This window comes from Aquila chrysaetos, chromosome 13 (genome assembly GCF_900496995.4).
Source record: "Aquila chrysaetos chrysaetos chromosome 13, bAquChr1.4, whole genome shotgun sequence".
NCBI lineage: Eukaryota > Metazoa > Chordata > Aves > Accipitriformes > Accipitridae > Aquila > Aquila chrysaetos.
Genome location: NC_044016.1, coordinates 27,395,022 through 27,683,379, shown reverse-complemented (window position 1 = coordinate 27,683,379; position 288,358 = coordinate 27,395,022). Strand labels below are relative to the sequence as shown.

The 288,358-nt window shown below is 39.2% G+C and overlaps 1 protein-coding gene and 2 long non-coding RNA genes across 8 annotated transcripts; 2 read left to right on the top strand and 1 right to left on the bottom strand.

Annotated features, from left to right (window-relative positions):
- Positions 1-46,073: 46,073 nt before the first annotated feature.
- On the top strand, positions 46,074-74,167 carry LOC115350217. 2 transcript variants are annotated; one of them, XR_003926350.2, is made up of 7 exons: positions 46,074-46,533; positions 46,627-46,722; positions 46,933-47,078; positions 51,090-51,264; positions 51,664-51,760; positions 51,857-52,020; positions 73,850-74,167. It is a non-coding gene; the product is annotated as an uncharacterized LOC115350217 (long non-coding RNA). The 2 variants fall into 2 exon arrangements; XR_003926349.2 differs by lacking the exon at positions 73,850-74,167 and having other exon boundaries at positions 51,857-57,095.
- On the bottom strand, positions 58,152-250,027 carry PLD5 (phospholipase D family member 5). 5 transcript variants are annotated; one of them, XM_030035622.1, is made up of 10 exons: positions 249,464-250,027; positions 172,079-172,215; positions 128,653-128,821; positions 120,390-120,504; positions 95,334-95,461; positions 73,251-73,448; positions 69,116-69,255; positions 66,825-66,990; positions 61,009-61,123; positions 58,152-58,894 (listed from the first exon to the last, which is right to left on the bottom strand). In XM_030035622.1, the coding sequence occupies exons 1-10, from the start codon at positions 249,647-249,649 to the stop codon at positions 58,659-58,661; spliced, it is 1,590 nt and encodes a 529-aa protein (XP_029891482.1). In that variant the 5' UTR covers positions 249,650-250,027; the 3' UTR covers positions 58,152-58,658. The 5 variants fall into 5 exon arrangements, with proteins under 5 accessions (XP_029891482.1, XP_029891484.1, XP_029891486.1 ...); XM_030035623.1 differs by lacking the exon at positions 58,152-58,894 and adding an exon at positions 58,923-59,367; XM_030035624.1 differs by lacking the exon at positions 249,464-250,027 and having other exon boundaries at positions 172,072-172,218.
- On the top strand, positions 75,898-76,968 carry LOC115350218. The gene is made up of 3 exons (XR_003926351.1): positions 75,898-75,954; positions 76,157-76,296; positions 76,523-76,968. It is a non-coding gene; the product is annotated as an uncharacterized LOC115350218 (long non-coding RNA).
- Positions 250,028-288,358: the final 38,331 nt, after the last annotated feature.

Below are 288,358 nucleotides of genomic sequence, written 5' to 3'. Positions count from 1 at the left end.
GAATATTGTAATCCTGAAATACAAATACTGAAGTGTATTTACATATATCACTAAGTGCTTATTGGGAAACCAAGTTAGCTTTGTAACAGCTGAGGCATTCATTTGCATCATCTTTTCACTGTGGACAATCAAAACAAAATTAGTCAGACTCACTCTTGCTAATTGTCCCTGTCCCTTACATAGCATTAGGTCCATGCCACTGTTAAGTGCAAAAGCTGAAAAGAAATGTTTCATTAATGAACTTTTCTTGCCATTGAAATTTCAGTGTCCCCAGTGAACTGAGTTAAAAAATTCTGTTCTTGTATTTTCTTTATTGTAAGATGAGATGCTGTAATCACATCAGACACTGCAGGTTTTTGTGTATAGACTAATATATTTAAGTATATATTAGTATATATAATTCTAAGTATATACTTATACACAGAGAGACATGTATATATGTATATTATTTCTTCTTTTTCACTGAAGGTTTGTAGTCAGATATACACAGTGGATTAAATAAGTTGCTATGAATGTAAATGATACCAAATGATTAAGCAGCCCAGCTGCCTGTGGTCAAATGCAGCATCTCACCAAATGCTACTCCAAAATAAAAATTCTTCCAAGGAATGATTTATAATTTAGACCTGTAAAAAGTTTTCCTGGATAGCATTTCTTTCCCATGTGTAATGTGGTTTGAAATCTACTTTCTGATCCAAATTTCTGCAGTTGTCTCTGAAATGGGCTTGGTGAGGGATGGTGGCAAACTGCCTAAAGATGACTAGATATTTTGCCTCTCTAACATATGTCTCCAGAGTGGTGAGTTAGTGTCTAGCATCATGTTAATGTCACAAAGTAAAGGAAGTGGGGCGAGAGAATCACTAATCAAAAATTACTTGAGCTGGACTCACAGAAGAAGAGCTAGGGAGCCACCTGCCCAGTCTGGATCCTCTTCTTCCGTGAAGCCTTAAATCTCTTCTCAGAAGAGATCTTGATCAAGCAGAACAACCTTTGAGATTTTTTTTCCTGAACAGAGGCAGAATCAAAATGTGTTGAAAGCTTTGATGAAAACAGATGTGTGTTGAGAAAATCAAAATGTCAGGGTGGGACACAGTGAGATAGACTGTCAGTGTGGTGGTGGGACACTTGGTCTAGGATATAGAAGGTGCTGGAGCAAGCCTTTGCCCAGAGGAACAAAAGCAGAAGGTTTTCATCCTTTATTATTTTCAGTGTCTCTTTTTGAGACCCTCAGCGTCCTATGCATAGTTAAGTCCCACTCATCAGGATACAGATAAGTGAAACCTCCTCTCCTCTCTCATGCCAACACAACTTCCAGTGCAGTGCAGTTTGGTAACTCCTCGTGAAAACATTCTTACCATTAAACCCCAGGGAGCTAGGCATCTTGCCACTTTTGTGTGGCTTTTTTTTTAGCTTCCCATAACTGAAAGTACAGGTAACTCACCCGGGGCAGCCCCAGTCCACTGTCTGTCAGCTGGCTATAGCACTCTGGCACCAAGCAGTGATCATTATAAAATCATACTTTTTCTACCAATGGAGAATTACTCCAGGAAAGGTTTGCCTTGTGTGAAGGCTCAATTCTGAGACTCTGGATTAATTTCCTAGTGTGCTACAGCCTTCCTGGGTGCCTTCAGAGCCTCTTTTTCTTCTGGTGGGATTTTCAACCCATCTACAGGAGAGAGGTGCCAAATTCCTCATTTGTACTTTGTGCAGTGATTAGCACAGTACTACTTTGTCCTCATTTGGAATATGCTTGGTATCTTGAAATCCAGAGAGAAAGAAGTAGATACTATTACTTACTATGCTTAGAATAGGGGATAGTCTATGAATATTCTCTATAGAAAACTGATTTTGAGAAGGCTGTTTTTCCCTTAAAAACCAGAATTGCGCACTGTGACTTGCACATGTACTTTTACATTATAGACTAGGTAATTTTTGTCAGATTGCTTTGAATAATGAATAAATTCAAGGAGACTGAAATCTGTTCAGACACCTAGCAAAGGCACAAGGGCAAAATTCATCAAGTTAAAGGTTTACAATGCATTGCTTTTTGTGGTTCAACCCATCCCTGGTGGTCAGAGGGTCTTCCACTCTGATATGAGAACTGTGTGAATCGTGCACACATCAGTGATGCTCCTGGCTGACCTACAGTCAGTTCAGTGCAGCTGGCAGCTTCGTGTCTCTCTCCCTCCTCTCCCTCACGTGTGCTGCAGCAGTAGCCTTCATGCAGCAAGGCCTGAGTCTCAGTCCAGCCGCCCTGTTCTGTTTCTAGTTGTGGCCAGTATAAATGGCCATATGTAGCTAGTATAAATGCACTGTATTTAAACTATGCATCCCCTACCTTTGGTCTGACCCATACTTTTTTTGTCCTAAAATTGCTAAAATATCTAAGGAAGAATATGAGAACATGAAATGATACTTGTCCATCCTCTGCCATTTGAAGTGCAATAATGTCCCAAGTTGGGGATAGTACTTAATATCCTCAGGTGTAGTTTCTTCCATGAAGCTGTCCAGTAGCCTTTTGAATTCATATATATATATGAATATATATATGTATATATAAACTTAAGTATAAACTTAAGTACATGCAACAACATGCTAGCAATGATTCCTACAATTTAGATACATGTGGTGTGAGGAACCACCTCCACTTGTTTATTCTGAACCTTCTGGCTGTTAGTAGTTTCATCCAATGATCCTCCATTCTGGTACTGAAGGAAAGGACAATCATCCCCTGTTCACACAGTCTGACATACCAATCATCTTTATAAATGTTCCTGTAGTGTGAAAACAAAACACTGATTTTATTCTTAGGTATAACAGATTAAAACCAATATTTTCTACCTTGAATGATCAAATTAAGCAACAAGAAGTGGCCTGCCTTTTCACAGCATGCCCTGCTATTCTGCAGCTTCCAGATAAGACTGTTGATTTAGGTACAAGGTACTGCCTCTGTTTTCTAAATTTGAGTGCCCAAGTTAAAAGATTTTTGTGCACTCTTCGACTGGCCTTTCAGGGTTATTTAAAAAAAAAGGGGGGTTGGTGTCTCCATAACATTGGCAGCACTGACTCAGACACACAAGGAGCATGTCTGCAGAGGAAGAAGGTGTAGTTTTTCCTATAATCTGTTTTCTCACTATAACCCCACTGTGACAGACTGAAATGAAACCTCCAAAAACTTCAGACAGCCTCTGGCTCTGTGTAGAAAGTCTTGCCCTGTGAAACCTACAGGGGACATTTGTTTGTTTGCCTTATAGGCAGAAGACCATTTAGAGGCTGGGAGTTTATTCCCTGAGCTCACTGCACCTCCAGAAAGATATGAACAGAATGCGAATGTGCTCCAGACTGATTTGGGCTCCAAACATGCAATGAGTAATATTTTTTTTTCTACCAGCTGACAGTAGAAAGTAGAGCCGTAAAAGGTCTGCCTAGCAGATGATTATATGAAGTTCTTTAAGAGACGTAGCACAAAACAATTTTTGCACAATACAGCATGTCAGATGCAAGTTGAAATAATCCAGGATGAATGTGCTGCAGCCTAAGGTTCAGGCATGGTTTATTTAGGATAATTGCCCAGCAGTGTAGTTGTCCCTTTCCAGAGCACACTGGAAAGTCCAAAAGCACTAGAAGTATCATCTTGCAATATTTCTGAGTACCTCTATCAAGGTAATGAGTACCTTCAATTTTCCCTGGCTTCATTTCTGTGTTAGGAGAAATCAACAATCTGCAGGACCTCATTCTCATACTAAAGGGTAATATTCTTACTGCAGAGCAGCTGGACTGCTAATTAAACAAAAAATCTTTTACATCTCCAAAAATAATATAGCTGAAAAATCACCTGTTAGAGAATTATATGTTTTAATAATGGTTTTAAGGGGGGGAGTGGTGTGTGTATTATTTGTATTTTCTTGTTTGCATCAGCTGAGTGCTAGAGAGCCCTCTTGTGCTGGGTGGTATACACACACTATACAAAAGGAGCATCTTGCCATAGTTTCCAGCCTGAGCAGTGGAGAAGACACTTGTGTTTGTAAGGGGGCAAAAGAAACAGTAAGATGTCTCTGGGCAGTATGGGGAACAGTGGTTTTGGAGTGCAGCCAGCTGAAGCTCAGCCACTCTCTCTAGACATCACAGTTGAAGAGAGACCAGAAAAAGATTCCTGATACTTAGGTATGTTATGGGAGTTTCTGTAAATTGAAACTTCAATGCCCATTGTTGTTAGTGCTATTGTGTGATCCTGTATCCACCACCTTTCTCCTTTGTGTTGTGAAAACTGGTGCCTTAGACAGAGCTTCCGGATGAAGAGAGTAGGTTTAAAGTTTTCTCACAGAATAAATTTTATTCGATAGATTCCACATTTTAGAGACTAACATTTCTTGCACTCAGTGAACTTTTGAGAATGTCCAGAGTCCTGAGGTAACCCTGTCTCCCTCTCCACAGATGTCTGCCCACAGCTGTCCCCTGGGAGACTGTCCAGGGAGTCTGGGAAGCCCCAGCCTTCAGTGACACTGATAACCTGGCTTTGCTGTTGGTATTAGGATGGAGGCAGCTCAGCTGAGCTGTTCCAGCGTCTAAGCAGCTTCCTGCTGACTGGAGGACTGGGAAGAAAAAAAGATTTCATCTGATTCAAAGTGAAACCCAATTCTGAAAAAGATAAAGTTTCCGTTAGCAGGAAACCCCCTTTCCTGGCTGTCCTCAGTTCTAACTTGGATCCTTGGGTCCTCTCATCTGAACTCAGGATGCTTGTGCTTCTTGAATTCTGTAGTTTCAGTACACAAGGGAGATGTATAAAGACAGTTGATTATGATTGTTGTTAACGGGAAGTGCAGAAGGGAATTACCTGCATTTAAATTACTAATGTGTCTCCTAACACTGTTTCTCTCTAAATCACTGGGAAAGTCAGACTGGATATTAACAGATGGTGTTACATAGTTCCAGAAACAAATAATCTGACCCCTGTGGTTGAAAGGGAATTTACTCCGCCAAAGCCTAGATAGGTTTTTAAGTCAACAAAATATATGTGGCAATTTCATAGATTTATACAATGTGTAGGCCAGAAGCAAAGGTTAGGCCTTTCACATCACATGTAACACAGACAATGGATTTTTACCTGGTTTCTCCTGTCTTAAGCCTCTTCTTACATGACAATAGATTCTACCATATTATCAGCTAGCTCTTCAGGTCTGTCTTCGCCCCCACCAAACTTTCAGGTCTTCTTGTTTATTATACACTATGCATGTTTCAAATGTCATCACCATAGAGAATGCAGTATAATATTAGATAGTGCAAGTTTCAAGGAAATAACTCACTCATTCTTCCCAGCACTGCTAATGAGGGCACTAAAGGAGTTTCTCTTCCACCTCTGAACTTCAGACTGGCTGTCAACTGTTGTACTGTGCTTAGTTTGGTTTGAAAAAGTAATTGAGTTAGATTTTTGTAACTGTAGCTTACAACTCTGTTCTGTTGGGCCTATTAAATGAGGGATGAAGCAGTGTCTTTAGTATGCTTTTCCATTAACACTTTAGCACTTGTACATTTGAGAATAAAATTTGTAAATTGGTATCAATAATATTTGTTATGTAGCTTTTAACTGCCTGGGTGCTACTAATTCTCACTCACTTGGACTTTTGTGCCCTAAGTCCCAGGATCATCACACAGGACAACCCAGAGGAGAGTTGTCCCCCCAGTACCCTCCCTACACCAAGCAGAAGACCCCAGACAGGGTTTTACCCAGCGACACTTCTTAAGCCCACTGTCTACTGTGGCCGGTGTCAATGGCTCCCTGTGCCAGCACTCCTGATCCCCAGCTCAGGTAAGCATTCTGTGTTTTCACACCTGTCTTTGGGGTGGGATCTGAGAGGGATGAGTGAGCCTTCTGGTGGAATTAGGGTTCTTTATACAACCAGTCTGACTGCAAGGTATGACAAGGCTTTAAAGTGAATTGCCTTTGAGCTGTGAGTTGCAGAAGAAATCTTCCTCACAACATCTAGTTGCATCAGAAACTGTACTCCCAGTCCCCCCTTCAATGCACATAAACCCATGACCAAAGTTGTGGTCCAAAGATGCTCCTTCAAGATGCTCAGCGGGTCAGATAGTAGATCTTGGCTTTCTTTGATGCCACATCAGCAATTCTTAGAGCAGGAGGCTCCTGCAAAATGGTGAGGGTGGTAGTTCCTGTGGGAGAGGACAGAGGGCTTCCACACAGCAGGGCAGGAGGAACTGGAGGAGGAGGAAGCAGCTTGGCCCCAAGCCAGAAGGGAAACTCAGAAGCTGCAATGGCTGCTATGCCCCCAACAGGCTGGGAGGAGGAGGTGGGGCAGCTAGCTCCAGGTATCAGTGTCTAGGCTTGCAGACATTGTGCTTGCCAGTCATGTTGACCAGATTTTCTGCATTTTGACCCCCAGGTGGCATTTTTGCCCCATAGTACAAAGTTCATCTTATTGGTTATATTGAATCTTCCCCATTCCTAACATCTTTCTATTCCACTGTTCCTGATTTGAAAAGTTTTTGATTGGCCCCTCAGATCCTATCCCTGTTTATGTTCTTACAAATTATCAACCATCTTATCCTCATCAAGTAAGAAAATTGTGTTGTCTCAACACTTCTGCTGATCCATGATATGCTGTTCAGCTGGGGGCATTCCTGCCATTCAAACTCAAAGCCTTTGCTTAAAGCAACACACCCCCTCGTGTATGTCTTTTTTATGGGGGAGAAAAGCACTGGTGTGTTGAGGGGTTGATGGCCCATCAGGAAAGTGGGAAGAGCACCAGTCATTCTGAATTGTTTTCAGTCTTCCCATAGGTGATAGCCATGTAGTGAACTTGGCTTTTAAGTGCTTTGCAAGTGGAGAGCAAAGACATTTTCTGGGACAGGAAAGGTCTAGCTGCAAGCACTATCTGGTGAAGGGGCCATGGGGTGCTGATGGCCCATAATGAGGCAGGAATTTGGCAGACCTCACCAAATAGTTTCAGCCAGAGCTGAAAAGAGGTGTGAGGGGGATGGTACACAAGCTCTCACTTCACTTAAAGAGAGCAGAAGGCACCTTTCAATCTTCCATGGCCAAATCAGCCTCTTCCTAGCCCTTGTCAAACTTCCCACCCCCAGTGTGGATGTTGTCAGCTTCCAAGGCAAGGACTCTTCCCTCGCCCTCTCCCCCTTCTGTGCTGCACTCCTCACCTTTGGCATCCTCCCAAGCATGGTCAAGATTTCTCAGGTTTCCTGAAGGAGGTCATCATCATGGGCACACAGCAGTATACATGAGTGCCAAAAAAGGCACAAAGGGCCAGAGAAGAGATTCAGAATAACCATGCTTGCTTAAAGGACAATAGGCTGAATGACACATATGGGGAGTGAGTGAAGCAGACAAGTATTAAGGGTACAGAAGGGCATCCCTCAACCCATCTTCTAAAGTAAGGGAGAGATGACACAGAGAAATTTTGGAGATTGGTTCCCCTTTAGTAAAGCCCTTACATTCACCCAATGGAAAAGGCATTGCTGTTTAAGTGCATTCTCCTTCGGGCAACTTCTGGATCTGAATGCAAAGCATGTTTGAACCTCCATTTGTGAGGAGACATAGCACCTCAGGCACAGGTGCCATCCTGGACACTCGTATGGGGGTAAATGGCAGTTTTCACAGTGCAAACAGACATGAAAACCCCAAGAATGGTTGTTTCTGTTTTGAAAGAAGATATTAGCATCCTCATCAAGTCTGAGGCTACAGCTGCAGGATACATGGGCATTAAGTATCATTCTGGTGAAGCTTGCTAAGATGAATAATGATAATAAAATCAATAATGATAAATCAACCATGTTCTAAAACAAGCACGGCAGTGGAGAAGTAGCCCTTGTTGTCATAGCTGCCCCGAGACGGGTACTGGGCACGTGGATACCAACCATCACTGACTCCACTATAGTTTGGGTATCCATAGAACTCAAAGGCTTGGATGACTTTGTGAATGACTCCCACGTGCTGTTTGAATGAAAACAGTTTGGAGAATGGCCATGGACACCTAACATACTACTCTGCGTATGAGAGATTTGACCACCCCAAACTGGTTAGTAGCCAGTCGGGCTTCACATGGCACCTCAAGGTGAAAGCTGCTGTCTGACTGTAATAATGGCAAAGTCCTGACAACAGCTCATGGCAGAAGACAGTAATGGTGTCCCTTCACATCTCAAAAATTTGCATCCAGTGCTGTTCATGACAGATCCTGATGACAATGTGGTCGTTCAAATCCAAAAGTCATCTCCGGCAGCCAAGGCCACCCATTGCCCTTGGGCAAAGTAGTCCCAGTGGGAAGAACACCCAGGCACATGCAGATGCAGAGGTCCTGCACTGTGCCAGAGGAGAGGCAGGGTGCAGAGTACTGACCTGTTGCGGCAACAACTAAATGTGAGCAAGTTAGCATTGAGAGGTGATAATCATCAGCTCAGAGGTAACAGTTTACGTGGAAGAACTTACTTAATGTCTCATTTTGAACCACTGGTAACTCCCCGAATGTGGAGGTCTTGGGAGTGATTCACATGCTTTTTGCCTTGGGGGATATTTGTGACTGGATTCATAAACACAGGCGAATAAATGAAAGCAGGTACATGAGACATTACTGCGGCACATTACAAATTTTTGGTTTAATGACATTTTGATTTAAGAAACCCACAGAGTTAATCTTGATTTTATGCAGTGTAAATGCTTCATTTATTATGTACTTTCCTGGAAACATAAGTTGTCAACATAAAAAAAGCTTCCTTCACTTTTGTTCCTCCTACTCTTGTAATTCTGTCTTTTATTTATAAAGCCTTCCACTGATGTATACACCATCTTATTTGGAAGCTTAACAACAGAGACAGCACAGTGGAAAAGGCTCTTTACCTAGAGGCTTCTGAGAGGCAGAAGAGAGGAACAGAAGGATGAGTGTTGGTCTTTGTTTACTGGAAGCAAATAAAACCCTGGTGATGGTCCCCCTGCCACTGCTCTGCCACTCCTGGAAGCAAGGAGAATAGTTCTTAGCAAAGTACACATTTCCTTTGAAAATGTAAAAGGCCAAATACTGAGCAGAGTACATAAGATGTCAGTGATTCACCTTCCTCTGTCATGTATGTGATTTTTTTTTTCCACACTGCTCCCCTCCTCCCCCCCCGCCATTACTCATTAGGCTTTGAACTCTCTTGTTTTCCCAAGCTGGCAAGCTCCTAGCATTTTTCTGGATACAAATTATCTCAGAATTGTGGTGTCAGGATAATCAGCACAATATTTCAAACCTCTCTAACAGAAGAAAATACTTCGCAGTCTTAAACGCTTCTTTTTCCCAATTATTTTTTCTGTCAGTATTTTCAGCTTTATCATCATGTGAATAGAAATGAAGGACTCCTGCCCCCAGGATGCTTGTTAGAACTCCCAACAAAAGTACATGACTACATTTGCCATCGGCTCCTATGTATTTTGGCAATGGGACTGAGCCTAAGGATTTTGATGAAACACACTACCAGCCACTAAAATTAATAATTATACTGGATACCAAAAACAGGTAAACAATTTAGGTATTGTTTTTGTGTTACATTATAATTTCTGGATCATCATTTGTGTGTGCCATTAATGATACCTTGTAATTCTCAGTCCCCAATCTCCACCTTCCACAGTCTTCCAATATCTGTCATTCTCTTTCCCTCTGGAAATAACCTACTTACCATGTTTCTCTTGCACCAGCAACCCCTTTGCTCTTTGAAAACTAACTATTTTTTAAATATTGAATTGTGTAGGTAATATGTATTTAATTATATCCTTACCAATTGTTCTTACTTTGCATTCAACTTTGGAATATGATGCTTGTCTATTTTTCTAGATATGCTTGTTACTCTGATAACAGCTATTACCCTTCTTGTAAATCTTGTCTTCCATATAAAACAAAACATTTTGCAGAGGTGTTCGCTTTAGCAAGGGGCATTTGCATTGAAGGGTCCTTCAGCAAGACTCAACAATTGTAGGTTAATCCCACTGTCATAACCTCTACATAAACTTAATTTTCATGAAAGGAACACAAAGCAGAGAAAGACAGAAATAAGGAACAAAAATTTAAAGAAGATATAGCGTCTTTTTATTACTTGAATAACTCCAACTGTAAAGAACACAAAGTCTGCATAAAATGACAGGATGTAACAAAGTGAATGTAATCTGCAAAGAAAAAGACATAGCAGCAGAAAATATTGAAGAGGCAATCACAATAACAATTAAAGTTAATGAGAACTACTAATAACACTGTTGGTAACTGAAAGTTCTCAATAGTGGTCTAGCAAGTGGAAGTATCTGTGTAGAACAGCTGTAAAATAAATCCAAACATTAAATATTTCATTAGGTATTTGATCCTATTTGATTTTGGGGACACATGTTGAGAAATTATAATGTGGATAGATGGAGAAACACCATCAAAATTTGATTATCCTAAGAATCTGCCTTGGTATATTTACTGCGAAAGAAATGTTAGGAAAAATGACAGCCAACACTGATTTTCTTACAATGGATGTTTCATTTGGGTACTGGCAGAAAGAAAAAAAAGAAGTTTGTACCCGTGCTCTTTCAACATATTCTTTGGCAAGTTTTGCTTTACCTGGCCTTGAAATATTTCTCAAAAAGATATAGTCTATTTTCATGGATCTGAGGGTAGACCAATGGTGTTCCCGTTCAGAGACAACAAAAGCAGACCATTCTCAGAGATCTTGGGAAGCTTGAGTGATGCTGGTTTAAAATTCAGTTGACAGAAATGGAAGTTTAATGCTACAGGCTGAACAAGAGATAATAGTTCTAGGAGAAATACTAATTTATTATTGATTACTAATTTATCTGCAGAATAGGAACTTGAACAAAGGTATATTGAAATTATATAGTGGTTTGGAAATCCTATGTCCAGTCTGGCTGCTGAAACAATCTTAAGAGCTTTATCGTAGAAAAATACAAAATAGACACGAGGCCAGTTGCAACCAAGAATTTGAAAAATCTCAGGGATCAGAGAAAGCCAACACCTGTTCTGAAAGCCTCTGATAACACCAGGCAAAACTGCCAAATGATACTTCTAAGCAAGGCCATAGGGCAAGACTTCTGAAAAAGTAGGTCAATCACTAAAAATATGTAGCTTGTGCTCCTAGCACCTTAATAAAAAGTGAATAGCAATATGCCCAAATCAAAAAGAGCCTCGCACAGGTATGAAGAGCATCCTGTTTCTGCCTATGAGACATACATTGGCACAGACAGACTGCAAACCATCACTAGCAGTAAGAGGTCAGCAGGCACTTTTTCTACTTTCAGTTGCAGTTGTATGAGTGGCAACCAGAATACAGACCTGGAAAAGACTTCAGCAGTAGCTGGCATTCTGTCTGTAGTTTTTGCCAGAACTGAAAGAAAAGACAGATCCTGGCATTGTAGAAGTAATTGTGGTGAGGAAAACTTCACTGGTCTTGAAAGGCATGGGTCACTATGCTATGTAGCGAGCACATATTGATAGAATAGAGAGGTTTCAGAGTATCTTATGCAAGGCTTCTATTTTGAACTGGCCTTTGGTGCAGCCTCTCTCTGAACTTGACTAGAGAGAAACTTGTCACTGACAGGATGTCCCTCTTTACTCCATATCCTGTGTCTAGCAGTTTTGTAGGGAATAAAATCGGAGTTGTGAAAAGAATGTTTTAAAAGCTGAAAAATCAAACTCAAGTCCTTATTTGGTTGTAGTGATTTACATGACCACACTCTTCGAATTTAACTGTCCTGTGCAGAAATATCACTGATAACACGGGACTATCAACAGAGTCAGAGTTTCCTGACTCTACCAATAGCCCTGATATAAAAAATATGAACATTGTAATTCTTTATAAACTTTGCAAGGTTCTCAAATAGAGAATGTTTTATGACGGGGGCTTAAACACTCAGAAATTCTGAAAAGTGTATTAATGATGTGTAATGAACATTTCAAGGCAATGCATACTTTATATTTGTATATGGACAGTTACATACCTTTGGCACTTTTTCCCATTTCTTTGTCCTGGTGGTTACCTTCAATGTAAGCGCAGAAACTTTGCCAGAATCCTCTATAAGTTCAGGGAGACTTATCCGGTTGAGATGGACTCTTACATCTTTAACAATACCAAACTTCTTTCTTAGTTCATTGTCCTTCTCCCGACGTGCTTCTTTCTCATTTTTTTGCAAGCCTTCTTTGGATGGGAACACACTCTTGCTGAGGAGCTGAAACATGAAAGAGTAGAACTTGACTATCTGAAAGTGAGTGTTGAATAGCCGTTTTCCTCCCACCCCAGTTTATCTTCACAGCTTTGCATGAAGGAATTTTTCTAAATATTCTTGTTATTCTGGTGACAGCTATTATCCCTGCTTATAAATCTTGTCTTGCATATGAAAAGAAAACATTTTGCAAGGTGTTCTCTTTAGCAAGGGATACATGCACATGAAGGGTGCTTCAAAAACATTGTAGCCTCTACATAAACTTTATTTTCAATGAAAGGAACTTGAACTGGAGAAAGACAGAAATAAGGAACAGGAATTTAATGAAGTTATAGAATCTTTGTATTTCTTGAATAATTCTAACTGCAAAGAGTAAAATTTCAAGAACTGTCTGAAATATGAACACTGAAGCATAATTCAGAGCTCTTCCTGTCTCTTCAAGGGCTTAAAAATAAGGATCAGGGTTTCTACCTCAAAAATTGATTGGGGAAAGTGTTTCTATCAGAGATTACTACAATAAAATGGCAAGAAATTATGGAAATAATAAAGCAAAGCAGGACTATTTAACTGAAAGTTGTCAAATGTTAAAACCTTGCCATTCTTTCCAGATAGGTCATTGTTATTGGTGGCTGTTTTGGCAATTTCAGATGGATTTGAATTAGACTCGAAACAAATTTATAAAAATATTGCTAGCTAGAAGGAAGAGTGAAAACAGGGTTAGGCCTAACTTTTTAAAAGATGTGACTATTTATGTTGTGTTGGTTTTGGCGCAGTGCTGGAAACCTTACATTTGAGGGATGCTTCTAGAAATGAATAATGGGAGAGAAATGGCTGTTTTGTTTGTACTACATAGCTTGTATGATATCTGCCAGAATTAAAACAGTGGAGTGTTTGTGGGAAAATTACAGATGGGAATCAGCTTTGCAAAGACAAATGGGGGCTGTGAGGCCCATTTGTGCAGACTCTTGCCTGGACCAAGGTCGCACTGAGGGCTACCCGTGGTAGAAAGCAATATACACTGTTGGAAGGACAGTGGGATATGGCTCATACTTTACATGTTGCTTTAGTTTGCACTGCACATTAAAAATGTGAAGGATTTGTTTTATGTATGAGCAGGAGGCCACACCTTCACTACAGGGCATTTGCTGTTAGGAATGATAAAAATGACCTGATGGGCAGAAGAAGCTGTGAGGTGGTAAATGGTATCTGGTTTTCTGTCCTTTGACTAAAATATTCTCTTTTTGCCTTTAAATAAAGAACAACAACCCAAAACATTCAAGACCTTTTCCAGAATATGCTGGTAAATTAGCTAATAAAAACAGGGACAGTTTGTCAACTTTATTATACTACCCAAAAGAGATAACAAATGGAATCAGAAATAACAAGCATCAAGCAATGGAACGATTTATACTCACTGGATAGAATACCCTAGTACTCTACTCAGTTAAGTTTGTGTCATATGCAATCTTCCCATTTATTTTACTTGCAGGAAATTAGAACATACCGATGGGATGTATCTACATCTGTGCACAGTTAGCAGCTGCGTAGCCCTTCGCTTTTAGTAGGCACATATAGAATATAGAGCATGTCCTATTCATGTACTCTAGTTCCATAAGGCAACCAAAACCACTACAAACAACATTCCAGGTTAAGTGAAAAAGGTATAAATCCTAGGATTTCTATCTTATGCTTGGGCCATAGGTCAACAAGCTTCTATTGACTTTCACAGTATTAGCTGTTTAAAGTAAAATTAAGGATGGAACTAATTTGAGTTGTGTTGTTGGTTTACTGAGTTAAAGGATCCATACAGTTCTCACGAATACCATATCCTGCCTTGTTGCATTTTGTCAGGTGGTGTGAAGAGGAAATAACCTCCTTTTCCAGCTCATTTTCAGGCTACTCAGCCCAGCTCTGGGCCTGTCTGCCTGCAGCCTACTTGTCCAGGAAGAGCTCTCAAACCAGAGAATGTATTTAAGTTCAGTACCTGATGAAGGAATTCAGATAGAAATGGTGGAGCACATTTCATAAGAGAACAGACATCTCCCCCTTTATCAAAGAAGGAGTGTGAAATAATCTTTAACTGCCAGGGTTCCATGTACCAAGAACATCAGCTTCAAGGAAGTAGCACAGTATGGGGTAGACAGACAGGCCAGGTGAATGCTAAAGTCAGTACTAACTAAAGTCAGTACTACGTCCCAAGACTCTGACATGGCCTGTCTGGATTTATGCATTGTATGCTTCCACATGATATTGCTGCTCTTAGAGGATTTCTGTTGGCTTAAATTGATGTTGGATGTAGTTAAGGTCCCCCCACTCTTTAAAGGGACACGAGATTGTGACTCTTCCATATTATGTTATATAACAATACTTATTTGAGCCTTAAAGCAAATGTTAGGACACCTCTGTCTCTAAGGACATCTGATATATTACTAGCAGCAAACAATCTGGGGCAGTAGCCAAGTAGGAAAGAAACTCAGAATAATGCATTAGCAACTGCATATTTTGCAACCCCAGCATTCAAGCAAAATAATTTCTTTTTAGTGAGTAGCCCTGACTCAGTGCTCTTGGCAGTCTTTTGCAGGTAGATTGGTGTTAGTTGAAATCTATTTCAATCCCAGATTGAGACTGTCCAGTCAGATGGCAAGCTGTACCCAAGACAGAGAAGAGCTCTGTCTTTAATCTCTGCTGTTATTTTCCTACTGTGGTGGTCCTCACAGCCTCCCAGTGGGGAAACTCCCACCGAAGGAGGGCTGTTCCTTTGACCATTGATGTTATAGTCTCTTAGGCAACTGTCTGTATGTCAGATTTTAATGATATAACACTTAAAGATTTATGTTAGAAAGATTGTTGCCAATTTCTTCATTGTGCCACAAGATTTGAATACTGGAGGCAAAGCCCTTGATGAAGAATAAACTAGTAGGTTTAGGTCTTTATTATATTGGGATTTTACTAGCAGCAGTAAAAATAAAAAAGAAAGTTTAGTAAAATGACTGCCATTTAAACATCAACTTTCTGAAATTACAATATCGCACATAACAAGCTATAGTGTTAATTCCGTAAGTAATCCAGAGGCATCTATGTAAAGACTTCTGGTTACTGGTCTTCTCTAAACATCAAACAGCTGTGAGTACTGGGGTCCTGTTTCTTTGTATGTGTGTAATGGTCCACCCACAACTGTGGAAGCCTGTTAACTCCATCACTTTTCCACTACTGGAGGAGAGAACACATTCAGGCTGTAATAATGAACCCACTCAATAGAATAGATTCTGAGAGAAGAAATGGTCAGTGTTTTCAAGATATTAAATGCAAAACTAAAGACTGAAATGATTTTTTTTTAATTAAATGAACAGGAGCAAAATAGAAAGCACAACAAACAACCGCCCCATACTGATTTGAAGTTTTGTAATTTAAGAGCAGTGAGAACCATTTTTCACTTCTGCTGCTTGTTTTTATATATTGCTTCTACTGCTGTTTCTCATTCTTTAAGAATTTTAAAAGCTTGTTTACATTCCTTTTTCCTCTTGATGTTTCATTTACAACTGGTGTATTTGCAGAGAAAGTATCCTTTCACTAACCAGAAAGTAAAGTTTTACTCTGGGAAAAGTCATCTGGGTCATCTTGAATGCACAGGGTTTGTTCAGTGCTCTTCCATAAACAAGGTCTGGCCACTCGTGTGGTGTTCTTTACTTTCACACTGACTGCACAGAATAATTTTTTCCCCCTTTTTCATGGACTCTGCAGTGCTGCATCTCTGGTTTGAATGCACATCCTTCTTCTCCTTTGAGATTACTCCCATTGCTCTAGTTACTCTTCTTCTCTTTGGCACAACTGGTTCAAGTGGCACAGTTTGCTGTTAAACAAAAAGGATCCAATGTGTGATGATTAATGCCTACACTCTCAGCCAATTACCACTTAATCCATAATTTATTTGCTTTCCAAAAGAATTATCTAGGTTAGACAGTGTAGGAGAAAAACAAAAACCTGCTTTATATCAAGACTGTCCACAAGGAGATTCTGGTGCTCTTCATGCAATGGACTCACATCTGCCACTTGGTAGGCAAATATATTGCACCAAATGGTACTAAGATCTTAAAAAGGACCCATCATGCTTGATATCAATACAAACACAAGCTCATTACATTACTGAATTGGAGTTTTTAAGATAAACTCCAAAATTAGGGTCTTTGCCAAACCAGTAGATTAACTAAATATAACATTATTTAAAACAGGTCTGGGCTGGGTTCCTGTGGTTTGACTACTTTCACATCTGAGGAAAATGTGAATGTATATATTTGTTTCTTTTCTCACCTCCACTTCAACTGTGATGACTCTGTGTGCTGTTGATAGGGACATAACTGTATCTAAGAGATACATAGAGATTCTGATGTGCTATTATATTTATTTAGGATGCCATGAGTTAAATGTGTGTTATTTCAGAGCATTTAGGCATAATTTTATACAATTTTAGTGAACAGTTATCAGGAATAATTTTAAACATACGTATTAAAAAAATGCACTTCATTAGGGCATGCTGCAACTAGAAAGATGGGATTTATAGATGAAGAGAGCAGAGATCTCACTCTTCCTGTATGAAGAAGTGCTTTCCCATTTGAAATCTTACTTATTATGGTAAAAACTACATTTAACAAGATCTGCTATTCCTGTCAGAAGGTTTAGTTAAAGCCTGCAGAAAATAACAGAATGTACCAGAGCAAGTGTTGACTGCAAAGAGAGAGTCAGTTTCCTGATCCTATCAATAGCCCTGATATAAAAAATATGAACATTGTAATTCTTTATAAACTTTGCAAGGTTCTCAAATAGAGAATGTTTTATGACGGGGGCTTAAACACTCAGAAATTCTGAAAAGTGTATTAATGATGTGTAATGAACATTTCAAGGCAATGCATACTTTATATTTGTATATGGACAGTTACATACCTTTGGCACTTTTTCCCATTTCTTTGTCCTGGTGGTTACCTTCAATGTAAGCGCAGAAACTTTGCCAGAATCCTCTATAAGTTCAGGGAGACTTATCCGGTTGAGATGGACTCTTACATCTTTAACAATACCAAACTTCTTTCTTAGTTCATTGTCCTTCTCCCGACGTGCTTCTTTCTCATTTCTTTTTTGCAAGCCTTCTTTGGATGGGAACACACTCTTGCTGAGGAGCTGAAACATGAAAGAGTAGAACTTGACTATCTGAAAGTGAGTGTTGAATAGCCGTTTTCCTCCCACCCCAGTTTATCTTCACAGCTTGTTTCTACAGTCTCCCCTACTTCAAGGATGTAGCTTTGCAAGAAGAATTTAATTCAGGAGGGACCTTGCAAGCCAGCCCTTCTCTGTTCTTTCACTGTTAATTTAAAATGTGATCATGATGGTGCTCATCACCTGTTTTCAGAACCCCCACCTTCTCCCTTGGGAAATATCTTGCCATTATACTAAATTCAGCCCTATTATTCTCTAAATAGCAACAGGCTGCTCCCTTTAAGTGCAGTGCTTTTGTCCTGGTCAAATACTAAAAAAATTTTGATATATCTCAAGATGGATTTTTTTCTCAACATTGTTTAATTACATTTTCTTTTTAAATGCTAAAGTCTTAAAGACCTGCAAGCCTTACTTTGATTTACTCTACAGTGATTGTGTCCACTGGAGTTGTGTTTGGCTTCTCCACAAAAATGAAATCAAAACCAGGTCACTCATCTTTCACAGTGCTTGTCCTGTTATAAATATGCTAAATAATGCACTTTGCATTCTGCTATATCTAAGAGGAAAGTAGTTTACTGTCCATACATAGACATTCAACTGATTATCATAGGTTACTACCTGTTGTCTTTTCCCAGTAGAAGGGGAGCACTGCTTGGGTTGAGAGATGGTAGTCATCCTGTGTGAAGAGAAATGTGTTGCATTTGAAGTTTTATCTTGGTGGCGGCAGGTAGCAAAGGTGGTAAGACATTTTATGTTCTGTTTTACAACATACTGTCTTGACAGCAGTGGATGTGGAACTTTGGCCATTACATCATGGATAGCACTACATGTAATGAGCCAAACTGTGGTCTTCCTAAGCAACATATCATGGCCATATATTTCCATTTCTGGTAACAGAGCTTCATGCCTCATTACATACAGAAGGTAGACTTGCTCATTATATATCACTACAGCATTTCCCTTTAAGAAAGGAATTTCCAGTTGCTCTCCAACAGGACTGATAGATGAAAGTGGTAACATATTCTTGTAATCCTTATTCTTTATATTGGCCAGTGATTTTAAAATTCCTGAAACAACACTGTTAGATGACTTTACAATAAGAGGATATGATCTTGCTGTCTTTCTGTCTAGCTCTCCTTGTGCAAGCTGTTTCACTGGGGTTATTTGGGAACATTTCACATCTTCAATTACTACATCAGGGCTAGAAGACTGTCCTGTTAAGTTTGGGCTGGTTGGTATTAAAGACCTTGGAAAATTGTCCCAAAGGGGGCTGGAAGCCTCTTCCATCTTTATTACTGGCCATACATAAGTTACAGTTGGTATTTCTGTAGCTTGCCTTACTTCAGAGACATTTTTAGTTCTGGCTGACATTAGTTGCTGTATTTTAGGTGGAAAAGAAGAAAGTGGTATTGATGTGATTTTGGCTTGACATGGTATCTCTAGATCATGTTTTAAAATCTGTGCTTGAGGTTCTTCAGTAGCCTTAAGAAGTTCAGAGATTCCCGAAACTGATGCTGTGTCTTCTTGGTCAGCATGAGTTAGTGAGAGGCATCTTTGCAGAGAGTGCTTTTCAACTGAGGTTTCATTACTCTGAGCATTAAAAACTGTTGATAACTTTCCTCTCTCAGCAGAGGTCATACTAACATTTTCCAGTGTGTTGAAACTTCCGGTAGAAAAATCTTCTTCGCTGTTCAATTGCTGATACTCTAGCGTCAGGGCAGATGTAGTACTGGCTTCTGTCTTCAGAAAAGCATTATGGTTTGACTTAATATATTCTGTTTAGGCAGTTGAGCTACTATGATCAGGCAGATGTATACATTGGCAAGGCTTCCAGAGGAAAGAGAATGCAGAAAGAGTTTCAGTAGGTCTCATCTATCTTCATCTCTTTCCCAAAGGGCTTAATTTATGCAGCCTGACACACTTCAAATAACAGTTGCTATAAATTAAAATGTGATTATATATTTGTAAATGCACAGAAAGAGTGATTTTTTTTCAAGTTAACTCAAAATAAATAAATTAAAAACCAGAAATATATTTGTGGTTTAAGTATTAACTGAAGCTCATCCAGCCAGTAAGATTTTTCTGCAATAATTTGTTGTGAGATACTTCCAATCTTGAATTAAATTGGCAGTAAGTTTCTGCTTGCTTCAGTAGGAATTTGCCCAACAGTGCTAACTGCTTGTGGACAGGATCTATTTTGTTTAGATGTAGTAATCCCTCATGTAAGAAGATGCGGTCTTAGATATAATGCCATTAAAATCAGTGTATATTTCTAATAAAAATGGGCTTGATCAAAGACTTTTATAACCAACTTTGTACTTTGCTTGCAGAATTATTTGACTTCAGTAATCACTCCTAGCTTACACTACTCTCAGTTGTAGCAGAATCAGACCCAGTAGCTTTGTCATGGCTTTTAATAAAGATGTACAAAAAATCAAGTTCAGATGCTTATTCGATACATATCAAGACCTTCTAAGCACAGGTGTAATTGTAAAATGTTAAACAACTATAAGTACATAGTTGAACTTAGAGTAGAAGGAAACACGAAATTTAAATTTGTATCATGAGTAAGGCAAAGACTCTGAGATGGATTAAAAACGAATTAATTTTGAATTAACTGATCCTATTCCGATGGTTATGTTCTCCTAGGAATAACCTACTTATCTTAGCACTACAGACTTGATTTTGTAGAAAGTAAACATAAACACTCACATTACTTGCATGTCAATCACACAACTCTAAGGTGTTTCTTAGCCTTCCTGAATATCAAAGACCACAGTGAATTCTTGCCTCCATAACTGAAGAGGTTCTACTACTTAACTTACAATAAAATGTAATAAAGACGAGTTCAGTGGGCCTCTGTTTAGGATCGTTTAATTAACCTTCCTGAGTCCTTTCAACTAGTAAAAATGAATACATTGAAAAATAAAATGACATTTCCTCCTCATCTAGGCTGTATCTCCTGCACTTATGACGCATACATCCAGATGTAATCACCTAATTCCAGGAGTCCAATCAAGAATAATTAGAAATAATTATATCAATTGTCAACAAATTATTTGAATAATTGATTGCACATATAGGATGAATGAGACCTTCTGTAAAAGCAGAACATAAATCTGATTTTTTCCTTTGCTTTCTTTCATGAGTGTTTTTTTGATTTTTCACTTCTGGTTTTAGGAATTCTATCTACAACCAGCATTGTGATGTAATAAAGCTAGGACAGGTATCCTGCCCCAGAAAGTCTCTTACTGGCCTCTGCATTGGCCTTTGCACTCTCTTCATTACCCTTAGCACTGGTCCATTAAATATTCATCTTCTGCTGTGCAACCAAAGGAATGGTTCCTCCAGAGGGATTGCTGAGTAATAAGGAATTTACTAGTACCTTTCCAGCAGTAGGAGACTTTCCACAATATCCCTAAACAAAAACAAAAACAAGAATCTCAATGACATGAATTGTTGACACATATCTTAAAAACCAGAAAGCCTTAGAAACACAAAGACACAGCAATTAAACTGAAATAAAAAAGGGAAGAAGAAAGGTTTGTGGTTTTGAGGCAGAGAAAACCTGGTTAACTGTGAAACCAGCTGAAAAAGAGACAAACATGGCTGCAGAAGAGAAAGCCTCCTTGATTCTCAGAAGCTGTAACTCTCTACTGTGAAGGCTTTGAACTGATTGATGTAGTGATAGGGCTCATTGCCATAGTCTCAAATTTTGCTCTCTAGAGTCCCATGTGCCATTTAAAGACTCCTAGCTAGCTATGATTGCCAAACAAACCCCACCAAAAGCACAAAAAAGCAAAAAAAATTTGCTTTACGAATCTGAACTATTGTGTCACTGTTGTAGGCAAGTTTCCTGAGTTCACAGACTGTCAAGGTGGCTCAGAGAGGTGCAAGCTGCCCCATTCTTGCAGGTGCCCAAAAGCTTTGTGAGTATCAGCACTGTTATAGCACTTTAGTTGCTCTTGCCAGCAGACACAGATGAGCACACTTTGGCCACTACCACTGAATAGTGCAGAGGAGATATTTTTTGCTATGTTCATCATAGAGATGCCAAGACCCCTTTCCAGACTACAACTGGGAGAGCAGGGAATGTAACCTAGATCTCTGACAAATTTTCACTGTACTGATGGTGCTAAACTTGTGGTCTGTGAGCTTGGTATGACTCACTGGAACAATTATTTTGGCCTATAACCTGCTCCTGGTACCTTCATTCCTGGGAACCATGAAGGAGCCAGTGGCAGTCTAGCAAAGTATTTGTTAGTGGCAGCATGCTCCCAGCCACCATCTTCCCAGGGCAATTCAGGAGCACTCCAGGACATGGTGTACGTATATGCAGTACACACTGCACGTGACTTAAGCCTTGTAGTCCTAGGACTCTGATGCAGCCATGTCTGCATGCACCAATTTTTCAGTCATCTTGGACACATTCATCTCCTCCTTTGCCTTTGGAAGACATTCTGTTTCTTGTTTGGCCAGAAAATTTGGGCATCAGGTCTCTACGCTGTCCCTCAGAATTAAAAAAAGCAAAAGCTTAGGTGCTTGACTGTGGTGAATCTAAAATAAGACCACTCCAACAATCCCACACATGACTGTGTTAATGCAAGTATTACATAAATTAATAATGTCTTCAGTCCTAACTCTTTGCCATAAGCAGCAACCAGTAGACTGACCTTATCCATCAGCACTGGAAGAACTAAGGAGTCTCAGTTCCAGCATTTTGTTAACTGTAAATAGCAGCAAATCACACTGATGAAAAATATATTGTACCTTACAGTTCTGGCAGTGCACATCTTGTTGTACAGCAGTGACTACAGTGGTGTAATTTTGTTAGTCCTTCAGTTTAAGAGATAAACACTTATGTCATGGATCTCAAGGTCCCCAGTGCAATTTAAAAAAGAATGACTATATTCACATACCTTAAAATGTTCTTGTTCACACATACACACAAAAAATCTATAAAAAAATCCTCCTTTCTTCTTCCACCTTAAAACTAACTGACTGCAAAGCAGAGCCTCAGACTTAGGAAATAAGCAGCCCAGATTCCCTTATTACTTCTGGTTTATGTATACAAATCTTTTCCATCTGAAGTGATCTTACAATCTAAATTTTATGATTGTGAAGAAAACTGAAAAAATACTAAAATTCAAATATTTTTCCTTGGTTTTGATAAAAATGTGCATATGAATATTGCAACCATGAATTTATAGGAACATTTATGTTCTAATTAGTTTTTTCACTTGTAAAACTTTGGCTTGGCATCTTAGTTTGGTTATGTTTCTTAATCATATAGCAACAATTTGGGGGGATTCCAAGGCTACCCCTGAGAAAAATCCTGAAATACAGGCATGACTGCTGCTACTGTGGCATAGACTATTTTTGCCTGGACTCAATCTAATGTATAGCCAAAGTGCCTTTCAGTTGTTACAGCAGAAGTCTCTTAAGACACAGCATCTGCTGGGTTAAGTACCCTTATTTCAACACTAGTTCTACATGGAAGGGTCACACAGGTCCGTAAAGTGTCCAGGACACTGTGGTGTATGCTACAGGTATGACACAGGTCACTAGATCTGCTATATGGTTTAACATACCTAGTTCCTTCCCTTTTGCAACAGGTGGCCTGCACTTAGGCTATCAAAAATGCTGTAATGTTCAGGGAGAGAGCAGTCTGGAGAGCTATTAAAATGGAAAAATACTTTGGTGTTAGTACACTGTTGTAACAGTTCTCTCACTTAGTTTCTGAAATTATGGGCAAACTGTTTGGGTGAAGTGCTGTTTTCTGAGAAGCAAGTGTTAGTGTTCAGGTTAGCAGTCTCTAAAGGGACCATGTTCTGCTGATAGCAATCCCTCCTCCAGGAACTGAACGTGAATGGTGTATGTAAACCATAATGGAAAGCACCCTGTGAGTCAAAGCCTGAACTGGCCTTCTGCCCTACCTCCAAAGGCTATGAGGACTCTCTTTCATAGTTTTTGTATCTCCCACAACCCTGCTGCCCTCTTGTAGCTGAGGTTCCTCTCACTGTCTTTTTAAGCAAGGTTATGACTCCAGCACAGAAATTTGTATTAATCTTCACAGCAGAAGTGTCTGGGCTGGAGGAGGGAGGGCATCAAACATAATTTACTTACGGCTCAGTGGTGCTTGTGAATGTTTACAAGATCTGAATTATCACCTCATCAAATGCACCATTCTACTGCATGCAGTTCACTGCCTTGCACCATTCATGCTGTAGAGGACTGATTACATACATGTGCTAAAGGTCCTTCTAGCCCAGTCCCTGTCTTCGACCGTGGCCAAAAGCAGAGGCCCAGCAATAATTCGAGAAGAGGCCATGCACATGGTGATACTTTCTTGAACACCCCCCAGCCTCCAATAGTGGGAGGCACAGGGCCTTCCTGAGCCAGGGATGATTTCTCAGTGGATTTTCTGCTAGCACCATGCGCTCCTGTGTAACACCACCCACATCCATGGCAGCTTCTACCCCACAGCGATGCCTGGCTGGGTCACAGACAGCCGCAAAACTTCCTCAAGCCCACAGTTTTGGGGACAAATGCTGGCCTTCCCAGTAAGGCTGGTGTGGGCTGCATCACGCTAGGAATGGTAGGAGGGTGTGCAGGTTAGTTACCATTACAGTCGGAGCGCAGGTGCCGTGCTAGAGGAGTAACCATCAACTGCTGTGACAACTGCCAACTACGGAGAACTTTCCAGACCCGAGAGGCTACGAGTGCCTGTGCCGGACACCAGCTGCCGTTAGGCACCATGGAGTTTCAACGGCCACTCCAGCACCGGGTTCTCTTGGCCCCAAACGATGCAGCTGCTGCCCGCAGGCACTCAGACTGTGCCCCGCGCAGCTGTACCTGCCTCACCAACCCGACCACCTTTCCTTCCGTGCCCACTGTCTGCCATGGGGCAGGGCCTTTTTTGCGATCTGCACTGTGGCAGAGACACTTGTGTCCTGGTACCTGGGTCCATTTGGCCTCTGCAGGGCTGTGGCACAGGGGTCCCCACCTCCCGGGGCTGGCGGCTTCCCCTGTGGCTCACTGGAGCCGCACACCGGGTCCCTACCCTGCCTGTGGGAGGAGGGCTCCCCTGGCCCCCCAGGGGCCCTCCTCCACCCTGCCTCGGGGCACAGCCAGGCTGGGTTTCCCCTCAGGCCCAGGGCAGCTCACCGCCCCCTTGAGAGGCCCTCGTTCTGCAGCCAGGCCCTCACCGGGTGCGGAGGGGAGACATGACCCGGCCCAAACCTCCTTCCTGACCTTTCCTCAGTACTGTTTTCCCCCTATTGCCAGGCTGTGTTCAGGAGACAGAGCAAAGGCAAACCTACCTGCTGTGGCAGAGGCGAGCACTGAGGCCTGCAGCTGGCCCTCCCTCCATCCTGGGACGCCCGGGCTGCAGAGGGGCAGCCGGCAGCCCACCGCCACCCCAGCCAGTGCCAACCCTCCCTGCGTTGAGGAAGGGCTCGAGGCAGCAGGAGCTGCTCACCCGAGCCCCAGCCATTTCTCCTCAGTTGCCAGGCCCTGGGCAAGGAGCCGCTCCTGCTGAGGGGCTACGACATACGACGGCCATGCACCAGGGCCTCCCCCGAGGGCCAGCCAGGCATGCCGTGGGGCAACTCCCCCAGCCCACCGGGGAGAGGGGGCTGTGCTCTCCGCTGCTCTGCTACGCTGGGAACAGTGCCACACAGTATTTAAGTAAGCAGCCAATTTAATTTGAAACGCTTTAATCACATATTCACAGACTTACAGAATCATTTGTGTCCTTGCCATCATCTCGTCCCACCCTGCTACGGCTCAAGGTTTATGCAATGAGTTGTGGCCTGGTTCACTCGCAGCACGATGGGCTTTGAAATGGCCTACAGTTTCAGAAAGTGCTGGAAATAAGCAAGCTGCTTTATTATTGCCATCCAGTTGGCAGCTCCTCTTAGAAAACTCTGCTCAGAGCAGTCAGACATTTTATTTTGCTCTAATGAGTGAAATAAAGCTAGAGAGATATCAAACAGAGATATAAAGTGCCTGGTGAGATGCATCATGAAGATAACCACCTGGTGGTCCAAGTTTGAAAGTCTTACCACCTTCACTGAATTTCTTCAGCAGTCATTAGGTTAAATTCAACCTGAAACATGACTCTCCTGGGATTTTTCACTGTCAGCCACCTCCTGCTAAGGATTTTTACATTTAGTCAGAGGACATGTTTCATACCGGTCATGTGAGGTGAACACCTCCTGCCTCTGGCTGCCCACAGCTGCAAGGTCACCGACATTCAGTATTTGCTCTTTCTTAGTGTCTAAGAATGCCTGAGAAATCAAGGCCACTTCCTCCCAGTCAGGTAATAAAAAAGATGGTCCTTGCCCCAGAGAGCTTATGAAGCAGGCACTTCACAGAGATAATAAGGACTTTTTTCCCTGTTCCTGCTGACCTACAGAGTTTTGCTGAAATGATATCCTGCTGTGATACAGGCAGGAGCAAGGAGCATAAAGCAACATATGTGGCTCTAGCACAGGTAACTGCTTTATTGTGGGCAACCCCAGGAATGACCCTGACCTTCAGCACTGTCTCTGAGTATGACAGGACATTCAACATTAGCCACTTATGTGCTTATCACTAGCAGATGGGGGTGAGAAACAGAAGATGGAAAGGAAGGCAAGAGATGAGCTGAAGAACTAGGTAAAGAACAAAGTGAATTGATGACAATTTCGCTCTTCCCTTGCAACTTCTCTTTGCCACCAGCTTTTTTGTGTGAGCTGAGAGACAGCAAAAGTAGAGAAACAAACACTTCGGCTGACTGCCATCTCCCCACCTACAGCTTTCAAAGGCTAAGAATTATTTTAGGGACAATGAGAACTGTGGTGTAGCCCAACAGGGGAGAGAACGATGCACAGATGTTAACCCTAGCTAGTGACATCTAACTGGGACCAAAAGGGCAGTGGGTGTTCAGATTATGTGTGTGTGTGTAGGAGGGAGGAATGTAATGTGGGGCAAAATTATCTGTACATAATTCCTTCTTAAAAAAAAGAGCAGCTTACCCCTTCACTATACCAGAACTTCTGCTACCTCTCAGCTGGAGCATATTCCTTTAATTTAAGTAGAAACCTGGTACCTTTTCTCTGGCATTGCCTGTTCTTACATCCTGCAAAGCTGCATTTTGTCTTTTGGTGCTACTCAAAGCTCAGTCTAGTCAGTCACAAATCAGAAAGGGAGACATGGCAGGACGTTGTCTGAGGATTTTTGAAAACCATTTTGCTATAACCCTTGGAAAGGCTATTTGGTGCAATCCTGGCTCATCGATCCTCTCTCCTCACCCGCAGCACTTCATACCTATCCCCTTGTAATCACTCATGACCTTATGTCTTTGCCATAAAATTACTTTAAGAAGAAGGATGAGGCAAAGAAATGTCAGAGTTTTCTCTGTCAAGTTCTTAGGACTCTGTCCTTCTGGTAAGAGGTCTCCAGACCAGAAGGCTGTGTTCCTTATTGGCTCATAGCTTGGATAGGGGGCAGAAGGTTTCAATAGCAACCCTCTATCTACCTTTTTCACTTTGATTTGGGAACTTGGTAATCAGTTAGGAAATAGTTCATTGATAGAGCATGTCACAGGCACTGAATAGATGTTAGACTTAATCTTGATGATTTTTTTTTTTTTGGTCTGCACAACTGTTTTCTTTAAATGCCTAGGGAAAAATTTCAATTTCAGTGGGTTCTGGACCAAGTCCTAGCATATCAAGCACTTGCTAATAATACACCCTTGTTTATTTATCTGTTTCAGATGCTGATCTGTGACATTTAAATACGATATACTGCACAGATTTTGAAAAGAGGTGGCCTCCTTCAGCTTGTGATAAATCCTGGCTGGGAGCGATGCATAGCCTCAAAGGGGAAACTTGAAAAATGGGAAAGGCAAGCACCTCTCCACAGCCTGTACAGCCCAAGAGAGTAAGCCCTGACCCCTTGCAGCACTAGAACGAAGAACACCACACAGACATGATTGTGGGCCTGCAAGGAATCAGCCAAAGTCTGCACAGGCCCCACAAAAATATAAGTTTTGTAGTGTTTCATATGAGCAACTAAATCCTGCCAGCACGCTGCAGAGCACAGCGCTGACGCTGGAGTGCATAAGCTCTGTCGGATGTAAGCTCTGCTGGATGCAAGCTGCCCTGCACAGCTCGGTGTGTCAGCACATCGTTCCGTACCTCTGCTGTCAGGATTCTTCCATTACCCTGGGCACCTGAGCTCCACGTTCCAGGCGACACAGTCCCTGTTCTTGGGAAGCTGTAATTTGCGGTACTTGCCAGCAGGTGGCATAAGAGACTTAATGGTCTGCCCGTACTGCCTAGCATAAAATGGACTTCTTTCTTAAAATGTCTGACTAGCATCTGCTTAGTCCATATTCCTAATATTACCGTCAAGTGTATACTGCATAATGAACGAAGGTTCTCCAGATTTCTTATAGCACAGTAGTAATGCTTCTTTACACACACACAAAAAATGATTACATACAGATCAGACTGTGACTGGGTAATAGAAGGCGCAAAGAAAAAGGTATTGACAGCTCTTTTGAGAGTGATAGAGTGATAGAGAAACTCCTGCTCATGTCAGAAAGAGTAATTACCAAAAGCCAGGATCTCATGCACAGAATAGGCACCCTTCCAGCAATTAAACACAGAACAGTTAGTGACATATCGAATAAGGGCTCTTAAACATATAAATGCCTTAATACAGCTGTGCATACAACCTAGCAGGGTACCAAGCAAAGCAGAGGCTGAAGAAGCTCTATCTAGTGAACCAGAATTAACTCGATCTCATTGCTTCTATCCATCTTCCACAGTTGAACAGATTGATTACACTCAAATATCTTCCTTTTTAAGTGGTTCTGCTTATTCCAGTTCTTCACTCATGCCTGCTCCTCTTTGATTTTACCTGGCTATAGTCACTGGGGAGCTAGATGGTTCATGGTCAGCGGCTCTGAAATATAGATAAGGGAATTACATCTCAGACTAGCAGACCCTTGGGTCTGTGTATGGCCCTGAACTACTGGGTCACAGGAGTTATCACCAGCTTTTCATAGTAGTAAGTCCAGCTTCTTGTGCTTGGGCACAACAGTACAGCATGACTCAGTAGCATACAAGAGCAGGGACTGAGCTAAGGACTGCTGTTGTAACCTCCCCTGTAGCCTGGGACACAGCTGGGCTTTGCAACATCTACATGATATGATTTCTAATCTTAGGAGCAAAGCCAGCCATGCAGAAGTCCTGAAGACAAGACCTGGAAAAGCAGGGAATTGGGAAAACGGAGGGAGGGGCAGCTGAGGATGGACTGAGTACTAGTGCTAGCAGTTGCAACAGTTCGGTGGGGCTGCTGTACCTGCACCCCCCACTCTCATTATCTGACAGGTCTGGAAACCCCAGGGGTCTGGGTCTGCCGTTCTGGATTATTTCTCACTGAGCTATAGACAACTGCATTCACATACCTGTGCTTAAACCTTTTATTTCTCACTGGCATCTGAATTCAGAGGTATTTAAGCACTAAATTTACTATTGCCCTAGTGTCTGGCTCCTAGAAAAGACAGACTACAGCATATCAGAAGAGACAACAATTATTATCAGCCTGTTGTATACAGTGTCAGTGCTGACATCAAGATTATTCTGGCCTCAGGGAGCACAGGGAGGTAAGGGATTTAGAGCTACAAAAATGAAGATAAAAGTCACATAAAGCTTTGTTATCTCTTTCTGGCTTTGTTCCTCCATACTTCTACCCAGCTGAAATGTAATGACTGTATGCTGGGCTTGGAAAAACCACAGGAGCAAGAAGAAGGTAAGGTTATGCCCAAGCATAGAGAAGTTAAAGACTCCCCTCTGAACTTGTAGAGCTGAGGGGAAGGCAACTGACACCAGGGTAATGTTTCCTGGTAACATAATGCCATCTGCTGGGACTTGCTATTAGCAGATGAGGTAGTTCAAATGAACTTGGGATAAATGAGTCCAATAGGGCTAGAAAACACATGCTGCCTCACAGCCATGTTAGCACAGACTGAATGTGATCACATTTTCAGTTAGCAACAATGTGTGGTTTAATAGAAGCAGTTTTTAGAGATTTTTCATTCCTTATTGCCTAATACATTGCCATGGAGTATGACAGTGTATATACATCCTATGCTACAGTCAGACCAGCTATTACTGCTGTAAGCTTTTCCCTCTGGAGTGAAAAAACTAAGTTGTTGTGTCATGACAGAGCAAATGCAACTTGCATGGTGCTGCTGCATGAAGTACTACAGGTTGCCTAACAACATGCTTCCCCAAGGACTAACAGAAACAAAAATAGAGACCACAGCACCTGCATTCAAGATTGTTTCTTGAATGCAAAGGCTGCCTGTAGCACAGGGACACGAATGGACACATGGCTTTGTCATTGCTAATGCTGTCCCAGAACAGGGACACTGACACATTGCTTTGGTTCCTCCACACTTCTAGTGATGTAGGGAGAGCAGCGCAGACTCTTCAGAGCTGGCTGTCTACCTTGTCAGAGCACCTGAAATGCTCAAAAGAAGCTAGGCAGTATCAGAGAGCGCACCCACTACAAAGGAGCTAGCTCAAGCCATCTTCGGGTTAGCTTGCATGTTCTAACAGTAGGGACTAGTGTAAGATTTTGACTTAATTGGGGGATCCCTACACTGTTTTCATACAAATTGGCATACCTGGGAGAAAAGTGTAGATCCATTCTTGTCTCACAGGTTGGAAGTGGCACTTGCCACTGAAACTGTCTTGGTTTCGGCTGGGATACAGTTGATTTTCTTTCTAGTAGCTAGTATAGTGTTATGCTTTGGATTCAGTATGAGAATAATATTGATAACACACTGATGTTTTCAGTTGTTGCTAAGTAGTGTTTAGATTAAGTCAAGGACACAGCCAAGACAGCTGACCCAAACTGGCCAAAGGGGTACTCCGTACCATGTGATGTCATGCCTAGTATATAAACTGGGGGGACTTGGCCAGGGGGGCAGATCGCTTCTCAGGAACTAACTGGGCATCGGTTGGTGAGTGGTGAGCAATTGCATTGTGCATCACTTGTTTTGTATATTCCAATCCTTTTATTATTATAATTGTCATTTTATTATTGTTATTATTGGGAGTGTAAGATGCTGGTGCCAGTCTTGTCTGAGTTCAAATCCTATCCTAACACACAACTGCCGTGTAGCTTGAGGACAGATATGGAGCTGGGAATTTCCCTGAGCTGTTCCTGAGAGAGGTTTGTTCATACAGATTGTGTTTGATGACAACAAAGTGGGAAGAAACTACCCTGAATGCAGGTGTTGTGGCTTTTTTCTATTTTTAGTTCTTTTGGTTCCTTGTGGAGGCATGGTTTTAGGCAACCTGGATGTTTGGGGGGTTTTTTGAGTGTCAAGTGTTTCAGGTTGGCTAACTGGTTTATACCACTGTGTAGGTTGCTGCTGAGGCTTGGTTTGTGCCCCATTCCTCATGTGTGATACTTACACAGTGATGTATGGGCTGGAAATCTCTCTGCAATGGGCACATTATGCTGGATCTTGTTTGATAACAGCCCTCTGGGAGGCTGAGCCTTAACTGTCTCACCAGCATCTTTCCTGCTTTTGAATGCATGTGTGTTGGCTGTAGACTTAAATTGTTTCATGTGTTGAGGTAGCAGGCACCTTTGCAGATACACGTTTGAGTCCTACTTCTCTCATTTCAGTACCTGCTGTAGCAAGGTGCACAAATGGAAACTGTAATGGACACGCTGAGATAAATGTTTTTTGACAATGGTCCTTGGTGAAGGAATTGTCTTGCTGTGAATACCTATACGATATGTTCTTTTTACTATTTTGGAATATCCTTTCCCATTGGCGTGCCCCATGAGATTCCTATCAGTGGTGACCTGAGTGATGCTGAGTGCCTCAAAGGCATTAACTTGATTGTGAGAGGGTGACTGAATAGTCTAATACACTCTGCAGAGGTTTCAGTCTCTTTCAAAAATAGGGCTTTGAATCCTATTCCTGCCATGTGATACCTACCATATCGAGATACACATAACCTTTACAGGCAGTATGTGCTAGAAAAAATTTGTTTCAGTCCTGTAATGGATGCATTAATATTGACTGTGAAGATGACAGTTCTTTAAAAGGAAACTTGGGATGACTGTGCATCTTTCTTGTTTTGAAATATCTTTGTACTCTGCAAATCCCATGGGAAGCATATGCTTTAGTGACTTGTCATGCTGAATGTTTCAAGTTGATTAGATTTGTTGTTTCAAGATGGCTAATAGGTTGCTTGATGATAGCCTCAGTGAGGTTGAAATCATTAAAAAAGAAAATACTCCTATAGCATCTGGTCTGGACCATCTACATTTCTGTGGCATGGTTACAGTGTCCCTACAGGTGTGCATTTGAATTTCTCCATCCTCACAAATGCTAAATTAAGAGACTTGCTGAATTTATTTATGGAGATTTGATGTTGAACTGATTCAAAATACTGTTTAACCCATAACAGCATTCAGTGTAAGAATATTATTGGAGGCGTGACTACATCGGGCTTATGAGTGAAGACAATGTACTTTAGTGAATTAAACTGAGATTTTTGCTCTGGAGCATTTATTCCCCAAGAATGCTGATATCTACCATACACCTTGGTTCTGCCTAGACAAGTATGTTTTGAGCATGCTAAGACACAGACAGAGCAGTTTATTTGTTTGGAATACTCATCATTTTTTTGGTCAAGGTGCATGGTGAATATATACCTTGCTTACTTCTGTTTTGTGGCCACGCAGGGACAAAGCAATTAATAAATGACATTTACTTGGCCTAGCAGCTAACAGTCAGTGTTAACATATGACAGTGTGTGAGACTGCATTCATTAGACTGCCAGTTTGTTTAAGATTTCCGAGCTCTAGGTAAGGTTTCTGAGTCATAGCAAAGAATCTCAAAGATTTTTCTTTAAACAATGCTGTTTTAATCCTACTGTCAAGTATGGCGAGTAGCAGCAAAAAGCAGGGCCTAATATACAGTTGTTCCCCTCCAAACAAACATATTTCTCTGGTATTTGGCCTCATTATTATTTTCCTTAGGTCCTTATGAAAGGCACCTCTTCCCCACTTCATTTAGGTGGTACTAGCAAGTAGTGGGATAATATCTACCAAAGGACATAGGTGGCAAAAAGTTGGCTTCTTGTACAAATTGTGTGCAGTCAGAAGTAACTGTAGAAGCTTACGAGTAAGCCATACCCTTCAGCTATTTCTTCCTGTCCCTCAACTATTAAATCAGCAGGGATTAAGCTCTGAAACAGTTCGCACAGAGCCAGCAGGGCACTGTCAGGTGCTGAAGGCACAGCAGTTTTAAAAACCATATGATTTTTTGGTTGTAGGAACAGTTTGCTCCAAGAATGTGATCCTCAATGTCTGGCACGCCCACTCTGAAAAGACCTATGAAGTTTTCTTGGATTATAAATTCATGCTTTTTGTTGCCTCAAGCTGCCTGAGTTTTGTTAGACAGGAATAGTTTAGTCATTACTGCACACCTGCAAACATCTCAAACTAGGTGCTCTTTCTCTTCAGAGGTCTGACCTAGAAAGGATGCTCAGATCACAGCGAGCACACATGGCTTCATGCAGAACACAGCTCCCGCTGCTTCTGTTAAAAACTGCTGGAAGGGTAATGCTGCCTTCCTCCTCACATTGTAATTCAATAGCCTGTTGTCCAGAGTGGTAGCTGCGGAGAAGATCTGGCTGAGGTTCTTGCCCTTGCTTGCGAGAATTCAAATCACAGCTCCTACCTCCCAGCTACAGCTGGCCTTCCAAGCTGATATATTATGAAGGTAAATCAGCATTGTGTTCATTCCTCACCAGGAAGGGAAAGGAGGCAACCCCCAGCAGCCCACAGACTTGACTTGCAACAAAAGCAAAAAGGTGCAATGTTTGTCCACCTGCAGCAGAAGCTTCCTGTGGCCACGGGAAATGTGGGAAGTGATTATGGGCAGCATGGTGCATATGGTTTAGGGACTGTCACTCTAGAGGTTCCAGCCATGGCGATTATATTGGGTCTGAAACGGCACATGGCATGCTACCTTAGTTGTATTGGGCCTGCCTGTGCTAGAAATTCTCCACGAGATCTTTTTGGGTCCTTACTGTGATGCATTTGCTACCTTCTTAGTAACAGCCATACCTGTCATTAGGAGACAGTTTCCAAAAAATACCAACCTTCGATTGTGTGATACTTTAGGTATGATATGCAAATTGCTCAGATAAAGGGCAGGTAGTCAGCCTTACTTAACTGCAGTATCTGTTACTTTTGGCTTTTATTTCCTGCAGTTAACTGTTAAACAACAGCTGTCTCACTTTAATGAGCTTTAAAAAAATGTACAACAGCTCATTATTTTTGTCTTTCCTAACAGGCCCATTTTAGAGGCCCTCACTTAGCAGCTCTTGTGATTCATGCCAAATGGAACTCATTTCCATGACTATTAGGATCATTTGCAGAGTGTTACACATAACACAGCACAGGTTTGCAGTGAACCCTCTCTGAAAGCTCGTTTTTCTGCTGGCGATGGTCTGTATCACAGCAGCACCGTGACCATCTGTGGATCTCCCTGCATCTGTGTGAACAGAAGCACTGTATAAAACCAAAAAGGTTAAATGAAAAGATCTACTGCCAAGAGAAACCTTATTTCTTGTGAGCAGCTTTCTTCTTTTTAATGTGTCAACTCCAACTCAAAATTGCATAATGGTAGGAGCCTTTGTTTTGCCCCTTATAGGACATGCATATGTACATCCCAAATAGAAAACAGAAATAGATGCATCAGAGGAGGATGAAATATGAGTCTGCTGGGTGAGTCGGAGAGAGTTTTGCTCTGAAATTTAAAAATGGCACAATCTCAAGTTTAATTCTCCAAATACCCTAACATGTAGCTATTTTCAAGGCAGGACAAGGCACATACAACAGAAAGAAAAGCATTCAGGGCTTCTGGGCCTCCCTCTTAGGATAGCAAGGAGGGCATTCAGCTCAGTGTACATTCTTGCATAGGGCAGAGCTGCCATCTAGACTCTTATCCTGTAACTGTCCTCAGACAGCTGGGATGAATGTGACAGAAAGGTTGCACCTAATCAGTAGTGATGTGTGAGGATTCATAATTTTTGCAGCACTCATTCTTTGGTTTGAGGCATGCACTGTGCAGACTTTTGACTTCACCTAGAGGCAAGGCACTCTGTGCATTTAAATAATAAGCAAAGCCAGGATTGCAAGTCAACACAGACAGCAATAAGGAGGTGATTAGCATCATTAAAAGGGTTTACAAACTCAGGCTGAACATTTTGCAATTACTTAATGAAACAAATTCACTCCAGTTTCTGTTAAATCTTTCAGATTGTCTCAATCAAGACTCTGAGGGGTGTGAATAAGCAGGGATTAGTTTGGTCACTGTTGTGGTAGAAGAAGGGGTAGTGAGCTCTGACCCTGCACATGAGAATTACAGAGACTTTTAATCCTGCAAAGAAGAAGGATGCCCTAGATAACCTGTTGAGTTCCCTTCCAGACTGACTATGATATTATCCCCCGTGGCATCGGCACTGAATAGAGGCCACAGATTTACAGGTGCAAATTACATATGCTATTATCTTGGCCAACAAAGGATTTTTCCCTTCGGTGTTTTTCCTGTGCTTTGCTTGCCTTTTGCTGTGTTCCTCCAGAGCCTCTTGCTTGTTGTAACAGCCCTCACCAATGCCAGCTTTTCATTACACTCTTTCCCATAGACGAATCTGTTGCCCAGAGCAATAGCCTGAGCAAGTCTGGGGACTGAAAAGAGATCTAAAATTGAATCCCTGCGGAGAAACTGCCTTTGTTCTTTCCCAGAGAAATGAAATACAAGTATATCTTTGCCAGAAACAAAGGAACCTGTCCCACAGAGAAATTACAATGCTGATGTCCCTTGCCAAGGGGACACGAGAGGACCAAATCCTGCTCCAGACTGCGAGGGACCCTCGTATGAAAAGCAAAGTGACCGTGCCTTCGTCTGCTTCCTTGCCGGGCACTGAAGGGAGCACGAGAGCCAAGCAGTCATTACCCTTATCCTCAGGACATCAAGCAGCAAGCACTGCTGCCATTTTGAAGCTCAGGTTTATTTAGGTTTCTCCTTGCTTTACATTTCTAAGTCACATCCCAAGCTTTTCCATAGCATGGACTTCTTTAGTACAGTGATGTGTGTACCCAGGCTGGTGGGCTGCACAGGCCACCCTTCTGCATGGCAAATACCCGTGCTGTGAGAACCGTTCATTTTCCACACAACATTTCTGCTAGAAAAGCCATTTTTCAGCAGCTTGGCAGGGGAAAGAAAGGGCCAGTGGAAGAGTGAGACCAGCCCCTTTTTTCCTCTAGCTTGAGAGCTACCTCTCAGAAGACCTGCATTCTTTGACAGGAAATAACAGAGAAGCCACGCAAGACATCCCCCGTCTCCCTCCCACAGCTCTGTAACCGTGACCGAAAAGCACCCGCGTACAAGGACACCTCCACTGGCCTCCCCCGCCGCCATTTCAGGGGCTCTGCTCGGGGGAATGCCGGGGTGGGCCGCTCAACATGGCGGCCGGCGGTGCGGGGAGGCGGAGCCTGCCTGCCTCCTGGCCCCGCCCTCGCCCCCCCCTCAGCCCGGCGCGGCTGCGGAATCTTCCAGAGGCCGGCGCGGAGCCGAGCGGAGCGGAGCGGCTCAGCTCAGGTGAGTTGGTCCGCTCCGTGTGCCGGTAACCGGGAGCGGAGCCGGGCAGGGCCTGGCGTCTGTCGGCGGTGTTCGCTTGGGCTGTCTGGCAGGGCGAGCGGGCAGGAGCAGACGCCTCGGGAGGGCTCCTGGCTGTCCTCGGCGGTGCCTCGTGTGGGTGAGGGGATGCTAGTGGGGCTGGGGCTTTTACTTGCTCGCTTGGGGCGTTGGCGGTTTGTGCTTATTTTGCACAGCTGTGGGTAGCAAAGCGTACGCTAGGAGAGGGGTTGCTTGCCTCCTAAATCTGTGGGTTTAATATTCTGAATGTGTTTGTTGTGGTAGAGCGGATGCACTGGAAGATTGTTCAGGGCAGAAGATACCTCCAGGTGTATTGCAGACTTTTATGAGTCTAACTTGGACTAATCTGTGCAAAAAAAATGAGCGTTGCTTTAACTAAAAATATTGAATCCCTTGAACTGGGCCATGCAGGCTTCTGTAGCTAAGTTGACTTCTGATGTCGCCGACTTTGCTTCCTTCCTTTTGCCAAGGAAGTGGCTTTCAGCAGGGTAAAACTTCTATTTTAGAAGCAAGAAACTGGATTGGTCTTTGTATTTGAACCAGTAACTGACCTCTGCACAAGAATAAGTCTAGTCTTCTACTGCTGAACTTCAGCTTGGTGCATGGAATTATTTCCTCAGTTCACAGTGGTTATGGACTGAGTGCAGCAGCAGTGCCGAAAAATGTGCAAGTCTGAGAGGCATCTTCAGGTAAGAATTTGTGCAGCTCACTGCAGAGGCAGTACTGGGATTTAGTGGTACTGATCTGGTCAGTGCCTAAACTGTAGGCTTTGATCCTAGCTTGGCAATATTGCAGGTGATTTGATAGTCTTTTGTCATTTTCCAGAAGCAACATCACTTGGCCTTTTGCCCTTATGGTTGCTTCAGAAGAATTAGGAATGTATTGCTGATGTCTAGGAAGCAGTGCATTGCAAATGAAAACAGAACAGGGTTGCGTGTCCCATTCATTTTCTCCCTCCACGCCCAAGTTTCTGCATAATGTTTGACAACTTAAATTATGTAGGAGAACCAGGTGTCTCTGAATCTGAAGTGAGTAAACAGTTGTGAATATCGGTTATATTTCCTGCAAAGATGCCAGTGTGGTTGCTTTCTTAATAGCACAAATTACCTTCCTGGAACTCACCTGGTGATAGGAATGTGGCTGCCATGCAGTGGAGATACTGTCAGGTGGTGGGAAATGGAAAAATCCCTTTTTTTTTTTTTTTTTTTCTCATTTGGCTTTATTGCTTTACTTCTGGAGTCTTCTGCTACCTCTGATTCCAGGTTAGTTCTCTGCTGCCCTTGATGATTGTTACACATTAGAAAATAGGGGAGAACCTTAACTAATCTGTGCAAGGACAGGCTGCAGTGCAAATTAAAAGCTGACATGTTTTGCACAATGTTTAGAGAGCTGTGAGACCTGGATATTAGCCTTTGTTTCGAAAAGGGTCATAATTCCATTATTTCAGGCTGCTACTTTGCAAGAGTAGCTCCTCTTCCAGAGTTTTTTTTAAATTGTTGGGGTTTTTTTTTTGTTTTTAAAATGGGTTTGAAATCAAATGAAATTATGAAGCCTTTTAATGGAGACAGGCAAAAGCCCAGAGACTGATGCCACATGGACTGCCTTCCAGCCACCTTTGTTTTGTAAGCACATTCTGCCTGGTAGCCTTCTGTCACATGGTAAATGTGATCAGAAAACATCTTGAATGAGAACAGCTCTTCATTGCCTTATTGGTATTTCCCCTTGTCTTGGGAGCTAACAGGTGTAAAATTTTGAGGGAGAGCACTTAGGAAGACTGTTTCTTTTTGATACTGGCCCTAGCCCTTATGGCAGGCCTGTGGAGGTGTGCTGACAGATAGGCTGCTCAGTGTAGCAGCTGAAAAGTACTGTACAATGCTGACGAGTAGATTTTTTTTTTTCTTCATTTAAGCTTGGACATTGCATAAGATGAAGCAGTGTGAAAATACGTGGTGCCAGGCTTAGTTGTAGTGTCATCCTTCTCAAACAGGCAGGTTTCTTTGTGTCAAATTCCCCATAATTTCCTACTGTTGTTCTGGGGAGGGGGAAAACATGTTGGAGCAGGACAATCAAAAAAATGTTTTTGCAACCTGTAAGTGTCTTAGCAGATCTTGCGGGTTTTGAATTGGAGCTCTGATGAAGAGGGAGGTAGTCATTCTCTCCTGCGGAGCAAAGCAAAAGACCTGTTGAAAGCTACGTGACACATTAGGTGATTTATACTTAATGGATTTGTTGGCTTTGTACCTTTTTTGCTTGTCACCCATGATGCTGCTGGTACAAAGTAATTCTGGTTAGCTGTAGCTTTGCTCCTGCTGGGAACAGCAGTAAATTTGAGGAAAAGAGTTTTACTAGCTATATATAAGTCTAGAACAGCTGGCAGAAAATTGGTACCTCCTGCTGTGGGAAAATCAGGAGAGACTGAAATGAGATGAACCTCTTCATGTAGTTTCAGGGTAAAGCAAAGTCTGTAAGAATATCTTTGTGCTACCTGGGAGTACCTGAATACTTTAGCATGCTAGACTGCTCCGTTTGTACTGGACATGACATCTTGGTAATTCTTATATGCGCTACTGCTACAGCAAAAGTTGTTTCTTTTGCTGATGATACCATTTTACAATTCCTTTTTCACAGTGTACAAGCATTTCTTTTTATTATTTGAAAGAAGAGACAACTTCTTGAAGTACTCTTGAGAGAGCTGAAACAAGCAGTAAAAGATTGCTCTCTGCTTCCATCTGTCTAATTACAGTTAGATCTCTAATGACTGGTACCATGAGATTTAGTCATTTTGTTTGGGCTCTGATCTCATGCTTTTTATGACCTACTGTAGCCCAGAACTGGCACAGATATATAAATTAAAGGATGTGCTACGAATTTATTCAGACTTTTGTCACTGAGTGCTCTTGTGATGGCAAACCAACCTACAAATTCCTGATGTGAGTTGTTGCTCCTTTGAGCTATGACAGTACTGATATTTGGCAATCTCTCAAGTGTTACTCTTCATGATAAAATTCCTAATCTAGCAGGATGGTATACAGTCTCACTGGGGCTTGGAGTTACTGTGCTCATTGTCTAGGTCATTTGGGCAACTGGGACTTGTTTTTGATTGGCTGATACTCCAAAAATCTTTGGCTTGACATCAGAGCTGGGCTAAAATGTTAAAATGGTTATTTTTGATAATAAATTACTAGCCATGAGATCAGAGTGGCCTACTTATCTGCATACTTGTGAAGTCAGGAAGCCTGTATGCAGTTCTGAGGAAACATGTCACTAATTGAGACAGATAGAGGGATATTAAGTTTATGTGGAATATACCACTTGTTTCAGGCTATGTTACTGGGCGCTTTTGCTGCAGGAGGATAGGGTTTTGCCTCTGGAGGGGGGCATTCCTGACTTGTACTTGTCTTCTGGCCACTGCCTCTAACCTAATGTGTCTAATGGGGCTCTGACCACTTAACACTACAAATGAATCTTTTGGCCATTGGCCAGACTGCAACCCATATCTCATGGCTCCCTTTGCCACAATATGTGGTTACTCTTAAGCACCCATCCAGAACTGCACTGTGATATCTGACTCTAGCAAGTGAAACCTTTCTGGTCCTTGCAGAGAATTGCCTTTGTTGCTTGTAAGCATTTATGGGTCCTGTGGAAATGCTAATTACTGTCAGGCCTAATTGCGCACTTCCTTCCTCAGGTCTTGGCTTTGTTAGAGGATCTGCTTTATTCTGAAGGAGACTTTTGTGTATAACGTGGCCAGTATCAGGTGGGGAGAAGACCAAGAGTGATTGCTTGGGCAGTATCTTTATATTAATGCTTCTCACTTCCAGAGGGAAGCTCCTGATTCATTAATTTCTTCGCTATTAATATCATTCCTGTTCAATTCCTGTACACATTCCAGAAGCCATAATGATAGTAAACCACACTTCCACATTATTCATCTAACCAAATGCAAAACAGGCTAGCAAAACTTGGTGGAATTGCAAATAAGCAGTTTTATAGGGTATATAAATAAAACTTGTGAGAACGGACTTTTCTGTTTCTTCCTTATAAAAATGGCAATGGAACAAGTTCCATCTTGTTTGAACTTCTGGTCCTGGCATTTATTATTAATGTGATATGTCTGGCCCCAGTGTGCTAAAGGCAGCAATGTGCATTCCTGACAATATGGACTTTAAGTACTAAAGGTCATAATTTTACCATTTTGTTCCTTGTTATGTTTTATTTTTAGATTATTCTAATATATTTTTTACTGTCGGTTCCATAGTTTTTAGTGGCTGTTCTGATCCTTTCATTTGATTATTTAAATGTAAATAAGCCAATATCATGAAAGTGTTTCATCCTTATCAAAATTTTAAGTCTCTACTTCATCTTTTGCTGTATTGCAGATACGGTTGTAGTCAAAATAGAAAGGTAACTGCCTTTTGTAGCCTGTTTCTTACTTGGCTTACTCCATCAAACAGTTTAGGGAAAGAGCTTTCAGGAAGCTTAGAGAGGGTTTGGGACTCCAAGCATGTTGGGACTTAAACCTGCTGGTGGAGTGAATACCGAGACGTGTTTGCTGAAGTCTGCCAAAGAAGCATTACCAGGGTTGGAGCTGCTGCTGTCAGTTCACTAGGCAAAATGTTACTGCTTCTGTTCTGTGGTTGTGGGCGTCATCTTGTGGTGTTTAGTCTCGTGCCGCTCTCTGCTGTCAGAATCCCAGTATGGGAATTCACCAAGAAGAGGGCTTGAAGAAACCCCTGTTATTCTAAAACTTGCCAGGAGATCAGACAGACTGGGGCTAGCAATTTTAATGATTCAGCTTTTTCCTCCGAGTTCATTATTTTTTCCACTTTCCTGTTTATGCTAGCCTGCCATACCATTTGCACTTACAATGCAGTTTAGGATTCAGCTTATTTTCTTGGATTGTTCTCTCACTAGTGTAACACGTTTGCCCTATAACATGCAGGTTTTTCACTTGTCATGTGTGAGTGACTTTCATCAAGTCAGCACAAAGAAAAATGCGTATCAAGCAGCTCCTTCTATAACATATGTAGAAAACATTGTGGAGGCATTGCAACAGCAAAAAATGTGAGAAGTGGAGATAAATTTCACCCTTCGGTGTGAAAACTGACTTCTGCTGTATGGACTTAGGTCAGAGTATAGATCAGTGATGGGGTACAGGCTTTTACTTTTTTGCACCATTTCCTTGCAAGCACTGAAATACAGATCTAAAGAGGTCAGGTTGCCGCATCTGGCTGTTTTGGGGGTCCCATGACATGGCTGAATACATTGTATCGCTTTAGAACAACCTTTTTCTCCAAGTTAGGTGATGAAGAAAATGATGTTTTTAAAAGATGATTCTGCTGACAGTTTGATGCTTTAAAGTTGGGGACCAGATTTTACAGGGTATTATGGTAGCCACAGCTTGCAATGCTGTTTTGGTTGCCTGTCTAATTTTATTTTGTTTTGTAAGCTGGTGCCATAGCCTTACCCATCTCAGTTTTCTGTGCTTGTAGAACAAAAGACATTTTTGTAAAACTGAAGCGGTTCAGAAGTGTATTCTTGGACTGAAAATCACTGGATGTAGACTTTGCTGCTTTACTTGTCTATAAATTATTTGCTGTACTGCTAATACAACCACTGTCCATTTTGAAAGGTCTGTCCCTAAAGTTTTGAGTATTTGCGCCTCTCTAAATACTGTATCAACATGAACAGAAATGAATGTGGTGATCCTTTGGTGCTCCCTGGAGTTATCCCATTAATTTAAATGGCTCTTTTGGTTAGAAATGAGTTTGTACGACCAGGTCTGTAACTTTTAAGCATGGCCCTGCAGATATTCTTGGACTGTACTGTTATGACAGTTCTACATGAGCTGAGATGCTTTAAGCATTTATAAGCCCTTAAAATGAGCTCGTTAAGCTGGTTCTGCTATAGAAGATGTGACCTTTCTGGTAGCTCATAAACCCCTTGGAGATGTTGTGTTACCATTTTGTTGGCAGGCTGAACATAGTCTTTGGGAGTATTATATTACAGCAGCAGTAAAATCCATCTAAGAACTTACTGCCGTACTGGTTTGATACTGGCCCTAAAAAGGATATAGAGTAGTGACTGGAACATGACTATTTGGTACTGAACTGTGATTTGTGGTTTCATCTTTGCATTATCTAGTGTATATATCTTGAAAGCATTTTAAACTGCAGGTTGAACAAGGCTATGCGAGGGTTGAAGAAGGCTATCCCTCCTCTGTCTTCAAGTAGTACTTTGTTCAGAGGAAAAAGTTGAGATGTGGCAGCCCTGTGAAGTGGGTTATTGCTGTTCAATGATTTCTTTGCACTCTTTCAAACTTGCTGTGCATCGTATTGGGGGCACTGTTTCACCATTGGTTGTGAGACTGTAGGAATGAAGTGATTTGGAAGATTTATTGTAATAAGCCAAATGCCTGTTCTAAGTATTTTTCTGGCTCTCCTGTTGAAGTTTATAATACAGTTCCATTGACCTGGATTACTTAAGCCTGAAGAAGCAGCTTAAAACCTGGGCGACATTTAGCATAGTTCTGAAAGTGGACCAGAGTTTTGTGTTGGGGCAACAGGTATATGCAGTTCAGGAGTCATTTAAACAGGGACAGACTGTCTCAGCACATTATTAGCATGTTATGCCCTTCAGCTACTTTAAAGAGTGTACTTTTAAGAAACCAGTATGTGAAAGAAAATGGCTTTTTTTTTTTTATGTTACTTAATGCCAAAGGTGTTAGCAAAGTCCAAGAGCATACCATAGCCAATTTGTTGTTCCTGTTGCTCTTACTCAGTTACGTGTGCTGTCACTTGCTGGGTTCTTTCAGTGCAGCGTATTGCTTGAATACATGTGGCACTTTGTGAGAAATGAGTTTTGGTACTCAAAAATTAATCAGAGGTTAGCAAAAGGCTCTCTTTCTGGAGGGAACTGCAAAATTCTGAGTTGGAGATGTAAACACCTTTGGGGATCAGTGCCATACTTTAATTGATAAAAGGTATGCACTGTTTTGCAGATGGAGGTCAAGTCTGAAAAGGATGTATCCTTTTAAACACATTATAATATGTTAAGTAAGCATCACGTGTTATACTTGAAATGTGGCCTGTTTAGCACTAGGCAGTCTCATAAAAAGCCGTTGTTTATTATATCCAATTACATATGATTCTGAGTGGAGAGGGGACCCATCCATGTCACCAGTGTCATCTCATTCCACTGGAGCACAAAGCCTGTTGGATGCTATCAAAGGCAGGGAATGGGATAAAATCCGTTCCTGCTCAGTAAATCAGTCCAGTGGTAGTGGTCTTTACTGTAGCTGGGACACTGCAACTGGTTTCTTTTCAGCTACTGGGATTGAAATATTTTTGGTCTTCTCATGGAATGCATCTGAACATTTCCATGTACATCTCTTTAGAGAGAATGCGTATTTGGAAAGGAAATTTAAGATGAAAATAGATGTCACCAGCTGAATTTAAATCTTGTGTATTTTGCAAACTACCTTCTTTGTGATACAGTGCACAGTAAGCAATTAAAGTTGCTCATTGCAAACAGGACTAAGATTTGTTTCCTACTTCATATGATTGTTATGAAGCTGCATATGTGAAAAGAATATTGAGTTCCTAGATGCAGATTTTTGGTATTAAGTGTATACTTCATTTTCTGTGAAAATGGGCACTAAAATAAGAAATAGAATAATTGTCTTGCAAAAAAACATTAGAAATGTGAAAGTGAGGTGCTCTGATACTTGTCAGAATAAAATGGGCATGTAAGTAGCTTTGGAATTAAGGTAAAGCTTCTCTGTGTGGGAATGTGTTCTTTCTCCTTGTTCTGAACTCATCACTCCTGTTGCATTTAGTGAAGAAATCTGTTCAAGTGTTGTATGTGAAACAGTATGGGTTAAAGTCTGGCCAGCTATTGCTTACCTCGATGCAACCTGTGCAGTCAAAAGCTGCCTTTCTGGTAAAACATAAACCAGCTCTTACAAAAGTACATGCTACTGAGAGCAATGGTTATCTTGGGAGTTTCTGCTTTCTCTCATCTCCTGCCAGTCTTTACCTTTTCTGTTTAAATGTTATCTGCTGGTTAGTGTTCTCATTTTCAAACTACAGGGAACATGAGTCTCTCTCCATAGAGCTAATTACTTAGCAGTAGGCCTGGTTAGAAGTTTTTTAGATGGAAAGTGGAGGCGGGATTTGTGTTCTTTTGTTTAGGACTCCTATAGTCTTAAGAGAATGTGAAAGCAGTCCCTGCAACAGAAAATCCCAGTGACTGTGGCAGTCTTCTGGGAAATGAGAAATCCAGGGTAGTGCCTGCTTTCCTAGATTTAAACTAGGATCCCAATTTGAATCTACTAGAAAAGAGGATCATGTTGTACAAGTCGTAGTGGTCTGAGTAAGTATTGGTTGTTGATCATTCTTCTTAGGAGAATGGGGAGTTGCAGCCTTCCGATAGTGAAAAGGGTGTCTACTGGAAATAGAGATAGTGTAATAAGCTATAGACATCTTAGAATTTATTTACAGGATCCTCCAAATAGCATAATGCTTATCTGAACTATTGAAATATTTGGAGTTAGCTTCCTTGCTGTTTTTTTTCAGTCCCTGTTTCATTTTTTTCCATAGTCTCTGTAGTCCACAGTTTGGTGGAAGGCAGACTAGGCTGTTGCACAACACCCGTTTCCATAGCCAACATTTTTCCACCTCTATGCATATATCCCTTCTGTCCTTCAGGGTAGACTGCTTTGTGCATGACATCAGGTCTTTGTGAAAGAGGGTTTCCCCTCTTAAGCATCAGAGTCTTATGCAGAGATTTGTTAGTATCGTTATTTTTGTAACTCAGTACTTGGGACACATGAGGGGATGTGGGCTATCGTATGTTACGGAACTTTTCCCTTTTGTACGTCAAGTTTTCAAAGTCTGTACTGCAATTCAGATCTGGTGGGATCAATACTCTATATTGAGTTAGAACAGCAAATAAAATTCTGGGTCCTATAGCTACTTGTGGATTGCACACACACACACACACACACACGAAACTGCTCTTCCTTTTAAATAATTTTATGTAAATGTCCAAGTATGAAAATATTATGTATATTTTTACACTTAAATATTTCTTGCCTGTGTCACATGTCGGTCTAGGCATACCTTCTTTTCTAGGCTTGGAATTATCCTGTACAAGAATAAATACTTGTTAATATAGAAACTGTATCACTGCTATGTTACAGAAGCAGCTACTTTCAGGTGAGTTGTATAGTGTACAAGAAATAAATCAGAAGACTCTAAGCCATGTGAATGTCTCCTTTATTGATATCAACTGATAATTGAGCTACTCAAGTAACTTACTGCAGCATCTTAGAATCACAGAATCCTAGAATAGTTTGGAAGAGACCTTTAAAGATCATTTAGACCAACCCACTTGCCATGGGCAGGGACATCTTTCACTAGATCAGGTTGCTCAAAGCCCTGTCCAACCTGACCTTGAACACTTCTTGCCATCCACAGCTTCTCTGGGCAACCTGTTCCAGTGTCTTGCTACCCTCATAATAGAAAATTTCTTTTTATGCAGTCCAGGATACGATTAGCTTTCTGGGCTGCAAGAGCACATTGCCAGCTAATGCCCAATTTTTCATCCACTGGTATCCCCAAGTCCTTCTCAGCAGGACTACTCTCAATCCATTCATCCTCCAGTCTGCTTTGGTCTTGGGGATCGCCCCGGCCCAGGTGCAGTGCCTTGCACTTGGCCTTGTTGAACTTCATGAGGTTTGCATGGGCCCACTCCTCAAGCCTGCCAGGGTACCTCTGGATGTGGCCTCCCTTCCCTCAAGCAAATCACCTGCACCTCTCAGCTTGGTGTCATCTGCAAACTTGCTGAGGGTGCACTCAATCCTACTGTCTATGTCGATGAAGATATTAAATAGTACTGGTCCCAGTACAGACCCTTGAGTGACATCACTCATTACTGGTTTCCACTTGGATATGGAGTTGGATTATTAACTCTTTGGACATAACCATCCAGCAATTCCTTATCCATCTAACAGTCATCCATCAAACCCGTATCTCTCCAGTTTAGTGGCAAGAATGTTGTGGAGGACCATATCAAGGGCCTTACAGAAGTCCAGGTAGATGACATCCTGTAGTTCCTCCTGTGTCCACTGATGCAGACATTCCATTGCAGAAGGCCACCGGATTAGTCAGGTCTCAGGTGCTTCAATTTTATTACCGTACATAAAATGTTCTTTTCTTCCACATTTCTACTTTGCCTCCTGCCTACAACCTCAAGAAAAGGTTGGAGCTTGAAGTGCAGAGTGAAGCTTTATGGCCTTGATTTTGGAAGAGCTCAGATTAGACAGTTTTCAATTATTTCTTCTAGAACTGAACAGACACTGGTAAGCTCTCTGTCTTTTATTTTCTTTTAGCTTTTTTTCTAATATTACAGGATCTACTGTGATAAATACTGTTTTTTCTGGTCTGAATAATAGGACAGCGTTTCCAATAGCGATTGGTCCTGTTCAGTCAGAGAAGAATTGGAAATGCAGAGATGGATGGAGTTCCCTGCTGGGTTTGAGTGTTCACAGGTAAACGGTATCTTGGAGAATGCTGTGCTTTTGTCTGACACCAAGACTTGCTGCTAAGGTTCAGATTTGGAGTGTGACAATTTTAGGGGTGTGAGTAGTTGCATCTAAACAACAAAAGAAACCAGGAGCAGTTCCTTGGCTGTACAGCTAAGTGACACAGCGTGATTGACATCCAAGTGCCTAACCTGTCCTTTTCGTCTTTTTCCACAGGGTAGCTGTGGCCAGACTGTACCGAAGAGAGTTACTAAGATAAATTGCTCCATAGTTCTGCACCTGGGCACTGTCTGTGAGAGTGCTAGTTGTTGTGGGCCAGTGTGAAGGACAACTATGCTAACAAATAATTCGGATGATACTAGGTACTGTTCAAGCTTGTACCATGTCCCCGTTTTATTTATTTCTATAGTCAGCAAGACTGCTTTATAGCCTGAGAGTCTGTTTAATGTGAATGTGCAGGATGGATACAGCCTGAGCAATGTAGAGACTGATGTACCTAAAAGTTGGATTTAAGCTTAATGTGTCTGAAGCCTAAAACAGGGGTACAGAAGACCCATGTTCCAATAGCTGTGAAGTTTGCTAGATGCTCACAGTAACTCAGTGCCAGTGCCGCTCAGACTTTGCAGAGCCTTAGTTGGAGGCACCAGGTAGTCTGTGTTGCCGGATATGCCTTCGGTTTGTGTATGTACAGAAGACTGGGAGCTAGGGGCTAATATCTATGATTCATTGCTCATAGAAACAAACACTGACAGAGACAGACTAGAAAGAGTAAGAAAAGCATTATGTACTGAAACAAGATTCTTTTATTTCAGTGCAGTACAAAGAAATAGGAGTTACTTTGCTTTGAATGAAAGTACTGAAACTAAAAAATGAAGCAGATGAAATACATTCGTGTAGTACTAGGAATCCTTGGATATCAAAGCAGTGAAAAGTGATAGTTATGATGCTGCAGCATTAAAATAAATATTTACATAGCTTTAAACTAATGCATTACTTCCTTGACTTAGTGTTATAGCATTGGTGACTTAGTTTCCAGCAGTATAAGATACTACCACTGACAATGTTGTCTTAGCCATCAGTCTTACGGCCAGTGATTTCCTTACATTTAAAATGCACTGGTACAGCGGCAACACTCTGTACCAAGCCACCTCTCCAAAACCGCAGTAAACCCAAAGTCAGCCTCTTTTTTCTTTTTTCTTCCAAAAGAATGAATCTGCTCAATTCTGTTAATACGTTGAACTTTGGTTACGTATAGTAACACTGTAAAACAGTGGGCCCAGTTCACAAGTAACATGAACTCATTGTATTAAGGTGATGAGAAATTATTGTTTAAAGAAAAAAAAAAAGATTGCTACATTGTCATCCTGCAGCACCAAACACAATAGCTGCTCAGTTTTGGACTTTTTCAATTAGAGCACTATTTTTCAACTTGAATTAGAACAGGCCATCTGTTTTCCTAGTAAATGTAGATGAGTTGTATTTTCAAAGGTATCAAAACACACTGACATACATAGTGGTTTGCAGTAGAGTCAATAGCCCCATTTACAGACTCAGTGATTTTATTTTTTTTTTTTTTTTTTTTTTTTTAGTAAGTAAACATTAATTACACAGGTATTGCTGTGAACCAAGCCCATGGTCTAAAGGAAGCACGTTTCTTGCCAAATTAAAGTCTTTACATAAGAACATGTTTATATAATGGATTTGAATAGCTGCTGTGTAAGTTACTAAAATCATGTGTCTTCCTGCTTGCGCTTTGTACCAACACAAAAAATGGATAAACATGCAGTAAAATGTAGCATCATTTAGAAAATAATGTGTAAAAAAACAAAAACAAAAACAAAAAACCAAAAACAAACAAAAAAAACCCAACACAAAAACCCCCAAACCAAACAAAACAAAAAACCAACCCCCCCTCCAAAAAAAACCCCAAAACATTCAGTATCTTATATTAAAGCATTTACACTGCATAGGCATTCATATAAGGATATAGTATAATAAAACTCATCAAATATACAAGCATGCAGCAGTTGCCTTATATTCACAGTTCTAGAAATGACCACACATTGATTTCCTCAAATATAAATTGGATTATCCAAAATAGATTTTGCAGCCACTTGCTTTTGCAGTGGCAAACTACGTTCTTGTGTGCATTGCAGATACTGACCTATATAACAGGCCTAAGCTATGCTGCTGTATTGTACACATCTGTGATAAATACTGTGTTTTGAAATAGGAAGGATAATGAGAAGTTATCCATACTTCTCATAGTAGAACTTGGAGACTACGCAGTGCTTGAATTGAACAAAATATATAAGCATATTTATTATATTCTCCTTAGAGAGTAACACTGCAACCTTGCCACATATCTAGCTACTGCATAAGCTGGCCATGCAGTTTTCAAAATAAGTTTAGACAGATTTTGCTATTTGATACTTTATTCCATCAGAAGAGGTATAGTAGTAAACTTACATAGTACATATCCTTTTTGCTCTGCAAACTTTACAAAGGACTCCTGCTACTTTTAGACTGTGTAGGGAAATACAATGCAGTGATAAAGTCACACTCGGAAATTTAAAACATGTTTGCAGAGATGTCTTCTTTCTTCATTTACTCTTTGAAGGTGGTGGTGTTATATACGATGGTGAGCTTGGACCATCTTAACTGTCACAGGATGACAGTACCCAGATTAGACCCCCTCTGTGGCCGAATGCCACCTGGAGGGTAAAATTGAGGTCATGTGGCTTGAAGTTGTCTGTGGTTTTGACTTGCTCATTATTGCCTAGCTTGGCAGGTTAACCTGGCATGTGATTCCAGGACAACAGCAGACAAAATACCTGGAGGCAAGGCTTGTGTTAGTTGTGCAAGGTTTGCAAAATTGGGCTCTAGATCCTGATACAGGTTTTGCGTGTGCCAAGGCGAAATCGGATTGAGGAGTATGACTTAAAACCCTTTCCCCGTCCAGGTATTTTTCCAGTAGTGCCTGCATTCTGCTTTTGCCCTGACTCCCCTTATCTTCATACATAGTAATTTGTATGTCTTTAAACAACATGTGCGTGTACGTCCTTCTTCTGAGCACTTCAGGGAAAGCTAGTGGAAGTAACCTTGTAGGATGTTACAGCACCAACAATGCAAGTTGCAGGGATTCATCCCTGTGTACAAAGCAGCAAGGGATTCAGAAACAGCATGTAGGAAGTAGCTTTAAAAGGAAAAAGACAAGAGGCAGAGGGGGAGATAATGGAAACATTTGCCAATGAAAAAGGGGAGTGAGGAAAGGGAAGAGAGAATTGGGGCAGTGGTTGCTGTTCTCTCTGTTTTTAAAAAAAAAAAAAAAAGTATAATCCTCTCTGGAATGTTTAGTTCAGAGCGAAGCATTGCCCTTTGTTTTTTTAAAAAGCGAGCTTTGGCACACATGTAATGTGGGACTGAAAAGGCAAGTAGATGGCTTTGGTATATGTGCTATCAGAAACTGTTACATTAATGTACTTCTGTGCTGTGGCCAGGAGTTTACTTTTGTAGTTTGTTATTCTGAGTCTCTTTAATGTGTGCATGTTCCTATTTTCTAGTAAAGGATATGTGGCCCTTTCCAGAAAGAGCTGTACTATTTCCTGTCCTACTCTTAAGTAAGACTGACAACAGTGGAACAAGTCATTGTACTAGAGATGTCCTAAGCTCCTGTGGCACAGATACTCATTTTCCTTTGAGGATGTGTCTCTGTGCGTGTGTGTGTGGGGAGCCTCAGCTCTGCATTTAGAGTCCACATGTCCTTTTATCAGATTCCGAGATGGATATGGGGGCATCTGAATGCTTTTCTTGTATCAACTGGCACTTGGAAAGTGGGCTTACAGTTTATTTTAGTTGGCTTGCTTGCTGCCACAGATGTTGCTTTTCTGCCACTAAGATCTCTGTGGTGACATCTGAAGACATAAATGCTGTGAGAAGTGACTATTTTTTAATGATTATTTGGCAGTAGGGTCTGTATAAATATACACAGAACCCCATTTTCTTGCCTACCTTTTAAGTGGTATACATCCGTAGATGGACATAAGACTTTGAATGCTGAAACCTTTGTACAGCATATCAAAGCTACTAGTTCACAGATTCTTCACTGCATCTCTGTCATATTAAGAGCAGCAGTTTAGATGTGGGGACAGTCCACAAATGTAACAGCGTTTTGATTTATAAATTTCAACTTCATTAATCTGAGGTACTGCATTAGCCTCTCATTCTTCTTCCAATTCTCATTTATTTTTTTAAATGTTGGCAAAAATGAGAATGCGTTCTGGTTTTGATCCTGATTTCTTATGCATTTTAATACTTGTACTGGGTTCTTTGGGTTCCTCACTGAATCTGCAATTCATCTTTTCTTTCCACAGGGAAAACTCTTAAAATCTAGTTTGGAAGAGTCTTTGAAGAATCTAGAGATTGTTAAAAGCAGATGTCACAGCTGTCTTGAGTATAGCGAGAAGGAGGAAGAGGAACTCTCCTGAGAAGCCTGACAGTTTGCAAGAAAGAAGTTGGTACTAAGCTGTGAGCCCCAAGTTCCCACAGGTATGCACCACCTTCTGAGAATTAATAGAAGTTGGATGTGTAAGATCTTTGCTTTTTTTAGAGACCTTATCAGCTCTATTTCTAGTAGCAAACTGGACTATTCCTTGAACAGAGGAGGCAGTGCATTTTCCATTTTTACCTGCCTTCTCCACCCCTCTTACAAAGTGAAGAAATTAATTCAACTCCTAAAGACAAGGGGCATTTGACCTCTCACCTTTTCATGCTAAATAAAGTTAGCTGCACATTTCGGTCATTACAAATCTGGTTGTATGGTAAAGAATGGTTTACATTAGAATAAAATGAGGCCACCATAAGAGGTATTTATATCACCAGAAGAACCTCTACCTCGTTTAAAGTTTGCCAAACATTCTTCCCCTGCCCCTCAATCTCTTCTTCCAGATTTTGCATGTGTGTCTCTCCAGGTGAAGAATTATGTGAGGCACTTGGAATTACGTGTTTGACCTCCTTTATTATGTTTTCTCTAGTATCGCATTAGGTGAGTGATCTCTCAAAGGGCAGAAGGATGTTGAGCAGCCAGCAGTTTTCAGAAGCAGCAGGTAACTAAAAATATTTTGTTTCCTTTGCTCCTCAGGCAATGACAAGTAAAAACCTGGACTGGGTTGCTGAAGACGTATTAGACACTGAGAGGACAAGTGAGATTAGGAGAATAGCCCTCTGACCTTTAGAAAGAAACAGCTGTCACTTCCAGAAGCATCCTGCTTTGCTGTCAAGTTTCAAGAAAAACATTGAATACAGGTACAGCGTCATTTGAAGAAATACAAATAAGGAATAATGTGGAGTAATTGAACACTGAGCAAATCCACTTGAAAACACTTGTTAGCAAGTCAGTCAATAAAATGTTCCACACACTTCCATTTGAGGAGCTTCTTACTTTATGTGTTATATGCTGTCTTGCTTAGACAATGCTATGTAATGGTGCATGCCTTTAATCTTTAACATAAAGATTCCTTCCCCAGTAAAATCCACATTAAGTACCTCAAAGTTACTTTTGGAAATAATTCCAGCTTCTAAGTAATTTATGAACTTTATGTAGTTAGCACTTTTGGGGGGGCATACTTTTTTTCACTTGAGTGTGATTAATTTGTTAAAGTTGATTGCCTGATACTTGTGCTTGGTTTTCACCAGTTTATTAGTAGTTAAGAATGGTATCTGACTTGACTGTATTTGTATATTGAGAGAACACATGCAAATGCTGCATATGATGTGAAATTTTCAGGTGTGTGCTATGTTGTAAATCCTTGCTTATATAGCACTAGAAACTTCTAATGTGCAAGGAAGAGCCCCATTTCAAATACTGCTTTACTATTCAGTACCTACTACGTAGAAATTGATGAGCTTTTATTCATGCTGATTTCTTTCTGTTAAGCATAAGTTTGTAATTGTTAGAGGTTCCCTCCTCATTCTGAAAACAATCACGGGAGTTCACTCATATGAAGAAGAGAAATACAGGATTTTGCAGGGAAAGGAACAAAATGAGAACATAGCCCAGAGCTTTTAGGCCAGCACCCAGTCCTTTAACTCGGTCTGATTCAAGTTGGTTTGCCTCTGTAGCTATTTTCGCCCCTTCCTCTCTACTCTAATTTTATGCTGTTGCAGGAGGGACAGATATTACTGTGTGAGACGCAGTGCCCACTATGTGTTCATGCAACACCATCATGATACATGTAATTTGTATTATTCACGTTTGTGGCCATGCAACATGAAGGAGCGCAAAATAATCCTCTGGAGTGCTACAGTTGTCAGCCATTTTGTTATATTTTGTTCTGTTCTGTAGCCTGAATCCAGCCATCAACTTTATTTCTGTTCTTAAAGGGAAAATTATCATGTTCATTTTACAGGATTAAAAAGATTTATTGGGTCTTCCTGTAAAACTGCAGTGTAGAATTTGTTGTGAACAAAATAGAGCTGACTCCATTGACTATAGCAGAATAATTTGCAGCCAGAATTGAATTGTGCTCTTAAAATCTAATTTTAACAAGGTTTTCAGAAATAGGCCGCAGTAGCTTGATTTTTGTTCTACCTGTATTTTGAATTTTAGGGAAAACCTAACCTTAGAGTGTTAATGCAGTTGTAGCATACGGATATGGAATAGAAATGTGTTTTCATGGAAACCCAATTTAAGTTACTGTGTTGAACCACTCAACACAGCTGGATTCTTCATTCAGATTCTCTGTAAATTCCTGATCTCAACATAATTCAAACACACAATTCTCGCAGACTTTTTCTTTGAAGCCCTTGCAGGACTAATCCAAATAGGAGGTGCAATAGAAAGCTCCACTGTATTATAAGACTGGAGTTTATCTAATGACTTCAGCATCCACAGAGTGTAAATCACATGAGTTCTTTTCTTGTCTAAACTATTTTGAACAAGGTCTCTTTTACATGCTAGTTTGGCAAGCTTCTAAGGCATTTGTGCAAAGTGATGATGCAAGAGCAACCTGATTCAACACTGAGAAATTCATAAATAACATCCAGCAGTAATTAAAGAGAAAAACTACAGCTAAGAAAAGCAATCACCCTACAGTATCAGTTGAGCTACTATACTCTGCAGTGTCAAAAGTGGAATATGTTTACTGGTGCCTTCAACTCAGGAGGTATCGTTGTGAATTTTAAATATACCAAGGATTCATTCTGATTTTTACATAGATCGAATTGGATTAACAGTGATTAAAAACCCATGAATATATATGTAGAGAAAGGATAAGAGTGGAAGAAAAACCACAGTGCCAGAAATTACCATCTGGAAACATACTATACATGTAGCCAGTATTTTTGTATTAAAATGAAGTTAACCTTGAAGTCCAAAATGGTTTTAAGATAACTTAGCATGCTCTATAAGGCCATTCTCAGGAGTCAAGTGCATGATATTCAAGATGGGGATATTTATAAAGGACTTCAGTTTGAAGAACTGGAATAGCCAGCTGATGTCTTTACCATCTTGATGAGAAAGTCTGTGCTATTTTCAGTAAGTACACACTAAAGTCACAAAAAAACCCTATAAATTCTTTGTCTGGATTTCTCCTTAGATTAGGGTTAAATGGCAGGTAACGTTCACACAGAGCTTAGTTGTTCAGTTTTTATGTATGCAAAACTCAACAAAGTAGCAGAATTTAGGTAGCTGGTAGTATAGCAAATAATGGGTATGTCTTAAAAGTAGCATTCTGAGGCTTTTTTACTAGTTTAGCAAGCTCTCCTCTGAACGACCTGCAGAGCCTGGATTTACCAGAAGGAACACTTGGCCCTGTATTGTGTAAAACTTTGTTCAGCACAGCCTCAAAAGTCAGTTCAAAGATGCTTTTTTTTTGAAAAAGGTGAGCAGGAAAAAACTGGACAAAAATTTAGTTCCTATCAGGGTACAGCTGTGGTTGTTCTGCTGTGGCACACAATCCATGCTTTTCTGGTCTTCAAAGAGAAGGTGAGAGTAGTTGTGGATACTAGTTCATGCTTCAGGCAGAAAAAAGTGGTAGCTGGCCCAAAGCAGCTTGAGACTTACATGTGAGATTTGTAAAGTGGCCACTGTGTTGTGTTCTTCACCCTGTGGCTACAGGAATTTTTGTGGTTATGCTTTTGATATCAGCCAGATGTTGGGGGAATTCACATTTTATTTATTTTTACACCTTGGCAGGACACAATAATTCAGCTGTGTTGTGGATTAGTTGATAATGAAGACAGGAATAATTTGTGAAATTTAGTTCTAGAACAGGGCTTGGCTAAAAATGCTCAGGATTAGATGTGCTTTTGGTTTGGACCAACATCTTTCACTCATTTTTTGTCTTTTTGTGACTCTAGTTTTAGGTACTAACCTGTAAACATCACAATATGTAGTCTTACTTAGGAAGTTCGCTGTATGCCTCAGTAGTAGATACAAGATCTTTAGCAGGACTTCACATGAGGAACAGTTAAACAAAAGCTTGTATGAATAAGGCACTAGTAAATGTTTGCAGCAAACAACAATTACAGTCTATACTTTAAGAATAAAGCCGTTCTGTTTAGGAAATTGCCTTTAATATGACAGAGTTACCAATGCCAGTTAGAAGGGGCTTAGATAAAGTGCATCTTTTGGATTATGTCTGTGAGGTCTGTGAGAAACCACTGAATGCAAATCCCTCTTAAGTTTGGAAATAGCCTGTGCAATGGTGATACTCAGGAGAGCTAAAGGAAGATGAAACTGGTCTAGATTCTGATCCCTGCTAAACCAACGTGAAATCACTGTAATGGATTTGCTCCAGATTTATTTACGTTGGTAGAAGGATCTGAAGCCAGAATTGAGGCTGCTGTGGCAAATCTAGTTAAACAGGAACAGTGCAAACCCAAAACAAATAATTGGGTATAATTGCCTTAAACAGCCTCAAAGAAGAATCTGGTATTTTTAATTTCCTGCTTGCTGAAGTCCAAGGATGCACTTTGTCTTTTTGTGAATGTAACAGACCAAAGCCTTCTGTACTACTTTGGAGCTGCTGCCATTCTAAACAGTTACTAAAATATCAATCCATACTTTATACCAAATGAAACTCGAGTCTGCCAGTCTGTTTGTAGGATGGCTGGTTACTATTTTGCATTAAAAGTTGTTCAAAAAACCCCAAACTCTTCCATTCATAAAACCAGAACATACTGCCACTTTTAAAATGTACTTTTACGTATCAGCTCTTTTGGGGGGGGTCACTGAAGCACCAGAATTTGTTTATCAAGTCAGTAAGAATGCATCTGTAAACTAATGGATCTGGTTAATATTCATGATTGTATTTCCCTAGGATTTGTCCAGTAAAACTACTACGTCTGAATCATTCATTTGGTATACTAAATGGAAGGTCAGTGGTAACTCCACAGTCTGATTTAATCACTAAGTCCTGCTTTGTAAACAGACAGCTTAGCTCTATCATCTGACAAATTTCTGTTCCACTCAGATCCTCCATTATTTGTACAAGATGTCATTTAAAAAACTTTTCACGTGTTTCTAGTATTCAGAGGGAAAAAAAATCACATTGATTCATTCTTGTATATTATTGCCATCAGGTGCTACAACAATTAACAACTCTGGACAGTGGGGTTTTTTTGTTTGCTTGGGGTTTTTGTATCTTATGTAAGGACTTGATATTAAGTTTATCTCAAGCTTTAAGATCACCCATCTGTGGGGACCTCAGAAGCTTTACAAATATCTCAATCAGCTTTTAAAAATGTGGGGTTTTTGTTTGTTTGGTTTGGGTTTTTTTTAGCTTTGATTCATAAGACTAAATTCATTGGTGGTATAACTTGGCTGAATTTTTCACCAGAAATTAATCTGGGCTAGTATTTATTTCTTAAACAAAACAAAAAAACCCAACAAGTAAATTAAGTGCTGGGGATCTCTCTCCCATACTTGCTATACATATTCTAAATTATATACAGAAGGAAGAAAATACAGAAAATTCTCTTCACAAAGATCTTTTTCCTTCATAGCAACTCAGGAAACTCTATTTAGATATGTTTCCTGTATGAATGTCAGAATATATGCTTTTCTCTGTGTGTGGAGGCTAATAAATGGCATGTATTTATCTGAATAATAGAAAATGTTAATAAGCATTAGAGCTGTGCAGAATCCTTTCTGTAAAAGTTGATAACTTTAAAAATTTGTTATGTCATTTTCAGTAAGATGATGTAAATCTTGGCAATTGCAAAAGAAACAAACATTCTTTGTCAAAAGTGTGCCTTTTGTGGTCATAACTAGTTTTGTGGTGTCTCTCTAGCTGGCAATTTGAAGTTGTGCATATGTTACCTTATTAGAATTTCCTCAGCTGTGCTTACTTTAAAATAAATTTGAACTTTTTTTTTAACCTTCTGAATGAAACCTGTGTTTTGAAAGTCAAGGTGGGTTTTTAACTTGTTCTTAAGATTAAAATAGTACATTGGGACATGACTGGTTTTCCTTCCCTTTTTGTCCACTGCTTTCAAAGTGTGCCTTCAGTAACATACAGCCAGGTGAGAAAAGTCTACATTTTGGAAAAAGTTCTGTGAATATTTAACAAAATGCAGAGCACAGTTTGCTTTCATGGCTGTATTTCTTCAACAGAAGCAGAGGGATAGTAATGAAATATTTTTATTATGAAACTAAGCTATTACAGCTCTGGAGAAAAAATCTGTCATCAAATACTTATATGTATTTTTTTAAAGAGCAAAGTCACACTTTTACAGAACAGTTGCTTCTTGGTGCAACTGAGTTGTGTTTTTAGAGGCACGCTATTAACACCAACTGAAACTGTGGCCTAAATGAAGGCATTCATGTTTCTGTTTGTGCTGATGTAGTCGCCTATATGGATGACATTTTAACAAAAAATGCCATTTCACAATTTTTTTTTTAAGTGAAAGTTAGGAAAGAAAACACTTCCAGGTGTAAAATCAAACAAAATGACTATATGATCATTTAACAATTATTGCATGATTTTGCATGACCCTTGACCTTCCTAAAAAGCAGTATTTGATTTTTATGTATGTATTGGTTTGATAGTGAGTCATCATGCAACTGCTGACTTGCACTTGATAAATATTTAACTTGGGGAAGAAATTTTCTTGAGATTACAAAAAAAAAAAGAAGAAAAATAAGTCCTAGGCCTTTGCTATTAATCCAAAGATTTTCATTGTTAGATGAAACATGTATAATTGGAAATAACTCTTATGTTGAAAGGAATCCACATTATTTTGATAAAAAAATCCATTTATCTGAGAGGCTTTAAGGATTATGACAAATTTGAGGTCCACCCCAATCCCTCAAAACCTTCTCATACTTTTAGGAGATGAATGAATTATCAGTCATGTAACTCTGATGTATTTTAAGGCTAGTTAGAAGACATGGAAGAGTGATACTCAAACTGAATGCTCAAAACTAGGAAGTATTTGCATGACTGGGTATTTATTTATTTAAAGGGAAGGATTTATATGTGTGAAAGTTTGTTTATTCCTTTATGTTTTCTAATACAGTAAACCTACCATCTACCTGTATGTCAATAATAACTGATCTTAGAATGCCATTTCATAGCTTGAATCTTGGTTTTGCCTCAAGGTTCGTTCTAGCCAGGATGGCAATTAGGGGAAGTCCTAAAACTGAAACAGAAAAATTGACACATGCTGTTAAATTCAAACACAGAACATTAAAATTAACATGGAAGCAGAAATGACATTCAGTGTCAGAAGTAGCAAACTTGAAAGTCTTAAATAATTCAATATAGAGAATATAGTTTAGACAGTTTTTATATAAGTGTGCTTTTTCCTAAAAACACCCCCCCCAAACCAAACGGTTTTTTTTGCTTTTTCTTTAAGTAAGTCTTTTGTCTATAAATATGAAAGAGAGCTACACCCCAACGTAATTCTTCATTGCCATACTAAACAGTAAAATAGTCTTTCTAATTCACATTGCTCATGGCAGTCTTATTTGATGTTGCTTTATTAAGTTTGTGATTAAAGCAGTTTGGGATTTTTGTTGGCTGTAAACTTTTGGCATAATGTGAATACCAGTCCCTTTCAAAAACAGCCTTGAGTTGCTTAATGATGCTTGTGCTGTTCCCCGCGTCTGCTTGGTTGATAACAAGGCCAGCTCCAGCATTCTGCGTAAAAGCATTTCCTACCCAATCAAAATTACCTACAAGTAAAGGCAGGAATATACAATGAGTTTCTAACATTAGAAAAAAAAAAAAAAACCCACCCCAAAACCAAACAAAAAGGCAATCTCCCTACAGGCAATCCAGTGTGATAGAGTATCGTTTTCCCCAGTGCCTACCTGGGCAGAGACAGAAATAAGTTTTCTATACTAGTGGGAAGGAAAAAACTCCCATTACATACCAGTGTGTAGTGCAGATAATTTCTGGAAGTTCAGCAGCTCTAATCCTTCATAAGTGAAAACAGGTTCTTTTATTTATTCAAAACTAACTTGCTCTTCCTTTTGCATATATTGTATTATTACTCCATTTACTTTCCTCATCAGCCTTCTCAGTGCCCAGAATGAAAATATTTTTTGGCTGTATAAACAATTTAAAGTAGATGGGATGGAGAGTGGTTGCTCCATAGTGCTGAGCCAAACCAATGGATCTTTTACAGGTTACCCATTGATAGATACTATTTCAGGAAAGAAAAACAGGTTTTACTGCTTTATGCCAGTTATTACTACCTTTGTTGAAATCTAAGATAATGAATGAGCATTTCAAATCCTGCTGATCGCAAGGCAAAGAGGGTAATTGGATTAATGGAAAACAGGTAAACCAAGTGTTTCAGTTATTTATTTTTATTTCACTAGAACTAGTAACTATTTAAGTTAAGTTGTACATTCATAACACATGCAGTATTTTGGAGAAAAAATGCTCTTACTAGAGGTCATCTTTTAAAACAACATATGAACATAGAAAAAACAGGAAGGTATCCAAGAAATGTATACCCTTTCTTTCAGCGTCATTTCAGCAGGAAGTGTTAAGAATTCTAAAATTGTCAAGGATGGTAAATTGAAGCCTCATCATAAGGGACGTTTCTTCCTGTGCTTTCAAGTAAAAGATAATTGGGTCCTTAACATGCATTTGTGTTACTTTCACACAGCTTTGATTATTTCTTTTTTTGATTTATATATGTCTAAGGATGTAAGGACAATAGGAAAGAAAAAAACCAACTTGTGTACACAGCATGGATTTTTAGCCAAGTTACATGTTACTGAAATTTGAACTGGCTGGTGGAAGAAATTTAAAATGGAGTAAAAAAATTATTGGGGGGCAGGGGACTCATAAAACATTTGGGAGACAAGAGAAGAATAAGCTACACTATTTGAAGTGAAAAATAAGATTTGGATAGGTTAAGGGAGGTGTCTGTGTTCAGAGCCCATCAAGGTGAGCTTTTCAGAGTAGCTCGTGGTTGTATGTCTACACTGCTTGTGATTTTCCATTCTTCATGTGTGCATGTGCATGCTTCTGAGTTGCAGCCTCTGCCCTCCCTCACTGCCTCTGCAATCACTGGCTTTAAGCCCTTTGCAGTAAGTCAGGGTGAGGAAGTAAGCAACTAAAGCATCAAGCTGCAGCATATTAGAATGCATGTTTTCTCTCTTTATAAAATCTGATGAGTTACTTTTTAATTCAGTAGCAGTTTCTTGATCCTGCAGCTTGCACAGCTCAAGCAGCTAGATTTTTTTTTTTTTTTAAAAGGTAGTTTTTAGACTGCATTCAGTGAGCATTTGACTGATAATGAACTTTTGCTAGGAGCCATATAGTGAATTTACTTAAATGCACCTTCAACCCAAAATACCAATTAGATATGTACCTAATGTTAGGAAGGTGTCTGAAATGTCATTAGAGTAAATGGAATAAGACTTCAGAAGATGAAGATGAAAGGCATTTATACAGTTTTTACCAGGATTGACCACAGCTTTAGTAATAACATGGGAGGAAATGGAGAATAGTCCATCTTCATTGGATTGCAGAAACAAGAGCTTATGTTAATAATCCAATTTATTCCTACTTCATAACATGTGCTGTATTTGTGTTTTCAGTCTGTTTTTAAATACTGAAAGAATGTTGCTTTTGCAAAACTGATTCATAGATTTAAAAAAAAAAGTTTTTAAATGAGAAGAGGCTCAAAGCTCAGTTTTCATCTAGGTTCCCAAAGAAATGAACAATTATTTTAACTTAAGCATATCAGCTGTAGATTCCTTGTTTACAAATCGGTGTTATTTCAGGCTTTTGGCTAGAAACTAGAGTTTCTTGAGATGTGGTTACTTACCAATGTATGCAGCTCCATCAGTCACCATATATTTGTTACGATTTAATTTGGGAAGGGAAGTATTCTTCTGTTCTTTAAGAAAGCATGCACTCTCTTCCTCAAGGTCAAAGAATTTCTGCCATAAAATAGAATGGAGTGCAGATTAATGAGAACTGTTCTATAATGGACAGAAAAAATATGGTCTGTTCTTTATTGAAAATGAGTTAGTGCTACAGAAAAGAGAACTTGAGTTTTTATAGCCAAGCATTAATTTTAATAAAACACAGCACATTGTATTTCTTACTAAATTCTCATAGTTTGTGATACTATGCCTTGGCATTCTGAACTGTACCAACTATATGGCTACTGCATACTAAAAGCAATACAGTGCCAAGTAGTAAAGGCTATGAAATGAACATTCTTCCCCCCCCCCCCCCCCCCCCCCAATCTTCATGTGCTGCATGGTAAGAGCCAGGAATTTTTCTTCAGATAATTTCCTCATTCATCAAGGGACATTGGGGTTTGAAGTCTGCTTCAGGATCCGGATTGGCAAGCATATCAACAGCTGAATTAATATCTTTGTATTACACATTGCATAGTTTCCAACAGGAAACTTGCTGATTTCAGAAACTTAGAAACTTCTCAGGATTAAATCTGATCTGGAGAGGTCAAATTTACCAGACAACAACAGGAAAGTGCTTCTGTTTCACCCTAAAGGTGAAGTCTAAGTTAGATTTTTTTGGGTTTTTTTTGTTTTTTGTTTTTTTTTTTTTTTTTTAATTTATTTTGGAGCCACATGAATTCCTTGTCTGCATTGGTGCAAGACAAAAATGAGATTTTCAGTACAAATCTGAACATTGTTTGTTTCATCAAGGAAACTAATAGCTAGACACACATTCCAAAACCAGAAGTAGAGAATAAGATGATGGAGAAGTTAAATATTTACTGCACGACTGGGAAACTTTGATTGAGGTGATGGTGTAGATCCTCAGAACAAACCTAATTCACAGTATATTACTGGTGAAAGTAGCTGGCTATACATTGCACCCACTTAAGACATTGAAAAATAGTATTTAAAAAAACCCACCCCAAAACTCCTTGATCGTTTTTGCGGGTCTGTTTTCCGTAATGCAAAATTCATCTCTTGAACTAGTGATCTTTTTGATACAAACCTTGAATGAATCCTTTTAGGTTAGGGAGACGTCTTTCAGAATAACCTTACAACTTTGAAAACTCAACTGTAAAATACTATATTTGTTATTGAGATGTAGTGATCTCTGTGGTAGACTACATCATCAGTTTGCTTAAATCAAATCAGGGTGTACACATAGCACACAGGCAGTTAGTTTTATAAAGCATTCTTTACCCAGCTGATGATGTAGGTAGGTTTCAAGCTGGTTTGCAGTAAACTGCTTGACTATTGCAAAATGTGTTGTTACTGATTACCAAGAACGCCAGCTTTAGGTTTTATACCACTGGTTTCTTCAGAACTGCATATAAATACTCATTCAAAAAATCTCTCTTCTTAATCATCAGTCTTGATCATTACAGTTTGGTTTTCCTTGGAGAACTCAAGTTCTGAACAGGCTTATCTGCAATTGGTATTACCAAACCTAATGGAAATTATTTATTTGCAGACAGAAAGGCAGAGTAGCCCAGAGACTGCTGTTTATCTAACACTTTATGCTGTGGACTCTGTCAGAATCTCTCTCTTCCCCACTGGAAAATATACTGGGGTAAATTTTATGTTGTCAGAGGTTGTACCAAAACTGCTTGGAAGAACTCTGTAAAATACAAGGCTAATTCAGGGTCCTGCTGATTCAAGCATTGAGGAGACTCTCTGTTCTTGGACTGACGCACCCCCTCCCCACAATGATGAAAGTTTATTAGAACTGAAGCAGGTTTTTAGTGCATTAGAAACAAAATTCAAAGAGTTTGCGTATTTTCAGTGCCCAAATACTGGATGGTACTGTGGCACAGTTTTACGATCAATAACTATCACAAAGTTGTTTCCTTAAACAGTCTCTGAATTTCGTATGTTGCTGCATGCTTACTTACCTGTATGTGCCATTGTTATCTTCCACAGCTTAATTTTTGCAATGAGTTCAAATACTAGCAAAATTCCAAAGATAGTTTTTTTTTAATTTAAAACCAAGCACAACTACCCAAACTGTTTGAGTGATTGCTTTATAAAGGGCATTAAAAAAGATTATTCTGTGTAAAACTGTAGTATCTGTCCTTTAAATGAGATTCATGTTGTATATTCACATCTAACTAAGCTGCATGGAGAAATCATACTTTCAATTACAGATTTTTAACATCACTAACAATTACAGCATTACACTTTTAAAAAATTAGAACAAACCATCTTAGCAGCTATAAAGGAAAGTTTACTAGATATTAGGGGTTAGTTCTTAGCCAACATCAAGACTGCAAGCGTGTGCCTGAGGAGCTGCTCCACAAGCACGCACCCACACAGAGAGTATGTACTTAACAAGCTAGAGATGGATCTGAATCTTTCTGAACAGGTCTTGAATTTTTGGATAAAGCCAGAAGAAAATGGTCATGTTTTCCCTGGTGCAACAAAACAGGAACAGAGACAGTTAGCAGCCGGAGGATGCCCATCAAGGGTACTGGCAGTAACTTTTCACAGGGATGTGGAAGATACTGTGTGACTAACACTAATATTGTAGGGAATAGTCTAAAACTGGCAAATGGGTAAAGTATTGAATGCTAGGAAACAAAACATAACACCCTATCTTCTTCCTAATGTTATGAGATGAAGCAAAAAGTTACATACCTTGATGTAAAAATAGCCAAGCACAGTAATCGTGTAAGCTTAGAGTTGTCAAATTGAGATAGATTCAGCAGATATGCTGAATTGAAAAAATCATACATAGTGTTCTGTTTGTATAATAACTTTGTAAGAGAGAAAATTTCAGATTCAGGCAGGAAAAGATAGAAGGCTTGAAAATGTAATGTGTTCTCCAGCAACAGCAGAGAAGCCATTAAGTCCTTGACAATACAGATACCAGCAGGAAAACCCATCTGCCCTCACAAACAGAATACACGAATGGCGCTTACATGAGCAAGTGAACCAGCACTGGCATTAAGTAGCACCGCCTAACGTTCTCCAACGTGTGCCTTCAGCAGAAGTACTGTGTTAATAATACACCACCTTCTGCTAACATTTCATTAATCTTTTCCATCCTTATTTTAGGAGTTTAGAGCTTTAAAATTAAGTTAGTGCTTAGGAGCAAAGGTTTCATAGTCAATTCATGTAACACTCTGTTTACTTGTAGGGCATTTCTGGCTTTCTGAGAATTAGTGAAAGGTTCAGTTTTTCCTTCCTCTTACCTTAGCAGGAATATACCTGCACAACTCAAAAATAGATTCAGGTGGAGGCTCAAGAACAACTTGTGCTGTAGGTACACATCTGTCCCATGCCACTCATTCCTGGTCTGCAGTTGTCTAAAGATACTTTGTTCTAGTTCATGCTTTCTGTGGGCCCTTCAAAAACCTGCACCTTTCTCTGTTCAGCACTGCACCCAGCAGAGCTGGGCCCTTTTTACTGCTCCTTTGAGAGTTAGACTGAGCATTCTTGCACAGAAGACATATTTACATGGTCAAGCACACAAAACTTAAGGAGTACTGGAATTAAGGTCCCAAGAAGCACAATGGTGAGCTCTTCACCTTGACTTTACCCTTTATGATTCAAGCTTCAGTTTCATGACCACATGTGGTTCAGTGCATAGGACAGAGCTCCCTAAATGAGCAGTTTGGTATGCAGTTTCCTCCTTGACATTTGGCTGTGTGCTTACAGCATTTATTTAGTCCTCAAACAAAGCTTTTTCCACGTGACTTCTTCCCAGTGATCATTTCTTCAGAGTCCTTGTATTGAGTTTGAACTCTCAAAGCAGTTTCAGTTGAATGCAATAATTATTAATGCTGATCTGAACTGGACTCAGTGAAATGCTGAGGAATGCATAATGAGGGACTGACTAAGTGTTTTCTGACTGCATTGGTGATGTTAATTGCCCAGTATTATCAAAGTTTTATGGCAGAAAAGGAAAAAACCCTGCTTCTAGATAGAGCACACTTACAATTCAGTGTTCGCAACTAGGAAATCATGTCTTGCAGGCTCTGCCTTCCTGACCTCAATAGCAGAGTGAAAAATTACATGCACAGTGGTTGGTGGCTGGTTTTGATCAGGACACTGCTAGGCATAACAGGTTTGCAGTGCCTTGTTTCTAACTATATACTTGCAGTTAGGCAGCAATTTTCCAATAATTCAAAAGGTTTAAGTTTAATTTTTACCTTGTTAGCCTATTCCTTCTACCCCATACACACACGTAGTTCTGTTTCATTTTGATCCTGGCTAGAGCAGATGAATACAAAAGAAATGCAGTTTTAAAAAAAACAGTGCTCATCTGACATGATTTGTGAAGTAAAGGAGTGTTGTGGCGGAGCCTGTGGCACAGTTTCAGCCAAAATCAAGTAGATACTGGTATTACCCGTACCAAGGCTTATTTAAGGCAGTGACTTACCCGGTATGTGGAACACGTGATGACCAGCACAGAGGTAACTGAGGTGTGTTGTACCTTTACAACTATTTAAATCTGGGCCAGTCTCAGTTTTTTACTGGAAGTTGTATTTGTGTTTTCTAACTGCAGATATTCTAGCTAGACTATCTACCTAGAATAGATGTCTAGAAATATTTTTTTTTTTTCCTTTTAACATTTAGTTCTTGACAAGATGAATTCTGTACTAAAGATTTTACCTGTTGTAAATAGATGGAAGTGGATATCAGTATGTAGAGCATTAGATGCCACTTAAATAAAAAATAATTTTGAAGAAATAAACAGGATTTTGATGATAAATATGGAACAAGCTCGAAGATACTCAAAAATGAAGTGGCTTAAGCAGTGTCAGCCATGCATGGGGTTTTTGACTTAAAAAAACACACTTTATGCTGCTTCTTACCTAGGAAACTTGTAATAGCAGTGTACGTTACAACAAAAATCCCTATTTCTATATATGCATAAATAGCACTTAGTGTGCATAACACAAATAGTACTTGTTTCTACAATTGTTGTCAATTTTACGATTTTAAAAAGCCAAAGTGATTCAGTGGATTATCGATTCAAGTAGTCAAAATAATTTAGCAGATTATTTAAGACAGTTATCTGCAAAAAAAAACCCAAAAGAAATTGATCCAGCATGCCTCAATTTCATAAAAATTAAGTTTATCAAATTGAAAGTAGTACTTACCATGTACTCTGTTCTGTAATACAAATAACATATTTCTCACTTTCCTGTATTGCATGTCTAATGCAGTCACATAATGCTTGTTCTAGTCTTCACAATTCTGAATTTGTAGCCTGAATTTAATGTAAAATCTTCATTATTTTTTCTTGTACTTTGTACTTGACTAAAGTAAAAATAGATACTTACGCAGCTGAACACTAAGGTTACATGATTCCAGACTAAAACACATTTTAGTGCTGTCATATTTACCCCTACCAGCCAGTATAAACACGACATATGACTATGCTTCACTCCGTTAGCTTTGCTGTGAAAGACCAGATGTAGTGTTTTACACGGGCTGTCCACCACACAGACTGCCTTTTGGCATCAATCTATTTTTCTGTCTTAATTTCGACGTGTATTACTACTAGGAATACACTCAGTTCGTTATATTACATTTCCTATGTTATTTAATGAAATATAAAGGCTTTGATACTAAAACCACTTCTCAGTTGTGAAGCTTTCTTGATTTTTGGGGGGTGGGGGTGGGGAAATATCTTAGATTTCAAAGCAATATGGATTATACTTACAACTTTCAAGCTACAGCTTGGAACTTCAGTGCAAATAGCTTTCAGAGACGAAACAAAGTTAAAAGTAAGGGGATCTGTGTCTCTTGAGAAACTTATGAGAAGTCGTACTTTAATACTTCGTAAAACTAACGCTTCTCTGATCTTCCCGTCTAAATATGGCCAGTACCTGTGGAGAAAGAATACAATATATTCAGAGAACTTAAAAAAATTTCAGATTTTTATGCAGCCAAGTCTAGACATCATAGAGAAAACTAAACACATGTGAATTTCATGTTCTGTCTGTTGAAGGAATGCCGTTCGTATTCAAAGGGATTCTCACTAAACAGATCTGCCAGCAGATCCTCTTTTGTGTCATTCTCCCCTGCACCAAAACTGTCACTGTGAAGACAGTGATGTTGTGGATGGTTGAGCACATCTTCCATCTGTGTAGGTGCACCGAGAGCTGCCAAAACATTTGCACAAAATACAGGTACCTGCTCCGCCCATAGCTGGGAGAGTTACTCCTGTGTCAGTGCCTGTGGTGAGAGCAGTGGAGCTCTTGTGGTGCCAGGGAACCAGCAGAATGAGGTACAGCTAGAGGGTGCTTCTTACCCAGCCCAGAGGGAGGGACAAGAAGGATTTTCTGTTGGTTACGCAAGTAAGGAAACAGGAACACGGGATCTCTCCCTGACTGCCATCCTTTTTTTCCTCTGTACTGGGACCATACAGGCTGGGGACTGGAATGCCTTCTGTAATTTCTTGCTTGGGAAAACAAGAGCTGCAGCTCTGCAGGGTGCCTGCATCCTTCAGCAGCAGATGAATGATGGGTCATTCAAGGAGGATGCTACATTTTTTCCTGATAACGATTGCAGAAATTCTGCCATGAATGGGATGGTGGCTTCCATGGTACTATTCTCACAATCGCTAGTTAAGCTTTGTGTTTCTGACCTTTGGTGGGAGCAGGTCAGGACAGGGAGAATTAGGCAAAGAAAAATGCATGTTTTCTTTATTCCAGCAGCATCAAGGCATTTGGCCTAATGAAATCTGAGCTCTACAATGCCAGAAAATAACTTGCAAGCGAGAACTGGGAGCTGACAAGGTAGAGAAGCTGTGGCAGTGCCTTAAAAAAAGCCATGCCATAGGAAAAATGTTGAAGAATTCACACAGGTAGCTTCCCTGGATCTCTCTAATCCAGTAGATTTCTGAATTCTTCAGGCACGAGAACAAAGTAAGGAGGAGTATAGGAGATAGCATGAGCTGCAACACTGTAATGATTCTACATACTAAGATTCTTTCCAGCATAAACGAGAAAGGCGAGGGATGCATATTGTGAAACTGAGGTTCCTACAGCATTACCCATGATTCTTTCACTGATAGAGGCTGTACATAGTAAGTTTGTTGGAAAAACCCTCTTGTAGACTTGAAACAGCTTATGCTTGATATCAGTCAAATGATAGTTACTTTTTGAAAGATCTGAATAAAACAACTTTAATTATGCAAAACTGGAAAAAAGGACATAACCACATGTTTAGTTTGGCTTAACTGTGTTCAAATAAAGTGCATGGATGGAATGGCAAACTTTGCTAGATTCTCAGTTCATTATGAGTGTTATCAAGAGTCGGAGGGACCACTGGATACTTGCCTTGTGAGTTGGATGGTTTTATTACACTGTGGCTCCAGTTTTGGGTCATGCGTGCTTTTTAATGGCCCATACAAACAGGGTGTTTAAAAATTACTTGGTTTTGTTTGTTTTTAGAAACTCCCAGTTAACCAAAATGTAATATAATTCAAAGGTAATCCATGCTGAATTTGAAATTTTCATGTATATGTACATTTCAATAAAATAATAACATCTCCCACATTCTATATGAGAACTCATAACATATTATTTCTCTCTTAACACACACACACACACACACACTCTCATGTTGAATATCTATATGATACTTGTAAAATGCCAGTAGCTGTGGTATCAGTATAGTGAATATAATAGTGTAAGAAATAGGATTCATGTGTAAGCAGATTCTTGTATTCCTGGGTCCCAGTGACTTACAGATGGTCAGATTAGACAATTTCTGATCTCCTTCGATAGGCAGATCCAAAGCTTAGGACCCAGAACTGGAAATGTCTTCTTAGGTCCCAATTCTGCTCCCATTTAAGTCAATGGCAGAACTCTCACTGATTTCAATAAGAGCAGAATTGGGCCCCAAGAAATTGGTCCACAGTAGTAACTAATCTCCTGTGGGTTCATTTTCTCCAGCAAACCTTATTGGCATTATGATAACCTGCTAGTCCTGGACATGGACACTCACCGTTTAGCGTTGGTGTCAATGACGATCGGCAAGTAGTCCATGACAGCTATGTATACAAACTGTTTCGCATCATCAATAACACTGTATATAGCTTCAATATCCAGGACTCTGTCCTTTGGGCAGAAGAGTTTAGGTGAATTCTGTGAAAGGAAAAGTTCAAATATGGCATTTAAAATATGTGATTTATTTTCTCTTCCTCTCATTCTTCTTGAGATGGCAAGTAGTTTATTTTAGTAGAGAATATTAACTGATACCTTCAACTGTCCTGCTAGAATACTCAAATGTACAAAGGAGAGGTATTTGCTTAATTTCCCCTTGAAAGCCTCACCATTTAGATGTAACTGTAGGTAAAATGCAGAAGACACAAACTTCAAAACATCCACTGTCATCACAGAAGCTCTAGTTGAAGTTACATTTCAGAGAATTTTGTTCCAAAGAGTGCCAGGACTGGTTACTATTAGATGGAGTAATATCTGTGTTCTTGCCACATGAGCCTGATCCATCACTTGTGACCAGGAATTAAGTCTATTATGTCAGTTCTGTTTAAAGTTCCACACAAAGTCACCATTTGCTCAGTCACTGTCGCAGGGAGATGCTGCAGTTTTGCAAGAAACTTATCTCTAAAACCTAGCTTTAGGTATAAATGAACTCTGCCTGGTACTGAGCCGGTAAGCAGTAAGCCCAGATTTCAGCTTTTCTGCCTTGTATCTAGGGCTGTTGAATGTGTCAGTCAGCAAGGTGAAGCCAGCAGGAATCACCCATCTGTGGCAGAGGCCCAGGACTTTCTGCTCTCCTGCCTGAGCAGGGAGAGAGAAGTGGAGCCACCTGCCAGGTTGCTCGCAGGCAACACCAGAGTTCCTGGGAGCAGAGGTTGTTAAAGGCACTTCATGGAGCTGGAGCAGGTGCCTCTTGGCCTTAACAGCTGGCCCTGACAGACCCCTGCCTTCCTGCTGCTGTATCACCTTCTCACCTTTGTTACCTGCTTGGGATGCAGCTGACATCTAGATTAGTATGTTTTCTTTAGGGACAGACCCTGGGGGGTTGATTAGGTTTTTTTCCTTTCAATACAATGCCTATCACAGTGGTTTCTTAATCATTGGCTGGTGTTCTTAAGGACTTACTACAACTAAGTTCAGAAAATACTAGAAAATTAACTGTGGCAGGATTTCGAGACCAATATTCCAGATCCATTCCTGAACACTAAGAAAAACAACGGAAACCTCTTACATTTTATCATCCAGTCTGGAAGTTGATGTTGTTGCTAAGCAACACTAAGCCATGACTCCTGAGTTTAACAAAAAATTTCAATGACTGTGTGTTATGCTTGTTTTATACAGCACAAACATTGAAAGTGAAATACGTTTTCAAAGAACAAGTTTCAACTCAAGAAAAAGTGTAAAGTGATTGTTACATATAATTTATGTCTGTTATCTGAAACTTATAGGAGGCTATTGCACTGAGATTTTATTCTTACACTCTTACTATTTTCTTGAATAGAAGTTATACGTTACAGGGCAGCTAAAGAAAGGAATTCTTATGGATTATATTGCATGCATCTGAAAAAGACAAGGACCAGAAAGTGAAAGACATTTAGAAGATAATTAGAAGAAAAACGTCTGTTAAAGCTCTCACTGTAACACTTGTGTTTGGACATTGCACTTGTTACCCTGTGGCACGGCTGACCCCACTCCATGGTCATAGAATATTTTAGTACTTTTCTCCATATTAGTTGTATAGTACTTGCTGTTCTGACCAAATACACATTTGATACTTCTCTTCACCTTTGTGAAAGAAACAGGCCTTTGTTCTCCCTGGGCACCAGTACCTTGCCGTGCCCCGGCTCAGGGGCTGTGCTGTCCCAGACCGAAAGGGAGGCAGCACAGGGCTGGCGGAGGGACCGGCGCAGCACTGGGCAGGGGCGGCACCAGCACCCCTGGCACAGACAGCTGCCTGGCCTGCGGAGACTTTCTTCTTATCATTATTAGTTCAGGAACAGACAGCGATGTTAACACTTGGTCCACCAAACCAGTCCAGTGCAACTCCAGGACCGCCTTTCAGAGGGGCATGCTAGCAAACACAGAGAATTTGCTAGTGGGTGAGAAATTTGTTGAAGAGCGTGTTTTCAGGAAGGATGAACCAGCCCAACTGGCTGTGGCTGCAAATTCAGGTAGCTCTTGGGAGTTGGACTTCCCTGACCTGAGCTTCTGAGTACCTGTGACTCCTTCCTTTCGTTTTCTGAAGTGGAATTTTCAAGAGGAGAGGCTTTTGTTGCCCACACAAAAGGAAATACAAATCACGGGAAGTGAGGAAGTGAGCGTTCTGCAAACTGCAGAAGAGCAGTTTTTGTAGAGACTTTCTCCACATCTCTTTGTCTCAGATCCCAGATTCCTTCAAGTTGGCCTTACCCAGCTTTCCTTACTGTGTGTCCCTTCAGGACTGGCTTTCATCAGGATTTCTCCATTTCTTACAGATTGCTTAGAAGGGAGTTGGAGTTCATTTCACAGCTCCTTAGCTAACTGTCCGAAAGGCAGTCTCTAATTTAAGCTAGTCCTTAAGACTCTCCAGAATCAATGGAAGCGTATGTCTCTTCAGATAGCTATTAATTCTGGCTGTCTTAGGCATTTCCAGATTTTCACTCCAAAATAGCTCTCTGTCTCTCCAGTGATTGTAGGGGTGTGAAAAATTCTGGACACCTGAATGTCACCTGGCTCCCAGCAGGGGAAGGTAAACCCTGCCCTGTATAACCAACCACTCATCTGCACCAACATCCTGTGCTAGTGGCTGTACAACTTAATAGCGTGGTACATGCCTTGTGTTGTCTTAGACATGGTTATAAAGCAATGAGGTTTTGCCCCTTGTTTTATACAGAATGGTAAATAACTCTTAGCAACTTCATTATATTCCTGATTTTGAAGGGGTTGGGTTTACTCATGTAATTACTTCCAAAATGAAAGACGCTCCACATCTTTCATCATCTCTATTGCTCTGTGTACTTTTTTCCAGTTTTGCTACATCACTGGTGAGATGGAGGACTGCTCCGTTTCTTCCCATTAAAAATACACACACCAGATAGTCCTTCCACGGGGGTTGCTGCTTGAATTTTAGAAGTTTTAAAAAGTTGTTTAAAGCTAAAGTAGATAATATTCTACAGAACTATGAATGCTTTCAATGGAACAGGGTGAAAAGGATCCGTATACATTACATTGATAAAAATGCAAGCTCTGATCTCAAGCTTATTCTGTATCATTTTAGATGTCTGATTAACAGATCATTTACTCCCAAAGTCATTCACCTTCTATCTGCTCGTGTAAATAAATAACCTAATTTGAAGGGTCTCCCTACTATTTGTTGAACACAAGAGGAAAAGCAGTGAACATTACAGAGAAAGGGAAAAAGAATAATGCTCAAATGAAATCCTTCAGCATCTTCAGTCCTGGCAAATTGCATGTAGGAACAATATCACAGAAATCAGAATGAAGAAAAAATATATTGTGATTTGTCTGTTCTGGACCACAGAAAAAGGCAAATAACTTTATTTAAACACCTTTCAATTACAGACTCCCCCACAAAAGTATACCTATTGGAATAACCGTTTTCCCAGACAATGGAATGATTTGGTTTTCCGGAATTATGAGACTATCCAACAAGTTCTGTCTTGTGTAGGTGATGCTGCAGTGGTCTTATCTCTATAGTTGAGTTTCCAGTCACTTGCATGAATCTCAATTTTAGTAGCTGCTTTTGGTTAAGGACATAGCGGTAATGTGCATCTTCTTCAGTTAGGGCCAATTTAGAGAAATACTTAAGTATAGGCTTAATTGACACCATATATGTTCCTATTCATGGAAATCACTTTCCATGGTAACTTCTTCCTGACAGTATCTGTCAGGGAGAACACAGCGTTATGATGGACTTACTGCAGGGAACTGTGAACATCTCTATATCAGTGAAAAGACACTTGAGATTCTTTCATAGATGCTACTAACACCTACCTAACCTGGTTTCACTACTCTGTAGTTCATAAAGGACAATATTAGGCAAATAAGCAGATGTTCAATTTCCCAGTCTTCCAAAAATCTGGTGGGTTAAATAAGTTTCTTCCCTTCCCTCCCTCTCTGCAACTCATTTCAGAACTTACCGACACAAAAGCTTCTGATTTTGTCTCATTCAGCTGCAGTGTCAGTTTGTTCTGAGTATCGTACACTCCATATAGTCTCTTAGACCAACTCGGAGGTATTTTATTCTTGTATCTTAATGAGCTATACAGGGCAAATATCCTTTGTAAATCCAGGACCAGGCAGCTACAGTTGTATACGATGACGCCAAGTTCCTTCATCTGTGAAATTAAAAGTTCATATCATTAGTGATATTTTGGCTGATGGATCTGTGGCAGTATGCAGCAAGAACGTAAGAGTGTCTGAGGGGTGTCTTCCAGTTGCCTGCCTCGAGCTCCGCGGTAGTACTGTCGACTACAAGATCATTATTTTAAAGGCAAACACATTAGCTACATCTTCAAAGTCAAGAGCAGGCAAAAGCTATAACAGGGTTTGCATGTTCAGTGTATGTCAGAGCTACATGTCCCGATAGAATACAACACACCTTACGGACAGACCCAGCTTAGGCGTGATACCCATTTGTCATAGGCACTGATTTTGTCATAGGTGTTGCCCAAGGTTTACTGCTCTTGGCTAGAGTGGTTTTTATTTATTTATTATTTTTATATTCTTTTGTTTACAGGAAAAGCATCCTTTCTGCTGGATGATGTAGGAGCACACACTGCTACCAGTGACAGTTTCTTACTTCAGAAACGATTTTTTTCTCTGAGTTCTGGAGAAGGTGAAAGAAATGGACTTAAGTTATTTTTCTGCTGGAGAAGGAATATGATGCTCCAGCTTCAAATAAAAGGATGACAAAAGAGGTGTTTAATACTATTAGTATCTAAATTTACTGTGCTATTAAATCCAGCATGATCCAGTATATAGTATACCCAACTAAGACACAGAAAGGTTGGGTTCTTAACTCCCCCATTGCTATGGTATTGTACCTCACCTAGGGTACTCCAAATTTCTGGGTGTCCGTTTATTCACATATAAAAATGGAGATAATGATACCCTTCTCTCATGAAAAGTACTCTGTAAGCATCAACATTCTCACATTCAAAGTATGAGGAAAAATAACCCAAGTAAATATAGACATCATAGTACAATTAAATGCTTTAACCTTCTATGGACACAGTCTCACTTCTCCATTTAAGTAAAGGCATGTCTCCTGGTCATCATAAATCTTGGTTTGGCAGAGATTTTGTTAATTGCACATCCCTAGTACTTAAGTTGTTGGCAGACTTTAATTTATAAATGTATTGCCTGGCTTCTGTAATCAAAGTGTAACCACACACACACTCTCTCCCTTCCTTTGCTTTATAACAGCTCAGGAGAGCACTGCTGTGGGCACGGACCTCTCATTATCTGCATTTCACACTAGTGCAGCCGTCTCCAAAAATAAAGCGAGAAGAAAACCTGCATGTATCTGTTGGAAAACAGTATGTAGGATAAATATTTAAAAGATCCATGCTGGTTTTCTGCAAGCAAACTGTCTTGGTAGCATGTCTCTGAAGTCTGCCTGGCATGATGAAGGAAATAAGGGGAGTACGAACTCTCCAGCATGCTCATCCTTTGACACCAAAAAAATCCCCTCTGGTTTCACTCCCTTAGATGAGATCTCCACAGTCACATGGAGTAGTTTCTGGTAGGAGTGTATTTTTTTGTAAAGCCTGTGGGAACTCTGAACCCCACACTAAATGTTATCTCAGGGCTTGTTCCTGCGCAATTCTCCCTGACTGCAGATGAGAACTGCTCTGCAAGAGTGGGCAGAGGAAGGGAAGCGAAGGGTAGAATTGAACCTCCACTCTCTTTCTATGGTGGGTGAGAGGAAACAACAGATCCCAATACTCCGATGAGAAAGGAACTTGATGGGTGACACCTTCTTCAGGTCCCCAACCTGGAAATACCACATACATAAGAATATACAACACCGAGCAATCTTATTACCAAATATTTACTGAATAGTTGCAACCACAGGAACATTACCTAATATTCTTACTGCCTAAATCAGAATATTTCTGGAAGCTGCCATTAATTCAGGAAAAAAAAGGGAATTCCTGCATTAGCCTGCTCAACCTGAAATTTGTGGACGGTTGGAAAATACAGACTACTTGCTGCACTGCAGCCTTTCATTTATGGATAAGCCAGTAAATTAATTTTGATGATAAATATAATTTACTCCAAGCTATGCCCAACATCCTAGTCAAACTGTCTATTTGGAATAACATCTTTGGTTCTTCCCGTGGGTGCTGGTATCTTTGAGGACATTCCTGTATTCAGTTCTAGGCTGTCCCTGTACTCTATGCACTGTTTGTCTCCAAACATTTTTAACTATACATTATCACTGTTTTCACTGTGTGCTGCCAATACTGCTCCCTTAATTGCCAGGCGTGCCATTGCAAAGGACTTACTAATAGTATTCTGTTACATGTATCTGCATAATGTGGTTTAATCGGCTTTTCATGGCTGTTAGTTGATTCTGACATAATTATGTGGTTACAGTTTTCCTTTCATTTATCAGTCCCATTATTACTATTCTACTTTATCCCTTCCATTAAAAGTAAAGATAAAATAGTGTCCTCACAGCACACCAGAAGCTGCCAGGATTGCATCAGCATGAGCAGCTCTCCTCAGAGCAGGAGTGCTTGCAGTGTGTCCTTTCCCTATGATTTAAAGGACTGCCCTTCTGCCTAAGTGCTTCTTCATGTACAGAGATAGGGAGGAAGCCGGCGCCACTAATCAGTTAAGTGCAATTTTTACAGATCACCACCTCGCCTGGCTGTGAGACAAGCATTAGCCGTGCCTTACCGCCAGCCTCTCCCCATGAGCAGAAGCAGGCAGGGACCAGCCCGTTGTGCACAGGAGCCTGACCCTGCCGTGGGAGCGGGCGTCTGCAGGAGCCGAGGTGGTGTGCTGGCTGAGGCCCTGCCGCTCACCCGCTCAGATCGCCGAATGGAACGAAGCCAAATCAGAGATGTGTTTACAGTGCAGTAATGAACCCTGCCTTCCCACGGCGTTGCGTCTTGCAGCTGGCTTCTCTGGAGGCAAGCACTGATCAAAGATTTTCCTGCTTCTGAAGCTGTGGTAAGAGCTCTCCCCCACGTGGATTCCCTGGTACGTGATACAGAGTGGGCTCCTCCTTTCCCTCTCCGGGAACACACAGTTATCCTCTTTACCCAGCTGCCTGTTTTCATTAAGCTTTTATGAACTTCAGTTCAAATTTGCCTGAACCTGGAAAGTAGATTCAAAGTTACTGGAAGAGGGCAGAACAGCGACTCCCGTGCTTATTGTGCAGACCTCGTTTCCTTAGGAAACCAGGTTAGATGTCCGCCTGTCACCTCATGACCATCTTGGTTTACGTATGATACATCACCTTGAAATGGAAACAATACCAACAGTGCACACGTGTATGCAGGAAAACCCCAGCTCTCTCCTTTCTTGCAGAACAGCCCCAATAATTTTGGAGACCAAAAAACCACTCTGTTTCAGAGGCGTCTTCCACACTGAGCCTATTTTTACTCCCATACTCTGAGGTGAGGAGAGACTGCTCTTTTTCCGATTAATCACAAAGCGTATCATCCTGGAGGCATTGCAGAGACGGCGCAGCAAGGATGTGCTAGTGACAGATACAGTATGATGTGGTATGTCATCTAGGTAAGGGAAAAGACTTTCTCTTTGGTTTGAGAGCTGCTGTTATTACAGACTTTTTTTTTTTTTAAATAGTCTCAGAGGAGAAGCAGAAAAAAACATTTATACTGAAAGAATCAAAATCTGAGTGTTGCTCCCTGGATTGTAGTGACTGAAACCTGCAGCTAAGCAGCATCTGGGGTATCTGTTAAGGTAAAATCCTTCAGGGCAAGAGCTTTTAAGGCAAGGGAAGCATTTCTTCATCCTGAGTTTTAAAAGCAACTCACACAGTAATGAAAACATCAGTGAAAAATTAAAGTGAAGATGATCTCAAAAAATCAAAATCTTAATAAAACTAAGTAAGATAAATCTGAAATGAAAATAGTCACAAATTTGATTACCTCAAAATGGAACTGAAATATTTGGACGTTAAAGTTGCAGAGTTGCTTCTGAGTGACGTTTTCAGGACATGTGCTGGGGGCTGGGGACAGGAATGGTTTTCTGGATGGAAAATTTTGTGTCCTCTCATGAGCAGGTTTTTTCCCTTCTTTGTTAAGAACCACCATGAGCGCTCTTCTCAATGAAAAACATGGGAGCTGGTTTTCCTTGTTCTTCCCCATGCCATTTACATTTGTGTGGAGCAACTATTAAAGGCTACCAAACCACCGTTTGTCCTTCTTGCCAATAATGGCTTTCTTAAAACACCAGAGAAGTGAATGGCTACACGAGACTGAAGAAATGGTGGCTTAAACCCACTGTACAATGATGCTCTAACTACAGAAATCAGTTAGCTACAAAAAATAATACATACAGCCTATCTAGAAAAATAGTGATTTTTATGACAAGAGGAGGAATTCCTTACTAGACTGGACAAAGAGCAGGATTTCACAGACAGGAATTTTTGCTTATTCTTTTTTTCCCTTGTACATTTGTAGGCATCATATACAAAATGAAAAAAAAACCATGGGAAAAGAACCTAAACAATACAGGTTGTGGACCCATAACACTGTAAGCTTCCTAAACTGAGAAACAGTGTTAGCAAGACTTTTCAAATACATTTGGATCAGGGGTTAGACAGGGAGTATGATAGTGTCCTTATCCTGCACTGTGCAGACTAGACAGTGCGTTTTATATTTACCTTGAGCTACACCCTAGAGACAACCCCACTGTGTAGGCAAGGTCCTACTATTGGACCTATGTAAGAGTAGCACAATCTGGTTCACAACTTGCAATATCTGACTTGTGGCAAACGTAGCAGGAGGCTTTAGAAAACTTCTTGTTAATTTTTTTTAAAGGAAAAGTTTTTAGTAATTGCTCACACTGGAGCCTGATCCTGAAAATGATAGGCAGCCCTCCTCAGACATTAACCACCATTTGCCCACCAAAAGCTCTGGCCACCAACAGGTACCGTGCATCCCTTGCCTGCACTACAGAAACTCTGGATTAACTACAGGTAGTCTATTACACACTAAATTTACTAAGTAGACTTTTTATACACAGGACTGTGTGTGCATCTCCCATTTGCCTGTGTTTGAAACTGTATTTAATTATCCTTTCAAGCCTGTGACTTTTTTAATGACCACTTTCCAAATGAATGACTAAGCAAAACCAGATTCACAACAGGGGCGAGTAATGGAGTAACAAAAAGCATGCTATACTGATAAATCAATTACTAAGGCCTAAAAGGACCTATGATTTTCAATAGCTTCTAAAGAAAAATAATATGCAATGTATTAATCATCACTTAGAGCTGACCACGGATATTTACAGTGGTAAACTCATTATCTTTTCATAAAAGGTGCTCTAATTGGTTAGCCTGCAGTCCAAACATACGGTTCTTTTTCACTTGGTTATCAGTCTTACCTGACCCCTACGGCAAACCTCCCTTGTGTTTTCATCTGGTATCATTTAAGGCTCAGCGAATCTTTTCCAGTCATACATAGCATCATCTGAAGGCTGTCTGAGTGCAGCTGTTCTTTACCTCTCACCAAAACCTGCCGAGCAGGTATGTGTGCCAGTCCTGTGCCAGGCACAGGTAACAGCCGAGCGGTGCCCTGTGGTGGTGGCGCAGGAGGGGAAGGGTGTTCTGATGGGAGCGACCGTCGCCAACGGAGAGAGAGAGACAAAGAGATTGAGAAAGGTGAAAGTGTTTCTTTATGTAGTATTGATGATGTGGCTGTTGTAGCAGACTGCTATAACAGGATTACAGGAGCAGTGCCCATCACAAATTCATTAAGTGTAACAGACCCCATTCAGATAGTTGTCATACTGATGTAAACCAAAAATGCAACCTGATGCTGAAGAGGCCGAGAAGGCTGCAACACTGCCTGGCTCTTCTCTCACAAAACCTGTGCCAGTATTAGAGTCCACCAAAACAGCAAAAGCATGTACCTCAGCTAACACTTCACTAGAAATTACAACCTACCCTTGTGCATCCTGAGCCAAAATCCTCCCTCCATGCTTGGCTAGTAATACAGTGCAGAGGCTTCACAGCTTTGTTTTGTTAAAAGTAATTCAGTAAAATCCAAATCCACACAGTCCTGCTTCTGCTCCGAGTTTCCCTTTTTCCTTCCATGTTGGTAAGAACATGGGAGCTACACTACTGTTGGGAAATACTAAATAGAGAAGATTAATACAAATGGTAAAGCACTGTATTCTCAGGAAGTTAGCAAAACTGTCTAGCTTAAACAAATATCTGAGTGAATAAATGCGAAATTTAAATTAACAGCATCTCTAGATGTCAGAAATCATCTAGGGCACAATAAATGTTCTTACTTGAATTCCCTGTTATTTTGAAAACTGCAAACTGCTTTTGAAGATTTCTGAAAGAATTCAAACAGATTAAATTTTGAGATAAACTGTTTCATTGTAACTATTGTTCCTATTTTCTATAGACACTTCATTGAATTAATGTTATTTTGAAATTCCTAGATTCAACTCTTAACTATTCTCCAGTGAATCACTTTGTGAATCTTGCACATGGATATCTTTTGTGCCTGGCCCACAGCTGTGGGGGTTTTACCTTGCTGTCATCTAAGGCAAAAGGTTAATTTTCTGTTATCTTGGTTTTAAGTGATTTGAAAATAATCAGCAAGCAGAATTTCTACTGAACTAGGAAAAAAGTCTCTTCCACTTGACATAAGAATGCAGTCTCAACCTGAGCTGGGAACTTGATCCCATCACTGAAAATGGGAAACTGTCATTCAAGCCACTGTGCTGGAAATAAATCTGAGCATGTGACCAAGAAGGGGCGATGCATTCAATAGAGAGTGCACCCAGCATTGGCACTGAATGTCAGTGTAGAGCCGTGACATGCTCTCACTAAAAGAAAGGAAGGGACATAAGTGGACTGACTGTACTCCATTGGAACTGATAAAGTACATTTGAATTGGCAGCCACCAGCAGTCCAAGGTCTTTAATTCTTACCTTTAGAAAGTCCATTTGATAGATTTGGGTCTGTGGTTCTTGCAGAATAAAAGTCCCAGGGAAGTTACAACTTCATACATTATTTTTACTTCTATTACCTAATGGCAAAAAGCTGCCATGATAAGGCAGATGAGATATTTTAGGAGCTGATAATTGTTGCATCCTATTCCTTTTTCTCAAGAAAAGAACACAAGATCACAAAACTGCACAGTGATGATCTACTAATTTCCACTTCAGCTTACATTAAGTAGATAGTCCCACCATTATTTTGCATAGCACCCTGATATTCAGAAAACCATGCTGAAAAAAAAATTAGGTTCAGCATTTCATTTCTGCTGAAAGGAACTGCCACTGACATGCAAAGCAAGCTAGACAACCAGGCAGAGGGGGGGGCTTATTTTAAAATGGTGTGGTTTAAAAAGAACTTTGTGAGGAAGAGGTAGCAATGCATCTTCAAAGCAGAAAAACAGAAATCCCCTGTGTCCTTGTCACATTAGAAAAAAAACCCATCATGGTTTTTCTTTTTCAGCCATCTGCTCTATTGATACGGAAAACTCAGCAAAAAAAAATTTGTTTGTACAAACAATACAAATACAATTTGTTTAAACCACAGACCGCTCTGTGATGATGTTCATGTAGAACCTAACACAGAACTGAGAACGCAAGTTTGGGCTTTCTTACTGCTGTTAATGAAGCTCACAAAGAAAGCAAGCCTAGCACACTGGTACTTGTCAGAGCAAACCAGAAGGCAGAACTGAATCAGTTAAAAATTCCTTGCTATATAGTCTATCAGCATAATTAATATCACTTGGCATAATCACAGCCTAATTTATCATTTTCAAATGACTTTCCAGTTTACAGTTTCATTACCCCCTCAAAGCAAGCACAAGCATCTCTTCAGGGAAAAAGCAAGCTTGCAACTGCAAGAAACCATTTTTCCAGGATCATGTTTGATTTATTTCTTGTTTTACTGCAGGAAATCTAATTAATGTGAATTCTAATTTGATTCTGTTTCTCTTTTGAAACACAGTTTTTGTTCCTTATACCAAAGAAAAGTGCAGGCTAGGAAGAAAAGGACCACGTTGTGCTGGCCTCCATCTCACTGCTGGCAAGCTGCATCACATTTCAGTACTGGTGTCATTCACATGACGTTAAACAATTCACTACCTCACTGGATCCATAAAAAAATTAAAAGGTGTAGTGAAAGATCCTGCTAGCTTCTGGAAAGGCCTGGACTCTCCTTTGCCATGCACACACGCATACCTCCCGCTGCCTCTTTCCATCTTTCCTGCATCGGAGCCTGTCCTGTCAGCCCTTCTCTTGCGTCTTCCTCATGCAGGTGGAACTCGCAGCACAAGCTCTTAGTATTTGTTCTCATCCTCTGTAATGCTGCAAGGGGCAACCTCTGTACGCCTTCTGTACAACACAGAGAGGAGAGTACAAAGGACTGACCTCAAAATAAGGGCAATATTTATGCCTAAATATTTCTCTCAAAGTGCACAGTTTCTTTGGGGCTTTCAGATTCGTGAGCTTCAGGGAAATGCAAGAGCACGTAGTTGACTTAATTGGATACATTATTTATAACGTCACTGACACACACTGTGGGTTTTCCTTTTGCAAACTGAATAGGGATTGGTGGCAGGCGTGCTGTGGACACAAACTGGGACAATGACATTGCATATGAATTGCTGTAACTGTTGAGCCTTGCCAGACTACCTGATCAGAATTAGAAACTTCTTCTCTTGATGTAAGCAGAAAGCCAAAGGCTCTAATTAATTTTTGACTGAGCCTTGATTAAATTCAGTGTACAGGACCTCGAGCTAAGTTAGGAATCCAAGCAGTTTAGATAGGTAAGGTAATTTAGAAAACAGTACACAGGCAGCCCCAGGACAATGGCTAGCCTATATGAAAATCTGTTTCAGAAATCCATAATTGCTCTTTGTCCTATTCTTCTGAGTAGCCACCTTAGATATTTGCGGGGTTTCTGGCTGCTTCAACATGGAAGCAATGTCTCCTGTAAAGATGTGGTCCTGGTACATGCTCCTAGGAAGGAAACTTAGAATTAAATTAATACATCATATTCATGCCTCTTGACCCCAACAGTAAAATTGGGAACACATTGATTCATGCTTTCTTAATTCCCTCTTTCTGCTAAAGCACTATGTTGCACGTACAGGTAAAGGTCATTTGGGTCATCTGAAAAGCCTTTTTGGACTTGGTGAAGTAGTGCATTCACCTGAGGTGTTAGCGGGCTGCTACTACGTGAACAAATAGTAATAATGCATGCTATGGCTATATCATCATGAGAAAGAGGAACATTATTAATCTCTTTATTGCATAAGGTCATGACCTGAGTGTTTTCTCCTATCTCAAATCACAGCAGATGCCGCCCCTGTGGTTGTAAAAAATTGTTTATTTCTAAATAATGTGTAACACGCCTTGTGCAAGAAGCAGAAGCATTATGTGCCAAAGATGTCAGAGATTTAATATGCTAATAAAAGTCAGCACAGCTCCTACATAAGTTAGCCCTGAACAGAACAAAGAGAAAAAAACCCACATAAAACAAGTGTGAGACAACTTTAAGGCTTGATGCCATTTCCATCTGCAATATTGGGTAATAATCACTTTAACTTTATAGGAGAAGGAAAGAAATATCTGAAAAGATACCCGAGAACATGTTATTCCAATTCACCTTTAACACTAACTTCCAGTCTTAAAACTAGATAAAATTTATTTCTCAATTTCTGTTTAAACTGAGTTCTTTGTTACTGCACATACAGAGTTGAAGGTAATAAAATGTAAGTCACAAAGATGATAAAAGGTGTTTTCTATACATTTCAGAGAACACACATCATGAAACTGTAGTATATGTTCATGGTGTGTATATATATGTGGCATATGTAGGTTCTGTACCTACGCTGCAGATCTACTTAGAAGATGATTTGCTACCCCATCATAGAAATCTACCATACCATTAAATTTGGAAGAAATACCTAATAAGTCATTATACTGATTAGAAAAACTTGACTGTCCAATACAGGGATTCTCATGACTTCTGCATTTTTCTGAAGATATACCTCACATTTCTGTTTGCATGTGCTGCCTGCCTAATACACCTCCCTCAAGCAAGGATTAATAGCTTGCCACTGAGCAGTTCCAGGCAAACATCAGTGATTTCACTGTTTTGGTGACTGCCAAAAGTCACTACTACTTAGCAAAGTTAAGAAAGGTGACTGCATGATGACTCTCAAACTAGGCCTTGATGCTTATGATGACAATATCAAAATCTGAAAAGGTTTAGCGATGCCATTAATTCTGCACATTCATACGGAAGGAATGCTTTGTCAGAATCTGTTTTGTTCTGCTTGATGACTTATGGATATAGAAAGATGAGATTTTACACTGAACTGCAGAACCATTATTCTTTTCGTAGAACGACTGAAATGATTGTCCTTCCTTGCCCTGACTCATGGAGATTTATGGCACGATATTTCAGCCTGATTTACTGTGTGTCTTTTTCACAGGACCATACTAAATCCAGTTTTCCATGAAAGGATTCAACTGTTAAAAGTGGGAAGTGACTGGGCTGCTGCATTTGGGAACCTTTTGGAGTTGAGGCAGTTCTGAATGAAGGTATTTATCTGGAAGGAAACTCTCGTCTGTGCAGTATCAAAGTGTGTGTGTGGGGGTGGAACCACATATTGGGAATACGCTTTCATGATTATTTTAATGTTGTTATTTTAATTGTTTAGTTGAACAAGGCTGATCTGATGGGGTATGCTAATAACTAAATCCTTCTGAGAGGAATCTGCCTCCATTCATTAACATCACTGACCAAGATTAGTTGCCAGCAAGTTCTTGTGGGAGATGACAGAATAGACTGTGGTGCATTAGCTCCCCCTCAGAGATTCAGCTGGGTTTTAATGAACAAGTTGTCTTTCAGCACAACATAAATCACATTTTTGGGGAAGTGGTGGATTTACTGCCTTTCTTACATCCATGTAAGTTTACTGATTATTTAAGACTCTACCACCAGCTGCTGAGCCAGTTGCTGGAACCTCTGGATCAGACTATATGGCCTGTATTGTTGTCTAGGACAAACAAAATGATTAACGGTTGGACTCATGATCTTAAGAGTCTTTTTCAACCTAAATGATTCTATGATTGCAAAAGGCCACACTGGTCGTAAGAGCTCTGACTCTACAGGCACGCCTATCCCTTAGCTGCTGAACTCAGCAGTAGGCTCTGGCACAGAAGTGCAGCACAAACACTTTTGCCCCGTCCATGCAATCTGGCTTGGACTTGAGAACAGCAGTGGGCAGGTCAGATGGGTGCAAACAGGTCAAGTTCTGCTGCCTCCACTTTGTGCAGGCTGTCTGCAAGCTGGCTCCGGTGAAGAAACCATAAAACCATTCTAGTGCAGCCCCTGCATTAATACACATTGCTGTCTCAGCATGTCTTACTATTTCAGGGTTTCTTAATGAACACGACAAAAATGAAACTACAGGACTTAAAAGTGCAACTGGTTGGAGGATCTATAAATCCAAATCAAGTCCTTCTGCTTTACTGATCACTGCAGACAGGCCTTACAGAGGTGTGCCTGGAAACCATTCTCATGACTGTGACCAATGCCTTTTTTTTTTAATTTTTTTTTTTTTTTTTAAGGCAGGACAGCTGCCTGGTACACTATTTGTGATGCAGTTTCTGGGAGATCATCTCAAACAGTTTTTACAAATTTCAATAACTTAACTGTTAGGCTACTAAGTCTTATCTCTAGGCCATGGACTCATGCAAGCACATCTCACCAGTGCTGCCTATTCACCACAGTGCCTGCCTGTTTGCTTCAAGATAGCAGTAGGGGTCTTTAAAGCTGTCTCTGGTTTTGCACACACTTGTATGGATGATTTTCTATCCTCTGTGCAGTGGTGTACAGTGTGTGTTCTGCCACCAAATTCCTGTGTGCCTCCAGTTCCCTAAACACTTCCAGAACCCACCCAAAACTCTCGAGTCTGATAATCTGAATGCACTGATATTTGTCAGGTATCTGAGGGACCACTCATAAACCAGAACCAGACACACTACACTCTCTTTGCAACATCTTCTATGACTCTTAATTATTTAAGATGTAGTGATGGCATAGCAAGTATTAAAAAGCAGGCAAAGGGTTGAGAGGTTAGTTTTACTGGAGAAAGAACTTTCTCCTTTCCTTTGGATTGTGGAGATCCAACTACCTGAATATCCCATGCTACTTTGGAAAGAAGTGGGTTTATCTGTTCAAACCAGATATTCCATCATTTTGCTCTGCAGGCTTATTATTTATTGATTTACAATTTATTACTGATTACTCCAGTGGTAGGTAAACCTGTTCTACAGAACTTTCACAGCAACTGAAAAAAAAAATGATGAGACGAAAATAGATCTGTAATTTCAGAGGTCAGAGTAATGAGCACATTCCTACAGCCAACAGAAATCAAATAAAAATATGCAGCAAGCTGTATTTTTCCCTCTCTTACTCTAAATACAAACACACAGTGCAGATGATGCATGTGAGAATGGAGCACAACAGTGGGAGAAGTATGATAAACAGGAATAGCTTCCTAGCACCTCGGAGCTGGGAATTGGCTCTGCATCTAGAGGAACTAGCCAAGCTGGGGAGGCATGAGAAGTCTTTTTGGCTCCAAGTGCAAGGTGAATATACAGCCCCATGCTGTTTTCAATCATGAGATCACAAAACCAGAAGCCCACAGGAGTAAGGAGGAACCAAGAGGCAGTAACAGAAGTACATGCAGAACACAAGCGGAGCAGCCACGATACCCCTGTTCCCATCCGGCTTCAACCAACCCTCTGTTAGCAGTGCACAGCAATGCTAGCGAGAGACAAACAGCCCATTTGCTTCACTGAGATTCATTTGTAAATACTAGATGGTCAGATAATAAATTTCAAGCAGAGTAAGCCTAATGGACAATACTGACTGTCCTGATTTACTGGATGTGCCTGTCTGTTAAAGAATAAAACAAAACATCAGACTTCCAAAAATACGAACTTTACACCTGCTGTTTTGGAGATAGGTAACAATCATCAAACTGCTCTAGATTTGGTCAAAGATGGAGACCCTAGCCAAAAGCTCTTAGTGAAAATAATAAATATATTTTCAGCCTGTCTTTTAAAGGACAAGCTGTAATAGCATCACAGCAGAGTTTTAACAATACAACTACCTTTCTGCGCAGCAAGAAATAAAACCACAAAAAAAGGTATTTAATTGTCAACACGGCTCTGTAATATCTACTTAGACCTGTTTTCTTCACATCTTGACTCATTTGCCTATGCTTGAAGATCTGGGTTGCACTTTCATGTTATCTTTATAATATTAGCTAGTTCTGGAAGTAATCCCATTGAAATAAATCAGATTAGCAGCATGAGTTTTTTTAACGATTGGATCACACGGCTAACAATATATCACAGCTTTTTAGAAGCAGATGTTTTCTGTTGTATATGAGAGATTACTTAAGACAGAAATATGAATTCAGATAGAATATACTGGTATTATGTTGTGTGTATTTTCAGTCTAACATTTAACCTTCTGAGCTTGATTGAACCTTGGCAGATGACAAAGTTGAAAGAGCCTTGTTTCATGTTATAGGACACTTGAGACTGCTCAGTTTACTAATGGCGATATGATACTGAACACCACTGGGACAGTAAGAAAATTAAGCAAATTATTATAAGAAGCTGGCAAGGATTGGCAATGGTCTAAAGTGCACATTAGGGACATAACTGTAGTTCATACTAGAACAACATTATATCAAATGGAAACTCTAAATACAACTTTTGCTTGAGCGAAAAGATGTAATTCCACTAACTGTCAAAGTATCTTATCTCAAAAGGACCAGACATGCCATTACATAACTTCAAGAGACTCATTTAGATAAAAGTTCAAAAAAATGACTGATTATAGAGTGCTTTTTGCTCTATGCAGTTCTGTAAAGATAGGATGCAACTGTCATTAACAGAATTTGCAAATGTGCCGATCCTGTCTCAGTGATCAGTTTGAAGAAGTGGCTCCACTATAGCAAGATTTTGGGAAACTGGAAACAAATGAGATCATCATGATGTAGTTTGAGGTATATAGAAGTCCTGTATTTATTACATATTGGTTTTATGGGAAGACAATTTTGATCACACAAATAAATAGAAACTACAGTGTTCAAGGGTATACTTTGAGGAAATTATCATTCCCCTTTCCCTGAGAGAGATACATAAAAAGAAGCATGGGTTGCATTTGCTCCTGGCAGCATTCCAGGGCTTCCTGAATTTTGGGAAAGTTTTGATTTGGATCTGTGTCCCCAGAAGTGGAGACCAAGAGAAGAAGGAATAATCCCAGGATGAGTTTTGTCACTTTCCAAGTGCGGCCTTCGAGCTGTGACTCCTCCACATGCATCTCCTCAATATAATTGGGGTGAGACTTTTGAGTAAAGAACCACATGGATTCCTTCCAATTGCTTTTACTCCCCACAAGCAATCAAAGGGTTGCTCCTCCAATATTCCCATAATCCCAAATTTCCCCCAGACTGCCCTTTTAGATGCAGCTCTCAATACCTGAGATACCACATTCATCTCCCAACTCTTGTTATCTCAGAATAGGAAGAAAAACAGGTTAGCTTTTATCAGTCTGTTTGTCACAGGAGACCAAGAGGAGGAGAAGGTGGTAGAGAAGAATTCTAACTGCTGCTTTTGTCATCTTTTTTCTATGCTGTAAGGAGGAGAGCCTGAGCAACTAAATTGAAACCCCCGGTATCTCTCAATCCAGTTCTGTCCTGTCTGGTGGTAACAGGCAAGACACGCAGCAACATTCCAAGCGCTCCTGAAGCTGTCCTGCTGCAAGCCTTCCTGTAGCTAAGTCCAAAAAACTAACTCATACTAAAACAAATAAAATACTGGCTCATCAGTTTTTACTTAGAATTGACACATGCAATAAGTATATCTTTTGACCAACTGGGTTTTTTGGTTGGGGTTTCCCCCCCCCTTTTTTTCTAATGTCTGTAGGTTCTTAATTTCAGAAAATCCAGAATCCAATATACTTTCACTGTAAGTAAGCACTAGATTATTCATATTTATAATAAAAAGCGTAACTTTATCTACTGTATCTACAGATGCTTAATAAACCTTTTTTGAATAATCCTCATAGCTCTCTTAACATCTCACATAGCTAATTTGACTGTTGATTCAACTGAATTATTAAGAGAGTAAATGAATTGGGCAACTTATTTCTTATTCTTCAAATGTAATTGATAATTCATAATTGCTACAACTTTCATGTACTGTAGGAGTCAATCCTAAAGAGACAAGTATGTTTTACATAATAATAATCATAATGAAAAAGTAGTCCACAGAGAGTTTCTCATTCATGCACTGTCACACGTCTCACCTTCTACAGTATTTTGGCACTCTTGCACATTTATTTAACATCTTAGTGCATCAATTAAAAACCTAACTCCTCAGATAAAACAGGTCGCTGTTTCCAAACTGATAAACAGTGTTGGGACAGTTTATCTAATTTTCTAATTACCTTAAATTATGTAGATACAATCAGCAGTTTTTAACTTGTAACTTACAACAAGAGAGTAAGAGGAGGATGGAGAGGAAACTGCCTGGAAAGGAAACACTGTTGTTTAGTAGTCCTGTCAGATAGCCAGCCATCACATGGGACACTTCAGACAGTGCTCTGAGGCACTACCGAGAGTCAGCAAGAACAAATCATCGATCCTTTGCAACACAGATGATTATATAAACTTCTACTATTCAAAAGACTGCCCAAATATATTTCATGAATGAAGCAAGGTCAAAAAATTCTACTTATAAGACCAAGCCTAATTTACCAAAAATTAGTATGTATTCATAAATAAATACATAGGTGAAGACATCAGGTATTATTTTTACAGTCCTCCAGCTGATGGATTTTTAAGAAGAGAAATCAAATGCCTTTCTGAAGTCTTACTTTGTATTGATGAAACAGATCACACAAAGAATCCAACAGACATGTAAAATAAATGGGAAAATGAGAGCAAGTTCACATGGTTGGGTTTTTGTCCTTAAAAAATAACATCTTACAGCCATTCAGCTTAAACTGGTCTGAATTTAAAAAAAAAATCAGAAGAATGAACAATCCAGAAAATATGTGGACTTGAGAGGCATCTTAAAAAGAAAAATCCTCTGCTAGCAGTTTTTACACAGCTAACTAAGAGAGAAAATCATGGGTCTGCTTAGGAACTTTTCCTCGACATCAGCTGAGCCAAAATTTAAGTAGGACTTTTTGAGATAATTCTTTTAAGATGTCACAGGCAAGATAGAGTAAATGACTACCCATAGTGGATCTGGATATTGGGGTTTGTTTAAGAACGAACAAGATGAGGGCTTTTGCAACTACTTGATTATCTTTCACATGTTCCATCCATACCTTCCACCCCTGCAAGGAGGTGGCTGCTGGCCCAGGATGCTCGGGCAGAAAGTCAGGTCCGTCCCTGCTGCGTGGCTGCTCACCGTTACCTGTCTCGGGCATCACCAGCCAGTGTCCTTGGTGCATTCCCTGGCTTCCATCTCCTCACAGTTCCCTGATCTCCAGGATCTCCTCCACTTCCAGGATCTTTCCTCCAGCCAGGAACTTCACCTTCTGTTCGGGTCCCCTTCCTTTTTCCAAGACCGCTTCTTTGCGGCACCCCTAATTTTCTGGCACGCCAAGACTCACTATTCCCTCAGTCTAAACAGTTTCCATGCATAAGCACAAGGCATGAGCAGCCTCCTAAACTGGTGGTTCTGTCTCATGTCTCTTCAGTAACTGGAGGACTCCAGACATGCCACTTTCATTTAGTCCAGGTGTTTACAGTCAGGCTCCACCAATTAAAGGGAGGAAGCAGCAGTCTCCTGCCTGAGACCTTGAACGTTCAAATTTGGCCACTAACCCCCCCACATGCGCCCAACTACCTGCTACCTGTTAGTATTCATTATTTAAGCTATTTTTTTTGCCTACAAGAGTATTTAATATTAGCCTGATTCCACTTCCAGTGAAGACAATCGGATTAGTTTTAGTTGTTTCAATAATTTTCAGTAATAGAATTTCCCAAGGGCTGATTATTTGTTGCACATAAATGTATTTTTCTGAAGTGGTTCAACTAATCCATTACAGTTGTTTGCCCACTGAATTCAATTATTCATGTCTGAAGAAAACTTTTCCAAAAATGTTAGTATGAAGAGCTCCAGAATTGTGTCTTGAGCTGATTAAAGGTTCTGTCTGTACTACAAACCTCACGCTTCTTAACAGAATTAAGGAGCTAAATGCATTTTCAGGCTTTGCTGGAACTATTGGAGGGAGTCATGGAACAAAAGAAATATATGACACTTTTTGTTAGCTCTGGCTCTGCATTAATGTTATGAATTATAACAGTTTTATATAACTGATTTATTTTATTTAAGGACATTAATAAGCTACCTGGCCAAGGAACTAGAAACTAGAATACACCATGGTCACCTCGATTGTTATTAGTTCAAAACACAGGCAAAAATTAATCAGTATATGTACCTAATTTTAGGCCTTTTTGAGCGAATTCTTTTTCAGCCAAACATTTTAACATAGATGCACGTATTTTGCTGAATAAAAACAGACTTCAACATGTCATTATCTTAAGTACGTACCGAAGTAGGTTGCACAGCTATGGCCCACAGATGTTGCTTGGGTTGTTCAATGGTTACAAGACTAACTTCTTAGTATGTGAGAGCCTGGGAACATACTTTATCAATTGCACCCATTACCGAATGCATGTCAGTGAAGTGGAAGATGGAAGTTACACAGCTGATCACATAGATCTTCTATATGAAATAAAAAATTTAAAATGTGATTTAAAATCTTATCTTCATAGTTTTCCTTTTCTAGTACCCCCCCAAAATGACATTTTGAAGGCAGAATGGCACTACAAAGAACAAGAGACCATCTCTCCAAATGTCTTTCATCAAGCTGGTAAACCTATAAGACTTGTTTATACAGTTTTGGCACCATTTTATCAGTTTATAAAAATTTACCAGAAAGAAATTAGATCAGTAGAAAGATTATTTCACTGATAAAATTGTACACAGCTTACTATATCTAAGAAAGCAGTACCTGTCTAAGAAAGTGGTAAAAACTCTGGCTGTTCATAACCCAGAATTTTCAATAGGTTATGTAATTGGGCAATATTTGCCATATATTGGTAACAACAGAAAAAGATGCATCCCTGACACAAAATCTAGACCAAAAGATCAAAATATTTCACTATGAATGAAAAAACATCTAATTTTTTACAAAGCGTTTTACAGAGTCTAAACAGTATTTTTCATTTGCCTGTGGGGTTTGATTTCAGACTGAAGCAGATAGCTGGCATAGATGATTTCAGCCAAAACTATTAGAGTTTTGGCAAACTTGCAACCTAACTGAAACACAGTTTTCCTTGAAAAGTAATGAAGTGCTGTCAGCCTTGCCCGTAATTTCAAAGCTGAGACTCTGGCAAGTATTAAAACTTTGACAGCGAAGGCACAAGGATATATGCAACTTTAAAGGTTATTCCCTAAGTAATATATGCAGCATACAAAAATCTCTCCTTGATGCAGAAAATTTACTTTTAAAGGAAATACTTGTATTGCTTCTTGTCAGTGTTGGCAAGTCAAGAAAATGGCAACAAAACTCAGTAAGCCTCATATGAGATTGATTTCTAGTGTCCAGCTTATAAAAGTAGAGAAGAATTCTCCACAAAGATTGTAAAAACAAAGCTGACACCTTTGGACACATAAGTCCTGATATTGTTTTCTAAGGAGCTGTTAAAAGTTAAATTACTGTTTCTGCTTTAGACTCGGGTTTCCAAGAGAAGATTTATGCTAACACACTTTCTTTTTTTTTTATCCCCCTGCAAAGGGACAAAATAGCAATAAAATCCAGTTATATCTTCCACAGTAACCTTGCATAAATATTCTCTAGTATGCTGAGCTGCTGTATGTTAAATGCTCTGTACTGCTATGTCACAGAAGTGTTTCTACATCTTTAGGCCCCCAGCATGCAAGAGGTAGGAAGGCTCTGGGACTATAGCCCAGGGTGAAATACTGTAGAGACCTGCTGCATCTCTAGTGCAACTGCCACACTAGTGAGGCAGGTAGGTACTCCTGTATGAATTATGCAGTGTACTGGCCTGAACGTATGCAAAGGTTCAGTACAGAGGAAGCAATAAACATGCACGTAGAAAAGACACGGGAAGGCATGTGAAAAGATATGACAGTGATGCACAGTTAAAATCTTAAGCTTTTCATTGCATTTTAGGTATTATTAGATGCGTAACTAGATGCACTTACATAATTTACACTGGAACTGTGCTGCTGAATAACGAGACATTGTTAGCTACAAGGTGACTGACTCATACTGGATGTTTTGTTTAAGTGAGAAGACAACTGCTGTGCTTGATAGGCCAAAGTACCATATGTTTCTAGAATACCATAGACCTACTTTATTCTGTGATTTGCTGTCAAGATCTAGTAATACTGGCCAAAGTGGTTTGCTGATTCAATAACCACACGTTCTGTTACTCTAAAAGTTGCATGAGCTTTTAAAGAGACCATATGTGACTAATCAACAACCCAGTCTGCCTTTTCACAGTCCTTTCCCTGCAGGTAAACCAGGATGCAACAGGAAACACGCAGTGGCATCTGCAGCGAGCTCCCTGCCTCCCGCTGCAAAACTGCAGAAGCCTTACCCCGCTGCTGCAGGCAGTGCAAGTGCAAGGGCATGGGTCTGGACAGGCCTGGCACCAGCTGCTCCGCTATTTCCCAGTTAAACTCAGTCCTTACTCATTTAGGGGAAGGGGAAGGGGGACCTGATCCCTCATTTGCAGCTACACTGGGACTCTGATAATGAGAACCCGTGGGAGATGTGTTTCCCCAGTGAGGGTTTGGCTCACCGTGCGTTTTAAGATTAGGTCCCATGTGTGTGCAAGGCATTGTCCTTGAGGAAAACACTCAGAATAAAATGACAAGAGTTCTGTGCATATTTTGCCTCTTACGTGCAAAGAAAAGTTCAAGACAGATTATTATTTCAGGACTGCATATCAGATCTCTTTGACAGTTGCCCTGATTTATTAACCTGTAACTCTGGGGTAAGGGAACTGGATACTCATATCTGATGTCAACAGGAGCCAGGAATCTAATTTCCTTTGGCTCTTCTGAAACCCCAGTGTACATTTCTCAACTAATTGAAAGCAGATTCTCTTTAACTGCAATTCAGAAAGATTTCTTTTTGCTCTGTACAAATATTCTTCTGAGCTTCATTTTGTCACTACATATAAAAATATACTGTTACATGACAATAAGATGAAAAAAAGTCCAAATGCATGCAGAAAAGACAATGATAAAATTAACAGTGAGGAATCACATTTGAAACACTGGCACACAAAGAACTGGCATCAAAGTTTAACATAGGTAGGTTACAAGAGTTAAGATTTACTTCAGTATGAGAAGACCAAATCTATAAGGAGTTGTAGCATCTGTGATGAAGATCACAAACACAAACTTTAAATATAATAATAGAATAATTTGTATGGTAGATGTGCTTCTTTCCTCTGCATTTATTATTTTCACCAGTACTCAAACCCCAATTAGAAGAGGCTTCAAAGCTAAACTATTTATAAGCTCAAAAGTTCTGCGAAGAGCTATTTTGTTATGACATGCAAGCAGCTTAGCTCATGAGGCGCAGACAAGGTATAAACATTTAATTCCTAAACTGCCCAAAAGCCCAAACTGTATGTTCTTACATTGACTAAAAATACAACATCCTCTTGGCCAAGACTTTCTCTGGTTTGCTAGCAACATCCTCTTTTCTACCAGTTTTCCATATTCCTTTGTAAACATTCAAAGTTTCCTTTTAAATAAATGAATACACATAGGAACAGCAAAAATGTATTTATTCACTCTTTCTTTACTAAAATGGTTGCTTTGTTTTTATTCAGACTTTCAGTTTCTTTGCTCGAAAGAAACCTTGAAACTTCAACACAACCAACACACGCCACCTTCTTTACAAAATCATTAGAACCTATATTCAAAATTATTCATGTGTTTCTGAGATTCTGCTCATATTTAGAATGGAAGCTTTTTTACTGCAACTGATAACTACCCAGGACTGCTTCTTTTTCACCCCTATTGTGCATTTCAGTTACCAAGATCTAAAAGCAGAGGTTCCACTCTGTAAGTATGACCAACAGCAGCCTCACACAGTCAGTGGTATGAAACAAAAGTGAACGTGACATCCGTTAATAATCCTGAGACTGTTGCCGAAAGAAAAAAGCTACAGATACCTACAAGAAGCTTCATTACTGATGAATTACTTCTTAAAAACCGTCACAGACTGTGGAGAGTCCTCAATACTGGTTGTTGGCAGAGGCCTTAGCCTCTCAACTCTCATGTTCATGAGGAATCAAAATACGTAATTCTCTCTAATACGTACAGCCTTCAAAAACATTATGCTATTTGACTTTCTGTACCCATAAATCTCTCCCTCCCCAAAGATAGTGGGTATTTCAGGATAATAACTACTATCCATTTGCAAGTCTTTTCCAAAGTTTGCTTTTCCTTATTTAGATGGCAGATGAGAGGGACTAGGTCATGCTTATGACATTACCACAGAGTTTCCATAGTACTTTTTTTTCCAACAGGTTTGCTCACTTTTTTTTTTTTTTTTAAATAAGTAAACTACAACTTACAATCTTCAAACAACAAAATCATCACAGAAATCAGTAAAGGCAATCAAATTTTTAAAATTTAACCCAAAGAATAACTGTTGAGGAAAGCTTTTCCAATGAAAAGAAGTAAAATTTATAGTAATATACTTTTTGCCAACACAGAAGAGTCATCAAAACCGTGACAGCACAGTTTTTGATGCTGGCACTTTTGCCAGCAAACTATCAGAAGAAGAAAGCTATCCATCTCCACTTGCTGGCCTCAAAACATTATTTTTTTTCCTCATTATACCCTCAAAGGCTATAGCATTACTTTTTCAATTAAATTACCTGTCCCAGTGATCTCCAGTCTAGGCTGGCACTTCCAATGTACACGTGCTGTTTATCAACAATCCAGAAAGATGACTGAAGCCGACCTTCATTATATGCTGACATGTTCATATACAACACTTCAGCACCTAGAGATTTAAGGATAAAATAATAAATAGCACTGTTGAAATAACATAATTTACATTATTGAAAAAAGAAACTACTTCACATTTCAGGGCCTCAGCTTCCAAAACTGGTGAGGGATGTGATTAAATATACCATTAAGGTTTAAAATCAATGATAAACAGTGTTACTGTCCCACTATTTAAGACCGTAATTATCATAGAGTCCAGAAAAGCAGGTATAGGGAACATTCCCATGTATTATACTGTTTACTTAATTTTCTTCCATTTTAGAACCAAATAGTTGCTATTTTCTTCCAGCACTGTATGTTCCTCAAAATAATTTATTTTAAAGGTCTATTCTATAACTCAAACCTGCTTCATATTATAATAATGACCTTTAAAGTATGAACCCAGTGAAAACCCCTTCCTGAAAAGCAGCCTCTGTTCCTTTGCCCTGTGCAATGGTTCGAGCAGGTAGCCTACGGTGGGCTGTCGCATGGAGCAGACCCCAACAAGAGGAACACAGGTAGAGAATTAAGGAGTGAGGAAGTAAGCAAAGGCCTAAAGTATGCTGAAACTGCTCTTAATCCTGCTAATCTGTGACATTCGACCTAGCACTTTGAACTGCACGGTTTTAATAAGGATTATAGGCCACTGAAATCAAAGGAGCTACTTGTCGGGTAAAAGCACATTGGCTCCATCCCATCACCAGGAATGTCTGAATTGGCCCCATCAGTATGTTTGCAGGACTAAATCCAGAATATACTTAATATTAGGTGAGTTTAGGGGATTTCTCACATCATTATTGTTCTTTCAGTGCTCCAGTGTTTGTAAGGTTAGGTGATTAATCTGAATTAATCATTGCTGAAGGTAGTTTAAAGTAACCCACTCATCTTCAAATTTTAGTTATGACAGTAACTGGGGAAGAGAAGCGACAGTAAACAGCAGCCTGGAGGGCAGTAACGGTACCAGCCATCTCCCATTAAACATTCATGGGATATTCAGTACCTTGAGTTCCAGTAATGGTTGGATAGGAGTCACAACTTCAAAAGAATTCCAGGATACCTGGAGAACTAAAATACATTTCTTTTCATCTAACTTCCTATTTCTGACCTCCTAAGAAACACTTGACTGGCAATTTTAAGCAACAGTTAGCAGTGCTAAATATTTCTTTTTTATTATGAAAACCGTATTTCTTACTTGTACAAATGATTCTAGAAGTTCAGACATCGAGAAAAGAAGAAAAATCAGGTAAGGTACCACTTTTCATGAAGCACCAAACATGTGACATAGGATTTTGAGCAAATTACAGAACTTGGTTCGTTGTACAATTATATTTGCTGCAACCCAGTTACCTTTCCAATTTTTTTCTAGATATCACCTATCCACATTCATCTATGCTTAGAAACAATGGTATTTTCCAATTTTCCTTGGAACGTGTTGCTGCTGACTTTCAATGCATGCATTAATGAGCAGAACTGTGCTAATTAATGAGATAATGTGTGTGAAATGGAAAAGAAATCAGAAAACACTAGAGCAGGTGTTAAATGGTTTAAATTGTTTTCTGATGAATAAACAAAACAAAAGCAACTCCTACTAGCTAAGGAAAACAATTCTGTAAGGCGCTAAACTTCTAGCTGCTTATCTGAAAACTGTGTTTAAAATCAAGTTTAACATAGCAGTTTGCCTTGACCATATTTTCTTTCCATACATTCCAAACAACATTAAATAGCAGTATGAATTTAACACCCACAACACACCTACATCAAATAGCTTATAAATGAAATGTTAGGATTTTTGTGTAGGAAAGGTAAAACAGTTGGAAGCAACAATGACCTTCCTTCTCATAACTGAGAGCCTAAAATAAACACTGTTTAAAAACATTTTTGAAATTTCCAATGCTGAGCAAAAAAGCTGATTGCCAAAGTTATTGCAGGAGACTATTTAACCAGAAATACTAACATTAAAAATAGCAGACGTCGTCACTAACCTGACACAAAGTTCAAAAGTTGTAAAACACCAGGATTTGCGGGCGCGGGCAGTTTAGACATGGGCATAAGCAGTGGGATGGGACTATCACTCTAAAATACAGTCTAGGCTTCAATTACCAAAATAGTGAATATAGCAGTACAGGAGATACTGCTCTCACACATACCATTAAAATCAAAACCTGGAACCCAATTTCTTTTCTTTCTGGAAACAGCTAACTCATAAGGCTGAGGAAACAGTATCTCCAAGTCAATTTAAAAAAGTCATGTGTTGCGAACAGCAGCTGCTGTGCAGCCTGTTAATGAGCCCTTACCTTTTGATGAAAGGAAACATGCATCAGTATTGATAATTGCCTCTGTTCCAGAAGCCCTTGAGATGTTTTGTTAAAATAGGCTTATCTGGCCTTCAACACAATCCATCAGCCCTAGTGTGGTCCAGGTCCCATGAGGAAATTAAATTGGATGGATCAATACGTGAAGCCATAACAGAACTCTTTATCATGCTGCAGTCTCAATTACACAAAGCTGTGGGTCTACCGAGTTCAACCACAAGGCACAATTTGTAAGCTTGATTGCTAATACAGATGCCAGATTCTTAAAAAATAAATCTAACAATTTTGTTTCAGTGAAGATTAAACTGCAGGGTGAGATCTTAGAGAAAACCAGCGCTGTCACTTAAAACTCAAGTAGATTTTTCTGTCCCATAAAATTGTGCATTCTAAAGGTTGGGCCAGATTGCCCTCTTTCTGCAGGAAAAAAAGACCACGTAGGGATCAAAGCATGCTTTAAGTAACAGACTTTTCTCCGAGTACTTTTTCTTCTAGGTGAAGAGGTTTTGCACTCTGTATAAGGGAGATGACTGATGCAGTGTGGGAAGCACAGAGGGGACCCAGCCGTTGAGAGCCTGGGCCTTCTCCGTGTGGTGGGAACACAGCCCCCAGGAGGTGCCAGGCAGCCACGTAGCCTCTTGCTTTGTCTCATAATGGAGGAAGAAAACAGGAGATGTCAGCAGTATTGCAAAAAGACTGACTTTTCATCCCTTTCTAAAAGAAATCCAGTTCCCAAAGTAATCCCAAAGAAGGATGGCACAAGCAAGTGGCATTTACCATTTCTAGCCTTGCAACATCCTGTTCGGCCTAGCTGCCCGCTCTCAGATACTCCACTAACAGTGTCATGAAGGCTACAGGGCAAGCTTGTCTTCAAGAACAGGAGCTTAAGGCTAGGACCTTTTCTACATGTTTGAGTCAAAGCACTGCGCTGTTAGCAGGAAACTTTAATCAAGAGCTCATCACATGTACGCTGTATCATGAAAAGCTGTACGCCATCGAGAAGCGCATCTTGGCACACCTGTGTTGCAGCATATGCTAGCTGTGGATTTTACCGCTGCTCAGGCAAGGTCACCAGGCAGCTACACAAACGGGGAGACTCTTCTCCATGGGGGACTGCAGGAGGCCAGGGCTCACAGGGCTGCCGCTCGGCCTCCAGATCCAGGTTTATGCAACAGTCTGCAGAAGGTGCACCCGGAGGCGTTGGATCCAAAGCCTGCAAGCAGACTAGGATATTACCAGGTTGCCCTGGTACAGAAGCAACATCACTGAGCCAAATCACCTCTTTAGTGGATACGGTAAATCATTTTTGTAAAGACGACCCAGAAAGAGCAACTGTTTAGGCTGCTATTATCACAGCTGCCTTGAAAGCAAACATGCACATTCTGCCTGCAACAGTTTTCAACAGCACCAGTTACAGGCTAAACTCACTCTGGAGTTAGCAAACATAACGCCCAAGAAACAGAAGCTGCATTTGCTTGTACCACGGCTAAAATTGGCCTTCTGTCTTCACAACTTTCTTACTTTCACTATAGTGTTTTTAAAACCAGAGAGAAAGAAAAATGGGAAAGGGGAAGGATTTAAGGATTGAGAGCCACAAAGAGGTATCTGGGAAACTGCAGCAAGAGTGACGGGTGATTCACAACAGGCAGAGCAAGGATCAGAAAAGCACCAAGAGCCCTGGCCTCATTAGCCCTGGCAGTAGGAAACAGTGCTGCAGCAGCAAAGAGGATGGAGACAAATGGAGATACATGGTCTGATGGCACGTGTTGGGACTGTGCATCGTGCAGAGCCCTGGGGAGAAAGGGTCATGGAGCCAGGCTGGGCTCTGCTACCCTCTGCTAGGCACGGGAGAGTTGTAAGGGTGGAGGAGATGAACAGGGGCTTTTCAATGCCTCTCGTTCCCCATTCTGGGAGCACAGAGCTTGTCAAGTGCAGGCTGCAGAGGCACTGCAGGCGATGGAGGGGGGAGCACATTGGGGCAGGGGGAGCTACACAGGGCTGTTCGGAGGATGAGGGAGTGGGGAGGTTGTAGAGGGATCGCAAAGAAGATGGGACCCCAGGATACAAGGAAGCACTAGTATATGAAATGAGTTTGGCCAGTGAAAGCAACAGTGCTTACAGCTCTCTTGTATATTTGCAGTTTGAACCTGAGAAATGCTCCTGCACCACATCCAATCCCCATCTTCCAGCCACCGTTCCCCACGTCACCACCAAGCTGGCCACAGTAGGAACAGGCGCCCTTCTCTGCTTACCCCATTCTTGCCATCCCTTCACTCTCCTCATCACCATGTCCATATGCTTTGCCTACAGCGCTGGTTTTTTTCCCATCTCCTAATTCTGTGTATTCCCAAGCAAATACTCCCAGTAATGAGACCTTTAAAAAGGAGTCTGAGACTGTGAGCTGTGGCCTCTTTGCTTCACCCCACTGCTGACAGTCATTTGGCACACAAAGATACACGTTTTGATCTATACCTTTTGGAGGGTGGCCTCAAGCCAGAGTCAAGAGCAGACTTAACTAGTCCATACCATGAACCTAGAGCTCAGAAGCACATGCACACTTGAGCCCAGCTGGTGCTGGAGCAGCCTGCATGGCACCTTGCACGGCCTCTCTGGGGGGCTACCACACAGGTGGGAGGCAGCACGTGGCACTTGCCATTGTGCCGTAGACCTGCTGTATTCTTTCAGCTAAACTGAGTTTTCAGATCAATACAGATGCGGTTAATATCATGTGCTAACCCAGAAAGATCAACAAAAGGTCCTTTATTAACCCTAGGTCCCAATCTTATTTTTTAAAATACAATTTGCTCACTAGGATATGAATGTGTACACGTATAGATATATAAAGTGGATGTCTCCTTCCCTACATTTTGCAATACACACTTTCGCTTTATTTGTTTTCAATTACAAACCTTAGCACAAAGTACACCCATGAATAAAAATAATTTTTATTCCACTGAGACAAAAATCCAGTTTTCCATACTCTGCTCACAAGTGGCGGAGTAGCTGTCTCATATTGGACAGACACAAGTGACCCAGGCAGAGGATCATCTCCCCAGGAATTTTCATGCTTTTTTCTTGCCTGATTGCAAAAACTCTGGAGTTGCTCCAGAAGCCCCATTAGTGTGACCTGTCAGCACTCAGAGGAGGACAAGCACAAAAGCAGAGGAATGCACAACTTGACAACGAAGTTATTTTTACTATGTCTCTGAATGATTAAAAGACAAACTAGACCATTTACTATTTCTGTGCTCTTTATGGAGTATTGCCTTTGAAATGCAGTTTAAAAGTCTGCCTGGCCCCAGAAGGATTAATGATACAGACTTATTTTAAAGAGAGAACACTCAAGGACTTTTAGGGAAATCTCTGATGGTAATACCTTAACTTTGAATCGGTTGTTTTGTTTACATTGCCCTACGCTCCTCACACACACACCTCTCCTTTTTAAAAAATACCAGGTCTGAGTCCTGCCACTCTGGGATTATGTACTATTCATCAATCTAAGCCCATAGTAATTTTTTAAAAAAACAGTGTACAATAAAATCTTGCTGCCTTTTCTTTTAGCAGCTCCATATGCAACTGCCACACACACAAAAAATGAAATCATAGTTACTCAAAGAAATTATGTTCTAGTACAAGATCAAGCAATCCCCAGAAGGCCTTTGCAATACAACTTGTGTTCACACCACCTTGGCCTGCCTTAAACTGTAGCACTCAAACTACCTGCATGACAAACATGTCTTCTTTCTGGAATTCCGGCTCACTCCCAATTTACAATCAGCCATAAACTATGTGCACACGCAGTTTCTTGAAACAACACCAGCCCCCAAAGTTAATGCTGCCTATAGTAAAATTAGGCTGTTTCTGATGTAGATATTTTTCATGAAAAATGACTGTAATGCTTACTGCCTTATTTTACAGCATCTGAGGTCACCGACACAAAGATAATTTGGAGGAAATAAGTGCACAGGAGAAGAATCTGTGACTGCAGCTCCATGGGCCCCCTCTGCTCTGTGTCTGGAAAGACACGGGTGACTGCAGCACCCACTGGACTTGCAATGGATGGGCTCATGCGCTTGGGGCTGTGGCATGGGTGGTTCAGGGAAAACGCACACAAAACACCCTCTGCCCCCTGCGTGCTGCCACTGCTCATTGCCACTGGCACGCTCCTCAGCCGGCTCACGCATCCATGCCTGGCTGGAGCTGGAAGAAAGACTGCTATGAGAAAGCTTCCCTGAGCAGACGGGCTGCAGTCAGGGATCTCCCTGCAGCGTTGCAGGTGTGAGAAGAGAGAGGTCTCCGTTGCTGGCGGCTGGCTTCCCAGCCCCCTCTCCAGGCACTGAGCCAGCTTCTCGCCTGGTTCCCTTCCCTCCCCAGCAGACTGTAACATGCTGTCGGGCTCTGTCCTGCACGATTAGGGAAAACAAATATCCTCTACACTCACCACTGGTTTTTTGCTTTGTTCTTTACTCATTCAGTGGATTAAAATAATTTCTGTGAGCCAGCACAGCCCCAGAAACTGCTCTATCCACACAGCTGAGGAAGCCAAGAGCCGAGTGTGGGAACAGGAGAGAGCAGGAAGAAAAAGAAATAGTGAGAAATGAGCATTACAAAACCCAGCCCTCTGGCTGAAAACAAAGTATTACAGAATTATAACTGGCATAATTAAAAAAAACACCACACCACCCCCCCCAATAGTGGCATGAACAGATCTCATTTTCAGCGATGCTTCTTCCCTCCACCACCTCCTCAGCTGTGCCCAAGTAGCTTTTTCAGGGTCCAAGGAATGAGCTGGATCAGAAAATGGATCCAGGTTAAAAATAAATAAAAATAAAATGGTCGTTTCATATGTAGAACAATTCACTAGTCCAGCTCACCACGTGGCGGTAAAGAATTTTTCCGACACAGCTGAAGGCACAGCACAAGTGTGGGAACGAGTGGCTTGTGGCTGGGTGCAGCAAGATGCAGGAACTGCTTATGCCAGTGCTGCCATTTAAAGGTACGCCCACATAATCGCAGCCTCTGTTCCTCTCAAAATCAGGCCCCTGAGAAATTCCAGGTGGCAAGCCCCAGTATTTGTTTGCCTTTTATCTTGCGTAACCATTTGCCTCATGCAAACAAAGCAGACAGGAGGGCAATGCTGGCATTTGCTTGGGATGACATTTCCCATGTGCTCACATGGGTGCACAGTGACACAGAAGATCCAGAAAAGACCCGTCAGGGGATCCTCATATGTGTGCAGAGTTTGCTCGCTGGATGCAGGATGGCACATTCTTGAGAACAAAGGAAAGGTCAGAATTAATTTCTTTCAATTGCTTGTTTAACTTCAGTGATATCTTGGGAGCTAGTTAGTTCCCAAGGTAACATTTATCTAAATACGCCCTTACAGTGGCTTTGAAGATGTCAGATGTTGGCCTTTGTTGCTAGTCCAAGTAATCAAAATACTGATTTCTCAGCTAAGTACACTGCTGTAGACAATGTTCAGCACAGGAGTGTCACAGCTGTCATTCACAGGAACGCATTTTGCGTTGCCTACTGAGCCCTTTTGATTTACTTAGCAGAAAAAAATCGACATATAACCAAAATGTTTCCCACCCCATGTCACAGCAGAGATGAAAGACAGGCCTGACAATATTTCTTTGTAATACTTACCCACCCAGCTACACATAATTTCTGATTCACTGACAAAAAACCAAAGGTCCATCTTAATTTCAGGGTGGGCAAACCATGACAAATACTACAGCGTAGAGATAAAAGGTCTCCCTTTTACCCACAGAATAGATAGAGCACAGGCATGCTCTGCTTGAGCTTCCCTGCGAATAGCAGGTAGCTCAGTTGATTAATCATGCATCGGCATGTTTAATTAACCTATGCAGAGAATTTTGGACCACAAACAAGGAAGAAACTCATATGGCTACAGACCTCCGGTTCTTCCAAACATAGAAATCCAGTTTCCAGAGCAAACTCGTAGCTTCCTCATTTCCACCCACAAGACAGAGGGCTTCCATAAATCCATAAAGCACTGAAATTCTGTAAGGAAGACCAGAAAATGCAGTGCAGCCCATGTTAACCCCCCCCAGTATTTAGAAACAGGATTTGAAGCCTAATACCCCTTTCTCTAACACAGAATATATCACAACATGATTTTTAAAAGTAAATTAACCTTGTTAACCCCGTGGGTTTTTATTATTTGCACTGTAATAGTTCTCTCCTTTCTCTCCACTTCTTTTTCTTAAACCCTGTGGTGTGTATTTGACTTTTTATTTAAGATTTTTAATTGTTACTGTAGAATTTTACATTCTGCATTTTCTACGGGAAAATGTCTATTCTATTCTTAACAAAGACATATCCTTGTTACCATGTCCTTGGGAGGCACACGCTGCCACCCAGGAGATATTTGATAAGCAAGTACCCCACAAATGCAAGCAGCCAACACTACAGTTCATTACATGAAACAAGTCAGGAAAGCAGACATGCTTCAACTCTACGCTTTCTCACCTGGATTTGGCCTCTGAAGTCAGTGATTTCTGTACTGTATTTGCTATAGAAACACTTACTGTTTGGGACAAAGTTTAGGAGTCCCATTTCAAACTATCTTTAAAACCAAAAAAATTAAATTGAGTCTGTGCATAAGAACTTAGTGTAACTTAAAAAGGTCCAAACAGCTTTTCCTTTCCCTCTAATCATTTTATTGAAAGTAGCAAACATTTCGTGCCTCTTTTAACAGGTTTTGCTGCCTGATGCAGCAAATGAGAGAAATCCTCATTTTGCACTGACTTGACTCTGACATCAGTATTCTTCAATCAAGTTTTTACTTCTTTTTGAGCTATTTAAGGTATTTCATATCTATATTCATAGATTTTGAATAAAACTTTGAATAATGAGAGTACTGATGATCAGTTCAATTCTTTCCCCTTAGCAGAACTCAGCATTCCTCTAAATAGCATTTTCTGTGTATAAATCTGTTTTGTGAGTCTGATGATTCAGTAGAGTCTGTAAGATAACTAGTGTACAACAAAGTTTGATAGAATATTTTAAAAAAATTTCCACATTTTTTTCGCCCTTCATTATTGGAGAGTAGGCTGCTCATTTACTAGATGAAGCTATAAAAGTGATTGCTTTAGAGATTGGGAAAAGTAATTTTCTTTCTTAGTTGATTCAGGTGTCAAAGCATATTACCGCTTAAAGGAAAACTATAATACTATCAGTAAAAGCATTACTAAAGTTGGATTGTGGCTTGCTTTCTTTGTGTAATCATAATTGCATACTTTTTAACTATAAAAGAAAGCTATTTTAAATATAATTGAGAGATTAGTAAACTCACCCACTGCTTACCCCACCTCCCTTTAAAGACTCTTTTCTTTTCTTGGATTAGCATTATGAAGCACTAGGTTTGTTTATATACTTCCTAGATGAAACATCCAAAAATTCAGGGACAATTTTTCATCTTAACACATGAGGAATTAGAATCACAATCTTCTATGAATGAACAAGGCTAAATCCCTACCAAAAAATGCCGTGACTATTTATCCCTATCTCCCTTTTTAACTTGTCAACTTGATTTCCTTCTGGTATTTATATATTCTAAAACCATTAGTATTGGCAACAGGCACTTCTAAATGCGCTGACTAGCAATAACAACATTTGTGCAATCATTCCCAAAATGTGGTCCTCAGACATTCATAGCTCTGCTTTGGGTTCTGTTGGTTCCTTCCCATGAAGGAGAAATCTCAGTTCTGGAAAGTGAGAAAGCATACTGCCAGGCAGGCAAAGACGTGAGGACAGAGCATGCCTCCTCAGAGGGCAGTATTATTTGGTCCTAAGCTACTGCTTTTTATTTTTACAATACCTCCATAATAGAATCGATTTTTTTTCTCCCCTTTCATTAACTGATTCTCTGAGCAGCCCTAGAGTATTATCTCCAGGCTACCAAAAGCCAAGAGCACTAGCTGACCTGGCCACGGCCATACAAGCAAAGCAGAGGCACAGCCAGAACTAACCTGAGTCTGCCAGCAGCACAGTCATTTCCTTTTACTACTTCTTCTCACTTGTCTCTCAGCATCTTTCCCTACTTCTTTCCTTTGATCCTGTCCTATTCTCCTGCCAAGTCAGGCTTTAACTTTTCTATTTTTTTTTTTCAAATCATTACTATCTCAATTCCAATTATTTTTCTCTCCTTTCATCTATGTTGCCATAAGCCCACCAAGAACATGCTTTGCCTTTTGCCAGCATTCTTTTCTTATCTTTTCCTAAATGAATTACTCAGTTTTCTGTGTCTCTCCTTCTCCTTCATCTGATTCATTCCTCCCTTTTATTTCATTTTCCTTACTACTTTCCCCCCACATCATTCTTCCTCCCTCTCCTCCACTTCATCCTCCATTCATCATTTCACTCTTGTCCTTGCCCACTCATTCATTGTTTTATTTATCACATATATTCATTCAGTTATTCATTCACTCCCCCACTCTCCCATTACTTGAGGAACATGCTTTATTCTCTAACTACATAGGCAGCATGATATATTCTCCAAGCCTTTACAAATAATTTGTGGAAAGGAAAAAAATGGTTTTTTCTTAGGATTTTTAAGGCTAACCACAATTTTGGAGTGCCCAGTTTGGTCCTAATTTTATTTTATTTAGCATGTGTTAGAACTCCTGTAGGTGTTAACTCATGATATACAACCCAAAGGTAGATAGATTGCTGATGGTTGTTGCAGATTGGGACTCTGGGAATTTCTTCTTGCTTTCTTAGCCCAAACAACAACTGATGCTGAGCTTTTGTTTCTTACCATGGTTCTAAGGTTCTTAAAAGAACAAGGCACATTTACAGTCTCTTATAAAAGTAAGCATGTAGAATAGACACTGCAGCTCTGCTGTAGCAGACTGAAGAGTCTCACGCTTGATTTGTTATTGTTCTGACCAGCCTGTCGGATGCATTTTTGAGGGCTTCAGCACTCTGGTTTGGTCACCCAGATACTTCATACATTAAAATGGAGACATTTTAAAGAGACAAATGGACATGCCCCAATGTCAAAAGCAGAAAAATCCACACAGTGCACTGAGGAAAAACAAAAAGCACGTAAGGAAAAAATGCTTTGGCTTTGAGGAGATACATAGGGGATACAAATCAATAGCTTGTCAGTTAGCAGCTTTTTAACACAGATAGACTTTCATCCAAACAGCCTATATGAAACGTAGAAAGCAAGATAAAGGAAACCACAACTCCACAGATTCTATGTTATTAGCTGGGTGAAGGACACGTGCAATATACAGTCAATAGAAGTGACAGCACACTGAAGTCACGGAGGATTTTAGTGTCCCTGAGGGACTAGACCACAAGTATCATCTCATTTCTCTAGTGCAAATATCAGCAACTGTCTCTGAAGGACAGGAATAGAGCTATGTTACTCCTCTGTGACATTTTGAACTGGTGGAGAACCAGGTCTGTAGGACTTCTCTTTCTTCTCCAAACCACACAGGACAGACAGAATTAGCTCAAGGACACTGAGAGAGAGAGGTGGACCAGTTCAGAGCCATCTGGGATGGCAGCAGGGTACAGGCCAGGGGCTGCGTAACTGGACTGCTTGCACCTGCACACTGGGATCCCTACGAAAGCAAGGCCAGAAGGCAGCATGTGCACTTCTAGTCCCAATAACCACATCGTGGACTTCGTGCCAATCCCTTCAAGACACTCACTCTAAGCTGCAGGAGAAAGTGCTACCATTACTTCAGAAGCCCATCTGAAGCAGCTAGCTGGATGCACTCCCAGGAAAGCCTGAGGGATGAGAGTGTAGGGCAGCAAGACAAGAGACAGAAAGGGAAATCGATCAGATTCGTACTGTAAAACACACGTAAACTGGAAATGACAAAGATTTGATGGTGAACATGGCTGCGTATTGGTATGAAGTATAGTGAATGCACAGGCAAGCAGGTAACTCCTGCATGAAAACAATGAAACATCAAACTGAAAGCAGTACTTAGACATTAACAGGGTCATATGAAGCACAGGAGACAGTTCTGCTGGGGGGGAGGATCAGGTCCTTGGAATAAAGACTGCTGCTGTTGGACCTCTCTCTTCTGCATTACAAAAGACAAAATGAATGGAGCAAATAAGGCTAGGATTCAAGAGAAAAAGGATAGTCTCATATTTATTTTAAGTTGCTTGAAACTACCCAGAATATTTGGATCCCACAGCTGATGTTCCACAAAGTCACTCTGCATGAGAGAGGGTAGGGCAGGCCTGGCACATAGGTCATTTTCTGAGGACTTAGTTTGAGCCCTTGGGGTCTAATCTTATTCACAATGACACTGATACTTATTAAGTGCTACACAGTGATAAATACCTTTAAAAAAAACAACGAAAACAACAAGATTGTGTGCCACAAACTAACATCAAAATAAGTGAATGTCTGGGCTCTTACCTGTGTCTTATTTCTTCATCTATAAAATGGAAACTAAGCTATTCCTCCATTTCCTGTGAGCATCATGAACATTTATTCTTGAATATTCACGAAGCACTCTTATTTCAGTATTAATACCACAGGAAAAAAAAAGGAAAAAAGTTTTTCCCCAGATAAGGTCTTGACCAGCGTTCAGTAAGCAAAAGAAGAGACAACACAATGAAAATGATCGTGAAATAAAATATCCTACACATGCTTACATAAGAATCCATGTGCATTGAATTTGATAGTCCAGTGGGAAGAAGATTATGTCATATTCAACTAAAGTCTGTATCATAACTACAAACTGCTTGATGGTACAAAAAGACGTGATACAGAGAATACATTTTTACGTACCATAAATGATAGTTTCATGGACCAACTAGAGAACGCACAAGCTGAGAAGCTACTCTTGATTTATTTTGAGCAATTCATAGTACTGATTCAAGCTGCAACTATCAAAAAGCCCCTGTAAGGATGACCACACTGTACTCCAGCTCACTATCTTTGTAACAACATCATCTGCATCCCACAAGACCATTCTGGTCATGTTTAATTTGAGAAAGAAGACCTTCATGAGGATGTATGCTAAGAGAAAATCAAAAGCCAAAGAGAAAAAAATCTTTACTGGTTTCCTGGCAATACTAGAAAACATTTTAGTAGAGGCTCAGCATAAACGTATATGATTAGAAAAACCAAATGCCCCTCTCCCAAGACACGATGCAAGGAGAGTTAAAAGAGAAGCTAAAGAAGAATGTTAGAGATAAAACGGTATCCTTCAATAAGTAGAGAAAAGGCAAGAGAGGGAAGGAACAAAAGAAAAGTAAAATTTAGCTTAGGAGAGCTAAATGTAAAACTACATAAATCGAATCAAAAATATTTTGAGGAAATATGGATACTGAAGTTGCAGAATACATTGCTACTGTGCGTAGTGTTTTGTGGATGACAAAAATACAAATAGATTAAAAAACGATTGCACAAATTAAAGGAAAAAAAATCATCCAAACACCAAAACAGATTGCTGAACTCCATGGCAAGGCAGTTCCTAACCTGCAAATTGCTAAAAGGATATACAGAGTAAGGGGAATGTCATCCTCCAGTTGTTTCAGTTGTTATACTCCTTCTGTAAGTGTGCAGTTCTGCTGACCCCAGCAGTGCAGAAGACTGACCTTCAGTCTGTTGCCATTGTCTTAATGGCTGAGAACAGTTCCTGTGACCCTTTCCTTAGGAACTGTTGTTTTTTTAAAAGCTTGACATCTCAACCATCATAACGTTCTTTTGACATGATTTTGAAGCTTAGTATAGATATTATGTAGTCCTATAACTGCTGGTATTTTTCCCATCACTTTATGCAAACGTGACTACTAAGATTAAAAGCAGGAAGAGCAGAGATCTGTTTTGAGTCACTGAAGTGACTGTCAATTTCTGCACTACATAACTACTAATATTTGCACACTATATATAGTTAATATTCTGTCTGAAGGAAGGAAAAGATGCTGAATGCACTCTGTTCTCAAGCGTAAGCATTAGAGACAATCACTCTGTAAGAGCGTGTAATAAGAGATGGAAAGGATGGAGAGTAACGCAGACATACCATTCTGGGAGCTTTTCTTCCAGTTGAATTACTTTAGAACAAGCTTAATGTCATTTACTTTCCAACCATTAGGCTGTGTAAAAATTCATAACATTTAGAGATCCAAGTGTCTCTGTCATGTCTCTTCAGACGATGGTCTTCTCAGAGCTGCCCAGGTTTGTAGTTGCATTTCAGTCTAGATGACATAAAAAACACTTGAACAAGGTGAGACACCATCACTGGGAAGGCTGAAGCCTGCTCGCAAACAGTAGCAATCAAAAATATACCAAATAATACCAGCAAGACTGCTGTGACTGACCAAGGCACAGTTCTAGGAAGACAGCCAGGCTTCAAGTGGATATGAAACATGTGGGAACCACATGAATGGACAAGACAAAATTCACCGACAATAAATTAACCTGCTTTCTTTGGACCCCTATGTAGGACCATTAGCCTTCATCTCTTTTCAGGATAAGATAGTGTTAGTGCTTTTGCATACAAGAGAAAGCATGGGGTGCCAAAATTTCTGCAAAGGGAGTACAGCTACCTAACAAATGTTTTCTGAGCTCAGATGGCCCTGGCAGCTCTTACCAGCTCTTCCAGTAACTGTAGGTAGGAACTTGCATGCTATCCATATGTTTTAAAAATGTCACAACTAATTTCTGCTAATGCCATCCGTTATTGGTTCCTCTGTACTAAAAAGCATCAGTGACTCAAACAAACTACTGCCATACAGGAAGAATCCATTCCAGCATGTAAACTATCAAGCAAGATTTGGAGATGATCCGTGTGGTACGAACCTGCTATGTTGGACTAGACGAAAGCAATTTGGCTGTTCACAAGATGGCTGGATTACCAACAGTCATAGTTGTTCTGGAGCTTATGAAATATGAAAGTGCCCATTTCTGCCAAATCCACAAATACACAGGCATTAGTAACAGACTCAAATGCAAAGACATTTGCAAACTGAAATTATGTACTAAAATACTGATCAACCTACCATGAAAGACTTTTTCAATTACAAATTTCAAAGCAGAAGAATTATGATATTGTTTCTACTAAACACCTAACATCTTAAAAGTGCCTTACAGGACATCTGGCCTTAATTCATCAAGAAAAAAATGTAATATTATTTACCTATGGGTCTTTGAAACAATGACTACAGATATTGGAAAGCATGTGACTGATATTTTATAATGCAGAAGTACACATTACCAATGGGAGGGTACTGTCCCTGGGAACACATCCATTCCTCTCAGTGAAGGTATTCACTTCTAAGTAAAGTCTACAGACAGATGCTGCAGAGCTTAGAATTAGAATTTATTGCTTGCATATCTGGCTCTGATGGGCACAGTGGTTTTGGCTTAAGTGAACCTTTTTTCCTCTCCCTCTTTGCAAAACAAGCCAGTACAACCCAAAGCCCTGGTTGCCTCCACAATTTAAATTATAGTGAGGTTTTGGTTTTTGTTTTGTTTTGGTTTTTTTTTTTCCTCTACTGGTTGTGGATGTGACAGCCTCACACTGCTAATTCTCTCATGCTAGAGAACTCTGTAAGGCAGGCCATGCCTAAATCTTCTTAAAGTTGGTGCGCTTCACAATCATAAGAGAAAATAAGCTGTTTCACATTGTGCCTAATTTGGGGATATTTGTGTGTCCAGTGGAAGTTTTATTCCCAGATTAGGCATCTAGATTCCTACAGAACCTGTAATAAAAACTGGACTATCAGTAGCTTAATTTTTTTGAGCTAAAAGATATCTAAACTAGGTAAGCAGGCAATACCAATGGAAGGTATGTTGTTTACCCCAGCCCCTCATTTGGAATCGCACAGAAGGATCGATTCTCCAATGAAGTTTCAAAATCCTGTCTTACAATCAGAAGCTTAAAATAATTCTTTCACAAATAAGGGCAAGACATTTCTTTCAAAATATATCTGGTGGCAGTAGAAGGAGCAGAAGCAGAGCAGGAACTGGAAGCCAGGTTTCTTCCATCCCAAATGAATATGTGACTACTACAGAGTCATCTTTAAACGCAGACAGAGATTAGAAGATTTTCTGCAAACTGTTAGAGCTCAAATGGGAGGGACCGAGGGAGTACCACTACAGAATACCCTCTGCACTTCCCAATCCTTTGTGATTGCAAACTCTGTTTTACGAAGTTTAAGATTTTCAATACTAGCTTAAACAATTTGCTTTCTGTCAGGTGCCTTGTAAGGTAGACAGCTTTTCTTCAAGTTGACAATTTAGAAACCTTCAGACAGAGCAGGATTTTTTAACCTAAACTTCTGCAACTCAGACGGATGTTCTGTGTCAAAGACATTCTGTGTATATGTGTGTCTAAGATGTAACAAAAATGCTACCCACCTGCTCTTTTGAGCCATGTTTCATAAGGTTGGACATGGCTTACCTTACATTGCAGGATCCAGCTCTCCAACGGAAACAAGTGAGAAACATTGCATATGAGTTCTCATGGGGTTTAGGCATAAAACCAATGGTGAACATTTCCTTGCTATCAAGATGTTAGTGGATGTGTGCACACCTAGCAACGTAAACCGAGGTAAGAGAGTTTAGGTGCCTAAACAGAAAGATGTTTACCCAAAAACCAACCAAGCAGGAGTTTCTGCACATTAGTGTTGCCTAGATGTTAGGTAGATACTCGAATGCTTGAATCTCTGATGCAAAACTGATACCTGCTTCTTTATTTTAAGATGGTTGCAACTAGTTTCAGAAATTCTGCTTGGTGTTTCTCATTATGCAGAACTCTGTCAAACTTATTATGCAGTTCTAAGAGGTAAAGAACATAATGAGATCTTTCATCTTGGAATTGGCTTTAAGATTGCTTGTCACAGGCCGAAAGTTGTTGAGAAAATATCAGGTAACACTCTCCAGCAGCAACTAATAAAATCTAAATCAAAGCATGCATCTACTCTGTTGCAGGTACCCAGGGAATATAAAAAAATAATAAAAAAGGGAAAAAGCATGATTCATAATAAATCAAAATAAAAAAATTAATTTAAAATCAGATGTCAAAGGCCTTGCCAGTACAATTTTCATTAGCTGCCTTCTGAACACTGTCATATTTTAAGGTATGGCTCAGGCAGGGTTTTAGAAAAATGTCAATGTTTAAAATCTGAAAGGAAAGGAAGAGGGAATTTCTCCCCCTCTGTTCACATCCACCTTTGTTTAACTCTGTAAAACTCAGATCCAAATTACTTGCTTCCTTCAGGAGGATTCACCCCTAGTATACTGGTCCTCTCAAAGTATCCTGCTTACTTGTTCCTGAAAAATCAGAGGGAAAAATTAGTCTATTTTTGATACTGCTGAATTTTGAAAGAGCAGGAGCTTATCCTATCTTCAACACTGTTCCCTCTCACACAGTTTTGGAGAATCCAGCCTAGGAAAGACTGATGAAGAAAGCAATGGAGCTACAACTCAATTCAATGCCTTACATAAAACCATCAACTGAACTTCAGCTCTGAAGAGCACTCTTTACACTCCTATGGAGCATGCATCAGATTATATCATTTTTATGGCACATTGTGCAAAAACTGGCCATCTGGACAGGCAGAAATCTCTTCAAGATGCAGCTTGAGCATTCCAGCCTCCCATTGTATGAATAGAGTGTCTTTTCTTTTTAGTCTTTGCAGTGTTTTTACATTGATTCTCAATGTTATCTTCACATGAAGAGGAATTAAAGGCTTACTTAGAATCATAGAAATGCCAGATTAGAAGGGTCCTCAGAAGATCATCCAGCCCAATCTTTTGTGGGAAAGGGAGCCTGTATGAGATCATCTAGCAACCTGTCCAGTCACATCTTGAAAACCTCCAGCAACAGGGACTCTACCACATCCCTGGGGAGGTTGTTCCAGCAAATGATTGTTGTTACTGTAAAAAAATTCTTTCTTTCTTATGTTGATATGAATGTACTTAAACACATAAGTTTATGTTCTCCTTCCAAATCATTATGGAACTATTAAAACCAGCTTTGAAACCAATCTAGACCTTTTCCCATGCACCAGAGGCAAATACTCACAAAGCCACTCCTCACAGGGGCTTGTCTGCTTTCTTCTTAAAATTGCCAGTGATAGCTCTTTCATAATCTGCTCACAGTCCACTGTCCCCATATTTGGAACATTTTTTTCTAATACTGAAACCAAATATTCTGTGCAGAATGTAAATCAATGTCATCAAGGCTTACCCTACCAGTGGCTTTCAAAAAAACCCAAGTCGCCCACAACCCAAAACATCTTTTAGGCACAGAGAAACTTATCAGGAAATGCCCTCTCTCACTCAGCTTTATCTTTTCCAGAGAAAATGGCAGTTTCTCCCAAAGGGTGAACTCCACATTCCTAGGTCTTGCAGCACACAAAGGCTCTAGGTTACAAAAAATGCTTAACTCACAGTTTGTTTCATAAGGAGAAACTGGACTGATGTTCCCAGGTGATCTCAATTTTTTCTATGATGTAACATAAGTTTTTCAGTTCTTCTATAATATGTTAAAAATATGACATCATCTTCCCATTCCCCCCCAACTAGGTAGGGAAAGGGAACATAATTGTGGTCAAAGGTAAGAAGAACTCATGTCCCACAAGCATCACAGCTCTAAAACTATGCAGCACCTCAAGTGTGCCAACAGAAGCAGACAGAATATGGGACTAAACACATTTCATCTGATATATAAATCATATTCATTATTGCTGTCCATTGTGCAACAATTTCATTAAAACAGAAGTACAGGAAAACCCTAAACCACTAAAAGTCCCTAGACGTTACATGAACCCTGAGCTTTCTGGTACTATGGCAGATTAATCCTATCCAAACCAGGTTCCAGTGGTCCTACCTCCCTTGCCCACCCCAGCTACGTGTTTCCTATCTCTGTGTTGTACCCAGCATTTAGGCCTGTGAGATCATACACCGAGTAATGCAGAAATTTAATGCAAATGACAATTAAGGCAGCCAAAAAAAAAAAGCAGCCTGTAGCCAAAACAGCACCCTGAGCTGTCTTACCACACAACCACTGGTGCAAGGAAGAAGGCAGAGCCAACACATGGTAGGGAAGGCAAAGAGGAGGCCTGGGATCATGGAGCTGCCCAGACATAAACTGATTTAATTTGTCATGGAATCGTATCTGCTAGTGTTTGCAATCTAAAGTGCACAAATAAAAGCACAAAAAGCTTCTGAAGCTCCACTTTCTACTAATTTGTTTGTCTCCCTGCAACAATATAACTTCTTAGTTTCTCGGTTTTGGTTGTATCTGCTTGAGAGAGTGTAATCCTGGGCAAATGTGCACAAATTGCTCAGTGAGTAACAGCTGCACATGTGATCTCGTGATTAGATCCTGCCCTAGCACAATGACTTTATATTATTCTCCAGTTTCATTGGTAACATTCAATAGCTATTAGTTGAGTTAGCTGATTTGGGGTTTTTTTTAAATCACATTGTGACATGGACAGACTCCTCTTTTCATATCTGCCTTAGCCAGCACTGACAAAACAAAAAACATTCCTTGCAAATATATGAAAAATGATTCATGAAAAGGGAGTATTGGGAAAAAACAAATAGAAAGGGAATGAAGCAATGCAAATTGAAGAAAGGAAATCCATCGGCGTGTCTTAAAAACATTAACGCTGTCAGCTAAAATAAGATTGTAATTAGTAAGGGATTTAGATTCTGTACACGTAAGAAATGATACAACAACCTGCTAATGGGAGACGATACTATTCAAATGTTACTGAAGAACAAAGACTGGTACATAATTATGTGCAAGGAGTGGGAGGGTTACAAGAAATGTTTCAACCTAGTAAACTGAACCACAGCTGAGAAAAGGCTAAAACAATAACCTTGAAAACAAGCATTAATAAGCTACTGTCACAGCACAAGGAGGATAAAAAAAGAACATGTTTGTTTACACAGTGAGCCAAATTTTGCCTACAGGCAGACCTACCTTTCACAAGAGAGTCATATACGTATATGCATAGTATTTGTATACATACGTGAAAGTGAAATATAGCTTTAACATTAACTATAGAGAAGTAAGACTTCACACCTGAGGACTGCATATTACAAAAGGTCCTATAAAAATAACATCATAGTTTATAGTCTATTTAGTAATAATTTTGACAACATGAGCTGGGAGAACTTACATGTGGTTGATTTTTTTAAATTACTAATATACATTTTTTTAAATTATGCCTATAGAAAACAAATGCTCAGGTCGGGCTTCTGGTGCCTGTGCTGCCATTAATAATCACTAGTTGTCCCCAGGAGACAGAAACAACAAGCGACCTCACCTAACAGTGATGTTGTAAAAAGAAATTCATTAATACTGTATTTGCAGAACACTCGGATACCACAGTAAGAAGCAGCACGGAAAAGCCTATGTGGAAATTAATCATTCTGCATTCAGTGCAGGATCTGGCAGATGTGCAATAAAGAAAGCCTGGAGACATACATTAAATATGAAGATAAAAAAAGATTCTAGCCATTACCAGCAGAAATAATATCCCCTGAATGAGCATCATCTGCCTTAGGCATTAAATGTTTGACATATTCTCATTCAATACGAAGGAAAAACTTCTGATTAATGTGGTAAGATTATAGCAAGTACCAGACAGGTATTCCATGCAAAATATAGACTCTGATAATGTAATTAAAGCCTGTCATAAATATACGTTCTGGGACTAGTATTTCCTCATTTCCGCATACTTAATTTCGCAACTAAATAACACTCCCAAAATGCAGCAATTATTAGCAAATGTACATTATCTCAGCACTCAGAGGCTCCTGTCACCACAGCTCTAGGTGTGTTATGTGTTGGCACAGTAAATCAATTCATGTTTCATGCTGCAGCTGCTAGACTGCTTCTGTAATCAAGCTACCCTGTTTTACAGCTAGCTCAAGAGAGTCAGGGTAGCGAAGACATGCCAAAAAAAGGCTTAACAGTGGCGACAAACCTGCAGATTCACAGCTAGCTCAGATATCTGTACTAATGTTGCAACTGCAAATTACTAATTTTATTTTACTCTACATCAGTTCCACTCTCCTGTCCACATAAATTATGATTTATCTTACCCCATCAGCTCAAATCTGAAGTCAGATTTCAACTTTCTCCTCTGTTAATCAGTAGGGACGGCTGCTGGAGAGGAAGGATGTGTAGGGAGGACTCTAGGATTCACCCCTGGGTTGAAAAAGGTCTACCAAAGCTGCTTTCTACAGTACTTCAGAAATGGGGAGAAGAGGCAATGGGGGTCCATGCATGCCGGTCTAGAAAAATGAAAGATGTGCTAGAATAATCTGGCTGGCAGAAATAGTCTCAACAACTGTGCTGAGATGCAGCAGAGCTGTAACATATCATGGTTCCTAGTACAAAAAAAAAAACCCCAAACCCACTGCATGAGACCATATGGATGACCAAGTATAGTTCTTCAAGAAACCACATATAAACCCATGCCACTGTGTCGAGACTAAGACAGTTAACTGGGCTGCTTAAGTCAGAAAGGGCACACTCCCTGAAGATGCAGCGTAAGGTAGACAACCATGGGCTGAGGAACTGCAGCATCCTTAAAGGTTCCCGGGCAGTATATCAACAGGTACATCCTGGGGCTGACACCCAAATTATCCCTCGCCCTGACCCCAGGAACCAGCCCGCATAGCATGGGGACACAGCTCAGGGGTTCTGAGCACTCAGTCTGCTGAAAAGAAAGGCAAGGCTCTTCCACCTTCTCTGTGCAATAGCAACTGCCTCTCACGTTTAGTAGGACAGCCCACAGCCTGGAGACAGTCTGACTCTCGCATACTATCTGCCTTGGAAAGAAGAGGCTAGCCTATGCTTACCTTGCAAGGTGAAGGCAGGCATAGGAACTCATGAAGCTCCAGAGCCCCACAGGCTATATATGTGCTTTCTCTCCATGCTACTACTGCCCGTGGCTCGGGCTCCAAGCATATTTGCTGCTTAGGAACAATCAGCTCAGTTTATTAGCTGGTGAACCACAGAGCAGAGCTTGGACCCTCCTCTGCCTAATTCAGACAGACACCACAAGTGGGAGTTTGGGTCTGTCCAGCCAAATGTATTCTGGTTCTCCATCTTAAGAAGCTTCAAAACTTGGCTGAGCTATTCATGTATTTCCTGCTTGCTTTCCCACAAGAGGAACATTTCTATTAAAAAAGGTGCATGGCATACTTTCTAAGACAAATCTGACCAGTTGCAGGGAAAAAAGAATTAGTTATCTTCATGAATATACATGTCCAAATGATGATGCCCAGTTCCCTTTCAAGAATCAATTCTGACTGATTTCTGAGGATGCAGGTGGCCAGTGCCTCATGAACAAAGACATTAATGGTTTTAGTAGACAGATCTTCCAGGATAGCATAGCAAAGCTTAATGATACATTTGTCCTCAGCTAAGACAATGGTAGTAGGTAACAGTAATTTTTTTTCTCTAGCAGACACGAAAAAGGCTAATATAGATATGTTTTCCATTTACTGTGTTATTAATATTATTGAACTAATGGAAATTGGAGTAGTCTTTTTTTTAAAGCTAGCCTACCAGTTACCTTCTATTTGACACAAGCAGGACATACCATGAATCTGCTGTTCATATAAGGTCTGCTCATTTCAACATAAAATTAAGACAACTAAATTTGATTGAATGTTAAAATTAACTTATCTCTTTTCAGGAATGCAGAGCCAAATAAAGATTTACCTAGCTTTCCTGGATATAAAAAACAAACAACACACCTAAATGCAGGTGAAAGACTTGCAACAGAGTTGGCAATCACCATGTCATAATCAAGACGTTCTAACAAAAATATCAGAATTTGTGGAAATAAGCAAACCAAAACATGGAATGAGGAAAAAAAAAACATTCATAGTGAGAAAAGCAAGAAGTTATAATATTGATCTTTGAAAAAGACTGACAGTACACAGTGATATCTACAATTACAGGGTTCAAAGACAATGACAGCAAAACTCAGAAGAATTACTATAAAAAAGTGACTTTCTCCGATTCTTTGTAGCTCAGAGCACTCAAACATATCGATCACTTCATTTGAATACTCTAAAATTTCCTGTCTTAGAAATCTGAACAATGCATAAGGGAAACTGAAGCTAGTAAAATTGTAAAAGCCTATGTTCTGTTCATTTGTTTGTTCAAAAAGCTCACGGGTCTGATTAATTCCCACATAAACTGAAGGAAATGTTAATGACAAACATCGCTCCCTTTTCTAGCTAAAACTTTTACTCATCTTTTTTTGAAAGAGGATAGGTTTTGATCTTGTGTATTCTCAATAAATGATAGCTAAAATATCTATTGCCAGGTACATCAATATAAACGTACAGGCCCTACCTCTCACCTCCTCTGACTCACGGGAACTTGGGACATTAGAATCACAGGGAAAAGAAACCACTTTTTCAAAGGCAGTTTCACTGACATTGATATTAAAATACCTATTTCTTTTTCAACACATCAGAAAAAGATAATTCCTTGCTTCACAGATGTCTGACAAAGCCAAAGTATTCTTACTGGTTATCAAAGGATCAATATCACTTTTGGTTGTGTAACAGAAATAATCAAAGCCCTGGAATAGGCAGTCTGATATGACAAGTCTCTGTAGTTCTTACATTTAAATAACATGTCAGTCTTGATCAAAAGATGATGTCTTTAAGGGACCAGGACTTTCAACAGTAGTGTTCTTTTACTTGCCCAGTGAGATTACAAGGAATTTAAACAAATAAAGATTGATCTTTGTTGGAAAAGGGTGTTCTTTATTCTTTACCATAATCAGACATGTTATGTTAGGGTGCTGCTACACATAGCAACTGCTTTGCTTAATTTATTTTTTAGAATTCCCTTTGTGATCCATATAGTAATCTGTGTCAAAAATGATCATCATCAAATATATAAGTTCTTTTTGTCCTTTGAAAAATGTATCCTTAAATGTACCCTCAAAATCATACTTTTATCAGATTATATAGATAATTCATGTATTATTATTCAGAAGTATGTATGAGATTTCTAAAACTCCTAAGAGATTCTAATTTCTTTCAGCATTTCTTAAACTCTCTTTGCTATTTTTCCACACAGTTTTACATAAAGCAAGTTTAGTCATGTAGTGCCAGTGTGTAATCTCTCTTTGGATAAGAATTTTAAGCCTCAAAACAACTATTAGGAAAGCAGGCACCTACAAAATACACATAGCACAGAAAAACTTGTCAGTTGGCTAAATCTGACTGACAGTCTATTTTCCAGTGCTTCAGAATCATCTGTACCACAGACATATTGTTTTATTAATTTAATTTGCTATTGCTCAAAAGAGGAAACTATCTTATCCCACAAGGTATGACAGCAGTCTCTGAGGTTACGTTGCCTACATTAGAATGGCTATAGTGAGTTTAAACATCTATCCAATCACTGCACCACCTTTTTAGCCACTTGCAAGCTGCAAACTTCAACTACAGTAACAGAGTTTCAGATTTTTGATAACTGTGAACCAGAGAAAGCTGAAGGACTATGCATAGGGTAACAGTGCTAAACCAGTAGTGTGCATTTTATACATCATCTGAGTCTGCATTTTAAGTAAAAGGAACATTACATAGCAGTCAATGGCATAACAACATAAAGACCTTGGTCTTACCCTTTGTTTTCAAGTCGTTTAATACCTTTGATTCCATGGGCAGTATATCGCTCACCAGTTTTATCTCAATATTTCGGGATGCCAGTTCAAGCAATTTTTCAAAAAGACGCTGACCCTGGGAAGAACATTAAAGCAAAGCAGAAGTTGTAAGACTGTTTTAAGAATAGAATTGTTCAAACAGCATATCAACAAATTAAAGACACACATTAAAACAAAAACATATTGTAAAACAGTTCAGTAAATCTGTTCCTAGATATAGTTAAATCTACCCTAACGGTTAGCAGCTCAAACTTTTTCTTGGACAAATACCATTTTGAAGGCCAAACTTGCTTCTTCCTTTTCCCAGATTGTGCAATACTATTGATGACAGGTGACATGCAGAGAATGAAGTGTCCAGGTTTTTTATGGTGCATAAACATATTTTTACATTAACTTTCTTCTAAATAATTACATTCTGTTAAATCAGGATTAAAAATGCAAGGAAAAGAGTTTATTACACTTATTCTGTATTGAATGATTTTTTTGTAAGTGGTTCTAACCATAGTACAATGCATTTTCAAGTGGTTGTGTGCTCATCTTTAAATGAGCTCTACAAGGAAGGAAAACAATGATCTACATGTATTTCACATGCTTTTTCTTTTTACAGTGTTGTAACTTCACTATTTAAGCCTATTTCTAGCACAGAACAAAAAAGGGAATCTCATACTGAGCTAGATACATGTTAAACCAGAAATCAAGACATTTGTTTCACATGAAAAATAAAATTTTAAATGGCCACATTTTTCCATATCCAAGAAACAAAGAAAAAGTAGACTTTCTGATTGCATAGTAAATGTTTAATTTTTAGATTTAATATTTTAACTTAAAGAAAAATGCTTAGTTAGAAGCATCTAACTACACAATGTCAAGAATAAAATACCCAGTGTATCAATACTGTGCTGTGTTACTACAACCACAGTTAGAACCCATTTCCTTGCTGCCATTCTAGCTTACTACAGCAGATGCCAGTTACAGTTAGCAGTCAAATACACAAAAACTTTGGGTTTAAGCAGCTGACAAAGTGCCTGCCCTACCTACAGGGTTCACTTTAGATACAGTATAATGCTGGCCACAAAGTAAAGCTAAAACAGAAATGCAACAGTCCTATCAACTTTCAAACAAACAGGTAGAAGATAAAGCTTTCCACAGAACTGTGTTAGATAATTCTCTGTACAAAGTATTACTCTAAAAATCTTAAAAGGATCTTTCTATTCAACAAAAATGGCCAAAGCAAAAGCAGTTTGGGATGATGCAATCTGACGTAGCATGGACTAACAAAACCTCAGACAGAAGCCCTCCTCCCACCTCCCACCCAGAAGCAGCAGACAGTGGAAAGCCACCCTTTGCCCTGTAAATTGCCTGCACAGATTGACACTTGGAGCTGTGCTGGGCCTTAAGCATTAGGCAGTCACAGAAAGTAGCTCTTCATCTGTCTACAGCACAGACCTATTTTTTAATATTCACTTATTTTGAATATACGTGGCAAAGTAAGAATATCCAGCCTCCTAAAAACTAGCTTCCTCAAAATTACAGGGCAGCCAGAGGCTGCAGTGGAAACACAGAACTACTGTTTATGTTTTAATTTTGTAATGTATGCCCGCTTGCTGGCTCAAATCCACAGCATAGCTCCCTGCTTATCCCAGTGCTCACAGGAACTCAGTAGTCAACAAGATACTGCCATAATGAAAGCATTAGTCAATGGCTAACAGAACAGGAAAACAAAAACATGGTTTGCATGAAGCTCCAAATGCTCCTTATACTCACATTCAGCATTTCTTGAGGTGACTAGGTGGTCCCATATCTAAGAAATAACACACCAAAACGGCCTTACTGAGCTGCTGTGCAAGTCAAGGAGTGGCTTTCCCTCACATTCCTCATGAAGCTAAAAGGATCCTTAATTCTCACGTCAGTGATTGGGTTGGGGTTTTTTAAGGAGAATAGGGGCAGCTGTTGCCAGAGGTAAGAATTAATGAGATAATAGGGTGGAGGGGATGGGTGCTGCAAAGTTATGCAGCAGCTCCACTGTGATTCTGGGGGAGCAGAGGGGCACTGACCAGTATTCCTGGGGGCCCTGCTCCCCCCAAGAGGGTCTCTCCCGCAATTGCTGTGGACTGATGCTGCTAGACTTTAACTGAATCTAGGAACAGCAATCACTTCGCTGCAAGGCTCAGGCAGCCTTTGGACCCACTTCTTCTGGGTCCACCAACTGGAGACACCAGCAGTTTTGATTATTTTTTTTTTTTTTGCAAAAAGTGAGCAGGGAAAATTAAGGACTAAAAGGCTTGCGTGATGTAAATTAATTCAACTTATATGTAGAAACAGCTACTCAGAAAGGTTCTATGTGTTGATTTAATTTACTAGGTAGAAAGACAGAGACAACACTGGTTTTGTTTGGGTTATCTGTAAAAGCTGATTTTTGACTAGAAGCATAGTAGAAAGCTCTAGCATACAAAAATAAACATGGGCAAAGCATTCATAAATTTGATGGAAAGTGATTCGCATTATCAATACGAATTAACGCATTAACTGTTCTGCTAAAGAAATGCTTAGAAAGTTAACTTCTAAAGCTGATAAAATTAATTGTTTCAGGGGATGGTTTCTTAAGTTTTTTTTCCCATGGCAATTATTTTTGGACATTATTGCCGCTTCTATCTGCACAAGATTTTATTTACATATTATTTACAAAAGCTTTGATAAACAAGCCTATACTTTCTGTATTAATTTTTTTTTGGACAAAAAATAACATGCCAGCGTTTTCTGAGTTTTACCTGATCTTAGTATGCCCTGATGCGACCAACATAGCATCCTTAATGGATCACCTGGTTGTCTCTTACAGGCCATGCTGCCAGCTGAACGGCCCATCCTATGGGTGAATAAATCACCTGGAGTGCAGTCCTGCATTCCGATGAAGACATCTTCTCTGAAAATACATCCCTTTTCCCATCAAGGACACCACAAGCTATGCATTTATAATATCCTTTTATGTCCAGTTATGTTCATAAATGGTAAACCCTCAAATTGATAAAACATTTAAAGCATCTCTAAGTAGTAATGGTTAAGACTAGGAGTGCACTCACCACAAATATGTGTGTTTATACAGGTATACAAAAAACACCACCCGGTGCCAGAACTGGAAGGAATTCCCTTTGCTTCATCTCTCTCTGCATCATCCCTCAGCAGGCAATCATACACTCACCAAGGCTTAGTCTAGATACTCTAAACAACTATGAAAAATTCACAACTTGATTTTAAAAATCTGTATGTACTATAGTAGTGTACTAGAAATTCTTCCTTCATTGTTGAAGAACCTGGCCTTCTTCCCCATTAATATTAATTTGAAACTCAAATTCTATACTTTCTGACATGTTTACTTGCAATTTTACTGGTTTGTTCTATGAAAAGGAAAAAAGACAGGACAGAAGGTCTGAAGAGTTTTGTCACTGCTGTCAGCAAATTTGAAATGCTTCTGTTCAATGCAAACCCTCATGCTGTCATTCAGACCACGTTCCCTTTGCAAGACAATACCAGGCTGCTGCGCGACTACGTGACAGCGATCAGAATCATTTCTATATACCCAGCTTGTGAGGACTGAGAAATAGTAGCAGCCAAGTGCTATGAAACTGCAGCATGCTACCTTATACAATATCTGCATTTTAACAAACAATACCACCAGAAATCTGCCTATCTTGATAAAATATTCTCTTACGCTTTTCACTGGGCTGTTTCAAAAAACCTACTGAAAGTGACAAAATAGGATGTAAAAAGTACTTATCACATGAACAAACTGACATTCTCATGGTAGCGTTAAACTACTGTACATCTGAAGCATCAGTCCCAACTGTACCCTGCCACAGCCACCTGGTGAATTTAAAAAAAAGAAAGGTATCATTACCAAAAGGCCCTGAAATTGCTCTCAGAGCAATTTCTTAGCAGTCACTAGGCAGACTGATTTTAGCCTGGTTGATTTCCCTTGCCTGCTGTTGTCTTTATCAGCATGCTCTCCTCATTAAAAATAAAATAGGAGAGATATGAACATGAAAATGCTGTATTTACTGAAGTACTCTAAAATTGAATTATTGTGCTCTTCAGTAACTTCGATTCCTACAGTTTACCCAATGCTTAGCTTTTTCTTTCCATGGAAATAAAACTGGTTACTTCCAGAATTTTCTCTGGATTTACTCTATGTAATTCTACTAATATTTTTAAAAGTTGTCTTATGATCTAGCCTCTGGGTATATCTATAAAACATCACTAAAAATCATAGCATGCTAGCAGAAACCAATAGAGCAAATAAAGAAAGAAATCCTAACTTTAACTTCTCCTATTTAATACAGAACAAATGCTGTCCTCAAATTCTTCTAGCAACACAGCTAATGAAAAGGGAGGGAATGTGCTTTCATTTTAAAAACTCTCCTTTTTAAATTTCTTTTCTATGCCTCAGTCTGTACCAGCTGTATCGGAGAAATGTAAGCACCTGAAAAGGAGAGATGTTTGTGTAAAGATGACCTTACAGAAAAGAAAATACACTGTGATCTCTGTAGCTGATTGTAGCTGATTTCTGCTGGTAGCTGTTAGGTTTGGAGGTGTCCTTTCATTGTACTTATTTGTGTTTTTTTAATAATTGTCAAGGACTGGTACTTAAGCTCCAATACTAACATTTGTTCTACCAAACACATCACTTAAGATCCTTGGGCAATGCATGTCTGAGTGACACAGGACTCATCATCAAAGACTCATTACAAAGCTGAACAGCTGGATTACATGAGACATATTATCTGATGGAGTGGGAGACTTCTCCTATCAAACCATTTGGGAGCTGCACAATAGGTAGGTAAATAAAGTCAGAACCATCCATTTTTTATGTGATCATTGTGAAAATCAGACACCGATCTACCCTTAAATGATCTTATGGCCATTCAAATAGCCATCCAGGGAGAGCTGTGTGATACTCATGGCAATACCAATAAGCCATGATGGCATTAATTCTTATTTGTGAAACATAAAATGAAATTTGAGAGGAAGGATTTGCTGGAACTATAAAAGGTCACTCTAAATTAAAGTTTCTAAACATGAGATGAGCCAGAGGAAGTGAATTGTGAAAATCATGAAATTGGCATGATCTTATGTTCACCTCTCTCTTCACTGCAAATGAATTAAAAGTTATCCTCAAAAATTTTTTCCATTGTCCTCTGATATCTCTAAACATCACATTGCCACAGGACGAGTCACACATTCACGTTCTGCAAAAATCTCAAAGCCTCTACGTGACAACTACCCTGCTATCTTGAAAATGCACAGATGACAACACAAAGTCACCAAAACACATGGTTTTCTTCTGAATGAGAAAAGCAGGTGTAGAAAGCCTACTCAGTATTTTGCCAAACAACTATTTGTTTGCTTGACCACTTAAGCTGTAGAAGCACACAAAACACTGTAGCATCATGTGTTTGTATTTGGAGACTCCAATTTAGCAAGACTTATCAACTCAGGTGACTGAGCACAGCAGTTGTGACCTGGACAGCTCAGTCAGCAATGACTGTTTATTTAGATTTATAACAACAAAAAGTGGACAGGCAACTGTCAAGGACACGAGGTAACATACAAATAAAAATGAAGAAAAATACAGCAGAAAGTTCTGCAATTTCATATATGCACATGTATACATACATATATATGCATGTCCAATATACATTTTGACAAATTGGACAATATGTATACATATGGATGATAAGTATATTGGGCATATATATATATCTATATCTATGTGTGTATATAAAATTTCAGAATTTCCTCCTGTATTTTTCTTCAATATATATATTGGACATACGTGTGTATATATGTGTATGCATGTGTGTATGTAACTCCACCAACACGTATACAGAGAATGTAGCTAAACCTTGTAACTAATTAAGAAAAAGCAATCAAGCCTACTCAGCTTTTCTCCTTCAAAAATCCACGTCTGTTGAAGTGCTCTTGTAGAGAACCTTGCTTTGCAATATGTCTTGAATATTCATAAAATGGAAATTGCTAGTTATAGAGCAGGATGTGGGTCCATATGGAAAACGGTTATGTCCTTAGTTTCTAATAAAACCAGAATCATTCAAGGAATGACTAGAACTTACACGCTAAGCACCATACTACCCCGAAGTTTTGCATCTCACCCCCTTACCTTTCATAACGTTTCTTTCATAATGTTACCTTTCATAACATTTCTGCTGTTTTGTTTCAGGCAAATTTCCCTGAACTCAAATTGTAAAGACTTGAGTACATTCGACGTCTACATCAGAAAATTACTAGATTACAGTTATTGAAGCTCCTCTGAAATTTCACTTTCATTTTACAAGTGGAGAGAGCAGATGTAACAGTGCAAGTTTTCTGCCTTCCCTTTCACACACTAAGCTTTGTGTACATTCTCTCGGGCAGGGATTTGCTAAGAAACACTGCCTCTTGGCAATTTCTTTAGCAATTAGACTGGCCAATAACAGTGCAGTGTTGTAGCATAAATAGACAAGCTTGACAGAAAGATCTATCAGCTGTTCAGCCCACACTGCTGTACAAATGAGGAAATGACTAGAATATTAATTACCTTTAAACAGAAGTAATTACTCACTTTTGTAAGACTACTAGCAGGAGAAATAGATAACTAGAATAGAATATTATGAAAAATGTTTCATTTTTCTGGCTTTAACAGTGCATTTGAGGATGAAAGAGCAAATCTACTTCTTACATGTCTCTTCTTCCTTTCCCTGCTCTGACATTTGGCAATATCTTACAGTTTTTACTTTGCATGAGAATGTGGAACCCTGAATGGCTTTGATGCTTAACTACCAAAATCCCAATTTTCAGTTTGCAATATTTGTCCTCTGTTCGGGATTTGTTAGGCTCTGCTGGTTTTGAAGCAAACGACATGTTGAATTTTTTTTCAGACAAAACATTTTTAAAAGATTCATGCACACACCAATTCATACACATCCTAAAAACATCTAAGGCACTATCTCTTTGAATTCATCTGCTTGAATGACAGTACACGGGTTTGAAGTTTCTTAGGCAATAAATTTAAATAAAGCTTAGCTGCATAATTACATTGTGAAAAATCTCAATATTTTGATACTCAATAAATTTATTCACAAACTATATTCCAATATTTATAAGCATTCTAAAAGGAAGGGTTTGCACTACATTTTCCATTTGGCTGCTCACCTCAGATTTTCACTCTTTTAAATGGACATGCAGCAGATTTATTCTGAAGAAAAGTTAATGTATGCCATTCAACTAGGCTACAGCCTCTTTCAAGAGTAGAATACAGTTCATGACTTGAAAATACGGGTTATTTGCAATACTATCTTTAGTTGCTCAGAATACCAGTCTTTGTCTATCATCTACCGAAAGGCAGTTTTTACCGCACTGCATCAACAGAACTAGAGAGGAAAGTGAAGAGTTTATAACATAGTATAATAGAGTTGATTCCTTAGAATTACCTGGCTATCATTTTAACCCCATTTCATGTCAGCTGAGCGGCTTCTTTCAGCAAAGAATCCATTTGGTGGAAAAGAGGAGATACTCTCATCCTATCAGTTGATATCTTAGTTTCACAAGTGATACTAAGTGGAAAACCGCCCTTACCAAATTTCTAAGAGGATTGCTCTCAAGAATAAAGTGTTTGTTGGCACAGCATCATTATAATGCATCTCTGTCTCATTCACTGTGATTTATGGTTTTTCCTATTGCTCTTAACTGCCGAAGTCTTGAACACTACTCCCTCCCGAGATTAATTTTGAAAAGGTATGAGAAATCATCTGATACTACATTGTTCTTTGTAAGTGTAATTCTAGCCATCTATTTGGCTGCAGAATTAATCCACATGCTTGCTCTTTTCCTTCATCAGTTGCACCAAATAGAAAATAAGTGTATAGATTTATGGATATTCCCAAATTATGGATGTGTTAATATAGGTACAGTTTTGGAGGTTTCTTAGGATGACACGACATCCTTTCCTAAGATGGAAGTGATATGAATATGTGTTGGATGTGTTATCTAGTCCAAGCGTGCCAGCACTCTCAGAAAACTATTGTATTGGCAAGAAAATCCCCATAAGAAAATGGTTTTTTAGACTGCCCCAAAAAATAGGTCTGCTACAGGGAAGGGCTGTAGTTCTAAAAAATTAATAGTGAAACAACAAGAACAGATTGTTAAAGTCCCACCCTTTTGTTAGGCTAGAACATACCTGGCATGCTGATGGATGACTGTGATTGAGGTCCCACTGGGAAGATACTATGTCAACAGACTTTTCAGCCATATTAAGCAAATTCATCCAGCCTTGGAAAAGAGACAAATGGGATGGTGCACTGTCTGAATAGTTGATCCCTTCAGGAATATTTTCCACAAGAGCAACCCTGAGAATAGATAAGGAAAAAATAACCACTTAACAAAAGCACTTTTCTTTATTAAAAAGTTCCAAATTGTAAAGAATGTCAGGTTTTGGACCTGTGGTTCAACATCTGCTCCCAGAGGCTCTCAGCAGTGTGCCACCCCACAACTCGCTCTGAAGTTGCTGACTGTCATGCTCCGCACTTCCCAAAACAATAAAATGCGGAAATGAGCTACTGTTAATGCAGCAAAGCCAATTAAGCTTTTGAAGCTCTGCAAAATTAGCTTAAACATCAAAAAAATTACTTCTTATAACACAGTAAGTGGGAATCAGTCCTTAAGGTGAGGATGGGAAGAATGAAACAATCTCTTCTTGCTTTGCCACTCTCATCTTTGCATTTAATTTCTTCTCTCTAAGCAATGTGGCAAGATGTATACTCCCTGGCATTCTCTTAGGTCTGCTTTTACAGGTGACATTTTATTACATTGCAGTCTCTATATATGAATTCCCTCGTTCCAACTGCTCTAAGCTACCTAATTTTTCTGCTTTTGTTTACCTGTGTAAGGCTCTAACTGGGGTCCAGTGGTTAAGAAAAGAAGAATTATGCCCTTTTAATTTCCTGTTCTTTTTGGAAGGCTCCTTGATCTTATTGTCTATATTATTCAAAACACTTGCAAATTACGTTACATACATTCACATGGATCCAGGAAGCTCAACAAACATTGTAGTAAACTGACAGTTCAAAATATGCTCCTCTGCTTCAGGGAAATGATGTGTTTCATTCAGCATACTGCCTCACTGCTAGATTTCCTTAAATTGCAGCAGGTAAAGCTCCTCTCTACACTCAATAGAGGAATCTTAAAAATAAATGCAAGTCAAACAAGCTTCCCAATTCTGTCTTGAGGTAAACAGATGAAATTTTCTACTTATCCAAGTGGCACTTCTGTAAGTGCCCCCACCATCTGCCACTTTTACTGTGAATCATACAAACCAGATTTAGGAAAGCTGTAGTAGGGACTTGGAGAATACTCCTTTTCATTGTATCCAAGTATATCAAGTATTTCCAGACTGTTTCTGTACTTATTAATAGCATTAATTACCAACTCCAGCAATATGAATATGATTTGTAAACTTTTTTTAAGTAAATCATTAATACAAACCTCTAGCGTAAATAAGAATTGTACACTTTTTGACTGTTAGAAAAATAGATTAGTGCAGTATCTTCTATTAATTCAGTTCATCCTACAGGTTCACATGGAAACTTTTACAGCTATTTCAGAATATCAAGCATGTTTGTGAAGTTAATCCATTAAAAGACTGAAGACTAGTACTCTTTAACAGTATAAAGAAAACTCAGTAAGAATTGTGCTGAAGTAAACCTGTGGTAATTATCACATTCTTACTCTCCTGGCTGGCAAAAAATTCTCCCAAAACCAGAACAGGCACAGCTCCTCCTTTCATTAAAAATTCAAGTATGTTCTCCAATTCCCTAAAATCTGTCAAACAACATACATATCACTAAGCTACAATTATTGATGAAGTTCTCTACAACATACTTTGAATACACTATTCTATTAATTAACATTAAACTTAACTGCATTACCGTAACAGTGTTGTAACAGCAGTAAATTAACTGTAAAAGATTAAAAGCACAACTTGATTTTTTAATTTCTTCAAAGTATACTTTATTCTAAAACATTCTACCTACCTTGTCTACAAATTTTTCAAAATAACTAGTGCCCTAAAAAGTTAGTGCCCTTATTAGTCTGTTAGCAATGCCATGCTTTTAAAAAGAAACTATTTTACTCTAACACTTAAGGTTTTAGACTTATTCCTGCTGCATCTAATCCTGTTACAGAACTTAATAAAACATTTGTTAGATCCCTTGAAAGACTGGCTAGTTCTTTTTCGATAGTTAACATTACTAATCATATTGCGACTCTTAGCAATGTCCATGTTCCCAGAGCTGTTTTATGGAGAGCTGTAGGATGGCCACCTTCAAAGAGCAGGAAATCAAAGCACAGAAGATACAGTGCTCTCTACAGGGACTTAAAAAAAACCCCAACAATCCAGTGGCAAAGATGAGAAATGAATCCACGTCTTTCTGGCCTCTTCCATCCCCTACCCAATCACACATAGATACAGGAGAGCATTATTTTGAATATTCTCCAAAGACATTCTTCATATCAAATGATTATTCAAAAAAATAATCTATCAAATGTGGTTCTTATTTAGCTAGAATTTAAAAGTGCACATCACTCCCTTAACACAAGATGTGACTGAAATTTCTCAGCATTAGAATATTGCCTGACATACACAGTGTTTTCTGGTTGAACCTATGCAAATAAATATACAGGAGCCTACAAAATAACTGATAGGATTGAATCTGTCAGGGTCACTTCCAGTGGCTTGTAGTGGTGTTTCCCACGGGCTGTACTGACCTGCTGTCTCACTGGAAAGCATCAGCTTAGCTGCCATTCTTCCTATCTCTGTCTTTGGCAAGTTGAAAGCTGCCAAAAAGGTAACACTGTCACAGAGTCACAGAAGGGCTGAGATGATCTGGACATCATGTCGCTCAACCACCCTTGTCAAAGCAGGGTCAATGACAGCAGGTTGCTCAGGACATTGTCCAGTCAGGTTTTGAGTTATCTCCAATATCTCCAAGTCCAAGAAGCTTAACATATTATATTTGAGATTAGGGCCCTGATCCAGCCAAACACATACATGCTTATTTCTGATGCATTCACTTCACATTATTTAGGTCCAAAGTAGGGGAAAATGCTATATCCATATATTGTAAACCCAGATTCCAGAGATCGTTAGAAGCTATACCTTAAAGTGTAATGCAGGAAGAGCTGTGGATGTAGGTCATTGGTCTATAGATACATTTGGGCACAGATATGATCAAGATATGCAAAAAAGTTGGGCTCTTCCTCCTGTTCCTCAGGTTAAAAACATTTACTTATTCAAAGAAAGTAGCAAGGCAAATTTGCTGGGCAAAAGGAAATTCATCTCCCTCTTAAAAGGGCTCTCTCTTGTCAGGTAAGGAAGTTTGTCCTGACTGTTGGGCTGACCTTGTTCTTAATAGGAGATCAACTCCCAACTTGTCAATCTGCATACAATTCAGCAGGCTACAGCACTAGCACTAAATAAGGAATGTGACTACACAGCTCCTGCCGTTTTATAATTTGGGTTTGATTATGTAATAAAAGCCAAATGCATTCCAGTTAGCAAAACTGTTATTCAGAACAGATATTATCTATTTCCTAGTCTTTTGTTTAACCAAATAGTAAGTACTTCGTGTTCTTTAGCGGACAAAGACATTTCATCTAGCTAGGGCACTAGTTAAAATGTTTTTAGAGTTTAGACTTCCCTTTAATAATGAACTGATTCTGCCAACCCCCCCCCCCCATATATTCCCCTACCCACTCAAAAACTCAACACCAAGCTCAGAAGTTAAGAAAAGTCAACCACCAAGTTTCTAAACTAAGTGATTTTGCCTTCATAACCTTCCCTTTTCCTTTGGCACAATAGCAAAGTTCCAGTACTTAGTCAAGAAGAGCTTTGTTAAACCTTCTGTGCAAAAGTATGAGTTTGCAAGCCCCAATTCCATCAATAAAAGCTAAATTTAGCTCTCATTTTTGTACCAATATGACCCACAAAGAGGTTTTTAAAATATGGTGTAACACAAGCTTCCAGGAGAGAAGGTCATTCACAGACCCTGAGGAAGATCAGATATGGTGACATAATTTATTCTGCAAAAAATGTCATATTAACAAAGCAAAACAGACAAAGGTAGCATGGTGATTAAAACAGACTTTTCCTATGCTCAAAATCATTAGCGGATAACTGTACACCTGTTGGATGAGATGTCATTCTCTTCCCAATTTCCTGGTGCTCTAAGTATTTAATCTGATTAATGCCAACATAGGCTAGCCTATTCAGTTGTATAGCTGAATATTCTCAAACCTACCTCACACAGACTGAGAAACAAGAAAGTAATGTTACATGATTTCTGTGAAGTTATAGAGAGAGACAAGGGTCAGAGCTGAAATTCAAGCTCCTCTAAGCTAACAGAAATGTGGTAAGCAGTATAATGGTATTTAACGCCTACCAAAGAATAGACCTTGACCTCAATAATAAGAGTCTTCTGAGCTCAACTATATGACTTGCATTTAGCTATTCCAAGTGAATTCTGTCCCCCGCTAAGGATTCTTCTTCATCTTTGACAGTTCTTTGGTCTGAAAGTGAGGTTTGTTTCTGATCTTACACCAATTTTTCCCTCTGAAGCAAGCAGAGATACTATTAACTTAGCATCTGGGTTAATTAGAGAAGAAAGAGGGCTAAGGCAGTGAAAATAGGCGGAGGCTATATCTCTCTCTCGAATAAACTTGAGGTTATTGGTGAAAATTCATAGCTCTGTCTGTTGAAAAGTTTAGCTCTAATGATTACACAAGTATAAAAGGAGAGTTCTCTTGATAGTTCAAACTTCACAACTTATTAAAATTATAAGCTGTAGAGCATTATTCACTCCAGTTTGTCTCAATCCAGAGTCATACACTAAAGAAAATCCAGGTCATATTCACTTGAGTGTCTCTACAACATCTGAATTTACTCACCATTAAAGGGAAGAAATGTGATGAGAAAACACTGCAATGATTTGTATGAGACAATAAAGAAATGAAAGATGAGCAAATGCTATCTTTGTCATAAGGCTGCTATATTTCAGACAAGGGAGAGAAAGAAGAAAAAAAGAAAAAGAAGAAATAAAGAAAAAAAGGACTGGGAAAGGTGTGTGAGTCCTGCCCCTATACCAGGGTCCTAGTTAAAGATACCCTCTTGCGAACCCTCTCTCAATCCAGAAGCCCTGGAACCATCAACCCCTGCCCTGAAGTACCACAGCTCCTCACAGCATTCCAGCTCCTCCTTTCTTATAACCCCAGAGTCTTAATATCCATTCAAAACCTACCATCTTTCTCAGACCTGTGTTTTCAATTGAGGCTTTCACCATATCACCTTCAAGCCCTCTACTTCCTTCTACATCGCATCACCCCTACCACTCCTCTTCCTCAGATCTACTCATTAGCTGTCATGCTGGCCAAGCCCATCTTCTCTTTAGCTCCTCAACAGAACCACAGCTCCAGGTCTTGTTTCTGAAAGGGATTAAGAAATATCTTTCTAGACAGGTTATAATTACTATTACAAAAACATGCAGAACACTCTCTTTTCTGGGTTCAGAGAAGTTTCCTAAAAAAAAGAGAAAGTACAGCACAACTTATCAATATATTTGGATATTCCCCTTGCACTCAGTGGTAAGGATTTGGAAGATCAAGTGCTACAATTCACTTGAGATCAGACTCCAGAGTGTAAAGGTATGCAGTGTATTTGGATAATTACATGGTATATCCAGTAAAGAAAAATTAAACTGTGCATTATATGTAATATTTACTCCATAATTAATTACATCTCATTCTTCCAGTATAAGAAGTTACAAAATCTGCTAGCTATCACATACTTATGCTGTTGATTTCAATTTTAAATAAAATATGTTTGAGCCATTAACATAAATTCACGACAGAACACAATGGTTAAAAGTGAAATGGAGAGCAGATAAGATTGAATTTAAAACAGACTGTGAACTCAAACTAAGTACTCAAAAGCACCTAGATTATTAGCATCTGAGAATATCACAAACTCTATAACAGTCCTCTACCACTGACAATCTCAAGTGGTGAAGCACGTGTATGTGTGTTTGTACACGTGCATGCGCCTGAGTATGTGCACACTACAAAAGCTCTTTGCTGGCATTTACTTGTCTGCTTTTTGAATTTTAGTCATGAAGACTTTGATCTCCAGAGACAAAATCTTGGGATGCTGAGTGCTTGGTTTAAGACTATGCTTTGAATTAAATCTGCAGTGAATGCAGGTAAGTTCAGATTTATGCTATTAAATATATTTTTCTGCACAGATGCAGCATTGGGCTCCAGATACAGAGCTTTATCTGAACATTTCTGAGTATGTGATAGAGCAGACTAGTGTGATGTTGAAACTGAAAAGCTGCTCTCAGTGCCTCCCTGACGAATATGTATTTTCGACATGATTCCGTGCACTCAGTAATAAAACACTGCAATGAGTAGATTAACACTTATTATTTTAAGAAGTCAAACTGTGCTGGATTTTAGAGACACATAGTGCCAGTGTCCCTTTTGAAGGAAGGTTCTTCATCTCTTGATTGTCTTTATATTCAGAATCTGGTAAGCAGTCATGAGATATGAGGGTAAAAATGTAAAAAACTGTTGTATAAGAAGTCCAACTAGATGGTCGAAAGCAGATTTCCTAATTTCCCTGTCCCTGGACATGTGAATTGCAACCTAGTGGGATAAAAGGGGAGTGGTTTAACAGGGTTCATGTTGTGCATGCAAATGGGACTACTAAACTGTTGTGTTGGAGTATATAATGAACTAGAGCTATGGCTATAGTGTACAGCAAAGCAGTGCTCCTTCTAGCTGTGCTGCCTCAAGCCAAGGAGGCACATGCTGGTCCTGGGCTTCTGGTCTTCATCACAGCAGTCAGTTAGTGACTCCTCGGTCACACTGCTCACCTGGGCCAGTATGGATGCCACCAGGGCACGCTGATACAAGAAAGGGCCACGGCATTTTACATTACAAATGCAAGACATGCAGATAATTTGCCAAGTAACATGTAGCTAGAGCCAGTTAAGCCGTCCTGCACCTACTGCAAACAGTTTGACAGATCTCCTAACCAGTGGCCTAAATTCTGTGAATACCATCTGTGACTGGACTCAGAAGACACAGGCCCCTTCAGCCAAGTGAGTGGCCTGATCCTCTTTAACATGCAGCTGCAGGAGGTGGCTGTGGCACAAGAGAGGGAGTAAACAGCCCCGCCAACTTCACGTGCTCACTGAACTCCAGCCTTAAGGACTTCAGCTAATGGCTAAAATTAGAAGTTGCCTTTCAGCTTTCCCCTTCTATGTCTGCCCCTTCTCTGCACTTAGTCTCCTTTCAATTTTTCTTATTGGTCCACAGAAGTGATTGAAGTATACTAACTATATAGCAACACATATTTTAGCTCCTCACCACTTAGGCCTTTTTATATTTTCCATAATCAACTTAGAGATCACTTTGTTATTTCTGTTCCCACATAATTGTTTTTGTGCCTTCTCATCATGATGTCTACAAGCCAAATATAGCGTGCAGGCATGCACAATGCATCCATCAAGCCTGGAAGATTTTACGTGCCAGATCCTTGGTGGATACAATACAAAAAATAAGAATTTCAGTCAGCAGTTATGTCAGTGGAACAATATTGGTTTTTTACCAGTTGGGGATTAGACTCGATTCTCTGGGCCTATAGAATAAATAACTAGAAGCACTCCAGGAATACCTCTTCTCTTTGGACTGCCCCATGGATTGTTACGTAAGACAAAGATGCTTCCCTTCCTCTCATACCATCATCTTCCGAAAGAACGTACCAACAATAAAATCCTACTGTTTCAACTTCCCTTAAGTGACGAGCAACACAATATTTGTGTTGTAACATACCATAGACATGTAAGTTTCAAAAGAAAGACCCACTATACAAAGACACAAGTCATCTAAGGTTTAAACCTGTGAATAATTTCTAAGTAAGCATATTTTAGGCAATAAAATGAAATTTACACAGTTGTATTTCAGATGCAACTTTCAGTTCTCAAAGGCAAAACTGCGTCCAAAAGAGGGGGAGAATTGACCAGATGTTTTACAATGTCACTTCAACCTACTGGGGACAGTATTTCCCCTGTGCCAAAGCAAGTCTGAAACTTCATCAGAAATTCAATCTAGCCTGCCATGGCCATTTTGATACTGGAATTAAGATAGCAGTCATATAAAGTATCAAATGAAAAAGGAGCACAGACATGGGGACAAAAGAAAAACACAAGAAAGAATAAATAGCAAACATTAAAGATCTTAATTTGTTTGTACTGACATGACTGATACTTGCCTCAGTTCAAAAAAACCTTATAAATAAAGTGCAACTTAGCACTGAGCCTTCAAGTAGCCTTATTGATTTTCTTAGGACTTCTCATATGCTTGATGCAGACTTAGGCATTATCTTGAATTATGCAGGTCAGTCCAGCTTAATACTGACCTTTTCCCTCCACTATTACATATCTGGGCTCACACCAAAATAATCCTTATCAACTGCCCCTTGCTCCATAAATAGGATGCTGAAATGAAGGTTGTTGATTCCATTGTATAAAGCTATTTAGCATCCTTAAGACTCAATAAGAAATCCCTCATAAAAGAAGAAAAAAAGATTTAGAATGCAAATGAAGGGGACAGACAAAATATGTGTAAAGACCCTTCTGGAATAAAAAGAATGTGTGGTTTTGCTTCAGGTGCTTTGCTTTAGGTTTCTAGATCTGTTATGTTAAGCCTGAACTACAACATTAGCACACCTGTTGAAAAATACCTAGAAAACTTAGATATTTTAAAATTATTTCAAAAGCAAATTAATCTAACTGATTATTAAAGTCCAGTTATAAGTAAGCAAAATAAAGTGGAGAACTAGCAATCACTAACAGGTATCAGCTCAGACCCTGAAATCTCTCTCTGCCCGGTAGAATTAACATCATAAGAATGCAGTGGACCAAAGATATCTTTAATTTACTGAATTGACTGTAATTGACTCTTAATTTACTGAACCAATAGGATGTGGAGTTTGGTCCTCTGGACTTCAATCTGGCATTTCTCAGCAATTCTGCAAAGAAGGTATTTCACGGGTCCTGAACGTACAAACCTAATTCTTCCAGAATTAAATGTAAACATTGAGTGTAAACAAAATGAAAACATTTTACTGTAACTTTCTGCTTCACAATTCTACAATAAAGCCCAGTATAGTCATAATTCCTAATTTCTCAGAACAATTTCTCCTCTTTCTTATACCTTCTGCAACCATTTTATATACATACATACCAAACAGATAAAAACCTAGTATGTCAGAACAGATACATGTTTTATGGAATAATTATAGGAATAATTATAAATATCTCACGGTTTCTGATTGGGACAAGAAGCTTATCAACACCAGCTAAGGAAAAATACAGTATCAAGCTGAGCAGCCAAGCCATCAAACCAGAAATGAGCATACCTACATTCAATAAAGGCAAGTGTAAAAACATAATAAAACTAAAATCTATGTAATAGAGGTCTTGTGCTACTCCTAATTTCAATTTTGTATATGAATTTGACCCATGAAGAGAAAAGAATCCAACTCAATACCAGAAATTAACAGTAGATTAACCACAGACTTAATTAAGGTCGGTTTGACCAGAAAACCAATACACTATCCCAACGAAAATCCTGTGCTTTTTGGTCCCAGCTTTCCCATCTTCATCTATGACAATTGGTGCCTTATTCCACAAGGAAAGAAATATTTGCTAGAGGGAAGGGCTGCAATGGTGACACCTACATCTGAGTTTCCAAGAGACAGAACAAAGTTTCATTTTAGGAAACATTCAAGTGTCTTATTTAGTCATTTCACTTCAGGTGAAATCTTGCAAGAACTCATGAGCACCGGATCATCAATATCTAAATCCAGCCTGTGTCAGCAGCTCTTGAAGTCTCCCTATGTTTGTCTAAATAGTAATCAGAACTGAAACGTACCACAACTTTCATACTAACCTAAGAGTTCAGCACTCAGATAAATATATTTACTATTCAACATATTGTAAAAATGCGCCTGGATTATTTGATAAGGCCACTAGATTTGTCAAAAAAGACATTATTTGAACCAAATCAGCACAGCAGTCATCTGACTCTCCCCATGTTCTGATGGGAGCTGACATTTCAAAATTCATAATCAATAGAAACGGCATCATACTCCACATTTTTAGATTCTTGCAATTCTTTGCTTGCTGTCAAAACTTTGATTTGGACTCTTTTTTAATGGGATAATTCCTATATTTTGATCAGAAACAAATTTCTTAACATTCAAGTAAATCTTATTTCACTGAACAATTACTTGTTTGAAATACTCAAAAATTGTTCTCAGATGAAACACTGAGGCACTTTTATGTCAAAGAAAGCAACAGTATCTCTAGACATTAATCGTCATTCCTTTCAGAGTACACTGTAGCTTAATTTCACATACAAGGCAGCACAAGAATACAAAGGTCAAACATTGCAGTGTTCTGCTCATGGTTCTCTTTAAGCACAACAGTTATAAGCCGTGGGGATATGTGTGAAATCTACTTAATGGACACCGACTAAGAATGGAAATTGCCATCTGTTCCTCATATATATTTGGGCTTTCTTCAAGACACTTCCATTAGGCTATTGTTAGGGTATGACGAGTGACAAGAAGCCCTAAAATTTGGCTGTGACTTGCCTCTGTCCTTGTCATGTCTAAAACATGCTACAAAACTTTTCTGCACCTTATCACATGCTAGAATAACTTCCTTTTAGTGATTTCGTAATAGTGTTTAAAGATAACAGAGGGAAACCAGCTTGCATTGTGATCTTACTAAAAAAATACACTGATGAAGAAGGATGCCATACCAATATTTGCAAATGGCTGAAATTTATTTGGGGTCACAAGACCACTTCAAGAGCTCACATCTGCTCTGCCAAACTTCAGGTAGCATGAGAAGTTTCTCCCATCAAAGCTTCTCTATGACTACCAAAACTTCATTCTTTATTTCCCTTATTTCTCATCATTTCCCTCCCTTATTTTTTTCCCAGGTGCTCTGACATTCATTTCAGCTCATTGTGGAGCACGCACTTTGTGACAGGGAACAAAGAGAATTTCTCTCACAGTTACCCTTAATTTTGATGATGTTTTATACAATGAAACTTAAACTTTGCTGGTAAATGCTCAAAATGCATTGTTTTGAATGAACTGTTCATTCTTGGAAGATTTTCTTTCTCCTTGCTCTTGAGAAAAGAAATGCTTGGAAGAAGCCAGAGTGGAGTCAGCACAGTCCTCCCGTGGGGATCATTAGGCTTTCTAAAGACAATAGGCTGAATCCTGTATTTTTTTCCTGGGCATTCTCTGCCTCAGAACAGCTTGCTCCAACCATGTGCCATCTTTTTTTTTTCACCATCTTTTGCTCTAGTTATTCTCTAATTTGAACTCTTCCATTCCCCTGGCTCCTCCTCCCCTTGCCTCCCTCTACTGTGTATTACATCGTAGATGACCTCTTTTGCTTTTCTTTTGCTCCTTCTAGTTAGTCTTCTGCTCATTAAATCTCTTCCAAATGACTTCATTGGCAGAAAACATAGTATTGTTTTTAAAACTGCACAGCTCTGTGCATTTTGTCCTGTTCCTCCACCATATCTGATTTGCCTAGGTAGACTAAAAGCTCTTCATTTGTGGGACTCCTTGTTACTCTAACAGTAGTGACAAACACAGTGGGATACACCTTTGGTAAATTCATAGGAATTACTGCATTAGGAAGTAGCAGCATGGGCCTCTGAAAATCTCCACTGACAGTACACAATATTCAGGGACAGACTTTTAAATACTGCTGCTGAAATTGTCATCTTTACATCAGAGGCATGAGGCAAGTCTAATTTGGCTTTCTGGTTTTGGTGGGGTTTTTTTTGGTTTGGGGGTAGGTTTTGGGTTTGGGGGTTTTTTGTTTGTTCAGGTTTTTTTAAGGGGGTTTATGGATATCTTAGCAGTTCCCCAATAACGTGAAGCGCAACAGTAACAACTAAGACTTCTAATTACTATTTCTAATGATAACTCTTTGCAAGTCTGCTGCAGCAAATTGAAAAACAGATATATTGATTTAAAAAACTGGTTACTCTACCTACCAGCAGCTTACATGGTAACACAGTAAGCCACGGACAGTGTGTAGGAACTTAAGTAGATGTTCCAAACTCAAATGAAAAAGGTTTCCTGGGGGATCAAGTCCCTGTCCTTGCTATTTCAGGCAATATTTCATATGCTTTTATTATTAAATTATCCAGAGGAGGAAAAGATAATAGAACACAGAAGGGTTTTCACCACCACTTGTCATACTGGAATATTTTTTATCTTTCTGCTTTCATAGGCAGAAACCTGCTTGACCTGATATACTTTTACCTGCTCTATCCCTTATCCTCAGTAACCCAGATCCCACCCTGGAATTTCTCTCTCCTGTGACATTTTTATGGACAACAATCATTTCCCTTCTTACTTTTCACCTGGCACAGCCAAGTGCCTTTAGTGTCACGTTCATTAAATAGATTCTTCATTCCTGGAACCTCCTCCTACTCACCATGAGTTCAACCTTGAATATTGATCGTCAGTTACACATAGTATTCCAGATTAAAACTTATCAATGCCTTTCAAAATGACATTAATAGTTCCTTTGCACTTCTGATCACATCTTGCCTGATGTAAACAGTATTGCATCTATCTCTAAGCAATTCTGTCTTCTTTTATTACAGTTTCCCTAAGGAATTGCTTCCCTCAAACAGTATAAAGATGGAAAATCTAGTTAAATTACAGTTGGACTACTGCCTAGGAGTGACTAAAATCAAACTGTTAACCAAAATGGTACGTATATCCCCATGAGAAACCCAAAGATGTATTTAATATCCATTATAACCGCACAAATTTGAAAAAGGGTTTTCCCATTCTCAGTCTGAGGAAAGGGCATTTTTGGATCACTTAAATTTATTTTCTGCCTTTAGATCATATACTTTCTGGTTTAAATTTAATTCTAATGATCCCTGTGGGGAAATGTACCTTTAGGAGGCTGCACAGTCAGCTGTTACTTTATTCACATACTTAAGTCAGAAAACTGACTAAACCAGACCCCTGCCATTCCCTCCTTCTGCATGACTGCTGTAATTTGTGAAGTTCAAAGAGTAAAACAAAATAAAAAGATACCAAGACTAAAGAAACAGACCAATTAAAAGCCAGATGACTGCTGAAATGTGTAACAGATGTAAGATAAATCTTTTTACAACCCTTTTCTCAAACTGTAAGCAACACATTCCAGCAAAACAGCCGACAGTTGAGGTAGCTTTATTTCTCTCAAAGCTGCTTCTGAGGATGTTTTATTACTGTTTTCAACTAATCCAAGAACAGACCACAGAACCTGAGGAGTGATAAACTCCATGAAATATGAAACATGAGAAATGTTGTGAAGCTGAGAGGACAAAAAGAAGGTGAGAATACAGAAAGTCTGCAAAGAGCAATTTTGAGGTGTTAACCCAGTCCCTGATAAGAAACTGTATCATGATTGGGATCTGCAGAAAAAAAACTTGAAGAAATTCTACTGAAAGACCCCAAATTAACCCTTAGCAAAGATATTAGAAATTGCTAGAATCACCTATGTCATACTGAATCCTAGGGAAGGCAGACATCCCTCTGAGAAGTGGACATAAAAAGTTCACCTAACTATAAGGAAGAACACCACTGCACAAAGGAATAAGGGGCTCCAACTGTCATTCCAGCAAACAAACCAGCAGACAGTATCATCAAAAAATTCAGGTTAGAAGATATCCCCGAAGGTCATCTAGTCTAACCTCCTGCTCAAAGCAGGTCCACTTACATCAGGTTGCTCAGCACTTTGTCAGGTGAAGTGTTGAATATCTCCAAGGGCAGAGATTACACAATCCTCTCTGTGTGCCTGTTTTGATATTTGACCACTCTCACAATGGAGAAAAAAAAAAAAAAACCCAACCCACATACTTCACTGGAATTTCCTGTGCTGCAATTTGTATCTATTGCCTCTTGTCCTATCACTGTGCACCCTCAAGAAGACTCTGGTTCTGTTGTCTCTATAACCACCCATAAGGTAGTTGTAGACAGCGCTAAGATCTCTCCTTCTCTTCTCCAGGCTGAACAGTTCTCTCAGCCTCTGCTTGTACTTTGTGCGCTCGGTTCCCCTAACCATTCTAGTGACCGTTCACTTGATCTGCTCTAGTGTGTCAGTATCTTTCTGGTATTGGAGGACCCAAAACTCGACACAGTACTTCAGATGTAGTCTCACAGCTGCTGAACAGATGGGAAGAATAATTTCTCTCGCCCTGCTGGCTACACTCTTGCTGATAAAGCCCAGCATGGGGTTGCCCTCCTCTGATTCATATTCAAGCTTGTTGTCTGCCAAGAACCCCAGATCCTTTTCTGCAACGCTGCCTTCTAACTACTTGCACAGGGCTATTCCAGCCCAAGTGTGAGACTTCACATTTGCCCACACTGAATTGGTACTGATGATCACAACTCTCTGAGCCCAACAGAATAGCTGGTATTTCACCATGCTCTTCCCTGACGAAATAACAATGACACTAACAAAAGCATGAGCTGAAGCAAACAGAAGAAACAGCTTCTCAATGTATTGGCTTTGTGTGGCAAGGTTTTGGTAGTGAGGGTGTTACAGGGGTGGCTTCTGTGAGAAGTTGCTGGAAGCTTCCCCTATGTCCAACAGAGCCAATACCAGCAGGCTCTAAGACTGACCTGCCACCGGCCAAGGCTGAGCCAATCAGTGATAGTGGTAGCGCCTCTGGGATAACATATTTAAGAAGGGAAAAAAGTTGCTGGGACAGACAGAAATGGCAGCTGGAGAGAGGAGTGAGAAGGTGTAAGAGAAACAACCCTGCAGACCCCCAAGTCAGTGAAGAAGGAGGGGGAGGAGATGCTCCAGGCGCCGGAGCAGAGATTCCCCTGCAGCCAGTGGGGAAGACCATGGTGAGGCAGGCTGTCCCCCTGCAGCCCATGGAGCTCCACGGCAGAGCAGATATCCACCTGCAGCCCATGGAGGACCCCACACCAGAGCAGGTGGATGCCCGAAGGAGGCTGTGACCCCGTGGGAAGCCCACGCTGGAGCAAGTTTTCTGGCAGGACTTGTGACCCCTCATGGGACCCACGCTGGAACAGTCTTGCCTGAAGGACTGCACGCCATGGAAGAGACCCACACTGGAGCAGTTCATGAAGAACTGCAGCCCGTGGGAAGGACCCACGTTGGAGAAGTTTGTGGAGGACTGTTCCCATGGGAGGGACCCCACGCTGGAGCAGGGGAAGAGTGTGATGAGTCCTGCCCCTGAGGAGGATGAAGCGACAGAAATAACATGTGATGAACTGACTGTAAACCCCATTCCCCATCCCCCTGTGCCGCTGGAGGGGTAGGTAGAGAATCCAGGAGTGAAGTTGTGCCTGGGAAGAAGGGAGGGGTGGAGGGAAGGTGTTCTGAGATTTGGTTTTATTTCTCATTACCCTACTCTGGCTGATTGGTAATAATTTGAGTTAATTTTCCCCAAGTTGAGTCTGTTTTGCCCATGACTATAAGTGGTGAGTGATCTCCCCTGTCCTTATCTCGACCCAGAAGCCCTTTGTTATATTTTCTCTCCCCTGTCCAGCTGAGGAGAGGGGAGTGATAGAATGGCTTTGGTGGGCACCTGGTGTTCAGCCAGGGTCAACCCGCCTCACTCAATAAGTTATAAATGCAAAAGGTTTCATGTCTTTATATAAGGGGCATCAGTGTTGTCTGCTTACTTGTTGCTACCTAACATCAAACATGGTCCATCTCAACAACTTTTCAAGATTATTTTGCCATTTACAACAGTAGAATTTGCAAACTACAATCCCTGAAGAGATTTGCTGGTTGCACACACTATCTCTGAATAAGTGACAAAAGCACAGTGCCATTTCCTTAAGTCACTACTACACAACATGAAAGCTCTTTAAAGGCAACAAGAAAACTCTTGTAAAGAAAAAAAAAATTAGGAATAAAGATCCTATGATAAAGACTAGTGATATTTTACACTGATTTCAAATGAACAGCAACACAAGAGAACCGACAAAGCTTTTCATTTAATCCTGCTCTATTAAAAGTCAAACAGCCTATGTTAATAATAAAGCAAAATGCCCTGCAATAGTACCCAGGCTTCTCCAGTTCTTCATCTGTACCACTGTCCTAGTTTCAGCTGGGATAGAGTTAACTGTCTTCCTAGTAGCTGGTACGGTGCTATGTTTTGAGTTCAGTATGAGAAGAATGTTGATAACACTGATGTTTTCAGTTGTTGCTAGTAGTGTTTAGACTAATGTCAAGGATTTTTCAGCTTCTCATGCCCAGCCAGCGAGAAAGCTGGAGGGGCACAAGAAGTTGGCACAGGACACAGCCAGGGCACCTGACCCAAACTGGCCAACAGGGTATTCCATACCATGGGACGTCCCATCTAGTATAGGAACTGGGAAGTGGGGGTGGGGAATCGCTGCTCGGGGACTTGCTGGGTGCCGGTCAGCGGGTGGTGAGCAATTGCACTGCGCATCATTTGTACATTCCAATCCTTTCATCATTGCTGTTGTCATTTTATTAGTGTTATCATTATCAGTTTCTTCTTTTCTGTTTTATTAAACCGTTCATATCTCAACCCGTGGGTTTTGTTTCTTTTTCCTGATTTTCTCCCCCATCCCACTGGGTGGGGGGGGAGTCAGTGAGCGGCTGCGTGGTGCTTAGTTGCTGGCTGGGGTTAAACCATGACAAGCACCCATTCTTGCTTTTCATCTGCAAATGAATTTTTTTGTGCTTTACGGTGTTAAGTAACCTTTCTGTAACTCCAGACCATAAGATCACCTCTTGTCTGCTATGATATTACCCAATTCTTTTGCAGAATTACCAAGTTCTTCCTAACATTGACAATATTTCTCAAACTAGTTTTTGAGTACACAATACACTAGTTAAAATATTAAATGGTATCGATCTTGAGGATCACCAGTTCTTGAAAAACACTACTGTAACCTCCCTGTTCATGATTTTACAGTACCCACTCTTGCCTTCCCTTGTGGCAATTTCTCATCCACCAAATGGTTTGCTCAGACTGATACAGAGTAGATCCACTGTCTTACCTTGTTGAAGTAGTCAGTTACATTATCACTGGAAACATATATAGTCTGATACAACCTATCACCTTATCACTGGAAATTTATTAGTCTGATACAACTTATTTTTTACAAAATCAGGGGAAATTTTTATCCCTCTCTCCAACATCTCTGTGCTGAAACATTATATAACACTGAAGTCAAATTTACAAGCTGGGATAATTCCCCCCCCCCCCAAAAAAAAAAAAGTAGAGGATCTGTTAACTTACAAACACTACCTGGGAAAGCATAATAGTTCAAGTAACCTATCCCAAAGACCAGGCTTTCATCACAACAGATGAAAAGAATTTTACTTGATTTAATCATACCTTATTATGAGTAAATTAAAAAAAAACCAGATGGAATGTGGAAAACTCACTTGCTACAGTGATTGAGATGTATGGAAATGATTAATTAAATTATTATAGAACAAAAACAACTGTAAGACAAGAAAGGTAGATACATAAAACCAAAAGTAAATATTATTTCAAAGAAACTTCAAGAGGAACACTAACTAGTAAAGCAAAAATGCTCCCTAATGTACTCCACTTCAGCAGCTGTGCTTATAAAAGGGTTTGGACATTTGCCACTAGAAATCTGTACATAAAAATAGGTTCAAGGACAGAGAAACACAAAATGTTCTATTATCTTAATTTATACAAAGTGATTGGATATGAAGCCATCTTATCTTGATCCAAAAAAGGAAAAAAAACCCCCAACAAACACGTTTATTGGTTACTCATTACTCAGGCTATTTATTTCTTTTCCCTATGAAAAAACTAAAAATTATTTCATTTTCCAATCTCCAGTATTTTCTGGACCTATACTTTCTCAGTTAACATAACTAAAGGTAAGTTCATTGGGGCTGCCTTCAGTACCCATATAAGCAAAACTACCACTCATTCTTTTCTTATTCTAACACTTATCATAAACTATGTCCTAGAGCATCTTATGGTAAACAATTTACCCAGGCTTACTAAAAGAATAAGGATTGACAGGTCTACATTGCTGAAATTTTATTTTCCCACTGCAGGATAGAAACATCTGATGAAAACTCAGCAATATTTTGAGATAGGAATTGCTTTGCTCAATGCCAACCTCCTCAGGAGTTCCACCCACTCTAGCATAATTCCTCTGGTAGCTATTCTAGAGATATAATGAAAGGTTATTACATCTAACTTTCTTACAAGTTCACGACTAAGTTCTTTAGGGTCTAGATTATCTTGTCTCATTTTTTTGTGCAACATCTAACATATCCTGGACAATAATACATTACAGACTATATCAGGACTATGTAAAGGTGGATAGATCCAAGGACAGATAAAACCAACAGGCTACAACTGGATTAATTTATTGTTCCTAACCCTTACTAGTAGAAACACCTGGACCCTATAGGGCAAATAACTTACAATTTAGGGTAGATTCCTCCCACCTTATCAAGCAATCTTTCAAAACCTCTCCTCCGGTCTACCATTACAGAATGAGGAAGATGTTTTGAAAACAGGACATTGATCTGAAGATTTCACATTTCCTCTGTTCCCAACACCAGAGAAACCTCAGGGATGAGAAGGAGTGGAGGAGGTTGTTTCTGTGAACTGGTACTTTAGTTATAATTGATTATAAATGTTTTAAAAATATCTCTCCTGAAAGAAGAATTCCTATGACCTATTTTTCTTTAATCAAATTACATATCAATGGAGATGCTATGGCAGGACATAAGTCTTCAAGTATGTCTCTGTACGTTGGCCCCGGTGATTCCCAATAAATAACACAAGTAATTGATGAGCTGCACAGCATCTTCAAAACAAAGTCCCCATTACTGATGCTCCAAAGACAGAAATGGGGACAAGGCTACAGAAAACAAGAGACTCTAAAAAGATTTATATTAATGGTGATGGGAGAGGGAAAGGCAGTAAAATATCAGCTCTTTGGCTCTCCTATTTGTCCACTGGCAAGCAAAGGCTTCTCACAAAATTGATGGGTCTCCTCTTGCCCTCCCAGGTGCAAGCCAGCTGTTTATGGAAACTGTACGCTTCCATGGATCCCCATGTGTCCTTCACCTGAGGAGGCAGATGGTGGGTTGTGGTGAAGCAAAATAAATTAAAAACTGGCCTCCCTAAAGTGAATAATAAAATTCCTAACAGTTTAATTGGAACAGAACTTAGTCATTTTAAATAGCCTCCAAAAAAGCCTATACATAAGGGATTCTACAGTAGTTCACTTCTCAAACCCATTAAATGTCTGTTTGATCTCATTAATACTCAACTTTAGTTAATTCTGGCCCAGCAATCTTTTGTGCCTCATGAGTTTATGCATATAAGAAAAAAGAATAAATAATTAATATGTAGAAGAATCACAAATGTTTTAATTTGCAAGGAATGAAAATTGCAAGTGAACATTTTTAACAGTCAAGTTTAAATGGTTATTGATGATCAAAAGTATTGTAGAAAAAAGCCATTCAAGGCTGCTTAATATCTGCTGTAAGGGCCAGGATCCACTGGGAGTACCCTCACCAGTAGGCATGCACACACACACGCAAAATTTAAAAAAAAAAAAAAAAAAAAAATTGCACACTTTCTCTTCACACGGTTGCTCATTCTATGAACCCTATGAACTTTGCATTATTTCCTACCCACAGTTTTCACAGACAGCAGAAAACACACCACAAAACACATACCTGGCCATGTCTCTGATATGGTGATTAAGATACTCTTTCAGAAGAGAAGATGCAAAGAAAAGCTTACAGCTCAGCTCTTCTGCTTTCCATCTACTGCTCACTCTATAAAGGCGGCACTAACATCCTCACCTGGCATGGTTATGAGCTCAGTGGTTTGGTCTGAGCATATCTAGCAGATCTGTAATTACTCAGAGGAACATTTTAATTGTGAATCCCAAGTTTGCTGAAGGACGAGATGGGGAACTCTGCTAAAAAGGTAGCAGTGTTAGAAATGCAGAGTAGGACAAACCTTGCCTGGTTGGGGTGGATTTTTTATTGGGGTAATTTTTTAATTTTAATTTTTAATAGATTTTTTTTAAAAAAATAATTTTTATGGATTATTTTCTGCACTTCAGATCCCAATTTCTGCCTAATTTGCATTTCAGTACACAAGGGATATCTACATGATTTTTCAAAGGCCATTTCCAGTAAAAGTTACAATAAGACAAAGTGAGAGGACAGAACCATCACAAGCAATTTAGAGTTCTCAAAATAATTCTAAAAACAACACAATGCTAATATGACAGCATCGGCATATTGTCTGGTCTGTTTTAATTCTAGCATAATTACATGGTGAAGAACTTCTTGGCCACAGCAGTAACCAAGTGCAAAAGCAAGACTGAAAGAATTTCTTCTAATTTAGCTAAAATAGTTGTTTAGGACAGGATTTACTCTTGTGCCTGGGGAAATTCATAACAATATTCCATTTACTTCTTTTAAAGGATTAAGATGAAGTATTTGGTAAATAGTGTTCTCCCAGTTCTTCAGAGTACTGCACAGATGAGAAATAGATCATTTATAGTACTCTTTTGACTAGATAGTTTCCATTACATTAGCCCTCTCCTTATTAAGCTATTTTCTGACTGAATTCATGACAATTTTTGTGATGACTTCTTGTCAATACCTTTTTTTACCTTACAATGCATTCCTAAAAGAAGTCTTTCAATATGAAGGTAGCATGTCTTTGCCAATTAATGGATTTGCCTTTCCTCCCATAATATGTTGCAACATAACTTCCTTTCCTACTTTTCCTTAATCCTTCAGGCCTTGTCTGACAGTCCTCCAAATATACGTTAAGTCACTGATCCAACTTCAGGAGTTTATGCTGGCACATCCTCACTGCTGTATTTGATTATCCAAGTTTTGGGAAGTTCATTCTGGAAATCTATCATGGACAAAAAACGCACTTCACTTGAATAATAACACAGCCATAACTGTGATTTAGAGCACACAGAAGTAAAAAAAGGAAATAATTCTTATTTTATACTCTCTCTATTCCTTTCCTGCTGTCCAGTTTCACATACCACCTAGTTGAATAAAATCACCGTTTTATTTGCCACTAGCTCAAATATAATCAGAAAAATACAAATTTTAAACCAAGCCAATTTATAACAGCAAGGGTTTTTTTACACCTTACAAATGTACACAATAAAATAAATATCAATCTACAAATTGCATGTCTGGCAAATAACCAAATCTTTGGGAAACTAGTATGATCCCTGGAAGAACAAACTGAAAGTAAATATGAAATTCAAAAGGGTTCACCAAGTACTACGTCTATTCAAGAGCATCAGTGAAAACAAAACTACAGAATGATAGATTCTGATGGAGCTTACCAAAATAAAAAGCAGAGCAAGCAGGACAGACATAAGACAAACACCACCACCACTCCCCTTCCACCCCCCAAAAAAACCCCACACAACCCAAACAGGCAGAAGGTATGTGAGCGATGCGTAAGAAGCCAGAGGTGCGTTCCCAATTGCCATGGTACATTCAAGCTTTCAAGTTAGGACAGACTTTTTCAGTACTGATACTTGAAAATAGATTTGGCTTATTCCTGATATTCCCTTCTCTGCAGCATCACTGTAAACAAGCTGAAACCAGAGAAATATGAGATGCAGACTCAAGATAATAGTACTGTGAACAGCTTGATACAGGGGGGCATATTTTGTCTGAAAACTGCTTTTAAAAATAAAATAGCACTCTTTCAATGGCAAATAGGAAAAAAAAAATAGAGATGGTCTTAAGTAACACGAAAATCATCTTGTGTCTTCTAGACACAACTGCCTGACCATCACAGGATAGGACCATAACAGCCTGGCACAGACACTGAATTCTTAAGTAGTAAACCCATAGTGATATCCCAAAATGGAACAGCACCATTCTGTGTTCTTAACATAAAACTTAAGAGTATAACATAATACTACACAACCTCATAATAAACAGAATAAAACAGTTTAAAGACAATTTAAAATGAATTTTTCTAGGTATATAATTCATTACTAGTTTGCCAATACTAAAAAAAATCCCAATAATTTTACCCTTTGATGCAAAGAAAATGTAGTGTGCTTAGCAAGATTTTCTTTACGTCCCATGCACAAAAATAGAGCAGGATTTTATATCATTTAATCAAATTAATTCCAAATACTATTTAGGCTATTATTTGGTTTTTCTTTATTTTTTTTTTTTTAAATATATGACACTCAACTAAGAAGAAATTAAGTAACAGAAGTGAGGTGCAGCATTGGTGGCAAATTAAAATTAAATGAAAAAAATTTAAAAGTGCTTTGGGTTTTTTCATTTATTTTGTTTTTACATTTTAATGAATTCTTCCCTTGCTCCCAATATGAAATAATAGTTTTCAGTATCAGCTGCAAGTTCATAATACTATTTTACATCTATGCACTCTACGTATTCTTCTAGACAGTCCTTCTTCCTTATCTCCTTCATTATTGCTGAATTTTAATTCAGTACTTAATAACTGCATTGCAATTATAATTTCAAGAGCTTTGGTGAAAGAAGTCATACATTTGTAATTTAAAATAACAGTGTGTCTTTCACGTCTTGTAATTTAGAAGTAAGTTCTAGTCAAGTTTCCAGCCCTAGAGTCTGTGAACTGGAATACTGGAATACATGAGAATCACATTGCTAGTGTAAATCCATCTCTGTTAAAACATGGGAACACGAAAAATTTACCCATTATTTTATTCTGTCATTTCAGTTACTGAAAACAAGAGGCAATAGCTACATAACTTATAATTATAGTGTAGTTATAAAATACATCAGTGAGCCATAACAATATGATCTCATGAAAAAGAAATTACGCCTGCCTTAAAGCATACGAAAGCCGAAAAAATGCACTGCTGTCTTCTCCTCAGCACATAAACAGACTGCCTGATGAGGGCAGTTTATGAAACTGTTTATGAAAGTCAAACACTTTTTGTGATCCCAAGCTTTCTATTATAAGTCAAATAACTGAAAGACAACAAACAGCTAAAATGAAGATTAGAACAATAAAGTCACTTGCTGTAAAAAAAAAAATCATAACATATTCAGTTTTTAAATAATTTTTAAAAAACACTAAGAAGCTTTGCTGACATAATAATCAATCTATACTGAACACTCCCCCAGCTGCCCACACCCTGAGACAACAAGCTCTGTACAAGTTAAGGAGTGGGGATTTTTTTCAGTTTTCAAACAGTTTAATTCAGTAGCTGGTTAGTTGTCAAGACTGTGTTGGGCTGCATTTGGCTGACTGACTGACCTAGGGTTTTTCAGCGCCTTCCCTTCCAAGCATTCCAGAAGGAAAAAGTTTTTTTTAATAATAAACAAGTTGTTGTAGGTAGAAGACATCAACTATGCTATCAAAAAACCATCAAGGCCCCAAACCCAGAAAACACATACACAAAGCACCTTCTTGTACAAATCCCAAGAACTGATTAGTTGAATTATTGACTACTTGAAATTTGGGCTTTTTATTGTGCTACGAGAGCGACAAGAACATGAATGAACCTACTTCATGAAAGAAAAGAAAATTACTGTAAGTTTTCAGCAAAATATTGCTAAGCATTAGCAGAAATGTTTTGCTTCTAGTTAGTAGCCATACACAAAATAATGGCATTTATAATGAAAATCACTTTTTCCAATGTTGTCTTCAAATTCATAGTAAGATTTCACCAATTTGAAAATGCTTTCTATTGCTTCAGATTAGTTCTTTTTCCACTGGAAATGGGACATGTTTTTTAAAATACAGTGAGTGGTTAATGAAACGGGGTCATCTGTGTTACTGTTGCACTCCTTTAGTGCCATGCCAAAATACAGATTTCCAAGTAGTCTTTAATTTATCACAAACACTTTGCATATGAAATACATTTTAGATTAAACTGAACTTTGTTCTTAATGAGATAAATCTTGTTACTAAAAATCTTCGTTTCGCTGTCATATTATATAAAACCCCCCAAACAGCTAAGTATTTAAAATAAAGTAAAATGGGGGGGGGGGGGAAGTGTAAATTTAACATGTTAACTCTTCAAACAATTAAAACACTCAGTTATGTAAGGGTCTTACACTAATTTGGAAATAATTTGTGAGGTACACTCTTTCTCCAAATGAGAGAGACCAAGCAGTCACCAGGTGACCCAGCCAAAACTCTGTTCTATACAGTCTTGCAGCAGTGTTTTCAACTTTCAACTCAGTAGTTACTGCACTAAATCTCATTCAAACATGGCAATTCATGCTTCAGAGAGGTAGCAATACTCCAACAGAGAGACTTAGAGACAAGAAATAAGCACCCAAAGGGTGCGGATGGAGTCAGGATGCCCCAACTCTCCTGGTCCGACCAGTGATCACAGCTCACTTGCTCAGCTACAGCCACGCTCCCCTCCCGCACATGGCACACTACAGAGGGGAGCTTTGAGAAGCACTTTAAGAAAGAGGAGACAACAGTTTTCCAAATAAGCAAAATGCCTGACAGGAAAATTAAAAGGCCCAAGAGGGGCATAAACAATGATGATCGTTTCACTTTGTAATGTGATAGAAAATTCAGTTACTCCATCTCCATGCTCTGCTCTTGTCGATTCCTATCCTTTCCACTTATGTCCATGTTTTGGGGTTATGTGGTGGGGTTTTGGTAGCAGGGGAGGGGCTGCAGGGGTGGCTCCTGTGAGAAGCTGCTAGAAGCTTCCCCAGCTCAAGTTGGACACACGTCCGGCCAAGGCCAAGCCCGTCAGTGACAGTGGTAGCACCTCTGGGAGAACAGATTTAAGAGGGGAAACCTGCCCTGGGGGAGGAGATTGGAATGTGAGAGAAACCCCTCTGCAGACACCAAGGTCAGTGAAGAAAGCGGGGGAGGAGGAGTGGGAGAGGAGGGGATGCCCCTGCAGCCCGTGGTGAGACGGCAGGCTGTCCCCCCCCAGCCCATGGAGGTGAGCGGCGGAGCAGATGCCCACCTGCAGCCTGGGGAGAGAGGAGCCCACGCCGGAGCAGTGGGATGCCCCCAAAGATGGCCGTGACTCCATGGGAAAGCCCGTGCTGGAGCAGTCTGTGCCTGAAAGACTGCAGCCCGTGGAAGGGACCTACGCAGGAGCAGTTTGTGAAGAACTGCAGCCCGTGGGAAGGACCCACGTTGGAGAAGTTTGTGGAGGACTGTCTCCCGTGGCAGGGACCCCAGGCTGGAGCAGGCGAAGAGCGAGGAGTCCTCCCCATGACGAGGAAGGAGCGGCAGAGACAAGGTGTGATGAACTGACCCCAACCCCCATTCTCCATCCCCCTGTGCTGCTGGAGGGGAGGAGGTAGAGAAAAGCGGGAGTGAAGCTGTGCCCAGGAAGGAGGGAGGGGTGGGGGGAAGGTGTTGTAAGGTTTGGTTTTACACTTCTCAGTATCCTTGTTTTGATTTGATTTGTAGTAAATTAAATTGATTTTGTTTCTTCCCCAAGTTGAGCCTGTCTTTTGCCCATGACCGTAAGTGGTGAGTGATCCCTCCCGGTCCTTGTCTCAACCCATAGCATTTCTTTATATATTTTCTCCTCATCCCACCAGGGCTGGGGGGGAAGAGTGAGCGAGTGGCTTCATGGTGGTTTGTTACCGGCTGGGCTTAAACCATGACAATCCAGTACCAATATGGAGCCAACATCACACCAAGCCAGGGTTGGGTGAGCAGTGCTTTGCCTTTAAAACTGTTAACCTGCAGCTGCTTAACCAAGAGAAAAGACTCTTCATGAATTTTTAAAAAACAATAATTTTAAAAAACCAAACAAACCCTGCTGGACATATGCTCCTCAGAAAATAAGCAGAGATCCTTTCTTAATCTTTTCCTCTTTCTGATGTAGAGATGGGCAATTTTCATTTACACTACATCTCATGCAATCAGGTATTCTGCACAAGCAATTTCAGGGCTGGCACTGTGTATGCAATGTGATGACCTTCTAGTGTGCATTAGCTTTCTAAAACATCAGCACTGAACAATAGGACAGTATTCACAACACGCACTCATAAGAAAAAGTCATGGATAGGGGAGCTCAAAGTTTTGCTACTACTTTTGACCTTGAACAAAGACAAACACAGAATATTTCCTGGGGACTGAGGAACAATAACCAAAGGTTAATTGTTTTTTCACTATACCTCCAGCTATCTTTTACTCCTAACATGTCACTAATGTCTAGGAAGAGTGTCCCACACTACAGTCATTAATAAAAGGCCAATCAGCATTCTCGCCTCGCTAGGTGGTGAGAGGCATAGGGAGTCCATTAAGCTTGAAATAACGTGTCACACGAACGTCCCTCTTAATTGCCACATTATTAATAATAGTATGAGTTCAATGAATTCATAGTACCTGAAACCTGGAAGAGGGAAAAAAGTTATATGCCATCATCATGATGGATTGCTGCAGCTGGATAGCAAAGGAAAGGGAGAGAGAAGATGCAACAAGAACTGATTGTTATGAAGACCACCTACCTCCAATATGAAATAGGCTAGTTTTAAATAAAAGGTAGCATTCAGAAAATGGGTGTTTACTCTTTGATCTTTGCTACTGATTAAACACCACATCTTTGTACCTCCCAAAGAAATTAAAAGCAAACCTTCTATTGTTTGTGGATAAATTTATGAACTTGATTCAAAGTTTTTATTATCTTTAGTGGATTTTCAAATAAACTCATCTTGGTTATAACTAGACACAATAAAGTCAGAATTTGTGAGTTAAGACTCTAGACATGATAGTTCCAGTTTATTTCCAGATGAAAGATATAATAGAAGCAACTAAAATCTAAGTTTTCAGTAAAGAATGTACAGCTAATTCTTTTTTAGAATTTCTACACATGGGTTAGTTATCTAATAGCATACTAGGTTAATATAGTTATGGCGAGTGGAAAACTTAGCGAAATGTATTTTTGATTATAAAATGCAAATAGTCCACAAATATATCAGGGCAATAATTAAGATAATACATACAATTTTAGTACCATAATACAGCTAACTAATCTTCAGTCAGCTCCACTGATAACCTCTTTATCTTGCAGTACGGTTTCTCAGATATAGCTTGACAATGAACAAGTTTGGTACAGTGACAGATTATCCAGCTGACAGGATTACAAAAAAGCAAAGTGTGTGGTTGCCAAGATCTCAAAATGCGAACCTACTCTTTCATAATTTGTGCACATCTTCAGGATACATTTGTGCCAATACCGCTGAGCCTCTCAAACAGCGTTAAATGTCCCTCTGAAATTTTTAGGCTTCATTCCCCTGTAGAAGGTACAATTTCTGCTGCCTTCTTTATATTTTTCTCCTATTAATGGGGCTTTCACACATTGCGTTGAACACTGTAGACAGCTCTGTGTGACCCAGATTTTTCTCAGAATAAGTTGTGAGAATCTTCAAATACATTTGTATGCCCCTTTCCTGGCTGCTTAGACTAAAATTAGACAATATTGAAATATATGTATTAATTCCACATTTGTGAACTGTGGAGATCACTACAGAAACTTTACTAAAAAGCTACTGTTTCTTGATACTGCTGAATCAAGCAATGCTTGTGAAACACTGAGTATGCACTTCAGTAGCGTTATGAGAAAGTACCTGGAAAAGGCATATTATTTTGGCTTATTATTTATACTTGTGTAAAACATTCTGAAGATGGTAGTGACAATCCTCAAAGAAAGTAACTTGCTGAAATGCAAAGGGCTAATCCTACCTGTTCTCATTATGTGTCATCTGATGTAAAACTGAAAGCTAAGCTGAAATACAGCAACATAAATACAGTAGTTCAATATAGGTGACCGCACTTCAGAGAATCATGCACATTGTGCCTGAACACCCCAAAGGAGGATTAACAGAGGATGAAATTATTGCATTGTTGATACATAGGAAGTACATTGTTACAGTAGGAAAAAGTAGAAATATAATCAACAGCAACTTTTTTTTTTCCAGCCCCTGGTTAAGGGAAGAAAATAACACCCTTTGAAACAGTATTGAATATCAACTGTTATGCAGCCACTATATTATTTCAGCTGAGAGATGAAAGAAAAATAATATTAAAATTTTCTGATCAAAGGTCACAGCCTGTTCCAAAATCTGGACAAAGCACTCACCATCTATTTCTTTTGCAACAGAAAACACCATTATTTTCATTAAATCTTCTTGCTTTTAAAGAAAAAACAAAACAATCTCCCCAGCTCAGTACTCCACTGACAGAGTCAAGGGCACAACTCTGCATTTTACTTGGCCACAGCTTTACAGAGCATCAATGTGCACAAGAAGTTAAAATATCTGCTGAGTGAAAGCTGACCCTTCTATCCTGGGCTTTTCTATAGAGCTTCTAAGTATAGTATTTAGGCAGCTGAAGACAGAGCGTGCCATTTTGGAGCCTACAAAGGAGTCCTTCCTTTGTGCACCAACAGAGCAGAACACCACCTCTTAGCCCATTATTTTTTGTTTAAAAAAAAGTAGTACAGAAAGCAAACACTCTGTGTCAAAGTCCTGAAGTGACTAAAGAACCAAAATACTAGAGATCTTATTGATGCTATAAGCTTCTCTCCCATTGCTTAAAACTCTGCATTCCAGCTGTATCAACTCCCCTAAACCCTTATTCAGCACTGAAATGTTTTTAAAAGCATTTCTTGGCATCTTGCCCTTCAGCAGAAGAAAATTTGCATTTTTACAGCATTTCTGCCTGTCAGCACTAAAACATTCTAATGGGTTTTGCAGCTGTGCAGAGAGAATTGAGAGATGGTCAGCGGATTCTTATGGCAGACTGCTGGGAGCCAAGTGCCTGAGGGTGCTGAGGCAGGAGAAACCAGCTGACCTGACCAGTCTTTACACACCATAGAAAATTCAAACAGCAGATTTCACGTCCAATAAGCATGCCAAAACAAAGGCCCTTCATGATCCACGGGCTCTCTGTAGCAAGGAACATTAAAATCCTTATATTTTTGCTTGATCTTAACTAAAGAAGCAGCTTTCTGTAAGAACTTATTAAAGAGCAAAAAAATTGCAACTTCAACTCCCATAAGCTGTACCTAGTATATGGGTTTTAAGCCACAGATCTTTATGGTGTAACTACTGCATGCACTTTGAGAAAGCAAGCAAGAACAGAATCAGAGAACAATGGTGTCCCAGTTTTCTGCTTGGAGGTGGGGACAGCAGTGTGTCCGACTTAAAGGTGCTTCTTCAAAGGACGTTACCTAAATGGACAAGTAAGGGCCGAGGTGAGAAGTAGCAGTAACGTCAGGAGCTAGTCAGCACATGCCATCTCTATAAGAGCTTCAGGCTGAGGTGGCCGGCATAAAAGGATTGCAATACCACGAGCTGCCATTCCTCAGGGGAGCCATCCAGCACTTGGTCACCCAGTTTCAAAGGATGAATTAGGTCCAGGAGTCCAAGCCCAAGTAAGGGGTTAAATGCACTTTCCCCTCTGCTAAAAGCAGAATAGCACTCTTTCTCCATAGTGTCTCAGTTAAACACTAACCCTACATATTTCCCCCGAAAAGACATCCCTTGGCCAACCCAAGAAGAGCCTGTCTTGCTGTTTCAGTACACCTTATTAAAGTCTACTACTTGCAAGCAGAAAAAAATAATCCTTCACAGGAGTAGAGCAGCTTAAGTATTTTGATTTCAAGTCTAATAAAACTGAACTCACATAAGCATATTCACTGGATTAACTATCTTCTGACACCATCTTCTAATAATTACACCGAAACGTTTCTTAACCAATTAGCCAAATTCTTCTCTTAGTTATACTAATACATAAAACTGTGGATTTGTTTGATATTTGCAGCACTGTGGCCAACACAGATTTATCCTCGAGACACTCTGTGTCTCCAAATATAGATTTGAGATAGTTCATCCAGGCAGGGAACATGCATGTGTGTAGGAGGGAGTCTGAAGACGTTCCAAGGAATGGAGTTTATGCCACTTCCTAAACCACTGGGGGATAGCGGGGGGACCACAAAAAGGCCTGTAAGGAAAAGCCCAAGGGAAGTGCAAGCACACTGTCAGAACCTCACAAAGCCAAACCTAAATGACAAGGTAAGGAAAGAGACAAGGAAAACAAAGTTACAGATGTCTGTCAAGGGGAAGGAAAGGAAATTTTAAAAAGCTGTAAAAATAAGAAAGCAATGAGGAAACATCTTTACTGCATGACAAAATCTTATCAGTGTCAGCCAAGAGAAAACTAAGTCCACATGAGCAGTAACACCAACTACTTCATGTAAGAGTTTGTAGATGAAGTATTAACAATTTAACACATCACCATTCATTATTCAAAACATTCACACTCACACTGAAACTTCTTGAAATCTGTCTTGCTTCTCAGATTTGGAGTTAATGACAGGAATGGCATTCCCCCCGTTAGCACCTGCCAGTGTCCTGCCCATGCGACACAGCCACAGTGCCTCTGTCCTTCTACTATCATCAAGGTGTTACATCACTCAGTGCCCTAAAAAATTAAAACCTCACCCTTGTAAAGAGCAGATCTGTTGCTCACATTATCACATTGTAGACAGCTAGATGCTACATCAAAGGGTAAAGTATGAAAACATGAGGATCCTGAGGATCTGAGGTGAATTGAAATGAAGAAAGATGAGGTACATATGAGGCTCCTACCGAAAAAAGAAACAGTGTGACCCAATTCTGTTGAATTTAGAATAAGAAGTTTATCTGACATTGCCGTTTATTATCTAGAATGCCATATATACTATTAACCAACAGACACTACATCATTTAGTTTTCTCTGTTCACTACCATACCGTAATTGAAGATCTACAGGATATGCTTATCGAAAACCCCACACAATTGCCTTGTCTATGTATTTCAGAAGCTCATGCTTAATCTCTAGACGTGAAAGGACAAGGACGCCATCAGAAGAGAAACTTTTTTTAAACCCCCATTTTAGTTACCAAAGATACTAATTTTCCCCTCCTACTTACTCCTTAGTTTTGAGAAAGGACCAGACAATTTTGTTTTTATTTAATCACTTTTTGCCCGCTAGATTTCTGCCCCCTCACCAGGAAGATGCAAAGGTTGGTCTTGTTTTTATTTCTGTTGTTCTAAATATCTCCGTTGCGGTTTGATGCCACAGTAGTACTATACTCACAATTTATATTAAAAAAATTTCCCACTGAGTTTGTTTTCTTAACAGCTTGTTTATACGTTCTTATTTCTGAGCTAATGTTTTCAAGATTCACTATCTATAAATGTTGTTAGAAAAAGTCTTCCCAATACAGTAACACACAACAGTTTGCCTCACATCAAGTGCCTATTTCCTGACAATATACTCACTCCAGGCAATATACCAAAATGGCAGCTGGAGAAGCTGTGCACCCCAGTCCGTGGCCGGCAGTTTCCTTTCTAACAGAGATGAAGACCGTAAGGTGCACACAACTCGGACAATGCTGCCCTTCTTAGGTGAAGCTCTTCCCGCCCCTGTCATGCATAAGGAAATCCAGCTGTTGGTTCTTGGTGTTACAACTGTATTTTTACATTTAAATCTGCAATTTCTCCCCTTATATTTTATGGTATGCATACTGCAGGGAACACCCTGAATATCCATCAGTCAGGAATCAGGAGCTCAGACTTCCCAACATAACACAGTAAGCACTGACTCAGTACCTGTTTAGCCACTGGAAAGAATCTCAGCCTCTTTCCTTTGTTTGCACCATATATAAGTCTTGAGTAAATACCATTACCTTAATTTTCAAATCATCTAAAATTCAACAGCTGAGGTACTTAGTCAGAGTCCTGTACAAAGCTGCACAGCAGCCACACAAGCCCCTCATCAGCTGGGTTATGATTCTTCAGCTCTTTTGAGCAGCAACCCCATTCACTGCTTGCCCATCTGTAAAACAGCAAAATATCCTAACACATCAACTTTACTGAGCCTTTCAAAGGATCAACAAATATTGTATACATAGCCACTGTCATATACAGTAATTAGTCAGCAAGATGTTTTTATTTTGTTTCTATATTCAGCTTGTGACCATGTAAGTTCATACAAAACCTTTTTATAAGGCCTGAATATCGCAGCGACATTTAGATTTTTTTTTAATGACAAAATACATGTTGTCTTTTTATTTCCTTCTACACAACCCCCGATCTTCTTATATGAACACTTTGTAACTAAATAGCAACACTAGTTTGGACTGAATAATCATATACAATCACACATCATAAGGGGGAATATGATTGCTACCTTCTTTTCTCTTGGCCTGTGCATCTTTCTAAAAGTCCCCAATTGTCTTGGTATGACTTGGGACAGATAAATGTGTTAGTTCACAGTTGTAGAAACCAGCCAAGAATCAAAATACTGGTTTTCCTCATAAATAAACATAATTTTATGGTGTTAACAATAATTTAATGCGAATCTTCTAAGAGCTTACTTCCCCAGAATAGGAACAAAAGGGTATTCTATGATGTTGACATTTACACAGTCCAACAATCCCTTAAGTTTAATTAATGCCCTTCCTGCCCAACAACAAAAAAAACCCCTACTTTGCAAAACAATGAAGGAAAATTCAAGGTAAAACCTTTAGTCAGCAACTATTTGAAATCAGCACTGCAAATTCAGCAGATATAGTCAAGGTAGGAACGGTAATAAAAATCCACAGATGAAAAGAATAAAGTACTCAAAGTATCCATTCCCAAAGGACATTGCCAGCACTCAAATTACAGAGCCGAGATTCTATGGAAATGTTCCAGGACACCTTAGAAGCAGTAAGATAGGTTTGACTATTGTCTGTTGCTTTTAGGTATCTTTTTGTATTTCTGGGTTTGGGTTTTTTTTGTTTGGGTTTTTTGTGTTTGTTTGGGTTTTGGTTTTTTTTTAAAGCGTAATTAAGTTTAGTCCATGTAGAATTGTATCTGGTTAAAATTGCATCTGTTAAAACTTATTGCATCCAAGTTAAAACTTGGCGGGGGGGGGGAGGAAGTGATGAATTTATTGATAAATTTTTGGCCAAGATGAAGAAAGTGATGGGGCCTCTTTCCAAAACAGACACAAGCTATGTAGCTTGATAAAGTAGTATTTATAGTTCTACTAAAATAATGCTTTAGTCTGATGTACTTAGAATAAAAAAACCCCAACCAAATAAAAAAAAGAAACCAGAACAAAACAAAAACACCCCACCCTTTCAGATTTTAGTAGAAAGCATTAACTGAGTTATTGGTAATTACTCTGTACAGAGAAGTCTATGGAACATATTTTAATAGCAACATCCTGACTCTCAAAAAAGCCCTGAAAACATCAAAATATCCTTGAGTATTAGAAGTACATTTCTAGCTGGAGCACTACTGTGTGCACATGCTCAGAGCAATACCTCTGACAGAGAATCACTTGGCTGCTCGTCCCAGATATTTGTGTGACTCTTGTCAAGAGCAACTTTGAGCACCTTGCTGTTTTCTCCTTTCTAGTCAGTCCTGAACAACTCTTTTCACATGCAAACAGACGAGTTAGTAGGAAAAAGGATAGTTTGTCTGATATTATACAGAGGGTACATCTCTACTGCTTTCCCATACCGTTTCTCCAAAGTTGCTATAGTGATGGACTGCTTCCAGGTTGTGGCAGCCTGTCTTTGCCCAAAACTGGAAGGTGTTTAGGATATCTTTAAGGTGGCTCACATACATCTATAAAACACACCAGATGAGGCAGCTCTTGGAGACTGTCACAATCCCAGTAGCACTGGCTGCATGCTTGAGAAGACACTTCTACTTGTCCAGCACTTCAGCCTCCATTGCCCAAAACACATCACCCCTAGCATCCTTTAGTGCCTTTATTGAATCATAAGTCTGTCTACTCTCCACCAGCATCTGCCATGAACTGCAATACAGGCATTGCCAAGCCGATAGAAGTGACCCAAAAATGGGTGAAAAAAGGACTAGTAGTTTCAACAGTGTTTGAATAAAAATCAAATGGTGGCTGCCCTCCTCATGCTGGTGTCACCTTCATTCTTTCTTTAAAGTTTTGTGATTAGTTATGAAGCTTCCGCATATTCATATTTTGCTAGGCTATTGGTAAAACTGTGTTTTTCTCCAATACTCAGCCAGTAGAAGCTGAGCTCCAGAATTTTTTTTTAGAGACTGATTCAAGTCCAGCTGACTTGAGGAGGTATTTCATAAATGACAACAAAGAAAACAAAAAACTCATTTTCCTCACAGGTTTTTTAAAGAAATATTTTGGCAGATTAATGAAGATCAATTAGCTATATACCTGTCAAGTTGACAAAAGATACCAGATTATCATCTATGGTCATATGTATGAGTACAACATATTTATTCCAAGAGTTCCAAGCAGATCTAGAAAAACAGTAAAAAAAAAAAAATTAAAAAAAATTCAAAGCCAACACTTTTAATGTGCCATTAAATATCCATCAGAAGTTTAGTCTGAGGCAAGATTAATCCTCCTCCTCATATCAGAAGGCATGCAAATCACTGATGGCTCTTAAAAGAGCCATTCCAACACTTAGTATATGAAGAAACCAGATATAAACGTACCAAATTATGATGCTGTCAGTCATGAAAACTCCCTTTGAGCTGTATGATAATTTTGCAGTAGTCTTATTTGGAAAGGACTGGTCATTAAACAGAGAATAAATGAGAGCTAAGAAATTGCATCTGGCAGATGCCAAGGCTGGTATTTGTGGGTTATTTTTCTGTTTTCTGGTCAGGTTGACAGGAAGCAAGTTCTTTATGGAAAAACCTAAAATGTAACATGAAAAAATAGTAATGGTAATAAAATGGATCAAGTCCTCCAATGCATATTTTTCCTCTTGGTCAAGACAACTGGATGTGGGTAAGTTGAATAAAGGAAACAAACTCAAACTTTCCTGATTAACAAAAGTCATAAACAGAGAGGTTCACAAGAGTACGTTGTACCTAAAGGGTCACAGACAGTGATGCTCTGCCTAACTAGAGAGACATGGACACAGAGGGAGACCACCAAGAACCACTGCTGTGCGATTACCACCTCAGTGCCACAACTAGCAAAATGTGCTGCAAGGGACTGAAAAAGGTAGTCAGCTCCAGCTCACCCAGCCAAACAGTACCAACAGCTCTGGCATAATGCTTAGGCTTCAGCGGGCACCACAACTGCTTTTTCTTAACTGCAGCACTGTCCTAGTGCTCTGGGAGGCAGACCCAATCACGCACTCAACAGGTCACCAAAGGCAGCATCTAGCATGTTACTCTTGTACTTCTGAGAAGTATCAAATCACACTAGCTGAGAGGACACTCACAGTACCGTCGTAGTATTAGACACAGAACTCAACACATCTACTGTAAGCTGACAGGATAATAAGTACCTTTTTTATATGCTGCTCTGAGGGTGGAGAAGCAATTAAAAATAAATGGTGTCACTGGAACAGGTGCTTGCTAGGATCTGATGCAAAGTCAGCCCTGGCTGAATGAACATGTCACCCTGAAATCGAGCATGAATTCAGACAGATTCTACTACAAATTTTAGCCACTTTTAATGCCTTTCCCACAGAAGAAAGGAAGAATTATTTATCAGGGAGCTTTATTAAGTTGGATCGCTATTCTCGCCAGGCACAATAAAAACCTCTCTGAAATGTCGCAAATCAGTCTTCAAGATCACCAGAAAGACCAGTAATTTTAGATTTAATAACTCAGTTTAGAGCAAGCTTACAATCTGGTAAAGAAAATGACCTTGAGAATCTTATGAGTCCTGCTGGGATGAAGTCATTTCACTTTTCTGAATGGAAAAAGGAAACAGGAGATTTGATCATATAAAAACCCCAGCAAACTACACAAGAGAAAGGCTACTCTAGCACATGAATTGTTCCTTTATCCCACCTACATTACTCAGGAACCTTAAAGTAATTGGAATTTGATTTCTATTAATGTTGGAACATTTTCTCTGATGCAAGTTCACAAATTCTAAGTCATGAAAGGAGAAACAAACACATACTTAAATATATAACTTCCAAGAATACAAAATATGTCAATCTCTGTATTACATCCTAAACAATGCCTAGCATGACAGGAAAAGCTGCCTTACAGAGACTGTAAAGCACTCTGTCCCAAACTCCAGAGGAAACCATTAGATTTAACTGAACAAAGAGTAGAAGAAAAAGAATGGTTTGTGCATTTGGATGAAATGACTTGAAGCCCAGACCTATTCAATATGATGTAATTAATGATGAACTATCTACTGGCAGTAATACAAACAGAATAAGATCTAAACAGGTCATGAATTTTGGCGCTCCTTTTTTCATTTGTGAAGACATTCTTTATAGCTGAAAGTAAATGCAAAACAAACAAGTTGACCCCTTTTTTGTATCAGTGCAGGAACAGAGGAACAAAAAAACCTTACTCTGTATAGATACTGAGGAACTGTTAATACAGTACCTTTTCCATTGAAATACATTTTTTAAAATGAAAAATAAAAGGTAGGAAAGGTAGAGCTACCCCTCGTGCAGGTTTGTTGAATTACTGATTTCCCTCCCTGGCTCAGGATGTTGAATGCCTTTGCAGTGTCCAGCCACAGAAATTTCAATTGTAAGGGTATTCCTTCTTTTGATGCAAAAAGAAAAATGACTGCAAATAGGGATCATCTTAAAAATTAAGTGGTTTTATAGCTCATTCTTTCATCACCCCAAAACAAGAGGATGACAGACATCGTAGAATCACAGAACAGTTTAGGTTGGAAAAGACCTTTAAGACCATCGAGTCCAACCATTAACCTAGCACTGCTAAGTCCACCACTAAACCATGTCCCCAAGTGCCCCATCTACATGTCTTTTAAATACTTCCACAGATGGTCACTCAATCACTTCCCTAGGCAGCCTGTTCCAATGTTTGACAAGCCTTTCAGTAAAGAAATTTTTCCTAATATCCAATCTAAACCTCCCCTGGTGCAACTTGAGGCCAGTCCTATCGCTTGTTACTTGGGAGAAGACACCAACACCCACCTCGCTACAACCTCCTTTCAGGTAATTGTAGAGAGCTATAAGGTCTCCCCTCAGCCTCCTTTTCTCCAGACTAAACAGCCCCAGCTCCCTCAGCCGCTCCTCATCAGACTTGTGCTCCAGGCCCCTCACCAACTTGGTTGCCCTCCTCTGGACACGCTCCAGCACCTCAATGTCTTTCCTGTAGTGAGGGGCCCAAAACTGAACACAGTACTCGAGGTGCGGCCTCACCAGTGCTGAGTATAGGGGATGATCAATTCCCTGCTCCTGCTGGCCACACAATTTCTGGTACAAGCCTGGGTGCTATTTGGCCTTCTTTGCCACCTGGGCACACTGCTGGCTCATGTTCAGCCAGCTATTGACCAATAATCCCAGGTCCTTTTCTACTGGGCAGCTTTCCAGGCGCTCTTCCCCAAGCCTGTAGCGCTGCATGGGGTTGTTGTGCCCCAAGTGCAGGACCCGGCACTTGGCCTCGTTGAACCTCATACAATTGGCCTCGGCCCATCGATCCAGCCTGTCCGGATCTCTCTGTAGAGCCTTTCTGCCCTCAAGCAGATCAACCCTCCCTCCCAACTTGGTGTCCTCTGCAAACTTACTGAGGGTGGCCTCGATCCCCTCGTCCATCATGTTGACAGAAGGCATTTTTATGCCAAGTGGCATAAGTGTTTTGTAAATAGAAATCTTCAGTTGCTCTTTAACAGGCTTGTTTTCAAAATCTGAGCATCTTGTTCTGTTTAGACATTTAATTATTATGCCTGTCATAGTTTGTTTATTAAATAGAAATCAGTCAATATAAACCTTGCTATGTTCAGAACCCACGCAACGCAGAGAAAATCTCCCCCACAATCAGCCAGGGGCAAAGCACTTCCAAGGTAAACCAGTGTAAGCATGTGCTGCAGTATGCTTACTTAATAGTGCTGCAAAACCCTACTTGGTGAAATAGCAGAGAGGAGTTGAAAGAAAGATTTATAAAGCAGTAGAAAAAAAATTGTGGGGTCCAATTGTGGGCCCTCTCTCACAACCTGAGAATAAAGAAACATCTAATGACATTGAAAGCAATGTACACAACACGTAAAAAATGATCAATATAAATAATTATTATATAAAACTAGATTTAATCTCTAAAACTCAGTGCTGCAGGGTACTGTTGAGATCTAAAGCTTAGCATTTCAACAAGAAGATTCAGCTTCTCTGCAGGATACCGAAATTACAGAGGTTACAAACCCTTATCCAAAACAATCCAAACAATTTCCAAAGCAAACACAAACACTGCCTAAGTATCACCACCTACTTGCTACAGGGCAGAATTAGTCAAAGCCTCCCTGCAATCACCAAGTGAACTAAATAGCTTTGCCATTCATGTCACAGAGCAAAGCAAATTCCTCCAACACAAATCCAAAGACAAAAGAACAAGTGCCTTCATTATGTATTACTGTGAGGACAAGAGAAATGATCAAAATCGAAAAATTGTGTCACTGGAACAGAATGCAAGACAGAATCCGCCTTGAATACACACAAAAAGCAAGAAAATCCTCCAATTATCATCAGTGAAAGGCAAAAACTGCAAATTCCTCCCCGCCCCCCCCAAACTCCGACCAAAACATTATGACAACAGTTTTAGTACACCCTAAACATGGGAACCATGGAAAGTAGCTACCATTGCTTCCTTTTCCACCTTGCTGTTCCTTAGCCCCTCTCAAGAGACAGGGCCAAACCCACAGCCAGAGGCAGGAGCTATGCCAGCTGCTACTACCTCTTCAGTGGATATTGGGAAAAAACAGTGAGACAAGGATAATTAAGGGCATGTGCAAGCTCTGTAGGAACCCTAGCATGACTATCTGCAGCAACAAGCAGGAGAAGAGGTATATTGAACAACTGAAGTTACTGGTAATAAATCAAAACGACCTTGGTTCAAACACTTCAGATAACAGAGACCAACTCTTAACAGTTGCAATTTCTTCAGTTTTCCATATTGCCATTTTTAGAGTTTACCAGCCAGTTCCAACAAAGCAAAGTAAGTCTTAACTGGCATTACGTCAGAGGCTAGCCAAGATTTATTCACAAGAGATCAGCCATTAAAAAGTACTATTTTCAAATTACAATAATCTAATTTTATAGATGCAGTGTCTAATGGATGCACAGCATGACAGGCAAAATTCCCAGACTGCTAGGCATATCCTCTTAACCAGTCTCATCCATCAGGGCTGCCTAACAACATTAATGTGGAAGTCTCAAGAGAATTATTTGTACCCCATACCAAGCACAAACTGCAAAAACTCAACTTTTCACAGTCATTACTACTTTTTTTATTCCTTAAATGTCAATCAGTTGGCATTCCTTTTAATAGGAAGGGTCAAAAGCCATTTGTGTTTTTTAAGTCCAGCATTCTGAAATCGAATTTTATGGAACAAAGCCAAGAGTGCAAAGTGAAAAGCTGCCTCTTAGCAGATCTAGTCCAGTTGTAAAAAAATAAAATAAAAAGTCTACTTTCAGTCAGCCAGTCTGTCCACATATAATTCACAGTAAGAAAGTTATACGGGACAGTGTAAATAAGTACAAACAGCATTATTTAATCTAAACCAATAGTTTTCCAGACAGTAGAGTTCAGATTCTGATTTCAATTCTGAAGCCAGAATTTGTCTGCCTGATAAATTTTACAGGCCTTCCTCCATCTCCCCCCAGCTCTTTATTTGAATTGCAAGGTATGTATCAGTAGAATACACAGTAATTTTTACAGTGGTGGTTGGTAATTAATCTGGTAAGTACGTTTATTTGCCATAATATTTATCCTCAATTATTAGGGTGGGGTTTAAATTCTTTTAAATTGCCTATTTTTATTTTTGGATTACAACATGCAAAGCAGGCTAAAAAAAAATAAAAATCTGAGTTTCTGTATCTACACGTCAAAAGACAAAAAAATTCATTTCAGTCATTTCTTAGTTAAATCTCAATTATTCAAGTTCCTCTTGAATGTTATTGAATATCAGGTTCCTCTGTCTGTGTAACAAACAGAATAGGAAATGGTTTGTAGCCTACAGCAAACTGACTTCATGTTGTGGCAGTCACAAATGACCTGTAAGGCAAGATGCATTTCAGTTCTCAATCATAGGCTGAGTTTTTCAACAAGAAGCTCAAAGATTACAAATTATAATTCACAATTTTAGTTTCAAACATATTTTTATTTCTTTAAAAAATGCTGTTTCCTATGCATCCTTTTTGACAGGTGGCAACAGTCCCTTCAACAATTGGTGAAGACATGCAAAAAAGCCAGCCTTTCCACTTCCCTGACTTGTTTATGTTACAAAGCCTCCATGAGAAATAAATACATCAGTAAAGAGGAAGGGCTTTTCGGCAACATGTGCAGTAAGTATTCCTTATGTAACAATAGTCCAAGGAGTGTCCAGAAGAGGAACCTCATGTTGAATTACAAGAAGCAGATCAGAAAGGCTGCATTTGTATTCATGAACAACAATACAATCACAACAACAAAAAAGGATGAAGCCTTTACTGGAAAATACGGCTTACAACATACCTCAACAATTCCTGTCTCAGGCTACAAAAAGCTCTAGACTTCTAAAATTGTCTTCCTTTTTTACTTTTTCTTTCTCTCTCTCTCTCTTTTAAAAATTCTCACTTGCTATTTTTTGGCACAAGCTCCAAAAATTTCTGGCCAAAGAACTATTCTAGACCACAGCTCTATTTCAGACATATTTTTCTTTAAAATAAAAAGACAGAAATGAAATTGATTTTCAGAAGATGAAAGCCTTTAACAAACCATCAGTGAAGTCCTTCTCAAATTGATAGCATCCATTCCCATCAAGCTTCTGCACAAATTCGATCAATTAAAAACAAAAAAAAATTCTAGGATCATATATGTAAACTTGTATTTGACAATCTTTACATCTAAAACAAGAAAAAAAAAAAACCCAAACCAAAAAACAAAATGGACCATCTATTACCATTCTGTCTCAGAACATCCTGCAAACATAAGCACCTGTTCCTGAATTTCAGTGAAAGTACTCACACAGCAGAAATATAAGAATTCAATAATTCTTGTCTTACTTATTAAAAGTGCTTATCCCAAGTACTAAATATATGCCACAGGCAGCAATTGATCTTACAGCACTTCAGTTAAGTCTGCAATATATTTAACACATAAAGGAGCCCAGTTTCATCATGTAGAGAAGGATTCAATGTTAGCAGGTAGCAGCTGCCAGTACTTGGATACTGTTATTAGAAATGGTTTAGGCAGTTTATACACACAGCATTGATGTGCCTTCTGGTTCAGGCATTAGTAGCTAGATCACGCACTTGAATTGCTCTGTGAAAGGCACCTTAAAATAGAGCTGGGGTCTGAGATCACTTTTATCACTGTAAATGCAGAGCAGTTTCATTGACTCTTCTGTTTAAAGTCAATGTGCTGGATTTACTCCCAGACTCCTCTAGCACAGTCCAGGAGAGACAAGAGTGACACACGCCAACCAACAAAAAACTGAGCAAAGGTGAGTATTCTTTGGAAAGGCAGATTGGTGTAACCCATACAAAGAGACAAAAGCAATTAATCTCTTACACATGGAAGAATTAACATCCCGGTTTTCCGTAGCACTGTACATCACTCCCACTCTGAATTTGTTTCCGTTTGAAGAATACAAAGTGAAGAAGATTAAGTTCTTCCTTGGCTAGGCCTATGCAGCTACCCAGAACAAAATGGGAGCCATTAGTTGATACAACTAAGAGGAGAACATGGTGCAGTAGTTGTTGTGTGTCTTGAAGTCGTGTGCAGCACATTAAAGCCAATGAGCAGAAAGACTTTCCCCTCATCTGACCTAGTTCTGTCAAAGATTCACACATGGAGATAGTGGGTGTAGAGGTGACACATGCAGTATCTTTAAAAATTTTGGAAGGCAGCAACTCACAGTGAAGAATACCCAAGACCTTGATGGGGAAAGGAAAGCTAGCTGAACTCTCGAAAATGCAGACAAGATATTAGAAGGCTGCCCAGAACTGTAGGCATACAAGAAAGTGAACAGCTAGGGCCAAGCCAACTTTCAAATCAAAACAATGCTGGAAAAAAGGTGCCAGAAGGATGGTTGGTTTCAGGACAAAGCTACGTGATGCTGCAGATATGTCCTATTTGAAAGGAGCTACAAATTTAAGAACCTTCTCCCTCCCCCCTCCCCCCACCCCTTTTTTTTCAAGCAGCATGTAAAAAATTTTGTAAAAATCCAGTATAACTGCAAAAACATAATCCAGTTTGCTGGACTGTGAATTGCTGCTGACTGTACTGTGACAGGTGCAGCACAGAAAGGCACTGTCCCCAAACATTTTTCACACAAAATCAACAAATAGTAGCAGAAATAAGGAGAAAAAGCTCAAAGAAACATTAATTCTTCATTAAATTATTCTAAAAAGTACATATAAATTATCTCTAACTCACTGTATACCCAGCCATTAGTAGCTGGATAGATTCTGTACAGAGTGGAACTGGTTGCCCAGGAAGGCTGTGGAGTCCATGCCTGGAGGTATGCAAAGCCCGACTGTGCACATCTCTGAGCAACCTGCTGTAGCTGTCCCTGCTCTGAGCAGGGGAATAGACTGGAGGATGCCCAGCGGGTCCTTCCCACTCCAGCAATTCCCTGATCAGATTAAAATGGAGTTCTGATAAGTTACTTAAGGATGACTGTTTTTCCACAACATGAATCAGAGGGGGTGCTCTATACACAAGTTAAAGCCTTGAAAAGAAGCAGAATACAATTGTGAATGAAGTCTACAAGTGTTAAATCAGCTCTACTGGAGGACAGAAGAGGACCCTGGACAATACCATGCAGGAAAAGCATTGGTCATCGCTGATGAACAGATTAATGGAGGAACCTGACAGTAAGGAGCAACAAAATGAAATTCAGTCTGGAAATGAAAGGCCCCAAAAAATCTAATCACCTACTTAAATCTAAAGTTAAAAGATATACACAACTGTGGCAGGTGTCCAATGTAAACCTTAATCCAACATAGCCAACATGCCAGTCTTTCTGACCGTATCACTAATTTTCTTCACAGTTCCTAGGCAAGTCCCTGTATCTATTAGGGGAATGCAACAAACAGGAATATATAAAAGGTCCCCCTATATAAAAGGGACTGCAGTCTTAGGTCAAAAGTGATCACTGACCTTCTTGGAGAAAGAAAAAAAAACTCTTGATGAAAGACAGACATGACAGATTGGGAACTATGTGAGCCAGCTCAGTACTCGTTTACTGAAATTTAATGGGCTTTGACCCAGGCTTACAAAATAACTGAACTAACACAAGGGTCTTGCTCAAAACATACCACCAAAAATAACTTCAAAATGTACTTTATTTTGTCAAACCAACCTCCAACACCAGAAATTCAAAACAAGAACCCATTTCTTCCTCTGTTACCTACTCTTCCCAATTACACCACAGGACTATGGTAATTACTACATGCCATTATATAACATATATATGTCCTTGTCCACCCCAAAAGAGAAGTTTTGTTTGTTACCTCTTACCGACAGTTATTTTGACAGTTCTTTTCTGAGAGTCCATCCTCATCTTCTCCCATAATATCCACTGCCGAAAATATCAGTGCAACCAGAATTGCAAAGCAGCATACCAGTGCAAAGATCACAATGCATCTTTGCTGGGACTGAAAGAGATTAAGATTAAAAAAGTTTTAATGGCATGAGCACATTCCAGTCAATGACCTGAGACTCTAAAACTTTTACATGAGAACTAAAATTCTTTGAAGATCTTACTGCCATAGCTGTCAACATGAAACACACCTCAGGATGAAAACACTCTCAAAACTGTCCTTCAGGTATCACCTTGAGATGTATTTTAAATCCCTCAGACATTGTTAAATAATTCATGTCACAAATAATATTCATAATTTAAACTGTTTTCTGTTTGTACCACAAGGAAAGCACTATGCATTAAAATAAAGATTCTTACATTAAGTACGTATTTTCTGATTGCGCCTCACAGGTAAAGTACACACTTAGGATAGCACTCAAAAGGCTTGAGAGTTTTGTTGTGTTTGGCTGAAATAAAACATGTCATTGCAAGATGACTGAAGAGCAAAGTCTTTTTTTATTGCTACACAAAGTAACTGACATTGTTACTATGATTGTCACAGCAACTGAGACACTTTGGCAAGTCCTTGGCCCACAGTACTTACAAGGAAAATAAATGCACAGATGATAGACGGGATTCAAGGAAACAATGGGAGACTGTTGCTCAGTATGATAGGCAATGCCCTCTGCATCTCAGATTAAATATTAAAACATGGCATAGCACTACCTTATTCTACAATATGAAATCCTGCAGTACTAAATCAGATACAACTGTGTACAGCCCTAGATAAATGTGAAACTTCCTAAAGACAATGTCCTGACATGCAACTTACATAGCTGCATGAATGTAAAGTATATTTTATTCTAAAACCAAAAGTCCAAACAAATATAATTTGTATTTTTCTACTGAAAACCACACATATATAAAAAAGTAAAAGTCTAACTTCTGCTGCCATAGTTATTTTCTTAATTTTCATTATTGCCCTGTAATTAAAATGTCACATAAAGAAAATAAAGGAATGGGAAAGTGGGAAAGTATATGGGAAAGCAGGAAAAGTGTAAGGGAAAGAAGCAATGTTATGCTTGCTGCTGAAAACCAACTTCATAGTATTTCCATTGTTCCTGATATTTTGTTTAAGAGGTAATAAGTTTCAGAGCAATAAGAACTTTTTCCCGTATGCATAAAGAAAAGGTCTGACATATTTATTTTCAAAATAAGCTTCCAAAACTTCCAAACTAGTGCACATCCCAGAAGAAACAAACTCATGCACCTCAGAACAAATCAGATACAAGCATTTTATTTCAGTCTGTGAAAATCTAAAACACAGAAGCAACTTCTTCAGACAAACAGAAACAAGTTTCCTGAAATTTAGTGAGAAATTTATCATTTTACCTAACAGTTACACTGAATATGCTGCTTAGGTTATATGCATATTAGTCACTTTTATACACTTCAAATATACATTTAAATCTGTGTTTTCTAATATATCACCTAAAATGTTACAGGAATGCAGCATAGGAAAATCTTCAACCATTTACAAAGTCTACTTCCAAAATAAATAAAAGTTGGACCTTTTTTTCTGCTGCTAGGTATAATCACAGCAACATATGAAAAGAATTAGAAATGACAGCATTTGGGTGCCCAGAACTAAGGCTGCAGTCAGACGCACAGTAGGATTTAAGAGAAAAATGTTAAAACATTGCCTCGTACTACTGGCAAGAAAAACTAAGAAGTGCCAAAGATAAAGAGGTATTCAGATCTGGAACACTGCTTTATGCCATTTATTCATCAGCATGGCTCACACTCTTGCTAAGATGACCATTGTCTCATGCAGGTTTTTATACTTCTGTAAGTGTATTTGCAGAAACTGTTTGATGCAGCTTCTTCCAAGCACTGAGTATATCACCATGGCAGCAAGATAGCAAAGCTGCTCCCATACCAGTGAGCCAAACAGACCCAGGGCTCATTCTCTAGCCCCTAAGAGCCGGGGACGTGACCCAGCACGGCTTCCAACACAAGCGTTCTTTTTCCTCCCAGGCCAGGATAACTGCAGCCATTCCACTCACTGGGAACAGTCCTGAGTCCATATTTTGGGCAAATTTGTAACATCAAGCATCCTAGCTACCACACAGTATAAATGACTTCATACTGTTGCTCCAGGGAATAACTCCCATCTTCTTGCTGTGTCGCCATGCAAGCAGCAGAACAACTACAGAGAGTTGCAGGGTCACTGGACCAACAGGGACCACGGTAGCCTTCAAGGCTGGGCCAACACACATGAAGACAGCAGGAGATGTTTCATTAAAAGGAGTCCACAATACCTCTATCACACACGTCATAAAGCAGCAGTAAAAACCTTTTAACCAGCTTAAAATTTAAAGGCCCAAAGCTGTATAAAATCTACAGTGTATCAAAAATGATACAGTATCACAAGAAGGAGGGATTAAAAAAAGCAAAAAAAAAAAAAAAAAAAAAAAGCAGGTGCAACAGTTGCCTTAAGTTCCTTCAATACCAGGAAATTTTATGGTAGCAATTTCTACGTGGTTATGTTCAAGGAACACAGGAAGGGGAGGCCAAAATAATTCTGAATGGATCCTCCTAATCTAGCTTTAAGTCCCATTCCACATAAATCTGGGGAACATAGTCAAGGCTTCTTGACTTCTGTGTTGTAGTCGAAATTTGTATAAAGTTTAAATCCCTGTTCTTTCAGTTCAGCATGTGTACAGCTTGTCAGGCTCTGCAGTTTGCATACTTCTCACTATGAGTAGCACAAAGTAAGTACCACTAGTAAGACCACTGCTATTCTACCAGCACTAAAGACAGAACTGCATAAATTTAATTTACTGCTCTTATTTACACAGATCCTTTATATTATGCATTTTTCTTTACAATTATAACAGATAGTTATTTCACTTTTTCCTAAGTACCAGCTTAACAGTATGGTTACAAGCAGTGTAGTAGTATACCTTTTAAATCCACACGCACAAAAAAGAAGAATCTTATAAAACTGTGACAATAGTATTTTTTCTTTGAATTAAGGATAACACAAAATATTAAATAAAACAAAGTAAAAATTCCAAGTTTGCAATTATCCTATCCCTACATTTTTTGTCACAGGTCTGAAAGGTCAGGTAAAGACCATTTTTAAAAAAAGTAGGATTTTGTACGGTTTCACAGTTCATCTTGAAATTACTCCTGCTGAGTGGTGATTTTTTTTATTGCTTTTTAATCTATATATTACAACAGTATTTAATATTTGAATATTGCTTAGATTCAAATTGATGTTTATATTAGAAAACAAACAATAAAAATAGCTACTGGCAGCAAACAAGTCCTCTGAGCCCTTCTTTTGACAATGGTAATAAATCTTAATTTTCATGCACTAATGCCATACTGCAGGCAATTTTCTAATAAGCTTTTTCTAATGAAAATAGATTAGAACAGACCATGTCACTGTTCTATTATACCATCCCTGTGTGCCCGTGTGTGTGCATGTGCCAGTAATAGCAGGCATCTTGAAAGAATTCAAAATACAAGAGCTCACGCCATAGACAGGCTAGAAGGAGTCTGTTAGATTTGCTCTTCAGACTCTTACGTCGGTGGGCTTGGGCAGACTGCTTGCTTGACGCTGTGTTGTTGCATATCCTGTTGGCGACTGGGATCCCTCAGAGCTTAGCCAACCTATCGTTCTGCTTCCTTCAGTAAGTGCTGCCCTGCTTTCAGCTGAGATAGAGTTAATTGTCTTCCTAGCAGCTGGTATAGTGTTACATTTTTGAGTTAGGTATGAGAAGAATGTTGATAACACACTGATGTTTTCAGTTGTTGCTACGTAATGTTTAGTCTAAAGTCAAGGATTTTTCAGCTTCTCATGCCCAGCCAGCAAGAAGGCTGGAGGGGCACAAGAAATTGGGACGGGACACAGCCAGGGCAGCTGACCCAAACTGGCCAACAGGGTATTCCATACCATGTGACATCATGCCCAGTATATAAACTGGGGGGAGTGGGGCTGGGGGGATCGCTGCTCGGGGACTAACTGGGTATCCGTTGGTGGGTGGTGAGCAATTGCATTGTGCATCACTTGTATATTCCAATCCTTTTATTATTACTATTATCATTTTATTAGTGTTATCATTATCATTATTAGTTTCTTCTTTTCTGTTCTATTAAACCGTTCTTACCTCAGCCCACGAGTTTTACTTCTTTTACCGATTCTCTCCCCATCCCACTGCGTGGGGGAGAAATGACTGAGTGGCTGCATGGTGCTTAGTTGCTGGCTGGCGTTAAACTGCTACAGTGCCTAAAAATCCTCTGTGTTTAAGCTTTCAGTCTTCAACACTTAATTATGGAACACAGGGTTGGGAAGGATCTCTAAAGCTTATGTAGTCCAGCTGTCCATATACATGGTTAATTTATACCAATATTACTTCTAACAGATATTTGTCTAACCTGTCCCTAAAAACCTCTGGATGAAAGAGATCCTACAGTCTCTTCAGGCAACTAATCCCATGCGTTAGTACCTTATTGATGCCTAACTTAAGCGTCTTATGCTGCTATATACTTTTTTTTCCTTCCCATGCTTGCTGAAAATGGAGAACACAGCATTTCATTCTTTCCTGCTGCAGTCTCTTACATATTTGAAGACTGCTAGAGGTGCTAAAAGACCTGGGCTCAGAGAATCTACTGGCTTGACTGGACCTGTCAGAGGACAACCATGGCTGAGATTTCACTCTTAACAGTGGGGAAATCTCTCTGCTGTAAGCCCAGAAATTCTGTTGTATGAGAGAAAGATTTCTTCAGAGCTAATGGAGAATTGGGAAAGAAACTCCTGCAGGAAAAAGGACTATCAAAAATGCTGCTATTTTCCATTTCATGAGCAAAATGCGTTTCTTTCACCTGCCTCCTCTAGCTTAAATAATACCTATGTTAAAACAAATCCACTGCATTTACTAAAACAAAGCATGGTATTTTTCATGCTGTTATACCCCTAGGTAGAGAGTGAGAAAAAGAGCAAAAGCTGCACAATGGGTATGCAGTACAGTACTATTCACTAGATTTTAATATGAGAAGACCCTATCTGTTTGTTTATTATTAAGAAAAAGGATAGTCTATGTCAGTTAATGTTGCATCAGAGCCTGTGATACCCAAGCAGAATTGAAAATGAGAGAAAGAAAAAGGCCTCCGTCTTTACTGCACTCCTGTTGCTCAAAAGCTGTTAAGAACACTTCAATGGCCCATAAAGCTTTCGGTTTCTTCACAAACAATAGGTATTTCTGCAACACACTAGATTTAATCAGGAATTTACTTTCCCTCAATACAGCACAAAAATGTTCTTCTTTCCCCAAACAGGAGCCATGAAATTGTAATGCTGCATCCACTGAGAAAACTGAGCACATAACAACAAAACACATCATGGCTTTGAACTATTGCTTCATTTTTATACCTATTTAAAGAATAAAGGAGGTAATTTTTATACAGCATACTAATACAGAGTTCATATCTGCTTGTCAGAACCACAGAGGCTCTAAGAGGTAGGTTTTCACATTTTCTGTCATATCAGTAGTCTGCTCTTCCCTGCAACATGTCTGAACACCAGTGTGAGAACAAAAGCACTCATCTTCAACATGAGCAACCTGTTCAACAGCTCTTAAAATTCTGCTTACGAGTGGGGTTTTATGGCCTCCTACAGTACATTTGCCAAAGATAGCAAGAAACTGGACTTCAAGAATTAGCAATCACTCTTGGATTAACCTTGGTTCTTGAAATCATAATGTGTGTTTATTAGAGAAAAACATTATCAGAAAGACTGTTTTCCATTAATCTGGAATCCACACACAGTAATAATCTTCATTGCAGCCTTAAATCTCCCAGCTAGCATGACCTAATACCAATTAACACTTAAGCTCCTATTAAACAAAAATAGGAAGGAACTAATCCAAGAGTGCTAAGGTAAACTAAATGTGTTTAAATTGGCTGGGCCCAGTGAGCTTCATCCTTGGATATTTAAGGTACTGGTTGAGGCTAACACAGAACTTTTAGCACGTACCTCTGAAAACTCATGAGCATGAGTGAAGTATCAGAAGATTGGAAAAAGCAAAAGTGTTACCTATATTTAAGAAAAAAAACTGGGCAGGCAATAGAAGCTAGGAAATAATAAACTCTTATTTTAACTTCAATCTCTAGAAAATACTTGAACAAGTAAGCTATTATACGTAAACACCTAGAAGATAAGAAATTTTGTCAGAAAAATGTCACATCAATCAATTTTGATTTCCATCTTTCCTAGTCACAAGCCCTGTTATCCTGCTGGAGAAGCTGAAAATAACATATACTTTGATCTTTAATAAAAACTTTCTTAGAAACCACAGAAACTATATCCAGATTATTATAGGAGAGGTGTAAAGCTGGTTGGAATATCATGCTCATTTTAAAAATGGGAGGACATTTTAGAAAAGATTCAGAGGATACTGCTGCATATCTGTTTTTGTTCATGTCTTCATTAACAATCTAAATTATGGACTAGAAAGGAAATGTGCTTATTAAGTTTTCAATCAAAACCAAAGCAGCGCAAATTGAAAGCATGCTGGAAGACTAGATTAAAATTTCAAAATGTTCTTGGCAATTTAGGGGGTATGTTGAGAAAAATAGGTTAAAATTCAATTAAGGAAAAGAGCTACCAGCAGGTAGGAGCAATCAGTTGCACAGATACAGGAACTGAGAAACCATTAGGAAAAAGGATAATCAAAATGATTAAGAGGCTGGAGCAGATGCTTTAGGAAGACAGACCAAAAAAGGGTAGGAGTCCATAGTTTGGAAAGGAGAAAAAATATGACCAAGGGGTACAAAATCATCTCAAGAGCACGAGGCATAGTGAAGGCAAAATTATTATTCACCAAGTACCACAATACCAGAAACAGGGGAACTTTATTGAAGCTTGTAGGAGTTAAGTTTAAAAAAGATAAAGTACTTTTTAATGAAGTGGATATTGAGAGTCTGGAATTTGTTGCCACAGGAGGCTGTGAAAACAAACAGCAGCAGCAGGTTTAGAAAGAGATTAGACAAAGCCTTAGAAAACATGTCCAGAGAAAACAGGCAGGGATGTGTTCTCTAACAGAAATGATGGGGCACATGCCATTGCCACTGTTAGACACATAGTACAGGATTAAATATGGCCTGGGTCTGAGCTGTAGAATATATCTTCTACACTCCTAAATAGTTTCCATTTTCCACAGAAGGACCCATGAGTTGTAGCAGAGTACAACCCGAACATGAATCAATCATGTCACAGTGTTGTGTTGACTTACGTCTCTACATCCTGCTATAATGTTTGTATTGCATACAAGGCAAAAATAATCCTTACCCTCTACTTCAAGTTGGCATATTTTGTTCACCTTTCAAGAGTGCATAGAGACAGTTTAGAGAAAAATCAACAATAAATATTTAGTCCTACAGTTACCTACAGAAAAAAAGAGAATCAAGAGTTAATTCTCCAAACAACATTCTTTAACTTCTGTGCAACTTTCTAAGCAAACAAGGCATATGAAGTCACACTGTCTGCTCAGTTTCTTTTGAATCTGTATTTGAAAGAAAGATTTATAGAAATGTAATTCTCTCAGACATTTTACAAAATCCAGTATGTAGGTAGACTGGACTGAGAAAGACCCAAATTAGTGCCTCTAAGGAGGGAAAGATGGTCCAAAGTTTTGCCTTCCAGCACACACACAGCTCGGCACCACGCAGCCTCATGGAGAGAGGGATGGGAGGAATCACTGCCGTGGTCATATACAGAGGGGTTGTGCGTCCTGAGCATGCACCCTCAGCGAAGCAGCTGTGTTGGTTTCACTGCTCGCTGAGCAAACGTTTGATCCAACAGGTCAGGCATATAACACTTGGACAGACATGTTACTATAAATAGAAAACCAATAAACTACTTTGGAAGAAATCCAAGGCTTTAGAGGTTACATATCTGAATCCCCTTCACACAAAGTGCTATATGACAGAAAGCTATTAACATTCAGAATATGAGCTCTATAAGAAAAAAGGGTTTCCAGCACATGACCAACTAACCTCTAATGCATTTTGTTGACCAGAACTGGCATAAGAGAAGGAATGAAAAGCCTGAATACATTTAAGTGTTCACATGCCATTTTCCCAAAACTGGGCCCTGACTTCTCAACATGATACATGGACTCAGTCTTCAGCATAACGTAAGACAGTATTATAGTTTGGCAATGCCAAAAGAAGGCCATTGTCTACCTTCAAAATAACAGTCTACTCAAATCCAGCGTCTCCAGTAAAGAAAAAAGGGAAAAACAAAAAAAGTATTGAATAATCTGAACTTGGCCTGAACAACCAATTCAGAATACTACTAATACCTCATTAGTAAAAACCACCGTAAATACGATTTCTATATCCCGATATCTCTTCACCCATCTTTAAACCTGGACCCTCTAAGTAAGGACTCTTACCACAGCTAGCATTAGACCCATTAATCCTCCAGGGATTTTGCAAGTAAAAAGTGCTGGGCTAGAGAAAGCTATAATTGATTTCTTTTTGGATCAGCACTTCGCCATATAATAAAAAGACAAAATACCTTTAGAAAAACCAAACCAAACAAAAAAACCCAAACCCAAACACCAGGACTGATGGCAAGAATATTAGATTAACATTTTGGGGTAACCCAAGAAAGAGAGGTCTTAAAGTACACTGAAGGGAAGGGTGGAGGGAAGAAAATAAATAAGAAGGGGGGGGGGGATATGTCCAATATGCCCCCCCCCCCCCCCCCCCCAACAACAGAAGTCCATGGGTCACAAAAGAAGAGCTGGAAAAAGGAAGGAAGCAGAAAGGTAAGTAAGAATGAACGAAAACAAAATAATAAAAGATAGAAGCAAGAGGTAGAAAGAAAAACTGAGAAAACTGGATATAAATATAAAATTAAAAAGATATAAAAAGATATAAGAAAAAAGGTTACAATTTCAGATTAGCACTTGAGAGTCTACAAACTAGAACACTGCAGCTAAAAATAGTGTTACTAGCATGTATTCACGTACAGTGCTCAACTTTATATATTAGATCTGTTACGTACAGATAAGGGACCTTCTATATACAACTTTAGTTCACAAATATAATTAAAAACTGAACTCAGCCCTCTTCAGAAATCCAGTGAAACAGAGCCAATAATGACTGAGCAAACAAACATTTAAAGGTCTATTATTTCTCATCAGGAACTGGATCTTGTAATGCTGCATTTTGAGAAAGAATGAAATTAATAAATACATCAAGATGCAAGCTATTTAATATATTGCAGAACAGTCCATTTAAAATCAGTTATAACCATCAGAGGACAGCTGGCTGGGGGAATCTAGCAGATGATACAAAGACTGGCCTATAGTTTACAAGCCCAGGTGTCAGCAGGCACTGTGGTTGTCCGATTGCTAGCAGAAAACGCTCTTTGCAATTTTAGACCCTTTATGTACCACTCTGGAGTCTACAGCATAGCAGCAGTCCAAGCAGTTAGAAAGCTCCAAGTAGTAGCCCTACATCTCTCCACATCTAGTTTAAATTTGACGTTGATAGTCTTAACTCCTAATGGAAAACTAGACTGAAATACCACAGTCTCTACAAATCAGAATCTTCTGCAGGCACTGAACATGAAACTGCAGTAACTTGCCATATTGCATCTGCCTCTAGCCAGAAATTCTTGTTTTCATAATCAACAGAAAAAAAAAAAAGTCTACATTACTATTAACTTTTCCACGCTTGTTTGCATTCATCATAATCCCAATTTTCTACTAACCCTTACCCATGAATTTCTTAAATCTCTTCTGGAATTAACTGTTCATTGTACACTTTCAAATTTTAATCTAAAGATTAATCATGTTTCTACTAAAGTGAAATGGAACATTTCAAATTATAAAAAAGGGGGAAAATATACTTTTATTCTTAGTTGCTGGTGAAACATGCTCAAAACTTTTCCCCTTAAACATTTCAGACTCATTTTTAAACATCTCGCCAAGAAGGGAAGGACATCCCACATCTGAAGTACTTGAAGTCATGCATTTAACAGGCCTAACACACATTTCAGATTTTATTTCCATTTGGTCACCTTTGAACACCAAATGAGCTGGAGTGCTGAAGTGTCAATTTGGCTACAATGACTCCAGAGCGAATCCATCCCACTCCACCGGATCAGTCTAATACACATTGCTCTGGCAGCACAATTCTGCCCCAAACTAGGCAGGACTGCGGTAACTACAGGACACCTTTAGCTCTTCAGGTAAGGCTCCTAAAGGAGCAAAATATACCAGCAATAAAGGTTCTAAATTCTAACATCAACTCTGTATTAAGGCACATTCCAGCCTAAGGACAATCTGTTGAGATGGCAACATCCAGCAGAACACTTTAACAGTCTGAATCCAGGACAAGAAGCATTTGGGACAGAGGACAGAATGGGGTGTGCTCTGGCTAACTATAGTATTTAGCATTGCAACACAAAGAATTTGAGGCTGCCTGACAGAGGGGATCAGAAAAATGTTTGGCAGCTATTTTGTGTGCACGCAATAAACAAACTTTTACATGCAAAGGACCTTTTAAGAGAAAATGCAGTAAGCCTAACAATGTCAGTGCAAGTATATCCATGACAGATTATTCCATATCACTTTGGCATCCAAAAAGCACCTAAATGCCTTTCTGGGTCTTACCCATATCTGTGCCATGTTCCCTGAAATCAGTGAGCATTTGGAATGTAGATTCTGGTTCCAGAACAGTTATTAAATGTATAATTTTTTTGTGTGTGTATATATATTCTTAATTATGTATATTTATACACACAGACACTCCATATATATAATAATGACTGTTAACAGCCAACACAAATCTGTTTCTAAATCACAAGGAAAAATCAGTAATATGTTAGATTCAGTTATATATGTTTATTTGCGAAGGCAGACCAGACTATATGCAGATGAATACACTGATTTCATACTTGTGATCTCTAATTTAAAAACAGTAATGCCTCTGTGAGTTTTAAAAGTAACTATAATTTACTTTAGTACTTTGGTAACTGAAAAAAAAAAAAAATACTGGTGACACACTCAGTTAAGTAACCTAAAACTTGCTGACAGCACAGCATCAACTACAAAAATCATATTTCTTTCAAGAAACTGTTTTATCTAATAATGCTGCTAATAAGGCTTTAAGATAAACTAAATGAAATTTGAAAGTCATGAGGAAAATTTTTTCCCAGTAGTTGCATATGTCATTTTTAGCACATTAAATGATCATATGTATAGTCAGCTCAAGCTTCTTGGACACAGCCTTTCATTGTTTTTCCAAGATTCTTCTTTTAAAAGGAGACAAGACCCCCCCAAAAAAAAAAAAAAGGAAATTGTGGCTATGGGCATATAAATGCCACCAGGGAGGCTGTTAGACACAAATTTGAACTCAAGTGCAGTTCTGCAGCATAACAAACTCACCACTCTGCCTGGAGCATGTTTTTTTCTTAGGCAGATTAACAAGGCAAAAGACATTACCTTAAACTTTTTCCACTGAGGTTGAAGCATTTCATCCTGCAATTGGGACAGGGTAAGAGTGTGTGTGCCATCAATTACAGCAACATCACATTAAGTCCTGATAAAGCAATCATTCTACAATCAAAGGCAGGTGGTGCAACTGAACCCAGAGGTACTAACTTAGTTTGTTAGATGAATCACAAATTGCCAGTTTTGCTTTCATAAAGTGTAAAAAGCAAATTAAGAACATTTCAATTTTTTTTTTTAAAAGAGTTTCCTTTTACTCATTCTGATGAGACACACTTGAAGAAAAAGTTTTATTAACACTATTATAAATTGACACAAGTTCATGAAATGAAATTATCTCATATAGGGAAGCATTTATTTTTAACTCATTCTGAATTTCTAACTACACTGTGAGTACATGTTGAAATAATAGATTTGCCATTCGGCCAAGCAAGTTAATTCTATTGTCACAGAGAACCCAACCAATGTGACATTCACAATAGGAATTACATTCTACTTTAAAGAGAGATAAAGGAAAATGAAGAGAGGCTTATGATCCATAGCTAATCAGAGATATAAAGGTAAACTAGTTAATTATAGTGATTAAGTGTATCTGATCTATGCTTTCTTTCTTATGACAGACTTGAGAGGTAATTTAGTTACCATGTCTTTTATCCTATAAAATTCTGTGTTCAAATTGACAGTATTTGTAACTTTTATATCTTAAGTAATTCTACCTGATGGATAATTCCTTTTCAGTCTGGAAAATATGTAACATTATGAGTAAAGATGGGACTGCCATATTGACTTTGGCTTCTGGGAACTCAAAATCATATACACAAAACTGACCCCTACTATCATTTTTGGAAATATGAAACAAAGATATTTGGCCTAGATCATTCTCTATGTCAAGATGCCTGAATATCTGCAGAAAAGAAACAAGAGACAAAAATCTCCCACCTTGGCATCTGACACTTGTCTATGATTCCAAATGACACTTTTTACAGTGAACAGAGGACTGAAGAGTGGGATGTCACCAAGAGCAGCACCATCCCTTACTCGGCATGCAAAGCTCCAATATGCACAAAGCTAGGCTGGAAGTACCCACTTTCACATGCATCCCACAAAGGCAGCTGACTTTCCTTGGAGGAAGCCCCAGGGGCTCTGCTTTGCTCACTTTTCTCTGACCGAGACATTCCAGTTCTGGGTTTTGTGTGTTGGTTTTGTGTTTTTGGTTTTTTTTTTTTAATTGAAAGCACTTCCTAGCAAAGCAGGAATGATTTATGTAAGGAAAAAAATCAATTCCTCAAAGTTTTCAATGACTGGAATGTCTGGTGCTATTTATAATAATTGTTAATAATAAGTCTTATTGATTCAAAAAAATATTTGGTCAGAAAAGCTTTCCCTGAATCACAGCAAAAGAACAAAGATTTGAATATTTACAATGAGAATAAATTTATAAGCACACGTGAATATATAACAAGCTGTCCTGGTTTCAGCTGAGATAATTGTCTTCCTAGTAGCTGGTACGGTGCTATGTTCTGAGTTCAGTATGTGAAGAATGTTGATAACACTGATGTTTTCAGTTGTTGCTAAGTAGTGTTTAGTCTAAAGTCAAGGATTTTTCAGCTTCTCATGCCCAGCCAGCAAGAAGGCTGGAGGGGCACAAGAAGTTGGGAGGGGACACAGCCAGGGCAGCCGACCCAAATTGGCCAACAGGGTATTCCATACCATGGGACGTCACGTCTAGTATAGGAACTGGGGAGTGGGGGCGGGGGGATCGCCGCTCAGGGACTAGCTGGGTGTCAATCGGCGGGTGGTGAGCAATTGCACTGCACGTCATTTGTACATTCCAATCCTTTTATTATTACTGTTGTCATTTTATTAGTGTTATCATTATCATTATTAGTTTCTTCTTTTCTGTTCTATTAAACCGTTCTTATCTCAACCCATGAGTTTTATTTCTTCTCCCGATTTTCTCCCCCATCCCACTGGGGGGGGGCGGGGGGGTGAGTGAGTGAACGGCTGCATGGTGCTTAGTTGCCGGCTGGGGTTAAACCATGACACAAGCAAACAAAAAAAGGAGCATCAAGAGAAAAAAAAGTCAAGAAACAAACAGCAACAGGCCTTCAAGACCTCCAGTCTTCTACTTCCCTCTACCATAATGTCTTTCTGTGAGATCTGTTACAGTGTTCTCAGTATACCTCATTGTCGTAGGAGTATTTTTCCTACCCCTAGTCGAGTTGACACACACCATTATGTGTGGAGGAGACAAAGAGAAGAGGATCAAGTAAACTGGTCAAAGTAAATTGTTCCTGGATGTCCTCTTCTTTCACGGTTCCAACTATATTTGCCCTTTTCTCCTTCCCTGCTCCACCAAACAGCAAAATAATTCATCATTATCGTGGTCTCACTCCTGCTAACAAGCCCCCACTCTATTCTGCCATCTTACATATTTCTCTCTTCATACAGTGCAGAAAAAATTTCATAAAAAGGACACCAGGTTTCAAAACCAGCAGAAGATAACAAATATCTTGAGAGAAGGACAAAAAAAATCTGCAGCCGCAAGATCTACTTTTGGTAGGGTCAAAGAGATTTGTTTTCTAGAGAGTGCTGCAACTGTGTTCCTACACCAGAGTGCAGAACTACTCTACTCTGATTAACTTTTCACCTCTCACTGGAATTACCAGATACCTCTTCCACCAGCAGCAATGCTCCCCCCATTAGCCCTTCCTATGCCGTCTTGTCTCCATATTAATAAGGTCAGAATCCTTCTGGTATGTTGGGATATGAAGGTGTCCTGTTTTACACCTTTTTGTCAGGTTTTGTTTCTCTGTCTTGTTTTTCTCATTTATTACCTTTATGGAAAAGTCTTTGTCCTACTCTTTTCTTAGTCTAATAATATATTATAGTATCATTCTACTGAATTGGGCTCATGGCCTATTGGTCTGTTCTCTAGTCAAAATATTTATTTTGGTTTTCTTACTCTGTTTATATGAGAAAAATTAGTTTTTTAAAATAATAATTTCCACAACACTATACATAAGGATAATCTATCGACATCATAACTGACTGAACATACATTAAAAAATGTTAGCTTGGCTTCCTATATTTTCTATTTTTTTCTTTGATTGTTTTTTTGCATCTAAGTCTTTGAAAATCCGATAAAACAGAGCCCAGTTATGTAAAACATTTCACTTCAGTAGGTGGCAGAGAATCTGCTCTTTCCCTCAACCCATCATCAATTTTCATGACACCTGACTTCAAAATCTCTTGAAGACCTCCACCTTTCTATTACATATCATTTAAGTCAAGCAATGGATGTAGAAGTTACTGAGAAGGAAAAAGATGCATGCATATGAATATACATATTTACACACACAGCCTTGACCACAGAAGTCTCAGTTTAATAGGAAAACAGTCCTAAAGATTAAATATGATATCCGATATTATGACTGTTATGGTTAAAAGAAAATAAAAGTATCTATACAGGTACATGGCTGTTCCCATGAAAACCATCAAGAGTTCTGGCCTAACTGAGTTTGTGTCTAGCTTTATTATTGTTTTAAATTAGGTAATCACTACAGATTGTTTTAATCATTGCCAATTTGGAATTTTAATCATTCTGTAAAATAAAACACAGAATGAAGCTACTGTGAAGTTCTGGCTTCTTGTTCTCAATCCTGTAGCAGAGAATCCCAATAAAGTAAAAAAAACTGAGAGAGATGAAGGCGAACCTTGAATACAAAATAGCCACACAGCAATTTGACATGGTGGAGGCACACATCCCTCATTGATGTTTCAATGCTCCTGAAAGGAGAGGAGGTGTATATTGCACCTCACCGAGAGAAGTGATGATCTATCAGAGAAAGTTCCAGGAAAGAGTAACTTCATGCCAAAAAGTGTCACTAAACATTATCACCTTTCATCCTACCGTGAAGTCCAGTATTTTTCTGGAGGGTTGGGGTTTTTTTTCCTTTTCTTTTTTGACAACAAACTTTATGGGGCATACTCTCTTAGGAGGAAAAGAAACTAAATTATTTGGAATAAAAGCCTCTTGTGGCAGACTATCAACTGAGGAAAATTGTTTTGGGCATAGGTTTGTGCTCACAATACCTTAACAAGCCCTTTCTAAACTGCAAAATAAAGTGCAGCTTAAGTTTTCAGTTAAACATCAAGGCACTAACACAGAAAAAGCATCTAGAGAAAGGTAGAGAGATTTATCTGGGAAATCTCAGTCTCGTTCCCAATCTAAAAATAACAATAATTTATTAGAAGCTCTCTCTCAAAAAGGTAGCCATTTTGTTAAGTTCTATAAAATTCACAGAGACATCCACATTTCATCTGCCACATTGTCAGAAATTTTCATATAATAAGGTTCCAGGGGTCTCAAAATATGGAATTTTGCTCATTTCTCAGAAAGGAGCAAAATGCTAAATAATTGCTAGCATTTTGGAAGTAATTTGAGATATGCAGATCTTACACTGTCATGTTATATTGATTTGCATTTTAAGTTTTCTCCTGAAAGCAACAGCTGTAAAACACACGCACACTGCACTTATGAAAACAAGCTTAAAATCTAAATAATTTTTGTATGCATTGCTTAAGGCGGAAATGTATTTCACATGAATAAAAAACAATACAGTGTTTATTGTGTATTCTGGTAAAATAATAAATGAAATTCAAGTAAAATTAGGTACACGCTTTCTGAATGTATAACGTTTTAACAAGTATAATTTTAAGCAAGGCACGTGGATGCTCTACTACTAGCAAAAAACAAACTCAGATAATATAGGTTGATAACATTTCCAGATTACTCTGTGTCAACATGTGTCCCTGTACATACTTGTTGAGACAACAGTGGTTCTCATAATTCTTAACTTACAGATTCCCTCTGTATAGGATATGTAAGCCTAATGGCAACAGGCTTGCTTTTCTTAGTTTCCTAGCCATTTATAAAGAAAATTAATAAAATGTCCAGTGGTATAGGTACACTATGTATGTGCTTCTTCCAGAGCACATTCTTTGTGCATATTTTGATTCTTTCTGAGATAATATACAATATCAGAATAAGACAAGACAGCCTTGCTGTAGAAGCTATATAAAAAGCTGTGTATGTGCTCATACTATCAGCTGATTGATATTCCATGTTCATGACCACATAGATTTTATTTTTAAATTGCATGTATTTATTCCCATATTAATCTATTAAGAGATTTCCACAAAAATAGTTACAGAAAGCATTGTTCCACAAACTAAAAGAAGTTTAATTTTGTTGTTTGACATGCACTGAATGAATTAATGGAAGCCAAGCAAATTAATAGATATCTTTGCTGGCATTTGTAAGAAATATGCACATATACGCATATATGTCCTACAAAGCTTATTTCTGGACGAATGCCATTATATATCAAAAGCATAGAATAGTAGTTCCCAAACTTGTGGGGTCACTGAAACACTGCCAGACCTCAAGGGCTGTAACAGAAAACCACAACTATTTCTCAACAAATCACAATTGCAATAAAAGTAAAGTAAACAGTAATATTTAATGCAGTTCAGTGTGTCAGCCACAGATCATCTACCATAATTCCTGTAGGTCATCAGTGTTGTCTGGACTGCAAAATTTCACGGAGAGAGCGAGCTTAAAGGTCCGGGGTCAAAGTTACCTTTTCCTATAGTGGAGAGATATGGGGAAGATGCGCAGACCCCACTCAAACCTAACTCTCCAAATGTACAGCAGAGATGTTCGGAATATGTATTCTCAGTATATAGCAAAGGACAAAATTTTGTAGCAGCTTTGAGCTAAAGATGTGCATATGCATGCATTATAGACATAAATGTCCATGAACATATCAAGATGTTGTATCACTAAAAATGACAAATGCTTTGCAGTAAGCTTACCAAATGACCCACGCTTGTTACTGTTTAGTAAGGAGTTACTGGAGAGAGGGTTGCTCTGAAACACTATTCTTATCCACTAAAGAGCCACCAAGCTTGCTAGCACACTCCCAATGCAGATTTGAGCCATGATCTTCTATGCCATTTCTCATGTTCCTCATTTTTATACTGACGGCAAACTTCCCATCTGCTCCTGCCTTTTTCTACTCCCCACCTTTCTTTTGTATTGAATTTTCTGTTGGCTTTGAACAGTCCGCTGTGTATAGTAGCAATTTTGCCACTGTCTTTAAAAGGAACAAGGCTTAACTCAATCTTCAAAAAGCATATATAATTGTTTTTCTGTTGCAAAAGCCAAAAATCCTTTGAATAAAAATGTGATAAATTTCTTTCAAATCATAAAACTTCCTCTTTCAAGGGGCATTAAAGTGCAGACTATAATCACATAAAAGTCACTCATTCAAAACAACCTTTTCCAGGGACAATATGCACTTCATTGTTTAAAACCTTTGCCTTTTCTTCAGTTCATTCTGTCTGGCTATGAAAACTCCAGTTCCATATGGACCTAAAGGCAGAATTTGATATGTGCCTAAGCCAAAACTCATCCACTTCACTGAGCTCAAATTCAGATTTTGCCAAGGACATAAAACTGCAGCTATAATCTACCACATTCATTTTGTCATGTTCAGAATGTACAGCCAGGTAGCAACCTCATAGCTCAAGCACTTCTCCTGTTTAACATGGTTCTCTGCTAGACAAGCCTCTTGCTCTCATTTTGAGATTACGCTAAATAGATAAAGAAACACTATCAGATACAGTGTAGTCATCAGCTTCATTTATACTTTGAATGAAAAAGTCTCAATCAAAATTTAATAGATGATTCAAAGCATCTGGCACCTTATTAAATATTCACATATTACCCTATTACATATTACCAAGAAGAGATGGCATTTTGATTTTCCTTTGTTGCTAAGACTTTCTGACAGATTTATAATTTTCTTTATCCCTTTCTTCTGTGCCATTCTTTAAAGGCCGTTCCACAACATGCAACAGTTCTAGATTTTGTCCCTCTTAGACAATTATGCTCCTCTAGGGGACACACCAAATGGCAAGACATCTTACTTTGTCTGCTAGGACTGCAAGGCTGGATTTGTTTCTAAAAATTAGCTTTGTGCTCAGCTGCTGAGCTTTTTACCAAGAAAAAGTGAACAACCTGAACAACAAAGCATGACAGTAACTTCTTTTTCTGTTTGCAACTGTGTTCTATTACCGTACTGCTAAAATAACCTTACTAAGGTCACTGCCTTTCTTCAAAATTTGCATTAATATAAACATGAACAGAATTTGGCCCTTGTTCTTAGCTCCTCCGTGGCTGACAACTTCTACAAAGTTATTTAGTAAAGATGAAAATGTTTAAATACATGTCATTCTGATACATCTGTTTCTTGCACAGCTTTCAGCTTGGTTCTTACATTAAAAAAATAATGGGTATACTGGCAACTAACTAAGCTTGCCATCTCAAGTACATATTAATAACTTTAATAGACGGAGGTACTTTGCAAAAAATTATTATAAAGCTCAACAGTTGTGCCTGAGAAGCATAGAAACTATGGTTTTAAACATGAGGGGGGAAAAAATTATTAGTTTCCATCTAAACCACAATAGTTCAAACTGAAGGAAATTACCTAGAAATTTATAAATTCAATAAATATGCTTGTGCTTATCCAGAGATCCCTCCAAGGACATTGAATCTATTTGCTATATCTGCAGAAATTATATATATTCCCTTTCTGACGTTCTGTAGTTTTGCAAATTACTTTGTAGATGGCAACTTTGGCAATTTATCTCTTTACTATATAGGAATGGGCTCAGAGACTGTAAATGAGTATTTGACAAAAAGCATCTCTAGTTTTTTGGCTCAATGCTAGAATTTTCCAATGCCCTGTTCTCTGCTAGACATCACAGCTCTTCCCATAGATAGCTGAAAGAAAGTACCCAGGCAAACTTCTTGACTGAAATGAAGATCTACAATGAGTTTGAGAGAAAGAAGAAATTACCTGAAGGTTTAAAAAAAAAAAAAAAGGCAAAACCAAAAAAACAGTTTGAAAAATTTTGCTGTCATCTTCTACTTATTTTACCTTAGATAAGCACAGGGCAGAACACAACATGTGATCTAACAGCTGTTTAAAATGTTGTAACTAATGGTTTGGATGGTATCCTTTCTGAAAAGCAAGCCCTATCTCTTCTCTCCAGCCTACGCTGTCATCCTTCAGCTGGGCTGCCATAAAGCTAGCAGAGCTACTTCAAGGAGGGTACCTACTGCGTAGGCAAACTAGGCCACTCTGCTGTGGCAAGACAAGTGGAAGGGAATGGCCCTGCCCTATCGTTATTCTAAGAGCTGGAATGGCTACAGGGGAACACCAATGCCGTCAAGATGAATTAATACTCAATGGATGATGCTATTCCAAAGGCAGCTGAGGATAATGAGGTTGCAGAAGTTGTTTAAGGCCGCTCTTCTCAACAGCAATCTTGGCATATTGTACAAGGTGATTAAAACTGAGTTGGCAGATAGTGGGCTGTCTATAACAGTCAGTGCTGCTAAGAAAAATTTTTTAAAATCTTTATTATCTCTCCAAGGTACATGCGCAGCCAGAAAAATCAGCAATGTCGTTCTGTCAATGTAATATTACAGGCTCCAAACTGCCCTTTTCAGCCTCTCTGACAGAAGAAAGCTCTATGGACTAGAACGAGGCAGGTCTATGGGATGAAGAAGGACAGAAAAGGAAGACTAAAGTTGGAGCTCACCAAATAGAGTGATAAGACAAAGGAATTTAAAGAACTATTTTTAGAAAAGTGAAAAGACAAATACCACAAGAACATTACTGGTATTTGATGCCGAATTGCCCTGAAAATGATACATTGACTCACAGGCAAATCTAGCAGAACACCTAGAAAGTCAAGTTTGCATCCGTAACACCACCCAGGGTGAGTGCTCCAGCGCTATCACAGTAACTACAGTACTTGTGCTCACCCTCTGTGGCCTTGATGTTGGAGCAGAGAGCATAATGAAGTAAAAAATCCTGTCATGGTGCACATGATACTCAGAAACCCCTTCCATAATGAAGCTATACTAAAACTCCTTTTATCCTCCCCCCCCCCCGCCGCCCTTTATCATCTAAGTGTCTGGTATACCCAAGGAACAAAACCCAATCTTTTCAAATAACAATGGCAGTATTTTTTGCTTTTTCTTCTGCAATATTATTATCTTTTTGCTACCACTCACTGATTCTCCCTCAATTTCAGCAAGTTCCCTGCCTCATCTTTGGAAAGATATCTTTGGACTGGAGAACAAAGATGCGTTTAGACTCTGTAGTATGCCCCGACACCTTCACTCAAAAATCAAGGGAGGCTTCAGTATGTTCTACAAAAATTTTTTGACTGCTGTCAGAAGTGTCAGAAAACAACATCAAAGTCCCCTGAGAATATGGGAGGGTTCCAAAAACAGAAGGAGCCACAGAAGCAATTTCCATCTACCATTTTAGATTGTCTTCATTTTCAATACACGCTTGGAAACTTTCAACAGTTTCAGCTTTTCCCAGCCCATGACCATAGCAAATAACTTACTATGGCTCTTACTATGACTTATTCCACCTATAATACCATATAAAAATCTACACAACTGTGACACCTCATTCCAAAATACCAGTCCAATATTAAAACACTACATGCTGACTGCCAGGAAGACCGACCTCCCTTCTTCTACCTGAAGTATTTTTGCCTAGCTTTGTTTATGAGAGTACAGAGAGTTTTACCTCCTCTTTGAATGCTACACTGAGTCCTCCCTCTGCTGTAAGAGTCTTCTTAAACGACCACTCACATTTGAATTTTATTAATTAATATTTCAGGTAGACTGAGTTAATCAATGCATTGCAGATATACATAGATAACATAGAGACTTTAGCATACCAGGACCATGGAGGAATTCCCTCTTTCATTTTAGCCTCCTGGGCCCACCCCCTCCAAATGTCATCATTTCTGTTCTTAATCTCAGTCCAAAAAATGCATGGAGATTTTGAGAGTTTGTTAAGGGAAGAAGAAAGTTTTTTAATTCAGGGAGTTCTGAAGATTGTAAGCTAACAAAAGCACTGTTAAGCTAAATATTTTAAAAGTGGTATTCAGCTAAAACCATTCCTATATCTCTTTTATCTTTTAAAAAAATATCAGAAATAATCTGTAAAATCACATCAGTGCATCACTGAAGAATCTAATACAGCAGCAATTTACTAGTTAAGATTTCCTCCCCCAACATTAGCAAGTGCACTTTAAATAAACATTCATTACTGCTTTCATTGTTTGTTTTATTAGTTGGGTGACAAAATTTATCGTAGTGGGGCAGACAGTTACCTGATGACACAAAGTTAGCCACAGATTAGTAAACAAGGCAGCCAAAGGCAAGAAATGGCAGTAGGACCTACTGATGCTGAGCAATTGGATGGTACCAGAAAATTATATAGCTGCATATAACATAGTGTGCATAAGCGCACATGACATTTCTGACTTTATTTGCCTCAAAATTATTTTTAAACTGAGTATTACCACCTATGAGCAAGATCATAGTTATAGTACATAACCTTATAGAAACATCAACTTGTGTCTGAATGTCAAAGAGGCAAACTGAATTACTAGAGAGGGAACAGAACACCAAAGGAAATTTCTTCACATTGTGAATTTTTACACATTTGTGTACCCACAACCTGAAAGTCACATGCAGTTCTCGTCCACTCATTGCAAAAATCACAGAACAACTGGAAGAGGTAAGGAAAAAGGTAAAAAGGACAATTAAAGTCTATAAACTTTCTTTTTATAGAAACATTCAATAAACTGGTAGTCTTCAGCTTGGAAAAAGAATAAGCAGCATGGAAAAGATGACTAAGAAACAGTTATTCACTGTCTCTTCCAAGAAAAACATTAGAAGGCATTAAATTAATTATGTTGGCAAGTTCAAAATTAACAGAAAAGGGTACTCTTCCACACAAGGCACTGTTAAGCTGTAGAACCCCTTGCCATGGGACACCATAGGTGCTAGAAGCTTATGTAGATTTGAAAGCAGATTTCTTTGGGTTTTCTTCATGAACAGAGAAAAGCCCTGGGAGCTAGTAAAGACAAAGATACCAACTCCAGTAACTGGAGATTACAATGATGGGGTCTATTTTCTTCCCTCTTTGGCAGGCTCCTGTCAAAGACTGGACACGAAGCTGGCTGGATGTTCAGCCTGAACAGTACAGCTGCTCTCCTGTTGTTGGTACACCTTTCCTGGAGAACTGTCTGGCTAAACACTCCAAGACTGTATTTCAGGGCATTTCAGGGCAAGACACACTGCCTGCACAACATCAGTAACATATTCACTTGTAAGACAAAATACCAATACTGAAAGTCCACCACTTGTATTTTGAGTTCAAAAGCTTCAAGGGACATAACAGATGACAGTACGCACAAGGAAATATCCATATAGCATAGGTGGTAGCAGGTCCCTGAGGGCACCCACAGGCCTTACAGGTCCTGGCCAGCCCCCTGGAGCTCCCCCCGCCCACAGCCCAGGACCCCACGTCAGCCCCCGGGACGTCAGTCCCCCCCCAGCGATGCCACAGCAGGGCCAGTCTCAGCTCCCTACAGCCCTGTCCTGCCATGGGCCTCGCTGAGCCGGGGCCCCCTGCAGCCCCATGTCTAGCACCAGGGCTGCCCCCCAGCTGCCCTCCTCCCTGGCTGGGACAGTGGGACAGGCCCTGGCCACCAGGCCCTGCCCTGACAGCCCCCACGGAGAACCCCTGCTTCTACCGGGCCCTGTTCCCGGGGGAGCCCCTGGTCCACGTGGCACCCTGGCCAACGGTGCCCACTGCACAAAGCAGCCTACGCCTCTCACAGCGAGGCAAATACATTCCTGGAGAAGGACGGGAAAAGAATTTTGCCGCCACTGTTGATCCCTCAAAATCTGCACCAAAGGATGACCTCACTGCTGATAATTTTTAGGGGTGTGCCCTGCAGACACAAGGAGGTTACTGCATTGCACAGGGGCTGTCAGCGGTGACAGAAGGGTCTCAGCTGCTCCTGCTTAGGGACCCAGAGTCATCAGTTCTGTGTGATTGCACATAAGGTGTCCTAACGTTTTAAGCAAAGAACGACCATATGATCTGATCCTGTAGCTATTTGACTTAAAACACATCAACAAAGTCACGCTATTTGTATGCCCTTAGATCACAATAAATCGCATGGTTAGTTGAACTACCTTGCATTTACCATAATTTCAGAGTGTGTATGCATAGGAACCTGTTAGGCTTTTCATGAGCCTGAACTCTCACCATCCAGGAGACTTCCACTGGAGTATCTATTCTGAAAGACTTTTTCAAGGTTTCTTTCTTGCACATCACTGTAGAGTGAACATTAACATTCATCTGTGAGCTTTATCTAGTCACCATTAAAAAGGAGATGTATTACTTGAAAAAATTTAAACCTTTGGAGTGTTCAGTGAATTTATTCATAGCATAGGAAGAGGAAGACTGAGACACTCCTTTACATAAATCTTTAAAAATTTAAGGCCATTTGTACTTGGATTTATGACAGTAATAACCTACTTGTGTTGCTTAGGTTTATAAAAGTTAATCACCTCAATAAAATCAACAGCAACACCTACACATAAACAGCACCAACATGAATTCAGAAAACTCCTCCAATGTTTAAAAAAACCCCTAGCATTAACACTGTCTGTTGTGATGCAAAATATATCCAATTCAATCTATCAAAAAAGTAACACTATCAATCTAAACCCATCTAGTAATGTATTAGTCTTAGCCTTCAGAGGCATACGCTTTTGCTTTATTATCGTACGAGACCTTGGAGCTCCCCAGTCCCACACACTGCCATGTGTTCTGTGTCAAAGCACAGCTTCCAGATAGCAAGTACACTAGTTTCATGAAGACAGTAGTTTGATTTTCTACTTGCTTTTTATCTTAAGGATCAAGATTATCGAGAAAAAGTAGTGCTTGTCTAACATAAGAACAGCTTTTATATCTATGGATTTATGTGATTTCACGTCTGTATTTCATACAAACACAAGCAGCAATGCAAATGATTCTCCATAACTGCATACACAAAAGTACTGTGTACTTTGGCTATATAGCCTGCTCCTCTTTGCCAAATAATAGCGGAAGATAAATTAATTCTGGCAGCACCTCACAGCCACCTGAGAAGTCTAGTCCTCCTAATTCTCTCTATTTTGCCTTTAACACACATTTTACTAAGTCAGTTTTTACTTGTTTTGAATAGACTCTGATTATAACAAAAGGTAGAGATATCACCACTGGAAAAAGAAAAAGTAAAAAGGATAGGTTTCAAGCTCCCTGAGTTAGTATAATTACAAAAGATTTGTATGACTCAGTAAATAGGACAAATCATACATTCAATGTCAGTGAGTGAAGCAAGATCCATTGAATTTAGTGGAACTGGCACAAGATTCACTATGTTGATATCATTTAACGGGAATGAAAAAAAGTTCTGCTAGTCCCACTGGAAAATTGACAAGGCTGTAATTGATAAAATTTTCTACTAAACAGAATTAGCAACTAAAAAACCACAATGGGAAGATAACTGTCATCACCACCTTACAGCTAGATAAAACGCATCTGTCAGTGGTTGCCCAACACAGAAGAGGAACAAATACAGGCAATTCATTGCAGCTGGGCATTTTCTGGCTATTTCTTTGGCCAATCTCAATAAAGTAAACAGGAATCTAGTCTCTTCTGCAATTTGACAGCACTCTCATGCTCTAAATCTAGTCTCTTTTTTCCTTATTCAGGTTTGAGGGGTATTTGCAGTGGGCAAACCACCCAGCAGTAAAAATACATGATCTAAGTCACTGCTGTAAATAATTCAGAGTTTACCAGGCCATGATCCTAGGACCACAGAACCAGCTACGTAAAAAAATGAAGTTATTCAAATGGGGGGGGGGGGGGGGGGGGAATCAGTTGACAGTAGTAAAATAAGGTTCACTGGCTTTCCAAAATGAAATTTTTTTTTCACAGTGTTATGAAGCAGGACCTCAATCCTAATTTATAAATACATTCTAACATTTCTATAACAGATCCATGTTCCTTACACCTACAAATGCAAATACACCACAGAATTTTTTTCTGGATTACTGGTTTCTAAAACTTAAGAACACCTAATAGGTATCAAGACAGCAAAGCATAGTGCTCCTTGCCTTCTAAAATATTGATTCTTCAGGTAGGAAGAATATATTCTAATTCAGATGATGAGTGAGATGTTTTCCATTTTCTTCTATGCACTCTCCCTGCTTCTCTTCATTTAAAGAAGATGCAACACGTATGAGACCAATGCTGATAGCACAATTAGAGTTACATGAATGCACCATGAATTTCTTAGAGTAACATTAAAAGCAGCAATTAATCTCAAATTTAGATGCTGAAAAGGTTCATAAGTTTAGAGCACCAGTAACGTAAGCATCTTTGTATTATACAGTCTGCAGGAGGAACACCAGTAGAATTTACAGCTTTTTCTCAGAACTTAAGTGATGAACTTGAAAGTACAGCCTGACAGAAAAAGCTATGAAAAATGATTCACTAATTCAAAACAGCATTCAAAGAACAAGAGTCCCCCGAGTGACTTTCATGACCAGAGCATAAATTCCAGTATTTTCTTTTGTGCTCTCACAGTCTTAACATACTGTCATTTTCATTTATGCTTAGCAATACTCTTGCCTTTATGAGCCAAATCACAGATTCCTTGCCAAATCGAAGTCTGCAAAACTCTCCCTGCAGTAGACAATGTCTTCCACCCCAAAAGTCCAAAACTCTTGGTTAGTTTTCAAGCAAGCAACTCCTGGAACTGTTTCATTACAAGTGATGGCACTGGCTGGAGGAAAAGGATGGGGCTGCATGGCCTGAGGCAGGGCAGCAATATGCAGCCTGGGCTGGATCATTTAAGCTGCTTTAGAAGCACAGCTTGAACAGAGATGGTCTTGACAACTTCCTGGATAACCTCTGGTAACTACAGAAGCTGCACAGAAGGACAGATTTTATGAAGCCTTGCAGCTATTTAAGCCAGATGCTTGAAGTTGGACAATGTGAACGTTCCTTCTATATTGCAGTTTTCAGTCATACCAGAGCAGATTTGTGAAATTAAGAGATGTCATGGATATGCTCCACTCTTATTGCCTTGTTATTTTTGTTGAAATATTTGTCAATTCACAGTGATAACTAAAGAACAGCAGTATGATTCTGTCAGCGATCTTCCGTGATTTTTAGGCTACTAACTGAACCAGAAGGCCTGTAAACCACTTTGAAAGCAAATACACAATCCTTTGTTGAAAAGACTGACTGCTTCCTTTTTCTAGGAGTGCTAGGTGATTTGTAGCTATCAGGATTCGTATTATACATCTATCTCAACAAAAGTCATCACCGACACAAACTGAAGTAATAAACTGTGCATACTCTGATCAGCATTTGGAAAGTGAAGCACAACAGGCTGCAATTTTAACATTTTAGAGTAAATTCCCAGATTTCCCACTTCCACCTCTAATTTGCAAATATCATCCTAGGACTTTTTGCTGAAGGCTTCAGCACCAGAACTCTTTGAAAATCCTTTTGCCTCAGCACTGAGCAAGGAAAACTCTGCTTAGTTATGAGGTCATCTGTCACTAGTGCCAACTGCAACATAGCAGGAGGATCAAGGTTGTGATCTTGATGATGGTTTGCAGACTGGATATAGGTATCCAGTGCTTGAGTTCATCCAGTTTTTAGCTGCACTGTTTTCTATGCTGGAAGGAAAATACAGGTCATTTTTCCAGACAATGCTTACACGTTTTGGTGGCAAAGACTTGATGGTACAAGGACCCTACCTCCTCCTCCAACTCTTCCCCTCTCCACCCTCCCCAAGAAAAGTTGTAGCACACTGACAAAACAGCATGAGGAAGTTTGGACTGCCACTGTCTAGGGAGCACATATTCCGTGGGCAGGCAGACTATTTCATTTGCCAGAGCTGTCAAGCCAGCCCTTTCTACAAACACTAGCTTAAGACAAAATAAAAGAAAAACCATAATAAAATGTTTTAAAAGCTGCATGCAGAGTGCTGAAGCAAATGCATAGTAATTAACTGGTTTCCTGGGTAACCAAGGGCAAAATGATCAAATCTGCCTGCTTAAAATTAGATTCTTAAATTTACATTTAGACATTTAAGAGTTGCACAACTTCCAGGTGTTCTGAGCTACAGCTGTTTTGATTAACTGCACCTCTAGCAAAGTATGCAAGAGTCAGTCCACAGTTTTGTGAACATAAGTCAGTAAGATTCCTCTTTTCCAGTTGTGACTTCAGTATAAAGTATAGAAAGGGCTTGATTTACCGATGTGTCAGCACCCACAACCTGTCAGACTCAAGCAGAAGTGACCTTTCAAAAATCTGAACAAGGTAAGGCTCTAAATTTAAGCATTAGGACTAGAGGAGTCTGCCTGCCTAAACACAGATATGAATCCAGCCTGCTGTACTAGAGTACATAACATGAAATGACAGCTTAAAATCTGAATGCCTGATTTAGAGGGGAAATTAATGGCACAAACCCAACAATAAAGCTTGGAAAATTGCCTTTCCCACCCCCCTCAGTATGTATCTGCATTTCTTGAAAGAGGCAACAGGGAAATAACACCAGTTAAGTGGTTAATATCCTGCATAAATCCGCTGAACTGTTCCCCTCTCCATGATGGACTTCTGGTCTTGCAAACCTCATATGGGTGCCCCGCATGCCTTGCCAGTCCTTTTGCCTTCTGTTTGCAAGCATGAGATCTCTGTAATGAGCTGTGCAGTGATGATTTAAAGAATTACTTACAAATTTTATTTACCACATGAAAAATGAAATGCACACCCTGGCAGATGGGCAATCATGAAAGAGGTTTTGGACTATCGAAATCATTTTTATTTCAAGAATAGATAAGCTCTTGTGCAGTTTTCTAAACCAAGGAATCAGACATCTGGAGACCTAATTGTCATAGCTTAAAACTTATTTTTATACTTTTTTTTTTTTGCATCTTTCTTCATGTGGGAGTCTGTGTGCATGGGAAAGAAAATGGTATTAACTGGCTAATCAGTGACTTCGCATTACAAACAAAACCAATTACACATGGTTTTCTCTGGTTTGTACAACAATACCAGCCAATTCCTGGTGTAACTTCATGAAACAATTGGACTTCCACTAGGTATGCATTTGTCCAGATGGGTTACAGTGTTGTAATAGAAGTAGTATGTGCATGTGGTTCACTAACTAGGATTCAGAAACAAACCTGCTGGGTAAAAAAGGAAATAAGAGGTTCTCTCTGCAGTACACTCCTTTTATTTATTTATGAGAGAAAAAACTTGCTCTAAAAATGAAGAAAAAAAAAAAAGTGACAGGTGGTGAAGCATTTGAATTATGTTTCCACTCTTTAAGGAATTGAGTCATGGGAATTCTCATCTTTCAAAATAATTTGAAATCTTCAGAACGTTATTCTCTATGGTGTTTCCTAGAAGCTTTTCTTCACTAATTTAAGCAAGAACAAACAACACTGAATTTTAATTAACTGTCAGGTACATCAGTTTATATTCCAAGCCTCCTCCAGAAAACAACTATTTTAGAATTTAAGATAGAAGAGTGTTTATAACACAATAAATAAATAATATGCTTCTCACTGCAGCCTAGTGAGTGTCTGGCTATAAAGGTAGTAGAAATCTTAAACTAAGCACTGTCTTCTTTGTCCTGCATCCATTTCCCTAGAGTACACTGTCCATTCAGAAATTATGCTTTTGATTTAAAAAATACATACACATTTACACAACATAGTCTGAGATCAGAGACTCAGCAGAAAATATACATGCCACTACTGAAAATACAAGAGACCCATGTAAGCTCAGGAGAGGATCTCCATATCTAGATTCCACGAGTTTGTCATATTCAGCTGCGGGTCTAGCTTTAACCATTTAAAACAACAGCAATTACTTTTTTAAAAGTCAGACAGTTATATAGGTTTAGGTTATGAAACCTCTTATACCTTACAGAAATTCGGCTTCATGGTTTTGGTCGGGATTTTGCTTTGAAATTAATGTTGACTGAATGCACCATCCTTCCCCCAATCGCTCAGATGCAGTCTAGGTCAAAATCTCTGCTCTGTTTTTTGTGCAACACTTAATACCAAAATGTAAAGCAGAGCTGGCAAGAACACTCAACTCCAGTTACTATGATGTCTCAGTATAACACACACAATTGCAATATCCTAACATAATTCTTACTTAGTAGCAAAGTTTACAGTAGAGCAAACTGGAAAGAGCCTGTCTTTAAAACAGAGAACAACTGGTTAACTCCCATTTTTTCAGCTACAATGACATGGATTGCATGGGGATTTGTTTTTTTAAATAATAGTTGAGGAAAGTTATTCGATAGCTTCAACAAACCCTCCCCAAAGGTAAGCTGCTGTGCCAATTCATTTGCACTATATACTTTTCACTGCACTTCTTCAATCAGGCCTGGAAGCACAACGTTACACAGCAACCTCCTAGTGAAGCAAAATATTCACCAGCGGTGGGTCCCGGCAGGGGCAGGGCGGTGAGCACCAGCCTTCGCCCTGGCCCTCCCGGCAGAGCTCCTAGCTGAGGGCCAGTGCACAGAGCATCCTCGGAGACTCGAGCTCCTCCTGCGGAAGATTTCTTTGGACAACACTAAGAGCATAGCCCACAACATGTATTTTTGACAAAGAGTTTCCAGGTGCATCTCAGCTGTCCATTCTTGCAAACAAATGTTATCACACACACTGCCTACAGCTTTGGAGTTAAAACAAAATTTACTGAAGCCTTTTTCTCTCCACAGAAAATGGAGGAGTAGTGGGAAGTAGGAGGGGGAAACAGAATATTTTTTTTTGTCTGTTTAGGATGTGATTAATCCCAGGAAAGTCACAACACACCAAACGCAGTAGTAAGCGCTTGCAAGATTTAGCCCTAAGTAACTGACTCAGTTTTCTTTTCTGATGTCTGAGTCACTTCTGAATTACTTTCTAAGTAGGATAGTATTTAGCAGCAGGTGAATTAATATCGCCACCTTTTGTGGACACCTTTAAAGGAACACAGGTGTGATCCTCAACAGTGGCAACCATGCGCACAAATTGTAGTAGATAGACAAGAAAACCTATGTCTTTGGAAAGTTTTCATGGTTCCCATAGTTCTGCAAGAGCAAATAATTTTTAAGCTATGAAACAAACCTTTCCAGCAATAGCCTGTATAGTTCCTTATTAAAATTCCAGTGTAACATGCGCAATAAAAATGCTGATCTAAAATTCCTTTCTGAAGACACAAAGATTACTAGAAACAATACTGTGTTACAAACAGGAAACAAACTACTCAGAAAACCTTTACACCGTTGGTAAATTAATAACACGTACTATCATTCCAGAGAAGTAATTTTTTCCCCTATAATTATCTTTTTCTATAAAGTACTTTCTCAAGCAGCATCTTGCAGGTATCTTTTACATACATGCATTTAATTATATTGTTCATGAAAAATCCTCCTACACACTCTCCATCACTGACTGGAAGCATATATTATATGTGCTTCCCCACCACCACTGACACAGATCAGAGTGAATATTTCACTGGTTTTGGACCATTGAAATCATCCACAGCAAACACACTACTTCCATAAGCTTGCACTAGAGAATCCACAAGGCTGCTACGACTGGTAAGACTATTAAAGTCATTCTACATCAATATGAATTAGCAGCCTTTTAGTCTTTATTTACCCTTTAGATTCTTCTACAAATATTTTTACAATTCCTTTTACTAAAAAGGGACTCTAATCAACCATGAAGCCAGCTTCATTAGTAAATTTATGAAAGAGGTATAGCATTCTGGGGACTTGTGACATGCTAACAAACAAAAAATAACTACAGACATTAATGTAATGCAAAGTCATATAAATTCTAAAGTATTGTATAATAAACTTCCTTCTATAACAGTTACAAAATTGCATGTTCTCTCTAATGATGCACGGCATCAAAATTAATTTCTTCAGTTAGATTGTTTGCATTTGCCATGACTTCAAGGAGTTCTTAAATTGCTACAGTAGAAAGATTAATTTTTATCCTGGTACGCTCTTAGATTTGTTTATTTTTTCCAAGCACTTAACCATACATGCATGTGTCCTATTAAATTGCAGTACTGCTCCCTATATGAAGTAAAATACCTAAATACATATTTAGTAAAAGTTATAAATATTAACCCTGTGGAGGTGTTTTGGTTTGTTTTGTTTTCTTCTTCAAAGGAAAGAACAAACAATGGTTTTGTGCAATGGTATATACTACAAACACTTATTGCCAGCATCAGAGGAATGAACTGCTGTCACCTTAGAGCACATGTTCTCAATTCATCCAAACCTACAGCCATAATAACAGTTTCCTACTATTTTTTTTCATTCCAACAAACTTTTAACCCCAAATTACGACTGTGTTCTTTCTCGGAACCTAGCAATACAGCAATTACCTGTCAACTCCAAAACCATCAAATCCACCAGGATCACTAACACAAAAGATTCTTTCAAGACTCAATCTTTCAAGCTCTTCTGCAACTTCCTAGGAGCCCAAACTGAGCAATGAGCTTTGGATGATTAATACACCAATGACCTTGAAACAGAAGGTATACATGAGGTGCAGCCAGAGATGAGGGAACTCCCCATCACTTGCTGGCTGCAGGACCACAACAGCACTGAGGGACAGAGGAAATACAGTCCACAACCAGCCCAAGTGCACAAAGAGGAAGCAGCTAACTACAAGTATTATTTCATGACAACCTTTGCAGCAAACAGATGCTAGCAGAGACCTTGACATATTATTCTGCCTATAGCATTCCTAGTGTATTGTATTCATCTCTCACATAGAGCTCATTTTCTCATGCTTTGCATGTGCAAGGAAACCAATTTTCTCTCTACCTGTGCTGTAGTGGAAGAATTATTAGTTGCAAGTGCTGCTTCTGTGATCAATCCTCTGTAATAGTGGAATGAAGAGTAGGATTAAAAAAAGGTTTCTTTTTAACATGCCTATCACTTTTGACAATCCTACAAAGAAAAAACTAAGAAAATTAACAGTAGTGCATACAACAAGTTTAATAGAGTCAGAAAAGAGCCTAACAAAGTTTAACTGAATTACAGGACCTTTTCATCATGGAGGTTTTCAGCACTCTCTAAAATTAGTCCCTTCTATTTCTCCAGTGAAAAGAAAAAAAAAAGAAGAAAAAAAAAAAAGAGAAACATTTCTTTTTCTGACATAAATTTTGCAGGCCAGTCTGAGCCAATGGAAGATCCTCCATTGTTACCTGAATGAATCAGAGGTCTGCAGAGTAGTAGCTCTTTGGTTACTCATGACCCAATGGCTCAGTCAGCGTGTTTGGGCCAAATCAAGTATATATTCTCGCAAAACTTTGTCTCCAGAACTAATGCTGATAGATACCACATTACATAGATTTTTCCTTTCTGAACAGGAAGGACCACAACAAAAACTATTAAAAGTATTGACAGGGAAAAAGTTAAATCAGAGGTGTAGTCCTACAGCATCCTCCTTCTTGCCATTTTTTCCAAATGACTGTCCAGTCTTAGTCATCACCTGGCCAAATAAATACCCATTATATGACCAAAACAGAGTTCTCTCTGTTACTGGAAATGTGTATGTCCAGTCATAGGAAGGAACATGTCAGCAGCCTCTAGCTCGGTAGCCTGACACACATGTACCACCTCCTATCCTGTGACAGGGAGAATTACTGCATAAAAATCATGTGATGAAATCCACATCCCCTCACATAAGGGGAGAAAAGGCTGCAACACATGGTCTCAGAACACCTCTGGGCTATCCAAAAGCTTAGCACTACTGAGTTAAAGCCATGACTACTAAGAAAGGTATCCTACTACAGCAATGGAGGCAGAAGTGCTGTGGGTTTCAACACAGGATTTATCTACGCTCTTCAGCTGAAGAAGGATCTACACCAGTGGTTGCCAACCTTCTGCTGTGAGTCTCATTCCAAAATCTTCACGGATCCAAAAGCTTTAGTTTTATACCTGAGGTGTATCTTGGTGAGGAGAGGGGAAGTGGAGCTTCTGGCATAGTTCCAGGGAAATAGACAGCACTCTTCTCCCAGTTGTCCACTTCATTATCAGATGATGTTACAATAGGGCTAACTATGCAGCTGTATCCCCAGGTGACACAGCAACATTGGAAAACACATTTAAATAAAATGTTCTTAACAACAGATTTACAGTAGACTGAAAACTCAAGTGTAAAATCTAGAGATTTCTTTTAAGTAGAGTAGGTTCCCCTCACCCCTCTGTGTAGTGGAGCAAGCCTAGAAATCCAGCCAAACTGTCCATCATGTCTCCCACCACCACATATTATGCAGCCTCAGTTCTGACTGGAGCACACTCCTTACACAAGCACTGGAAACATATCCTTCAGGGCACAACTCCATAACTGGCTCTTCTGACATCTGCACACTATCAAGTGGGTATAAAGCTGTCAGTACCCTTTTGTCTTCTCCAAACCTTTTTTATATAAAGGTCCACAGTAAGTCTTAACCTTAATTGTTTTCGGTATTCTCAATATGGTCATGAAGTACAAGAACAATTATGTGCGGCAAAACATCACATTGCCAAGAGAGTCATAAGATATATGGGCAACAGAATTTTGTCCCAATATTTCAGAACACTGCAAATGCTGCAATACAAACATTAACCAGATGCAGAAAAATATATTATCCAGCCACCTTCTCACTTTAGCTTTATTTCTCAGGAAGCTGCTCCCATCAGTTATTTCACTGAGAGACCAGACTGACCTTTTCCCCTGCCTTCATTTTCCCCAACCTTCATTTTTGATGGCACGATAGGATAAAAGCCAGAAGGACACACTAATGCTAAAAGCATCCCTTTTTAATAGTTTCTTTGTATATCACGTAGATGAGGGAATAAAACCCTGTCTTGAACACAGATGCAGCAGACATGCTAATACATTATGTAAACCACAGCAAATAATTTATAACTTCCTGAAAGCAAGTCATTTTAAGTTACACTGCCAGTGTAATGGCACAGTTTAAAAGATTGATTTCAGTGAGCAAAACCTGATCTACAGAGTATATTGATAATGAATCAAAAGGAAAATGGCTTAAAAAAAAATCCACCACCACTAAAAAACTACTCCAGTTTAGGAATTCTTGCATAAACCTTGCTTCTGTCATATTTTGTTCACTGCAAGTATTTGTCTCCATAAACATGGGTGCTGAGATTTCAAAACACAAGTTTATTTCATTAGGAATAAACTGTAATATATATCTGAAGATATTTCAGCATTACATTTCAATTAAAGGTCAAAGTGGTTATCTTTGTCCTTCACAAACAGTATTTATGGATCATGCAAGAGTGTATTTCACTCTAGAATGGTGCACAGACTTACCGGTGTGGTAAACAGCCTGTCACACAGCTATGACACACCACGTGAACCAAACTGTGCCAAAAGTTAGTTGAGGCATATAAGTTAGTAATAAACACACACACAAAACCTTCAATTTCACCAAAGCTGTACTGCCATCAGATTTCTTCTGACTAAATGCTTCAATACTTTTTCAGCAGTAGTATAGTAAGAGCCAGCATGACTACTTTTGAATGAACAAACTGTTTTTTTGTGAAAAAAATCAGCTGGAGAACAAAGCAAAAAACTAAACCAGTAAAATCTGAGAATATTATTAAGTCTTGAATGAACTTCATAGAAGGTACAAAGCTATTTTTCCTTTCCCTAAACATACTCAATATTACACATAAACGACATGGCTTACATATTTATAGTATACCTCTTTAAATACAGGATTACATTTTCAGGCAGATTATCAGACTTCTGTTTAGTCACTGGGATTAAAAAAAAAGTATTTAACCTATATTCATTTGGATGAATCATGCATGGAATTGTTGCGTAGGCTTTTTTAAGTTTTGCACCAGAACGACACTTAAAACAAACTTTGCCATACCCAGCATCTCTTGCACTAGCCCTAGATTATACTTTATTTAGCACTGCAATAGTCACATTTACAACTTTTCAATTTCTCAGGTAAGGCTGGTACATTATTTATAATTTTACTTTTGTTCCTTAGACTTATCAAAAAAACCCACTTTGAATAATTAATCCCGGGTATCTAAAGCATTTGACAGCTTGCAATTCTGACCTCTTCAAGACCATTTAGTATTTACGTTCTGAAAGAAATTGTATCATTTTAAACTTGTAAGAAAGAGACTGCTTCCTTTGGACGAGCTATGCCCTTTATTACATAGCCGATTACTGCTAATGGTTCATCTGTTGGGGGTGTGTGCGGAGGGTGGGAGGTGGGGGTGTCCTTTTTTTCTTTTCAACAGCATATGCAAGACACTTGCCCAGGCAATCCAAAGTGGAAGAAATAGATCCCCTGTGAACTGCCTGCACTAGTTACCTAACTATTCATGTCAAGCAGGACACAACACAAGTTTACTTTGGCTTAAACTTTATCAAGAGCAAGTATGTGGCAGTACATGAATGTTTCCTTCTAGAAGGAAATGTTTTCCTTAATTTGTTGTTACTGAAGCATATCTGTATTTGACTTATATAGGAACTAGAATCGCACACCTGGAAATATATATAACCTCATTTGTTATTAGTTAAGTCTGTGTTTGCAATAAGGAAAAGCAGCCAGACCTCCTGTCTCCAATGTTTTCCTATACCAAAATTTAGATACTGGATAATACTAACTTATAAGCACATTCTTTTCTGACAATAAACAACAATATATTGAAGTCTCTTCAGTACCACAGTAGTGTTTAATGGATACTCAACACTAGGCATTTTTATCAAGAAAATAGTAATATTATCAATAATAATAACAACAACAACAATAACAACAGCAACCATGCTTAGATTCATACTAACCATCTTTCCAAGAACCTTACAGCCTGGTTGCCATTCAATTATTGATTTTGTAATCTATGCTGCATGTTGAGAAGGAAAACATAAATCTTTAACATACCGAAGTGTGTTTACAGTCATAAATGGAAAATATAGGCCAAGATAACATGATTTACTGTCTACTGTACTTCAGTATTTTTATTTCTTGCTATTCAGTGAAACCACTCAGAAAAGGAAAAGATCAGCAAGCATTCAGTGATAGTTTTAGTTCTTGCATTCTAATTTTCATACTGCTCAGCAACAACAAATACACAAGAAAGATAAAAAATACCAAATCAGACATAGTTTCACATCTGCTGTACACTTTTCAAACTCCCATAGTTGCTCTTTTAAAAATCTCCTCTTCCATTTGAATCACAAAGAGAATAATTTCCCACACATCAGCTGGGCTGTCAAGTAAGCATATTTCAGTACTCTTCAGACTTATTTAGTAATTTGTTTTCCTTTCACCCTGATGTACTGTAATTTCATAATCAATGTATTCCTGGACTTAGTATGCACTTAAAATGAATGGCTGAGTTCCCATAGAGGAGACTGGGCTTGATGCATATTTCAATTAAAAAAAAACCAAACAAACCAGTCTTGATAATGAGTCTTGGGAGTAAACATTCCCAAGATTTGCATCCCCCCCTCCAATTCTTTAATACCTGTGAAACTGCTAATAAAAATATTTTTATTGTATCTTCAGGCATTGTTTAAACTACTAATAATTTCAATAATTTCAGATTTTATATTTATGTGTTTTATATTCTACTTCTATTGTTTAAATATTTAGATCAGAATATTTAAATTGTTACAAAGAATTAAATCACTATCCTAAAAAGTTTTCCTTGGTTATTTTCCCACCAAACAATTACACTAGAGAAACAATGTGACTAACAGGTCTTCACGGATTGAAAACCCAGAAAAATAAAAACTTCATAGCTCCCTAAAAGTCAAAGGTATGTACTGAGCATCTCTGCTTCTTTCTAAAAAACAAAACCCCAAAACCCCAACAAAAGAAAACATATAAACATACAGCCTGCATAAACAATCAGCATAGGTTTATTTATATTTGTACATATAAAGTCTGTGTCAGTGGTTATTAATGCAAAATTATTTTAAAAGCCCATGCAGTTGTCCTTCTGCAATAAAACAAGTAGACAAGCTTACGTTTTACATAAAATTCTAGTCAGCAGTGTTTCCCAATTTTAAAAGATTTTATATAAGCTGCACAACATGTTCAGTGCCAAAGATATTTGTCACCAACTTGCTTTGCTGATCCCTTCCAGCAAAACATTGATTATACCACTGTACCTTACACACTGTTTTCTTGGTTTAAATACTGATCCCTACTAATTTCATCATCATCTTTTAAACATTCTTTTCAAAGTAATAATCTAGATCTGGTGAAAAGTAAAGAGCTTCTTACCATTCTGATCCAATATTTCTCCCGTTTCTGGAGTCCAGCAGCTAGGAGCTGTTGCTGTTGCACTGCTTACTAGAGACACCGGAGGCTTTGGAAGCAGAGAATGTTTTATGTGGTTAAAATGTATCACCACTGATTATATTTCAGTCCCTCAATTCCTAGCCTTGATGCTCTGGAAATCAGCCAATCCAAGCGATAAAGGAGGTTTGCAACAAGAAGTTGCAGAATTTTCACAGCGAATGCTTCACGGAAATGTTTTGCTTCTTGATACTTGTTTTTTATATCCACTAAATGTTAAAATAAATCCTGGCTCCCTCTTCCCTCCTCCTCTTTTTTTTTTTTTTTTTTTTTTTTCCCAAAATGAGATTCATATATATATTGTTCACAAGGGACTTCAGCACTTGCTACAGCTAGGCACAGTGCAGAAAGGCAGCATGCCAGATTATGCATACATCTCTGCCAAGATACCTGAATTTTGACTTGCAATACACCCTGTTGTTCCAAACATGGATTTCCTAAGCCAAAGTTCCTAACTTTGCCAAAATACACAGTGTTTTTGTGAGGCAGCCAAAAGTCCCTTCAGATTAGGTAAGAGCATCTTTTATTTGCAATGTGATTGCTCTTTGGGGTTTTTTTTGTTTGTTTGTTTGGGTTTTTTTTTTAAACACTTTTTTCCTAGTAAAGACAAGGTGATAAGTTCCAAAGGGATGAAATGATCAATTGGAACTTCTACTACATGCTCCTACCCCCACCTCTCTCAAGAATATACACCACAGAAAATCTCTCTGCAGTGCTATAACCATGATTAATTACTTAGTTAATATTATAACCGTCTTAAAGTTCTCAGTGACAACCCAGGATGCTGCTGTGCTGGGTGTGATAAAAAAAAGAACAAAGACAGTCCTGACTCCATGGACCTTGCCATTAAAAAACACAGTAAAAGATGACAAAGAAGGGAGGCAGAAGGAACCAAATCAGACAATACTGGCTAGTTTGATAGGTACTTCGAGTAATATCCCAGCAACCTGACCATTGCCAAGCTTTTGGGGCATCACAATGAAGTCTTAAAGAAAGGGTCACCAAGAGGCTATGGAGACTACCTTAGAGATGCTCTCAAGGAGAAAGCATATTATCGTACTAAGAAAGCACAAGACTGAGCCTGAAATTTTAATGAATGGATGAAAGAGGATGGAGTGATGCTTCTGCAGTGACTGAGAGTTTATAAAGGTCTAGAAAAGTGAAGACAATGCTCTGTGCAAGGAGGGAAAGAAATTCAGAAGAGATGCTCATAGCTTTCTTCTCTTCTCTTTGCAAAAGGATACAATAATGATTTTCACTGAATCTGTTTGAATGGGTATGAGAGTGCAGGACTGACCTGAATAAAGCAAGGGAAAGGATGCTGGAATAATTGGCAAGCTTGTTTAAAAGGTGAAGAGCAGCTGGATAGAAGTTTTGATTGTTTGTTCAAAGAGCAATGAACTTATTTTAAGAAATTACATAGAGAAATAAGATTTAGTCATCAATAACACTGACTATGTTGTTTCTGAACTTAGAGAAAGAACAAAGTAATAAATGACACACGTTATGGACATTGTGGCAAGATTACTTGTTTTCCAGAGTGACAAGGAAGCAGCAGGAGGGGAATCTACAGGAGGTCTGTTTTAGCCATGTTGAGCTGTTCATATCTAGCTGAATAGCCACAAGAAGCCCTCTTTAGTTCTGGCTAAAGAAGAAAGGTCTGGAATAAAGAAATTCATCTGCAAGCCACTGTGAAAAAGATGAATTTGATTTGTATTTACCGATAAGATTATCTGATGTAAATAAAAGAAAGGGACCATGGGTCAACCCCTAAGAAACATAGCAAGACGGAGCGGAAAGAGGCATTGAAAGAGTGATTAAGAAGGTAGGAGGGAAAAATTAAGCAAAACAGGTTCTACGAAACCATGAGAGACAAAATTTCAGGAAGAAAATGGACAGCAGCATACAAGGTAGCTTACAGGATAAAAAAAAACAGTACAGAGCACTGGTTTCATTGTTTGACCAGAAAGCTGTCTACAGAGACTTTGCCTTGAGCAATTTCAGCAGCATGGAGGGAGCAGGAGATGCACTGGGAAGTGCCCAGTGCCACACCAGAACTTTGGCAGTGACAGTAAACAACTCCTACAGCCGTGTTAGACTGCTAATGGGATTCCCATCAGAGAGGCTCCACTTGTAACATCACCGAGACCCAACAGACAATTCTGTGAAACAATTCAATTGCAATGAATCAGGCTACAGAGGGCTTGCTCGTTTTAGAAATAACTTTTCCATCAGAATGTTTTCAGCCATCTTGCTAGTCTATGCAAACCTTTCCTGCAATTCTTGAAATTTCTGAAACCCTTAAATTCACAAAAGATATCTGTTGGGATAGTGATCAGATGCTGAATATGAAGACATGCAGTGAAGTCTTGCCCCTGTATGTTTCTACACAAAGCGTGTATGGAACAGGGTGATATGGCCCTATGCATATATGCAAACAATTTTCAACTCTGCCTTTCAGTCAATGAAGCCAGGATGCTTCCATTTTTTACTGAACAGTTAAGAATTAATTGCATGCATACAAATTTCAGAGTGAATTCTGGCACGGTCTTCCCATATTTAACACACGCACCTCCCAAATTCAAGTGCAAATATCATCTCCTAAATTCAACTAAAAGACATTTCTATGCAGAACAAGTGCTATTAATACAACTATACAGGCAGAAAAAAAATAATTATTCAGGTTAACTGACTGACTTTAGCATTAGCACTCTTGCTTCAAAGGAAGGCTACCTTTTTCTTTTACTTTAAACTCCTTCCAACACACACACAGAAAAAGAAGTGTCCACCAAGGGAAAGATTTGTGTACTTGTATAACTACAATCATTTAAATGTGAACTTCAACTTTTACATCTACTTAAGCTTTAAAGATGAAATCCTTTTTTTTTTTTTTTTTTTTCCTTCCTTCAATTCTTAAACGATCCACAAGCAAAGGGAGCTTAAATTTTCTGGACAGGTCTAGAATTTCTCCTCTTTATAGGAGGAAACCATCTTCCTTCCAAGTTTGAGTTCAAAACCTTAATTTATTCCTTGCTGACTGCTTACAACCCTCTCATGCAGGGGCAGGTATATATTGCCAGACTTACCCCTCTCATCAGATTAACTATCATCAGGAGCCCCATGCTTCAGAGGCTATTTAAAAAATAAAAAGAAAGCTCTCGAAGGCATCTGATCACATTCTTTAGGCACCTGTAGAAATGTAGCTAGCAGGCCACATAATTTAAACACTTATGTAGACAGTTTTTCTTAACCAATGACATAAGGAAGTCCTTGAATGCTCTAAATGATCAAGGAATGCACAATGAGGCTGAAAAACAGAAGCTGGATTAAAAGTAATCTATTTTTGTAATGAAAATAACTTGTGTTGCCAGATCTACTGTATTTCACACATGCATGTTTTTTGCAGCATGTAAACCTTCGCACTAGAGCCCTCAATCTGCAACAATTGAACAGTTGTATTAAGAGGTACCAAACATAAAGCAACCAATCAAAGAACTGAATTTTTGCCCTGGTAGAACTTAGTTTGGCATTTGATCGCTGCCTGAAGACAGAACAGAAAAACAAAGTATTTAAGTTTTTCGTTAAAAGTCCTAATAAATTTAAATGCAGAATTATCAAGTCATTTGGGATTTGCTTGAGATGCCACAAAGCCTAAGGGCAGCTATGGTTTTCTTGGGGCACTCTATACGTCTGTCCAAATTGCCCCTAGTATTATGAAGCACCATCTCTCCCCATAGGTTGTAAGAAATAATGAAAAGATCTATGAACAGCTTGCTATAAATAGTTAAAAATAAATCACAGCTTTATTAAGTAATAAGACAAAAACATTGACTTCACAGTATGAAGATAAACTAGGTTACATATGTCTGCAGGAATTCTAAAAGTCAGCAAACCAAAACAGATACAAAACCTCAGAGACACTTGCACAAAATAGGAAATTTATCAACAAAAGACTTTGAATTTTTGAGTAATTTGTTATTTCACAAAATACATATTTTTTCCCCATTCTTTCTCCAAAATCTTCACTCTCATAAAAGGTCTAAATCCATCATGATAGTTAGTATCTATACAGAATAATATCATGTGCTTTCTCGTTTTAAGGATATTCCATTTCATCAGGAATGGGAAAGCAGTAAACCAGGGCAGAACACAATAAGACTTTTCAAGATCTTAAGGCACCCAAGTAGCTTAAAATCCAAGCCCAAATACTTTCAGTATGGAGTTTAGCCTGCCTTGGCCAGATGAACAGAATTTTGAATTTTGTTGTGAAAGCCTTAGAGCAAACAGATATGATCTTAAAAAGTACAGTGATAATAGGCAGATGGCTATGCAAGACAGGAGAATGGATATGGCAGCAAATATCTCTGTGCTTTCTACCTTTCTGTATGAAGCCTGACAGATGACCAGCGCCACAAGACTTACTACTCTGTGGGAGTAAGAACTGTATGGCTATTTTATTTTACTGCAGCATTGTTTTCATACAACAAATGTCAAGACTGCACCTCAGATAGCACCTCCTCCACTTGCTTGGGTCTTTTCACCAGGCCCATTATTTCTCTAACATCCCAACTGTTTTTTCAGAATCAAGTTGTTTCTCCCCCCAAAATAAGTCCCTATCCAGCATAGCTATGAAGAAATATGTCCAAAGTGTACTTCGAGTGTAAATTGGTAAAGTGCTGCACTTCTATGTGCTAAAAAAGTCAGCTGAACACATGCTGAGAAACACAAAAATTCTCCATTCCTTCAAAAATCTAACTAGCACAGGAACTCCAAACCTGAATGACACAACTATAAATGTCAGTATTCATTTTTCACTGCTCATCAGTCTCATTGGTGACATGTGAAAACAACAGAATTTGCAGGAAAAAAGTTGTGCGAGAGAGGAGGAAAGATGGCAAGAAGAGATTGGGAGCGAGGGAAGAGAGGGGCAGAACAGCAAGGTATCTCAATCCACTCCCTCTTCAAGGCTTGCTGGATCTACAAATCAATAGGTAGCACAAAAACCAACAACCAACACCACCAAAATCAAAGACATCACCACTTAGTCTGTTGCTCTTCCACACACAGAGCAGTATTTCACCTTGCGAGAAGCTTTACCAAAATCTCATATATAAGCTACATCCTGAAACCTCCTCACTCGTACAGTTCATACACTAATGTCAATGAGACTTTCCAGTGGTAAAATCCTGTTCTCTAAGAGGACTAATATAAAAGCACAGCCTCAAATACTTCGAATGATGTTCTGAAGCAAGAATAGAGGATTAAGAAGTTCTACTGGCCTTGCAGGAAAGAAAACTTCTATGGAAGAATCTGCTTGTAGAGATTAGGCGCTCACACCAGAAGAAATGTAATTTCAAATCAGTGGAAATACATTCAGATGTTACAAAGCTGGTTCAGTGTCTATAGAATAAAAGATGCTACCTATCAATTAAGACTCTACTTACCAGTAGCCAAAGGCTGAAACATGGCCCTGAATGTTTAGCTGTCTCACAAAGACTGCATGCATTACCCAGCCCTAAACTGATGTGCCAGCTCACAGATCATAACTGGAGCATGACCCTGTCCGCAGCAGGTGCCTGCTATTTAAATGGGCATATCAATACACAGAGGATGACAGGTTTTCACTGTCATCAAGACCAAACATTGCTTACAAGTTTCAAAGACATATTTTCCCATTATTTTGTGAAGAGCTGAACGCATGAGTTAAAGGTAAGAACAGTAGCAAAAGAAATGCCATTACATTAAAAACATTTTCTTAAAAAAAAAAAAAAAAAAAAAGAAAAGAAAAAGAGATAAAGCCTTCTTATCTATCAGATGCAGCTGAAAAAACATATGAGTGCTGCCTCCCAGAGTCCAGCTGCCTGGAAACAATTATTTCTATTTTGCTGTGGTACACTGATTCAGCGTCCAAGGAAACAATCTCCAAGGGCTGTGAAACAATAACTAGAGTGTCTGTTTCTGCCAACCATTGTACTGAGGGGGTCGCACTGGACCACCCCAGCTCGAGCTGTGCACAGATCTAGGCCTCTATGTTGCCCAAACAGCACAGCCAGGTAACAGCTTCAGGATGGAGCTCAATCCATCTCTCTCTCCCACATGCACATGAATGCCTGCCTGCACAGCCTCCTAAAGGAAAACACAGTTAACAGACCCTCTCTCTCCACAGACCCCAAGATTGCTGCACAGAGCCTGTGTCTCCCACCACTCCTCCCCTTGGAGCAGCCGAGTGGGCTGCAAGAACTTCTTCAGCGCCCTAGGGAGATGCCTGGGGGAGGAGAGGCACTGGAGTGCGGTGCAGAGCCGCACTGAGAGGGTGGGCGACTTTGACCTCCTGTCATCAATATCAACAGAGACAATGACACTGTTTCTATGCATGCTGCAGCCAAATGACTCAGACTGGCACAGCATTTCTTGATCTAGCCACTGAAATTAGCACACAACTATAATCGTACTCTAAAGCAAGAAGCAGATGTTTAAGGAGTCCCATTTAAAGAAGTTTAGGGTTTAACCTCTTGTATTTTGAGTATTAATCACAGATCACTATTTTGCAAGTTTACAGAATACCCATGCCAAGCATCCTTCCATCACGAAATAATTCAAGAAATGTTTCTAAAAAAGCCAAATACAAAGAATAAGATCCTAATTTTTTAGGAAAAAAAAAAAAAGAAGATTGCCTCTTTTCATATATGTTAGTGAAGATGGGACACAAACTTTAAATACTGAAATTGCTACCAGTATAATACCTCACCAGCAAACAAACTGTTCCTGTCACTGAAAAATAGGGTTAACAGAACAGTATTTCCCCCAGTAACTTCCATTCCTAGAGAAATACTTGCCCATATTCAAAAGGGGAAGAAAACACGTTAAGAGTCGGTATAAATGGGGGCATCTCTCGTTTTCGCGTTGCTTTCAAGGCGATGCCTGCCAGGCGCTCGCTCTCCCTCTCCCTGTCACCACGAGAGGGAGGTACAGCATTGCTCGGGCCCCATCCGCCAGGAAGAGAATAAATACAAAACGCAGAACTGTATCATTATCTTATAACAGCCACTTGAATTAACTTAATTAAGCTAAGAAAGAGTGATCACAATATATGCTATTGAGTACTTAATAAAACAGAGTTTTATACAAAAAGCCTACATAATGTATACACTGAAAAATAGCCAATTTTAAAAACAGCTAATCATTATACATACATTAGTATTTGGCCTCCTACATAACAACATTAGCTGTGTTGATGTAATTCAGTTTTGTTTCCATGTGAAATTACACTTAATATAATTTTCCTAGATTATAAAAGACACTTAATTCTGCTGCAGTAGTCTGCCTAACGCCGCACTCAAACTTGGATAGAAGAGGAGGGAAATGGCAGAAAGATCAAAGCTGCTGCCACTAAGTTGAGAATAGTTTGAGACAGAAGTGGAGAAATGGAGCAGCACCCAAGGAGATCTTCAGGGCTTGGTGTGACCCCAGGGCTACAATAGATTAAGGTGACCTACATCTGTTGGACTTCTTTGATCATGACGCCCCTCCAAAGCTGTCCTAAGAAAGCCAGTGACCAATTCAGAGATACATGCTAGAGAGGGATGGCTCTGGAAAACTCCGGATGAAGTACAGAGGCACAGCAGAGTACTATTGCAAGGTCATATGGACAAGAAAATGCTCAGAAAGGCATTGGATGGCCAAGGCTCACATTCCTGGGTGACACACTACCTGACACACACAGTGGCACAACCCCAAGCAACAGGGCTGGGAGAGTGCCAAACTATTCTAGTGTAACTAGCTCAATGACAAATACAACCTGCTTTAAAAACCAACACAGGACCCTCACCAACTAGTTCTCAGGGAAGGGACTGATCCTAAGAAAGAACTGAAAAGTAGCTGAACAGCCAGCATTTGTTCAGGTACCAGACGCTGCAATGCCAAATGAAGTACGTGGTGCTGATTAAACCCACCTCCAAATGAAAAGAGCCATGAGCAAGAAATTAAGCAGGCAAGTGACTGCTACAGATTTGTGAAAACTTGAGAAGGGTAGGTATACACAATATGCACCTCCAGCACAGACTGAGCAAAAAATGGACCTGCACCATGCTGAAAGACATATGCAAGATGAGGATTCCCTTTACCATGAGACAGGAACAGCAGCAGCAAGGAATACCTTAATGTCAGCACATACTTGGACTCTCATTCCATTACCTACCATTCTCCCCACTATAAGCTCTGTAAGAAAGATTAACTGAAGATACAACGTGGAGACAGCGATAGGCTTAGAAGAATATGGAAATCAAATGCTGTGGGATTTGGCCCAGGAATGAATCCTAAAGGACAGTCATTCGAGGTGCACTAGGGAGTTATCAAAGAAGCTCTAGATACCACATCCAGTCTCCATACATCCAAAGTGAAAACAAAAGAGTAACAGCAAACAGATGCTATCAAATAGCCATATACTATCATGCAGGTAATACTATAGACACTGAAAACAGTCAAGAAAGTGGGTAAGACACAGAAAGAGCTGCCTCAAAAAAAAACAAAACAAAACAAAAAAAACAACCAACCAACCCAAAACAAAGAAAACTCCCAAATTTTAGTAATATTAGAGCAGACATTAACAAACACTCAAAATAGTAAAGACAGCAGGGACAAACACTCCCATACTCCAAAGGCTTTCTTAATGGTCTGAGAAAATGACTGTCTGAAAAAGTGGTTGGAGGGTTAGCAGAACTTTTACCAAAACAATGGACTGCAAGACCTGATAGCATCTTGTGAAGAGACACAGCTAGTGGTCAGACAGCTGAACAGAAACCATCTCTGGAAATGACAGAACATCTGAAAAACCGATGATAGCAGCAGATGATAATCTGGCCCACTTGCAGGTAAGCATACAAGAAAGAAGAATACAGAAGAGTTGATTTTAGTGGCAAGGTCTTTGGAAGGCTTCTCAAAAAACTGAACAAGCTTCTGAACTAATAAATTCTTTAACCAAAATCCTATCCCTGTTGGAAAAATGCGAAAACTGATTTAACGCACTGGCTGTTTCCTTAAAAGACAGAGGGACAGTGCAGCTGAGGCTTTGCCCTAAATTAATTGTGGGCAAATAGAAGTGAGATCAATAGAAGTCTTCCACTCATTTTACCAAGCTTAAAAAAAAGTCCATTTAACAAAGGATCACAAGATAGGCTCCTCCTAGTCCTGAGTGGTATGAGGCTCCTACCTACAAAAAAGTGAACTCAAGAATCTCACAATAAAGTCTGCAAATCAATGGTTTTAAAATAAAAAAAGTTGCTCAGAAAGAATAGGTTATCTCACTCTGGGGACGGATGGACAGAACTGCCAGTCCAATGGCCAAAAGCCTCAAAGCAAGTATACATGCAAATCAGATTGACAATCTGCTGTTATACAGCTAATTTTGACCTAACAGGCGCACAAACCAGGTGTCTGGACAGCAACATTGCTTCTCACCGCAGCTCTGCAAATGATTTATACTTACACGAACTACTGGGGTGGGATGACCCTGGTCAGAAGACAAACACCCATACAGCCTGCTCACTTACTTCCCCCCCTCAGTGGGACATGGGAGAGAATAGGAAGAACAAAGCAAGGAAACTTGTGGATCAAAGAAAGGCAGCTTAAGGTGAAGGAAAGAGGGGACACCTCACCCCCAAACCAGCAAGTGACTCAAAGGAAATCACTCACTGCCTCCCAAAAGCAGACTGATGCCCAGAGAGTCTTCAAGCAATGACCACCATGAAAGTCACTCACACACACACACCTTCTTCCTCTATCTCCAGGTTTTTTATTGCCAAGTATAATGTCATATGGTATGAAATAGCCCTCTGGTCAATTTGAGCAAGCCGTCCCAGCTGTATCCCCTCCCAACCTCTTTCCCACCCTAGCCTGCTCACTGTGAGGGGCAAGCGAGAAACAGAGAAGGCCTTTGTGCTGTGCAAGCACTGTTCAGCAATAGCCAAAACATTAGTGCATTATCAACACTGTTTGAGCCATGCATCCAAAATGCAGTACCGTACAGTGCCATGAAGAAAATTAACTACATCCCAGCTGGACACAGTACAGCTACTTTGCAACAAAGTTGACTGTCATTTCAGGAGACAGGAAAAAGGCAGCAACCTGGATAACATGGACAGCTTCATGTACATGCAAAGTCTTAACATGAGAGAGAATGTTGCTATCTGCCTGAAGTCATCATAGACTTGATGTTAACTCAAAAGACACTATGGAGAAGTAAATTATTAAAATCAGATATAACTTAACACATGAATATTCTCAGCTTCGCTCTTTGTAACCAACACATTGCTTGCTTTTGAAATGAAATATTTCTAATGGTTGCCTGGAGTCAGCTGGTAAGATGACATCAAAAGCTATCATTAGGAAACAAGAGTGAGAAAGAGCTGATCAATAAGGTAGCTAAAAACCCCAAACCAAAGCAGCTTGACTTCTCTGAACAGATCTTCCAGGTGAAAGACAATCATCTGCTTGTAAGGCTGTGTCTTTCAGGCCAGCAGGAAATGACTGGACAGTGGAACAGTGGTTGAGTAGCAAATTTAAAAATACTGTATGCTGAAGCATGAGACAGAACAAGAATATACTGTGTGCCTGGTGCATAGTCATTAGCCTACACTGGCAGAGGAAGAAAGGAATAATATGCATTTATAGTAATTTAGATTAATACCCACATTTTTGTAGTGTAGCTGAAAGCTACTGTTCAGAAATTTAATGTTGGGTAATGAATAACTTAATGAACTTATTACCGGTCAAGCTGAACTGAAGGCACAGCTTAACTTCATTAATGGCTTAATCACCTAATGATTTTAAGGCATCAAGTCAGTTCCAAGAGGTAATTAAGGCCTGGGAATTCTTCCTGGCCAAATTCTTTGCTGCTGTAACACACACATGGCCTCAGTAGTTTCAGCAGTGTTTCACTTGTTGCTTTGTTCCACTTGTTTACACAACTGAAAAATATGGCCTTGAGGAGACTGAAGAGTGATCTCAGCTTGACCTGTCAGGAAAAAAAAAAAAAAAAAAATCACTTTTGAAAAACTAAGGGCTGGGGTATATGTAGAGAGAAGCCCATGCACTGCAAAATGAAGTCTTAAGCTTCTCACTTTCTTCCTTTGGGTAACAGCTCTTCGGATGATTAAACCAATACCCCCCAAATTAAAGAAGCCCTGATGCTGTTTGCTTACCTGCAAAACACAAAGAACATACTTTCCCAGGTGATGCATAAAACTCTGCAGAGCAATGGCCAACTCCTCTCTCAAATTTTACAACTAAATCATAGCGCTACTGCTTCCCACTAGTGACTCACAAATCTAGTGCATTCCAGAAGAGGCAGTTTAATTCTACTGTTAAGAATTACTGGATTTCAAAATGCAGGGAAAGGAAAACCACTTCTGAACACAAAGAAGAATGACTTGCAAAATATTACATACCAAATACATATCAGCCATGTTGAATGTTTATCTTTGCCAGATCAAAAGTCTTGACTGGAGCTAGGAAAAGTAAACAATTTTCACCTTTATATAAAATAGGGGTCACAAAGTACCCTGAAACCAGAAAATTCATTGGGAGCAAAAAACAGATAAAGCATTGGAAGATTCTGCCCTGACAACATGCAAAAACTGTGACTACTAAACATAGGAATGTACTAAACTGCAAGAGCAGTATCCAGCAGTGCTCTCCACGTTAAATTTGTTGAGTGCTGTGAGCTTCTTTCCGGCCTTATCTGGGTAAGCTTCAGTAGGAACAGACCCCAAAAACTCATACAAGGAGTTCAAGAATCTACAAGTCAGACATCTGAATAGTGAGAACATAGTGGGAGCCACCTCCACATTGCAGCTGGTTGCTGCACACTCATTGTTTTACAGCACAGAGAAAGAAGCTTGTCCCAAAAAGCATCACCGTGTCCTCAGACACTCATCTTCTTGAATGAAGAATCTGGACAATCCAATGCTCAGATTTAATTGTTAAATCAATTAAAATCCATTATATATTATGCAAAACACTTTCTACCTTGACAATTCTTTTTTGGGGGGAATGGGAAATTTAGCTATTTCCATTATTTACAAGGATTACACATAACATTTCTGTAGCCAACAGAATAAAGCTTCCTGAATATATAAAATTCCTTAATATAATAGCAGTCTTTGAATCTGCTATAAATAATTTGACCACTAACTGGAGACAAAGCCACAGCATGTCCACATAGTTGACATAGTTTACAGGAACTATTAAAAAACATGAATCAGCCTAGACTGAGTTGCAAATTTCTTTCCACAGATCTAAATCTTTGATTTTTTTTTTCTTTTAGTATTTACCATTAAATAAATTACATTTGTATTGTATTCTGATCTCTTAATATTTGAAGGCAGTTGTTGACACCTCTTTTACATTCCGTCTCTATCTTTCTTTAGGGCTACAATATCCTGGCTTTCAGGAACTTAATGCTTTTCCAGATAACAGATTGCAACCATGAGAAGCACATCTTTTATCTCTCTTCCCAGGGCCACATTCCACAGTATATGCAATATTGTCCAAAAGGACCTCTAAATTTCCCTTCTCTGTAATTAAAAACACAAAAAACATCCCTACAGATTGGGTTTGCTCTTAGTCTCAAAAAAAGAAATTCATTCTTTCATGAAAAGCAGTCTCTCAGAAAAGGAAGTTACACTTGGATATTCTCCCCTTGGAAACCTCTTCTGACCACTTTTCTGTAGTCAATTTTCAAAGCTCTTTTGAGCCCTCTGAACTCTGGAGAACCTCCAGTTAATTCAGTCCTGATTTAAAAGAAAATTGAATATATTTGTGTAGGAAAAAAAACCAAAAACCCCAAACAACAGACCCTCCCCAACCCAAAGACCAAACCTTCAACCCTATGAAGTGAAATTGTAAGATCTACTATGGAAATGTAAGCCCTACTTTGTTTTCCTGAAGAGCTTATTTTTTGGCTATTTGATGGGTATATCTAAATTAGCACTTTAGCTTGCTTCAGGAGTGTACTTCTGTAAATGTATAAGTCTCCTGACTATCCCTGTCTTGTACTGGATCCCAACAAAAAACATCTCATGTCTCTTCTGATGCTAGAAACCCTGAGATGATACAGCATTAGATGGACCTCTGGTCAGGGCATGGCACAAAGCACTGATCTTCTCCATGGTGAGGCTGACCAATTCTGTGTTCACTTGCATTCTTATAGGGTCTTGCTTACAACACCCAGTGATTCATCTATCACTGATAGTAATCAAGTCTGGAATATGAACTTTGCTCTGAAGAGCACCTTGGTGGTAGGGCCTAATATTCTCATCTCATTAATAAACCAACAGTTCCTGGGAACAGGTACATATAATATTTGCACAATGATTAAATGCACATCTCTTACGTAGCTAGGAGTCACACTGTATTCATGATAGGGAGACATGCACCTGGATTTGCTATCATACAGATTACTAACTCCTTCTACAATAGTCTTCTGGGCCAGCCACCATAATCCCCACTTAAGTTTGTTTCACAGAGTGATGTAGGAATATGCAGCTGGATTTACCTGGATTAAACCTGCACGTGCAGGTTTCAAGAGTGCAACTAATACTCAAAAACTGCTAATAGGAGTTCAGTCAATGGAACCAGACTAGAGCTAGTCCCATTTAAACCTCCCAAATGTGCACAGCATGGACACTCAGCCTTAACACCAAATATTTTGTTTTAAAGGTATGTTTACATTGTACTCTTTGCTATTGTAGCCATAGTCTGTGCAAGCGCCAGGGACAGATGAAAACCTAGGCCAGGGTGTCTCATCTTACAGACACTTGCAATAAAAAAAATAATAAAAAAAATAAAAAAAAAAAACAAAAACCAGAAAATGAAATATAGTGGCTAGGACACCAGTCTAGGAGTCAGAAAACTAATTTAAATCCAAAACCAACAAACTGAGCAAGACAAATTGCCATTCTGTGCCTTTATTTCCTCTCCTTAGCCTTCATGACAACACCTGTCTCTCACTACGTTTGTACACTCCACTGCAAATCTAATCTAATCTAATCTACAGGCCCTAATCTTGGTAGAGAACACTAATCTCTATTATCATACAGTATGCTGTTAAAAATATAAAGGTGACCTCCATCTTTCTCTACATGCTCTCAGACAAATAATTTAACTTCTGTGGGATTGGGATTAGGATACATCCATATTGCGTTCATAAAGTATGATTGTATCACAGAGTGAGCCTGGAACCTGACCAGCTTTGTCCCTGTAATCTGTGAATCCAGTCCAAGTCTCTGAATACTCATTCATGATGTCATAGTAACTCACAGAATTAACTCCCAAGATTGGCAAAACTTAACAAATTTTGAAATAGTTGGTATGAAGAAATACATTACCTTGGAGATGCTGCTAGGAAACACTGCTAGGTGATCATATAAGCTTAATATAAGTAGAGTTAGAATATGTGCAGTATGTATAACCAAGAACGTATTATTCATCTGGAATAGATAACGGCAGATTAGTCAATGCTGGATGAAAATCAAGTAAAGACCCTGTCCTTGCCTTACCTTGCTTAATTTTAATACTAAAATCAACACCCACTTGTGCATAATGAGCATGTAAATGCAAGACCACCTTAATATAAGGAACTGGACAAGAGCATGACATGCTCAAAAGATCTTTTCATTATGTAAGTTTGTGTAGCCTATCACTTTTTTTTTTTTTTTTTAAATGTGTTTCCTTGTAACAAAATTGTACAAAAACATCAACCTTTCTTTCTAAAGGTGTGCAGGTATTTGGAGACCTGGCACCCTATACTGCAGTATAGGAATAAAGACAAATATCTCGACTCAATGTGTTAGTTGGCTTATTGCACATTGGGTGAAAGAACTCAGCTTTTGGGACAACAATGTGGTAACCCCATAGACAAGTTTCTGCATCTTAACTGATACAACTGCAAAACTGATGATAGGTGCCTACATGTCTTCAAAGGTGGAGCGAGTTCACCACATGCTGACTACTCAGTTTGAACTAAACCAACTTTTTCAGTTGGATTAAAAAAACCAACCAAACAAACAAACCAAAAACACCAACAAAACAATTTCACCAGAATAAGCAGATGCTCCAATGTTATACTTCACATTTTCCAACCACTGAATACATATTAAATATCACATAAAGTGGCTATTACAGTCTCCTGAGCCAAGGGGATTTTCTTAGGCTGGAGATAAAGTGAATCATCAGAAACTGTTTATTTGGATTCTCCTTCTATCCAAAGTAGACATTGTTTTCATACTTTTCTACATAAATTTGTAAAATGATCCTTTGAACATCTGTCATAGCATAGCCAAATCTGTAAGTACGTAAAAGACACTTAAACTCTATATTATACACACATATATCTTACATGCATTACAAAAAAAAAAAAAAGGTATAATTGCATCCTTAAAACAAGGGGAAGAAAGAGGAAGACTGTAACCTGAAGTAGTCTGAAGGCATTACTAAATGAAAAAAGAATGGTTGTTTTTGTTTTAACTTGCTTATGTGCCTGCACACAGATGGAAATCAAATCACTGTTCTTCAAGGACAAAAAACCAAACCAAAAATGTAACAGCAGCAAAAGTTAAAAACATACCTTTCTGTAATAGAAGTTTTATGAGCAGGAGCGTAAAATAGGTGTTGTCTGATATACTTTGTAAGCAAAGCATACTTGTTGCAATCTATCACCCAAGACAGTCAGTCTATGAATTACTGTGTTCATACATTTTTACCTAGTCTCCATCTTACTTAGACAAAAACTACAATTGCTGATGGGTAACAGTAAATTTTTACCAACAAAGTTAACTTTTCCATCATCTATCTTACTGAAGAATGTTGACCTAATGACTGATTTTCTGAAAAACAGAAACAATAGAATTATCTGTCTGAAGGACCGCAACCATCACAATGGTTCTTTGAATATAGTCTGATTTATACTGTCCCTCATCTACTGCACAACAACTGCCTATTCTGCAGCACTCCAAGTCTATAGGCACTGAAAATATCAGTATCCCAGATGGCAAGCAGTGCAGAACCTAAACAAGTTCTAAATCGCCAGACCTGCTCAAGGTAGGTGTTAGGAAGATGTAGGAAGACGTAGGAAGACAGGACAGTTAATCTTTGTGACCTTTTTTATTTTCTTTTTAAAATCATGAACTAGTACTTGCTGGCTTCAGCAGACTCCCTGAAGTGTAAAAGTGCTTAAAACTATATCCCCTACTTGCATCAATTTTTTTTTTTTTTTTTTTAATGGAAAAATGGTAACATTCATTCTCTGCAAAAATGTAATTATGTGAAGTTTCTGGTTTACAGCCCTATGTAAAACACAGCTTTCTGTTATCATAGAGTTGTTTTCTTTTACTAAAGGGGAAAAAAGGTATACTATAAGTATAGGGTTACCCATTAATGTGTTAATAGAAAGAAAGAAAAAAAAAAAAAAAACAAACACACCAAAACACTCCACACCCAACCCCTCAAGTAGTTGTAATACAATACACTTATAAAGAAAGGGTCTCTATTTAAAATTATGCCAGGCTAAAGGATTTTAAAACAAGTCAGTATCTGTGCTGAATATACTCTTAAAAATGAAGCACAGCCTAAAGCCCTTAGAACAAGGGCTTCACAGTAATCAGCACTACATAAGCCATCGACATTTCTTCCTGCAGATCTTAAAATTGAGAATTTTAAGGCCTTGATCACAAGTTCATTGGAAGTAGCAGAGAGTTTTCAATGGCTTTGGATTATGTCCCAGAGAAATAAACAGGCACAAGCAGACAAGGAAGATAAGCCAAGTCCGCAGAAAAACTCATTAACAGTAAGGGTAATCTTACTTCATGTTCTGAGAAACAATCTGCACACCTACTTTATTTCAAAATCCTAATACAATTATACTGCAGGTTACATTTGCGTATAAGAGGCAGCACTTTCTTTGAACTGAACCTCTTTAGCTTATTTCAAGATAAAACAGTAAAACTGAGCATAAAAAATAATAGTAAATGTATTAATAACCCACAGGGACTTGGTAAATTTATAAGCAAAGAACATTATTTCATAATTTTTATATGAACTGTAATGAAAGAGACAGATACATTGGTCATAATTCTGGACAGCAAAAATACAAGAGTAGTAAGTTCTTAATATTTTCTTAACAGAAGCTACTATTTTTATTCTTTATCCTGATGCTTAAAATATAACTTTATCCACAATTAAGTATTACACTTGCTTATAGTTAATGCAGTCCAGAGGCATAAGCATGGATATGTGACTCAATCTTCCTTTCAGTCTTGTTTTTTATGATTTACTTGAGATGGACGTATTTCATGGGCATGCTTCCAGTGATCCAATTATGAAACATATACTGCTGTAAGAGTTGATAGCAGGTATATACACTATCTTATTACACCATTTTTCTTTTTCACATTTCCCAGCAAAGCAACCTTTACATTCTGAGAAAAAGTTGTATACAATACACCTATTACATGTATTTTTAAGTGATCTTTCACCAGTGCAATAGCTATTAGTTAATAGGTCTCTGTGCTACATTGTTTGCATACATAGGCTACAATTTAATGAAAAAATGTATTTTATAAAGTTACATAGAAATGTAACCAAAGGTATTACTATCTGTCAAAGACTGCCTGTTGGTTTAAATAATTACTCCAGTGGCTTTGGAAAAAATTAAATAAGGTGGAAATTTGTTTTGGGTTTATAGATTTGTTCAAGCATAAACATAGTTTTGCACTTGAGCTTTCATGGTCTCCCATAAGATCCTCAAAGGGAATCTGAGGAAGTATGAGCTGGACGACCAGACAGTGAGGTGGGTTGAAAACTGGCTGAAGGGCCAGGCCCAGGGGGTGGTGATCAGTGACCCGAAGTCTAGTTTGAGGCCAGTAATTAGTGATGTGCCCCAGGGATAGATACTGGCTCCAGTCGTATTCAACAGCTTCATTAATGATCTGGATGAGGGGCAGAGTATACCTTCAGTAAGACTGTGGATGATACAAAACTGGGAGGAATGGCTGATATGCCTGAGGGTTGTGCTGCCATCCAGAGGGACCTCGACAGGCTGGAGAAATGGGCTGACAGGAACCTCATGAAGTTCAAAAAAGGGAAGTGCAAAGTCCTGCACCTGGGAAGGAACAACCTCACCAGTACATGTACCAGTACATGCCAGTGACAGCCAGCTGGAAAGCACCTCTGCAGAAGAGGCCCTGAGGATCCTGGTGGACACCAAGTTGAACATGAGCCAGCAGTGTGCCCTTGTGGCAAAGACGGCCAACAGTATCCTGGGCTACATTAGAAGGAGCATTGCCAGCAGGTCAAGGGAGGTAATCTTTCCCGTCTATGGCACACTGGTGAGGCCACACCTACAGTACTGGGCTCCCCAGTACCAGAGAGAGATGGAGCTACTGGAGAGAGTCAAGCAAAGGGCCATGAAAATGGTTACGGGACTGAAGCATGTGTCCTATGAGGAAGGGCGGGGGGGGGAGGGGGGGGGGGGTTGGAGCTCATCCATGTGTACAAGTATCTGAAGGGAGGATGTAAAGAAGATGAAGCCAGACTCTTCTCAGTGGTGCCCAGTGACAGACCAAGAGGCAACGAGCACAAACTGAAACACAGGAGGTTCCATCTGAACATCAGGAAACACTTTTTTACTCTGAGGGTGACTGAGCACTGGCACAGGTTGCCCAGAGAGGTTGTGGAGTCTCCCTCCTTGGAGATATTCAAAAGCCATCTGGACATGGTCCTGAACAGCCTGCTCTAGGTGACCCTGCTTGAGCATGGGGGCTGGACCCGATGTCTTCCAGAGCTCCCTTCCAACCTCAACCCTTCTGTGATTCTGTGAAGGCACAGCAGTGAGTTTACCTGCAGGAGCTTTCTTCCCAAGCCTGCCTTGAGCTTCTCCTCCCTGTCCTGAGTTTTCTAGGTTTTCCTTACACTTTTCTTCTTCTTCAGGTATTTCTGTATGAGATATTTAGCAAAACCTAGTATATTTTACACTGTGTATATTCTGACAGCAGAACCTACGTACAGAGCTTGACTGTGTTCAGTATTTTCCTAATCTGGTATTAAAATAGACAACAGCTCAGAGGTTTGGTTTTTTCCCCCTCAAGCATAAGAAAGAACAAGTATTACAATGCTTCTGGATTTTTCCATTTGTGGAGGATTCTACTTCTTTTAGAAACAGGAGTTGCATGAAGTTATTCTCAATAGAGCAAGCAGATCAGGCTGGCTCAATTTACAGTTTTTCATTTTACATCATCTTTTCCATCTAATATTATGAATACCATACACCATGGAAGCAATTTTTATAACACCCACTGTGTCTGAAGATCCACATTTCTTGACCTAAATCTTTTATTCCCGTGTCTCCAATAACATCTTGCACTGTTTATCCAAACATTCGAGGATAAGCTTCCTAACTTGCTGTGAGAAGCTATGGCTACACAGAGTATGCAAATAGCAATGAATGCTATAAAAGAGTTATTGCAATGTGTGTGACATGTGCCTATGTTTTAATAAGTGTGCTCCTTAAAGGAGCCAGATAAGCAGCATTTTATGTGGGAAATGAAGCAACTGGTAAACAGCATTAAGAATTTGTACTAGCAATAAAATTTTAATCAAAAAAGTCCAATAACACATGCATCAAAGTTTCACTCTTTCTGAGAGGAAACAACAGCTAATCAGTATGCTAATAGACTGACGACAAAAAAACTGAAGTTGCATAAAGTCATATTAAGGTTGTCTGAAGCAGATTTTATTATTAAGTGTTCATATTAATATTGCCTTTCAAAACTAAGACCCAGGCTCTCCTTGAGTTCAAATTCACCTTGCAGCCAAACAAAAGCCCTTGTTCAGACAAACAAGTCTAAAAAGGAGCCCTAGCAAAATGCTAACATGTAATATGATAGCATTTAAGCTTCCACCTGTCAAAAAGGCAATGATATGCTTCAGTTTGCTCTTGGTTCCATGTTCTGCAAGGCAGTGAGGACACACCTTCTACATTCAAGAACTTACAAGCAAGTCGGAGTCCTTCCTCGGAAGCAAGAAGGCAGGTCTACAGAAATAACCTAGTCTTGCCATTTTAGGAAATATTTTCTCTGGAATGCTTTGATTTGGGTAAGTAGAATTTTACATTCTGAAAGCTATCTGTTAATAGTTAATCTTGATATTGACTTGGAACAAATAGGTAATTGAAGTAAGCTGTCCTCAAATACCATTGTGTATTGCAATAGCCTGCAACCTTGGGCCACAGCCATCTAGGTTCCTACTCTGAAAGAGACAGAGAGCTACAAAGAATGCTCTGTAGGAGGCCACGATGAAGTCAAACACATCCCTAAAGATGTTATTTTGGTTTGCATTTCAACCAACCTGGGCATATCAACCATCAAAAGGGAGGTTTCTGATCAGCTCCCCTCCTCTTCTTGCATTCCTGCTCCTTCCACTACATCAAATTTGGCTCACCTGCAGCAACATGATTACTAGATCGGCTCACCTATCTGAAAGAAAGTTAGCAATTTCATTTGGGAAGAAAGGTAAGTAAATTTTCTGTAAAAATCACCAAGTTGATCAGCTTAGCCTCTGGCCACATGATCACTAGCAGCAACACAAGGAAGATGGCAGACCCTGCAAATCAGGAAGCTGGGCATCATTTCTCAATATCAACCTGCTACCGGACCAGATGAGATGTGCATAGAATTACATCTAATATTGCCAGTGTACCATCTATTCTGGAGAGCTGAAACGAAAAATGTAATAAGTATTTCATATGGTTCACAACTTGCCCATATGTGTATTTCATCATCTTCACTGGATATATCCTCACAACCTTTATAAAAAGCTGAGTAATGCTATTAGCCCATTATACATGCAGAGAAACAAGCTGCTGTGAGAGTATGATATCTTGCCCAAGGTCACATGGAAAACACAAAGCCCATTTTCACTCTACCTTCAAAAGGAACAGCAAGTCAAACACTGTCCTGAGATCTTATTCCCTGTCTATGCTCAAAACATTTATTTAGGTTAGGCCAACTTTAGGAGACTCAATCTAGAAACTTAATATAAACTCATAATGAAGGGAAAATTCAACAACATTTCCTCCGCTCAGCTCAGCTCCATTGCTCCTTCTAGGAGTAGCCATTCTGGAGCCAGGCAAACTTCAAGGAAGTTAAGCTAAGCTAACTTTACAACAGAAGAAACTTCTGGCAGATGAGGAAACTTAGTCAACATCTTGAGTCTCAAAGTAGCACTGCTACTGTTAGATACTCCTTTCTCTAATACAAAAAAAATTAGTCACAAATATGGTCTCAAATCTCTTAATCAGAGTAACAGTCAAACTGCAGACCACTTGTCTTGGGAGTTATCCTGTGAAGGTAATAGCCAGGTGTGCTAAAGAGTAGGTACAGGGGAGGAATTTACATCCACTTCTTTCTTAGACTTGGAAATGGCAAATATTTCCCACAGTCAAAATGACACCAAGCTCAGGAATTAGCCACTGAGAGGCCAAATGTCAAACTTTTCATACTTCAAGAAGGAAGACAGCAAGTGAGGAAGATGATGTGGACATAACTTGGATTTACCAAGAGCAAATTGTATTCAACTAACCCGAATGCCTTCTGTGTGAGATGACTGTGGACTAGAGGAAAGCAGAACATATTGCCTGTCTTGATATTAGCAAGGCTTCTGACAGCCTCCCATATAATCCTTACAGAGAAACTGGCAAAATGTGCACTGGATAACCATATAAAACAGGTTGGAAACTGGATGACCTGTTGGGCTAAAAGGATTGTCATCAGCATACAGAGGCCAACTGGTGGCCAGATACTACATGAGTATCTCAAGGATCACTACCAGGGTCAGTACTGTTTAATGTCTCGTTAATGACCTGGACAATTGGACAGAGTGACTTGCAGCACATTCATGGGCAACACAAGGCTGCTATTCAGACAGATCTCAACAGTCTCAAGAAATGGGCTGACAGGACCTGTGAAGGTCAAAGGCAAATGTACAGTCCCACACTGGGGAGGGCACCAATATAACTACTGAATAATGAGCTTCCTTTCAAATAAGTAATCAAAATTAGTCCACAGCAAAAGCAAATGGATTAATTAGCTGGCATTGATAAAGCGTTACACAGACAGTCATGCAAAAGATGATGTTATCTTGTCTAGAAATCCAGACCAACAAAAATCTCACAACTTTTCAGCTAAATCCTTAGCTGAATATAGGGATTTAATTTTCCTCTAAGAGTAAAAAAAACGTGTGGTGGTGAAAAAAGTTTAAAACAAAGATCCTTAAAACCACATCAAATCGAATCAACTAATCAGAAAAAAAAAAAAAAAAACAAAACGGCAGCTCAGAAACAGGTTCTCCAAGTGGCAAGTGGTATATAACTTCTCTTGAGGTCTACGAGAACAAGGTATCTGTCATTGCCTCTAGAAAAGCAAAGAAAACAAACTAGTCCTATGTCCAAGAAGCCAAAAGATAAGACAAAATGAAAAGGCAAGTGTAAAATCAACACCTCCACCCCCTCAAAACTGAATACACAGGGGAAAAAAGCAGCTTCTTAAGAGTTTTAGAGAACTTTCTGCAGACAGTTTGAGCTTTAAGTAACACTTTCTCCTGTCCTTGAAATTAGTCCATATTGGGTTTTCCGTTAGGATGAATACATGGTCATGAATTCAGGATTGAGAAACTGAAAGAACCAGTATTACTTCAAGTACCCACCAGTCCAATGCTTTTTATCTGCAACTGGAAATTAGATTTATCAACAATGAAAACCTAGTGAAAGTAATTTAAGAATTGAAACTGTTGCTGTTGCTGTACCTGGTATTAATACTGTACTTGGAAGTAACTCCAGGTCATAAAACACTTGTCCCCATTGGACCTGATGATCTTATCCATACTTTTTCTCTCTCTTCCTCTCCCACAACATAAAGGAGAGGAAAGAAGAAGAAGAAGAAGAAAAAAAAAAAAAAAAAAGCTTCCTGATTATCTGAAATATGCACATCAACTGGTGTTTCCCACACAAAGTGAAAGTGTTCGTGAAACACCATGGAAAGGGAAGAATTTCAGCTATCTGGAAGACAATGCTGTCACTCAAATGACAAATGGAAACTAGTCACACCATGCAATGGGTTATTCACATGGAAAAAATTGTGATTGAAATGACTGAGTTGTTCTCCCTACATGCTTCAAGTAGTATAACAACCTTAGAGATTATATGGTAGCCAATAACTTAGAAAAAACATTATTTCATTTCTGTAGTCTTGGTTTAGAATCCTCAGGAAGGTATTCCACTTTTAATACAGTTTTTCTTTGCAAAGCAGTATGAAAACTGCTTGAATCTTTACATAAATCAAGAGCAATTTATGTGACATAAAGACTGCAGAAAGAAACTAAAAACCCTGCATCTCAGGATAAGTATATTTAAACAAATCAGGTGAGACCATTACATATGAAAATCAACATTTGAAAAAAACTAAGCCCCATTTTTATTTTACCTCTGTTTTCAGGTGAAATCCATATACACAGACATTCGGAGTGGGCTTTTTTTGGATTCAAAAAAAACTCACCTCAGAAATATTGGTGCAAGTGTACATTTGCAAAGGCCTATGTCAAAAGTGCTAGCATAGCCATCCAGAAATTACTTATATGCTTTCTCTGCAGATAGCAAATATTTAAAAAAAAAAAAAAAGAAAAAGCAAGCTGAACACAGCATTATTTGTGTCCACTGACACACAGTGAATCGCAAATTAAAAAATTCAAACCAATGAAAACCACCAAACAACTTGTCAGCTGCACTGGAACTTTAATAAAATTAACTCACAATTAGAATACCTCTAGCTTTTGACAAGAAAAAGTGGCCCTTTTTGGTGGTCTGTGTAGCTTCCTGTCACGGTTTAACCCCAGCCAGCAACTAAGCACCACGCAGCCGCTCACTCACTCACCCCCCACCCAGTGGGATGGGGGAGAAAAATCAGGCAAAGAAGTAAAACTCTTGGGTTGAGATAAGAACGGTTTAATAGAACAGAAAAGAAGAAACTAATAATGATAATGATAACACTAATATAATGACAGCAGTAATAATAAAAGGATTGGAATATACAAGTGATGCACAATGCAATTGCTCACCACCTGCCAATCAACGCCCAGTTCATCCCCGAGCGGCCATCCCCCCCCCCCACTCCCCCCAGTTTGTACACTAGATGTGACGTCACACAGTATGGAATACCCCATTGGCCAGTTTGGGTCAGCTGCCCTGGCCATGTCGTGTGCCAACTTCTTGTGCCCCTCCAGCTTTCTCGCTGGCTGGGGCTGAGAAGCTGAAAAATCCTTGACTTTAGACTAAACACTACTTAGCAACAACTGAAAACATCAGTGTGTTATCAACATTCTTCTCATACTGAACTCAAAACATAGCACTGTACCAGCCACTAGGAAGACAACTCTATCCCAGCTGAAACCAGGACACTTCCACATTCCTCACTTAAAGCTATGTAACAGAAGCTAGCTAAATAAGCCAATGACTCTACATATCCCAGGCAGACATTGGAGTCTGTGGTTCAAAAATACATTGGTTTGTTACATGACCAAAACAAAAAAAAAATCAAATCTCTGCATCAACATTTATGTATGTTTTCAGAGCCCACTATTCCAAGGAGTCCACCACAAAAGTTGCTTTTTCTGTTCTCATCTTGCTACATTTGGCCAGTTTTTATGTGGACATTCATGACAGAGCTTCATTTCAGCCACAGCCTTCAGGTGAAATCACAGTGTATACCACAGTGAGTATACCAAAAGAACAGACAAAACCAAGCAGCAACAAAAAGAAACCAAAACACCCCCCCCATCTCTCTATTCTAATTACTAGCACAAAAATACTAAGCTAATACAGAACCCAGAACTTGAACCCGCTGCATGGAAAACTCTGAAAAATAAATTTTGGCCCTATCGTTTTGCAAGGCAGGTCTTGGCCTCTGATTTGGCTACCTGATCCAAAAGCTTTCAAAGGCCCAGTTGAACAATCCTCATGTTTTCACCTCCAGAACCCTAAGAGAGCTTCTATCTTTCTATCATCATCCTATTACAAGCAAGTTCTCTTCTCCTTTCAAGAATCTTCCAGCCTACGGTTTCCATCAAGCTTCCCAGTTCCTCTCCTTCTCCACTAGTCTCACCTCCACCCTAAAAGCTTCTCCAGGCCTCATGGCTCAGTTGCTCTCAAAAAATCACTCATGTCCCCCTTCCTGCAAAGCACAGCAGCCAGGACAATATAATAAGACAACCTTCCTTTCTGCTGCCAAGCCTTTTTTTTTTTTTTTTTTTTTTTTTTTAATCAAAAAAGGAAAAAACAACACAATGCATGGTAAACATGTAATAACTACAACTAAATAAACCTATCAGTTACAGTATCAATCTCAACAGTTGAAAGCATACACATACATAGACATGTAATTAAAGTCAATTAAGTAGGGCTAAAACAAGCTACTATAAGTCCAATATAACTCAAAGAAGAGAGGCCACTACCAGCAGTTATGTTGTTTTCAGATTACATCATCATCATTTCTCTAATTAGACATGCAATTATTATCTAGAATGGTATTTTGAAAAGGTGTTTCCATCATGGTGGTAATCAAATGCCCATCAAAGCTGGGCTATTCTACTCGAGCTATTCTACTTGAATCAGAACTTCCATGCTCAGAGCCTGAAGAAATTAGCCAGATATGCTATCAAAAATTAATGATATCCAGAAATAAACTTAGAACATCTGATGCCAAACAGAATCATAAAATGAATAAACAAAGCAACAAGTATTTGCAAAGGTTCTTATTAAAAAAAAGTTAGTCTTCTAAATACTGGAGAAACAAGCATTAAAAAAAAAAAATTACAAATAGCTGTTGGGAGATACTTTTATCAAAAAAGAAATCATAAAAAGCAACAGCTCACATACAGTCACCAGATTAGTCCAAACAGGAAGGGATCTTACTGTCTTTCAAAAATACCACTCCCCCTTATTTAAGCAACGTATTAAAAAAACAAAGCAACACAAACACAACATACAGTGGTAACCTGAGAGCTAAAACATACACAAATTTCAAATACTTCATGTGTGTCTCATGTACTGTGGCCTGTAAATTAGAAAGTATTACTATACAGTGGTGCTCCTATAATAAACAAACTTTTCTACATCTGCTGCAAATTTCTCCCTAGATAAGAGAAAAATCCTATTCACTACCTGCACAAACGAACTTCAAAAGATGCACTCTTTCAGTTGTCTATTTCTGAAAAATAAAAATAAATGTACAATCTCTTGGAAAACAGATTCCGTAATACTGAGAAAGAGTTTTCACATCCCTTTCAAGGCACAGTGGTACAGTTGCTCGCATTTTCCTGCACTGAAAACATCCGAGCTCTCATTTAATTACAAGGAGAGAAGATTCTGAAAGAACATGCTGTTGGCTGACACAAAAAAAGTCACACTGGTGCCAAAAACTTTTGTTGTTGTTAGTGTAATCATTGCCTTTTACGTTACTAGATCTACAGACTGCACTTGCACGTCTGTTGCCCAACTCAAACTGTCACATAACTCAGAAACCCATTTTCATTATAACTTCAGGGTTTTCAAAAGTGCATGCTAAGGATTTATGAGTTTAAATCACTTAAGAACTTCAGAAAGTGTTACACTGCCAGTACAAAAAGTATGTATAAACCTTGTAAGAGAACTGTATTTCTGCAAATCCTCCATATATTTCACTCACCCTATTATCCCTGGGAGTTCCACACAAGGTACGTCACAGAAGGTGGCATGCCATTCCAAAACAGGGCTGTGTATTTGTCAGAGAAGTTCAGGGGGGCAGGGAAGCAGGGTGGGGACAAGGGAATAAAGAAAAAATAATTTAAAAATTAAGCATCATGAAAGAAGCGATGAGCTGAAACCATAGAAAAAAGGAAAAACCAAAGGCCTTGTTTTGGGTAGGTAAATCCAACCTTGGAGAAGTAAAAAGGGAAACAGTTGTGCAATACCGTAGCTTTTAAAAATTGGATACGAAGCAACAGTTATTTAAAGCCAAACAGAATGCTTGGAATAGCCCCAGCACAGATAGACTAGGGGAACAAAGTGCACAAACTGAAGAAAAAAATGTTTTTTAAAAATTGAAATTCCAGCACTCTAAGGTCTCAGCTGTCATATGGTTGCAGAAACAAATTGATTTAGGCTGATGCGCATTAAGACCATATACCACACAACCAGAGAATACAGGCTGGCACATTCCAGCTTTCTGCAGCAGGAGTTTGATGCAACTAAGCCATGACAACAAAGCTCAGAGAGAACAATACTGCGTCAAATGGGATAAAAAAACACAGAAAGGGTTAGGTGCTATCTGCCTGCCACATGCCCAATAGGGAATTGAAAGAAAAGACTGCAGGGACAGCAGCTCACGTTGACAAAGGAAATTGCTTTGTTCAAAAGGGTAACATTTTCCAAAACACTTAAGTGACTTTGTTTCATGCTAGACCCAAAGGAATTGTTGTTGTTATTCAAAAAATAAATCATGCTCACTGTAATGGCCTGAAACAGCATTTGGTGTATTGATATCTTTTGATGCTCATGGCATCCCAAATAAGCACTGATCAGTCTTCAGCGTCACAGATGTCATGTAAGTCACATTCTACAAACAAATCACTCCAAAATAGTTTAAAACTGAAAATAATTTCAAAATTGTTGGGCTTTCATTCCTCAGCATTCTTTTTGTTTGCTTGTTTTAAGCCATTCGTTTTCAAGTTGTGTTTCCTTAGAACCATCCCATCAGCTGCACCAACCAGGGTGGCTATGTAATCTTTATTTACATAACAGGACTTACTCAAAAGATGCATCTTCTCAGGGACCTAAAAATCACAGATCCAACAGAGGCAGCACTGAATATAGTTCATCCCATTGTTTTGAACAGCACTTATGCACAGGACTGTATGCATGACTCCAAACGTCTTTTTATCTAGCAAATAGCAAAAGTTGACTCTCCATAAAACATGCTGGTTTTCCATGAAAAGATACATGGAGAAATAGCACAGTTTAGCAAACACTTCAAACTTTGACTGAAGCCAACAACTAAATGATGTGAAGGATAGGCACGCTATCCTACCAGAACTTAGCATTATGAATCCTGTTGAAAACTTAGAGAAACTACTTTTCCATAAGGCATCAAAGACCACAAAGGTCAGTAGATAGCATACCTTCAATATTAGAGTTTACAGGACTAAACACACTGCTGCAGGCCATAAGACAATTCTTTAGTAAGCAGGAAGAAGTTATTGAATGTATTGATTTAGGGGAAGAAAGGAAAAAGTGTGATTGCTACCTCAGTCAACCCATTGGCTTGAAACCTTTGAACCACTTCATTCCAGAAGGTAACAGTGAATGGGCAGCACCAGGTTACAAATGTACATCAACTTCTGTTTATAAAGACAGAAAACCCCCACCCACCATACTGATTAGGCTCTTAGAGCTGTTCAGGTCCTAGAGCAAGCTGACAGATCTTTAGCCCTAACTTATTCCACTTCACCCATCTTTCCAACTTAATTTATGCTGGCTATTTTATCACTGCTTATGAAGAGGCTAAACAGGCCAACTTCTGTCAGCAGCCACGAGAAGGCCATAGGAAAGATGCTGTTTCAGAATTTCTATATGTTCTCCAATCACTGGGGTTTGACTTAGTGTTCCAGGAACAGAAGCCTTTCTAGATGCTCATGGATCCTCCCCAATAAACAACTATGGGGAAGTAGCAGAACTTGACAAGAGTCTCTATCTTTACTGTAGCCACCAGTCACATTCATGCACATTCTTCTATTTGCTCACCAAATTCATTTTCCACAAGAGGCAACAGGTTGGTTTTTTGGTTTGGGTTTGGTTTTTTTTCAATTATTACCATTAAAGCAGGTGTACATTTCCACTTAAATGAGCACAAACCATGAAAACAGACAATTCCTGCTATCATTAAACTGAGATCATATTCCGGTTAGGTTTGATTTGGTTTTTAGCATGATGGCATTTTTTTCACCTACACTTTCCAATGAGGAACAGAAGTATTCTAATTGGGAGCAAAGAAATAATTTCACAGTAGCTTTGTTTTTCTGAGTTTTCTTTAGGTACCCATTCATTAGTCTTGGCAGATAATTGAAGTTTCAAATGCACCTGTTTGACTTCCTTCCTTCCGTATTCTCCATTCTGAAACATCTTAAGGTGGACTTAAATGGTGGGCAACTGGATCTATATCATTTTTTGCATGTTCACATAGACCTTACAGTTTCTTACATCCCATCACTTCTATTAGGGTGTCTTCTGTCCTTTTCAAAGCCTGTCAAGGATTTTCCCCTGTGCTAACTGCAAACTGTTCTCAAATAATATATTCAGCAACTAGCCTGATGATCCAGAGACTTAAGGCTCAAGAAAAGGTGAGGACTCTGGGACAGATTTTTCCTCCAACTGCTTAGCATGATATATTGAACTTCCTTTTTTCCCCCAAACACATGACAGCTGAGCTGATCCACAGTCTTCTCTCAATTTGCTCATATAGGACATAAATCTGTAGTAGTGAAGTCAATGGAGACTTTACCATAGCTTTGGAACAAGATCAAAAGTGCACAAACTGCATTGAGGAAACAGGGTTCAAATCACTATCACCTTTAACACCATTCCCATAAGAAAGTAGGTAGCCTCAGTTGAGGTAATGCCTGAAGTTTGTTCAGCACACAAAATGCATATTCCCTTATCAAAACACTCCTGCCCAGAAAGGATCAGTCATGGAACTTAATGGGCAGCAGCACAATTTCTGTAACGTGAAAAGCACTAGTGAGACATATCATGTTTACTGTGGCTGGAAGTGCTGAAGACATTACTAACTTTTACTCATTCACGTGTTTCAAAAATGCACATCTGCTCATTATGATAGGCTTTTTACAGCATATACTAGCTTTTAGAGAATCAAGTTAGAGTATAACCCCAAGTAAACATGCCTTTATAGCAGTACAACAGGATCATGAAAGTTAAACTGGTCACAATCGCTGTCTCAGCACTGTTCCACATTTGGTTCTGCTCCAAACGGTTTAAAATGCCTTGGGGAAATCCAGCCTATTTAATGTATCAGAATGGCAGGAATCATCTGAATCACTATTTGTTTTATTAATAGCAATTCTCAAATACATTGGCTTTTTTATTCCATTAAACATTTCATTACAACTGTAAATAGTGAAATACAAATAGCAAAAAAAATTAGAATAGAATGACGAGTATTTATGAGCTGCAACAACTATATAAATTACAAAACAAGCTGCTGATCATGTTGACATCATGCAGTCAGAAATAGAACTTACTAAGTTTTTTTTAAATTCTTGGTTTTAGTAAGAAAAATTAATAAAATGCACAACTGCATTCATCAACAAATACTGCACATAGAGAAGAGGGTTTACAGGTTGTGTGAAATTGGAAAAAATAGGTAAATTTGTCTCTGTCTTCAGAGAGCAAGCCAATGAAGTATTGCTAAAAATACCACTCTGATATTTCTCTGTCCAGGGCTAGATATTATCTACACAGTCAAATTACACAATGCATTGATCAAAACAAATGAAGCCAAATCCCTATAAAAATACAGAAATCTTATGTTATATATGGAAAGCCTTTATATAAGTGAAAGAATTCTGAGGAGCAAAAAAAAAAGAAAAATTCTTAAAAAATCAGATGAAGTTTTGATGGATAAGCATCCAAAAAAATCTAGGAATAAGTTTGTGATCTAATAAAAATTAATTTCTGATTAAATTAATTCACTTCATTGGCACCACTGCATCATTCGTTCCCTCTCTTCTTCCTCCTGAACTTCTGAGGTTCTCCTAACTCCCCGCACATATTTCTTCACTTTTAGCGGAGTGGCCCTTCTGCCCACTAAGGCACAGTATAGTCAGACAATCACAAGAAGCTCAGTATTTAAGTCATTTTGAGGCAACAGTAGGCTAACTGACTTCCTTTATAACACTAAAGACCAGTGAATCTGGGAGTGCCTCAATTCTCAATAAATGGCTCAACTGCATCCCCAGCAGATAAAATAACACCTAGGTACACATTCACTTCATTGTTCCCCCATTCTGGAAACCTGGGCATACAGGTCACAAGCAAGCAGCAGCACAGGTCCCCGATTTGGCTGATTAGGGGATATGTACCTATTGCCTAATCTAGATATATCCTCAAATAATCTGCTCTAGTTCCCAAGAACTGCAAAGGACATACTGCAAGCAACTTGATTGTCCACTCAGACTACACAATGTTACAGACACTGGAGTGCACTGGAAAATTGATGTTATACTTTTTCACTCTAACAGCTGTCATCTAGTAATGCAAAATCTAGTAATGCGAAAATTTAAAAAAGCTCATCCAAATCTCATTTTAAGAAACCTCCTTTCAGATTCTGAAATATGACAGAGGGAATATTCAGTTTAAGAGGATATATGGACCTTCCAAGACATTAGCAGGGCACCTGGTTTTCTTCCTCTCAGTAGTGAAACTATGTAAAAGGCCTGGGAATCAGACCTTAAACAGTGTTACAAAAAGAGCGAGGCAAGACATGGGCAGTCATAAGCATGTCCCTCAGGAAAGGGCTCCATCGGGGTGACAGATCTAGGGAGTCTACTGCCAGCACAAGACTTTTTTAGGAATGATTAAGAGTATATGCCATCTTGAATGACAGTGAAGTGGGGTTTATTAAAAATTGGCATGAGTTGGTCTGTTGTTTCCATCTTTGGATAGTCTGGTAAAGAGATTTTCACTGCAGCATTTTAGCATTCCTTGTTCTGGAATGGAAGAAGGCTTAAGCTAAACATTCAGCCACAGAGACTAGCTTCTTTGGGCATCCTCTACAGACGGTGAAGTGATTGCTCTTGTGAGGAGATATTCATTAAGGATAATCTTCCTAGTGTCTTAACTACTCCTGCTATCTTTAAAAGTGTTACTGTCAATGGTCTGCTACAAGACCAAACCACTGAAGACTGGCAGAGTATTTGTTTGTGTAACTGACAAGGAGATTAAGCTGCAAGTTTCTGAAGCTGCCTTTTCAAAATCCTTAAACAAGGATGGTCAATGCTGATAAAAAAGAAGGGATGACAGTAGCAAAAAAACAATTTGGATTTTCCTTAATGCTGGTAGCATTAGGAAAGGCATAGCAGTGAAAACCACTTTTCCCATATCTTTACTGAAGTTAGCATCTGGAACAAACATAGCCTAAGATTTAGGTCTTTTGTTCAGCAACTAGAAAACTTCATTTCTAAAAAGTCTTGAATGAGTTGAATTAAATTTATACATGGATATGTAAATCAATTTTAAGCGCAACTTTGAAACTTCAAGTTGTTTTGTTTTCTTGTGCAACAGCATGAAGCCAGACACTATAAATTCTGTTACAGGGACTATTCCTCTCAAATGTTTTAATTTTAGCTTCAGAGATTTGGACTTTCAAAATGACTGATGTTGGAATCATCAGAACTGATGCATTAGATTAATGCAATGTTTCAAGTTTTTCTCATATGTCAGAGAAAGAAGAGTAGCTTCCAAGGCTAGTGTATGGTGTTTACGTGGCTAAGTTTTGATAGAGGGGGGGTGCTGCGGAGGTGGCCTCTGTGAGACCAGCAGCTGCCCCCATGTTGGACATAGCCAATTCCAGCTGGGTCCATGACAGACCCTCTGCTTGCCAAAGCTGGGCCCATCAACAATACCGGTGGTGCCTCTGTTGCTAACGTATGTAAGAAAGGGTAAAAAACACTGCACAGCAGCTATGTGAGAGGACTAAAAAAAATGTGAGAAAAACAGCCCTGCAGACACCAAGCTCAGTGAAGGAGAAGGGGAAGGAGGTCTTCCAGGTGCCGGAGCAGAGATTCCCCCGCCACCCATGAAGACCGTGATGAAGTAAGTTGTCCCCCTGCAGCCCATGGGAGACCCCACACCAGAGCATGTGGATGTGCCTTGAAGGAAGCTGCAGCCTGTGGAGAGCCCACACAGGAGCTGGCTCTGGCAGGAATTGCAGCCCGTGGGGGACCCACACTGGAGCGGTCCATTCCTGAAGGACTGTACCCCGTGGAAAGGACCCATGCTCCAGCGGTTTTTGAAGAGCTGCAGCCTGTGGGGAGGACCCACATTGGAACAGTTTGACAAGGACTGTACCCCATGGGAGGGACCCCACATCACGGCAGGGGAACGGTGTGAGGAGGAAGAAACGACAAAGTTACGAACTGACTGCAAACCCCCATTCCCCAATACCTTGTGCCAGTTGGGGGAGTGAGGGGAAGGAGGTAGAAGAGTCAGGAACAAAGGACTGAAGTCGAGCCTGGAAAGAAGCAGGGAGGGGGGAGGTGTTTTTAGTCTTGTCCTTGTTTCTCACTATCCTACCCTATTTTTAACTGGCAATATATGAAATTAATTTTCCCCCAGTTGAGATTATTTTGCCTATAACAGTAATTGGTGAGCAATCTCCTTGTCTTTACCTCAAGCTACAAGATCTTTTTTCTCATTTTCTCCCCCTGTCCTGTTGAGGAGGGGGGGGGGGGAGAGAGTGGCTTGGTGGGCAGCTGACAGACAACCAAGGTTAACCCATCACAACTAGAAAGAGAAAAATAAACTATTAGGTATCATATTTTCACTGTTTTGCAATATGAAATGATTTCTACGTGTGGCAGCTACTGAAATAAGGTATTCTTTCCCCTCCAAATGTCAAGATTTCAAATTCCCTATAGTATTTTCAAAAGAAACAGCTTTACATTTTCTGCCTAAAATGCTATTCACTATTTTCCCAACACTGTTCAATGATTTTGGTCCCCTTTTTCCACTTCTCTGAACACTTATTTTCTCTAATGGTGTTTGCAAAACATTACTAGCAAAAGACACCTTCAAGGAAAGCAGCATTTCAGCAGAAGAATTCCTCCACACACCGTCTGTCAGCTTGCTACTACTTCAGCAAGAAGCTCAACGCATGCTAGTACCACTGTTGCAGGCAGGCAATTCCAAATGTCAGTCTTCTGTTGAGAAAAAGCCAAAGTCCCTCTTCTTAATGGAGTTTGTTCCCTTGATTTTAATGATGAAATCTAAATATAGATATCTATCTTCAGGACTAGATAGACATTTGGAATTATAATCTGCAACCATGCCATCAAAAAGCTCCAAATGCTGGAAACCAGCTCTTCAGAACCCTCTGAAATGTCCCCATTATGTACCTTCATATGTGGTGCACTCAGCTCCTCTTGGTACCCAACATTATTCCAGATGACAAATTATTTATACCTGCTTAATGCAAAAGACTCTGTCAATTCATTTAACCCAAAAAAAGCCATGTGTTTGCATTTACTGAAAGACATAGACTGCTTTGCAAATGTGTGTAATGATTTTTTGAATTTTGATTTAGATCCTTTTATTATTCTCCCTTAAGTTAAAGTTGTTGGCTCTGTCCAGCAACTGATTCGGCTTGACTGAGTTCTACTACTGTTACTTGCTTTACATCAAGCTATGTCCACCTTCTTTGTTTACGTGTTACAGGTTATAGCTATGCACATGGTGTCTTCTGCCATCCTTAGGATGTCAAATTCTGAAGCCTATAAATCTGTCCTCTGACTTTTAACACTTCTGCTAATTTACATGCAAGAGCAGAAATGCAATTTTAAACTGTCCAACAATGTTTTTGTTAAGAATTTCCTGTATCCTAAGAAAAGAAAAAGGGGGAGAGGGGGAAAGGCTGCCTAAGAGAACTACTAGTTTTTGAATAATAAAAATGAACAAGCAGAATTGGATTTGGGATTTCAACTTTTATAAAGATGACAGGTGAATTAAAGTTTTATTTTATTTCTGATTTGGTCATGAGGCTCTGAGAAGTACCACAGCCATGCTTGTCGGGCAGCATTGTAAATTGTCTTAGGCCCAACATTTGCATTTTAGATATCTGCCTCTGTTGCCATGCGACACTGCCCTCCCTTTATCTCATAGCCTCTTTTCTCTCTGGGTAGCAATGCTGCCAAAGGGATAGCGGTATGCTGATCAACTGCATAACACCAACTGGTCAAGTCAACTCTCATAACGGCAAGAGTACTTAGAATCTGAAAATCCCAATGTTGCCTTTGCTACTGATCAGAACTTAAGTAAAAGCAAGAGATGATGCAAGAATTATCAATAACTTCTCCTAATGATGATAATACTAAAGGTAACAGACTGAGGATCTCCAGGAAATAAAACTGTTCTGATACCAGGTCTTCCAAAAAGTTACAGTCTTGAAGAAGTTTCTTAAAACATAATTTTTAAAATGTTTTAAAATAATTAAGTAAATCATTAAATTTAAGTTATTAGAGAAAGACTACCGCTATATCTTTGAGAAGGCATACCTGTATTTGTCATAAAAAAAGAATATATGCTTGAAACATATCTGTCGTAGCTTAAAAAGAAATCTGTTCTGCTTTTAAGTTTTGATTATTTAAAATTAACTCCTCTAGAATTCTTTGCTGAGGTACTAGGAAAGCAGCTATATAGTACTTGCCATTACTGAAGGATACACAGACATGATGGAGAGCTACTGTAAATTAAACCAGACATAGGTAACTCCCACCAGCTAAAGGCTATCAGGTTAGCTACTCTTTCCCCCCATCCCTACCTCCTCCTCCTCCTCTTTCTCTTAACCAATTAACATTTCATTAAAAAAGGCAACACCAGACAAACAAACAAAAAAACACTATGCAAAGGAGACTTTAAGAATATTTCAAACAGCAGTTTTCACTTCAACACTTCCAGTACCAGGCAAACAACTTCACAAAAACGCAAGAGGAACCAGCTGAAGCAGATACATAGAATCTGAAAAATCTCAAATCTGCAGGAATTTCAGCCAAAGGTTTGCAACATCACTGTGGTCACATCTGCAATGTCAGAGTTCCTCACACCTCTAGTAATTTCCTCCATTAAAAGTATGGCTCTTTAACACACTAGCTGCAGCACACATGTACACTGAGGCCTCACTTCAGCAAAAACTCCTCATTGGCCTATCTTTAAACAACTTACAGCAGATCCAGTTAATTTTAAATACAGCATCTGAGTTCACTAAAGAAAACAGGGGTGAGTTGTGTTCAGATCTTGTGTGGTACAAATTGTGTTACTGCCACTTGGAAAAAGATAACCCACATAAACAATTAGCCAATGAGGAGACACATTATATTAAGATCCATTTGAAGAACAATCAATTAGCAAGACGCCAGCAATACGTTCCAGATTTTGACATCCTCTGTAGTCAGTCAGCAATTAAGTTTTGAACAATTTTAAAGAAACTCTATCATATTTGCACACCTGAACTTGTTCTGTACTTTTAGAAGAGCTACGGCAACAAGTTGAATTTTGAACCTCTTTACCACACTCCTCAAACTGAGATTTTTAAAACAAACAACAAACAAACAAAATCCCAAACCAACCAAACGAACAAAAAACCCCCACAACACCAAACAGTTGTTACAGTTTTGAAATCCAGAAACAAACTGTTTGTGTATTTCAGAATTTTTTTATATAAACAATTTGATAAAAATTTATTTCAGAAGATGTTTTTTAGTCCCTCACACTATATATGGGTTAATAAGAAGTGTCACACATGAATATGCCATGCTACTCGCTTTAACAAAAGTCAATATAATATAGCTACTGTGGCCTACAAGGATTTACTGGAAGTAGCATACAAAATATACTGGCCCAATTTTATCCCTATTACAACCACGCTGAAATCGATATAAGAAATAATCTCAGCGAAGCAAAACCCAACCCCTTCCACAAGGCCTAAAGAGCACATATGAAACTTCAAAATCTGTTCATGCATATCTTGACTTACACTCAGTATATACCCTCTTCTGCCTATATCTGTCATTATCTAACATCAAATTTATGACAACAGACTTTCAAAATCAGTGCCTCCATGAATGCTCACTCCCTGTATTTTGATTTTCTTTGTAGGTATCAAGTAACATGATTATCTCAGAGGGAGATGCAATGAAATGTTATTCATGTCCTCCATCCACCTCATGAAGTTTGTGTATCTTCATTATCCAATATTGGCCATAAGCTATCATATATCAATGACTGTACCATTCAAAATGCTGCATCTCAAATTAATTGGTTTGTCTTTTGGAGTGGAAGAGTGGAGTGTAGCAAATAACTTCTTTGGCAAGAAAACACTCAAACCCACAAAGATTTATCTGAAAATAGAAAATAAGCTTGCTCCAAAACTGTATAAGCAAAATACAATCTAGAAATTAATACATATTTTATTTACATTCATTAAGGGGAGCTATGCAATAGGCTGTCTGTTACAACACTCATGAGTAAAGCAGTTACCTTAAATCATAAAACCAAAGTATTTTCACATATACACTGTTAGCATATCTAATGTACTGCAGGGTATTCACAATAAATGTCAATGAAATAAATACTTCATGGCAAGCAAGAAATATCAATGTTCCAATTTTTTTCTTTACATTGTCCAAATAGGCTCTGGGAATAAAAATAACTGGATGAAATGAGAGGGAAACCCTCAGAAGAACATGCATTCATACCAAACTGATTAGAGAAAAAGCTTTTCACACCAATGCTGCAGGGTTATTGAAGATTACTATTGTGACAAAATACTGACTTCATCAAAAAAAAAAAAAAAAAAATCCAAAACAAACAAAAAAACCCCCCAGCCAAACCACACACAAAATAAAGGTTTTGCACTTGCAATCTTCAAACAAGTTAATGCCTATTTTGCTTGTCCATGCTTATATTGTTGTATGCTTTACAATACAGATATCTGAACATGCTAATATTCAGCTACCAAAATAGCAGTTAGCTGTCAAACTGTTGGCAGATTATTGCCCCCCAATTAATAATCATTCATTTGATGACACATATCAACATGTAAGCACATGTAGCAAAACCCTGTTACAAAAGCCAGAGCTCAAATTGCTGTGCTTTCTGTGTTTTAGCTATACTGAGATAAGGCACTGACCTTTCTTGTTGATTCACAATGGGAGAATACTCTGCTTACAAGCTTACTACTCTGATGCGTTGTTGTTAGTGCAAAGAATCACAAAAACATGTGTAAGAAGGCAGATAGGATTCAATAGCTTTCTCAACATTTGAAATGTGATATTTCCAACAGTTCATCAGTTCTTGTCATTTCCCCGGAAGTGTAAACAATTCAAGTTTAAAATTTCACTAACAGGGATAAAATACTCTGCAGGTTAGTGGGAAGGGAGGGTAATACTCCATGAACTAGTTGATAGAGGAGCTTTTCTCAGGTTTCATCTTTAAAGGACTCTACTATGCCATCTAGGATTTTCATGTAATAAGGACAATTTATCCTTGTAGTGAGACCATTTCTATCCAAAGAGACTTCAGGTGGCTGTACCACAAGAAATATTTTTCTGTGCATCTTGAAGTCAACGTGACTGTGATCACAAATTACTCACTAAAGGATGGCAGACTGTTGCATTATGCAAACCCATCCACATTCTTTTGCATCCTGTAAATGCAGCTAGTTTCCTGGTTTGATTGTACTGTAAGCTGTAACAATGGGTTTCACCTAATAAGCTATTCAGAAAACTCTTACACAGTATGCAGGTCATTTCAGCCCATTTCCTTGCTGTTAGAAGTAACATGAAAAATGCTTTCAAACATCATCTGAGACAGGAATACTTAGAAGCACCTTAAATCCTCATAAAATATTCACTAGAGCTATCCACAGTATCAGTTCTATTGTGGTCCCAAACACACTTAGTTAAGTCATGTACTACTGCTGCAGGAATAGATGTCTTGAAGGAAATCTCCTCTACCCCACATAGATTGACTATTTTCAGTCCCATGCATGAAGAAGAAGAAGAAAAAGAAGGGGGGGGGGGGGGGGAGGAATCACAGCTAGAATTAAAAAAAGCTATTTTCTTTTAGCAATTCTAGAACCACATTATAATCGCCGTGAGATAATGCTCTAACCTCCATCTGCACCATCCCAATCTTTCTCCTCCCACATCAGTGCTGAATTTGCGGGAATAGAAGAATGAATAAGCCAAGAACATTAAAAAATATTTCTAGTTAGGAAGAGACTTGCATGTGGTTTGGGAACGGTACTGACATCATATTTACCTCAGGTTTGACCAGGCTGGGACCTCTAAGTAGCTCCTTTCTCTACCATTTGGGAAATGCCATGCCCAATTACTGGAGCAACACTTTTCTTCTGGGGTCCAAGCTGGTAAAGAGGTAGCCTAACAGAGTACCTAGACAGAGGTCTAGAAAGAAAATAAAAAGGGGGGAGGGGGGTGGGGGTGGAAATAGAAGCTGGCTTACGTGCTCCAGTTTGTCTTTCCTCCTCAGCCAGACACTGGCACTGTAGTCCTGCTGCTTGACGGTGCTGTAGAAGTTCGCACCTACTCTGGTGAGGCTTGGGGAAGGCTCCCTGGGTCTGCTCTTCAGCCTCATCTGCTCGAAGCCCTCGTGGGGGGATGAGGAGAGCCAGTCATGCCTGACTTCCATCTTGACATGACAAGGCAAAGTCCAAGGAAAAAAAATCAGAAGAAATCGAGAAATTAAGAGGCACTAGACGACGAGGGTCCAAAAAAGAACGGGGTGGAGGAAGAAGAAAGAGCAGGAAAGCAAAAACACCCCAGCAAACAGAAAACGGGAAGAAAAGGGGGAGAAAAGGAGGAACAGCCAGGTAGGAGGAGTGGAGGGGGAAGGAAAGGCTGCAGGTACGAGAGAGGAGCGGACTGGGAGAGATGAAAGGGCACTCGGGAAAGAAGGCGCTCCAAGATGCCGCTGCTTGTTGCCCTCGCCGCCAGCGAGCTGCAGTCCAGGACCGACGCAGCGGGAAGCGGCTGCTTGCGGCTCTGCCCGGGACGGAGGCGAGGGGAGGCGCGGCCCGGCGCAGACGGAGGCCGGGCGGGGCTGCTGCCTCCCGCCCTCCTGCCTGCAGGTTGGCGCAGTGGAGGGGCCGCCGCCCGCCCGGGGATGAAGCCGGCTCCTCCCCCGCCTCCCCCTCCCCGGCAGCCACCTTCGGGGAAGCAGAAAGCGGCACGGAACAGCCCCGCTTTCGCCTCTCGGAAAGCGGCGGCCGCCGCCTCCTCCCTCCCCGCCTCCGGGGTGGGGGGACAGGAGCCTCCCCGCGCCCGCGGGGAACTTCGTTCGTCCCCTCTCGCCCCGTCCCGGCGGAGACCGACCCGCTGCCCCGGAGCCCGCCGCGGGGCTCGGCGGCCGGTTGCCGCTCCCTCTCCTGGAAGCCTTTGTCCGATCCACCCCCCCCCCCAACCCCCGGGGGCGCCGACTCCCCGCCCTGCCCGGGCCGGGTCCCGCCGCGGTGAGCGGGAAGTGCGGGGCTGCGGGCGCCGGGGCCGCCGCGCCGGCCCCTCTCCATCCCCGCGTGGCTCCGTCCCCGGGCAGGGGCTCCCGGGGCTCCGAAGCGTAACCTGACCGAGCCGCCGGTCCTTCCCCCGGGGCCCGCAGGAGCGCACCTCGCCCGGCGGGGAGGCGAAAGCCTCGGCCAGGTTCGCCGGAGCCGGGCTCGGGGCGGGCAGGAGCCCCCGGGCCGGCTCCGGGCGCCGGTCCTGCCTGGAAGCCCTCGCCCTCCGCAGCGGCTCAGCCAGCGCCAGACCTCAGAAATCAGACCGCTTCTGTGGCCCCGGCTGGACAATATCGCCAGAGTGCCCGCTCTCCGGGGTGCCCGACACCCTACTATTTGTCTCAAAAAATAAAAGACGTTTTGGGGTGGTTTCTATAGTCCACTGCCATCTCTTTTAGTAGAAGTTGGTATGTGTTGCTATCTAGCTCAAACTTGCTTCAGCAGAAAAAAGGACTTTCCTTTTTCACGCTATGAAAAGCCACCTCGCTAATTGCCCACACACTCTGCAAAGCTATATTAGGCACAGACAAGAAAACTTTCTCACGTAGCACCAAGAAATAATTATTGGAGCTCAGAACAGCATTTCAGTTTCTGGTGAATATTTGCTGGCAGACAATTTGTAGGTTGCCAGAGAACCAAACTGATGTAGCTATTCAGATAAAGCGATATTGAACTAAAAATCTACACTTGAATCCAGTTAACTGAAAGTAGCCTTTGAATGGTAAAACAGTTCATTCAGACTAGTTGGTGAGAACATTGTAGAAGAGCTCTCTACTAACCACTTGATCTGGGGTGAACTTTACTTCCGTCTGATCAAAAGGCAGATTTAAAATATCTTTATGATTGGGCTCAAGGTGTATTACTGCAAAATATCATTCAGAAACCAGACAGATAATGAAGTTTTTCCTTTCAAAATTCTAAGGATAAAGGCAAAACTCACATCACACCTCATAATTGAGGATTCTTATTTACAGGTAATACTAGTATCTTCATGAAATGCTAGAAAAATAAACAGAACAGTAGCAGGGGTTTGGTAGGAACATAAAGTAGAGCATTTTCCTCTAAAACTAAAAAGGCAATTTCATAATACTTACCTAAATACTACTACTACTACAAAAAAAAAGTGTAACAAAATAGCAACAACCAGAGCTATCAATGTTATATGCAAATAATTTTTACTCACCAGTATAAGGGACTTGCAGCTCGCTTTCTAATAACTTTCTAATTTCTTCAGTTAGTAGAGTAAATCCAGGCATTTCCAAGATCATCAATACACTCTCATAACACCTGGAGCAAAAATTAGGACCATGTGACTCTACTGCATGCAAGACACACCTGAAGGCACTGAGATTTGATGTATGGCATATCACAGCTGCAGTAGTTTTAAGCTCACACAGAATAACTTGATTAAAAGCCTGCTGAACTGAACTTTAGCTGCAGATGCCTATTTATGAATTGTATATGCTCACAGATGCACCTACTACACAAGCACTGGAATACATGTAAACATTCAGCCAAAAGAAAAGAAAAAGCCTCTGCGTTTCTTCAAATATACAATCAGGCTGATGTTCTTAGAAAAAGTTGGCATATGCTGTAAATAAGGACAGCCTGCTTTATGCTGGTTTTGCATGAGAAGTTTCACATTGTTTCTATAGCGGTATATAAAGCACTTCAACCTTTTGCTTATTCCTCTGGGCTTTCTTGTTTATGCTGCTTGCAAATATTTAAAACAAAAAAGTTTTTAGTAGCACTCTGCAGTTGCCACCTGTTTTCCTCCCCATCCCTTAATACTATGACAGACCAGAATCAATATGCCACTGTACTTCAGTACAATATGTTGTCCCATTCCTCCATATATGTCGTGTTTGGATTTTTTTTTTTTTAAACATAGACTTAGCTTTTTTGTAGGGTTAGTTTATCTTACCTTCCCTAGCTACACTACCAGCAGCCTTCTCATCTACCAGATGAACTTCTTTCTGCCTATCCAGAGCAGTCACAAAATGGAGTGCTGAAGTTGCTTTTAACCTCTAGGTTATAAAGTGGGTTTGCTCATCTTTCCAAACACCTTCTTTGTGCTGCATGTGCCTTTCTACTACTACTGCTGCCAACATTAACATTACCCCAGTCCTATTCTCATTAACAATGAGAGAGAAAAAGAGAAAAAAAGAAGCCCAGAACAAGTCTATTAAAATCATATGAGCAAGTTATGCTTACAAAGCCTCTGTTGCTTCCTAATCCCAAGAAGGAAAGATTTTGAGTGGGAAAATGTAGTCTAATAACTATAAATTTTTGTGTTTTCATGAAAGTTTTATTCAGGCAAAGTAACAAGCTAAGAATACAATGTTAGTCCCTAGTGAATACATGGCCATTAATCTAATTTGAAAAGAGTTAAAGAGCTGTTTCCCAGATTTTCTCTTCCAGTTTATTTCCAGTCTGGACCTATGCAAAAAACCAAGTTTGTTCAAACCACAACTACAAGCATATCAACCAGCTTAATTCAGAGATAATTCAGCTCATTAAAATTCAATCAGGTCTGTAGCAGGTCAGCAATTTCAATTGGCTGTATGAGCTGGATTAAACTGCTGTCTTTCTCTTCCATGCAATTTTCAGAATTACCCAAACACCTGCTCCTGTCAAGGCCCTTTGCTTCCATAGCTGGATGACTACAGCAGCAAGGATGACTGAAATTACAAACATCATACTTACAACATTAGCAAGAGATGCATATCATAACGTGATTTTACTTTATTGTGGTTCACGCTACAATTTTCTCTAATTCGCAGCCCATCTAAACATCAAGGCTCAGAGAAACTCCTAGGCAACCTACAGAACTTTCCATTTTCTATACCAACGGGATGAATGCTGTAGGGGGCAGAGTTAACTCAGGCCAATGTGAAGAAAATAATCAGGATATCAGCAGAAACATGTAGGTAGGGCTACAATATATTTTTTTTTAAAGACAGCTTCTTTTTCTTCCAAAAATCTTGTCCAGACAAGTTTTAAAGGAGCTGCTCCCTGTGCTCCAGCTTTCTAAACACTTTTTTTTAATAAAGGGGTTCTAGCAATACAGCACATACATAAGAGCATTAGACCTTTAATCGACAAACGACATATACCTGGAAATATAAGAACTCCTATAGCAAAACTTTATTATGCCTGAATAGCTAATATACATGCATTCCTGCACCTATAATAGATTCAAGGCCTCTGTACAAAGTACTAATTTATGCTGTAGAGCTAGACTGCACACAAGCCCTGGCCCACTTTTTAGAATTTACTACACCTGACCAAAACAGCAGGCAGCAATTGCCTGCAGGCTTCAGCTGGTGTCCAGTCAGGGGGCTGTGACTGGCAGAAGCTTCAATAGCAGGACAGTGCCTGGCAGCCAGGCAGGAAGGTAACTGCCACCTTCTTACCCAGCTCAGCTGAACTTCCTTTCTCATCTAGGAATTGCCAACAAGATTCAGTTGGGGAGATCTTTGTAAGGTCCCAGATTAAATTACTAGTTTTTCAAACAGTTTTAGAATTACCAAACCACAAGCTCCTGCCTAGCCACCCAAATTCTAGCAGCCTACAAAGAAAAAACCCATTGCAGTGCTCTGTTTCCTCTATGCTAACAGGGTTGCCATGCATGTGTCCCAGCTCCTGCCCTGAAACATGGGTTTGCCATAGGGAAGGACTGGGCGGGGTGGGGGAGAGCTTTTTCCCTATAGTGTGATCTCCTACAGTACCGTGCACAGGGTCAGAACAGTAAAACTCTCTAGATGCAAAGTAAGAAAACAGTAAGAAAAAAGCTAGAGTGCTACATGAAGAGTTGTAAATAATTTCTGCATTGTTGCTTTCCCAAATCCTATGCAGCATACCATACTGAACACAGAATATCTGTATATTCAGGTTATGGACAGGAATTGAAGTCACAAGTATGTAATGGTAGGGTCGAAGCTAAGGTTACAGTGAAGGTTTGGAGCTGGAAGTGCTTCAGATTTCAGGTTATGAACATATTAGACCCCTACCTCAGAAATAACATGGAAACATTATCTAATACTGATAATGTTCCCTGCTTTAGCCTCCTCATGTCTTTCTGGATTCAGCTATTAATCAAACTCTTCTGTGTTTCTTACCTCAAATTTTAACCCCGAACTCCTTCTTCCTTGCATAATCACTGATTTAAAAACAAAACAAAAAAACCAACACACAAAACAACCACCCCTTAGAAACATCATTACTCTTGAGACATCTCCCCTCTGTCAGATTTGGTTAAAATCAGCCACATGTTTCAGAACATATCAGTCTGGGACTGATGACAAATAGTATAATTATATGAGCTTTGTTTCCTTTAGAAACCAAATAAAAATACCTGAGACATCAACTAGTCCATCTCCCATTTGAAATAAAAGATTATTCTGTAAAAATCATCAAAATTTCCAATTAACCTAGAACTCCAGGGCTACAATTTTTCTTCTGTGGCATCCTTTCCACCTCCATATAATCTAAGAGGGCGTTGAACGCATACCAGTGTGGACTGGGATGCTCTCACTTTCACCAGGGGTTGTGACAGAATATATATCTTTCATCTCAAATACAACTCTACCTTCTCTCTTTCTCCTCTCTTTCATCCTTCCCTCCACACCCACCCACACATTGCCAAAGAACATTTTCAGTTCTGGGCCTCAATAATCTTGTCCAGACAAGATTTCATCCTGCACCTTAAAATAACATTCATTAGTGGCACATAAAAATGGGGCCAGATTCTGTTCTCCATTACACCCCTATGTCCCCACCAGAGTCACACCACCAAAGTAATTGTATAATGAAGGTGTAACCACAGGGCAAAATGTGGCCTACATTTCTTTAAAATAAATCTGCAGCAAGTAATGCCTGTCCACCTCCCCTGAGAATGAGACCCTTTACGCTTGTGTGAAGGGCGCTAGCTGGTTTTTTTATTTACTGGGTAGGTTCACATCTATCTCAGCTTGGGTTTTTCATGTTGAATTTATCTGGTTGGTTCAGCTAAGTGCAATAGGCAGACTGCTGACAAGATCTAAGCTCTCGAGTACTCTTGTTCTGAAATGAATAGATAAAATTGTTCCAGAGGAGTGGTAGTCAGCAGAGGAAAAATACTGTAAGGGACAATATTTTTTCCAATGAACTGGAACTGTACCAGCAGAAGAAGGGATCTCCAGGGATAGAGGAATGCTTTTTCACTTTTATTTTTAACACATACATAAATTATGGTTGATAACAAGGGATATATTCTCTACATCTGCACAATATGAAGTGTAGGGAGGGGGGAGAGAGAAAAATTGAACAACCTTTCATGAATGTTACTACATAAAACAACAAAGAATGTAAAGAAAAGAAAATCCAGTTAGAGAGTGGGGGAAGTAAAACAAAGAGAAGAAAAGGTTTGTGAATGCTTTTTTGTGGCTAGATTGGTAGGGCAATATAGAGAAAGAACAGGATCTAAGATCAGCACTCTGAAACTTCCCCCAAGTATATTCTCACAATGCATTAATATAGGACAAAGGATGAAATGCATTCCAAAAAGGGTAAAACAGCACGGTGACTTTTTTTTTCTTTTTGAAATAACGGAGTACATCTGTAGTGTACATGTGTACTTACTCAGGAAAATTTTCAGTAAAAAAAAGTATTAGATCAGGAAGTGTCCAAAGAGCTCTCTTACCTGTAAGACTTTTTTTTCTTCCTATAATATCTTGTTTCTACCATACAAAAGAGTATACTTTAAAATAATCCAAAATCTTTTAATGCAGAAATTTGTGTGCCTCCAAATTATTCCTCAATATATTCTACCTAATTTCGTAGCACAGAAATTTTTTGAAGCTATTTCTCTGAACCACAGAAAAATGCCCTAAATTATAAGTGCCCTTTGGAAATTAGCTCAAAACTTCCTGCTCAATAATGTCAAGCTGCAAGCTATAGTATCAGATGCTTCAACACAAACTGTTTTCTAATTGCAATGAACTTAGAAGTAAAAAAGTGATTCATCTGTATTTGTGCCATCCTGTGTACTATAGATACAGTCAATTTAAAACATTTTGCACTGAAGTGTTTATAAGCATTTGGATGCTGGCTTCCAGTGAAATACATGTGAAAGAGTCATTATTTACTGAAATATTTCCCACTGAGATCAAACAGAAAGTTATGTCACAAAAGTCATAGCTTTTTTCCCCAAAAAGAGATACGTCATGTTACATCAGATGTCAGACTTACTTCTGTGACCAGAAAGATGTTTATTGATGTGACAGCACCTAAAAGATTAAATAAGACCCATGAGACAATATGACATGAGTTCTTTAACTTCATGCTTATCTTTGTACTCTGATCCAACTATCTAACAGCATTTAGGGTGATTGTCTTTCAATCAGACCAGCTATGTATAGAAGAGCAGAATGGGAAGACAACGTTCACACATGGTGCAGGAGAGAAAAAGGACAGGCTGCAGCAGCCTGGATTTAGAGTGGTTTGACTTACGGGGAACCATGTCCTTACAAATATGTGTACGTTATGTAAAGCTTGACTGACCTATAAGGATTACATACATGATTAACATTTTGGGATAAGCTTTCTGAAGGTTAGTATTCATCAGTGACTAGCATGCATTATAGCACAGGTACAATATAAATAAATTATAGACACTGTCACATTCAGTTTTGCTGTGACAGAGATCTTGGGACTCTTTGTGCAAGGTTTTGCGCAGATGTATTCTAAGTGATACTCTGCCTCTCAAGTTCTCTATCTAAATAAACAAGACAGAGATGAGAAAAAGAAAGGAAGCAATGTTATTCCAATTTAGCTGATATAATTTGAGATACAAAGAATGTGAGTGACAAGCCAAAAGTTATTAAGTAGCCTGTAACAGACCTAAAGATTGAGATAAGATCTCCTGGAATTCATTCCACTATTTAGCCGGAAGATGCACCATGCTTTTGTGTTAATCATTAAACACTTCAGGTGAAATTTTGAAATTTTGGTTGTGTAGTAAAGGATTTCACTGTTTCTCTACTAGGACTTTACTACCATACCAGTGAGGGTGCTGAAAATACTATAGACATGCTGTCAAACTAGTATGTCCTCAACTGGACTTGGAGACGTTCCTTACACAATTTTGACAGTTGCATTACAGACTTCCTCAGACTCTTGATTTACAGTCCTAATGCTATTCCACAAAGTAGTCTGAAAACAAAGTAACACACAGTGAAGGAGCAGTAAGGTACAGAAAAACAAGAATCCAGAATGTGTCAAGTGTTACTTGTAAGGAGGGGAAGAGGTGGGAAGGAATAACTATCGGTGCCAAATGTTAACAGGAGAAAACACCTTATAATAAGATGGTGTTAAAAAGCAGGCAATATGGACGAGGTTGTGAGCTGTAACAATACAAGACAAAACCAAAAACGGTGTTCAGATACCAGGAAGATGCATCTACCTTGACAACAATCTGAAAACAGCAAAACTGAAGCACATTCCTAGTGCAAAAGATTTACTGTTAGAGGGCTAGGGTAGTTTTCTACCAAGATAAACTAGTTCAAAGAAGGGGAAAAAATGCAAATACCAAAACTCAGTGTTAGGTTTTTCATTGGTGTAGATCACCTCAGCTGGCTCAACAGTGTTGCTTGCTATATTAGGGGCCAAGAGATAAAGCTGCCAAAATTCTGTTTCTGACAGACTGTTTTCCACCCAGAGGAGCAGTAGTTGCTTTGAAGATTAGAACATATATGAATATAGTGTCTCACATTTCAGAAAAATGGGGAAGAATGAATGATGTATGTTTTTTCCCTGTCCTAAAAGTAAGGGTTTTTTTCAATACATGTCTTTCTGTTGCATTTAACATATTCAAAAGGGGACATGCTGGAGCTGGCCAGAAAAGCAGTTGGTTCATACTTAATTTTATGCATTTGCATATGCTTACTGATGTGCAGTTGTGTTAAAGTTATGTGACCAATACTTTGCTGAATCATTGAAGGCTATCATTCGGAAGGACTGAATCTATCTGTGAGCTCCTTGTGACATACTTACTTGACTTAAGACTTACATGTCTTACTTTTTATGAACTTCTGGGATGAGATTAACATAAACACAATACATTTCGCCTTTAGAGCCACAGCTTTAAAGAAACAGTCAACCTCATCTTCACTTAGCTGTATCCTCTCTTGAAGGGTATAGTGATAGACAAAGGCTAAATGAGGGAGCATGGATATACATCCCTGCAAGCTGTGTTTCTTCCATTGTACCATATGGTTATGGCCTTGTATGCAGTGTAAGGCAGCATTGCCATAGCTCCACTCTGTCACAGACACATCTGAGACATGCTCCTGTTGAACTTTGCTGACTTCTTGTACAAAATATGTTTCATTCTAACAAAATCCATGGGAAATGTATTCTAAGGGAAGTGTTATTTTTCCTTATGAACGCTCTCAATGGCTTAAATCAAGTCTTCTGGAAATGAAAAATTAAAACTCCTGTGAAATTGGAAAACTTCATTTCTTAAATTAAATCACCAGAACTGCTGTAAACAGGCGAAGGAGGTACTGTAGTCATCACACGCTTTGCATATTCTACTCTAGAAAGGAAAAATTCCAACTTTCTTTTGGGTACTGAAAAATAAAAAAAAATTTAAAACTTTTTTCAGAGTGGAATGCTGATCACCTGCAAGGCCCAGAAATTACTACGAATGTTCAAGATGTACTGCATTACCCTTTCCTGAAAATTTGTTGTGGTGCTTATGATCCCTTTTTATACTGCACAGGAAGAATTAGATTAATCCCTGAGATGTGTAGCAAGTAGTTTACTGATGCATTGCCTTGTTTTAAAGATGAGCATATATGAGATAGACATCTTATCTACATATTTTGCTTTCTTCTGTCAGTAAGAATTTTCATGCAGAAAACATTTGGAATTGTGATAGTCCTGAGGAGAAGGTAGGCAAGATTGATGCAGTAAAAAGTATCTTAGTATTTAGTAGGTATACTGGATTATTTTTGTTTGTTTTCCAGTGAATTTGCAGCATTCTACTTCCTTCTATAAAATACTCAGTTATCCTCATGTAATGAAAATGTGCTACTATAGGTGTGTTCAGCATATATAAAATTAGAAACTGAAAAACCTGAAGCAGTTCCATAAATGTTCAAACCCTTCAACCAAGTTTACTGGGAGTTCTAGAATTTACAAATTCGGATAAAAATTCTTGAAACTTTTAAAAAAACAACATAAGGCCAAATTGTGTACCAACAGAACTGCACAATGGCAATTAAATGATATCAGTTTTACACTTGGGTCACAAAAATCTCATTTCTTTTAGAGGCATAGTAGAAAGAGCAAACAAGCAACGCCAGTGCTTCAACCAATCATATAGGGGCTCCAGTGAAACTGCCACAGAATCATTAAAGTGCAGGGCAGGGAAAACCTTAAGTGATCATCTATGTCTTCCCCAGCAATGACACCAGACAATTGCCTTAGATTCTCTTCAATGTAGAGTTTTCTGGCCTTAGTGGAATGAGATTCCATAGCCTCTCTCTGTTGCCTTTTCCAGTGCTTATACTTTGAAAGAGTTTATTAGTATCTGTCCTGAATCTGCTTTGCTATGAATTGTCTTTTTTTTCAGCAAGTGCATAACAGTGACAGTGAATAACTCGTCATTACCCTTTTTCTAATACTCTTTCCATGTCAGAAGATTGGCTGCATGTCTCCTTACCACTGCCCTCAGTTCTCTCCTTTAAACTAAACTGACTTTTGTTTTTTTTCTCAAGATAGATGTCTTCTAAACCTTATATTCTTATTGCTTTCTTTTTTAGTTACTTCAGTTGCTCTATTTTTTCACTAATACATGGTGCCAAAGACCTGATGCAATGCTCCAGCTGAGACCTTGCAGAGGCCAATTACAACAGAAATTTTTTCTCTTATTACTTGTATACAGCGCTGCTTTTTCTATAACCAACACTGAGGTTCATCTTGCTTGCACCAGAATCACTTTGTTGGGTTATATTTCAGTCATGGTTTCTTATAAACTGCCTGTCATTCTCTGCAGAATGATAGCATAACCAGTTACCACTTACATTTTGTATGTGGAATTTTGATTGTTTTTTTTCCAAATACAAAGCCTTATTAATTTCAATTTGTTCACTTCAGAATACTTCTCCAATTTATCAAGACCATTCTGAATGCTGATCCTGTCTCTCACATCAAATACAAGTCTTTTATCTTCCACAAGCTTGGTGGTGGTAATCTACACTCCCTTATTTCTGATGTTAAAGGAAATACTGAATAGGACTGGGCATAAGGCAGACAGCTGTAAGACATTTGATATCTCCACTTGATCTGACACCAAAACATTGATATCTGCTTTTCCAATATATTTTTTCATCCGTTGGGTCCCTGTTCTATTTTATCTATCCCTCTTGTTTTTCAGGAGATAGTTGCATGTTCTGTGAGAACCTAAGACAAGCAAGCACCTTGTCATCAGGTATGCATTTACTGTACAAGGAATCTGCTCCTTCCCTGGAAAAAAATTAGGGAAACAAAATGGAAAGAGATTGAAAACACTGACACAGTTCATTCTTTCTCTAGTCTGGTTACAGGAACATCATGTGGGTTGGAATCAAAGTATCACCGAAGTCCTGATATACCATGTCAATTGCTTTTTCCTTATCCCCTCAGTGAATTACCAAATAAGGCAAAAGTACATCTTTTTACTGAGGTTGCCAGACACAATTATCCTTATTAGAAAATGGTCTCGGGTTAGTGATTTGGGCTAAAGTTTTCCCTTCTGATACTTACACACTCTTTTTTTTTTTTTTTTTAAATTTATTTAAAACCTCATCACCACAGATAAAACACATTTCTTAGAGCAAGATTAGGAAAACAGATTGTGCAATGCACATTAGGAATATATTTTGAAAGGCTTTAGTATGCTCTATGCTTTGGAAGAGAAGTAGAATTTACAAGGGTTTGATTTTGTACCAGGAGTGTGCTTCCTTATTTCTTGTAAAAATCCATCCTCAGCTGACCATATTGTACTTTTAATTCATACAGTTTGCTCATTATATACTTCTTAGAGCTCACATGAAATTCCAAGAAGCTATATAGGTAAAGAATATCCCAATGTCACACACTAAGCAGAGTTTTCCCAGGTTTCTTTTGTCTATATTTCTTGTGTGAGGTTGGGAACCAGAACTAGAAAAGACTCTCCTGTGAACCTCTGTCTTACAGCAAGCCATAAAAGACAAAGGACACAAGAGTCCATTCAAAAAGGAAAAGAAGGTTAGAAATGGGATATTTTCTCTGAGAATGGGAAGTGCAAAGTGGGAGTTAATTAGAACTGGCTTTCTAGGAATCAAGGCAGTCACAGACTTTTCACTAGAAGAGACAAGAGTTTGTTTTTAGAGAAGACTAAGGCTTGCCTTCTGCAATTTGGTACATCCTGTTTTGGGGCTCCTGAGGCTATCCCAGAAATGCTACATCCCTACAATCAAACTGTTGATCAAACATAAGTTCCTTCTGTTGGTTCAATGAATGCTTCTTCAAGAGCTTCCCCTGGAACTCTAACTTTAGGCAAATGTGGTACTGCCTGGCTTAGCACCGTCATAAAAACAATGAACTAATCTCAGTATTATATAGATTCATAGAATATCTTGAGTTGGAAGGGACTCATAAGGATCATTGAGTCCAACTCGCTGCTCCTCACAGGACTACCTAAAACTAAACCATATGACTAACAGCATCATCCAGACACTCCTTGAACTCTGACAGGCTTGGTGCCATGACCCTGGGGACCCTGTTCCAGTGACCAACCACCCTCTCAGTGAAGAACATTTTCCTAATGTCCAATCTGACCTTCCCCTGCTGCAGCTTCATTCAATTTCCTTGTGTCCTATCACTGGTCACCAGAGAGAGGAGATCAGCACCTCCCGCTCTGGTGCCACCCTTGAGGACATGTCTTATCTAAAGTGAGCATGGAGCCTTTATCAAGTCATATCCTATTAATGACTGTGGGGCCACAGTCTGAGAATGGCAAACAAAGAGGATGGACTAGCTTGATGAGGATTGAGCAACATTATGGAACCTGGTAATTGGACTCAGGGCAAAAGGGACACAGAATGAACAGAGAGGCTGGGGAGAATAGTGTAGCATTTAGCTGTGTGCCTGCTGTGTAAAGATCTTCCTAAGTGGAGTTTCTCTACTCAAACTAAAATTAATCTTTTTCAGTCTGCTGTGAGGGATCCACAGTTCAAGATGAGAATATCATTACTTACATTTGATTTTAGAGTAGAGATGCATCCTTCAACACTGTTTTAATATACTTTAGTTTTATCATCTAAAAAGAAAGTAGAAAAAAATTCTGTAAGAATTTTATATTTAGTTTTCTGTACCAGTAATGCAGTGAAGCCAACTTTAATATTTATGATTATGTTAAGGGAATCCGTTCTGAATGATTCTTCACAAAACAAGTTCTTCAAAGACTAGGTTATTAATAATGAATATGTCTTGCAAAACTAGTAAAGCAGTCAATGTACATAATTTCTTCTTATAACACAAGCTGTAAAGCAGTTCAAAATGGAGATCAGAAAAGCATGCTAAACAGTTAAAAATTATGGTGATATTACAGTTATGTTATTCTACCATTTAATCATAGTATTTTTATATTAATCTGTTCTTATATTTGGGGTATGCAGCTCAGCACATTTTCCAAATTTGACACAATTGTTTAAAATTCTTCTCCTTGTTGTTCTGTTATTCTTTTATCACCTTTATCTGGCCATTTCCTGATGTTCTCCCTGTCTTCTCCCTCACTCATAGGTATGTACAAGACCATTCTAGCAGGATGGAATGCCCTTTCAGTTCACTATTTCTTTCTAGAATGGTGCATATTGTTCTTAGCCTAATTTTAGCTGTAATGAGTCACTTTTCTTCACCCTCTGTGTGGAGTCACTTCTCCACACAGAGGAACCTATGACTTAGACGTAGAAGCACTTTTTTAGCCAAGACTTGCTTGTTTACTTAAGTGATAGTGTGGGCGAACCCTAAACTCTAACGGCCTAACATGCTACTCATGAGCAAAGAGGCAGAGTCACTGAAAGCAAATGCTCCTCTAGTGTTCTTCCCAAACTCATCTTCCTTAGAACTGAAATAACTGGCTGGGAAAGACATCTGATGCACCTCATCTGAAAGATCAGTGGAATTTGCCTCCAGATATTTTCACAAGCAAAAGGAGAAACACTGATATGGGTAGGGCTTTGCAGAGAGGAAGCTGACATTCAAGATAAACTAATCCAGGTGCCAGTTGCCTGAACAGATTGGGAAATAGAGATCAGCCTTCTAATATAGAACTAATTTTTATCATTCTTTTCTGCTTTAGTACAGCTTGCATTTTTTCTTGTTCTGGACAATGTAAGTTAAAATATTATCATGATAAAATGAATAATGCAGTAACAAAGAATTAGCCACAAACAATGAAAAAAGTAATGCAAGAAAAGAACAGGTTGGGTTTTTTTTCCTAAATTTGAGGTGTAAAACACTCATGAGGAGTGCACCCATTAAAATGATTTGGGGATAGGATACTAGAACACTAGGCTTGTAATAAAAGCACACACAAAAATAATGAAGTTCTTGATATTGTCTCAGATTCTCATTCCCTATTAGTTTCATTCCTTGAAGGAAAGTGTTGTAGACTACAATCTCCTGACTCTTGAAGCCTCAGAACCTGAGATATTATGACAGTAATTCTTATGATACGAACTTTTCAGAGGAGCTGACTGTTAAAGGGAGAGTATTCACAACAGCTCACAAAACAGCTGACACATAAGTAGAGTACTGTCTTTCTTCTAATATGCCTTCTCTACTGCAAGATGAAGCTGTGTGAGAAAGGGAATGTGGTAGGGAGGGCTGGAACTCTGGTAGGAGCATGAATTCTCCATGTTATCTTCCTTATCTACTCCCTGAGGAAAAAAAAATGTTGAGATCTTTGAGGGGAACAGAAAATAGAGGTGAATGGAGAGAAATAGCTAGCTCAGGCAATGTACAAAAGCATGTGGAAGAAATAGTATTCTGGGAAATATAAAAAGGAAGAAGATGGCCAGAGTTGAGGGAGGAGGTGTCTAAAACCATATGGAAAATACAGTGAATGCAGAAAATTTCCTTATATGTCAAAAGGATACTTGGAGGAAGTAAGTTTTGGAATCATTACTATGTAAGGCTGGTCACTAAATCCAAACAAATTTCCAGGCTTGCTTTATCAGAAAAATAAAGATTGCTAAGATAGTAATTAATAATTAAGTTGAAGTCCTTTATTTCACTACCCCAGAAATCAAACTCTGGTATTCTGCCACAGGCTTCTGGTAAAATGGCTGCACATTAAAATATCTAAAGTGTGCTTGAGTGACAGGTCCTAACAACAAGTTCTGTAGATCATAAACAGAGAAAACCCTGAAGAAATAGAGATGCATTTGTTTGTCTTTCTGAAAGAGGAGAATTGAGAAAGTGGATCCTAAAGAGACTTGCTATACTGCATACAAGTAGGTCCATTTTTAATCTATTAATACCTGTTGCTTGCTTTACTCATTCATAGAATCCAACTAACTCCTCATATGAGAAAAGTGAGTAAGATCTGGAGCATTTTCTGTTACTTTCAGGCCAAATTATACAGAAATGTCAAGACCTAATGTATAACTACTGGATATGACCTGCAGGATGCCAGATTGTCTCCTTACCTTTTGAGGACAAGAACTCTACCAAGTTCTCTTTTCCCTATGTAGTTTAGAAAAACAAATATAAACCCCTCAAAATTAATTAATGAAATTAATTAAATTAATTAAAAAAAACTGGAATGGCTTGTCCTTAATCTCTAGATCATACTACAGGGGACACTATACCTCATACAAGCATACCCCATAGCGATGTTCTGTCATGTCTTTATTACCCAGCCTAAAGATGTTGATCATTGAATAGCTGGTTGACCCCATGACAGTTTGGAAGACCATCTAATGTCATTCAAAATTTTCACTGAAAAAGAACAACCAAGCAAGGAATCCAATCCAAAATATTTTCTGCAAACAGGTGAGGATTTTTGATGTTGCATATTTGGGGAAGGGAGGGGAATAACCTTCTAGGTTTATAGAAGAAACCCTGAAAATATCGTACGTCACAGTTCTAGAAAAAGAGAAAGCAGATACAAAAGGTCAATTTTACTGAGAATTTTGGCATTTGGGGGTATACTACGATTCATCCTCGTTAAATTATTGAATTTGCCAATAATATTACACAAGATTTTTTTTCTGGATAGCATACAGACTTCTTAAGCTGCTTGCTTTTGTCTTACTAATTAGGCTATTGCCAGCAGTTCTATGAGTGATCTGTGGTTTCCCAGACTGTCTGTTTTAGGAGTGAGAAACAATACTGTTACTTTTGTAGTTAATGGAAACGCTTGTCATTAGGGCTTGAAAATCAGCTGCAATATTTTTGGCTGCAGTACATAACTATAGTTTCTGTAGTTTTGTACAGTGGGATAAAAACATATAGTAGCTTTTTAGAGAGCCAACTTTAAAAGCTCAAACATTTGCCAGTCTTCTGCATGGCATTAATTGGACGCTTGGTATCAGCGAGGAAAAACAACACACTGAAAAACAAATGGAAAGAGCCTGAAAATAGAGAATAAACTAGGCAGAAAAGCTTGGAAGTAAAGATATCGATATCAAACTGCTGTCTGGGACAGCAGTAACTTTATTATTTATATCTCACATGCTTGTATATTGTACAATTAATTCTGTACAATACGGAAGGGAAGGGGAGGGGAGGAAGCATGGATTTGTTGGGCTCTTCTATACTTTTAGACAAGTACAAAGAGCAGAGAGGATTCCTTAATAGCCCAGAGGATAGGAGCAGTAACTGCATTGTATGCTTGTCTCTCCTGTATATAGAAAAATAGCACTATATATTGTAGTTTTGTCTACTTCTACATTGCCAGTGAGAAAGCTGACACAAATGTGGAAACAAGGGATTGAATGCAAGGAGCTTAAGTGATTTATTTATGTGGTATTGAAGAGGAAAATCTGTGAGAGTGTATTTGCCTTTCACAAATAGTTTAGCTGAAGGGCAAGAATGTGCAGTATTACATTGTACACATGACTACCTTGGTGCTGGTACATCATTAAATGCACATGGATCATGTGAAATAATTGTGGGTGCATGGGTTTCTGTTAAATTGCAAGAGGATTTTCAATCAGTACTATGCTAGAAATTTCCCCAGATAACTAAAGCTGCGAGGTGGTCAGCAATTCTGAGGCAATTTCCTCTGGGTTTTAGTTTCTTTGTTTTCACAGGAGGTAAATCATATACTATCATATACTCTGCTGCTTACTAAGAGTCAAGCTATGTTTTTGTGGTGGTGGTGTTTTTTTCTTTTTCCCTGACCAAAGTAAACAGATGTGGCATAGTTAAAGAAGGCATTTTTGTAGGAGTCAATGGAGAGACAGACTCTTCTGCAACAGTGAAAAAAAAAAAAGCCATCTACAACTCCTTATAGTAATATAGATGGGCTCACAACTATGCATTGGACTGAGCATTCTCCTTGAACTCCTGGTGTGTCTCCTGTACTTTGGAACAACATTCTGCCTATTGTCCATTGGGCCTCCCACACAGGAGAGGGACCAGGAAAGAAAAAAGAAAGAAGGATATAAAGAAAAGCAGCAGCAGCACATTTTTTATGCTGCTGAGCTTTTCTTCGTGCAAAAGGAAAGCAAATGGCTTTTTATTCCCATTGCTGGTATGGTACTTTCCTCTCTGTGGATCCCATTAATTTTAAAACACTGGTTTTATCACGTCCAAGTTCCCATCTCATTTTTGGTGCCTTTTGGTGCCCTGAAGACTCATAAGAGGAAGTAGGACATAGCTTCACAGGACAAAAGAGGGCAAAAGCTCAAAGTAAGTGAGGATTTTCTGCAGAAATGATAGATTGCTGACAATCTTGCAAAGCAAGTCAATACTTTCCTCTTCTCTTGATTCATCTTCATTCAATTTACAGTCAGAAAGGGGAAAGGTTTCTCTACAGAAGTTGAGGTTCTGTCCACTTCCTAAATAGTCAGAACTTGTAATGATGTAAGTGATCATTTCCAGACTAAAATAAATGAAATTCCTATTCAAGCAATTAAAATGTAATTCACAATCATAATGAAATACAAAAGGTGCAGATCTTTCTTTGCAGTTTTCTTCAGTGACTTTCTGTGTGTTAGAAATGTTAGTTTTCATGCTTAATAAACTCCACAAAAATGACATTTAAATAGGCGGTCTATTAGATAGTATTGATGATCAATGACTAATAATCACACTAAATTGTAGTTCAAGAAATGGCTAGATAGTTTTATAATACAAACATACAATTACATGTTAGTTGGAATAACCGAGTTCTGAGCAATCTGTTTTTCTGGGTGAAAAGTCTCTTTTGTCTACTCCTGGTTCCTGATATACAACTTAAAATTACATTTTCAGTAACAGCATCTTAGAGCCGTTAACATTTTAACCCCAAGTTTTCTTAACTGTATTTCCCTGAGATTGTACAGGACTATAAATTATGCTAGGAGGAAAAAAATGGGAGAAAATGATGCAATCTTATTCTACATCAAACTGCAGATTTTTTTTCATATTTGATTAACAGTATTCTCTCCCAGTTCACAAAGGGAAGACCTCCCGTACAGAATGGAGCACAATTCTATTTTTATGGAGATCAGTACAAACAGGCACTTACTGCCTTTCTGTATTGTCCTCAAAGTTTTTGAAGATGTGATTTTTGAATGTCAAATACTTTTCATGTTGTCAGAAAGTATCATATGCAATAAAAAATTGACAGAAATATTCATTATTTAAACTGAAGTTAGTTTAACATGAACATTTCACAAACTGTTTTGCATTCTACTAACCATGCCTCTTAATTTTCTGAAAGAATATGCCTGTATTTTCTTTGAACTTCTTGGCAGCATCATGATTTAATCCATACAATTCCAAAGACAGATACACAAAAAAAAAAAAATCTGCCTCCCCCAAGATTAATCAACAGGGAACATAAAAGTTAACTCTCCCCTCTCTTTTCTTCCTGCCATCTTCCATCCAGCATAGCTGATTTAAAACTTGAGGAAGTGAGGACATCTCTAGCTATAGGGAAAGAATAGTGCTTTTGAGAGAACCATGAAAACTGCAATTGCTCCATCACCTCTTATGATGGACAAATTATAACTCTAACTCACAGTGATATTTCTAAATCCATAAAAAAAAATAAAACATTTCTCACACTTACAGAAGATATGCTGAAGAAGTGATGGCAGCAGAGATTGCCGACATGTCCATAGCCTCCACATTATCATTGTCCCATAATACGTATGTTTCTGATCACATGGCACTGAAAGGTTTATGCAGTCCCTTCTGTTCCACTCCATCACCATCACAGCATGCATATTGTATCTGTACCCACTATTGCATAGGCAACAGTTTTAGCTCCCCAGGTGAAAAAAAACCCCACAACTGAAGTGATTATGGAAAAGTAATTTGCAAGGGTAGTTCATTCTTTTTTCTATTCTATATGGGACTAGGTAAAGTTCACTAACCACTCCAGCTAGCTAAAACAATATTACTAAGCAATATTCAAGTTAATTGTTCAGTAATACTAGCCTCATGAACATGGTTGAATTAAAATACCAATGAATGTATCATTGGTATTTCTTTCATGCATAGTATACTACATCTCAATGGGGTTTTATGCATTTCTCCTGCCAGATAAAAAAGATGGCAGGAAAATATTCACTGAAGTGGTATATTAGTTAATTTAGGATGCTGGCAGTACTGAAGTTCTTCAACAATTTCTTTACTGGCTTGCACTTTACGACCAATTTGTAATAAACCTGATTTCATTGCTGACTTGTAAGGCTTATGAGGAATTAACCACAGAAAATGAGAAGAAGCTGGAATTCGTATGATGTGATATAATTGCCTGTATCTGTTATTAAAGCTAGGTCCAGTTTAGTGAACTGTTACCTTATAAATTCTTGTATATTAGAAATTATGCATGGTTACAGAGCATTTTCCATGGACCTCAGGAGTTAAATGCTAAATGTTTTCTCCTTTCTCATTAATGATTATTATGCAACTTTTATAAAACACACTCAAAAAGTAGGTTGGTTTCTCCTACTCCATAGAAATGCTGAGGATTCTTCCATATCAGGTGACTCAAACACAGCAAATACCTACATTAGAAAGGACATTGATAATTCTTTGGTATTTTCCCTAACCTCTCCCTGACTGGTGATGATTATCTTAGTTTACCACAGACCTTTGTATACCTGACAATACAGCAGCCATGTAACAAGCTCAAAAACAACCAGTATAGATGCTTCAAAGAGCAGATCCTCAGTCTTACTGTCTGGAGGTTTCCATGGCACTCAGAAACGCCACTAGCACTGAAGTTCATTCTTGGATTCACAGAAAAAAGGGGAACTCGAAAGCTATAGCACATTTTTTCTTGGGTGGATTTTATGCAACATGCTGAACTGAGCTATTTAAATATGCATTTAGTGATAGTCTTGTTTCTTAAAATCCTTTGCCTGATATCCAATCAGACCTAGATATAATCAGCACATAAACATCTTTCACAGTAAAATTAATCCCCTGTTTTTCTTGACCAAGAGAAAAGAGCGTTTTTCAAATGATGCTAGAAGAGGTTTTCTGAAAATGAAACCAACAACAGTGAGGTAGAGTTTCTGTCAGTGAGAAACTTCTTTTCTCTCTTACATTCTGGTGATTATGTATGCAGATGCTTATACATTTTTGTTGAAGGAAAACAGATTTGTTTACAACTGAATACAAATTGCAGGGCTTTGATTTTTCTGTTATTGCTGGTTTTTTTCTGGTGTAATAAAAATGAATGCAAAACAAATAAACAAACAAAACCCCAGAACATAAAGGCAACATGCCAGTTTCCTCACTGCTTCTGTCCTCTATGGTCATCCACAGCAATGCTCTTGTTCTGAGTCTCGTCCTTGTTTATAAAATATCTCAGTATATATTGCAAAGTTACTTTCATTTTTCCAAAGCCTCATGGTATTATCATCACTAGTCAAGCCTTAGGGCATTATCACAAGCTAGAAATGAGGCAGTAAGAACTGTAGTTGTACAAGACAGTACTTCAAGAATACCCTGAAAGGCACTCTTAGTTAAGTGCAGTTCTAGTGTCCAACTTTTTGAGCTGCTGGCTGCGAAACAGACAACATGATGGAAGGCACAGGCCACTTCAAACAGAAAAATTGTGCCTTTTGGTAGGAAAAGCATGCAAGTTGTAGAAAAAAAAAGCATCAGCAACAGACTGACACCTATGTTTGAGCAGTAGTGTGAAATACATTTTTAAAAGTGTTTTATCTAGCATATAATTATCTGATACTGCTGGGTTTTCTCCTTAGTAGTAAGTAGTGGCCATGACATTCGCAGTCTTAGTCGTCACTTTGGTTAGGAGGGAAGGGTCTCTCTCAGCACCTCAAGCCTGTATTTAAATGGGAGAAATTAATGACCACTGACGTTCTGGTCCTTGAATTTCTCTCATCCACAATTTTTAGGATTCATGGCCAATTGTCAGTTGTAATTACAACAATCAGTCAAAAAGAATCACTTTGATTACCCAGAGGCATTGTATATGTGCATTTTCATATTAAGTAGACAAATAGTAGTAATATCTTGAGTAAAAAAACATGCATAACTTAATTTTCATCTCATCTAAACCCAGAAGAGGTGCAGACACGTAGCAAAAAAAATAAATAAATACTGCTGCTGACAATGCATTAACAGTGAGATGTTCCAGTTTTGTTGACACAGGTTTGACTACTACCTCTGTTTAGTAACCTAGTAAACTTTCCAAACTCCACAGGGCATATGAATTCTTTATCAGGCTTAAGTCATACTGGAGTAAATTCAGAAAAAAATCCAAGCTGCGGTTTGTACTAATGCCAGCAGCCCCATCAATCTAGTAATGCCATACAGAGCAAAAAGATATGTAATACCCCACAGGTAATGGATTTTGATTGTTTGCTCAATATTTTCTAAGCATATATAAGAATTAATATAAGTATCTGAATCAACGTAATCTGGTCTGCTTTCTGACAAAGAAAAGATCTTATCAGTGTATTTTATTTTGTTACGTGGAGAACAATCTGAATTTTCTTTTTATACCCATCTGAGATGACCACTAGCAATACTGTACAGAAGCAGAAACGAGACTTACAAAACCTTATACTCCATAATCTTCTATTGGCACTCTGCATTTACAATCAATGTGTTCCATTTCTTATCAGTAGCAAGTCCCTTCATAGCAATAACTTCACAATATGTGTCAATCTGGGGTACAATACCACAAATGGAATTTCTACTGGAGAAAAACCAAATATTACAATTTATTTCAAAGACCAAAGTTATCAGAGAAAGAAGAGGCATTTTAATCTGAGAAGTCACCTCAACTGTAGTATTTAATCCTTCAAAAGATATCTCCTCAATATTGCAGTTGTAAATTGGAGCATGGCCAGAAGGCCAGAAAGAAGAAGTATATTTCTGCAGCTCTTTCCAAAAGAAGTAATAAAAAGAATGCCTTCATTCTCTTCCTGTCATTGCTTTTAAAGTGTACAAGGAAAACCAAAGTGTAAAAGAGTGCTGCAGAAAGTGCAGGAGGAAAGGTAAATTTGAGGGCAGTTTTCAAAAACAGAGGCTTAGCAGGGAGAAAGCAGAGAATTAAGGTTCTGTTTTTACTACTTTAGGACATGCTTAAAAAATATTATGCATATCACCTTATTGGTCTTTTGGTTATGCTCAGGTACAGCATCAGAATAATATCTGATATACTGTCTCCTGAGACCATTTCCCTGATGGTCTTGAGGCTGTTTCTTAGGTTGTTCTCTACAATATTTTTTCTTTATTTTCATTCTGTAGCATCATTGTTGCATTTCACTTTTCAAAAGATAACATGTGTATGAACTTGTTCTTGTTATACACTGGAAGGGAGTTCTGAAAATCAGATATTGTTATACCATTTTCATTGATAATTATTTCTTTGAGTTTATCTTTCAGTTAAAATATATTTTCTAAATGAGAAAGAAGAAGGAAAAAATAAAGCCAGAGTCATACAGTGATTTAGGTGAGACAGCATGTTTCCTTACCTTGCAACCCTGAAATTACTTTGTCATTCGTGGACTCCTTGTCCATCAGGATTCCTTCAGTGAGTTCTGACTTCTTCTGTAAGACACTTCCTCCTTCCACACCTCAGCTCTTGCCTTCTCTGTCTTGTCTTGATTATCTAATCCATGATCAAATGACATGCAATGGTTTACAAATGTGCATTTGTATAGAAAGGTGGTATTGGGGAAGTGACGTCCAAACCAATGTGCACTAGTTATGGGTAATGTAAAGTCAAAACAACTCTTCTTTGTTTCTCCTTTCACCTTGAAGTGTCTTAACAAGAACAGCTGAATTCATCAAGGCTGGATCATCACTTAAAGGACAAGCATAAGAATAAGAGAACTAAGCTAAGAAGCTGACAGTAAGTGGTGCTCAGCTGCATAAAGATATTCATTACTGCACAGTAGCTTATATTTAGACATGCCTATTATAAATATCTATATCTATCTGAAATGAAAAATAGGAGGTTGTTCCCCACCCCCAGGAATGGCTTTACTGCAGTTTCACCAAAGGAGCTGATATACCAAAAAAATAGAAATTCTCCAAATTCATCTGAAAGGAGATTGTTCTGCTAATATATCAAGCTGGTAACTACCTAAAGAAGTTAGTTTTAAAGGCAAAACTAGTGTAAAACAACCAGCAACCTTAAGCATGCTCCAAAGCAAGGAGTCAGAGCCACACAGATTTTGGCCTTCTGGGATACATAATAATGTGCGGTGGGTTGACCCTGGCTGAACGCCAGGTGCCCACCAAAGCCATTCTATCACTCCCCCCTCCTCAGCTGGACAGGGGAGAGAAAATATAACAAAGGGCTTCTGGGTCAAGATAAGGACAGGAAAGATCACTCACCAATTACCATCACGGTCAAAACAGACTCAACTTGGGGAAAATTAACTCAAATTATTACCAACCAAGCAGAGTAGGGTAATGAGAAATAAAACCAAATCTCAGAACACGTTCCCTCCACCCCTCCCTTCTTCCCAGGCACAGCTTCACTCCCAGATTCTCTACCTAGCCCCCCAGCAGTGCAGGGGGATGGGGGTTTATGGTTAGTTCATCACACATTATCTCTACTGCTTCATCCTCTTCAGGAGCAGGACTCCTCACACTCTTCACCTGCTCCAGCTTGGGGTCCCTCCCATGGGAGACAGTCCTCCATGAACTTCTCCAATGTGGGTCCTTCCCACGGGCTGCAGTTCTTCATGAACTGATCCAGCGTGGGTCCCTTCCACAGGCTGCAGTCCTTCATGAACTGATCCAGCGTGGGTCCCTTCCACAGGCTGCAGTCCTTCATGAACTGATCCAGTGTGGGTCCCTTCCACAGGCTGCAGTCCTTCAGGCACAGACTGCTCCAGCGTGGGTCCCCTGAGGGGTCACAAGTCCTGCCAGAAATCCTGCTCCAGTGTGGGCTCCTCTCTCCACAGATCCACAGGTCCTGCCAGGAGCTTGCTCTAGCGTGGGCTTCCCATGGGGTCACAGCCTACTTCGGGCATCCACCTGCTCCGGCGTGGGGTCCTCCATGGGCTGCAGGTGGATATCTGCTCCACTGTGGACCTCCCTGGGCTGCAGGGGGACAGCCTGCCTCACCATGGTCTTCCCCACGGGCTGCAGGGGAATCTCTGCTCCGGCGCCTGGAGCACCTCCTCCCCCTCCTTCTGCACTGACCTGGGGGTCTGCAGGGTTGTTTCTCTTACACCTTCTCACTCCTCTCTCCAGCTGCCATTTCTGTCTGTTCTAGCAACTTTTTTTCCTTCTTAAATATGTTATCACAGAGGCACTACCACTATCACTGATTGGCTCGGCCTTGGCCGGTGGCAGGTCCGTCTTGGAGCCGGCTGGCATTGGCTCTGTTGGACATAGGGGAAGCTTCCAGCAGCTTCTCACAGAAGCCACCCCTGTAACCCCCTCACTACCAAAACCTTGCCACACAAACTCAATACATCATGAGAGTGGAGAAGACACACTCCATTCGTCATCTAGTTTAAAAGGATCTGTCTTGATTCTCTGAAAATCCCAGAAGTGAAAGATGAATGCTGACATACAAACATCTCATTTCCCATCATGCCCTTTTTAATCACTCTTGCTGAAGGTGGAATATCTCTCTGTACTTAGTTTTTTCTTGAAGTAAACTTCATTCAGACACATTCAGTTTTCCCTTGGAAAAGTTATATCTCAACTGAGGGTTGATAAGTTACCTACCCTCAGCTTCTCTGTAAGCACCACAGAACTCAGTATGTTATCACTCTTTCTATAGAGATTCATCTCTATTCCACAAGAATTTAGGAGTTAGAGAAATGCTTATCAACAAACTATCAGTTCTCTGTCTATGTTAGTACAGTAACAGAAAGTTGCTACTACCATATGGCCTTTATCAAATGATAAAATGTTTATGTGGTGTAACTGACACTTTTTTGAATAGTAGAACATAATTGCTATCTTTCTCTTTTTTTTAAACAGATAGGCTTAAAATACTTTAAAATGCTGAAATAAAATTTCATGTCCCACACACTGGGTATGTGACCATAAATGGTCAATTATTTGAGATTATTTTAAATGGAGTTTAGATGTAGAAAGATAATAGTCATTTGAATTTTGTATTTTAGGATCTGATTTTGAACAGTTGTACATCCACATGAGAAGTTGTCACTATTTTTGTTAGTCTAATTCAGTTAAATAATGTTTTTGTGGCAGAGAATAAATTTCACCCTATATTGTATCTATCCCCATGAGAAGAAGAATTAAATGGCAATGGGATAAATTACTTTCCATGGCCTCAAAACTGCACAAATATCTGCGCAAAAAAAGTTGGGTTTGCCAAGATAGTAAGCTATAAACATCTTTGTTGCTGTTCCTAGGGGGGAGGGAAGAGGCTTCATTTTGGACTGAGACCAACTGTCAGAAGAGGGGTGTTCATGAAGATTTGTCATCAAATCACCTATTAGGTGACTTGACACTATTAGATTTCAACAGCCTTTTGTTTCCTTCAGCTGCTCTCTCACCCAAAAAAGAGTCAAGCTCTTGAGGTCAAGAAGAGGATTAAGGGATTTTACAGATAACCAGAATTCGAATCAACAATGGAAATCTGAAGTTATCAGAGTTCAAACTGGAAAAAGGACACCATATTTAATAGTGAGACAGTGAGGGTGATCATCACGGAACACAACAAATTCTTCATCACCTGCAGTTAGGATTGAGGTCCTTCTAAAAGATGCACTCAAATGGAGCTTATAAAGTCAGATGTAGCAATCACTTTCAGGAAAATATTTCTCTGACTTTTAATTCTATGAATATTATTAATATATATACATAGCACAAAAGTCTGATACACTTACTAGGAAAATTATGAATGAGTAAAAGATGAAATCAACTTTTACTCTAAAGAAACTGATTTCCTTTTTTATACTTGCCCTTAAAAAGAAAATAAATTGGAAAATTATATTGGATAATTGTAATTAATTTAATTAATGCTGTAAAATAGGTATATGCTAAAAATCTCTGTACAAGTCACAATTGCCATAAACATGCATTAGAGGGTAAAAAGGAAAGCGTTAAGCTTGTTGAATCACCTATCTTAGAAAATATGTAGAGAACAGCACAGGTAATTTGAAACAAATTTGTCAAATGATATCAGTTCAAGCTATCTTCTCAGTGTAAAATTCTGAGGCACAAGTGAACTATTCAGTTGACGTAGGTCACGGAGGCCACCCGCTCTGAGCTGGAAGGCTCCTTAAAAAACCCTTTGGATCAAGCTTCAGGAAAAGGCAGCACATATGTGACATTCTCCATCTGGAGGGTGTGATCAAAATGGGTCCATCAAAACGTAGCTGCAGCCTGAAAGTGCTTTCACAGTGGTCACAGCTGGAAGCTGAGCTGTGGATTTGTAGGTCAAGCTTTTACACTTACTGCTGATAACTATTAGAAGCTATGTGGAGTGCTGACAGATTCTTTCCAGGCACTGACCTAGATTTAGCTTGATTCAGTTCAAAGGCCTTTTTGCAGGGAGAGAACCCTGTCCTTCCTTATATTCTGTCTAATTTATGCAACTCATTTAGTCTAGAAGCCTCTACAGCCAGTAGAATAAGAAGACAATTCAAAGCATCAGGGGAATACACTAAATATGAGCATACCCCAGTTTCATCACCTCTGTATGACTGACTGCAACAAAGATCATTCTATAGCATTATGAAATCATGATTCCTGTGAGCTATTCCCAAAGGACATCAATCAAAGTTTCAATCTCATTATAGACTTGAGAGCTTTTATCTTCTTTGACACGTTCAAGTTCAGGATGATGACTTTGACCTTCTCACAGCACCTCTAAATCCACAGAAATGGGGGTCTTTATCATGAGCACTTATTTCTGTATATCCAGCAGAGCAGCTTACAGAAATTTTCTACTGTATTCACCATAAGCTTCACTTTTCCTTGGTATTCCTTATAAAATTCCTTTTCACATCTAGAATCTCAAAGGGAGGTAGGACATTTACCACTTCTCTCATCTTAATAATTTTCTACTAAAAATCTACCAGTCCTTGAATTATCAATATCACATTCTGATGAGTACCTTTCTACTGAAATCCTTATATCTAACCACCGTGCTCTCCCTCTACCCTGCCCCGTGTTTTTCTTACTAAAAAGGCTGTGCACAGTCTTAGCTGACCTCAGAAGTAAGAAAGATGTTCCCAGCTACACAGGGAGTTTGTGACATTCTGAACGTTGATATACCTTCAATCTTAACCCTTCCCAAAACACAAGGATTTTCTGAAACTCCTGAGATTGCTGATATCATATAGCGTTCTTACCTTTAAAATCTCTTAGTAGGTATCTAGCAGAATACACCATCAGAAGCAAACGCATATATTAATTTTCAAGACTGACAATGACTGAATCCATACCTTTTTCTTTTTTTTTTAAATCAGAATACTTTTATGTATTCCTAAACTATTGTAGTACAGTGGGACCACTTCCCAGAATAACTGCTGAATGCAAAATTTTTAAAATTCCTGTTCTTTCTGTATTAACATTTCCTTTACAGGATGAAGCACTAATTTAGATTGACTGACAATCACCAGATAAGGGCTTTTGTGCAAATACTGTTGCATATCAATATCTTAGGACTCAATTTTATAAAGATAGTGCTAAAAATTCCTTTTTGCATATTGAGGATGTACTGTAGTATAACTTAACAGTGAGAAAACTAGAATCAGTCCAAATTTCTATGTCAGCATGCATCCTATTTTTCAACATGGTACATTGGTCAACTCATTGCACACTTGTTAGCTCACCTTCGGAGTGAAAATAGTGCACTCACTGCTGATCTACACAGGACATTGCATCTTACACTAATCGATAGAGAATGTTCAACTGAACATTCTGGAAGCTATCAAAATGGCTTTCAAATGCCATTTCCAGAATCATTTCAGGGATTTCTGTGCTTGCTTTGAATTACATCCAGGAATGAACATCTGAAATAGCAAATGTACACAGGAAAATAAACCAGTTGATCTCTGGTTTTGGCTCTCTTGGAATATACTTGCATTAGAACTGGAAGATAGCTGGAACTATTGGAGTGGAGCAATCCTTAGATTTGGAACGTCTGAGTTTTAAATATGAATTTCAGCCCCATTTCTGTTTTTCATGCTAAATATCATGTTCTTATTCTTTCTTTTTTTTTGGCCATTGTCTTCCTAGTCATCTTGTATTCCATAAGTGCTTATTAATCAGCAGTGTATATCACTTAATTTCAAGCCAATCTCTAACCACCCAAAATTCAATTCAACCTTATAGCACATATGAACCACATCAAATGAAGCATCATTTTTTTCCTATTCTACTCTATTTTTTGACAATTCTAAAGCTATACATGATCATATAATATGGGGGGGGGGGGGTCTCTTTAACTGAACTCTCATTTACTAGTTTTCATCACTGGGGGGGGGGGGGTGGGTGGCATATTTTTGTATACATCCTAAAAGGTTGCATTTATTTTCTTATTGGTAACATGACTGATTTTTTTTTTTCTTTTTCTTTTCAAGAAAAACATGGTGAGCATGTAAAGACATGAAAGGAAACACACTGCAGTTCCTTCACTCTGGAACTGGAGTTAATTTTACCTATTTAAAGAGGAAACAGAATAACTAAAAAAACTATCTAGAGCCACTGCTCTGCTCTTTTCAAAATTATTAATACCCGTAATAAAATCTGTATTTTGGTATGTTAATCTTTAAACTATCCAGAGTTCCTGTTCCTTGAATTCTGCTTGTCACAGTGCCAATTTATATAGTTTCTTGAAGTTTTTTTGAACCCAGCCCTCTCTAGTTATAAGTAATGAAAATGGCATCTACATGTTTAACCAACTAGTATGCAACACATTCTTGCTTCTTAGATTGTCACCAATGTATACAGTGAAAATGAGGGCAGAGGAATTCACCATGTGTAATTTGTAGATATCTAACTGAAATGATAAATCTAGTCTTCTTTGGTTTTCTTTTGTGGTCAGTAGTAGAGCAAGAGGACAGTTCAAAGTGCCTAAAGTAGGTTTCTCATTTGATTTGCCTGGTGAAGGTTAACTATGTAGGGAGCCTAAAGGTGAGATTTGTCTGGCCAAAAGCAGATATGAAGAGCTGAGCTGGTCACTTGAGGCTTCTCTTCAAGGTCAGTGGCAGAAATAGGGAGTAAATCTTCTCTTTCTAAACTGCCTGTCTATAATAGACCTAATGAATCACTTTCTGTTTCTCTCATTGACCTTAAAGAGAAACCTGAAGTGACTTGCTGAAGTGTATGTGCCTACAGCATATGTTGTAAATGTCTGAAGTTGGGTGAGATGAATTCCACACTAACCTCCTAATTTAGATTATTAAATTTAGCCAGCAACTTCATGCATAGCTCCAGGGTATCCAGTAATTAATCTTTTTTTCCAAGTGTTGAAAAGTGTACTATTTTATGTGTTACCTCCCAGTCTTCAAAGCACAGTTCATCTTTAGTTTTCAGGCAGCAAAAAGAATTTAGCAGATACATTTCAACCCAAATCTCATCCCACCTACTCCTTCCAGACCTGTAGCTCCCACTCCATATCCACATCAGATAGTCATCCAGATTCATGTAGCTAAAAGTCTTTAACTATCAAAGAGCCTGCAGTTTCTGTTTAATGCTTGCATAAAATTCATGGCCTATCTGACAACATAGGTCCATAGTTCTTGTTCAAAGGTTACAGCCAGTCATCTTAATCTCACCACGCCATCCAGAAACATCTTAATTTTATCAGGCCTTGAGTTTGAATAGCTCAACCAGACAGTTTGGAAGCAAGGTTCTCAAGCCAACAGCATATCATTCTGTTATAAAAGCCATCCTGGGACCAACATAGAGACAATGGACAGGGCTCAGTGGTGAAGTTAACACCAGGAAGATAGAAACAAAACTAAGGATGAATCAGGTAGGAAAATTAACACCAAGCAAAGACATAAGCTCAGTTAGGCCAGGCCAAAGGAACAAGAAAGAACAGTGGTGTAGAGAAGCTACAGCCTGAAGCCCGAAAGGCCAGTGATCTAGCAGCTTTTGCTTTTGACATATGCTCCAGATTCCTGAGATGCATCAAGATCTGATGGCTGTGTAGTTCACTTGCAATGTCATGTGGCAGAACCACCACCTCTCGTGAGGTGCCTATGATCACAGACCTCAGCAAGACCATTAGCTCCTTCTGAACAGTTGGCTCCAGGGTTGTGGACAAATTTTTGGATGAAACGGGAAATGCTAGTGCATAAAAGGTGCATAAGTACTACAACTATACATGCTTTGCCTGGAAACAAGGAATATCCATGGAGACACTCAGCTGAGATGGCTGCCAGAGAGAGTTGTTCACAACAGTTTATGAAATCGGATGATCACCCAGACTCTAGTGGTGGTGAACAAAACAGGAATGGAAGCAGAGAGGAGTCTGACCTGGACAACAGGAGAGAATGTGTCATCCTTTTCTGGTAGAGTTCTGTCTCAGCTCAGAATCTGTAAATTTTGGCTTGAGTCTCCTTCCAGTGCAAAGCTGGGACAGCTGCATACTAAACAAAATGAAATCAAAGTTTGAACAAATGCAAAATATGTATTTTTGTTATACTCTTATAATAATACACTTCTAATATTTTCAAAGAATTTTGAAAAATAAGAGATCACTGTTTATCAATACAACTTATGGTGGCTCCTGCCTGGCAATATATATCAACAATCTCTGCAGTGATTTTTAAATTTTTTTTCTTTTTTCAATTATTCATAATGCTCTAAAAATCATGAGAATATTTTTTTGTTTATAGAACTACCTCTTAAAAAACAAGACAGGACTCAAAATATATACATATGACTCTCAAATGGTTAATGCTTCTAGTAATAATGAAAGCTTTTTGCCTGGTTAGGATTTTACATAAGCAAATGACACACAATTAAAATAACGCCAATTCCAAACAAACTTTTCATCTGTCTGAAGGAAACATGTTTCCCCCAGCAGCTGGCAGCATATTTGGAAGCAAGACACACTTCCCTTGTTTGCCTGCAAAAGGGGAAAATAAAAATGTGAGTTCTACTACTGCTACTTAACTGCCATCATACCAGAGCTGTCCAAGCAGGAGGAGTGCAAGCCGCATGTGTGTATCACAGTACCTTTTGGGGTTCTAACTTTTGCTGGTATTGGCAATGAAACCTCCATGGAGCAGTAGCAGCAAACCACTTCCACAGAGAAGCAGGAAGGGCTGCAAAACTCCAGCTACTCTGCATACAAAGATCCTACCTAGTAATAACCCACATCTCATTGATGTGGGTAGGTCAAACTGCTTCTTTGCATAAGAAATACTCTGCCAGGATGATGTGAGAATCAGTCATTGTAAGGAACAGAAGTTTTAAAACTGTTTATGACTGCAGTGATAACTGCAGCTGTTGCTCTGGACCACCTCCTTTAAGGAGATAGAAGGGTTGCTTCTGCAATAATACAAACAGCTCAGAAACTACCTTGCTGATTCAAGATGTAGGAAGAGGGTAAGGGTGATGTACATGCCACAGGGCTGTTGAGATATGATGTGCCTTAAGTAGCTGAAGGACTTAAGGTGCAAGTCTCACTTTGAGGAATAAGAGCAGGGATGTACAGTAGGAATAAAGGGAAATATCAGTGACTATGGGCTACGGACTGGAAACCCTGATCTTGAAGAAAAATGGTTAAGCAGATAGTAGATAATATGCTGGGACAGTGGATTAACAGGCAGAGTCTGCACTGGGGCTAGAGGGTATATATATATGTATACATACATGTATGTATATTTTTTTTCTTCATTTTTGCTATAGATTATTCTTTTCTTTGACTAGATTTGTCCATAGTTGTTAGAACCATTCAGCTACAGGAATATACCCCTACTTACATGCAGTCTTATTTATCACACAAATTAAACATCGTATCACCACTCTCCTTTTAATTACTATTCCTATTGAAAGCTGCTGGCCTGATTTACAGAACAGTACAGCAAATGCAAGATTACATAGACTTCATTATGAGCTGTAAACACCTATGAAAATGAGGCCAACTTTATATTTGGGTATTGCACAACATAGAGCTAATGAACCAGGCACACTGCTGAACATCTCCTCTATAAAACATTCATGATAAAAACTACACATTGCAGTCCGGAGGCTGATATTTTGAGAGTTTGGGGTTTTTTAATCACCTACTTTTCCCAGAGCTTTGCAATATCAATGAGCATAGAAAGATGGCAAAAGACAATGACTTTGATTTTTGGTGGCTGTAAGCATGAGACTGTTTTATTTTAAATGGTCTTTAATCTATCAGTTTATTTTAATACCAAAATATTGACATAATTTGCTAAAACACAAATCACAAAGATAGATAGAAAAATTTCTAAATACAGACACACTAAACCAAAATATAAACCAAAATATGTGTGACAAGAAAGCTAGGTCCTTTCTGTTTTAAGTTTTTTACTTTGATTTTTGATAGTGAAAAAATTTTTTGCGTATATTTTCCAAATGTCATAACTTCAGAGGTTATAATGAAGTCTGCTCTTCTTACTTCTGAAGTCAGGATGTGGCTTATATCATGAACATTGCCAACCTTGCCAACCTGTCATTTCATCCTGCTTAAATTCCTGTAGGGCTTGCACAGCTTCAGCACAATTTTCTCAAACTCCAGCCATGCATGCATTTTCAAAACTAACATCTTAGAAGAGGTAAGGAAAATATCACTTTGCACTACATTCTACCCTAGTCTAAAATGTCTAAATTATTCCGAAGTTGGTGAGCTTTAGACTATACTCTGGCTAAATTTGGCCCATTTTTTTTTTGTAGAAATAAAGGTGATTTGGGTGGCAAATGTGTTAGAAGTTACTCAGAGCTTACAGTTCTGCTTTAGTGTTTGGAAGTCTTATTGCTCCTGTCATGCTTGTTGTTTGACATTGAGGAAGTAAAAATTGTCAAATATTCTGTATTGTAGTATTTGTAGAACAAGAACATTATATTTCCAAAATCTAATCAAATGTTTCTTGCAAGATCCTTGAGAAGTGTACCAAGGGATTTATAAATGCAGTTGCAGTTCATACATGCCCAGGAGATCTTAGTGCCAAGCAATGATTAGAGACTATTCCTGTAATCTAACAACCTCCCTGACACTGGCCATGAATGTATTAATAGCGGCAATGTTAATTGTGTGTAATGGACTGTACCTCCTCTTTGCTAAATTCAAACTATTACAAAGCACTGATATATTAAAAAGTGTTAGGAATTAATTAATCCATAATTGCATGATGGAAAATAACTAATAGAAATTATGAAGGAAAGGATAACCTTACCAGAATATTAATGCTTTCCTTTTAAAATATAATATAGCAATTTAATCCACTGGACTACAGCATCTTTGCTGGCATTGATGGGAATTTACAGTAGATTTCAATTAACAAGAGACCTTTTTTCTTGTTCAACACTGTCAGTTAAAACATGAGAAGTACATTTTTTAAAAAGTCTAAAACCACAGAGCTCCAGAGTTTAAATAAACTCCATCTCCTTCATTCATGTGGGCATCTTTACACGTTACAGAATTTTATGTAAATCAGGCTGTATCTGCATCCTCAAAAAAGCCAAAAATTAGACCAGGCTTTGAGCCTAATTGATTGCAGTAAAAGATCTGATTATGTAAAGACTTGAGCATAATTCACAGAAGCCTGATAAGGGGCACTCTATCAGCACCCAACTGCCAAAACACAGAAACATGGTATAATCTAAATTGTGATTCCTTTGTAATATCTGTAGAAAAATATGCCTAGAATCTTTCTGTTTTAAAAAATTATTGAGGCCTCTGTTTCTCTTTTGAGGAAAGCTCAGTCTCTGTTTAAACTCAAAGTACTGGCATAATCCAACACTTGTCCCTCATCAAAAATGACCCAATTACATTAGGTATTTTTAAACTGAAGATTACACTTACAGAAAAGATCAGGCTGAAATGTTTTAATTGCATAAATTATCTTAAGTAACTCATTACAATGTCACAATACTGACAGATTATGCTCTCCAGAGTTCATGTATATGTGATCTTGGTTGCTTTAATGTTTATTTTGTATCACCCATAATCATTTTACTCAGCAAAAGCAAAGATGCTTCTGTGTGTATGTAAGGAGAACAGTGAAATATTCATTGTTTCAGGGCATGTAAAATCTGAAGAACTTGTGTGCAGACCTGAAAACACATTTTTTTCTCTTTTATTTTCTTTTTTTATGAAAATAAAAATCTCCTAAACAATATACTAAGGAGCCATGAACTATGTAATAGCGTAATCTCTCACTGTGCTGTATATTTACCAATCTTCATAGAGAATGTGTTTTAACTGGTTATTCAGTGTTTCATTAATTATTTCAGATCACACCTAAAGCTTGTTTGAGCTTTAGTTTGAGCTTTAGAGGATGAAAGGAAAAAACAAGGCAACTTGATTTCCTGGTCTCAGGAAGACATTCAGTCATTAATTTAAATTTTCAATTGCCTACAAACAGTATAAAGAATAAAAAAGCTTCCTCGGTGATTACTACCTCAAAGCCATTCTTATTACGCAGGTTAGAAGAAATAACTTCAGTTAAACTAAATAGACACCTTATTTATTGAAAAGGTCATAAGGTTAGCAGATAAAGGTATAGGCAATAGTTGTTGAAGACTTGCACTTTGACTAAAAGCGAAGTTAATAAACTAAATCAATACAATATTAACACTGCATATGTTAAGTAAATTGAAATCCAGTCATAGGTTTTAAAATGTAATGCTAACTTAGATACAAAGACCATCAGGCACAATTCCCATAGGCCCTACGAGAATCAAATCAATTGATTTTATTTCAACTCATTCCTACAGGAATCAAACCTTGGTCCCAGGCTATCTCACATTTTTACTATTGACATGTTTTCCAATGACAAGAAGATGAAGAAACTGGTAAAAAATGAGGGCAGCCTGTTGGTACAGTGACACTCATTTGGTTACCAGTGCACAGCCCTTACTCACCTCTACATACAAAATTGTATGTCTAAGACAAGAGTGAAGGGAAACGCTTACTGGAGAGATATCTCTATCCTTGGAAGAAGTGACTGGAAAAGACTCCTGTGATCAGTGATGATCAGATAAACATGTGCTTGTAGCATTTTACTCAGTAGTCAAAAGAATTACTACATGTACCAATAGTTTGTGAAAAAAGGAAAACATATCAGAGGGAAACATATAAGAATAGAGAGATTACATTGGTGCAGTTGAAGTTAGAATATAGTTTCACAGAATCATAGAATCATAGAATGGTTTGGGTTAGAAGGGTCGTTTAGAGGTCAGGTAGTCCAACCCCCCTGCAATGAGCAGGGACATCTTCAACTAGATCAGGTTGCTCAGAGCCCCGTCCAACCTGACCTTGAAAGTTTCCAGGGATGGGGCATCTACCACCTCTCTGGGCAACCTGTGCCAGTGTTTCACCACCCTCATCGTAAAAAATATCTTCCTTATATCTAGTGTGAATCTACATTCTTTTAGTTTAAAACCATTACCCCATGTCCTATCGCAACAGGCCCTACTAAAAGGTCTGTCCCCATCTTTCTCATAAGCCCCCTTTAAGTATTGAAAGGCTGCAACAAGGTCCCCCCAGAGCCTTCTCTTCTCCAGGCTGAACAACCCCCACTGTCTCAGCCTTTCTTCACAGGAGAGGTGTTCTATCCCTCTGGTCATTTTCGTGGCACTCCTCTGGACCTGCTCCAACAGGTCCATGTCTGTCTTGTACTGAGGACTCCAGAGCTGGACACAGCACTGCAGGTGGGGTCTCACCAGAGCGGAGCAGAGGGGCAGAATCACCTCCCTCAACCTGCTGTCCACCCTGCTTTTGATGCAGCCCAGGATACGGTTGGCTTTCTGGGCCGCGAGCACACATTGCAGGCTCATGTCCAGCTTTTCATCCACCAGTACCCCCAAGTCCTTCTCCACAGGGCTCTCTCAATCCGATCATCCCCCAGCCTGTATTGATACTGAGGGTTGTCCTGACCCAGGTGCAAGACCTTGCAGTTGGCCTTGTTGAACCTCATGAAGTTCACATGGGCCCAGTTCTCAAGCTTGTCCAGGTACCTCTGAATGGCATCCTGTCCCTCAAGCATGTCAACCACACCACTCATGGTGTCATCTGCAAATTTGCTGAGGGCGCACTCGATCCCACTATGTCATTGATGAAGATATTAAACAGTACTGGTCCCAAAACAGACCCCTGAGGGACACCACTCATCACTGATCTCCATCTCCAGAGTTTCCACCTCTTGTGTCCACACAAGGAGAACTCTGGGGCATGGAAGTAGGAGGGGATCAGTGTCTCACACTCTCTGGGTTTAAAAATCATGGACACCTCTTTGAAACTCCTTAAGTTCTGTCTTACGGCCAGTTGGGTTTGTTGTCACAATTATAATTGGTAGTTTGTTCTAAAATCCCACTTCTCTGATCCACAGAACAAGAAGCCCTATTATGGAAAAATGAAGAGATACTGAGGGATTGTGAGGATTTGATCTTTTCAGCTTAATCAAAAGATGACTTGATTTTGGTTGGGATAGAGTTAGTTTTCTTCATAGTAGCTAGTATGGGGCTATGTTTTGGATCTGTGCTGGAAACAGTGTTGATAATTCAGAGATGTTTTCTTTACTGCTGAGCAGTGCTTACACAGAGTCAAGGCCTTTTCTGCTCCTCACCCCACCCCACCAGGGGGAGCACAAGAAGTTGGGAGGGGACACAGCTGGGACAGCTGACCCCAACTGACCAAAGGGATATTCCAGACCATACGACATCCTGCTCAGCATATAAAGCTGGGGGAAGAAGAAAGAAGGGGGGTCGTTTCGAGTGATGGTGTTTGTCTTCCCAAGTAACTGTTATGTGTGATAGAGCCCTGTGTTCCTGTAGATGGCTGAACACCTGCCTGCCAATGGGAAGTGGTGAATGAATTCTTTGTTTTGCTTTGCTTGCATGTGCAGCTTTTGCTTTACCTATTAAACTGTCTTTATCTCAACACACGAGTTTTCTCACTTTTACCCTTCCAATTCTCTCACTCATCCTACCGGGAGGGAGTGAGCGAGCGGCTGTGTGGTGCTTAGTTGCCAGCTGGGGTTAAACCACAACACATCATTACACAGCACATAAGTATTTTTCTGAGAAATATTTTTGTAAGCAACATCATTAGCCTAGTAGATGAAAGCATAAGAATATTCAAAGGCTGAAAAATAATGTTGGACAACATCAAGCACAAAATGACTTATTTTCCATAGTCAAAATAAATAATGCTTGGAGCACTTTAGTAAATATTTACTTTTTCCCTCAGAAATCATAAGTCAGGGTTCACATTCAAGATACATTATGTAGATATTAATATGTAGAATGTGGGGCTACTGAAACACAGAAGACAGAAGAGAAACAAATTCCAAGGCATGCAAAGTCTCTGAGGTTGAATCAGAAGGCTGATAGAGACTTCAGAACAATCTTCACCCTGTGAGTTTTCCACAGAACTTATAAGATATGGGGAATCAAAAACCCACTTAAGGAAATTTTTCACTGTCTTCAGAGCAGAACATAATTCTGTGTATGGGAGATAAAGGGAAGGACCAAGAAAAAGCTAAGGAAGAAAGTGAAAAAATGATAAGCTCACAGCTGTGGTATTGCAGTGCAAGTCAAGGATCAATTCCTAATAATAAATGCAACTTTAAGAGACAGAGATGCAATTGAGACTTTCAACTTTCTAGACTTGCACTCTTTGCACTCAGCAAAAATAAAGGATAATTATTTAATGAGCATATTTGCAGAAGAACTGATATCAGTTTTCCCTGCTTTCACAATCCCTAGTAGAACAATTTTGCTGCTCAGATTTTATTATATCCTGTCTATAATTACTAAGGTGTATTTCCACAGTTATGTATATAAATATATAAATACTGAATTGTGAGCACATACAAAAGAATTATATATTTATTGAATGATATAATAAGTTTTAATATGTTATTTGATTGTTTCAAGGGGTTTGCTTTTATTGTTACTATAAATGTATATCCCAAAAGTATTTTCATTTGAAAATTCTTGGCATAACTTGAAACTGTGATAATCTATTTCACATCAGCATT

Bases quoted from the DNA above. Each gene is read 5' to 3' on its own strand.
- PLD5 (XM_030035622.1), bottom strand. From the start codon at position 249,649: ATGGAAGTCAGGCATGACTGGCTCTCCTCATCCCCCCACGAGGGCTTC. The intron at 128,822-172,078 runs GTAAGAGGTAAC...ATCTATTCTCAG, and splicing joins AACTGTCAAAATAACTGTCG to GGTTGCTCTTGTGGAAAATA. The intron at 73,449-95,333 runs GTAATTTAATTG...TTAATTTCACAG, and splicing joins ACTGGAGATCACTGGGACAG to ATGAAGGAACTTGGCGTCAT.